The 288,358-nt window shown below is 44.0% G+C and overlaps 2 protein-coding genes and 1 long non-coding RNA gene across 3 annotated transcripts in view; all 3 read left to right on the forward strand.

Moving 5' to 3' along the window:
* The window catches only part of LOC136509664 (uncharacterized), a 1,480-nt gene extending 381 nt beyond the window's left edge, over nt 1-1,099 (forward strand). The window contains exons 2-4 of the long non-coding RNA XR_010772416.1: nt 1-154; nt 219-256; nt 963-1,099. The exon at nt 1-154 is cut by the window's left edge and continues 95 nt beyond it. This is a non-coding gene — a long non-coding RNA (uncharacterized lncRNA). The remainder of the gene's footprint in view (nt 155-218; nt 257-962) is intronic.
* Nucleotides 1,100-5,633: 4,534 nt separating this feature from the next.
* On the forward strand, nt 5,634-6,752 carry LOC136507577 (heavy metal-associated isoprenylated plant protein 32-like). Its single transcript, XM_066502254.1, has one exon. It carries the CDS (start codon nt 5,634-5,636, stop codon nt 6,750-6,752), a length of 1,119 nt encoding a protein of 372 aa, XP_066358351.1.
* Nucleotides 6,753-106,475: 99,723 nt separating this feature from the next.
* LOC136508926 (calmodulin-binding protein 60 E-like) lies at nt 106,476-111,199 on the forward strand. The gene is made up of 10 exons (XM_066503702.1): nt 106,476-106,768; nt 106,900-107,011; nt 107,508-107,566; nt 107,651-108,126; nt 108,226-108,386; nt 108,469-108,666; nt 108,813-108,954; nt 109,044-109,186; nt 109,482-109,563; nt 109,704-111,199. The coding sequence occupies exons 1-10, from the start codon at nt 106,596-106,598 to the stop codon at nt 110,057-110,059; spliced, it is 1,902 nt and encodes a 633-aa protein (XP_066359799.1). The 5' UTR covers nt 106,476-106,595; the 3' UTR covers nt 110,060-111,199.
* Nucleotides 111,200-288,358: the final 177,159 nt, after the last annotated feature.

A 288,358-nucleotide genomic window follows, 5' to 3' on the forward strand; every position in this document is an offset into this window, starting at 1 on the left:
AGTGCTGTGGTCTTGGCTGCTGAGGAGATGCTCGCGGCTGCCAAATCCTTAGGGGACCATCTCTCCCATCTGCTCGCGGCGGCGGCGGAGGACCCCGCCGTGGCGCAGGCCGCCACCTCCCTCGCAGGCACTGCACCCTCCACCATCACCACAAGTAACGATGCTGGCCTCCCTCCCTTCGTATCTGTCGCAGTTCACGTGCTTTCTCTGGCTTGCAGGGCACACAGGGCAGTAACCTCCGTGAGGCCTCAAATTGGTGAGTACAGGCCTCAAATTAGTGATATTATTTGAGAAAAATTAGAAGATGTATGATGAGTGATTAGTGATAACTTGCTGTTTTTTATGTGCCGAACAGTTGGTAGCCATGTTATCTACTAGCAAGTAATAAAACAGTATCAATATACAACAAGGCAAGCAAACAGTATCAGATAGCATTAAAATGTTTGTTTATATCTTGTAATTACATTTTTTGTGGTTTGATGTGAGAATCAGAAAGCATTATTTCATTTTTCTTTGAAAACGATGGTTGAAAGATAGGAAGCTGGAACGGATAGTAATACTAGGAATAATATTACTTGTTTTGCTGCTACTGCATACATCCATAAGAGAGAAACACACAAGCTCCCTAGTATATGTGGGCCGTTTTGATCAGCGGCTTTATATAGACAACTGCATGCTTTCTATTTTATTTGGTCAAACAATTCAGAATGGTGCATATGCGTGTATACATAGTGCTTGGCTAGATTATTTTTGTACTTATGGTAGAGATAGACACAGTCCGTATGCATTCTTTGCTTACAGTCTTGAGCGTCTGAATATAGGTCTGCATGTGCATTGTGCTAGAGACAAATCAACAACATGTGGTTTGTGTAATCTAATGTTTATATTCACAACTATATTCTCTATCTTTTTTAGTTAAAACTTATTGCCTCTATCATGACTGATATGGAAATCTTTTACAGGGCACCTGAACCCGCAAAGAATGATAGGCGACTCTTACATTGGATGCTCTAGCTATATGAATTTGACATTGGTCTTACCTTGTGTAACGGTTTGGACTTGTGAAACGAATTAGACTTATGAATTATATCTATTTAATGATTGATTGTATATATTCTTGTGAATTGGACTTGTAATGGTAGTTTATATAATTCTCTTGTGCTTGTGGTTAGATTTGAATTATATATATATATATATATATATATATATATATATATATATATATATATATATATATATATTCTGGTCGAATTTGAATTGTAAATTTGATTTTTTTCCAGAAAAATGTACTGTAGGCACTGTTTTAGACTGAACCGCCCTTACAAATCGATTTGTATAGGCGTCCCTACAAATCGATTTATAGACCCTACAAATACATGATTTGTAGAGACGGTATGGTAGAGGTGGCTGGCCGAGCCGCCTCTACGAAGGCTCACTAGCCAGCCCTACAAAACATTTCTGTAGTAGTGAAAGGTGTCAGTTCCGGTTGGTTGCCTAACAGTAATTCCTGGCAGTTTACTGGATAGAACAAAGGATTGATCGGCCCACCCTAGGCCGTTACGAAATGCCAACAGGAAAGATTTCCTGAAATACAGCTGATAGGAGTAAAGTGCTTTTCCTGACAAGCCGATCCTATCGGCCATTTCCTAACAGCCAGCCATCATGAATCACATTCCTAACAGGTTTTTAGCCATTCCTGTCGATAGAAAAAACCCAGCTCTAGTAGTGATAGAAAAATATAGTGGTTTGATTTCTATATATATGTATATTTATTTGCATGAACTAAATGTTGCACTTGAAAACATATACAAATATCTATGTAGCTCTCTTTCAATAGATTGTCCTTTTTTGTAGCACTTAAATGACATCAGTTTATACAGCTGTAGTAGACTATTTATGTCAATCTCTATTAAATGGCATCAGTCTATATTGTCCTTTTTAGCAATTAAAATAACATTATTCTAGCTATAGCAGACCATGCATGTCAGACTCTAGCACAAGCAATGAATCATAGAAAAACAATGAACATAGTGGTTTGGTTAGATATATGTGTATTTATTTGCACATATTGAATACCAGACATGTGAATATAGACAAATAATAGCAATACTTTATGAACCTCTTCCTTAGTCTAGCTATAGCAGACTGCAGATGCGTATCTCTGGCAGTAGCAATGAATTGTATTAGCTGTAAAATCTTCATAGATATTTGTATGGTTGAAATGATATGTATCTGTTCTATTCATTTGACCAAATTATCCATTCTTGCACAGAACGCCACATGGAAAAAATGTGCTCACTGCCATGGAATCAATAAAAAAGTGTTGGATGTACTTGCGTGAACTGAGACACAACAACCATTTGATGCATTCTATTTTTCCATTTCATTTTGATTTGAAAGGTGAATGTATGTAAAGATAAAGTAGGAGAAGATCGAGGAGTTACTCCTACTAAAATACACTAACCGCCTAGCAGAAAAGAAGAGCAAATTTTAGGATCGGCAGAAGAAGAGTTTTGGCGATAGCTTAAACTCAAAAACACCATAATGTATAATAAGTAAAATGTTTTGTGGTTGCCACCATCCTCTGACTCACCAAACAAAATGCATGAAGCGCTCCTGCAGGCTGTACCAGATGCTATGACCTCATGCACCACATCTCTATGTTCATTAATTATTGTGCATCCCTTCTCTAGCCTTTGGCATTCAAGCCCCCCTTTTCAAGATTATTCACAATCAAGTACATTGGTTAACCTGCTGTTGATTTAAATAGACAAAAAAACTGTGCTTAATGGATGAAATTTGCCTAACAATATTTCATGGAACAAGGTGGCACATGGGCTAACTCATTTGATTAAACAAACTTTTCCATAGTTGAAAGAGCTTACACCACTTCATAGCTAGTTATTTTCCATAAAATTAGTTTTATTGTTTGGGACATTGACCTATTAGGTAGGTGATGGAAAGTCTCATCGATTTCCCCTACTTTTCTTATATTTCTGTGATTAATCGCTAGTATGTTCAAAGATGTTGACTGCTTATTCTTGTGTATAAACAATGTCGTGTGGAGTCATTGCAAGAAGCACTCCACAACTGACATGTCTCACCAAACATCATATATATGCTCTCATTGAATAGGATGAAAACCTTAGAGAATGAGATGTGTTACTACATCGAGCTAAGCGAACTTCTGTATCACGTGATCCATACATTGTATGTTTTCTAATGCAAGATGTAACGCTCTAAATGAGACAAATATATAGTGATATAACAAGATCCTTATGTAGAATGCATGTTTCTCCATGCAAGCAATAACGTTTTGCATGAAACACGTAATGGCTCAACGTAATCATTACGTAGATAGTCTATAGCTTAAGGCAGTCTTGAAGAACATGATGCAACCTTTATGTCATTAACGATTTATTGTCACATATAGCTAAAGATAAAATTTTCCTAGCTTGGACATTAGGATTTCAATACTAGAATGCAACATTTTCTCAGCGTTATCCTAAATTCTAAAAGGTAAATAGTTGGTCACTTGTCGTTTAGCCATTACTATTTGTTCTAAATGGCCGCTTAAATAGGAAAAATGACCATTTAAACAGGCTAAACGACCTAATAAATAGAAATGGTTTACCATTGTGTAGTGTTTAACTGGTATGTAAGTGGGCTAATCAAACGCTTAGGTGAATAGTGCATTTTTTTACATACATAATATACTTGTTAAACAATTTTGACAAATACCGTCATATATACTTAACAGAAGATTCCTTGTTTAATAGTAGTTCACTAAAGTTGTAATGTTATGGCCTAACTAAATAGAAGTACAGAGGGACTAGTATGTAAAATTTATAAGAGGACGGGGATTTTTGAAAGGAAAAATAAAGATAACCCAACATTAATATAGGATTGTATAATATCTGAACAAGATATCCCAACATTAATATACTGCCTGCGCATTTAGCCTATTTAAACCCCCTCCTTCGCTACTCATTTGTACAAGAACCATATTTCACAATTTGTGGAAGAACAAAAAAAGCCTTCAGCTTTCGGGGCCAAAGGCATTCTCACGGAAACGAAAGGTAAGCCCAACATAAACAAATTCATGTTCTTAGGTTGTTGTAGATATATATAGGGGAAGTATCTTGTTCCTTTGGCATGCATATTTTTCTCTGGTAGGCAACACAACAGGCGTTTGATTAGCCTTGCTCATGGTTTAATTTTTGCAAACACTAACTCCAACATGGGTTTGCTATTTCTCTGTCCCTAGATCTATTCTTTATGTGTGTTTTTATTGCAAGACATGAAATTGTTCCCTCCTATGTGGTAATATGTGAAATATATTTATTTATTTGTTCTATAAAATAGGATAAATAAGGAAAAATTTAGATATAAAAATCTTTTTCTAGATTTGATTGATGCATGTGTGATCTGGCAAATATGGTATATCTTTTTTATTTTGTAAATTTGGAATTGATATTTGTTGATTGCCATGTAATTTTGCATGTGACTTGATACAGTTGATTTTGCATGGATATGATTCGCATATATATGCCAACTTGATAACATGTATGCACATGTTAGGTGATGAGTGATGTGAGTAATGATACATTTAGCCTGTGCATTCATGTGATATGTGTGTGTTGTGATGAGTGATGTGACTAATGATTTGCACCTCTAAGCATGAAGAAAGGAGGACTGCCCGCGCTCTCTTTCTCTTGTCATTAAGGGGATCGGGAGGGATTTTTTTTTCTGTTCTTAGGATTTTTTATTTACTTGATTAATTCCTAAAATCCAAAAAATTAACGGCTCAGATTTATTTAAGGTATTACCTCTTTATAGGAAATTGGAGTACCTTAGCATTGCCCATGCCTAGATACCTCCCTATTATAAAAAAGCCCAAGTTAATTATAAGAGATGAGGACCTATTTGTTAACCAAATAGGGTTGGGGGAAGAATCGAAGATCAACCAAGAATCCAAGTCTCTTTCTGTCTCTTGACACAGAAACCCTAGTCTCTTTCTCTCTCTTCCTGTGAGGGTCTCAGTGTCTCACCTCGACCTTTTCATTGTGAAGGTACAAGGAAAGACCAACAATCCAACAGGTGATTTGGAGGCTCCAGCATTTGAGGTGGTCAAGGATGCTTAAGGAGACCATTCTCACGGTGCAGGTGAGGTTTTTTTTTTACTTCCTCTCAACTCAAGCAACAGCCCTCATGCATTCCATATATTTTACTTCTTGTGCTTTCTGTAGTTTTTATCAGGCAGGCAACTCAACAATCATCATCTTGTTGTGCATGTCTCCAGCAAGCCTTATGTTGTTCCTTAACAATTTTTTCCTCTTTTTTCCCAGACCTGTGACCTGAAAGTCGACATCAACTGCAATGGATGCGTCAAGGAAATAAAAAAGATCATGCATAAGATTGATGGTAAAAAACAAATATTTTTAAATCACAAATCATTGTATTCTTTTGTTTTTATTCCAGTCTCTACAGGCTTTGTTCTGTTCAGCCATATTACTTTTCCCATCTTTCTATTCTTTTCCCCTATATAAGAGAAATGTGCTGGATTAATCTACACAGGTGTCTACCAAACCAATGTCAATAGACAGCAAGGGAAGGTAACGGTGACTGGCGTCATGGACATGGATACTGTCTTCAAAAAGTTGAAGAAGTCTGGCATGTCCGCTCAGCTGTGGGATGCAAATTCCGCTGCAGTAAGCAAGCACCAAAAGCTCCAGCTTGGTGGTAATGACATGGGCGATCAGCTGAAGGATGCTAGTGGCAAGGGTCTGCCCCAGGGTGAAGCCAGCAGCAGTGGTGGCTGTGCTGCCAGAAGCGGTGGTGGCACGAATGATGCAACAATGGTGCTACCTCAGCTGACACCGACACCGGAGCAGCATCTTCCAAATATACAACAACAGATTGAGCAGAGGCTGCAGACCCTGAAGGGGAAGAAGCTTCCTCCTCATCTCATGGGCATGCCTCCAGCCATCAATAGGGGTGGTAAGCAGAGTGGCAAGAAGATTGGTGGAGGCACCAAGGTCCTAGTACCGGGAAATGCTAACAATGACAACAAGAAAGATGTGGGCACAAAGCTATACCAGGATGCTGGAGGCAGCCAAGTCAAGAACGGTGGCATTGGGCAGCCGCCACACAACAGTGCCCTGGGCAGCCTGAACAACCGTAGCCAAGCTAAGAAAGACAGTAGTGTTCGTGTAGGCAACCAGATGATGGGTGGCAGTATGGCGCCACAGAAGGGGGGAATGATGAGGCCCACTAATAACATGATAGGCCCCGCCAGCTTCCCCAATATGGACCAGATGGGCGGCATGTCGATGGATCCCTACACTCACATGGGTGGTTACAACGTGCAGCCATCATATGGTGGCGGCGCTGTACATGGGCTTGGTATGCCTGCCAACAGCTTGCCTGGGGACGGGTACTATCCTAGCGGTGCTGGCAGCAGCGGATCGGAGATGATGCAGCAGGTAGCCAGGAACCCAATGCTGCAACAACCAAGCATAATGGCGCAGCCTCAACAGGAGCACGAGATGATGATGAACGCCCATTCCCCTCACAGCCAAAATGCCCACTATGGGCCTGGTTGCACCGGGTACCAGCTGATGGGGTACGACAATGGGCATGGGCACAAGCAGCAGCAATACCCACCACCGATGTACTACCCGATGCCACTGCCGCCCAAACATGACAACATTTTCAGTGATGAGAACCCTAACATCTGCTCATTGATGTAAGGCGAGATCCATGTGGTTAGGGAAACTATCTCCTCTTGATACTTTGGACAATGTGAGACAACCAGGAGGAGGATATTTGGTCATAGGTGGTCGGCAGTCAAATCATAATGGTCGAAATAGACAAGATTAGTTTGAGTCTATGATAAATTAGTATACCAGCTAGCATGGTTCATTTTCCTTTTACCATTGCCTTTTGTATTTCCTTTTTAGCTTGTTTTCGCATTTTATTTCTTTTAACAAATGTAAAAACCTGCGTCCCTTGAAGACTAAGGTATTTACATTAACTACCAATTTTTCTGGCAAGAAAAGTTAGTGTTGATGGCTTCCCTTTCTTCTATGTAGCATTGTGATAATTGTCGCAATATGACTATTCTAGTAGGAACCCAGATCAAATGCCTTCTTCCTCTCTGTTTTCTTTCTCATGCACTCTCTCCTTAGATCCAAATCGAATAACATGTTCTCTAATGGTTAGTGTGAGGTCCCTCCCCCTTGGAGTATGGTGAATCGATTTGGAGAAAAGGCATATGCTAGGGTTAGGGGTTTGGCATGCCAAAATCAGAGAAGAATGCCCCAGAATAGATGATAGTTGTCAACCACCACCGATGGAGTGGTGGAATACAAGCGGTGAGGTAAGCTGGTGGCTTAAGTTACTCAAGAGATAGGAGGAGAGGTGGTGAGGGGCAAGATTTTGAAGGCGAAGTTGCAGTCAATCACAAACGGTGATGAGGGACAATATAGGATGTAGGTGTGAGCAAGAGGTTCACTTAGTGGATGCAGCTAAGGTTAGGAGCATGGATGATGCGCTATGGCGGCGAGGTCATTACTTAGTCACGAGATGTGGTGGAGGTTGTCAAGGTGGCGGTAGAGTGCTTTGTCCTGTATCTTTCAGAAATCAGGTGTGAGCATCCATCCTTACATGCGTGCACAGGATTAGTTAGACCCGTTCCAAAGACACAGTCCTAACGGGAACTTGGGTGTGCATTAGTTTGAAGATGTCGACTAAAACCATCTTGAAGAGGAAAAATAATGCAGTGCCAAAGGTGCTTAAATGTTATGTTAAATCTTCTGTGAAGGTTCTCTCTCTCCCAAAAGACGCAAAAAAAACTTCAAACTAAATCTTTGTTTAGAATGCAAGATAGAACATAGACCTCACATTTGAAAGATCTACATAGAGATCGATCACTCACAACCAAACATTCATGTGTCACAAAAAATTATTGCAAAGTATCACTATGGTAGGAGTATGATACGGTCAAGATAATTACATGTATCTGCCACCATTCAAGCAGCTCTAGATCTCTTGCTTGATTTTCTTACAACGATGGTGTTGAAGCTTGTGCCATTTCATTTTGACATGTCTCTTGCTTGATTTTCTTACAATGAGTGTGTTGAAGCTTGCGCCATTTCATTTTCACATGTCTCTTGCTTGATTTTCTTACAACGAGTGTGTTGAATCTTGTGCCATTTCATTTTTGTCAAGCACGAAGGGCACCATCAAAGTTGGAAATACTCTCGGCTTCATCATCATTTGTAGAACCTTGTATCTCCACTTTCTGCATAAAGAGTTGATCTAAATTTTCAATGATAATCAGCTCGTCAATTTCATTGACATGCCCTTCCATGTTGTCGATTGTAAAAAATGTTTGTTTGAAGGCTTTCATAAGCAGTCGAAACCTCCTTCTTAGACACATAAATTTGCTTCACAGGTGACCGAACTACTTCTTGCATATGCCCATTGCTTGGTGTACTTGTTCAGAAGTCGGTCAAAAGTCTACTGTGACGATTGCACCTTTGATGGGAATCTTGATTTTTTTGTCTTCCAATTTCCAACTTCTGATTACTTTCACCTGAGGGTTTTCAAGGGTTTTTTATCTGCCTTACATAGGACGATTTGAGAAATCGAAATTGCAGTTTTTTGCTATCATAACATCTTATTTTTGCTTTCCAATGGGAGTCCCTCCCCCCCCCCCCCCCCCTCCCCCTCCCCTGAGACCAGAATATTTGATGGTGATTTTGATGCTCTCCCAACCATCAACGGACTTCCAGGGCATGACTTCGTGGCATGAGATCTTCTCATTCTTCCCATCTTCCTACGACCACTAATTATCACATTGTGTTCTAGCAACAGATTTGGCCTCATTGGACCGAACCAAGATAGCATATTATTCAATTCCAGAGTATTGATTGGGAAGGGCACTTTGTCAATTTTCATCCTTGATAGACTCAATCATTATTCATTAATGGTTGATTGGACATGCCGACGGAAGACATTGCAGTCATTAGTAGCATGAGAAGCATAATTATGCCATTAACATTATGCACAAAGCTTCAGTTCATTGAGTGGTGGCAAAGGATGAGATAATTTGAATTATCAATTTTCAACATCTCATAAAAAATATGGCCACATTTGAGACATCAAATGTAAATTTCATATCTTCTTGTTGTGAATCGCCTTGTGCTGGCCATACACATTCAATAGCAAAACGATCTTTAGTTTCATCTTTCGAGCTATCCGAATATACTCAACAACATGCATGTTAGGACGATGTGACTCATGAACTTCTCCAAAATTACTTCAGCTTTCGAATGTTGAAGCTTTTTGCAACAATTGATTAACAATGAGAGAACCTCAATGTGCTCAAGCTTTTCTTTGTATTAGAGGATAAGCCAACAAAAGATAAATCAGTATGATCTTTCAGAAATTAGACAATATCTCTAAACCTTTTGACATTATCAAGGACAAACTCGTCATGCCCTTGATTAAGCGATGCTAAATTAGACAATATCGTCTCATTGGTTCCATTATAAAAGTGTTCATGAAACTTTTCCTCTAGTTGTGCCCAAGAACTAATAGAGCAAGGTTATAAAGAAGAAGACCACGACAATAGCAGTACCATTAAGACATAACAAAAAATTGTGCATTCTCATATGCTCCACGGTAGTAGCTTTATCCAAATGTGCAAGAAATAAACTAATGTTCTCCATTGAGTTTTATTATCTTCACTGTTGAATTTGTAAAATCTAGGCACTTTCCAACCATCACTTGACTAAATGTAATCAAAATATGAAAGATATAGTTTACTGTAAGTACTCATGGTTGTCTAGCAATAATCTTTTTAGTTCATCCTTAAATCGGCTTAATTAGGGTAGTCCCAATGCAGTGATTTTTTACCATTAATAAAGGTGCCACATCAATAAATTGATCAGCTGGCAGGAAGATTTAAGAGGATAGAGAAGGGAGCCATTTTTGGCAGAGGAAACAATTTCAACTCGTGCACTGAGGACTGAAGAAATTGGTGAAGGCACACTAGGGTAAGACGTGGTCACGTGGTTTCTTCATGCGGCATGCTATGTCATGGTCCCAGTGTAGTAGGCCATCACCCGCCGCGCGCCGTGCGAAAGTTCGTCGCCATCATGTTCGCATGCAGCACCTGGGCCATCGCTGCTTGTTTGCCATATGCCCCCCCCCCCCCCCCCCCCCCCCCTTCTTCATGGGGCCTATTGTGCCATCATCTCTATGTAGGCCATAGCCTGCCATACGCTGCATGAAAGGCCGTCACTTGTCATGTCCGCATACAGTTCCAGGGCTACCGTTGCTCGCCTGCCATATGCCCCCTTTCTTTGTGGGGCCTGCTATTCTGTTGTTCCCATGTAGGCCATCGCCCACCTGGGAAAGGTTGTCGCTCCTTGTGTCTGCATGCTCTGGGCCGTCTGCTCGCTTGCCATATGCCCACTACGCCAGCACATGCGATCACCGCCGGAGCATCAGTGTCGGTTGTGCTGGAGCCAGCAGTGACTACTTATCACTACTGGGTGGGTAAGCCCAGCATCTAGAAAGTTGGCGAGAAGCTAATGATCCGACAATGATGGCTCCTATCACTGCTGGATAAAACCACCAACCAGCAGTCATATATTAATGCTGGTATATATGGCAAAGATCGTCGTTGATAGCTAAGTTAACGTTGTCGGCTCAAGCTACGATCTGGCAGTGATATATCCATGTTGGGTCAAGCCACTACCCGTCAGTGACATTTTTCATATCACTGCCAGTTTTTGTTCTTGCCCGTTCTAACCTGTCTTGGAATCAAATTATGTACCACACATGGACATGTGCTATTCTCACTCTTATCAGAATGGATGGTTTACACATTTATCTAATGATGGCACATGCATTCTAATTTGTCTTAGCATCGGACTCTGCATTGTTCCTGAGTACGTTACTCTTATATGGGAGAGAGTGATGGACCAAGAAAACACTACCGATTTTAATATTAGTTATAGATATATATATATATATATATATATATATATATATATATATATATATATATATATATATATATATATATAGATATATATATATACTCATGTATGTCAACAGTCTCCATGTTCATGTTGGGACATATGAGCACATTACATACAACCCATAGAGGCACACCTTAATGCCTTCAACGGAAACTGAAGACTCCCAATTTCAGAAATGGGGTTCTTTCATTTGTCGGGTAGACTAAGTAACGATTGTCCAAGAGAGACCCATCAAAGCAAGTACATCTTAGGTTGCCCTAGTATTGGCAAGCTCATTAGATCCCCTTACCAGGCAAGAGAAGAACAACACATATGATTTGAGAAAGTAGGGTGGAGAGAAAAAATTAAAAAGTACAAGATGAGGGGGATTCTTCTTGGTCATGAGTCAAAACTCTTGTAATTCACACATCAAAACAACTCAATAAATATGTTTCATAAGAAATGGAATGTTTTGATTTGAAAATAAAAAACTAGATAGTTTAGTTTTGTAGTTTGTGGACGTGGACACGTTGCAATTACCATAAGTATCACATCCAAACTCCAGATCAAGCGATCCATATGCCCATTTAGATTATTTTTACAAGGGATATGTCGTGGCAATCTCCAATTTGTAATTTGACCCCATATCAAGTGCTCAACGACTAGTGCTTTGGAGGAGCTTATTGCATATGAGACATGACATGGTGTCTTGTGGCTAGGTGGAGAAGATCAAGAGACATGGTGTTGGATTGTTTTGCTTCGGTAATATCCAACAACGTGATCGCATAGACGGAATCAGATGGTAGCACACGAGACACAGAGATTTTATACTGGTTCGGGGCACGGTGCGCGCTAATCCCTACTCCAGTGGTGCGGCTGCTCTTGTATTTGTATGCTCAATTACGGGGGTTGTTGCTCCTAGCTACGTAGTAGATTGGAATGGTCGAAGGTGGATCCCGAGCTCGAGGTCGGTAACATCCCAGATGTTAAAAAGCAGTTAAAACTTGATCATGTGCATCATGAAGCATAATTATCAAGTATTGTTTCATTAAATGCATTATATGTTTCAATAGTAGCATGTCCACGTTGCATATGTGATGTTTCATATGTTGCATTGTAGTGTTTCATATGTTGCATATTTTATATTTCACATATTTCATGAAATGATGTCTATAATAGTGTTTAAGGAACTTTGTGAATTTATATATGAGAATTTGTTTAAACAAATAAAATTTTGTTAATATAAACTTTGTGGTTTATAATGTGCTTTGTAATATAGGATACAAGTTTGTTTTAGTTTTCAAGTCAAACATGTTAAATTGAGCTTCAAAGGTTGAATTCAAAACTATTTCCAGCACTTAGCCATTTGTGATTCTGTCTCTGAAAATAGCTTTAAGTTCAATCTTTGGAGATTTTTCAAATGAATTTTCATAAATAAAATTGGTCCAACTTTTGTACCATGAATTAGTGTAATGTTTGAACCTTGTTACGGTGTAATTAATTGAGATGGTTGATTGATAATTAATCCTAATTAATTGCTCAACCTTTGTTAACCAAAACTTCTTTTCAAAACCCTAATTGAAGTTCTGAGTTCAGTTTCAATCTATCCCTGTTTCTTGGCCCTGATCTCTCTAACCGATTAGAAGCAGGGGATGAGCTTGTAAGCAAAGTTAGGGAAGACATAAAGGTGAACAATGTTTGTTTTTGGAGATCGTCGAGTTCATGTTTGGAATCAAGAGAAAAAGAAGGGAGAAGATGCCCTGTCAGGCATGAACAGTAGCACGGGAGCAGCTGCCTTCTCGTGCACGCGACGCGTAGCTGCTTGCGTGGCTTGCCCGAGCAGCTGTTAGTGCGTTTGGAGAAGTCTCGCCCCGCCATTTAAAAGCGCAACACCGCCTGCAGTCCTCTCTTTCTCCTTCCTGCTCGCCACCGGCCGATTCCACCTGTAACACCTCGGGTGTTAGCCTTGCATAACTTGACTTGCATAACATGAGCATGAACATCAAGCATTCATAAATCATCGATTACAACTGAAACATTTGATCGAAACATATGAAACATTACTTGTTATCGCGTGTTTCTTAGAACATATGCATGTGATCATGTGCAAATGGATGCAAGTGGGTAATGTTGGTCACTAAAACACCTTAGCTATACTTAGGTTAACAAAAGGAACCTTGTTCATGAAGGCCACATTTCATGATCCAGCACTTAAGTGATATTTCATGTGTTGACCTGAATAGCTATATGAGTGACTACTACATGAAATGCTTAAATGACCTTGCAAATTGTTTTAACATGCTTAGGATATCATTAGGAACAACTTTGGTATTTAGTGCTAGGGCTAGTTTGGTCATTTAGCCATGGTTTGAATGTGTATTATGATTTCAAAGTGACATGTTTGACTAAAGTTGAACTAGGTGTTAGGGACCTTGCATGGAGGAGTTCACTAAAGCAAAGTTGTAGTGTTTGACATAAGGAACAACTTTTATTTTTGGGTCATGGACCGATTTAGCTTCTAACATGCTTGAATGGGTCCCACAAAAACCAGCAAAACCCAGTTTTCAACACTTAACGATTTTTTTTCTAAGTCAGGAACCCTGACAGCCTAACGAGCCGACTTTGATCATGATTTTACTCAGTGTACGATAAGAATTGGAACACGATCATTGAACAACAATTGTAACTGGTACTTAGGTCTACAGGTTCGGTTTAGTAACCTAGCGCTAATTCGTCACGGATTAGAAGTTAAGTCATCACCAAAACTCGCTGTCAGGCTGTTCCGATCGTGTCTGATCGAACTGAATCGCGCGCGTTCAGTGGCCGACACCGGCAGACCCTGCGCGCCGCGTGTCCCCGGCGACGGCCACGCGTCGCCAACGCTCTGTCCGCGCAGGCCACGCCGCGCCCGAGCGCACCTTCTTCACGCTAGCGCCCGCCTGCACTCAGCCGCACCCCGTTTTCGCCTTGCCTCGGCTTTTCTTCCCCGCTGCAGCAGCCGCCGAGCGCCCGCAGCTCCGCCGTAGCCATAGCCGCGCGCAGCCCGCGCCTAGCCACTCCAGCACCACCACCATAGCTCCTCCGTCCCCTCAGCGACCCACTACTTCTTCCCGTGACCACTGACAGCGCTTGGTAAGCCATCGCCGCGCGTTTAAGCTCGCCGGAGTTCCGCCGTGAGCTCCGTCTCCGTGGCCACGTCACCACCGTCCATCCCAGGCCTGCGTTAGGGCACTAGGTAGCTCCAGCCGTAGCTCGATGATGCTCAGGCGCAGCGTCCGTTCGAGCCACCGTAGCCCACACCGGCGTTTCACCATCGACCCGCACCTCCACCCCGCCATGGCCGCCGCCGTAGCCGCTAGCTCCGACGAGAAGGCCACCCACGTAGCTCAATCGATGCGCGAAGTCGAGTAGATCACCGTGTGATGATGTCACCGCCGGCGAGTTCGCCGTCGGCGAGCTCTGGCCGCGCCCGCAGCGTACAGCGCCGCCACTCTGCTTCGGTGTCGATGACATGTGGGGTCCCCTGACCAGCGGGTCCCACCTGTCAGCGACAGCAGTAGTGAAGGCTAACTCATTTTGAAGCCAGTTTTTGATTTGTTTTGTGAAATTCGTATCTTCAGTTTGGTAGCTCCAAAAATTGTGAAATAAATATGATTGTGTTGCTTAGGAAGTGTAGTATTTAGTAAAAATATGTTCTTGGCTTCAATAGTAGAAATTTCTGGAGATTTAAATAAGGATTTGAAATGTGCTTTTGAATGCATTCAAAATTGTTTATTTTATATCTAGAGTTCCTGTGCTCCAAAAATTATGAAATTTTTGTGGTAGGCTATTCTTGTCATACATGAGCTTGGGTAAAAATTTGAGGACCAGTGCATGTGTACATCTATAGTTATAGATTTTTCATTTATAAATAGTTAATCCTTGCATGAATTTTTATAAATTAATTATGAGTCCAAAATACATGAAATTTGTTGGAGGTGATACTAGTACCATATGGATGTTAAGAAAAATAAGAAATCTGTTGCTTGACACTTTTCAATAGGATTTTCCATTTATGCTATTTCAAGCCTTGCTTCCTTATCATTTTTGTATAGAATGTTCTACTTAGTAAAATGACATGAAATTTTTATAGTAGTCCTTTGATAGCATTAGTAAGACTCTGTAAATTTTTGAGAATTTATTAAGCACATTTGATATATATTTATTATTTAACCTAGATATCTAAATAAAATAATAAAGGCAATTTAATAAATAGTTTGGGCTTCACCATTATATCATCTTAACTGTATTTGGTATGCTAAAACTGTTGGTAGGTTCTAGGTTGTCAAATTTTGAATAATTACCTGAAGTAGAAGTGTTATTACTTTATATTGCATGTTAAGTAGTTTCTGGACTGATTCTAGAATATGATGAGTTGCATGTTGAAACTGATGTAGACTGTAAAAATGGTTAATAACAAAGTTGTAAAGAATTTGTTAAGCTTTCCAGAAAGTCCAGGATCACTGTTTTTGAATTTGTAGAACTCCAGTTATGGGTGAAACAAGTAGCTGCTGGTTGTGGTGTAGTCGATGCATTGTAGAAATAGTTAAGTAGTAATCGAGAAGAGATATGCACCTACTCAAACAACGCGATGCACTTGTTAACATTATGCATTCGTAATACTCATACCATACTCATGCATCTAGGATCGGAGAAAGAGATCACGTTGCTGGAATTCGAAGAAGCAGAGGAAGGGAACCCGCAGGAGAATCCGCAAGCCCCCGCTCCCGAAGGCGTGGAGCAGAACCCTGAAGAGCTTCCGGAGTGCCCTGACCACCGCCCTACTTCCTTTCTGCGAGGCAAGCCCCGGAGCATCATAAGTCTCCCAGTAATTTATGAATGTTTACTTACGTATTTATGACTGATGCATTAGGTATAAGAGTTGAATGAAACCACTTGATGCATGTACATTCCTTGTCCAGATATTAACCCTTTAACCGGTATAGGTCCAGGATCGAATATATGCTTAGCCATGCTTAGACCGGTAGAAGTCGGGTGATGTCCTGTCACCTGCGAGAGATAGGTGGATACCGGAGCACTGGTTGGCTATATCTGCTATCGTGGAACAGAACCATGTGGTAAAAATAAATTGAGACCGGACGGGAAGTCGATAGAGAAGCAACAAGACATGGAGGTCTTGGGTGTGGATTTATCCCCGTCTATGTCGATTAAGGACCGTACCGTTGTTGGCGCTTCTGACAAGATTGAACGCATGCCTCTCACTTAGCTGGCCGGATAACTCGTTCCGACCGCGAAGCCGAGTAATTCAACTCAGGCCGGGAACCGTTCTGTTGTGCGCCCCTTCCGGGGAACGATCAGACTGAGCCCAAGGGCAGGCTTGGCCTGAGCATCCTGGCATCTGGTGTTCCAGATTGTGCGGCATGGTACGGACCCGCGAAATGTGTACCTGAGTTGTACCAAAGGTGACCTAAGACTATCGTGGCTGATAGATCTGGGTTTGTGTTAGGAATAAATTCCCAGCTGGTTGAAATCGATTCGAATCGCCGTCTCTCCTGGATAGTAAGAAACTTGGCTAGTCCCAACATCGTAGCAAATATATTATGAAACATGATGGTTCAAATGAATATGGAATTACAATACCTGCTATGGTTACTATTGTATGATTCTAAATAATATACCACATGTTTGGCATAGGATAGTTGCTAATCTAGAAATGGATAGTTATAATTAACTTGATAAAAGAATCACAATTGTACAACGGTTAATTGCCTTTTCCGCAAAATGTTGTCAAGTTACGTCCACTTATACAGCCTTGCATAATCCTTGGAGTCATTTTATTTCTGGTTCATGACGGGTAAGTCTAGCTGAGTACCTTCTCATACTCAGGGTTTATTTTCCCATTGTTGCAGATGGCACTGTGTATCATGGTTATTGCAAGAGTTGCTTCTATCCCGCTGTGGATGAGGAGTAAGCCCTGGGCCGACTTCTCTAGTAATTTCTATCTTTGCTTTTGTGGACCGTGATCTGGCTTGGCACTGTATCAAACTATGTTGGAAACTTTATCTTCGAACTTATTTGCTTCCGCTTTGTTTACCAAACTCAGTTTGTAATAACTTTTTATTCGTACTCTGATGATGAAAAGTATCTGCGAACCGTATGTAATATGTGGCATGTATGTTGAATCCTGTACGATCTTGGTTGTTGTAAATCGTTTATCGAGACCCGTCGTGGTACTCGACGGACTACCGGGTTTATATGGGTTCAAGTATGACAGTGTGACCGCTTGCGGATTGCCATTATACTTGTATTCTTATAAATTGGTCGGTTCCGTGACACCACCCGCCGGTGGAATTAGCTGCCGCCTTTGCATCCTAGCTCAATTCATCTTGCCCACAGCTCCTCCACAACCTTGTGCTTCTACTGAGCCAGCCCACGCTAGCTCTACCTGTATGAGCTACCCGCGCGATGCCATCTTCCTCCTCGATGTTCATAGAGCACCGCCGTGACCACCTCACCGTGGCCAGGTTGCTCCGGTGAGTCTCTCACTGAGCCATTTCACGTACTAGCTCCGCCCTGATGTCCTGATGCTCATCGGCTCCTCCATTTTAGTTGTAGAACTCCAGACGTTCTGGAACGCCACCGCGACGTGAGTTCACGTCACCGACGACCGTGCAGCTCCGCCTCGCCTCCGTCTCAACCAGCAGGAGCACCAAAGACGCGGTGATCTCCTGAAGCTAACCTAGTTGTCCGTTTAAGCTTTACCGTGCCCTCATTGTCGGAGCACCGCCGCGCCGGCGTGCTCTACCTTGCCGAGCCACCACGGCCGCTGTCGCGTGAGTAGCAAAGCCGCGCGCACTCGACATACCCCTCGGGTGTGTGCGCAAGAGAGAGTTGAGTATGCTGGTGGCCTTTGCATCGCCGGAGAGCTCACCGTTGGGCGTAGCCACGCTGTCGGAGCTCTGGCTTGCCACCATGGCTGCAGCCGAGCTCAAGCCAAACCCTAGTTAGCGCAACCATCACCATGAGTAGGTCCGGTAGGTCTTGGGAACGTGTTGGTGGTCTCCCCGTCATCAGTAGCCTCACCATCAGCCGCCTTCGCCTCGTCGGAGTGCCGCCGAGCCGCCATGATCACCGTCGTGTGCGCTGCCGTGCGCTAGAGACTCAACTAGCACCGCCAGCGTGTGCGCGAGAGAGTGGGAAGTGCTGAAGGGTTGGTCTCGCCGCCGGCAAGGTCGCCGCCGGTGAACACCCGCCGGTCAAACGGCCGTGTACCGCGGTGAAGACTGAGTGGCACTATGCGCTGACCCTGGCACCGCTGGTCAGTCTCTATGGCTGGCTGGGGCTGGGTGAGAAAAGGTTTCAGCGATGGAAAACGATTTTATCTTTTCCAGAAAATAATAAAAGTGCAGTTTCGTGTTTTATTCATAACTAAATAATTAGAGGTTATAAAATTATGACAATTTTTGTGTATGCTTGTTATTGTGTACTCTACCTAGGAAAAATATGAATTGGTCATTTTCAGTAAATTTGTATGCTTAAAAATTACCTTTTCTAATTAATAAATGCACTTCCATGATTTTTATAGGCTAAAACAATTATCTTTTAATCATGAAACTTTTTGTGTATGCTTTAAATGCTTAGACCCATCTTCATAAAAATTATGGTACTGTTTTGATAATTTTAATTTATCCACTTAAGTATATGCTTTATTTATTAATTAATAATTACCAAAATAGTTAGTATAAATCATAAAATGACTTTGGTGTATTTTGGAGCTGGTTATAGACCTTGGAACACTAAACCCCTGCTGTTCCTTGGCAACTTGATTTCTTTCCTTGATATGTTATAATCAACTTGTTTACTTAATTATTAAAATAGTTTTATTAAATATTTAGTTTAGCTTTACGAATCCCTTATAATGATCATGAGTTAAGATAAATGTTAATTTCTTATTGGACCATGTTTGTCTCCTCCCTTTTCATGGTAGATAACTAATTAACTTGTTAGTTAATAAATAAAATGGTTTACTCAAATAATTAATTAGTGAATGCATGTGATTAAGGCATGTAATGATCCTTGCTTGCCCTCATGTTTGAACTTTTGTAATGTTAGTTAAATACCTTGCCTTGCTTGACTAGTATAATGTGGTAAGTGTTGCTTTCATGATAACCACTAATCACATTTGTTAGTTAAATAAATAAAAGTGCTTTACGAGTAATAACCTTAGTTGTACCGCGAAGAAAAGTTGTATCCAACTTTCTTAGATTAGTTTAAGTTCTGTTATGCACTTGTGTGTCTTTCATCATGCATCATGTCATGCATTCCATCATGTCAAGCAAGCATCATTTATTACATGTAGTGTACGAGAGTGAGAGGGTTCATGTTGATCAGGTTTTGGAGAAGGTTCATCCACTAGTGGTGTTGGTGCCAAATCTAACTTCTAGATCCTTCTGTGGAATCTAACCTTCTCTACAACGTAGGCAAGCCCCGGAGCATAAACCATTCTCTAGTATTCACAAATCTTTATTACACTTTAAGTCTTGTGAAATATGCATTAAGTAAATTAGGAGTTGGTTGAATACCGTTGCTACATGATTACCTTGATATACGGGTATCCTTAGTTATACCCTGCTAGTTTGGATAGGTCGATACCTCTTAATGCTTAGACTTCGATAGAAGTCGGATGATGGTTTCATCGTTCGAGAGAAATAGGCTTACCTTGCTCTTCTCAACTCTGGTTATAGGTTGTGAATACCATGACAAATCATAATATTTAAATTGAGACCGGACGAGAATTGATGTTAAGGTAAGTGTTGGGCAGACAAGTTCGCCTGGTCGTGCTCATCCCACCTATGTTGATTAAGGACTGTACCATTGTAGACTTGTTGTGAGTCGAGACCTTGTAGTACTGGCCACATACTCTGGTAAGCCTAATACCTCGGCTATTCCATTATGTGAAAAGACAACTGTGCATTGGGCGTGGGAGATGGTGAGAGTAGTGTGTACACATCCTGTGAATCCACTAGGAGTGGCACAGGGAGGTGGAGTACTGTGCTCTCGGGTTGCACAGGCCTATTCACATTTTGGAGGATCTGAGTGAGGGTTGATATATGTAGGTTTGGGTCTGGGCCTAGACTTGCATATGTCGTGTGGTAAGGAAACCTCAGCTGGGCCAATCGATTCGAATCACCATTGCTTCGCCGAGAAGAAGACTCGATTCTCTGCTCTACATCATAGTTAATCAATGGAACATGGTTACTTGTGGATTTGGGATTAAAGAAGTGCTTGATTTAGATCAGGTGCAAACTATATACCCTAATGACTTAATACAAAGCTAAAACATTAAAAGTAAGGATCCACTTATAGTAAGCTTTTCTACAAAAGTAATTCTTGCTTCAAACTTTCCTTAAGCCTGCATAACCTTGGAGTCTTTTCTTTTAGTTGGGTAAGACTTGTTGAGTACCCTCAAGTACTCAGGGTTTGTTAACCTAGTTGTAGGATCTAACTTGGGCTGCTAATCGAGGTCATGTCGGTGGGCTCGACATGATCTGGATGTCTCCCCTACCATAGATGCTTTACCTAAGTCGCTTCCGCAATTCTACTCACATTTGAACTTAAGTTAAGGTTTGACTTAGACATGTTTTGTATGCTACTATTGTAAATCTTATGCACTCTGATGTAAGTTATATTTGTACCAAATGTTGTATTGTTGTGGTAACTCCATGTTGATCCTGTATGAGTTGTAAAATGTGGATGATTCGGGGTTCCCCCGAGGACACCCGACAAACTACCTGAATTATCTAGCTCTCGTGTGCAGTAGTCAGAGGTCTTTAAGACAATGATAGGCACATGTGGGCCATATAATTGGGGTGGTTCTACCACAAGGTCCCTACCTTCCTTTATATAGGTAGGAGAGGTAGGGTTATAGAGAGGGCGATCGGGTTAGGAGATTGAGTTCCTAGTCCGTTACATGATATACGTAACAGATTGATCCTAGCTATCATCTAGATTCACCTACCTTGGCTTGCCTTGACCTCTATGTTGGTTGATCCTGTTAGCCCTTATGGGCCTTCACCTCAGTGGTTACTGGGCTAACAGCTTGGTGACGGTCACATATACGGGCGGTGTAGGTACCCTTGTCCTATATATGATAGTAGCCCCATAGGATTTAAGGATAAACTAGCATGTAGCTCTAGCCCTCAGGACGTCGCGATCCCCCTACAAGTTTTGTATACTATAAGTATCAGTGAGCACCTTCGGGTTGCTGAAGTTTCGAGCAGTGCAACTGGATATACCCAAGCATTTGTGGAGCGAGTATGTTGCCGTTCGAGTACTAAGAGCATTTCTTGGGTAGCGAGAATCTTCTTCAAGAGTCGAGTGGGGCGACGGTACGCCATACATCAAGGAACATAGTTCCCCGATGGCTGTAAGTGTCTGGCTCATGTGGTACACCTTATATCGAGAAACATAGTTTCTTGGGCGTAGCCCTCGGGACATTGTCAATGTCACGCTCGGGTGCTGGCACCCGATAACTGGAAGCGTGGCTTCTAGGACGTCCATTGGCGCCATATTAGGGCATTGGCGCCATGTTAGGGTGAGAACACTGCTGTACTCGAGAAGTCTGTTCCCGACGTATTTTGGCATATAGTTAGTGGTTGCGCATCATTAAGTCATGGCCATAGTGCAATGATGAGGACAGGGTAGATGCACCTCCATCACTCGCGCGTCACTATGCCAGTTGATTTAAGGGTGACCAAACATAGGTCGTTTGTTAACAGACACTAAGGGCATCATGTTTTTCTTTGAGACCCGTTAAGCAACATGATCTGAATTTTTGTGAGCCTCATTAGTGTTGGTGGTCCTTAACTCATACTTTCAACCGCCAACTCTCACACAAAATCTACACAAATGGACACCAAACTTAGAATTAGGGCTTACAACTCACAAGTTCCACAAGTTTTGGTGAGTTGTCTTTTGCAGGGTGACTTATATGAAAAGCATGAAAATATGACCAAGAATACACAATCACGCAAAGCGCATTTCCACCTCTAGGCTGAGCACCGACGTGAGAATGATCCTAGCCTTGCCAGCAGCCCACAGCGCGAAGGCGGTGCTAAGGTGGGCTAGCCCTGGTATAGTCACACCTAGGGTGCAGGCACACTGCCCCCCCCACCTCTTGGCCCCACCTTGCGCAGGTGGTGCCATCAATGCACCTGGGGTCGGTTCAAGATGGTTTCCTATTTTATCTCACCCAAACCGACCACCAACTAGTATAAGTAAGGGGGTGGAGCTCTCCCACAAAACAACACACCAAGGATCAATAGCACCACACTTGAGCTTCACTCCAAGGGCTTAGGCCCTAGATAGCTAGTACACTTCGTTAGGGAGAGATGTGAGCAAGAGTATGGGGAAGCACCAGGCTTGTTGGTGTCTCCTTGAGGTTGTACCTCGATGAACAATTGTACCTCAATGGGTTCTTCCTTTAGTAAGTGTTCACAATTCTTTTGGCATAGAGTCTCTTGATTAGTTAAGCTTTATTCTTACTTGTTTGTGGGTTCATCGTCCATCCCCATGGTAGATACTCTAGTAGAGGGCCCTGATAAAGATGAATAACCATGCGCAACGCTAGAGTAGTAGTCGATAGCGTAAACATTTTGTCTAGGCTAGAGGCTACCTTCATTTGCCTCGTTCCCCATGGTTGAGGGGTAGGTGGCTGCTAGTGATAGCCATGTCCGTCCCTTGTAATCCCCCATGTTCGGGTTCGACGCAGAGCCATAGGCCAGCATCGCTTGGCAGACCAGGTGATCTCCGGTGCTCGAAGTAAGCAAGTAGTAGTAGAGTTTACCTGTTCTTAGACCAAAAGCCATAGGAATCCATATCTACCCTTTCCAGATTTACCCTTATGTTGTCCTTGGATGAATTAGCTAGAAGAAATACCTCCGTTCCCTATGGAAATACGATACCCTAAATACTTTCGGTTGAAAGCTACAACGGTAATTCTGTGCGTTTGCAGAATCTTTCTGTATGGGTTAAGAAATACCAACAAGCTTTCTAGTGCCATTGCTAGGGAATGGTTGCTATTTTATTCAAACCTAGTTCATCCTCGTATCTGTATCTTTTATCTTTTCTTTTATAAAAACAAAAATATTTCTTCTATCCCTTTTATCATGAAGCCTACTCAAAATCCAAACCCTTCCACTTCAAAGGGGGAGTTTTGTGAGCCACCACCAAAACCAACCTTTCATTCTAGCTATGAACTACACTGTGGCTTGATAGCCATGGTTTGGGCACAACCCCTCTCAAGGCATGACAATGAAAACCCTTGCCAACACCTGTAAGAGTTTGAGGAAATGTGTTCATGCCTGAGCATTTTAGGCATGACACAAGAAACACTAAGGTGGAAATTGTTTTCCTTCTCTCTCAAGGGCAAGGTGAAGCAATGGTACACACACGCCGTAGAAAGTACGAATGGGCTGGGATGAACTTAGAGATAAATTTTGTCTTGCATTTTTTCCATGTCCTATATCGTCTCTCTACTAAGGGCAATCCTTGATTTCGAGCAGAATGAGAAGGAGTCTATAGGTGCAGCCTAGGCTAGGTTTTTAGTGTTAATACACGCCGGCCTAGACTTGTCTTTACCTGATAGCATATTGTTGTGACTCTTTTGTTTGGGTATCGACATAGAAGCTTACATGTGCCTCGACATGACCGCCGTAGGTAGATTTATGTATAAAACCATGATGGAACAAGTGACATTCCTTAAGCACTTCATAGCCAATCACACTTCTTCCATCATAAAACCCCTCTAGGCAAAAGTCACATCGAGTGTTGAGGAGTCCTCATCAGTCGAGACCAAACCTTTAGCATTCTTAGATTCAACTCTTGAGCCCTCAACCTAACCGCGAACACCAAAGGAAAGAGTAATTCATCCTTCAGAGTTCCCTATCAAATTTGAGGATTATGGCAATACCTCGAAACTCTTTTGGCATGAAAAGCATACACGTCCTCCCAAAGTTTCTCCTAGAGTGAAACTGTCAAAGGAATGGTTAATGGAAGTGAAATGTTCTTCCGAAGCAATTTAGATCCTTTCACATTCCATGGCCATGCCTTGTTCATTAAGGGGAACAAACATAGAAGCCCTGCATAACCTTATAGTTAGGACTAGTATCATGTCAGAGTTTCTGGCAAAAAATCTTTTGGGAAACATGCCGCTAGTTTTGACCAACAAGCTCTTCAAAATCCTATCAGTACTCATCATTGAGTGTTGTGGGATTATTAGGGCCGTGCCAATTGAAATAAACAAAATCGAGGTTTTCATAGATTTCCATATCTTTGCCATCCTTGAGTTTGATCTTGTCATAAGCACCATTTAGACAAACTTTTCAAAGAAAAACCTTCCGATGGGGGCATTGATGAGAAGTATGGGAAACTACTCCAGCCAGTCCTATCTCTCACCTAGAAAGTCCAATGGCAGAGCATCATCTCAGCAATGACCCGTTTCAGGAGGTGAAATTCCTATCCTCGTTCATTTCACATGAACTTTCATGTGAAATAGAACATTCATCACCACCCTCACTCGAACCCAAGCCATGTCCCTCTGGTCATCCAAACATTGTTCTCAATGATGGTCGAGATCCTACATGATATACCCCTTGGGAAAGAAAACTTCTGTGCCATGGACTTGTTGCTTAGTACCCCATGCCCCTATGAGGAACACAACCACCCATCAATCCTCGTTTCTAAGCTTTTTAGGAGGATGGTGGTTGATGCTTTCATTTATCACAAATATTACAAATCTCATAGTGGCATTGTGGCACTAACTTTGCAGCTTGAGTGATAATTCTAAATGCCTAGTGGTGAAGCTAGGGGACTACACTACCATTGATAGCTGTCGGACGAAGTTCCCACTGGTCAGGCTTAAGACCGTAAATCAAGCACTAGTTGGGAGCTACCCTAGACTATCATAAAAAAATAATATATATTTATATATGATTATCATAAAAAACCTTTCTCCTTCAATAAAAGCAAGATCAGGTTTTCAAGTTAGTATGCACCTTGGGGTATTCTTGGTTACTAACCTTTTCAGGAAGAGATCAAGAAGAAGAAGGGACGTACAATGCTTGAGAACATGAGGAGCTGCATCAACCATACACGTCGATGTTCTTTGGTGATGGAACACACTCAAAGGGAGACCCCCGACATTGCACACTTGACTTTTACATAAAAGTCCAATTGTGGGGGAGGGTGGTGAAAATCTCGCTACAAAGTTCCATCCACACCAAAGGTCATCTTAGGTTAAAAAGAAAAAAATGATGATAGCTCTACCTTGCTATAAAAAAATTATTATTAAAAAATGAATGATGAAAAAAAGAAAAAAAGAGGAGAAAAAGAAGAAGAGAGAGAAGGGGCATTCTCCTCTTATAGACCTTTGCTATCACTAAGGCCCATGGTCCATACACACTAGTTGTGTGTGTGGCCTTACCTTGGTGATAACCTGAGATGGACCATATACAAGCTGCCGCTGTAGCAACTTCAAAGCTCCCATCTACAAACGTTGCTGGTAAGAATACTCAAGTGTGCAAAGGTAAATAAAAAGTTCACTAACTCCCTTACTCATATTTGTCTCCATATGATTTTACTCATTCAAAGTTCATGCCTTCCTGGTTTGTGTCATATGCTCTGGTTTGGGTGTTGTCACGTAGGCCAGTGTGGTAGACCCATAGGCCTTTCTGAATTAAGCATGGTGCTTAGGTTAAAATGACCTTCTTTAATCAAACTTAGACATGGTGTTTAATTTTGGTCAATGAACTTTGGAGTATTACTTTCATAAACAATAGAGGTAATCAATTATGGAGATAAATTAAGGCTATGTTTATTTTTGCAAACTTTACCTTAGCCTTGTTTATGCTAAATGATAAAAAGTTGGGTGAACACATAAAATAAAATAAATAAAATAATAATAATAATAATAATAGTAATAATAAACAACAAAAGTAAAAGTAATAATAATTATAATAAAATTAAGGCTCCCCAATGTTTCAACTGGTAGAGCCCTTGTCTGTCTATTTTTTTTTCTTTGTTAAATAAAAAGCAGGTACAACAATAAGTGTGGGGGAGATCTCTCAAGCATGACGAACACACATTCAAGATCTCCCTCCAACACGTTGCACAAACATCGACTGATCCAACATGCAGAAGGACAGAACAAAGTGCTCAAGAGAGGATTGGCTGAGCCTCTGGTTTAGCCAAACCACCTCTAACTCAACTCCTCTTCAACGGTGGTTTGTGCAACGCCACCTTCAAACTCTCCAACAATTTTGAAATTTCAAATTGAACAAATTAAAAATGCAAAACAAATGTTGCCCCACCACCATGCAATTTTATGAACCACACTTCATTCAGAATTCCAAAAGTGACATGTTCATAACATCTTTAAGATAGAAGCTTGCATAAAGTTTGTTCCATATACATACACTTATGCCTGTGGGAAAACATTCTAATAGGACAATCATGTTGACTAAGTTGTTGTGAGGTGTGATATAGTTCAGACTTAGAAATCCTACCATTTCCATTCAAAGCACTTGGAGAATTTATTTTGATAAAAATGTTATAAAACCACAGTATCACATACTCCTCATTTGGTGAGCAATTCCTACCAAGGCCAAATTTAACATCTAGCAAGTTTCAAGCCTTCCACATATGCTGCTTATTGTGTTGAGTTTGATCAAGTCTTGTTGACCCTTGTTGAGAAATTTATCATGCTCCCAAGATCAAGATCACATACCCCTACATATACATACTGCTCCTACACTGGGAGTACGCAAAAACATGCTTCCATTTAGATCCACTAAAAACTCTGCTCCTACGCTTGAGTAGACAAAAAATGTGTTTGTTAGGCAAATATTCCATGTTCTAAAAAGATAAATATCTCTCTCTAAATATGTGGTTTAGAAGAAGAGACATGGGCTATGCAAAAATTAAAAAAATATGGACACATGAAGGTCCAATTACAAAAGAAAAAAATGATGAGCACATGAAGGCTCATGTATTGAAAAATGAAGAAAGATAGCCATGTTTCAAAACAATAAGTTATAAGAGAGATCATATCTACCAAAGGAGTATAGTTTTAGTTTACCTTTTTACACACACATACACATCTTGATCTAAAAATATGGCACTTCTCTCCTTGGATCCTCGATTTGACTTTACAACATATGCAATACAAGTAAGCAACTTTGTTTATCCCTACCTAAAGCTCCACGTAAACCTTTTTAGAAGTAGGAGAAAACAAAAGAAGGCAAAACATTGCTATGCCTTGGTAAGGATTTATACACCACTGAGTGATTTGAGGAGTATAAAGTGAACTATGCTTTTGTTTGAGAAAAACTATCAAAACTCCAAGTGCTAAAATGTGAAATTGGGATGATGACTTTGTTTTGAGAACTATTCTGCTTTTCAACAACCCAAAGAAACATGTTAGCTAATGCCACAAATCCCACATGTGTAAAGAATGTGTTGGAATAACTTTCAATTAAGCCATATATCTTAGGACGTTATGCTCATAATTAATTTAATCTCCAACTTTGCTCGAGGATGAGCAAAGGGTTAAGTGTGGGAGAGTTTGTTGGTGGTCCTTCTTAAAGGTAGTTATCCTCTATCATGAACCATCAACATAACTTGTAAAAGGGCATGAAAATTGATCACCAACATAGACTTAGGGGTTTAAACTAACAATTTTCACAAGTTTCAGTGAATCTGTGTTTCAGCAGGGTATATTCAGAAAACCGTCAAGGAGGATCAAATTGTCAAATTAAATTGCAATTATCCGCAATGAGAACAGCACCAGAAGGTTCCCGAAGGCACTCCACCGAAGCGGGGCATGAGAGAATGCCAGGTGGGGCCAGCCGGACCCACCTATAGGCTGGCCAGCCCCTAGGCCCACTGGTTAGCCTCTAGCTTCTTATGTCGGTTCTCCACCACCACCTAGATTGCATCTATGCTGTTCTTTCAAGTCAGTTTGATCCGAGGGCCTAGAATTGATGCTCTGGCCTATATAAACCAGTCCTTCCCCTTGTAACACCCTTGGTGTTACACCCTAAACAAACCACTAAACCGTGTCATGAGCATCATGTTTATGTGATAAAGCATGTGACAAAGTGTGCAGATCAATTTCTTGTAACCTAAAATGACTAATAAAAATTTTAAATGAAAGTTGATTCAATAGCTCTTGTATATCAAGTAGGGTTGAAAACCAATTTTTATTAAGCAAAAGTATTATAGAACATCTGTGTGACACCTAAATAAGGTTTGAAGTAAAAACTTTGTAGATGACAATCCAACTCTTGCTATAAAAAAAGAGCATTGCTAGCAAATATTTCAAATGGCCTAAAAATGAAACCTGAAACTAAATCCAGCTCAAGACTTAGAAGATTTTCAAGTTTGAAAATAGGGTGATGACACTATATTAGCGAATTAATTCTGTGAAATTTAGCTAGGCAGTGGTGTCATGTTTTAGCACATGTTGGTAGTATGATATGCCCGCTTTAGCATAGTGAAGGTGGTTTAGCTCTAGTTGTTATTGACACTTTAAAATTCATGCACATCACCTGCTCGGTCTGTGTGCGCGGTCACCATGTGTAGTGCTTGCCATGGTCATCCCGGCTGGGCCATGCGCGTGGGGCTGCATTGCCATGCTAGGGTCGCCCTTGGTAGACCATGGCTTGGCTAGGCTAGGCCACCACTGGCCACTGCCGTGTAGAGCCGCTGCTGCTGCTCACCTAGCCGTGTGGTATTGCTGGCTGCCGCGCCACTCCTGCCGCACTGCTTCCTCTACCCCGCATTGTGGTGTAGCTACTACCAGTGCCGTCACCTCGCCATCGCATCCGCACCCCCTACACATCCGCGCTGCTACTGGCCCGATCCAATGCCTGCCACTGCTATGCGCACATGGTGGGGCTCACCGTAGTCTTGCCATTTATGGCACTGTGGCAGCACAGGCCATGCCTGGTCATGGACGAATGCGTTTAGTCCGTAGTGTCTGCATGCATGTCTCCCAGATCGTGTCGGCCACGTCTCGCCAAGATGAGGTCAAGCTAAGCCCCACCGACCTCTCTCTCTCTGCTTCCATGGCTGGCTGGGACATGACATTAAATCCATCAGGGAGAGACCATCTCGAGATGATTCATCGTGTTGTGGGGTTTGCCATCAAGTCACCTAGCCACTTGACCCCACATTGCTATGGACTGAGCCCATCCAAGCTTCAATTTTGGTGTTTCCTCGCCACTAGGCCGATAAAGCCGTGTGCGTCAAAAGCAGATGGCAGTTCCCCATCGAACCACCCATAGCCAATTCATCTACACCACTAGCCTCGCCTTGACTCCCTCTCCACCTTGCGTGTGCCAACAGAACCGCTACTACCTTTCTAGCACCGCTGATGCAGCCATGTCTACCATGGCTCGACTTTAAGCTCATCACGTGCACGTGGCCAGCCCATCCCGACCTCCTCCGCTACAACCACCACACCAGTTGAACCCGTGGTAAGTCCCTAGTGCTCGCTTGCTAGCCGGTTAGGTCCTTAGGTGCCCTGGATCGCCACAACAGTCACGCCACCCTCGCAGATGGTCACGCATCGCCGCAACTTGCTCCAGCGAGTCTCGCCGCCCTGTGTTGCCACTTAGCGTAGGCGTTTAGGCCGTAGTTGGAGGTCGGCCTGACCGATGGGCCTATGTGAGCCTCTGGTGGACGACGTAGCCACCCAATGCAAATGCTCGCCACGCCGCCATGCATGGGTTAGCCAGGGGTGTGTGTGGGGAAACTAGAGGAAGGCAAGGGGGTTAAGTGAAGAGGTCAGAGAGAGATAGAATTAGTAAACGGATGGCGACATAGTTTCAAAAAAGATTAGGGTCTCTTTTGCAAAAGAGTCACACCCGCACGGGTTTCCCTCTTGAGCTGCATTGATGGGCCAGCCAACATGTGTGGTCCGTGTGTTTGTGGGCCGCGAGATCGGTTTCATTTTTTTCTTTTTCTTTGAAATAGGTAATAGCTTTCTATTTTAATTTTCTGAGCTAGATTTGTATAATTAATATAAATTTGTATAGGTGTCCAAAAATTGTGAAACTAATTTTGTTAGGTTCCTAAAATTATTGTCTACCTGATAGTGTTGTTAGTTCATACATATCCATGTTGATACTAAAGACTATTAAATCATTTGAAAGTGCTTAATATTATTAAGGTAATTATTGTAGGAATTTTTGTGGCAAATTGGTGATAGCTTTAATCCTGAAATTTTTATAGTAGCTTCATTGTATTATTATACGTTCACTATAATTTTTGTAGTCTTAGACTAGACAAAACATTAGTGTAGTTAAATGTTCTATGTTTAAATATACATTAAATCTTTAATAGAAATAAAGCCATACCATTGAATTGCGAAACTAGGTGCTTGTTAGTTGAACTCAATATCTTGCTTGATGAAGATGATTGTTAGCTTAGTATCTTAGTCATTAGAGCTAGCTTAGTAGCTTAACATGTGTATTCTTATTTTAAGAGTTGATGTTGCCTAAATACTAAATTGTTGCATCATCATCATCGCATGCATATAGAGAACGAGTTGGCGGAGATCATGACCACCGACGAGCCCAAGTTCGAGGAGATCATTGAGGAGTATGAGGAGGAGATTTCTCATGCAGGAGGAGGTCCTAGAGCCACCACTGACTGACTCAGCTCCTGCCCAAGGCAAGCCCCGGTGCATAACCCTTATTTTTTATAATCATCATAAATATATGTGATGTGCATTTACATTATAGGAATCCTATGGAAACCACATGCATATATATATATATCCTAAGAGTCCTACTAGTGTAGGTTTGAGTAGCTGCTATGCTTAGGTTGTAAGTAGCGTGAGTAACCTGCCGTTACTCACAATAGGTGATTATTATTACTTTCATAATAAAAATGATGAAGAGAAAATGGAGACCGGGCAGGGATATAGCATGGGTTATTGGTGGGTGTAACAAGTTATGTCCTGTGGCCACAGGGCTTAGCTTGGTTACACTATTTTCCCTGCCCATGTAGATTGAGGACCATCCATTGCTGTGGATGGTAGTTAGGTCACAAACTGATTATCCTGAGCACATACTTGCTTATAGAAGCAGGAAGGCTCATTGCGCTCTTGTCGTGGGTTCTGGCTCTTTCCAGACCGACTGATTAGAGGTGGGGAAATGTGGAGGTCTAAGAACCATGCTGAGACCAGGTCTCAAGTGTGGGGCTTGGAGTCCATGTTTGGACGGGGACCTGGACCCCTCGACAAAAGTGGAGTGGGTGGGTCTTGTTTGTGCTTGGGGTACAAGTAAGGCATGTGCTTTGGGGTACCCAGCTAGGATACATTGGTTCATGAATAACCGTTTCCATAAGATGGTATGACTTGGCTATGGTCTAGCACTATAGTAAAAACTAGAAGATGAAAGATGGTGAAATGGTTCTGATTGCTCAACCCTTTATGGAAAGTAGAACAGGTGCTTACCAAGAATGGTAGCTAATTAAGTAATCATGACTGCTAATAAAACTTGACCCTAAGGACGTACTTTTAGTAATGCTTTTTTGCAAACAAAAGAAAATAGGAGACCATATTGCCTATCATGTTCCTTGCGAGTCGGGAAACTATTCCCACTAGTCGGGTAAGTCTTGCAAGTAAATTGTATACTCAGGTTTATTTTACCCTGTTGTAGGTGCAGCTTGAGGAGTTAGCTCCTGTGTGGAGGATTCTTCTGGTGGGCATAGATGGATCTGTGTATCATTTTTGCTAGATGATTATTACATTTCCGCTGTTTAATTATCGCACTCTGAACTCTGGTATTTTAATAAATAATTTTCAAGACTCTAGGTTGTATGAAATGGACTAAGTATTGTAAGCTCAGACTCATTATTTGATTCTAGATGTAAAACGTGGATTGTTTCGAGTTCTCCCTTAGGGTGTGCTCGACGAAACTGTCCGGTATAGTCCACTTTCGGGGAGCTTAGTGTCTAGTGGAAGATAAGCGCCTCCGAAAGTGTGTTATTCCTGGCGATTCCACCATAGGTGGTATCAGAGCCAATAATGAGTATACAGGTTTAAGAACTCTTTTCAAAAACCTAAAATTTGACCAACAAAAGATTTATGAAAAATAGGATGCGATAAATTTACGTAAGCTAGCATAAGCCCTAGCATTATGGTCTATCCAGGATAGTGGCACCGATTTTATCTAATCAATTTCTGCAGGTACACTAACTTATGTTGTGTAAGAATTGTTAGTGTACGGGAAGTGAGTGTGCGCTATGCCAAAATTTTATGCGAATGCCACAATATTCTGGCTTGAGTCAACGAATAGGTCGATGCATGCATCATAAAAAGAGAATCTTGTTGAAGCTAAACTCCCCTTCACGTATAATTTTTGGGTAGTTAATATGATAGGTTAATAAATAAAAAGAAATGCTTCTACTCTTAAAGAAAAGTCTTATCATTCCACAACTTATGAAGCCCTATCAATTCTCTGATCTTTTGTTCCTAATTTGGGTCCTTATCCCTAGCGGTGGGTTCCTATCTATTTATAGATGAACCCGAGGTCAGGTCGTGGGAGCACCAATGCTGGGACAGGCCGTAGTGTAACACCTCAGTGTTATGGTTGCATTAAAACACTTGCATCACATGAGCATGTGCATCATCATCTCATTCATAAGAATCATACCATGATGAATGTTATCATTTCATATGTGTTTCTATTTGAATTGCTTGATTTTATGCTAGCATTTGTGTGTGCTCATGTGTGGTCTATGCAAATGTGTGTCAAATGTCCTCTTAAACAATTTAGCTACACTTAGAATGTCATTAGGAACAATGTTCATGTTGACCATATTGCCTAATTATGCTTTCAAGTAATGGTTTGACTAGTGTTGACCCCTAGAGCTCTTTTGTTTGACTGTTTAAAAAGTACAGCTTAGATTGTTTACATGGCTGTGCACCCTTAAGCAAAGTTGTAGGACATTTTATAAGGAACAAAAGTTATTTTATGACCATCTCATGAAAATGTGCAGAACATGCTAAAAAATGGCCCACAAGTCAGTGTTTAGGTCTATTTGGAGACTTAGAATTTTTTCTAAGTCTTGGGACTGATTTTCAGTTTCATGTGTCGATTTTAGAGCCTTGTATCTCCCAAACCAAGCCGAACCAGCTCGAGCTCCAATTGTAAAAGTTGTAGCCCTCATGTAGATCTCCAACTTTGTCAACTACGCCATCAGCTAGATCACCACAGTTTAGAAGATATGGAGCGATGAATTTGCTTATTAGTTGGCACCGTTGAGCACTAAAACGAAAGTTCAGTCCGGCATAGTGGCCGACCGGTGTCAGGCCAAGCTTGCCAAGTGGTGGCCGTACACCGGCGCTGCCCCCGCTGTTCAGGCTGTTGCTGCCACAAAGATGCCACGCACCCATTGGCTCGCTTACTCACTTCATCCGAGCCTCCACGCCTCGCCAGTTCGCCAGAAGCCGAGCGCAGTGCCTCCGCCATTGCTATCGAGCATGTCATCGTTGCCTAGCTCCCTCGCCACCACAAAATTGCTACCTCCAGCTAGCCCTGAGCCTCGCCGTCTTCCTCCCTATCTACTCGATGTGTTCTTGGGACCAAACGAGCTACGGTGAGGGTAGATTTCACCATTTTTTCCCTCGCCGGAGTTCACTGACTCCTTGGTCGCCGTCACGGCGAGCTCATCGTTGCTCTATGCCTTCACCCATTCCCTTTCCTTCTTCATGATAGTACTAGCTTAGGGTGTCCTTTAGCTTAGGTGCTGACCTCACGGCGAGCCATGACCTGACCGGCGTCGAAAACGACAGACAGCTCCGTCGCGCGGACCTCTCCGTGGCCAGGTGTCCCGTGAGCATCCCCTAACCCTAGGCTAGCACTAATCGCTTCACCTGATCACCGTGGTGCTGTTGAGCCTCTCGCCTGGAACCGCCGTGACCAGAGCCGGCCGGCGCACCATCGTGCTGCGCTGCCGTGCCACCATGGCCGATGACGAGTGGTCTCCGGTGCACCACAGCCCCAACCACCTACACGTATAGGTGCCGGAGAGAGAGGAGCACCATGGTACGATCGGTTTCACCGGAGAAGCCGCCATTGGCGAGCTAGCGCCGATCCCGTGCCATCCCGTGCCGTGCTCTGTTTCGCCGTCACTGACAAGCGGGCCCCGATTTTTAGTGACCCCTATTTAGGTTTTTAGTGATTTAAATGCAGATTTTGAATGCTGTTTTGTAAAATTTATATCTCTAGTTTTGTAGATCCAAATTGGGTGGTTCCAATTTTGTTCGGATCTTGGTGAAGTGTAGTATTTAGGAAAAATATAATATTAGCAATTGTAGTAGAGTTTCAGGAAGAATTAAATTGAAACTTGAAATGTGTTTTTAAATGGATGCAAATTTTTTAATTTATATCTAGAGTTCCTGTGCTCCAAAAATTATGAAATTTATATGGTGAGCTCTTCTTGATGAGTAGAAGCTCTGGTAAAAATTTTAGAGTAAGTGCAAGAATAGTTTTTGAGTTATAGATTTTCCTTTTATCATTAGATGAGCCTTGTGTGAATTTTAATAATTAATCTATGAATCCAATGACTATGAAATTTATTGGAGGTTGTCCTAGTACCTTGAGGATGCTAAGAAAAATATAAAATCTGTTGCTTGACACTTTTCACTAGGGTTTCCTATTTATGTTATTTTAAGCCTTTATACCTTATCATTTTTGTGTAGGATGTTATACTTGTTAAAATGATGTAAAATTTTTACAGTAGCCTACTTGGAGAATGCAGTACCTACTATAATTGTTGTAGATTAAATTGTGTAGTTTTCTTATATGTTTATTATTCCTCTTAAATAATTAAATAAATTAAGAAAAGAATTAAAAGAAATGAATTGGTGATGAACACCTTACTTTCTGCTGTTCTTTTCATATGTGTGATGAGTGAGTAAAGTTGATTTTGTCCATTTATATGTTTGCCACATAAGTTAATAATTATTTTTTTGCATTATGTCTTTCTGGACAGTTCTGGGAACTTTGCAAAGTTTACTATGATAATTTGGTTTTCTGGGAAAGTGGTGAATACAAAAGTTGTAGATAACTTATGTATCTAGCTCCTGTTAAACTTTGGTGGCATTTGGTCCAGTAGTTTATGAGTTACAGTCATTTAAAGTTGAATCACAGTTTTGCTTGCTCTCTGTCTTGTTTGGACCTGATTATGTGGTTCTATAAATTGAACCTGGTAAAGGTTGGAATCATGCCTTGAGGTCTGAAAATGAATTGTAGGAAATTTCATAAGCTTTCCAAATTGTCTTGTTGCTTGTCATTTTGATTTGTAGATCTCCAGTTATGATCAGTCTATAGTACTGCTATATAGTTCCTGTTTTGCTGAAATACGAATGTTTGTGTGTATGCTTTGTTGCAATGTTCTTGTTGATTGTTTAGGTGCTAGCCTAACTTGAGAATATGCTTAGGTGCAGGTACTAGGTCCTTAACTGAAGATGAGCAATTGTACATTAGGTTGTATAAACTTCGTAAGTTAAAGTGATTTGAATAGAGCTTAAGTTAGAATATGCGGACTGCAGTAAACATGTGCATTCTCCGAGCATCCCTAACTTCGTTCATGTGCATCCATGATATTTATCTTGCGCATACATGCAATAGATGTGCCAGAGGGAGTGATGCTTCTAGAGTTCGAGGGAGCGAGCCAGGAGGAGGAGCCCGAGGTTCAGGCAACCGACGAAGTAGCCGTCGAGGAGGAGTTGCCCCAGTGCCCTAACCACCGCCCATCCTCTTTCCTAAAAGGCAAGCTCCAGAGCATTCTAAGTCTCCCATGTTTTTACAAAGATCTTGAGTATCCTTTATTGTTGTTGATGCATTAAGTATAGGAATTGGTTGGAACCAATTGTTGCATTATATATCTATCTTTGTCCAGATATCGCACTTGAATCCTATTTAAGTTCAGCAACGGGTTAGTTGTATTTGAACTCGTGTGTGTGAGTTAAACTATTTGCTTCCTCTACTTTACAAGACTTGGTTTGTAAGAACTATGACTCTGATGTGTTGTAATCTATCTACAAACTGTTTGTGAAATGTTGTAACGTGTGATGTGTTATGTTGAATTACTGTGATCTTGGTTGTATGCAAGTTGGTTTGAAATCCTTCGTGGTTTTAGTTGACTACCGGGTTTATATGGGCTCAAGTGCGAGAATTTGATTGTTTCGATGATCGTTTTTGTACTTGTGCTCTTATAAATTGGACGGTTCTGCGGCAGCTGGCATTAGAGCTAGATTCAACACTAAACATGTCATACGGGTATTTAAAAACAAAAACTTTTGTTGTGAAAATGGTTTTCCAACTTGTAGTTATATATAAGAGTTTCAAAATCTAAAATTTTATAGTGTGCTGGTGATCACATCCCTTGTAGCCCACATAAGGACTTTTAGGTGGCTTATATAATTACTAACTTGGGGGAAAGTGATTGTTTCTATTTCGTCGTCTATGCGGCATGCTATTGCATGGGTGCCATTCGCTTGAATGATAGTGTGCTGGTGATCACATCCCTTGTAGCCCACATAAGGACTTTTAGGTGGCTTATATAATTACTAACTTGGGGGAAAGTGATTGTTTCTATTTTGTCGTCTATGCGGCGTGCTATTGCATGGGTGCCATTCACTTGAATGATAATGTATGGATCAATTACCTCTACGCTAAGGTAAGTGTGAGTTGTGAGAGCATGACCATCCAACTATCGGTCTAGGGGAGAGTTAGTTGTGGTTACTGGAATGTTTACATGTTGCATACATGTATATATGAAGGTACTTAATTGTGGGTATATCTGTCTGGTAGTTTTGGATACCAAAGTATATATATCCGGGGATGTATATATGGAGAGTATCTTAGTTTACTACTTTCATTGTATGCTTAATTATCTCTTGTGGGGATGGGCTGCAATGAAACCTTCTACAGGTACGCTAACAACGCACCGTGTAGATCAACTAGTTACCACTATTTGATAGAACGTGTGTATGCCACTGTATATTCTGCTAGAACTTAACTTTTCTTAGGTTTGTGAGGACGTACGGAACGTGCATGCATCATATTCACTCATGTCATTCATATTGCAGTACTCCCTCCCTTATAACTTACTTATGCCTACCTTGAAAAATAATCCTCTCATGAGAGTTGCATCCCTTTTGATATAGATGGTCGCGCCTATGTTTCCTCCTCGTAGCAGCACCGTTTTGGACCAGTTTGGTATGCCTACCTTGCTCTAGAGGGTGCTAAGCTCAGTTGGGTACCAGGAGGCACCCCGTTATACGTGGGTGCAGATAGTGCCATTTGGAGATGTGCCATGGTACAATGTGACCTTGCTGGTGCCGTAGAACCCCATGAGACCACTGTGGCATGGGTGGAGCGCCGACACTGATGGGCAAAGCCCATGGGAAGCCACGCAAGTTGCTGCTCTTGATGTGCTTATAGACATAGCATAGAGTTTTGGGGATGAATTGGTGCGTGGACCAGCTGCATCCATTCCCCCCGAGTGGCTCCTACAGATGCTGAGTGGACTCAAGAAGCTGGCCAGGCCTTGGTTTGAGGCCGTGGTGAATGTGTTCAGAGCGACAATGTGGAAATGAGTGCTATGATGGCCGTCTTGAAGCTTTGTTGAGTCAGGCAGGACACACTCTCTAGAGTATTAGAAGAAGCTAGCAAGGCAATGGCAGCCCAGCGCAAGTTTAGGTTGCATGCCCGCAAGTATCGCCATAGGGCGGAGGCATGTGGGCAAGCTCAGTTGGAGGTAGATGAGATTCGGGGCATTGCAAATTATCGCTTGTAGTAGTGGGGGCAAGCAGCATGCGAGAGAGATGAGCTCCATAACCAGCTTATGAACCTCACCATAGAGAGAGATGAGGCAGTACAGGAGTTGGACCGTGTGACCCGTCATAGAGACGTAGCTCTGGAGTTAGCAGAAGAAAGGCGTCAGGGATGGATTATGGCTAACCACAATGCTTTTTCAATGGGAGAATGAGCTCCAAGAGCAGCTAGAGGAGCTTCAGGTTGAATACCATCACCTGAACAACCACTTGTTTCCTATTCCTCACCCTCCACCAGTTTACCCAAATCTTGGACCTCAAGTGATTGAGGCCGATGAAGAAGAAGAGGACATGCAGATAGATGTCAATGCCGTTGAACCTGCAAATGAAGAGGAAGAGGAAGAATATGACCCTAAAGAAGTCCAGGGCGTCTCCGATGTGGACAGTGACCACTTCGATGAGTAGTTAGCTAGCAAGTCTCACTAGTTTAAGCTTTTGCAGCCATTTGTGTAATGGACCAAGTACTATGGTAGATGTTGGATGTACCTTTTAATTCGAATTTGGCATGTAATGTACCTTAATCCGCTCCCTTCGGGATGTTTATCTTAATTGGTGGATTTTAAATCTTGTCATGTTGGAATGCACTGCGAATGGCGCTAGTAATCTATTGATGATGCGGAGATTGGAGAATGAATTATTGCCTCTGTTTTATTGCATGAAATTTACATTCTCTCCAGTAAATTCAGTTTGGCATAATTACATTGTTCCTCTCCAATGTGCTAACATCACCAATAATTGCTGGTTGTGCATTGTTGCAGATGCCTCGCACTCGTTCCACTGGTGCGGCTGGTGATGACGATGAGCTCCCACCGCCACCACCACCCACACCAGCGGAATTGATGGCAATTCTTGCTAAAGGATAGCGCACTATGGCTGAGGCTCTCCGCATGATTGCAAATCGTGATGGCCATGGTGCACGCCAAGGACTTGAACCAAATCAGTTTAGTGACTTCAAAGATTTCCTTGACACTAAACCACCGATCTTCAAGGAGGCTGAAGAGCCCCTCCAAGCTGATGAGTGGTTGAATACTCTCAAGCAAAAATTTTGTTTGCTTCGCTTAACTGAGGTGCTGAAGACTGAGTATGCATCTCACCAACTACATGGGCCAGCTGGTATTTGGTGGAGTCATCATCGGTCCACTATGCCCGCTAATGCCCAAATCACTTAGAATCAGTTCAAGTCTGCTTTCAGGGGAAATTATATTCCTCCTGGTGTCATGGCAATCAAGCACACTGAATTTATGAAGTTAACACAGGGGAACAAGAGCTTGAATGAATATCTACAGGCTTTCAATAACCTTGCAAGGTATGCTACTGAGTTTGTTGACACTGATGCCAAGAAGATCGCTAGTTTCAAGCGGGAACTTAGCCCCAAATTGATGAAGACTATAGAAAATTGTAAGTGTGCTACCTTTAATGAGTTTGTTAGTGATGCTTTATCTCAAGAAAACAACAATGCTATATATGCTGCTTCAAAGAATTGCAAGAGAGCCTATGAGGCGGGTGCCTCACAATCCAAGGCTCTAGTCACACCTAAGGCTTCATTCTGTCCTTCGGCATCAACTGTTAAGTTCTGCCCACCGCTGAAGAAGAATCTAGGCAAGACTAGATTTTGCAAGGCTTTTACAGTTGCTCTTCCAAAGGGCACTACCAGTCAAGGCAGCTCCAATGTTCCTCCAAGCAACATGCCATGCTGGAACTGCAACAAGCCAGGTCACTAGGCAAGGAAGTGTCCTTATCCCAAGAGGAATAATAACCAAGGTGGCCGCCAGGGGCAGGTGAACTACACTAATATTGCTGATATTCCTTCAGGAGAGGTAGTCACTACTGGTAAGTTCCTGGTTGTTCAACACCCTATAGTTGTACTATTTGATTCGGGTGCTTTAGATTCTTTTATGAGCCCCGCATTTGCATCCAAGTTTAAACTAAAAGCATACACATTAGAGGGTGAGGGTTATTGTATTAGGACTGCCAGTGGTACTATCCCCACAAAGTTAGTAGTTGGGGGTGTGCAACTTGAGGTAGAGGGACGAAGGTATCAGGTGGATCTGGTAGTTTTACCGGGGCTGGGTATTGATGTGATATTGGGAATGAACTGGATGAGCAATCATGGGGTGCTTATTGATACATCGACTAGAGTAGTCATGCTTAGAGATCCTAGTAATCAGGAAGGTTTTCTAGTGCAACTACCTAAGGATATCAATCTCTCTTGTGTGGCAAATGCGGTGCAAGCAAAGGCTATTGCAGATATCCTAGTAGTGTGTGATTTTCCTGATGTTTTTCCTGATGATTTGCCCAGATTGCCCTTGGATCGAGATGTGGAGTTCAAGATAGAGTTGCTACCTGGTACCGCACCCATATCTAGAAGACCTTATAGAATGCCTCCCAACGAACTAGCCAAACTTAAGGCCTAATTGAATGAACTTCTAAAGAAAGGCCTTATCTATCCTAGTTCATCTCCGTGGGGGTATCTGGCTATTTTTGTGAAGAAGAAGGATCAATCACTGCGCATGTGTCTAGATTATAGGCCTTTGAATGCAGTCACAATCAAGAATAAGTATCCTCTGCCATGCATAGATATCTTATTTGATCAGTTGTCTAAAGCAAAAGTCTTTTCCAAGATTGATTTGAGATCTGGTTATCATCAAATAAAAATCTGACCTGAGGATATTCCAAAAACTGCCTTCTCTACAAGATACGGTCTTTATGAGTATCTTGTTATGTCTTTTGGATTGACCAATGCCCCCGTACACTTCATGTATTTGATGAATTCGGTGTTTATGCCCGAGTTAGACAAATTCGTGGTGGTATTTATAGATAATATCTTGGTCTATTCTAAGAATGAAGAAGATCACGTTGAACATTTACGAGTGGTTCTCACTAGATTGCATGAACACAAGCTTTATGCAAAGTTCAGCAAGTGTAAATTCTAGCTTCATGAAGTACCTTTTCTTAGACACGTGTTGTCCGATGTTGGAATTATGGTGGATCCCACCAAGGTGCAAGAAGTATTGGACTGGAAGGCTCCAACCTCGGGGCATGAGGTTTGGAGTTTTCTGGGGTTGGCTGGTTATTATCGTCGCTTCATCCCGGATTTCTCTAAAATAGCCAAGCCTATGACTCGGTTGCTGCAAAAAGACACGAGGTTTGTCTAGACTTTCGAGTGTGATGTGCCTTTTCACACCCTGTGAACCCTTCTAACTTTGGCTCCAGTTTTGGCGCAACCGGACATCGAGAAATCTTTTGATGTGTTTTGTGATGCATCTGGCATAGGCCTAGGAGGTGTTCTTATGCAGGAAGGACAAGCCATTGCGTATACCTCTCGCCAACTTCGGAAGCATGAGGTGAATTATCCTACACATGACTTAGAACTCGCTGCATTTGTTCATGCTTTGAAGGTCTAGAGACATTATTTGCTTGGCAATGTGTGCCACATCTACACTGATCATAAAAGTCTTAAGTACATCTTCACTCAAGCTGAGTTGAATATGCATCAGAGAAGATGGCTCGAGTTGATCAAGGATTATAACCTCCAAGTGCACTATCATCCGGGCAAGGCAAACGTCGTTGCGGATGCCTTAAGCAGAAAATCTCATTGCCACTCTTTGATTGAAAGTGACCTTCATTTGTCACAGCTCCTCCATCCTACAGTCCTTCACAACATCACTGTTAGTTGTACTCTTCAGAGCCGAATTATTGAGCTACAGAAGACCGATCCAGGTATGTTCCACATCAAGTGCAAGATGAAAGAACAAGAAACCAAGCATTTTTGGGTAGATGAGAATGACATGTTATGGTTCAAGGATAGGTTAGTGGTCCCAAAGGATAGAGAGCTTAGAAATCAAATCATATCCGAAGCACATTCCTCTAAATTATCTATTCATCCTGGTAGTAGCAAAATGTATCATGATTTGAAGCCTCATTTTTTGTGGACCAAGATGAAGAAAGAGATAGCCGCTTATGTAGCTAGGTGTGACACCTGTTGTCGGGTTAAAGCTGTGCACATAAAAGCTGGATTGCTTCAGCCACTCTCTATTCCAGGTTGGAAATGGGAGGAGATAAGTATGGATTTTATTATTGGACTCCCTACTACTCAGAGGAATTTTAACTCTATTTGGGTGATTGTACACCGTCTGACCAAGTCTGCACACTTCATTCCTATTCGCGTAGATTTCTGTCCAACTGACTATGCTGAGTTGTACTTCAATTAGATAGTCTGACTTCATGGGATACCTCGCACTATTGTCTCTGATAGAGGACCATAGTTCACTGCTCGCTTTTGGGAGCACTTACATGGATTATTGGGAACTAAGTAAGAAGCTCTGCCTATCATCCGCAAACCAATGGGCAAACTGAGCGAGTGAATCAAATCTTGGAAGATATGTTGAGAGCGTGTGTAATCTCGTCTAAGGGTTCATGGAAAAAATGGTTGCCCCTAGCTGAATTTTCTTACAATAATAGTTATCAAGAGAGTATCAAGATGGCACCATTTGAGGCTTTGTATGGCCAAAAGTGTAGAACCCCGTTGAATTGGGTTGAAGCCGGTGAAAGGAGATATTATGGAATTGATTTTGTTCAAGAAGCTGAAGAACAAGTCTGTACTATCCAAACCCATATGGCCACAGCTCAAGCTAGGCACAAAAGTTATGCTGATCGCCGTAGAAAACCTATCGAGTTCGAAGATGGAGACTTCATTTATCTAAAAGTCTCACCCATGAAGAGTGTCCAACGATTTGGTGTGAAGTGAAAGCTTGCGCCAAGATATGTTGGTCCATTTCAAATCATTGGACAAAGTGGTAAGGTAGCATACAAGATCCAATTACCTCCTGAGATGAGTGCTATCTTCAATGTCTTTCACGTATCTCAGTTAAAGAAATGTCTTCGTGTCCCTGAAGAGAGCGTTCCACTGGGGGATATCAAGTTAGAATCTGATTTGACTTTTGAAGAAAAACCGGTCCGAGTAATTGACACTCGTGAGCGAGTGACTCGGAGTCGGGTGGTCAAGTTTTACAAGGTCATGTGGAGTAACCAGGGTAGTGAACGCGATGCAACTTGGGAAAGAGAAGATTATTTGAGGGAAGGTTATAAGGAATTATATGAACAATGGTACGCTTGTCAAATCTTGGGATGAGATTTTTATAAGGGGGAGGGCTGTAACACCTTAGTGTTATGGTTGCATTAAAACACTTGCATCACATGAGCATGTGCATCATCATCTCATTCATAAGAATCATACCATGATGAATGTTATCATTTCATATGTGTTTATATTTGAATTGCTTCATTTTATGCTAGCATTTGTGTGTGCTCATGTGTGGTCTATGCAAATGTGTGTCAAATGTCCTCTTAAACAATTTAGCTACACTTAGAATGTCATTAGGAACAATGTTCATGTTGACCATATTGCCTAATTATGCTTTCAAGTAATGGTTTGACTAGTGTTGACCCCTAGAGCTCTTTTGTTTGACTGTTTAAAAAGTACAACTTAGATTGTTTGCATGGCTGTGCACCCTTAAGTAAAGTTGTAGGACATTTTATAAGGAACAAAAGTTATTTTATGACCATCTTATGAAAATGTGCAGAACATGCTAAAAATGGCCCACAAGTCAGTGTTTAGGTCTATTTGGAGACTTAGAATTTTTTCTAAGTCTTGGGACTGATTTTCAGTTTCATGTGTCGATTTTGGAGCCTTGTATCTCCCAAACCAAGCCGAACCAGCTCGAGCTCCAATTGTAAAAGTTGTAGCCCTCATGTAGATCTCCAACTTTGTCAACTACGCCATCAGTTAGATCACCACGGTTTAGAAGATATGGAGCGATGAATTTGCTCTATCAGTCGGCACCGTTGAGCACTGAAACGAAAGTTCAGTCCGGCACAGTGGCCGACCGGTGTCAGGCTGAGCTCGCCAAGTGGTGGCTGTACGCCGGTGCTACCCCTGCCATTCAGGTTGTTGCTTCCATGAAGATGCCACGCACCCATTGGCTCGCTTACTCACTTCATCCACGCCTCCTCGCCTCGCCAGTTCGCCAAAAGCCTAGCGCAGCGCCTCTGCCATTGCTGTCGAGCGCGTCACCATCGCCTAGCTCCCTTGCCACCACAAAATTGCTGCCTCCAGCTAGCCTCGAGCTTCACCGTCTTCCTCCCTATCTACTCGATGTGTTCTCAGGACCAAATGAGCTACGGTGAGGGCGGATTTCACCATTTTTCCCTCGCCGGAGTTCACTGGCTCCTTGGCCGCCGTCACGGCAAGCTCACCGTCGCTCTATGCCTTCACCGATTCCCTTTCCTTCTTCATGATAGTACTAGCTTAGGGTGTCCTTTAGCTTAGGTGCTAACCTCACGGCGAGCCATGACCTCACCGGCATCGAAAACGACGGACAGTGCCGTCGCGCGCTCACCGCCGCGTGGACCTCTCCGTGGCTAGGTGTCCCATGAGCATCCCCTAACCCTAGGCTAGCACTAATCACTTCGTCTAATCACCATGGGGCTATTGAGCCTCTCGCCTAGAACCGCCGTGGCCGGAGCCGGCCGGCGCACCATCGTGCTGCGCCGCCGTGCTACCATGGCCGGCGACGAGTGGTCTCCGGTGCACCTCAGCCCCAACCACCTACACGTATAGGTGCGGGAGAGAGAGAGGAGCACCGTGGTAGGGTTGATTTCACTAGAGAAGCCGTCGTCGGTGAGCTAGCGCCGATCCCACGCCGTCCCGCACCGTGCTCTGTTTCGCCGTCGCTGACAAGCGGGCCCCGGTTGTTAGTGACCCCTATTTAGGTTTTTGGTGATTTAAATGTAGATTTTGAATGCTATTTTGTAAAATTTATCTCTAGTTTTGTAGATCCAAATTGGGTGGTTCCAATTTTGTTAGGATCTTGGTGAAGTGTAGTATTTAGGAAAAATATAATATTAGCACTTGTAGTAGAGTTTTTGGAAGAATTAAATTGAAACTTGAAATGTGTTTTTAAATGGATGCAAACTTGTTTAATTTATATCTAGAGTTCCTGTGCTCCAAAAATTATGCAACTTATATGGTGAGATCTTCTTGATGAGTAGAAGCTCTGGTTAAAATTTTAGAGTCAGTGTAGGAATAGTTTTTGAGTTATAGATTTTCCTTTTATCATTAGATAATTCTTGTGTGAATTTTAATAATTAATCTATGAATTCAATGTCCATGAATTTTTTTGGAGGTTGTCCTAGTACCTTAAGGATGCTAAGAAAAATATAAAATCTATTGCTTGACACTTTTCACTAGGGTTTTCTATTTATGTTATCTTAAGCCTTTATGCCTTGTCATTTTTGTGTAGGATGTTATACTTGTTCAAATGATGTGAAATTTTTATAGTATTCTACTTGGAGCATTTAATACCTACTGTAGTTTTTGTAGATTAAATTGTGTTGTTTTCATATATGTTTATTATTCCTCTTAAATAATTAAATAAATTAAGAAAAGAATTAAAAGAAATGAATTGGTGATGAACACCTTACTTTCTGGTGTTCTTTTGATATGTGTGATGAGTTAGTAAAGTTGGTTTTGTCCATTTATATGTTTGCCACATAAGATAATAATTATTTTCTTGCATTATGTCTTTCTGGACAGTTCTGGGAACTTTGCAAAGTTCACTATGATAATTTGGTTTTCTGGGAAAGTGGTGAATACAAAAGTTGTAGATAACTTATGTATCTAGCTCATGTTAAAATTTGGTGGCATTTGGCCTTGTAGTTTAGGAGTTACAGTCGTTCAAAGTTGAATCACAGTTTTGCTTGCTCTCTGTCTTGTTTGGACCTAATTATGTGGTTCTGTAAATTCGACCTGGTAAAGGTTCGAATCATGCCTTGAGGTCTGAAAATGAATTGTAGGCAATTTCATAAGCTTTCCAAATTGTCTTGTTGCTTGTCATTTTGATTTGTAGATCTCTGGTTATGATCAGTCTACTATACCGCTGTATAGTTCCTGTTTTGCTAAAATACGAATGTTTGTGTGTATGCTTTGTTGCAATGTTCTTGTTGATTGTTTAGGTGCTAGCCTAACTTGAGAACATGCTTAGGTGTAGGTACTCGGTCCTTAACTGAAGATGAGCAATTATACATTAGGTTGTATAAACTTTGTAAGTTAAAGTGATTTGAATAGAGCTTAAGTTAGAATATGCGGACTGCAGTAAGCATGTGCATTCTCCGAGCATCCCTAACTTCGTTCATGTGCATCCATGATATTTATCTTGTGCATACATGCAATAGGTGTGCCAGAGGAAGTGACGCTTTTGGAGTTCGAGGGAGCGATCCAGGAGGAGGAGCCTGAGGTTCAGGCAACCGACGAAGCAGCCGCCGAGGAGGAGTTGCCCCAATGCCCTGACCATCACCCATCCTCTTTCCTAAAAGGCAAGCCCCGGAGTATTCTAAGTCTCCCATGTTTTTACAAAGATCTTGAGTATCCTTTATTATTGTTGATGTATTAATTATAGGAATTAGTTGGAACCAATTGTTGCATTATATATCTATCATTGTCCAGATATCGCACTTGAATCCTATTTAAGTTCAGGAACAGGTTAAATGCTTAGCCATGCTTAGTGCAGTAGAAGTCGGGTGATTTCCTGTCACCTGTGAGCTTTAGGATGAGGTGGGTCACGGTTGGCTATATTTGCTATCGTGGAAAAGAACCATGTTAATAATGGATTAAGACCAAGCAGAGTCTTGTGTAGGTTCGGACATAGTGACTCCGTCTGTGTCGTTTAAGGACCGATACGTTGTACGTCCTCATGTCATGTTGAACGCAGCTTAACACTTAGCTGGCCGGATAAGTCGTTCCGACCGCGAAGCTTAGTAGCTCGATTTAGGCTGGGAGCACGAGCAGTTGGTCACAATCTGGATGGCAGTAAGGATGTGCGGAGAACCATTGGCGTAAGCCCAAGGGCGGGTTAAGTCACCGAGCACTCATGGCAGAGTGGTTCTCTGGTTTTGCGGCACTGATTGTACCCACGACTCCTAAATTGTACCAAAGGTGACTTGTTTGTGACCCTGACGGGGGGAGCAGGGTTTGTGTTAGGAATACCCCTCCAGCTAGATAGGAATCGATTCGAATCGCCGTCTCTTTCGGATAGTGAGAACTTGACTGAGCAGCGACAATGTAGATTCACTTAATTTAACAATATGGTTAAATGGAGAATGATGATATTGTTGCCACAATTTATACCTGCTATGGTTAATAATGTTTGCATCTTAATCAAGTGATTGCTTAGTACAGGTGCTAATAATGTTTGATCATTATTACTTATGCTTTTCTGCAAAAGAAAGTGTCAGCCAGATCCACTAAATTAAGTTATGCATGATCCTTGGTGTCAATTGTTTTGGTTCTCGACGGGTAAGTCTAGCTGAGTACATTCTCGTACTCAGGGTTTATTCCCTCTTGTTGTTGCAGATGACCTTCTTTATCAAGGCTTCTATAAGTACTGTCTCCACCCGGCGGGTGATGAAGACTAGATCATGGGCATGATCTCTGTTTATCTTATCCAAATGCTTTTGTGGGATGTGATCGGCAAGTTGGTACTTGTATTTGAACTCGTGTGTGTGAGTTTAATTATTTACTGTCGCTACTTTACAAGACCTAGTTTGTAAGAACTATGACTCTGATGTGTTGTAATCTATCTACAAACTTTTTGTGAAATGTTGTAACGTGTGATGTGTTATGTTGAATTACTGTGATCTTGGTTGTATGCAAGTTGGTTTGAAATCCTTCGTGGTTTTAGTTGACTACTGGGTTTATATGGGCTCAAGTGCGAGAATTTGATCATTCCGATGATCGTTTTTGTACTTGTGCTCTTATAAATTGGACGGTTCTGCGACACATGGTCTTGGTGAAGATCAAGGAAAAAATGGTCGTGGCGAGGATAACAGCGATTCCAACAGGGAGAGCCATGAGGCCCCACTCCTTGGTCCTCCTCCTCCACCACCACCACTGCCTCTGATGACTCATGTGGAGATGATGGTTGAGATGTTGGCTGCTCATCACGAGTTGGCCCATGACTTACAGATGCTAGCATAGGCTATTGGTGGCTTCGCCCGTGAAGGCCCTGGTGGTAATGGCAGGAACGGGGGTGGTGCCCACGGTCCTAAGAGGCCCTATTCCTACTAGGACTTCTTGGGGACACACCCGCCCATGTTCATGTTGACTGTTGAGCCTCTAGACATGGATCATTGGCTTCATATTATAGAGCAGAAGTTTCAGCTACTCAGTGTGACTGATGAGCAGAAGGTGCGCTTTGCCGCACAGTAGCTTCTGGGATTTGCCAGTGCTTGGTGGGACACTTTCAATGCCATACAACCTATGGACCACCATGTGGCTTGGCAGGAGTTTACCACTACTTTCCGTCAGTATTATATTCCTGTTGATTTGCTGAACAGAAAGCTATCTGAGTTTCTAGAGCTAAAATAGGGAAATATGAATGTGATGGAGTATGTGGACAAGTTCAACCATCTTGCATAATATGCTGGGACCCATGTGGACACTGATGAGAAGAAGATGGACCATTTCAATCACGGTCTCTCTTGTATCTTGCAAGAGAAGCTGTATATAGGAGGCTATTAGACCTTTATTGCATTGATGAATGTTGCTATTGCTATGGAGGGACTTCAGCGTGACTCTCAGGCTGAGTGGAAGCGCAAGAGGGTGATCTCTAGATCTTCTAATCACCCACAGTCTCAGAAGGTATAGGTTGTGAGGAGGGTGTCCTATCACTCTCCAGGAGGATAGCTGTCCTGTCTGACTCAGCAGTGCACCTACTCAGCAGGTGTAGCAACCTCAGGGATAGTAGGTTCTACCTCATCAGGGATAGGAGAACAAGCCTGGTGCCTATTTCAAGTGTGGCAAGGAAAGTCACTATACCCGAGAGTGTCCCCAGAACTAGCCTCCCTAGTCTTCTTAGCCTTCGACCAACTCTCATCTGGTCAAGAGGACTATCATCAGAAAGAAGGTGCTCATGAGCTCCTCTAGACAGGTTAACTTCACCAAGGTTGAGGAAATTTCGTAGGGTGAGCCTATGATGGCTGGTATGTTTACCATTGATTCCCACCCAACATATGTGTTATTTGATTCTGGTGCATCACATTCATTCATGAGTATGGGGTTTGCACAAAGGCACAATATATCTACTATGACTATTCCTACTGCCTATAGAATCAGAACCCTAGGTGCATAGTTGTGCGTTAAAACTTGGATGAACACAGTCAGTTTAGTGCTAGCCACTCATTCTTATCGTCTCCAGTTTATGGTGCTGTCTGGGCAAGGCATAGATGCAATTCTGGGAATGAACTGGTAGAGAAATTATGGGGTAGTATTGAACCTTAGGCAAAGAATTGTGGAGTTAAAGCTTCCTTCTTCTGAGGATTGAATGTCTCTCCTTATGTCTTCAGTTTTTGCCCTACCAGTTATTGCTCATACTGAAGTTTCTCCTGATCTTGCCTCTATTCCTGTGGTTTGTGAGTTTTTGGATGCCTTTCCTAAAGATCTACCTAGGTTACCACCAGATAGGGATGTGGAGTTTTCCATTGAGTTAGAACCTAGAACTACTCCTATTTCATGGTGTCCTTACCGCATGGCTCCAAAAGAATTGGTTGATATGAAGAAATAGTTAGAGGAATTGTTGGAGAAGGGATTCATCCATCCTAGTTCTTCACCATGGGGTTGTCCAGCTATTTTTGTGAAGAAGAAGGACGGCACCCTTCGGATGTATGTGAATTATCTCCCTGTCAATGCGGTAACCATTAAGAACAAGTATCCCTTACCTCGTATTGATACTTTGTTCGATCAGTTGGTTGGTGCAAAAGTGTTCTCAAAGATTGATCTTCGTTTGGGGTATCACCAAATTAAGATTCGGTCTCAAGATATACCAAAGATAACTTTCTCTACTAGGTATGGCCTTTATGAATACCTAGTCATGTCTTTTGGTCTCACCAATGCTCCTGCATTCTTTATGTACCTCATGAACTCAGTCTTCATGCCGGAGTTGGACAAGTTTGTACTGGTATTCATTGATGATATTTTGGTATATTCTAAGAACAATGAAGAGCATGCACAACACCTTCGCATAGTCCTAACTCGATTGTGGGAACACAAATTTTATGCCAAATTCAGCAAGTGCAAGTTTTGGTTGGATCGAGTGTAGTTTTTGGGGCATGTCTTAACCCCCGAAGGCATCTCTATAGATCCTAGCAAGGTGCAGGATGTGTTGAATTGAAATCTCCAAAGTAAGTGCATCAAATTTGTCAGTTCCTTGGTCTTGCTGGTTATTATCGGCGATTCATCCCCGAGTTTTCCAAAATAGCTCAACCGATGACCAAGTTGCTTCAGAAGGATGTCAAGTTTGTATGGAGTCTGGTTTATGAAGAGGCTTTCCAAGCCCTAAAGAAGTTTCTTACCTCTGCACCTATTCTTGCTCAACCAGATATTGATAGGACATTTTATGTGTATTGTGATACCTCTAGGACTGGATTGGGTTGTGTGCTTATGCAAGATGGACGTGTAATAGCTTATGCTTCACGTCAGCTAAAATAGCACAAGATGAATTACCCCACCCATGATTTAGAGCTGGCTGTAGTGGTGTACGCTCTAAAAATTTGGAGGCATTACCTATTAGGAAATAAAGTACACATTTTTACGGATCACAAGAGCCTCAAATATATTTTCACTCAATCCAAGTTGAATATGAGGCAACGGAAGTGGCTCGAGTTAATCAAGGATTACAATTTAGAGGTTCATTATCACCCTAGAAAAGCTAATGTGGTAGCTGATGCTTTAAGTCAGAAGTCGCATTAGGTTGGGGAAGAATCTTTGCCCCTCATTCTGAAGTGTTAGCCCATATTGCTCTAGTCTTGGATTTACTTGAGCAAATTATTGTAGAGCAAAGGCAAGATGCTTTGGAAATCCCTCATATCAAGAAGTTAATTGCTGAAGGACATGGTTCTCATTTTAGTATTGATGATCAAGGTGTGGTTAAGTTCAAGAACCGATTGCTAGGTTCCCTCAAGAGATGAGCTTAGGAGAAAAAATTTAGATGAAGCTTATAATTCCAAGCTATCCATTCATCCTAGAAGCAACAAGATGTATCATGATTTTCGTCACTTGTATTGGTGGCCAAATATGAAGTGGGATATTACTAAATACATCTCAAAATATGACTTTTGTGGGAGGGTTAAGGCGGACCATATGCATACGCCTGGTTTTCTACAACCCTTACCTATCCCTATTTGGAAATAGGAGGGTATTTCCATGGATTTTGTTGTGGGTTTGCCCTGCACAGCAAAGGGGTATGATTCTATTTGGATCATTGTGGATCGCCTCACCAAGTCTACTCATTTTCTCCTGGTAGATACAAGGTATTCCACCAAGAAATATGCCAAGCTATCTTTTGATCGGGTTGTAACCTTACATGGAGTTCCTCTCACCATTGTCTCTGATAGAGGGTCAGTTTTTGTCTCTCACTTTTGGGAGCAACTCTAGAAGTGCCTTGGTACTCGCCTCCTCAGAAGTTTAGCTTATCATCCACAAACTGATGGTCAGACAGGAAGAGTTAACCAAGTACATGAGGATATGTTGAGAGCTTGTGTCATTTCTTTTCTAGAAAAGTGGGATGAATGCTTGACTTTAGCTAAGTTTTCTTATAACAATAGTTATCAAGAAAGCATTCGAATGGCATCTTTCGAGGCTCTATATGGCAAGAAGTGTAGAACACCACTTAATTGGGTTGAAGTAGGAGACCATGGTTATTTTGGGCCTGATGTTATCAAAGAATCAAGAGAACAAGTTAGTGTTATTCAGCGTCATTTGAAAGTAGCTCAAAATCTTCAGAAAACTTATGCGGACAAGAGGAGAAGACCTTTGCAATTTGAAGCTGGTGACTATGTGTATTTAAAGGTATCTCCAATGAGAGGTGTGCATTGGTTTGGGGCCCGTCGGAAATTACATCCTCGCTATGTTGGACCATACAAGGTCTTAGAACAGTGTGGTTCTGTTGCTTACCGTATCTAGCTACCGGAGATCTTGTCGGTAGTCCACAATGTTTTCCATGTTTCCCAACTGAAAAAGTGTTTGCGAGTTCTCGATGAAGCAATGGAAATTGAAGGGCTTCCTCTCCAACCTGATCTTTATTATATTGAGCATCCCGTCAAGATCTTGGATGGAAAAAAAGAGTGACTAGAAACAAAGTGGTGGAATTTTACAAGGTCCAATGGCAAAATCATTCGAAGGATGAAGCAAGTTGGGAACAAGAAAGATATATTTTTAAACATTATCCCCATCTCCTTTCTAGTTCACAAGGTAATTATATAAATCGAAATTTATTTCTGATCTCTTTCCCACACTAGGCACACACATGAAATCTCGGGACGAGATTTTGTTTAAGATGGGGTAGAGCTGTAACACCCTTGGTGTTACACCCTAAACAAATCACTAAAATGTGTCATGAGCATCATGTTTATGTGATAAAGCATGTGATAAACTGTGTAGATCAATTTCTTGTAACCTAAAATGACTAATGAAAATGTTAAATGAAAGTTGATTCAACAGCTCATGTATATCAAGTAGGGTTGAAAACCAATTTTTATTAAGCAAAAGTATTATAGAACATGTGTGTGACACCTAAATAAGGTTTTAGGTACAAACTTTGTAGATGACAATGCAACTCTTGCTGTAGAAAAAGAGTATTGCTAGCTAATATTTCTAATGGCCTAAAAATGGAACCTAAAACTGAATCCAACTCAAGACTTAGAAGATTTTCAAGTTTGAAAATAGGGTGACGACGCTATATTGGTGAATTAATTCTGTGCAATTTAGCTAGGCAGTGGTGTCATGTTTTAGCTCATGTTGGTAGTCTGATATGCCCGCTTTAGCATAGTGAAGATGGTTTGGTCCCAACTTCCATAGTCTGGTTGTTATTGATGCTTTAAAATTCATGCACATCACCTGCTTGGTCTGTGTGCAAGGTCACCATGTGCCTGTGCTCGCCGTGGTCATCCCAGCTAAGCCAGTCACGTGGGGCCACATTGCTGGGCTAGGGTCACCCTCGGCCGGACATGGCTTGGCCACCACTGGCCGCTGCCACGCGGAGCCGCTGCTGCTACTCGCCTAGCCGTGCGGTGCTGCTAGCTGCCTTGCCGCTCCTATGGGACTGCTGCCCCTGCCCCATGCCATGGCATAGCTACTGCCGGTGTCGTTGCCTCGCCATCGTGTTTGCACCCCCTGCACCTCCGCACCACAGCCTGCCACTACTACACGCACATGGCTGGGCTCGCCATCGTCTTGCCATTTATGGCACTACGGCTGCATGGGCCATGCCTAGTCATGGACGCATGTGTTTGGTCCATAGTGTCTGCACGCATGTCTCGCCGATCGCGTTGGCTGCGTCGTGCCAAGACGAGGTCCAGCTAAGCCCCACCTACCTCTCTCTGCTTCCATGGCCGGCTAGGCCATGCCATTAAATCCATTAGGGAGAGATCATCTTGAGCCGATTTGTCATGTCGCTGGCTTCACCATCAAGTCGCCTAGCCACCCGACCCCACCCTGCTTTGGACCAAGCCCAGCCAAGCTTCAATTTTGGCATTTCCTCGCCACCGGGCCAATAAGGCCATGTGCGTCAAAAGCCGATGGTAGTTCCCCATCGAACCCCTCATAGCCAATTCGTCTGCATCACTAGCCTCGCCTTAACTCCCTCTCCACCCTACACGTGCCAGCGGAACCACTGCCGCCTCCCCGGCACCGCTGACGCGGCCGTGTCTGCCGTGGCTCACCGCCGAGCTCGCTACGCACACGTGGCTAGCCCATCCTGACCTCCTTTGCTACAACCACCACACCAATCGAGCCCATGGTAAGTCCCTGGTGCTCGCTCGCTAGCCAGTTAGGTCCTTAGGTGCCCTAGTTCGCTAGAATAGTCATGCCACCATCGCAGATGACCGCGCGTCGCCGTAGCTTGCTCCAGCGAGTCCCGTCGCCCCGCGTTGCCACTTAACCTAGGCGTTTAGGCCGTAGTTCAAGGTCGGCCCAACCGATGGGCCTATGTGAGCTTCTAGTGGCCGGCATAGCCACCCAATGCCAATGCTCGCCTCGCCGCCGTGCATGGGTTAGTCGGGGGTGTGTGTGGGGAAATTAGAGGAAGGCCACGGGGTTAAGTTAAGAGGTCACAGAGAGAAAGAATTAGTAAATGGATGGCGATGTAGTTTCAGAAAAGATCAGGGCCTCTTTTGCAAAAGAGACGCGCCCGCGCGGGTTTCCCTCTTGGGCCATGTTGATGGGCCAGCCAACGCGCGCGGTCCGCGCCTTTGTGGTCCGCAAGGTCGGTTATGTTTTTTTTCTTTTTCTTAGAAATAGGTAATGGCTTTCTATTTTAATTTCTGAGCTAGATTTGTATAATTAATATAAATTTGTATAGGTGTCCAAAAATTGTGAAACTAATTTTGTTAGGTTTCTAAAATCATTGTCTACCTGATAGTGTAGTTAGTTCGTACATATCTATGTTGATACTAAATGCTATTAGATCATTTGAAAGTGCTTAATATTATTAAGGTAATTATTGTAGGAATTTTTGTGGTAAATTGGTGACAGCTTCAATCCTAAAATTTTTATAGTAGCTTCATTGTATTATTATGCACTCACTATAATTTTTGTAGCCTTAGACTAGGACTAAACATTAGGGTAGTTAAATGTTCTATGTTTGAATATACATTAAATCTTTAATAGAAATAAGGCATACCATTGAATTGCGAAACTAGGTCCGTGTTAGTTGAACTCAATATCTTGCTTGATGAAGATGATAGTTAGCTTAGTATCTTAGTCATTAGAGCTAGCTTAGTAGCTTAACATGTGTATTCTTATTTTAAGAGTTGTTGTTGCCTAAATACTGAATTGTTGCATCATCATCATCGCATGCATATAGAGAAGGACTTGGCGGAGATCATGACCACCAGTGAGCCCGAGATCGAGGAGATCATCGAGGAGTATGTGGAGGAGATTCTCATGTAGGAGGAGGTCCTAGAGCCGCCATTGACTGACTTAGCTGACACCATGCCTGCCCAAGGCAAGCCTTGGTGCATAACCCTTATTTTTTATAATCACCGTAAATATATGTGATGTGCATTTATGTTACAGGCATCCTATGGAAACAACATGCATATATATCCATCCTAAGAGTCCTACTAGTGTAGGTTCGAGTAGCTGCTATGCTTAGGTTGTCGGTAGCGTGAGTAACCTATTGTTACTCACAATAGGTGATTATTATTACTTTCATAATAAAAGTGATGAAGAGAAAATGGAGATCGGGTAGGGATATGGCATGGGTTATAGGTGGGTGTAACAAGTTGTGTCCTGCAGCCACGGGTTTTAGTTTGGTTACACTATTTTCCCTATCCATGTCGATTGAGGATTGTCCGTTGCTGTGGATGGTAGTCAGGTCATAGACTGATTATCCTAAGCACATATTTGCTTATGGGAGCAGGAAGGCTCATTGCGCTCTTGTCGTGGGTTCCAGCTCTTTTCGGACTGACTAATTGGAGGCAGTGAAAGGTGGAGGTCTAAGCATCATGCTGAGACTGGGTCTCAAGTGTGGGGGCTTAGAGTCCAAGTTTGGATGGGGATCTGGACCCCTCGACAGGAGTGGAGTGGGTTGGTCTCATTTCTGCCTGGGGTACAAGCGAGGTGTGTGCTTTGGGGTACTCAGCTAGGATACATTGGTTCACAAATCACCATTTCCGTGAGATGGTACGACTTGGCTATGGTCTAGCACCGTAGTAAAAACTAGAAGATGAAAGATGGTGAAATGGTTCTGATTGCTCAATCCTTTCTAGAAAGTAGAACATGTGCTTACCTAGAATGGTTAGCTAATTAAGTAATCATGACTGCTAATAAAACTTTACCCTAAGGACATACTTTTAGTAATGCTTTTTTGCAAACAAAAGAAAATAGCAGACCATATTGCCTATCATGTTCCTTGCGAGTTGGGAAACTATTCCCACTAGTCGGGTAAGTCTTACGAGTACATTGTGTACTCAGGGTTTATTATACCGTGTTGTAGGTACAACTTGAGGAGTTAGCTCTTGTGTGGAGGATTCTTCTAGTGGGCATAGATGGATCCATATATCATTTCTGCTAGATGATTATTACATTTCCATTGTTTAATTATCGCACTCTAAACTTTGGTATTGTAATAAATAATTTTCAAGACTCTAGGTTGTATGAAATAGACTAAGTATTGTAAGCTCATACTCATTATTAGATTATGGATGTAAAACATGGATTGTTTCGAGTTCTCCCTTGGGGTGTGCTCGATGAAACTGACCGGTATAGTCCACTTTCATGGAGCTTAGTGTCTAGTGGAAGACAAGCGCCTCCAAAAGTATGTTATTCCAGGCGGTTCTGCTACACACCCCTCCATGAGGCATCATTCAATCATAAGATAAGATTAGATCAGAAATTAGGGTTTCTAGAGAGAAGAGAATAGAGCGCAAATTCTTCAAGTTCTAATATAGGCTAGCTTGCAAGATTTAAGTAGAGTTGGGCTATTGCTCAGGATTCTGGATTCGCCGTCTAGAGGCTGGTAAAGTCATTGTATCCCTCTATATTTTGAGACTTTGTGCTACTTCAATACTATGTTTCTATTTATTATGTTCCTAGTTTGCTTTGGTAATATACTTGATATAGTTATGATTGATGATGAATTTATGCATATGTTCGCAAAGCGCTTAGCTCAATACTCGAGTGGGTTAAGTGGTTAACATTATGTAAGCATGGTGCTTAAATATTGTTTACCTACGGATGCACTCTACACTCCGGGCCATATGGTAGATCGCGAGTGTGACATTCTTGTTGAGTCCTTTGTAGTCCACTCCCCATTTGTAGAACAAGTAGAACATGGTTGCGAAGGGAGACAAGCTCAGTTCTTGATATTCCATAGTAATGTTCCTTATGTATAGATACAAAGTTAGTTATGCTATAGATGAAAGTGTATATACTAGAGTGTACAAAAGACTTAGTAAATATGAAATGAACTTAGGAATCTTTTCTCTTAATTAATCTCTTACCTAGCCATGCTACATTTATGAGTATCTATTTCTATCTCTGGAATATCATCAATGCTTTACTCTTATCATTTATTTATCATTTGGCTTACCCCTAGTTAAAGCATGAGAGTTTATGATCTTATCATAAGGATGCATATTTGACAATATCCTTAGCCACGCCCATCAGCTCCTCCCTGTGGTAAAATATAAATAACTGATACCTGGTATACTCCCGGGTGAAATGCTACAATGGTATATTATCTGTGCGCTTGCGGATTACTTAGTATTTATATATAAATTTACAAGTGTTCTCAATAATTACCAACAATGCATTTCTGGCATCATTACTAGGGATGACAACTTAGTAAAGAGTGATGCTAAAAAATGCCAATAGTCCTTAACTCATATTTTCAACCGCCAACTCCCACATAAAATCTACACAAATGGACACCAAACTTAGAATTAGGGCTTACAACTCACAAGTTCCACTAGTTTTGGTGAATTGCCTTTTGCAGGGTGACTTATGTGAAAAGCATGAAAATATGACCAAGAATACGCAATCACGCAAAGCACATTTCCATCCTACACATAGCAAAAGCAGAGAGAGCCCACTCAACTACCAATTCTGGGCCGAGCACCTGACGTGGGAATGATCCTGCCTTACGAGTAGCCCACAGCGTGAAGGCGGTGCCAAGGTGGGCTGGCCCTAGGTGTGGCCACACCAGGGGTGAGGGCGCACCACCCCCACCACCTCTTGGACCCACCCTGCACAGGCGGTGCATCAATGCACCTAGGGGTGGTTCAAGATGGTTTCCTATTTTATCTCCCCCAAACCGACCACCAACTATTATAAGTAGGGGTGGAGCTCTCCCACAAAACAACACACCAAGGATCAAGAGCACCGCACTTGAGCTTCACTCCAAGGGCTTAGGCCCAAGATAGCTAGTAGACTTAGTTAGGGATAGATGTGAGGAACAGTACGGGGAAGCGCCGGGCTTGTCGGTGTCTCCTCGAGCTTGTACCTCGACGAACACTTATACCTCAATGGGTTCTTCCTTTAGTAAGTGTTCGTGATTCTTTTGGTATAGAGTCTCTTGAATAATTAAGCTTTATTCTTACTTGTTTGTGGGTTCATTGTCTGTCCCCGTGGTGGATACTCTAGTAGAGGGCCCTGATAAAGACAGATAACCCTGCGCAACGCTAGAGTAGTAGTCAATAGCGTAGATGTGGTGTCTAGGCTAGATGCTACCTTTGTTTGCCTCATGCCCCACAGTTGAGGGGTAGGCGGTAGGTGGTGACAGCCATGTCCATCCCTTGTAATCCCCCATGTTTGGGTTCGACGTTGAGCCATAAGCCGGCATTGCATGGCAGACCAAGTGATCTCCGGTGCCTAAAGTAAGCAAGTAGTAGTAGAGTTTACCTGTCCTAAGACCCAAAAGCCATAGGAATCCATCTCTACCCTTTCTAGCTTTACCCTTATGCTGTCCTTGGATGAATTAGCTAGAAGAAATACCTTCGTTCTCTATGGAAATATGATACCCTGAATACTTCCGGGTGAAAGATACAATGGTAATTTTGTTCGCTTGCAGAATCTTTCTGTATGCGTTAAGAAATACCAACAATTAGTGGGATGAACGAGGACATTGTCTCAAAGCCCTTAGGCCAATGTAATAGTCTTCTGAGTTGGGAACCACTGTGGGTGAGTAACGAACATGTGAACAGCTATGGTCAGTTGCGCATATTACTCTTCGAGCTGGTAATGGGTAGAACGATTGAACGCCAGCTATTACTAAAAGGAAGTGGCAGGACAAAGCCTGACCAGTGGGGGAACATCATAAAAATCTTTTTCCAGATTCTAGGAGCTCATACTTTGGTTACAGCCATGTGCCAACTAGTATTCTAGTTTCCCACAAAGAGGCACATATCTGCTGAAATAAGGTACTTCGAGCTCATCCGGGTATTGGGAGATTTATGTGACACCGAGTGTCAGAGGTTTTAGGGTCGGACTAGCAACCCTCCTAAATACCCCCTGACTCTAGTAGGGGTAGGGTCGATAGTGAACGAATCACTACCGCTTACACCAGCTGCGAGGGTGAGCTAGGCCGAGTACTCAATCTGAGTGTCAGATCACTCGCCTACACCATCTCGGGTGACAGTGCTTTGGGGTTTGGACCATTGGGTCCCACGGCCTCTGTGGTAACCTAGATGGGTTCCTTCTCAATGAAGTTGAGGTGTCAGTTTTGGCGGCTCGTCTCCCCATGTGTTTATCTTAGAAGTTGTGCCTCTTAGAGATCGTGGGGTTGTAACCAGGCCTTAACTCCCACTTTCGTCCATGGAGACTGCTGGGATTTCAATCGACTGTGTGCATCCTCTACCTATGAAACAGGGGAAGAGAGAAGGAAAGTTAGTACATCTGCATTGTAGCCTTTGCACGCTCACCTTTTTTTGCACATTGCATCTCCTGCCATCATCAGATCTCGCCTTCTATTCATGGCCATAGGGAAGCATTCATGGGAGGAACTAGAGGAGGGGCCTACCGAGTGAGGCATGACCCCCTCTGCTTGGGCTTTCCACCTAGGCTTGATGGAGTTTAGGTGAGGATAGATCTGTTGTTGACTTCATAGGTAGGAGTCTGATGTGCCTCTTGGTGCAGCGGTTTCTCATCGGCGTGGTCGATGTCGTGGTCGGCCGCCGTCTAGGAAGCCCTGTCGCCATCACGTCCACCGGTGACATGAGCCGCGTCGCTGTTGGGCTCCCCTTCCTCTTCTGACAATGAAGAGCCCAAACAAGGTGAGCATGACATCCACACCATGAGGGGAGAACTGGCCGTGATGGGATAGGCCCACTGAGATGGATGCCAGGAGGTGGAAGGGTTGAAGGAGTGCCTTTCGGTGGTTGAGACCGCACTCGGTGCCACAAATAGGGAGGTGGCCGAAGCTAGGTCCGCCAACCTGGTAGCCTGTGCTGAGCTCACCGGTGAGTTGAACTCCACTGAATTTTTGTAGAATTACTTCTTGACTTGGAATGGTAGGTTTTGAATCTCCACCTTTTTTCAGCGGTACAGGAGCAGCCGAGCGTTGTTCGGGCTAAAGCGGCGGATCTTCGCTGGGCCAACGAGGAGTTGGCTAGCAAGCTGGGAGGTGACTCGTTTGCACGATGAGTTAGCTAACTAGGAGCGTGGTGGTGTCGCCAAGGCGCGAATTAATAGCAACCGCTATGTGGTGCTGGAAGGGGCGATGAAGGCCGTTGTTGACTTGGTGCAATCGATGGGGTCAAGCCTCCACGAGCAGGCTCTTGACCACCTAGCATGGGTCAGGGCAGTGATGCACATGCCATTCACCATGGGGCTGCAGCGCGCCTTGCCACCGTCCACTTTCATCTCTAGCCAAGGGTTGACCTACGTGCGATGGTGCCTGGGTTCCATCGAGGGTGGAAGTGCCCAAGGACATCGACATCGGGCAGCTAATAGCTGATTTTTGTGTTGCTACTAATGCCATTGCCGTGGTTGTAAACATAGAGCAAGTCATTAAGGACACACCTCGCTGAGGTCGAGTCCTGTTGGTTTGCTCCCTGTAAAATGTTATCTGAAAAAAAATTGATTTGTAGACTAGCAGTACTCTTTGCAAACCTCGAGCATGTGATGGTTGTGTGATAGTAGTGGTAGCCCCCAAGCACTTGGGTAGGTTAGTTTAATGTACCCGAGTGCTGAGACTTTACAGATCACAACAACTGCTTCAATGTGCTTGTCCATGTATAGCCCCCGAGCGTGTCGGTGGATCATTGACTGGCCATTATGACTTTGCTCGGGTGGCAATTATGCAGTGTTGCATAGAACTTAGGACATAGCCCCTGAGGTGTTTTTAGGAAGGTACTTCCTAAATTGCCTGGGGCATATGACCCTTTTGTGCGTAGCAACTTTAGAATATAGGTGCACTATATTTTTTCATGAAGGAAGAAGACGACAAATAGTGTGTATTAATAGCACTAGCAAAGCTTGCCTCATTGTCTTTGATCTTCCCCCACTCGAGACTAACCTAAGATTTATTGTGGTAGGCACCGTTGGTGCTTTAGGCCCCGGTTACGCGGTCATCCTTGGCGGTCGAGTCATCTTTCCCTTCCTCTGGCTTTGCTTCTTCGGCAAATTGGGTACCTTTTGTGGTACTAGAGTAGCCGACGAAGCTAAAACCTTGGAGTCAGGAGTTAAGATGTTGGCCAGGGTTTCTGGCATGAATCGGTGCTCTAGAGATCGGGGCGAGCATCGGTGTGTTTCCTAGCTGGCCTCCTATTTAGTCTCGTTAGTGGGTTTTGACTCATCTAGAATCAGATCCCATTGGGCCTATTCTACAACCAGCCTCTCGCACTCATTTGCGTCTTGGAAACTACCTACGACGGTGATGACACCGCATGGGCCTAGCATTTTGAGCTTGACGTAGGCGTAGCTAGGGATTGCCATGAACTTGGCCTAGCAGTGTCTCCCAAGAATAGTGTGGTAAGGACCCTCAAAGTCTATGACTTCAAAGGTGAGTGTCTCCTTGCGGTAGTGTACTTGGTCACCGAATGTGACAGAAAGAGTGATCGTGCCAAGGGGTGTTACTCGTCATGCGGGGATGATCCCATGGAACAGAGAATGCGAGGGATGTAGTTTGCTCGCCTCCACATTTACCTTTTCAAACACACCCTTGTAAAGGATGTTTATGCCGCTTCCTCTGTCCATAAATACTTTCATCAATTTGACACCTCCTACAACTGCACTGACCACCTAAGGGAATTGACCAGCCTCGATAACATGATCGGAGTGGTCATCCCTGTTGAAGGTGATCGAGCGCTCTGACCATCTTAGATAAATAGGAACTGTAGGAGCATTGGCAAAGATGATACGTTGGGTTACCTTCTCATGACGGTGGTCCTCATAGGCTTGTGGGCCTCCAAAGATGATCATGACACCCTCGATGTTGGGGTAGCCATGTTTTTCATCCTCATCGGCACCGTCTTTCCCCTTCTTTGGGCGACCACCCTTTGCCTTGTCCTTGCCAGCTTGAACGATCTCGCGTTTGTACGTTTGACAGTCCCTGGCCAGATGATTCACCGGGAAATGGTGGTTCTGACATGTCTGGTTCATGATCTCATTGAATTTTCCATGGCCTCAACGGCTTTGCTTGGGCTTGTTTCCTTCTTGCTTCGTGGTGTTGGTCATGAGCTCACCTCTACGCTTACGATCCTTCTTTATCGATGAGGATTGGTCCACGTCATCGATGAGTCATGACTTTTATTTGCCATTGCTGGCGTTAAAGCAATCTTTGATGCCGGCGTGCTCATGGGCTAGGGCGAACATGTCATCGAGGCTGATGTTCTTCCTTCGCCCAATATCCCAAATAAGGGCCTCACTGTCAATGCCTGCGATAAAGGCGGTGATGATGCTAGTGTCAGGGACGTCCTCGAGTTTGTTCTTACGCTATGTAAAGCATTTGATGTAATCATGGAGGCTCTCATTGGTCCTACGTTTGCATCCCAGGAGGTTCCATGCGGTGCCTGGCTTAGTGTTAGCTCCCTCAAAATGATTACATAATTCTTTTTTGAGGTCAGCCCATCGCTTGATCATACCTTCCTGAAGATTGTTTAGCTAGTTCCTGGCTTAATCAATGAGGTAGATCAGAAGATTCTGAATCATGAAGAACATGTCTGGTGTGGATGTTGCTTTCATGGTGAGGTGGTAGTTTACCAGCCAAATCTTCGAATCTGTCTCACCATCGTATTTGTTAATGTTCAGACCATGAAACTTGTGGGGCGTCGGAGCCAATCGGATCCGATATCCAAATGCGAGGGTCCTACCAAGTCATAGGGGGTCGTCCTCAACAGCACATGGTGCTGGTTTAGGCCGGTTCCTTGGATTTCTCATGTTGCGATGGGCGTCACCCTCATCGTCGGAGTAGTAGCTGCCCCCCGAGTCATCATTAGTCCCGTCATCTTCGTGATCTCCCCCATTGGCAGTATGCCCACCACCACCATCCCCTCGCCCACAAACTCGTTGGCCGCCGCCATTGTTGCCTGGTCACGGGGCAGGACCTCGATGGCGTTTGGGATTACGGTGTGGGCATCTGTTAGATCGATGCAGTGGTTGAGCCCCCGAGTTTTGGGGCATGCGACTGCGGGTGACAGACACATCACTAGGTGCTGGTATGCAATCAGCAGCAACCATTATCGGCTCTTGAATCCTTTGGAAAGCTTGTCGCCCTTCCTCGGTGGATGGTTGTGGCATCGTTGCCGCTTCCCTCATGGCCTCAGCTAAGTTTTGCCCCATGTTAGAAAATATAGGGGCTACCCGTAGAATGTTAGTTGTGGGCCTAGCGGCCTTGAGCTACATTCTACTCTTGGAGCTAACATCGGAGCTTCCAATTCTCATCTGCTAGCACGTCGTTGTGATTGAGCAGGCGATCCCAAGCATGCTGGCTGGTCTCATAAGGTGCTGCGAAAATCAAACTCGACATGATTGTGCGGTTAACGCTTGGGAGTGAGGTATTTGTTCCCCTCGTAATCACTTGCACCAAGATAACAACTGTGTGTATGCAAGATGATGTCATCATCGTCAACGTCCAAGTGGTCGTCTTCGTATGGCCGATAGCAGTCGTAGAGAGAGAGGCGCGAAGCCACGATGTTAACGAGTTTAGTGGTGTTGATGGTAATACGCTGACTATTTCCATTGGAGTAGTTTGATCTTTCCAGGACTGGTGCCACCCTAGCTGAGGTTGTGGATGGTGACTCCGGCGAGATTCAAGTCGAAGTCGTCATCGCTGCGATCCCGATTAGTTTGATGTGGGTTTTGTGAATCCTCTGTGAGGGATCCAAAAGGTAGTGTGGTAGCTTGAAGAAGCTAGGTCTAGCGAGTCATCACCGCATGTGTGGGTGCTCCTTAGAATTGAGAGTGAACTGGATCGGGTTCCATGTCCATCATTGCGAAGGAAAAGGTTGGCATCAAGCCTAGGCTCTCGGCCGGGTTCGACAAAAGGCTAAACGTGGCGGGCTAGATGGCGGGCGATGGCGAGCGGTCCTCCGTCCACATCCTCCTCTAGTCCAGTGGCGAAAGTACAGATCTAGAGAGACTGTTCGTCTTCCCGTTTAGTCAGCTCAGGTCCCTACAAGCGTAGGTCCCCAAATCAGTCAGCGATGAAGTCGAGCTTGCCGAAGATGATCCTCGTGCCTAGCTGCATCTTCTCCGGTTCATCGCCAAAGTCGAAGATAATTCCCATCTAAAACACAAAAATAATTCTGAACACGAAAGGCCCCTACCTGGCGCACCAACTATCGGATTGTTTTGCTCCGGTAATATCTAGCAACGTGATCGCATAGACGAAATTAGATGGTAGCACATGAGACAAAGATATTTATAGTGGTTTGGGGGATGGGGCGCGCTAATCCCTACTCCAATGGTGCGGCTGCTCTTGTATTCGTATGCTCAATTACAGGGGCTATTGCTCCTAGCTACGTAGTAGATTGGAATGGTCGAAGATGGATCCCGAGTTCGAGGTCCCTACCATCCTTTATATAGGCAGGTGAGGTAGGGTTTCTTAGAGGGTGATCAGGTTAAGAGATTGAGTTACTAATCTGTTACATGATATGCACAACAGATTGATCCTAGCTATTGTCCAAATTCACCCACCTTGGCTTACCTTGACCTCCATGTTGGTTGGCCGTGTCAGCCCTTGTGGGCCTTCTCCTCAGTGTCTGCTGGGGCGACGGCTTGGTGACGGTCACATATATGGGCAGTGCAGGTACCCTTGTCCCATATATCTGACACATGGCTTGGGTATGAAGGACCATGTTGCTAGTGTGATGGGCAAGTCAGAGGCTCTGATGTGATGGAATGCATGGCATTGAAGCTAGAGCAAGGACTTAGCACTGATGGACTAGGTACAATGGTGAAGAACAAGCAAAGTTGTGACCGATGAACCAATAAGGCCACATGATGACATGAAGTGGATCATATCATCTACATGATATCAAGCCATGGAAGACTTGTGTTGATTACAAGTGGCATTACGGAGGTTGGATGCTTGTGTAGCATCACTGAGCATGGAGATCATGCAGATGAAATAGAATACACAAGGCAAAGATATAACTTGTAGCACATTTCATTTCATCATTCAAAAGTTGAGTAGAGATGTGCTTGACTGAGTTTAGGATAGATGGTCGTACTATCAAGAGGGGAAAACTTGTTTGCATGTCGGTCATTTAGTGCCACTTGAGTGATCTAACATTGCATACATTGCTAGGATCGAGTAGCGGATTGAGAAGAGAGAAAATCCTTTGAAAAATGTTTGTGAAATGCTAACTCACGTGCACAAGGTGGTGGAATACTTTGGAGTTGGCACATTTGAAAAGGGTTGAGAACCGGGCTCATAGGAATCCTCTAGGGTACCATCAGGCTAGGCCAATGGGTACCACCAAACCATAAGCTAGGGTTAGCCATTGGACTAAGGAGGAGCATCTGACCGGCAGGGTGCGGTGGCGTAGAACCATGCGCTAGTACTATTCCCAGAGAAGGACACATGGCGAGTAAAGGAGGCATGCGGGAAATGTTTAAAGGTTGCATCGAACCATGGCCTTTCGTCCGATGCGAGGTGTTAGACTAGTCCATTGGCTCTAGGAGCTCTTTGGTGTGCATTGGACCGAGGTGTTTTTTGGGTCCGATGGCCATCGGATCGTGGACAAAGGCCCATACGCTCGGTTAGACGTTGGCGCTAGTAGCGACTAGTTCAAATAGTAGCCTAACACATCACCATGTGCAGGACATCGGACTGGTGTGATATGGTATGACGGGTTGCATCGGATGGTCCGATGCCCCATAGTTTTCCTAGTGAAGGGGGCAATGGCTAGTTAGCTCTTGGGGCTATAAATACAAGTGGTGACCGGCCTTGGCTGGTTGTTGAGCACCTTGGGGACTTAGTGTCCTTGCTTGGAGAGTGCTTGGAGCCATCTAACTCACTAGTGCTTGTAGTGATTGCATTCGAGTGTCTAGTACATTGCATTGAAAGATTGCAAGATGTGGCACTACTAGGTGGTTGTGTTGCAAGCTGTGTTGCTTGTTACTCTTGGAGGTTGCCACCTTCTAGACAACTTGGAGGCTTGTGGACTCCGTGTAGCGGTGCTTCAAAGAGATCGCATTGTTGAGGGGGATTGTACGTGTTCACCCCGTGAGAGTTCGCGAAGAACAACTACTAGTAGAGCAAGGTGTGAAGAGCGCCAAGTGGTTCAGCCGGATCAAGTGTTAAAGCTCTTGTGTCAGCACTCCTCGCGGGAGAGTGTGGGCTTGCGGGCTACCACTTGCGAGAGGGTCAGTGGCAACCTTGGGCTTGCCTCAATGGGGATTAAGTGATTAGCCAATTACTGAACCTTGGGATAAAAATCACCATGTCACTTCTTCCTGTTGGTTTGCAATTTCTTACACTAGCTTGTATTACTTGTCCATGTCACTTCTTCCTGTTGGTTTGCAGTTTCTTACACTAGCTTGTATTACTTGTCCTTTTACTAGTGCTAGTGTTGTTGCTCTTGTGTAGCTAGTCAACTTGTGTAGTTAATTAGTTGCTCTAGTAACTAGTTTTCTTGTGTAGCTTGCTAGTTGGACTCTTATGTTGTATAGCTAAGTTGTCTTGCTTAGTTTGTGTAGCTAAGTAGTGGCAGCTCTCTAGTTGTGCTTGTTTAGTGAATTAGTGAGTTGTGCTAGTGTTGCTTAGGCTCGCTCTGTGCGCTTTAAACACTAGTTTGAGTAGAAGACCTCTCGTGCTCGCTTGACTAGTTGCATAGGTTTGTGTGACCTTGCCGACTCAAATTGTTTAAGTGAGCTCTCTCTAGCTCGGCACCTTAGTTGCTTATCTAGGATCTTTTGTAAGGTGCTTGTGTGATAGATAAAGGGATTGCAGTCTTGGCTAGACCGATTAGTTCAATTTCATATTTGTTTTGGTTAGCTGGCGTGATTAAGTTTTAAAATGGACTATTCTCCCTCCTCTAGTCTACCATCTCAATCCTTCAACTTGTTTGATTCTTTGTAGTCTTATATAGTTGTTTGTTTTGCATGGCTATTTGCTTCTTATATATAATTAGATAAATCTCAGCAAAGGATAGCCTGCACTGCACCTTGTTCTTCAACCCGCTCTTTTGATCGGAGTTTCTAGTCTGCAGATCAGATATTCCAGTTTTCACATAGGATGTTTTTTGTTTTTCAAAGTTGTTAGTCTCACTAATATCTTGCCCCAGGCAAAACATGACTTCAGTTTAGCTTTATTATCTGAGTATGCTTGCGTAAACTTGCTGGTACTAGCTAATCGACCCATACCATCTAAAGTCACTATGATTTTTGCTCAAATTCCCGCCTTTGACATGTTAGACTTCTACATAGTGTCATAGGCTGATTACTTTAATCAAAACGGGAATGATATGTAGGTGAAGGATTATCAAATTCCAGCCTCTATACAACATCCATGAATTATAAGAACATAATAGTGAACAAGAATAGGGCATGATGGAATGAATAAAGCTCTCAGCAAGGTGCATGCATCCACATGGTTCATCTGTAGCAAACTATATTGATGTATATGAGAACGGAAATGCTCCATAGAGGACGTCCATCCTGACGGACAGACCGGACTGCCCGCCCCGCTCGCCAGCGCTGCGCGCCGCACGCCCTAGCCTGCGCCGCCCACCGTGTGACCCCCCGCTTGGAGTCGCACATCCTGCCATGGCTGTGCTCCACCCCGCCAACGAGATGGCCTTTGCTAGACCTCCGCACCGCCGCGAGCTCCATGCGCCACCGTGAGCTCCCGCCCAGAGTCGCATCTCCTGCCGCGGCTACGCTCCATCCGCCGGCAAGATGGCCGTGCCAGACCTCCGTGCCGCTGCGAGCTCCATGCGCTGCCGCCGACCTCCACGCCGCCACGAGCTCCATGCGCCGCCCTGACCCCTGCACTGGTGTTGAGCTCCACAACGATGAGCCTCTATTCGTCCAGGTAGCAATATGACATTGCACTGAAAGCACATGTCACAAGCGTATGTTATAAGTGTTTCAGATGTTTCAGAGGTATGTTGTAAGTGTTTTATATCGATGTTGCAAAAATAGATCGGGATGTTGTAGATGTTGCAATGGCTATACATGTAGGTTTCAAGTGTATTTTTCAAATGTTCATGTGTTCCAGAGTATGTTGCAAGTGTTTCATCCGGATGTTGCAAAAGTAGATCTGGATGTTGCATATATATGCAAGTGTTTCAAGTGTTTTTATACGTATGTTGCAAGTGTTTTTATCTGGATGTTGCAATGTTTGCAATGGCTACACACGTGTTTTCAAGTTTTTTCCGGTGTTTTGCTAGTGTTTTAGACGTATGTTGCAAGTATTTCAGCTATTTTGGACGTATGTTGCAAGTGTTTCATCTAAATGTCGAATGTTGCAAAAGTAGACCGGAAGTTGCACATGTTGAATGGGACCCACTTGCCGCAGCCGCCTGCTGCAGCTGTTGGGATGTGCGATTGAGTAACGTGGGAGACATCCGGGCGGCATGGGCCCGCCTAAGCACGCGAAACGAGCAGACGCGGGGAAACGTTGTGCAGGGAAAGGGGCTAGCACACACGGGCGTCCGGACATGGCCGGACGTATGTCCGAATGTCCGGACGCTAGCATCTCCCATACGAGAATTGTCCCTTCGTAGATTATGATATGTCAAACTTTTGTTTTGGAGCTGATCTTGATTTCCTATAATAATTGTTTGGCCGATTTGCACTCCTATAACTTCTCTTTCTTTTGGTTATTCAACCAGAAGTAATCCAAAAATAAGCTTCAACCATATCTGTGCCCATGTGATAGATGAAAAACGTAGCTCATGCTTAAGAAACAAAATCAGGAACCTTACAAAATAGTCTATACGAGATATAGCTGATACTGCTACGGAGTGGCACAACGTTCTACGCCTTAGCTTGTTCCATGTATACGACAGTGTAATGGCTAGCTCTGTGTGAATCTGAGGGATAGCAAGCGAAATGATGTGTGTACGGAACATAAGACAGTGTTTTGACCGGGAGTGAGAGCCTTTTGGACAAATAATTGAAAGGCACACACACTACAGCATCCATCCAAAAAACACCAAGAAGAGAGAGAGCTCGGAAGAGGATCCCGGAAAAGATGGTCGTCCATGGCAGCAGCGCTCGCCTGGTTGAGACCTGAGAACGAAGGTGCTAGGATGGCAGTCTGAAAATGCAGCGAAAAGCCCGTGGGTTATTCCTTGTATTGTCCCTGCATCTTCTGATGCTTTTCCTCCCTATGTATGCTTCCATCCTTTAATTTCTTGCCTCCAACGACTTGGAGTTCAACACACCTTGTATATCGTTTGCGCGCCCGTGGTTCAGAACTATTAACTAGTACTATATAGATATGAGATGGATTAACCCGTTGTATGACAAGTGGACAACAATAACTTCTAGACCCGATCGAGGCTACTGTCTGTTGGTCCTGGTTTTTGAGCCCCTTTCCTCTTATCTTCACGCGTCTGAGCCCTGAGGTGGGATAACATAAGACTAGCCACAATGTTACCGAGGCCTGAAACTTTTATCTGCATGCGATGCCAGAACTTGTTTCGGCTCACAGCGTTCGGCATCGATTCTGTAGGGACCACTGAACATTTAAAATGCAAGAAACAAGTCGTTTTACTCTACCTTGAAGACACATGCAACTGCATATTAATGACCAAGCATCGAGGCATGTAGAATCACCGATGCTACATTTTTGCTACATATTCATGGCTTATTGTCTTCGTCTCTAATGTTCCTCCTCATCACTTGTTTATGCCTTTTATGTACAGAAACAATTTCCATATTTATGGATTTAGTTAGAGGAGGCCATACAAAGAAATAGGTAAAAAAAAATGGTGAAAATTTTGTCTCTTTATTATTAGGTATAAATATAGATATAGATATATATATTACGTCTCATAACAATCTAGTGTTTACGGGTGCACATGGTAGTAAACTAGTATTTATAGCCAATTAAATTGATGTCTAGATGATTGAGAATAATTTCTAGAATTTGTTTCATAACTCGTCTCATGAAAATTAACACGAACACTCAAAAGTAACGGTACAATGTTACTGCATTTAATAAGCACACTGAAGGCCTGATCGAGAATTCCAGAGCATTTTTTTATAATAGCTGGGTACATAAACACCTTACAACCACTTTGGATTATACAATTTTTCTCTTTTAATCTTAAGATATACGAGTACGCTAGTTTTACGTGGTGGACCTGCAGTGCAGAAAAGAAAAAGGAGGCCTGCCGGGCGACGACTTGGAATTGAAAGCCGTCCTCCGCAAAACGTGTATGGATGTGAGCACGGCAATGGGGTGGACTTTATAACCAAGGTCCAAGGGTCTCGATTGGCCATCACAAAGATGTATAATAAGGTTCGTCGTCAGTTAGTCATGTCGTATAAGGTTCTAGTATTCCACTGTGCTTGATGAAAACTAGCAAAATTAAATATTAAGGGCTTGTTTGCTTTAAGCCCTGTCAAGCAGCAATCTCCATCACTACGTTGGATTTGCAGATCACTGCTGACCTCATCACTGCCGGATTTGTGAGAACCGGCAGTGATGTACCTTCACTGCCGGTTATGAGCTTAAAAATAAAAAAAAATGATTGGTGCTGGGCTAAAACCAGCAGTGAAGGACCACATCACTGCCGGTTTTTTGCTTGAACCGGCAGTGTTTTGGCGGGCACTCATCACTGCCGGTTTTAGCCAAGAGCCGACAGTGATTGGGCACTATCACTGTCAGTTCTAGCCAAGAACCGACGGTGATAAGCCTACAACACAAAAAAGCTCCAGCTGTCCTCTCCTTTCTCCTCTCTTCCATCCCGAGAACAGAGGCGCGCGTTTGGACCCTTCCCTCCATTGTTGCGGCTGCTCTTCACCATGAAACTAGTGCTTGGATTTTGAAGAATGGCTTGATCTTTTTGCTTTAAGGTTAGTAACAAACATCCACTCCTTTGATTTTGTTGCTTAATTAACTTCGTTTTGATGGCTACATTGTTTGATTCTCATTCTAGTTCTTTCTCCATTCTAGAGAGCACTTTTCCAATTAGACATTTGTGCAAGGCTCAAATTGTGGTGAATCCATCATCCAAAAGGTTGGTGTCTATGAACACATTTAAATTCCTAGCTAGTTAATTATTCCATGGTGGTCAAGATCATCATTGTTAGTATGTGATGCTATAATTAGTTCTTAGAAGTAAAGTAGAATAGTTGTTCTTCAATATTGTGCAATAATTGTTTTTTACTATGATTTTCAATTTACAGGACCGGGGCTATCAATTTCAATTTTTCAATAATTAGTGCACAATAATATTTTCTAAAAATGGTACTTTCGAGCTACAATTGTTGTTCATAAAGCTCGATTTCTTATTAATTCTTTGTAATTACTGTCTCAGTATTTTTTTGTGCAGAGATGGATCGAGAGTGGATGCATCTGTCCCGAACGGACAAGCGGTACATGCATGGCGTCAGCCAGTTTATCACCGATGCCAAAGCCCATGCTGGGAATGGGAACTCTGTCTTCTGTCCATGCAAAGATTGCAAGAATCATAGGAACTTTCATCAAATTGAGTCTATACGATCGCACTTGATTACCAGAGGGTTCATGCCAAACTATACGATATGGACTATGCATGGCGAGATTGGTGTGAATGTTCTGTAGGGAAACAATGATGATGTGGACATGCCCGACGTAGCCATCCACAATGATGACGAGGAATCGGGTGTCAACACGGAACCTATGGCCACAGTTAATAATGTGTTTAGGAACACGCTAGCTGACAACACCAAGAATAACGATGGCATTTCTCAGCTGCTACGTAATGTAGAGACCGGATGTCTTAGTGAAAGACAGTAGAGAAAGCTAGAGAAAATGAGACAAGATGGCAAAACACCATTGTATAGGAATTATCCAATAAGCAAACTGGAAGCCGACATCATGCTGTTAGAGTTCAAATCGACAAACAGATTGAGCGATAAAGGCTTCGATCAGTTGTTAGGTATAATAAGGAAAATGCTCCCAGAAAAAAATGAGTTGCCAGAAAAGACATACTTGGCCAAGCAATTGATCTGCCCCATCGGCCTCAAGGTTGAAAAAATTCATGCGTGTTCCAATGATTGCATATTGTACCGTGGAGAAAAATACAAAGACTTAGACAAGTGCCCCAAGTGTGAAGCTCCACGGTACAAGGAAGGGCCGTCAGATGAGGATGCCAAGACCAGAGGAGGTCCCATAAAGGTCGTTTGGTATTTCCCTATAGCTCCCCGGGTGCATAGGCTGTTTGCATGTGCAAAGTCAGCCAAGCTGTTGTGCTGGCATGACGAAGAGCGTAAGAAAGATACAATGATGAGGCACCCCACCGATGGGCATGACTGGAGGACTGTCAATACTATGTTCTATAAGGACATCGGTGGAGAGGTAAGGCATCTTTGGTTTGCTTTGAGCACAGATGGGATGAATCCTTTCGACCAGGTTAGAAGCAATCATAGCACCTGGCCAGTGACGCTCTGTATATACAACCTTCCACCTTGGGTCTGTATGAAGCGGTCATACATCCAGATGCCACTACTGATCCAAGGGCCAAGACAACCTGGGAATGACATCGATGTGTTTCTGGAACCAGTGATCAATGAACTAGTGGAGATGTTTGAAAAGGGTGTGCCAGATATTTAGGACAAGTACAAAAAGAAACATGTCACGATCAAGGGAGTACTTATCGCTACAATCACTGACCTACCAGGTCGAGGTTCGTTGTCTGGAGAGAAGACAAAAGGCTATACTGGATGTGTCGAGTGCTTGGACGACACCGATGCGGTAAATCTGCCAAATAACTCAAAGATAGTTTATATGGGACACCGTAGGTTCCTACCTAAGGATCACCCTTACCGCAGGAATAGAAAAGATTTCAATGGTACTATTAAGAAACGCTTATCTCCAAAATATCGAGACGGGCCTGCGATACTTCGAGAACTCAACAAACTGGAGGTTGTCCTTGGGAAGGGAGACAATGCAGTAGCAGCGCCTGATGGGAGCGTTTGGAAGAAAAAATCAGTTTTCTAGAAACTACCTTACTGGCCATTTCTGAGTGTATGCCACTGTCTTGATCCCATGCACATCACTACAAACGTGTGCGCTAACACTCTTAACACTTTGATGGACACCGGGGGGACATCGAAGGATTCACTAGCCACACGCCTGAACATGCAACACTTGGGAATCAGGAAGGAGCTGCATCTCATGAGCTAGAGAATGGCCAGTTCGAACTTCCGGTTGCGTCATGGACATTGAAGAAGGAAGAAAAGCATGCGCTTATTTCTTTCTTCAATGAACTCAAAGTCCCGATGGGCTACTGTGTGAACCCGAAGAGGCTAGTGAACATAAGAGAACTCAAGTTCAACTATGGCCCTATGAAGGCCCATGACTGTCATGTCATTATAACTCAACTGCTCTCTGTTGCCCTGCGTGGTATCCTCCCCCTAAAGGTCCGCGCCTCAATCATAAAGCTTTGCTCGTTCTTCAACGCGATCTCAAAAAAGGTCATTGATGTGTCCACACTAGAGCAGCTACAGTGGGACATAGCCAAAACTCTCGTTAGGCTTGAGATGCATTTCCCGCTGACTTACTTTGATATCTCATTGCATCTATCTTGTTGACAAAATTAGAGCCCTTGGCGCAATGTGCCTGCATCAGATGTTCCCTTTCGAAAGATTGATGAAAGTTTTCAAGAGGTATGTTAGGAACAGATTCAGGCCAGAAGGGGGCATGGTTGAAGGATGGTCAATGGACGAGGCCATTGAGTTCTGCACATATTATCTAGACATCAAAAGGGTCGAAGTTCCAAAATCTCGTCATGAGGGAAGACTACGTGGCAAAGGAACGATCAGAGAGAAATCTGTTACAATAGATGACCCTGTTTCTTTTAGACAAGCACAGTTTGCTGTTCTCCAGCAAGCCGAGGGTGTGATGCCATACATTGACAAGCACAGGAAATCTCTGCAAACTCTGTATCCAAGCAAGTCACAGGATTGGCTGGATAAAAAACATAAGGAGGAATTTGTCAGCTGGTTGCGACGTCGCTTGCTTGGAATAAAGTTGGGTAATCAACTGGATACCTTAGCCAAGGGACCTTTGAGTACATATCTTAAGTACCAAGGGTATGAGATCAATGGATTCACATTTTACACAAAAAAGCAAGATGAAAAGAGCACATACAAAAATTGTGGTGTTTGTTTTGATGCTTATGACGAAAATGGCAACGTGCAGGCGACATACTATGGTTTCATAGAGGAGATATGGGAGCTAGCCTATGGTCCATTAAAGGGAGCTCTTTTTCGCTGCTAGTGGGTCCAGCTCGAGGAAATAACACTGACAGCGAAGGGTTCACTACCGTTGATCTCACTAAGACTGCATACAGAGACGACCCCTTCGTCCTTGCAAGAGATGTTATGCAAGTCTTCTATGCAAGGGACAACAAGACAAAATGAAGGCTAAAAATAGTCCTAGAAGGGAAAAGAAAGATTGTTGGTGTCGATGGAGTGATGGATGAAGAAGACTATAGGGGCTATCAGGAAATGCCTCCATTCGGGGCGAACGTACGCGTACCTATCCTTCAAGAGGGTGACGAACCTGCTTACGTACGAATTGATCACAATGAGGCCCTCATTGTTGATGCACCTAAAGATAGTTAGATTATTGTTAACTATGTAATCATTATGCAGACGTTGTATCAGTAATTCGCACTGAATATTTAATTTATATTTTGTGTGCATCTCTATAATTTAATTATTGACTATGTAATCAAATATTAAGATAATGTTCACAAACACTATTATTTGATAATTATAGACCATTAATTAATTATCATAGAATTAAATAATCAAGACAAATTTTTGTGTTATTTTAGAATATAAACTTACTGTATTATTTCTATTAATAAATAAATAAAAGAAAGCAAACTAAACGAACTCCCTATCCTAGCTCAGCGGTTAAGGCCGCGCACTCTGTACTCTGAGACCCACGCTTGAATCCCAGGCGGGCCAAACTCTTTTGATTTTGCATTTATTATTTAGTAGTGCATTACGACAGGATAAAAGAAAAAGAACAACTAATTCTAACGTAATCCCTATTCTAACGTAGTGGTTAAGGCTCCAAACTAAGAAACTCGAGACCTAGGATCGAGTCCTAGTCTCAGAATTTTTTTATATATATTTTTATAAAAAGGCTACGAGACTGTGATTTTTTTATATTTTTTTACTAAAAGGCTGCAATAGCGGCAGGGCCCTTCACTGCCGGTTTTAGTTTTAAAACCGGCAGTGATAGCGCTGTGATGGCAGGCTCCAAACCTTTTTTTACTAAAAGGCTGTGATGGCGGCAGGCACTTCACTGTCGATTTTGGTTTTAAAACTGGCAGTGATAGCTTCTATCACAGTCGGTTGCTCAAACCAACACAAAAGGCCCAATTCACTGTCGGTTTTTAAACTAAAACCGGCAGTGATGTGTAGATGCTCCTCACATGCCAACAGTACTCTCATGACCACAACAGTTGGAACACTGCTTTCACCTACCCCGACAACTTTAGTTTAGAAATAAAAATGTACCACGACTGCTGGCCCCTATAAAATGGCCCTCGGCCAGGAGCTAGTCTCTCCATACATGTTGGTTTCAGCCAGGCCTTATAAGCCATGATACAATATTTTCCTCTGACAACAAACCACAGATATCGTTATGCATCGTAGCCCACCAAAATGGTGCACACATGAGGCCACCTTCACTGTCGGTTCTATTTAAAAACCGGTAGTGATGTCCATGCCCCCTATATAAAACAAACTGTCGCCCTCATACATCGATCCCACCCACCCACGAACTCTCGTAGTCTCATTTCTCATGTTTCACTCTCACTTCTCAAGACATCCACTCTCTCTACGTGATTTGGTCATGGCTCCTGCATTTTTCAATGGTATTGATATGTTGTCTTCTCCAATATTCTATCTATATTCATTTGATCTATATTTATATTCATTTTTCTTTGCATTCTACATTTATATATATTCTTATTCCTTACATTCAATCTATATTTAATTATGTTGCCACATTTTACTTGGAAGAATTTTTTTGTGCATATATTTTATGTTCATATCTTTTTGCATTTTATCGATCAGGTGGTATGAACAACAGATCTCCCCCACCACAAGAACCAGGTTTCCACCCTAGCGATGAGCCATTCGCTCCTAATGTGGCCATTCCACGGTTCCCTATTCCAGCTATTGTATGAAATATTTTCCAACATCTTTTGTTTTTTGATGCTAACAAATAAGTGTAATTAGTTTAATATCATTGTTGCATGCATATATGTTGTAGACTATATCCCCAATAGATTGGCTACGAATAGCACTTAGCTGGTTCTTTATCTCAGACATCGTCGAGAACACGGCATCTAATGCAAGTGGTCGGCTATGGACGTGTAAACTCAGTTTTTCATCCCTGTGAGAGGTTCAAATCATCAGAACCATATCCATGAGACGGGAATACAGAGCCCGGACATGATAAGCGCCCAATTAAGTATCGTGCGCATATGTTTAGAGGCACTTCGACGTATTTGCTATGATGTGCCTGATTTCTCGCACTTCAAGGCACTTGCTTTGAATGCTGGTGATATCCTTGTCCCGCAAGCAAGCGAATGGTTTGTGAGCTACAACCATGCGGATGTGGTAAAATGGTCACTTATACCTGAGTCATGGTTATTTGTTGTTTATTATTGTAATAACATTCTCTAATTTTTTCTTTTTCTCCGTATGCAGATTGCGCTATAGGACCTTACCTATGCTGCATGTGGCTTATGGGCCGTTCTAGACCAAGCTACGGAGCAACTCGGGTACGATTGGGACTTCTGCAATAGAAATCTCGGCCAGCTCACTATAGAAGGACGCTAGTACTGCATAAGGATTACTAGCAGGGGCAGTTGTCATTCAGTAGGTTACATCTATGGCCGACTATTCTTTTGGTATTGTGAGGCATGAGAGAGTGCACTCATACGGGCATTGGACTTCATCGATACAAGCAGATACATAATCCGTGACATCAATTACCATATATGGCTATAGAGGCATGTTAGTGTGCGTGGCCCGATCGATCCCAACAGTGATTCCGATAGTAATTAATGTTTATTTAGCTAGGTTTTCAAGGTCGTGGTTTAATTGGGTTCTAATTTTAATATGTATGTACGACTTTGTGTGTTTAATTATTGTCATGTATGTAATTCGTGTAACATTTGTTGGGCAACTAGAAATATACATTCTGGTGTCGTATTGGTCTCAAAATTATTCTCAGGCTTGCATGTGCCACGTGTGAAGGAAACATCAAGTTTAGGATTTTCCGGAGATGGTTTGCTACTTTCTGAGGTTTAATTGAATTTCCGCGCGACGACACCTATTAATTATAGGTTGAACTAAGTCTACCCACAAAAAGATCTGGAATGGTGCCAATCTTTTACACAGGCTCTAATGTGCCCTAGGGATAAGAATTTTGTGGAGGTGGATAAAAAAATCTATTGGATCCAAGATGAAATTCACCCTCTTTTGTCTCATTTGGCATAGAGAAAAATATAATAAATAAAAAATTATCAGAAAAACCTAAGATCCTGTGTGGGGTCTTAATTTGGGTGTACATACTTGCCAAAAAAATTTCAAGCCATTTCGACATAGGCGGAGTATACATGCTTCATAGAGGTACATTTGCATTTTCATCGAACCATGACTATACACATAGGTTATCAAGGTTTTTGTGATTCATAGGTATTCCGGTATCGTATTGGTCTCAAAATTATTCTCAAGCTTGCACATGCCACGTGTGAAGGAAACACCAAATTTGGGATTTTTCGGAGATGGTTTGCTACTTTCTGATGTTTAATTGAATTTCCGCGCGACGACACCTATTAATTATAGGTTGAACTGAGTTTACCCACGAAAAGATCTAGAATGGTGCTAAACTTTTACACAGGCTCTAATGTGCCCTAGGGTTAAGAATTTTGTGGAGGTGGATGAAAAAATCTATTGGCTCCAAGATGAAATTGACCCTCTTTTGTCTCATTTGGTACAGAGAAAAATATAATAAATAAAAAATGATCAGAAAAACTTAAGATCATGTGTGGGGTCTTAATTTGGGTGTACATGCTTGCCCAAAAAATTTTAAGCCATTTGTACATAGACGGAGTATACATGCTTCACAGATGTACATTTACCTTTTCATCGAACCATGACTATACACATAGGTTATCAAGGTTTCTGTGGTTATACGTATTCCGGTGTCATAATGGTCTCAAACTTTTTTTAGGCTTGCACGCGCCACGTGCGAAGGAAACACCTAGTTTGGGATTTTTCGGAGATGGTTTGCTACTTTCCGAGGTTTAATTGAATTTCCGCGCGACGAAACCGATTAATTATAGGTTGAACTGAATCTACCCATGAAAAGATCTGGAATGGTGTCAAACTTTTACATAGGCTCTAATGTGCCCTAGGGATAAGAATTTTGTGGAGGTGGATGAAAAAATCTATAGGGACCAAGATGAAATTCACCCTCTTTTGTCTCATTCAGCACACAGAAAAATAAAATAAATAAAAAATGATTAGAAGAACCTAAGATCCTTTGTGAGATCTTAATTTGGGTGTACAAGCTTGCCAAAAAAATTTCAAGCCATTTCGACATAGAAATACATATGCTTCTATTTATTTAGTATATAAAAGAATTTTTTTAATATATATAAACATCACTGTCAGTTTCAAAAAAACCGGTAGTGATGAGAAGAAACCGACAGTGATCCTAGTTATCACTATCGGTTTATTTTGAAAACCGGCAGTGATATATAAAAAATAAAAAAATTATGCCAGCCCTCGGGTTTGAGCTCGGGTCTCGGGCTGTAGAGTTCAGAGACTTAACCGTTGCGCTAGTATAGGATGTGTGCCAAGTTTTATTTATTTTTTCTTTTTAACCTTTAGACCACTTAATAAATTATAAAATTAAACCAAAAAAATTGAGCCGCCTGGGATTCGAACACGGGTATCGGGGGCTAAGTTGTGGGGTCTTAACTGTTGAGCTAGTAGGAGGTATTCGAAAGAAGTAGAAAAGATAACTTACTTATGCTGGAACCGCTACACGGCAATCACTGTCGGTTTAAAGAATGACCCGGCAGTGATATTTATACATCACTATCGGTTTAGACTTATAACCGGTAGTGATGTACCCCCATCACTGTCGGTTTATAATTAGAACCGGTAGTGATGAGGTCTGGTATAAAAGCCGGCATGGGTTGAAATTATCCAAATTTCAACCCCACGCCAACCGTTCCCAGCCCCGCGCTCCTCTTCTTCGACGCCAACGCCTGTGCACCGGCCCACGATGAAGCACCCATCCACCGTCCCCCATGCCGCTGTTCCCAGCCCTGTGCTCCTCTTCTTTAACACCGACGCCCATGCACCGCCCCACGCCGGAGTAGTCCCCACGCCATCCATCACCCCATGTCGGAGCACCACCGAGGCCTTCAGGAGCGCACGGACAACTGCTTTCCCACCCCCACAGTGAGTGTGTGGCTCACTACCAGCTAAGTGTTTGATGAAATGCCCCACGGTTTTTGTCTTCCTAATAGCAGTCGATTCCTATTCGATTGAGTTACATGCTGTTACTCCTTGGTTTAGCTATCCTTGTATGTACATGCTGTTACATAAACCTATTAGTTTTTCTCTACAGAGATTATGCTACCTACTGATTTGTTGAGGACCTAGCAATCATGGCCCTAAACTGTTTAAGAACCATTGGTGTTATTTGCATGTTGTCACAATAAGTTATTCCCTCGAGTCACACCTAAGTGACCTTTTGCGCTGTGTGCAGTCTAAGTATTTAAACATTGATCATCAACGCCTTTTGACATAGTTAGATTGAATATGTGACAATGATATGAGCATATCTGTCTCGAATAGTAGTTGCATAATGTTATGATATCTCTGTACTTTGTAATTATTGCAAGCAATGGAAACTAGCAGTCAAAGGTACACGTTAATGACTGTGGACGTCTTATTTGTGACGGTAGGGAGTGTTCTGTTTGTGTAAGAGTTAGATAAGAATTTCTGCTCTTGCTTAAGCAATGATGGATTCTTGTCAAATGTGTACAGGTATAATCGCTATAGGTAGAGTGTCAATTGATTTTGATGGAATGTATAGCATGCTTAAAAAAGGCATCTATAGATGTTTGTTCCAGGAAAAAAAGTTAAAAACAACTTTTAAAATTGGCTCGGCAGCAGCAACAAGTATGATTACTAAACCACATTGATCTCCGAATAATAAACAATCCAATTATTAAGATAATTTTTTATCATGTCAAGGATAAAGAATATTAAATAGATTTAGTGCATGTTGGTCACATGCCTGGGATTTATCGAACCTAGAAAGATTGCTATGCTCAAGTCCATTGCTATCCTAGTAATTTGCACAAAAAATACATCACAGAAGCTAAAGCTTTGAGGGCCTACTATAGTCATCCAGCCTACCTTGCAAACCATGGGCAACCGGCCTACTATGGTCCAATGAATGCAAACCATGGCCATCCGCTGGCACTGGATATCAAAGAGAAGCCACCCGCCGGAGATGTGAAGATTAGGAGAATTGCTCCTTGGTCTTGGAAAGATATCATGTTTTTATTTATGGCTATGGTCATTGCTTTTCTTATTTGGAAGTTGATGTAGGCTTAGTTTCATAGAACAGTAGATGAACTTTGTTGTATGTGGTCAATCAAACAATGAATTTGTTCTAGGTGAACATATGCTATTATTTGACTTTGTTGTATGTGGACTTATTATTAGACTTTGCATTAAACATATTATATATATGTGAACATATGCTATTAGTAGTTGTCCATGGCCAAAACTAACCACGATCGTGTCACAGCCATGACTCATCATCGCCTGGTACACCATCACCGAAGAGCAGATCGGCAACAAGAAGCGACTGATATCGCTGGGATAGGAGAGCAAGCAGCCATGGACCCCGTCCGACCTGCTCGATCTAGGTCAAAATGACCAAGATGGCTAGGTAACTTTGATATCATGTGACTATGTAGCCACACACGCTAATCAATTGAGAGGGTCATAGCTTACTTAGTGTCTCTAGCAGGAGCCTCCGTCGGCTGAGGAGCCAGACGGTTCGGGTAGCAGGAAGGCCAGATCCAAGTGAGGCGTGTCAAAGATTCCTATTGGTAGGAATACACACTGGCACATTACTAACTTCGTTGAATTCGGGGATCCACTCTCACCGCCTATAGCTTTGACCAAATACAAGATTATCCTCGAGTTACTTGTTAGGGACTGCATCCCGATTAAGTATAGGAAGTGGATTGGAAAAGATGATGACCGGTGGAGGGTTCCCGAAAGCGAGAAGGATTACATATGGGATGTCAAGATCCTAGAGTATTTCACTTTCCCAGCTGAGTATAACAGGGAGTTAGTCAAGAAAAAAGCAAAAGAAATCATGGGGACATGCTTCAAGAATTTCAAGGGGACATTGTACAAGAATTTTATCCTCCAAAATAAAGAACCAGATTTCGATGGTGGACAGTTTAGCAAGCAAAAGGACTTCTGGCAGGATTTCAAGGAATACAGGTTATCCGAGGAGTACTTAGAACTAAGCAGGAAGAATAAGGAGAATTCGCAGAAAGCGACGAATCCTCATCATCTCGGCTCTCGTGGCTACACCAAAAAGATGCCAGAATTTGAAGCAGAACTTCAAAAGATGGATCGCCCTGCTGAGGAAGGCGTTGAGGTTGAGACCGCCGATTGGGAGCCCAGATCGGTATTATACTGTATGGGAAGAAATGTACGGCATGTCGAGGATGGGAGCTTTAGCTCCTCAAATCAACCCATGAGCGAACTCATCTAGAGGATCTCCTAGGTAACTGAGGAGGTGAGGCAAGGGACTCACACTTCTAATAGGGAGAAAGACGTGCTCACCCAAGCACTCGGAACCAAGGAGCACCCTGGTCGCACTAGAGGAACCGGTGTTGTTCCTTGAAAACTAGTATTCTCCCAAGAATCTAACACTTACCAGAGCCGCTCGAGGGGTAGAGCGGAACAGGAGGCAGAGTATTTGAGGAGACTAAAAGAGATGGAAGACAGAATGGACGCATGGTTGAGGCGACCATTGAAGCACGAGTCGAGCAAATTTTGCTATCCAAGGGGTCAGTAGTACCACAAAACCCTACTCCTACTGCCTTTAGCCCATAGTTTAGGGGTCGCAGTAGCTGTGGATCGACCCCGCTCGACGAAGAAGAGGCGAATGTGCCTCATTCGGTGGACGACATCACTGAACCCGTCAATGTCAGGTTGTACATCCGTCAGGAATGGACAAAGGACAAGGTGGCGCTCGGCCAGGCCTGGCCTACGGGAGACGGGACAATTAATGGCTGCCCAATTCCACAGGGATACGCTCGCGTCACCATTAACAAAATACTTGATAAGAAGTTTAACAAGATACCCATTGAGTACCCCGTAGCGGAAGACAGGCCAAAACTTGGTCAAAACAATGGCTCTCAAGTGGCCTGGTGCAAGCGCTTCATTAAGCTTGACCATCAATTGTCCTCTGATGATGAGGACGACTGCGAGTCTTCACCCACCCGCGATGATCACTCACCATCTCCCAGCAGAGGTCACTCCCCTCATCTGGAGCCATCACCCCTGAGAAGATAGAGGTCTCCTTCTATTCCTCCTCGTCCGACTCTATCTTCATCAGCCCCGAGAAAAGAGACTCCTCCTCCCCCTCCTCCTCCATCTTCATCAGCGCTGGGAAAACAAAATTCTCGTCGTCATCCTCCTCCTCCTCCACCTCAGCCCAAAACAAGATCAAGGACATCCTCGCAGTCTCAGAAAAGGTCCTTGGATTCTATCGCTAATGCTCACAAAGTGGACCAACAGAAAAGAAAAAGGCCGTTCAGTGGCAGCGTTACCACCTTGATGAAAGAAAAATTTACAGCACACATCTCAAAGGAAGATTGTGTTAGTTTCTTCAATCTCTATGCCTCACTGCCTTCATATTTGTTGAAGTCCGAATTCGAAAGGCAAACACAGAATAAATACACTACAACAAGAGACAAAGAAATACACAATAAAGATTTAAGGAACATACAGAAGTACGATGAAGACAACCCAGGATTAACCATGGAAGAGGTTGTGGTCATCTATTATGATGTACAAGGGACGACAACAGTGGCAATGAAGTATGAAAGGGGCAATCTTTTGGTTCCCGGTGAGGAGTATAAAAATCTGACAACATATATGCTCCAGTTGCATGAATATTACATGGCTCAAGCAACAGAGACGGACGACTTTGGTTTTGAGGTTATTATCCGTTCGCCACATGTTTTCCATTATCCTGAAGAAGAGAAGTTCGATGTCGAGTGGGAGTGCTTGTTTCATCTATATCAGAAATGCTCTCTTGATGTTCAAATATTGACGCTGTGGACTATGTAAGTACCATACACGCACGATATTACAATTAACTACCCTCTCGAGACAAATTGTTAACTTTTGAGCACTTCCCATGATTTTATGTAGGTGTATAGCAAAATTTCACATTCTAAAGAACAAATGGGATTACATAGGCTTCTTGGACCCCTTGCGAGTCAATGAGAGGACATGTCTAGGCCTCTATGGATGTGACGTGGAAGACCTAAAACAGAGATTGATTGTTGTTTTCGACGAATTCATGATGAAGAAGAAAACCCACATACTTCTAGCCTACAACTGCGAGTATGCATGTGTTCTCGGTTTTTAATTTTATGCTTCTTTTTTCGTTAAGATTATTCGATAATTAGGATTTTGTGATTGTAGCAACCATTTCATCTTCATTTGTGTCAATCTTGCCAAAAATCTTATCAAGGTGTGGGACTCGAAGAAAAAACCATTTCATCATCTAGATGCACTGGTGGCAGTGCTGAATTAGTAAGCGATCCTAATAACATATTATTTTCTAATCACATAAACCGCTTTCTAATGTTTCTCCCATTAATGTTGCTCAGTGTCCGAAGAAGACATATCGGTAGGACGCCGGTCCCATTCAAGGTTGTCGATGTGGAGGGGAAGTACCAGTCACAACCGGTGGGAAACAATGAATGCGGGTTTTATGTAATGTAGGCAATGTTTCGCTACATCGGCGAGAAATCAGAAGAAGCCGATAAGTTGGTGTTTATAATCCCTATTTCATTTATGTCTGTTGATAATTCAACAAAATGATTTAATGTTCCTATTTGGATATCATCTTTTTTGAACGACAGCGCAAGAAATATAACCACCAAAGGCTGTTAGACATGGAGATCGTCGCACTGCAATCGGAGCTCGCAAAATTCATCTTAGCCGAGGTATTGAAAAAAGATGGAGTATTTTCCATTGCACAATCCGAGGTACAAGGACCAGTATGGCCCAGAGCGGCTCGCTAGATTATTGTAAAAAGTCCGAGAAGCATATGTGAAGTCAAAGAGCATTTCTTTTTTATTTTGAGGGATCGAGATGTGGATAAGAACATTTGAATTGTAATCGTAACATTTGTAATGTTTAATATTGATGGACATGTCGTCTACGTAGCGTATATAAAGCGAAACCCGATTCCATGAAAAAATATAAATTAAAATCAATTATAAAATAATAAAATGCGAATGGGCCATCACTGCCGGTTAGCAACGAACCGATAGTGTTGTCTTGCAAAACACTACCGGTTATCAACAAACCGACAGTGTTGTCTTGCAAAACACTACCGGCTTGAGCCATGAACCTACAGTGTTGTCTTGTTCAACACTGCCGGCTTGAGCCATCAACCGACAGTGTTGTCTAGATCAACACTGTCGGCTTGAGCCATAAACCGACAGTGTAGGCTTGCTCAACACTATTGGCTTGAGCCAAGAACCGACACTCTTGAAGCAACCATCACTGTCGGTTGGGACTACAAACCGGCAGTGTTGTTCAACTAGACACTGTCGGGTGGATCCAGAAACCGACACTGTTTCCTGCAGATCAGTGTTGGTTTTTAAGAACCGACAGTGATGTCAACCCCTCATCACTGCCGGTATGCCACTGTCGGTTCAAAATCCGACAGTGAAGGGGGTTTTTGAACCGATAGTGATATCCAGATCTGGAGTAGTGCATCCCTGCAGGGTTACAACATCCAATGCCTGGAAATGTATGGAGAGCCAAGCAATTCTGCCTTAGCTTGATTCAAAGCAAACGGGCCCTAAATATTTCACGTGATAAGTTTGATACACCGAAAACAGATAACAAAATCTTTCAGGCAGTTTCAGGGGTGCATTGCATAGCATATAAAGGCATAAATAAGTGATGAGGAGGAACAGTTGAGACGACGACCATGACCCCAAGAATGAACTGTAGTAAGCCATCAACGCGGTTCAACACGTATACACATTGTATATATCATTTGCGCGTTCGTGGTTCAGATGAGATGGATTAACGCGTTGTATGACAAGTTGACAACAATAACCTCTAGACGACTAGACCCGAGGCTATTGGTTGGTCCTGGTTTTTGAGCCCCTTCCTCTTATCTTCACGCGTCTGAGCCCTGAGGTGGGATAACATAAACGATCAGATCCGCGTTGATGGCTTACTACAGTTGGTTCTTGGGAGAGGAGTCGTCGTTGTCGTCGCCGCTTCCTTCTGCTACATTTTTGCTACATATTCATAGCTTATTTAGCCTGTTCGTTGGTTAGTTTCTGAACTGATAAGCCCGGCTTATGCTGGTTTGTTGTAAGAGAAAAATATTATACCATAATTGATAAGCCCTGGTTGAAACCAATAAACGAACAGGCCAATTGTCTTTATATATATATATATATATATATATATATATATATATATATATATATATATATATATATATATATATATATATATATATATATATATATAGGGAGAGGCTATTCAGTAGCCGGCTACAAAATAAGTTATTTTGTAGCCACCTCCATTTACTATAATTCTATATACTAATTTACCATAATGTCAATACATATTTACGATAGTTGGGTTACTATAACACATGGGGATATTTACCATAACGTTATATTAAACCACTTAGTAAGGAGTTACTATAATCTCGTAAATTAACATAGTAATTATCATAACTCAAAGTGACTACAGAATAAGTTATTCTGTAGCCAGCTACAGGATAGTAGTTCTATATATATATATATATATATATATATATATATATATATATATATATATATATATATATATATATATAGAGAGAGAGAGAGAGAGAGAGAGAGAGAGAGAGTAGCTGCTGATGAGACACATTGCATTGCGCAAGGAGTACAAAGAGAAGCGATATAAGTACCAAGGCTCTGCACCTGTCACTCATATTCACCATGTTGGACCGTCAATAATCTGACTGTGTCCTTACACTGTCATGCCTTGGGTTGTTAAATGACATATATAGAATACCGAGACCAATACCACATGAAAAGACATCAATATAATCTATTTTGCTATCTATCTCTATATCTTTTCTTCTCGATATATATCCCTATCTTTTCTCTTTGTCTATCACTATCTCTATAATCTCTATTTCTTCTTTATATCTCTATCTTTTCTTCGGTATATGTCTATCTCCATCTCTATCTTTTCTCTTTCTCTATCACTATCTTTATCTCTATTAATTTCTTCTTGTTATTCTCTTTCTCTATCTCGAACTTTATCTCTACTTTAAATTGGAGCTAGATTTTGATCTAGTGAATCTCAAGATCTGACAACAGCCACCGCATGAACCTCACCTTGGCCCACCGGGCTAGAGCTACCACCACTGGAAAACTAGACTTTGCCGAGTACTTTTTATCGGGGCACTCGGCAAAACAATATTTTGCCGAGTGCCGCACTCGGCAAAGGTGGTTTGCCGAGTGCCAGACACTCGGTAAAGCCTGGCTCTCGGCAAAACTGGGCTTTGCCGAGTGCTGTGGCACTCGGCAAAGATCCCACTCGGCAAAAGGTGGCTGGCCCGTGACGGCGGCCACCTGCCATCAGATTTTGCTGAGTGCCTAACGGTTGGCACTCGGCAAATTTTTTTTAAAAAAAAACTTATTTTGCCGAGTGCCAGCCCCAAGCACTCGGCAATTTTTTTTTATTTTTAAAAACTTATTTTGCCGAGTGCCGCTCCAAGCACTCAGCAAAAAAAAATTTATTTTGCCGAGTGCCCGGATAAAAAGCACTCGGCAAAGACTCTTTGCTAAGAAAATTTTTGCCGAGTGCTACACTCGGCAAAGCCTTTGCCGAGTGCAAAGGGCTCTTTGCCGAGTGTAAAAACATTCAGCAAAGCCGCGGCCTCCGGTAGTGTACGGGCCGTCCACTCGACCAACACAGCGCTAACACCTGGGTCAAAGGGAGGTCCTTGGAGATCACCCTGGGCATTCGGTCAGACCGAACCGATCGGTTTGGTTCCTCGGTCATTCGGTCAGTTCGGTCATCAGAAACCTGGGACCGATTGGTCTTTGCAAAAAACGAAGACCGAGGAAGTTCGGTCTCGGTTAGTTCGGTTCGGTCTCGGTCACGACCGAACTAACCGGACCTGAGTAGCAGCCACAAACAATAGCAGAATCTATAGCAATTTTCAACAGCATGCTTGCTATTTGAAGGCAAAAAAATAACAACACAATATATAAAACAAACCACACATTATTATGACAAGTTCTAGCACACAACTTTCTCAGTTCTCACAAATCACAATCACACATAATGACATAACAGAAGTACAGAACAAGAACTACGGTCAGTTCGGTCACTTCGGTTAACCGACACATATGACCGAACTTCTATCGGTTACTTCGGTTAGTTAGGAGCTAGGACCGAACTCATGACCGAACTTTTCGGTCTCGGTCTTTTCGGTCTCGGTCTTGGTCTTTTCGGTTCGGTCTTCGGTCTTCGGTTAATTATGCCCAGAGTGACTTGGAGATGCTATCTGCAACCTCCTCTCGCGGGTTTTAACCACAGGATCAAGTTGCAGATTATCACACTGCCAACCAACCATCAAGAATTACATAACTTGGAGATCATACACCATTTTTTTATTTGAGATCATTTTGTAGCTACCTGAAATATTCAATACAAGATCACTAAATGTTGATACAAATAAATACCATATATATTAGGAAAATTATTTCCTACTCCCATGGTGTAGTTACTCCCATGTATATATCTTTAGATTTAGGGTGTATATGGCCCGACGAAGTATGTATTGATGAAGTATATGATCATACCAGACCTTCTAGGGTAGTATGTATGCCAAGTATGCATGTATACATAGAATATATGATTATACTTATTTTGTGTACTACTGTAATAGTATTATAATAATATATTAGAAAAATGGGTTCTTTTGAAAAAAATTCACGTAATAAGATCTTTGTATCTTAAAATGAGTATATAAACATACTCAAACTGATAAATAAGTAGTATGTACAAATCACTACTACAGAAACGATTTTGCGCAGCACTACACTTTTGCACTCCGTGGCGGGCTCCTATTTGTATCCGCTGTGGTAAATCCCACGATTTACTGCGGCGGACATTTTTTATTTACCGTGGCAGATACTTTTGCCCGCCATGGTAAATCAATTTTCCGCAGCGGGCACCTTAAGATGCCCGCCACGGAAAATACCTATTTTCCGCGGCGGGCATCTTAAGGTGCCCGCCGCGGAAAATCGATTTACCGCAGCGGGCAACGTTAAAAGCCCGCCACGGAAAAAGGCCTGGCCCATCAGGCCCAGCTCGAAGCCCATTACCGGGTTTATATAAAAGGAGAGGAGTTAGGGTTTGAGCCTCACAACACTCAGTTCCCTCACTCAATCGTCCGCGCCTCCCACTCACACGCCGCGCCTCCCCTCTCTCCATTCCTATCTCCACTCGCCTCCCCTCTCTCATGGCTAGGACGGCCCCCACCCACGCAGCGGCATAGATCCACATCGGTGGCGTAGGCCCGGGTGGAGCTCCCCGCTCTCTTGTCCTCGAGGAGGCGACGCGGCGGCCCGGGCGGAGCTCAAGCGCTCGCCGGTGTCGGGTCCTGTCCCCCGATAGTTCCATGACGGCACGGCGGATCCGGTCCAGATGCGGGCGGATCCGGCGGCGGCGAGCTCCGGCACGGCGGATCCGGCCCCGACGTGGGTGGATTCAGCGGCAGCGGGCTCCACCGTGGAGGATACGGCGGTGGCGACCTCAGGCACGGCGGAAGCGGCCCCAACCCGGGCGGTTCCGGTGGTAGGGACAAGCGAGGTCACGCACGCCACCACCTCTCCGTCGCACGCACCGCCGGCGTGTGAAGGCCTCTCTGCGGCGCAGCATCGAGCAAGGTCGCGCGCGCCACCACCTCTCCGTCGCGCGCACCACCATGCGGGTCCAGGACCATGACCGGATCTGGCGAGGAGAGCGCCGCCGTGCCCGGTATCTCTCTCTCCCACCCTCTCTCTCCTCTAAATACATCCGTCATCTCTCTCTCTCGTAGGCGAGGAGCTGCGTGGCGCGCAGGGACGGGTGATCCACACGGCGGCGCATCCAGGCGGCCGCGTCGACTCCCTGCGACGGGGATCCACACGGCGGCGGATCCAGGGCGGCCGCGTCCACACGGCGGCGGATCCACACGGCGGTTGTGAATGGGCTCGTCGGTGGGCTCGAGATTGGGCTCGCCGGCGGGTTCCTGGGGTTTTTTTTTTTTTGTTTTTTTGAAACGTTTAACCACGGCGGGCATCCTAACGTGCCCGCCGCGGAAAATCGATTAACCGCAGCGGGCAAAGCGGCCCGCCGCAGGAAGGCCACGATTTACAGTGACCTTTTCACGCAGGCGGACGCGTTTGCCCGCTGCGCAAAAGCAAATTCGCCCGCCGCAGAAAACGTTTCTGTAGTAGTAAATATGCAATGTGGTTTATTAAAGATGGGAGTAACTACTCCCGGGAGTAGGAAAAATACACCCTAATGCACCCTACCATATATATTATATTAAGGGCCTGTTTAGTTCTCCATTTTCGTCAAAACTTTTGTTGTTTTATCCCATCTTTTGGTAAAATGGATCTAAACACCATAGTCAAAAATAGCAAAACTTGGGCTACAAAACTTTTGGCATTTGGGACCAAGAGGCCCAAAACTAGACAATAAACGTCTTGGCAGCGCGTGCTGTGTCTGCATGGCTAAAGTTTTGCCTATGCATCTAAACACCAAATGCCAAAAGTTTGAATGGCAAAAGTTTTACAGCAAAAAAATTAGAGGCAAAAATTTTACCATTCCAAAAGCATCTAAACACCCCCTAACTCACAAGTGAATTTGTAGTGTATTGGTAGGATCACAGGTTTTTGAATCATGAGAAATGCTTTTTTTCTTATTTCTGAAAATCCCGCGGTCGGGCCATCCGCTATGGTTGCAGTTTATAAGTCCCGGGTTTTTTTTTTTTTTGGCTTCCAGAAGTCTAAATCACATCTATGCCCATTAAATTTTGCTGATGTGATAGATGAAAAACGCAGCTCATGCTTAATAAACAAAATCAGGAACCTTACAAATAGTCTTTACGAGAGATACAGCTGATATTGCTACAAAGTGGCACAACTACACCTTGTTCCTTGTATACGACAGTGTAAAGCATGGCTAGCTCTGTCAATTTGAAGGATAGGAAACGAAATGTGTGGACAACATTTGGACCAGGACCGAGCTAGTAGACTCAGTTTTGGACAAATAATTGCATGCAAGGCACACACGTACTACAGCAACCATCCAAAAAACACCAAGAAGAGAGAGGGAGCTCGGAAGAGGATCGCGGAAAAGATCGTAGCCCATGGCACGCGCATATATACTGGGTGCCGCAGAGCAGAGCTCGCCAGGTTGAGACTTGAGAACAAAGGTGCTAGGATGACAGTCTGAAACTGCAGCGAAAAGCCCGTGGGTTATTCCTTGTATTGTCCCTGCATCTTTTGATGCTTTTCCTCCCTATGTATGCTTCCATCCTTTAACTTCTTGCCTCCAACGATGAGGAGTTGCGGATCTGATCGTTTATGTTATCCCACCTCAGGGCTCAGACGCGTGAAGATAAGAGGAAGGGGCTCAAAAACCAGGACCAACCAATAGCCTCGGGCTCTAGTCGTCTAGAGGTTATTGTTGTCAACTTGTCATACAACGCGTTAATCCATCTCATCTGAACCACGAACGCGCAAATGATATATACAATGTGTATACGTGTTGAACCGCGTTGATGGCTTACTACAGTGTAACACCCTAAAATTTGCAATATTTAAAAATAGTGGAATTTGATTTATTATGTATTTTTGTGGGCATTTGAATTTAGGAAAATAATAATTTTGTTAAAAATAAAATCAAATATAAGGTTACAATCATGTATGTGCATTCAAAATTTCGGTGGAAATTAGAAAAGAAAAAGAAAAGACTTTTCTTCCCTCTCTCCCTATTTGGCCTGTTGGCCGAGTTCCAGCGCCGGCCCGCCTCATTCCCTCCTCACGGCCTGCTCACTCCGTCCGCGTGGCCCGCTTCCAGCTCGGCCTCCCTCCCGCGCCCGGCTCCTCCCGCACGGCCCAGCTTCGCCGAAGGCCCAGCAGCGCCCCCCCCCGGGCCAGCCAGACGTGCCGCGCCATTCTCCTCTCCTCCCTCTTGCTGACCGCCCTGGCCCACCTGGCAGCAGCCATCTTCCTCCTCACGCCATATCCGAGACGGACTCCGTCGCCGCCGTCCGACTCCGCGCCTGCTATGCCTATTGCCATGCCTGTGCCGCAAGCCGCCTTGCCTCTTAAATAGTCGCTCGGGGTGCCGTGCCTCCTTCCCCGAACCCTAGTTGAAGCCGCCACGCCCTAGAGCACCTTCGTCGAGCCGCAACTGTAGCCCTAAGCGCCGCCGTCAACCATCCCGAGCCGGTCGTCGTCGTCACGCCTTCTCCATCCGCGAAAAGCTTTTTGGTGAGTTCGCGATCATCTCCTCTCGCTCCCCGTATTTCCCTTGAGTCTAACCGTGGCCTAAATCGCCGGATTTGTGAACTCCGGTGAGCTCATCCATGGCGCCGCCGCAGACACCTCGCCGCCAGCCCTGTTCCGGCTAGGCCGTCTTCTCTCTCCCCCCTCTGGTCTGATCTTAGCCGCCCGCATCAAATCCAACGGCCCATATCGAAAGATACCCCTTCGCCTTGTAGTTTTGCAAAAGAGCCCTTATAAGTATTTAGTTTGTAACCCGCAGTCCATAGCGTCTTTCCAGATTTCGTTTTCCTCTTTTGAAAGCGTACTTTGTTTTGGTTAGATCTAAAATACGTTTTCACTTATTTACAGTTTTGCCACTAATCTTATTTTAGCCATCAAATCTCCGTTTTAACTCCGATTTGATCCGTTCAACTTGTGTTAGGTTCGTAATTCCATAATCTACATGTTTATACTACTGTTAAGTAGGTTTTCAACTTTTAAAATTCAAGGTTAGATTCAATCTATTATTTTACTAAAGAAAATCTTGTTTAATTCATAACTTCTTCGTTTTAGCTCCGATTTTTTAGATCTTCGCGTCTGTGTGTTCGTAGTGAGACGTAGATTCGGTTTACAAACTTTTCATTTTAATTTTATGCTGATTAGTGTACTATTCTAATCTATAGTTTTGTTTGCTGTGCATAATTGCTTCTGGATGCTTGTATGTTGCTGTGATTATCGAGTATAGACGGTGAGCAATTCGTCGGTGACCAAGAGTACTACTTTGACGAGCAGGAACAGCAGGAGTACTTTGTTCAAGGCAAGTATAGCATGTGATTATCCTTGTTTCCTATCAACTTATATACATTTAATTCATGTTGCATGTGTCACCTTGATAGGGATTCCCCTAGAATTGAATTTATACCTTGTTTCCTATGGGATATGCATTGGGTAGCTTTGCTAGTGCTCAACTGAACCATGATCTTGTAACTTGACTAATGGTATATGCAATAAGCATTAAAACATGACTTTTTAGCAACTTAAAAACAGGGGGCTAGAGTGTTTAGCTACTTTCTAAGGGCCTGTTTGGATTGATGCCTCCTAGGCAAGCTCGCGCCCAGGTAGCCATCCTGGCCCCAGGCGCTCAAAATCGGACGCCTGGGAGCCGCACTTGCGCTAGGCAAGATTCCTAGGGACTACTCCAAACAGGCCCTAAATGCTTCAGATTCCACTCCCTAAGGACTTATTTATAAGTGATTATCCGGGACTTATAGTACAGCTGTGAGGGCTACATGGCTCTGGCTTTAGCTCAGTATGAGGACATTTTCTAGCTTGTTAATGGTTACCTTTATAGGTGTAAGAATGTCTTACTGAATCGGGTATAGTACGGCCTTTGTCCCCATGTGTATAGGCTTCACATCAATGTGCCATCGGGAAGGGGGCTCTACATCTGTTTACCGAGTGAATCTAATGGCCCTAACTTGTTAGACGAACCTTTGAAAGGCTTCATAGTGACTCCTGCCTACTCACCTTGGAAGTGTTTTGGGAGTAATTAACCAGGGCATATGAGTATCACGACTCACAGTGAAAAGTGTACAACCTCTACAGAGTGTAAAACTGGTATATCAGCCATGCTCACGGTCACGAGCGGCCTTGGAACCCTTATGGAATAGATGTTCACTAAGAATTACCCGGTTATGCTATTCATTATTCATGTTTACATTGATCATGTGTTTTGCTTTGGGATTTGAAACAACTTGTTGCTACTCTTATGTTAAAATTATGACCATTAAAAGTTGAATGCTGTTAAACCTGTGTCAAGCCTTTTGAGCCTCATGAACCCCATGTTATACTTGTTGAGTACGACATGTACTTACACTTGTTTATTTTCATTATTTGGATAAAAATCCCCAATGGGTAATAGATGGCTATGGTATGGATGATTTTCTGAGGACTACTAGACTTGTGGTCAACCAGCCGACATCCCTGTGATATGGAGCTTCCACGAGAGATCTTTTCTTTATACTTCCGCTATATTTATGTGAAGACTATGTCTTAATATTCGTGATGTAATAAACACTTGTGATGATACTATTTATAATTTGTCGGCTTATGTTTGTGACTGATCTCTGGGTGCACATAAGATTTTGCATCCCATTTTATCCTTAAAATCGGGTGTGACAGATTGGTATCAGAGCCTGTGTTAACTGTAGGATGCAAGCCTAGTTAGTAATGGTTGTTTTAGCTTCTTTTGCTTCTCTTATTTCATGCTTTCCATCTCACCCTTGTTATTTGCTAAAGTTTTATGCTTCTTTTGCCTCATTCTATTATGAAAATTATTGCTTCTAATCTAACTAAATCTAATTCTATAGATGCCTCGTGCCAATAAGACTACCCGCATCAGAACCGGAGGTTACTACCTGCCTCGTGGATTGAATGAGCCCATGGATCCACATGAGGATGAGGAACCCTAGGAGCAAGAAGTTGACTCGCCAGCACCTGCAGCTACACCTGAGCTATTCTGGGAAGAGTCTGAAGAAGAAGAACCCGAAGAAGTGGAGGTCATCGAATTGTTTGATGATGATGATGAGGATGCCGTTCAAGAGGATGAGCCGATCCCACCCCTGGGTTGGACTACGAAGGTCTGGTATAAGCCGAGGTGTGAATCCTTCATTTCACACCACCAACTTATGGGGATTCTTCAGACTTACTACGATGATTGGGACATAGCTATGGAGTACGTCTGCAACGAGCATACACACCCTTTGGAGGACACCTATTGGAAGACCAGGGTGTGCATCTCTATCTAGGATGAAGAAAAGGAAGCCTACCAGTTGGACTCAAACTATGCACATCATACTCACTGTGCCACCATGGAAGATAGCATAGAAGATGCAACCATTGCAGCTTGCATGGGTCTCCGTGGTCGTCGATTTGAGGATATGAAGGATGACTAATATCAACTCCTCCCTCACCAACACCCTGAATTAGAGTGGGCAATGATGGACCCTCAGGGCATGGATCCAACTACCCAAGTGATGTTACACTTTGGTTGTGAGTCTATAGCAAAGATTCGATGACTTGAAGATCAGTTGAAGGCATAGCAGGAAACCCTTAAGAGATACCAATAGGTGATAGATGAGCAAAGGGTGTACCTCAACCTACCCAAGATGTATGAGGAGCTTCCCCATAAACTTCGCCCATAGGGTTGGAGTCCCTTTTCTATGTAATAAAATGTTAGTAGAACGAGTCAAGTTGAGTCGAGTCTATTAGTGCGGTGTGAACATTGGTGTGCCTAGTTGATTTGTTATTATGTTTATGTGTGAGTTGGATTTTGTAATGAGTGCTGGAACTTTGTAGGCATGTCCACAAGTTCCATAGTTAAGAATATTAAAGTTTGAGTCAATAAATAAATAGTTGGGTTGGTATATCTTGCTCTCTCAGAATTTGTTTTTCAGAGCAGTCTGTCCTTATCTTAGTGCCAATCTAAATCTACTTAACCAAAAATTATGATTTTTTATGGGAGTAACTAGACTTAAGTATCTTTCCAATGCCTCTGGAATCACCCTTATATCTAATCTGATTTGTGAGATATAGCTATTTCAAGTTGAAGTTTCTAAGCAGTCTGGAATCTAGAATAGTTTTAGTTGTATTCTATTTTTGAGTAACCTAACAACAGAATCTGGCCAAGTGGTCTGAACAAAAGTTATAGATAATTTCTTAATATTTCCAACAATATAAAGCACACCTCTTTTGGATCTTTGGAACTCGAGATATGACTGTTTTACTGAGCTACTGATGTTGGAACTCGTCCAGAAAATTTAAGAATATATTCTATATTTATAAGTGGCTATAACTTGGAAATCTCTAAATTTTGAATATTTGTGTGAATGTCATATGTCTGGAAGAGGAAGAGACTAAGGTCGTGGAGGTGTTCCCCACATCCACCACCACCACCGCCATTGACTATTGAGCAGCTTCTGGCAGTGTAGACAGATTATGCAAGCTCTGGTGCAGAATCAACCCGTTGGTGGAGCACGCATGACAAAGTGTGGTGAATTCTTGAAGGGCCATCCCCTGGTGTTTTCTCATGCCACTGATCCACTGGAAGTAGATGATTGGCTTCGTGCAGTGGAAAAATAGCTCAACATAGCGCAGTGCGATGATCAGCAGAAGATATTGTATGCTTCAGGACAGCTCCAGGGACAAGCTCAAGACTGGTGGGAGTCATTCGAGTATGGACGTCTAGCTAATGCTCCTCCTATCACCTGGCAAGAGTTTAGAGAGAATTTTAGATCCTACCACATACCTGAAGGATTGATAGAGCTCAAGCAGGAAGAATTCAGAGCTCTAAAGCAGGGATCTATGTTCGTGGCTGAGTATCGTGACAAATTTGCTCAGTTGTCATGTTATGCTCCGAATAAGGTGGCTGATGATGCTGATAAGCAATGTCGCTTTCTCAAGGGTCTGTATGATGGCCTGCAACTCTAACTTATGTCCAATACATACCCCAATTTTCAGACATTGGTGAATCGCGCTATTGTTATTGATAATAAGCGTAAAGAGATGGAGGCCAAGAAGAGGAGACTTCAAGGACAGGCCTCTAGAAGTAACACTCGTCCGTGCACCAACCCTCAGCAAGGTTTCCAGCAGAGGTATCAGGGACCACCCAATCAATGGAATCATTGTCAGTACCCTCAGCGCAATCAGAACCAGCAACATCCACCATACTAGCAGCAGAATAGCAATCAACGTCCTCAGCAGCAGAGTGGCCAATAAACACCACGCCAGGGAATGCCTAACAACACTCCCATGAAGACTAGTGCCCCTAGCACTCCCAACAAGTGTTTCTGTTGTGGTAAAGAGGGTCACCTGTCTTATAATTGCCCTAAGAAGCCAAACCAGCACCCAACAGAGGAAAGGTGAATCATGTGTCTACAGAGACAACGCTTGCAGAACTAGAAGTCATGCTCGGTACGTTTGATGTCAACTCCACTCCTGCCACTGTTCTTTTTTATTCTGGAGCTTCGTATTCTTTCATATCACAAGCATTTGTTAGAACGAATAGCATACCCTTATGTGGCATAAAAGATCCTATACTAGTAAACTCACCAGGAGGTAGTATGCAAGCTTCTTATCATTGTATTCCAACTAGTCTAACCTTAAGGGGGGTAGAGTTCAAAGTAAGCCCCATTGTGTTGATAACATCTGGCATTGATGTGATTCTGGGTATGGATTGGATGAAGCAAAACCAAATAGTAATTCAGTGTAAGGAGAAGGTAGTTGTGACCGCACCGCATGGAGACAGAATCAGTGTCGATGTTGTAGTACAAGCACAGTCGATAGCCATAGTGAACCAGCTTGATGATAGCGTCAACAAGGAGGATCCAGTAGTGGATGAGTTTTAGATGTGTTCCTCGATGACCTGCCAGGTATGCCACCTGACCGTGACATTGAGTTTATTATTGAATTATTACCTAGAACTGCACCTATAGCTAAGCGTCCATATAGAATGGGGGTTAAAGAATTAGAGGAACTTAAGAAACAAATAAAGGAGTTATAGGAGAAAGGTTTCATTCGTCCTAGTTCATCACCTTGGGGAGCACCAGTTATATTTGTAGACAAGAAGGATGGTACTCAGAGGATGTGTGTTGATTATCGGTCATTAAATGAGGTTACTATCAAGAACAAGTATCTATTGCCTAGAATTGATGACTTATTTGATCAGCTGAGAGGTGTTTGTGTTTTCTCTAAGATTGATATTTGTTCTGGTTATCATCAGTTGAAGATTCATGCAACTGACATACCCAAGACAGCTTTTACTATGAGGTATGGTTTGTATGAGTACACTGTTATGTCCTTTGGATTGATCAATGCACCTGCATACTTTATGTACTTGATGAATAAGGTGTTCATGGAGTTTTTGGATAAGTTTGTGGTGGTATTCAATGATGATATACTAGTATTCTCCAAAACTAAAGAAGAGCATGCTGAACATCTAAGGTTGATCTTGCAAAAGCTCAGAGAACACAAGTTGTATGCTAAGTGAAGCAAGTGTGAGTTTTGGTTGAAGGAAGTTTCTTTCTTAGGCTATGTTGTCTCTAATGGTGGAATAGCAGTAGATCCAAGCAAGGTGAGAGATGTGTTGAATTGGAAACCACCAACCGATGTGGGAGAGATTCGTAGTTTCTTGGGATTGGCTAGATACTACAGGAGATTCATTGAAGTTTTTTTCTAAATTTGCCAAGCCTATGACAGCTCTGTCAGGAGAAGAATGCTAAGTTTGTGTGGCCTGAGAAGTGTTAGGCTAACTTTGAAGAATTGAAGAAGAGGTTGACTACAATCCCAGTATTGGTTTTGCTAGATTTGAACAAAAACTTTTCAATCTATTGTGATGCATCTCGTCAAGGTCTCGGATGTGTTCTTATGCAAGAAGGAAGAGTAGTGGCCTATGCATCTCGACAGTTGAGAAAACATGAGTTAAATTATCCTACTCATGATTTGGAGTTAGCAGCAGTGGTTCATGCTTTGAAAATATGGAGACACTATCTTATCAGACATAAGAGTGATATCTACACTAATCACAAAAGTTTGAAGTACATATTCACCCAAACAGATCTGAACTTGAGGCAATGTCGATGGTTAGAGTTGATTAAAGATTATGATCTGGAGGTACACTATCATCCTGAAAAAGCGAATGTTGTTGCCGATGCTCTTAGTAGAAAGAGTTACGCTAGGGAGGTGCAAGTAGCAGCTACGTCAAGTGAGTTGTGTGTTGAATTTTAGCAACTGAATTTGGGCTTTGTCACTAATGCAGTGGAGTTGGTGATAGAACCCACATTAGAGCAAGAAATACGTAAGGGCCAGTTACAGGATGTGAAGTTGAAAGAGAGAGCGGAAAATATAGTGATTGGCAAGGTACCAGGTTTCCTTATTGATGATAATGGAACTGTTTGGTTTGAGAAAAGATTATGTGTACCTGAGATTAAGGCTTTACGAGATGAAATTCTTCATGAGGCACATGAATCAACTTACTCTATTCATCCCGGAAGTACCAAGATGTATTTGGATCTAAAAGAGAAGTATTGGTGGTACGGACTAAAGAGAGATGTTGTTGAGTATGTTGCTTTATGTGATACATGTCAGAGAGTCAAGGCTAAACATCAAAGACCTACAGGATTATTACAACTAATGAAGATATCTGAGTGGAAGTGGGAAGAAGTTGGTATGGATTTTATTATTGGGTTGCCACGCACTCAGAGATGTTATGATTCGATTTGGGTAATAGTGGATTGGTTAACTAAAGTTGCTCACTTTATACCGATCAAGACTACTTATAACGGACCGAGGTTCGCCCAATTATATATGGAGAGGATAGTGTGTCTACATGGAGTTCCAAGAAAATTATGTCTGACCGAGGTAGTCAATTTACGTCTTATTGTTTGCAACAAGTACATAGTTCGTTGGGAACAAAATTGAATTTTAGTACAACATATCATCCTCAGACAGATGGATAAACTGAGAGGATTAATCAGATTTTAGAGGACATGTTGAGAGCTTGTGCATTGCAGTATGGTACAAGTTGGGACAAGAGTTTGCCTTATGCAGAGTTCTCGTACAACAACAGTTATCAGAAGAGTCTCAATATGGCACCTTTGGAAGCTTTATATGGACAAAAGTGTAGAACCCCGTTGTTTTGGAATCAAATATGAGAAACTCAAGTGCTTCGGATCAGATGTTTTAAGAGACACAGAAGAGCAAGTAAGGATGATTAGGGATAACTTGAGAGTAGCACAATCTCAACAGAAGAGTTATGCTGATACTCGGAGAAGAGAATTGGTTTTTGATGTAGGGAATTATGTTTACCTGAAGGTGTCACCTATGAGAAGTGTGAGAAGGTTTAACATGAAAGGAAAGTTAGCACCAAGGTATATTGGACCTTTCAAGATTTTAGAGAGACGTGGTGAAGTAGCTTATCAGTTGGAATTGCCTGAGAGTTTGTCAGGTGTATATGATGTGTTCCATGTGTCTCAATTAAAGAAGTGTTTGCGTGTACCTGAGGAGCAGATACCGTTAGAGGAGCTTATAGTTAAGGAAGATCTTACATATGAGGAATTTTTGGTAAAGATTTTGGAGACAGCAGAAAGAGTTACAAGGAGCCGAGTTATAAAGATGTGTAAGGTTCAGTGGAATCGGTATACTGAAGATGAGGCTACTTGGGAAAGAGAAGAGGATCTGAGAAAAACATAACCACAGTTATTTGAGTAAGCATTGTCCGAATCTCGAGGATAAGATTCATGTTAAGGGAGGTAGAATTGTAACACCCTAAAATTTACAATATTTTAAAATAGTGGAATTTAATTTATTATGCATTTTTGTGGGCATTTGAATTTAGGAAAATAATAATTTTATTAAAAATAAAATCAAATATAAGGTTACAATCATATATGTGCATTCATGCTGCTGCATATTGTTTTCTTGTATTGTGTGGTTTGAAATTACATTTCGAAATGATTTGAATTTGCATTCAAAATTTGGGTGGAAATTAGAAAAGAAAAAGAAAAGATTTTTCTTCCCTCTCTCCCTATTTGGCCCGTTGGCCTAGTTCCAGCGCCGGCCCGCCTCATTCCCTCCGCGTGGCCTACTCACTCTGTCTGTGTGGCCCGCTTCTAGCTCGGCCTCCCTCCCTACACCCCGCTCCTCCCTGCACGACCTAGCTTCACCGAAGGCCATGTAGCGTGTGACCTAGCCCAGCCAGACGCGCCGCGCCGTTCTCCTCTCATCCCTCTCGCTGGCCGCCCTGGCCCACCTGGCAGCAGTCGTCTTCCTCCTCGCGCCAGTATCCGGGATGGACTCCGTCGCCGCCAGTCCGACTCCACGCCTGCTACGCCTCTTGCCATGCCTTGTGCCGTAAGCCGCCTTGCCTCTTAAATAGCCGCCCGGGGTGCCGTGCCTCCTTCCCCGAACCCTAGTTTACTAACTTGTGCAATTGTCGTTTTCTAATATGTCAATCAATTTCAAATTTAACCAAACTTATATAACTTGATATAGAATGTATTACTAAGATTGTCCAAACAAGATACAATTTTGGGTTTACATTGAATCAAATTTGTTCATGATTGACTAAGTTTATAAAAAATATTATTAATATTTATGACTCGATTTTTTTTCTCGAATACGCAAAAAAATTGTGTATCATTCTAGTTAAGAAGAAGAGTTTAACCATACAAACGACGCACTCTGATGAGCGCCCTAGGAGGTCTACTTGACCATCCTAGTGTACAAATTCAAATTTCGATATTACATAAATGGTACACAACCGAGTTGTTGTCTACGCGCTCCTACTCCGTCATGTGAGAAGATTACGCTGGTGTATGGGCGGCTCTTCTACCAGCCCTATTGTTGGTCGTTGGAAACAACTTGTCCAGAGCTGTAACTTGGCTCGACGTCAAGTTCCCTATGAAGATGGTATCATATGCTCGCTTGGATGCGGATGAAGTTGGTATCACCTATGATAGGGTGCCCATCTTTTGCATGAGGACTACCTCGCCACGCTTGGAGATCGGTATGTGCGCCAACGGTTGAGCGGCAATCCGTTTGCTCTTGGTTGGCAGGGGCCTTTTGGTTGCCACCTTCTGCCTTGGTGGAGTGATGATTAAGGGTGACCTTCGCTTGAGCGGCACATCCTCGGTAAACCATGTGAGGCGCCAAGTGGCCTCACGTGGCGTGGGCGTCGTGTCGCTATCCGCTTGGCCATCGTTCATCGGTGTAGAAGGGTCGGGTGTGGCTTGGTCGTCCGAATGGTCATCCTATGTCGGTGTAGAAGTACCTAGCTCAAACCTAGGTGGATAGACCTCACCAATCTCCTCTGGCGCCTCAGCACCCATGACAATGGGTGTCCCATCTGTGGAGGCGTGCCCCACATAGAGGACAATGGAGACGAGTTCATCATGCACTGAGGAGTCATCGCCGCTGGACGAGTCTCCACCAACAAAGCTTGAACCTCCTGAGAGGTGGTTGTTGTAGACCGTAGGCACCCAGATGTTGGTGTGACCGCTTGTCGGCTCGTGACACGCGAGGCGGCAAACTCGTCCTGCATCGGATCAACCGAGGTGACCCAAGCAGGAGGCCCTGCGCCCTTGCACAGCGCCTCCGCCAGCTGATCTGGCTTGAGGAAATAGCCTGTGGCGGTCGAGGAAGTGGCATCGTCGGCATTGTCGGCAGGCGCGCCCATGTTGATGTCCGATGCCGTCTCACCCTAGCATCGCTGGCGTCATCTTCGGCTTTGACTGGATGCCACCGACGCGTCCCACGGCACCCTGCACGGTGCCCCTCCGAGGTCGGTGGACTGCCGAGGGGTGCATGCTGGGTGGCCAATGGGTTGTCGATGTGAGCTGTGCGGTGAGTGTAGAAGACCATGATGCCTAAGAGGCGGGGTGAATTAGGCAACTTAAAATTCTAACTCTAAATAATGGCTTCTTTTTCTAACCCTAGCAAAACCTTTGCAAAAGATAAAATATCTAAATGTGCAACTACGGTTTTGCTAGTATATTGCTTTCTCTACCACAAAAGGAGTAAGTAATCAATGTAAGTGCGGAAGCTAAAGAGCAAGATAGAGATATGCAAACTCCTATTGACGACTCCGATATTTTTACCGAGGTATCGAGAAGCACGCAAGCTTCCCCCTAGTCCTCGTTGGAGCCCCTCGCAAGGAATCCCTCGCAAGGGCCAAGCTCCTAGTCGGGTAACTCCGTGGATAGCCTCAGGCCTTCCTCACGTGCAAGTGGGTCTCCGACGTGCCTTCTGGCAAGCCTCTCCCGAATGCTCCCCGCCGTCTTCACTATCAAGCTTCCGGCCAAAACGCCACGGGCCTTGTTCCCTCCGGTACACGGTGGCGGCCACACCATAAACGCGGTTGGTGTGATCTCGTAAGACTACAAGCTCCTCTGATGTACAACAATGGTGCGCGCAAGCACTGAGTGGTAAGAAGTATGCAAACCTCACTAAACACTAGGCCTAAACTTAGAGCAAGCGTATAAGTGGTGGTCTAATCAACCTAAACACTTCGCAAAGCTCCTACGCTAATCACCTAATGAATCACTAAGCACTATGCAAGTGGAGATCACTAAAATTGTGTATCAACACCTTTGATATGTTTCCTCAGCTCCACACTCTTTAAATGGCCGGTTGGAGAGTCTATTTATAAGCCCCATTGAGAAAGTAGCCGTTGGGGACGAAATCCCGCTTTTCTACTACTGACTAGACGCTGATCACGTCCTGACTGGACACGTCCGATCGTCCCGACCGTTCGAACGCGATCAACTGATCGGATGCTACCAACTTCTGGTCACATGCAACCGGACGTGTCTGGTCGCATTTTCGCCACTCTGGAACCTTTCTGTACTCGATCAGACGCTGCAGTCCTGCGTCCGGTCGATTTGCCGCCAGCGTCCGGTCCAGCGTTTGGTCGCTGCTGCTGACGCCTGCTATTACCGAATCTCTTGATCGGAGCGTCCGGTCACTTTCTGCCAGCGTCCGGTCACCTCTGTGAGCTCATTTCTTCGCGATCTTACGTACAGCTTGGTTCCTATCTTCATGCTTGGACTTTCCTTGATATTTTGGGTCTTCTTTTGTGCTTCTAAGGTTTTGCTTATGGTGTTGATCATCGGATCATCACGTCGCCTTCGTCCAAGTCACGTCTTGTACCCTATTGAACTACAAAACAAACACCTATAAATTCATTAGTCTAATTTAATTGTATTGGTCATCAAACACCAAAATCCAAAGTAATGGGCCTTAGGGTCCATTTTTCTTACAGCGAGGTAGGCCACCCTATCGGTGCCAACTTTGACCGCTTGCGGTCCCTGGCGAGGTGGCTGAATCCGCAGTAGCGCAGGCAACGTCGTGGCAACCGGTAAGTCGCTATTTGGTGTGAGTAGGAGAGGCAATTGAAGCATCTATCACGAAGCTGCGTGGGAATATTTATTACTCTGTCACTATGAAAATATATTTTTCTGATTAATCTAATGATAAGTTTTTAATCGAAGTTGATAATATTCATTTAACTTCTTGACAGATATGAGAACGACACTTTCTCTAGGACGGTCGAGTACGTAGAATTATAACTTTCTTTTTCTTTTACCTGGAAGCACACGCAATTTCCTGACCATGACCAAACACCAGCAAAAGCAGAATGTTGCCTCGACTCTCGAGGCGCGCCATCCCTTGGCAACTGGACACGTACGAAGCACGCACCGAGATCAGTTCAGTCCAGTGGGCTGTGGGCCGCCACCATGCTACTCGTCGCCTTCGTGTTAGAGCCGCGTGGATTACGCGCGCCAAATTTGTCCGGCGTGCGCTAGCTCTGCGTCCTTGCCATCTTGTCTCGTCCTCATATTTTTTTTCTCTTTGCTTGTACGTTTGTGACGGTTATTAGTTGATGCTAAATGCTATGGCAATGAAGTTACATTGCGACGATTTTTAGTTTGTCTTAAGACAACGAAACAGCTTCATCGTATATGTTTGCATTTGTTATCCAGTTTTCCTATACTTCAGTCGTCTGAAATTTGTGTTTGTTGTTCGGGCGGTGTTTTATGATGAATTTTGCGATGTTTATGTAGTATATATGTAATGTTCTATAATGTATTTTGCGATGTTCACGTACATACGACAGTCGCCTGAATTTGTGTTTGCTGTTCAGGCGACGTGTGGTGATGTTCGCGTAATGTACATGTAATGTTCTATGATTTATTTTGTGATGTTCGCATAGTATACACGTAATGTTCTATGGCTGTCGCATGAACAAAAAGACTATATTTCAGGCACCTGAAATATAGCAAATCCCTTTGTTATTTCTATTATAAATTATAAGACGTTTTGACTTTTCTATATATACATTATTTTAGCTATCTATCTAGATGTAGTGAAATTGCTGCCAACCACTGTACATTATTTTTAGCCCCAACTAGTGATTAACTATGTGTATGTGTGGCCAAATATGTCCCAAGTATATTATAAAATCTATGTAACCAAAATATCAAAAATAATTTGGTAGCAGAGAGGACTTGTCTCTCGACAAAGGTGGCTTAGTTCTAATCTAATTTATCTACACGAGTGCAGTACAGAGAGTCCTACCACTGCCAAAGTGCATGAACTTTGGCTGAAATTTAGCATAAGCTGATGTCTATGCCTGATTTGTTGGGAGAGAAAAACACTATTCTTTTGCTGAACGAAAAGTACGGGTGAAATAGTGCTGCAAATAGGACGGGCATGTAATCATGATCAATCAACACTAGTACTGGTAGGAGTAGCATAGATGGCCAAAGGGCCGGCCCGGCACGGCACGTGCCCGTGAAAGCACGGCCCAATGGGGGTTGGGCCGGCACGGCACGACGTGCCTCCCGGACCGTGCCTCACAAGGCCATGGGCCTAGCCTTCGGCCCAGGCACGGCACTATGGGCCGATTTTCATGTCGGGCCGGCCCGAGAAGCATGGCCAATTTCACAGGCCGTGCCAGCCCGAGGCTCACTGGCTGCCGAGAGAGAGGGGGGGGGGGGGGGAGGGCGGCGCCGCTCGAGAGGTGTAGGGGGTCGACGCCGCTCGCCGCTGAGGAGATTGACGCTGGATCCGGAGGAGGCCAGCGCGCTCGCCACTCGCCGGATCTGTTGCACCGGTGCCAGATCCACCTCCGCTGTTCACTGGATCCGCCAGAGAAGGGAGGGAGGGAGGACGCGGGGAGCGGATCCGCCACGGAGGAGGAGATCCGCGCCGTCCCACACTGGATCCGCGCCGCCCCTGCCTGGAGACGTCCGCGAGGGAGGAGAGCCACCCTGCTTCGTGCCGCCACCTCCTCAGGCCGGATCTCACGGGCCGCTTGTAGGGGAGCATCACCGCTACAGGGGAGCGTCGGATCCCGCCGCCTCCTCAAGAGCGCCGCTGCAGGGGGCGCGCGAGCTCTGCCGTGGGGGGCCACGCGAGCTCCACCACGGAGCGCGCGCTGCAGGGGCCGCATGAGAGGGAGGGAGAGGGGCGCCGTTGTTTGCGGCGGGAGAGAGTGGAGGGAGGGCCGGAGGGAGAGAGAGTGGAGGAGGGAGAGATCGACGGCGCGTGAGGGAGAGCGACGGCGCGTGAAGGAGAGAGGGCGCCGCATCTGAGAGGTAGGGGCTGGCCGGGCCAGCTGAGGCTCTTAGCAGGGCGGCTGCCCGGGCCGCCAGTGGGCCTCCGGTTCTGTAGCAGGCCGTGCCGTGCCGGCCCATGTGTCTGGGGTAAGGCTCAGGCACGGCCTGCTCCTCCGGGCCGGGCAGTGCTTGAGCCGGGCAAAAAAACGGGCCTTAGGACCGGGCCGACGGGCTCGGGCTGCATAGCCATATATATAGACACGAAAAGCGCTGCAATTTACACTCCTCCCAGCACGCGCATAACGGCATAAGTACGTGGGCAGTGGGCAGTGGCCGCCCCAGTCACCGGCCCACCGCAAGCAGCAGCAGGCAGCACACTCGCAACGGTAACGCAAGCAACTAAGCGAGAGCCGACGCGTAGAGGTGAGGGGCGTAGCGCCGGCGCCGAAGCAGTAGATTGTTTCGTCTGATATGCCGCGCAAGCGACAGAAGCGGGGGTGGGAGGGCGGAGACGGAGGCCGCGACGGCGACGATGACAGGGAGGAAGGCAGCGTACCTGGCAGCGGAGGAGGCTCACCGCCGCAGCCGGCCGCTTCCTCCTCCGCGCAGGCGCTGAAGCGGCTGTACCGCTTGCCGTCCGACCTGTGAGTATCGTTGACTTTCATGCTTCGATCTTGACACAAACACTTGCAGTATTTGTTCTTTTCCCCGCGTTTGGTTCCCCAAATGAAAAGCTAATTCGCTGCTGCCGGAGTGCCGGAAATGTAATTTGCAGTGGGATTAGGGGCTGTAGTTGCAGTTGCAGCCATCACCAGGGACAGGGGCTCCCCACTGGCTGTGCCTGTGTGCAAGCGGTCAAGACAAGAATCAACGCTGCTATTAGCCGGGTAATGTAAAAAAAAACTGATATATATAGGTTTATTTATTGAGTTTTTCTTTTATGTCACAGTAGAATGTTTGTTCAAGTGGTGTTTTGTAATTTAGCATGTCAATCATCCAAAATGTCAAAGGATTGGGGACAGGGTCTCAAGTTTTCGGTTGAATACTGATGATGATAATAATGCCCCCACTAATTGACAGCCATCTTTGTTTCATTTCATTTGGTATCATCCATCTTTCTATTGTATTGTAAAGTAAATTAGTATTCACATATCTATGTAAATAGATAATGAACATAACTGTGTTAGCAATACTGACCCCCTTTTTTTTCCCTGTTCCTCTTTCATTTAGTAGTTTATGGATTTCATTTCGTATCATCCATCTTTCTATTGCATTGTAAAGTAAATTAGTATTCACATATCTATATTAATATAGATAATGAACATAACTGTGTCAGCAATACTGACCCCCTTCTTTTTTTCCTGTTCCTCCTTCATTTAATAGTTTATGGAAGAGGTTACACAAGTACTTACAAGCCCCTGGAACCTTTCTCCTAATCCACAGTAAGTTTTGCGTTCCAAGTTTTTGCAGCCTGCATGGTTACATTCATGATCTGCTTCTGCATCTCACTTGCAATGTCTACGCAGAGAGAGAATTGAACAGAACCTGCCTCCAACCTACAAACTCACCTTCGTGAATTCCATGAGCGACAAAATTTTTACAAAGAGGGAGGTCCGGGCAGCGGGTGGGGGTCACCTCATGATAAAATTGGCTGTAAGCAATCAGCAAGGTAGCAACTTTCCCCAGCTTCTCTCGGCCAATGTCAAGGTTTTGGTTCTGGATGGTGACTTCAATGCGGACAATCGTGAGTGCTGGACATCCGAGGAGTTTGAACACCATATAATGATCCCACGGGACAAAATTGGGGCGGTGCTTACAGGGAAGCTGAAATTGAAACTGAAAAATGGTGAGGCCTACCTCGAAAACATTATTTTTGTTGATAACTCCAAGTTCACAAGGAGTGGCAAGTTTAGGCTTGGGGTAATGCTTATTGATAATCATGGTGAAAGAGTTCAAGAAGCTATAACTGAACCTTTCACAGTGAAGGACCGCCGAGGGGAAGGTAATGCTGAAATTGAGTTTGGACTATTTTACCTTCAGTTTTGTGCTATTGGAAGTCAAAACATTTACTGATTAGTTTAAACATTTCTTATATCTGTAGGATACAAAAAATGTGATATTCCAACACTGGATGATGATGTATGGCGCCTGGACAAGATTGCAAAAAAGGGTCCCTTCTGTAAGTCATTGGAACAGAGAGGCATTACTTTGGTGAAGCACTTCCTGAGGCTGTATTATATGGATGAGAAAACACTGCGCAATGTAAGAGTAAAATTATGTTTGTATCTTTTTTCTTGGTCAGATCTTGAATTCTTGATGATCATTGTCACCTTCTTGCTTCTAGATTCTCAGCAGTGCCTCAGATGCATTCTGGAAAAAGATGGTTAATCATGCTAAGAAGTGTGATCCTGGCACAGCCCTTTACTCTCACTTTATGGAAGACAAGAAAATTAGGCTGTACTTCACTTGTGTGGGTCAGATTGTAGGAGCAACAATAGCTGACCAGTATCATGTTTATGATGATCTTGATACAATTTGGAAGGTATTTTTCTGATGCTCACAGCTATATCAACTACCAAAAGAAATGGGAAGTTGGGGATAAGAAATTTTGCTTTATCTATATGTGAAGAAAACAATATTGGAAACTTTGAAAGAAATGTGTTAATATCTTTGTTTATACCATTTCAGGACCAAGTGAAAAAGTGGAGTAAGGATGCATATGAATGTATGGACTATCATCAACATGATTATGAAATGTATAATGGACAACCAAGAGCAATTAACTCCACTACTCTCCAGGGATCAATCATGTCACCAACTAAGCCTACTGGTCAAGATCTATTACACTCTATATTTTTTATTTGTGCGGAGATGGCTTATTGATTTATTGTAAAGTAGGGATCTTTATTGTCCTTCCAGGTCAAATTATTCATGAAACTGATGAACAAGATACTTCAGAGGTAAACCGAGTTTTTGGTGTATGCTCCCAGCAGTTTCCACTCCAGAGGATTGGGTCCAGGAGAGTAAGGGCGTTACCTTGTGCACAAGAAAACAATGAAACTGTAAGTAATATCCCTATTATTTTGTACTGCATTAAATCGTAGAAAATTTCTTATACCTGGACTGAAATAGACATGGCCACAATTCAGAATAAACAAATGTTTGATAGTTCCTTTAATTATATTTTAAATGCATTTAGAAACCAACAAATGCTTTGCAATCATTCTGATTTCCTTTTTTAAGCATTATTTGAAACATTTAATACAATCAATATGCACTCTTTTTAGGATCTAAATTTCTGGTTGCTCCTATTGGATCCATCTCTCTGAAATCACTGACTGAAACACACTTTCACAGGGTGCATCTTTTGGCATTGCCGGGCAGCTGGATTCTGATGATGAAATCCAGCATGAAACTTCAGACCTAAATTGTATTACAGGTTCAGTGACACTCGAACCAGCTGGTGCAGCAAATGAAATAGGACCAATAGCCCTACTCAATTAATTGCATGCTATCATTCTTTTTTTTCACTAAAGAAAAAAGTGGAAAGCAGTACACTAAATAGTGTCCCTTTTGCAGATTATCCAGTTTGCTGTACAGAGCAGGGGGGACCTTCTCAGTGCCCATTTCCTCCCTCTCTAACCGTTCCAGCTGATTGTCCTGGTTTCTCATTGCAACATAGCTTCAGCGAGAGTGACCTCCACGAGATAATGAAGATGTTGGAGCCAGATGAGCCACACGAAGAACTGCTCATCAATAAGATCTCTCAGTTTTCCGCTGCCAATTTGAGCGACATGCCAGCTGATGTTCGCTGCTTCATGGTGAAGCTGCTCTCCTTCCCCAGGTGGATAAAATTGGCTGCTCCTGTGAAGTGGATGGCTATAATGTCTTCATCTAAGAAAATAAGGGCTGCAAAGGGCAAGGCTCATGCTTGAGCAAAAGATTGATGATATTTTGTCCTTTGTATATGGAGACTGAATTGTTTCAATTTTTAATCTGTATTAATATGTGGTACTATATGTATAGTGTTAACTTCATATGCGTGATGTACTCATTTGGTGAGATTGGCATGTACCATAAACCGTACCACATTGTGCGTTATGGAACTAAGTAGTTTGGAGGAGCTCTTGTGCTTAGTTGTATTAATCGTGTCAGTGAGGAAGTTGTAATGCGTGGTGGTGTTGGGGTTTAACACCCCAAGTTGTATTAATGTTGCGGCAAAGCATTTGTCACCCTTAAAAAAATTGTAATGCTATTAGTAGCTCCAAACTGTCTATAGAGAAATGAAAAAAAAATGTAAAAGAATTGATTTATTGCATATTCCTGCTTCAAGTTCAATGTTTCTCAAATGATTTCATGTAGAGTTCAGAACTGGGGATTGAACTGAAAGTAGTGACATTCATTCAAGCGTAGAGACATACTGCATGCACGGTAGAAACTGAAGATCATCTGAGCTGTAGAAAAAGGAACTCCAAAATTGGCAGCAACTAACACGAGAGGCACTCTGTTCTCTCCGCTCTCTGCTTCTGATCAGACAGCTTCATGCAAAAGACAGTTACCCGGTATATCCATCAGGTAAACCACTCAAGTCTCTCTTGAAACTCTCTGACTTGCAGTGCATATACGAAATATGAAATGCTCCAATGTATCAGTACTCAGTAGCAGATCCGACGGGAGATCTTCATCTACAAAAGCAGCACCATATTTTGGCCATCATTCATGTAATTCTTTATCTATTTCTGATACCCTAATCTGAATGACACTATCTAGGATTCACCATCTGACAACCAGCGTCTACCTGGATTCTAATTCTGCGTGCTACAGCTTCTGCAACCAGCGTCACAGATACAGAGACAAGCATCCCTGGGAATGGATCGTGACACGCCTTTTAAGTTTGAACAGAACTGATAGTTTTAAAAAATAGAACTGATATTATATGTAAGGCATAACAAAAGCAATGGTTTTGGGGGCCTTAAAAAAGGAAGCGTCACTAGCATTTTGCTATGACAAAAAGACCGGCAAGACAAACTCTAGTTCCCACCACCAAAACATACCCAGCATAGAGAGACAAGATGGCAGAGGGAGGAAGAGACCACACCCTCCACGGAATTTGAACAACCATACACAGGCATATATACCGAGCTGTGGAGAAACAATTTTCAGAGGCTGGTCAGAGACGGCAGTCACGAAGATGCGCGAGGAGTTGCCGCCAGTGTAATAGGAAATGCAGCGCGAAGTTCCTGTTTGCAAAAGAGAAGTTCTACAGCGTCTGAACAGAGACAGAAAAAGGTCAAAAGAAAGAGACTTGATAAATGATAATCATCGTCCTATATTTTTGCACAGAAGCTGCAAGGATGACAGCACGAAAATACAGCGAAAAGACTCTGCCTTTCCACGATATCACCCATACATCTTCTCGGATTTTTCCTTGCCTCTATCACCAGGGATTCTAAAAGTTTTTGTGTTATTCGGGTGTTCATAGTTCACAATTAGCTAGTACTTCCTCTGTCATAAAACAATGCAATTCAAGTTAAACAATTCTAAATTTGATTAAATATATAAAAGAAGCACTAAATTTTTGATACTGATAGTCATAAATATTACTAATATCTTTTATAAACTTAGTAAAGTTTAATTTTTTTACTAAATGAAAACAAAAAATTGTATCATTTCGGACAAAGTAGTATATATGACTATAAGATAAATCAACGCGTCGTGTGACAATAAACCTTTATAAACCCAGGTCTTTGGTCTTTAGTCTTGGGCCCATTCCTCTCATCTTCACGCGTCGAGACCGGAGGGCGCAGGATAAGATAAATCTCTGCGCTTCAATCGTTTACTAATGCTGGTCATTTCACAGTCATCGTCGTCGTGGCCTCCTTTTGCTACAGCCTAAGTGGGAAGTTATCTTTTTTTTTTTTTTTTTTTTTGGCCATTGAGGAGCTCAAATATATATAGACGGGTTAACAGGTTGTGTCCCCTATATAGTTGTCTTCGTGTCTTTCTTTCCAACCTCCACATTTCTAAATCCTTATTCGGAGCATGTGCGTCGGAAAGAGGAAGCGACGCACACACACACACATCGAGTCGAGTTGTGAGTGGTGACCATCGTCTTCCATGGCAGACCTGCGCCGTTAGGGGAGGACGGTGGTCGCGCAGGACAGGCGGGGTGTGGGCGGACGGCGCGGCGGTGTTCTCACCGCCGTCTGCGGGCGGCGGTCGAGGTCGGCAGCGGCAGGGTGGAGGTGCTTAGGATTAGAGTTTGGCTTTGAGCTTTGGGGTTCTCCAATGTCCCCGGCCCTAGAGGGATGGCCAGGAGCGGCGGCCAGCCCGACGGCGGAGGCGAATTGTCAGGCGGTGAGGCAAGGTGGCGACGGAGCCGCCGGCCGGATGGTGAAGGATAACCGGTGGGCGGGGTCGGCGGCAGGGGCGAGGGACGTCGGAGTTAGGAAGGGCAGGATAGAAACGGCGGGGGTGGGCGGTAGACGGCTCGGTGGGCGGTGTGGACGCCACCAACCGTCGGGGTGGCACTGTGGCAGTGGGTAGGCGGCGGTCGGGAGAGGTCGAGTGGAAGAAGATGTGGCGGGAGGGAGGAGATGCGATGGGAGGAAGAAATGTGTGTCCGTATCCCAACTGACGCCCGCACGTTATCCTAAAACATTAGCCAAACACCAAAACACTCGAATACGTGGATTGCAGGAAGGAACACGTGATGCTGCCACTACGGGAAACACGTAATTTGCCGAGCGAAAAAATCTTTGTGGAGTGTCAAATTTTGGACACTCGGTAAAATATGGCACCCGGCAAAGGCAGACACTCGGCAAAGATTGGTAGGGGCCTAACGGCATCCAGCGGCGTCCTCTTTGCCGAGTGCCCCCCGTTTGGCACTCGGCATAGAATTTATTTTGCCGAGTGCCAAAACTTGGCACTCGACAAATTTTTTTTTGTTTTTTGGCACCAATTTTTTTTGAAGCTTTAGTACATACCACAAACAACATGTTTAAATTTGGTACATTTTCATTGCCTTTTGGCATATTTCTATAGTTATTTTGTTTTGTTGAATTTTTCCAGAAAATATAAGTTTGAATTGCAGGTGCATCGAATAATGGATTACGTTCGTTCAAAAAATGTTATCCTTGTTTTTTAGTGTAAATTTAGGCTAAATCCAGGAACTGTCTCGAAATTTCGATCAACGTGCTCACGGGGGCAACGCCGCCAACTTGCGTGGGAGTGGTTTTTTAATTGTATAAAATGCGAACGAATTCCGAAAATCATGAAACTTGTCGAGTTGTCGCCATATCGTATGCGTATGCCGTGGAAAAAATTTGAAAAAGTTTCGACCACGTTGTCATGTACGATGCTCATAAACCAGGACATCTCCATATGTGATATCACATTAATACTGACTCCTTCCATGAAGAATAGGTAGGCTTCATTTCATCTTCTGACATATCAATAACTTGATGGCATGCAGCAATGTCCTGATTGGTGCGACAGGCACCGCCTCTGCTGGGAGGCCATTGTGGATAGGTGGCTCTCGGAGGAGTGGGCGGAGAAGCACAACATCCGTCGAGACTGCCGCCTACAGATGGGTGGGGCGCCACACCACCAAGGCAACCGGAGCCTCAGCGTGTACGCTCAGACATGGGTAATCTTCTTTGTATTTTCATCTTTATTTATTTATTCTAACGCTCAATTCTTATTACTTGTAATCATCTTTGTGTTTTCCTCACAGTCCCCGGCGCACCAAGGCCAGAAATGCAACGAGTTCATGGCGTACGCCCTGGCACACAAGGGCAAGGCGACGGCCCTGAAGTCACCTACAACCCGGCGGACGGGCCCGAGGCGTACACCAATGCAAGCGTCCACAGCAAGCTTAGCGAGTACACCTCGACGGCCCGTGAGCGCCATGGGGAGGACTTCGATCTGGCCACCCAGCCCCTGGACACAGACCTCCTAATGAGGCTAGGAGGAGGGAAGCAGCACGGCCGGTACTGGATGGCGGAGGCTGTCTTACCTCCATAAATCAAGTTAATGGCAAACGTGTTAAGATGAAATAAGTTTGACCAATATGCTAGACTAAAGATGTTTGGTTGCACAACCCATATCGTTTGCTTGCACTGTTTACAAAATGATCCATTTCTAGGAAGTCCTTAAAAAGTTTTCATCTATAGCTAGCTAGATGTCCAAAATATACATCTCCATGAGCATTTTGATCCAAACGCTGGCTTCGTGCAAGCATCGGGCTACTACCTCCCACCTGTAAATAAAAGTACACATTCATAAAAAACGCAATCTAAAACTTAATATTGTTAGATTCAATATGGACTTGGCCCATATTTTATTTAATTAAATCAAATAAATCCTAGGCTCATATTATATGCTACGATGCATGAATTGCTTTTACCACTTAAGCCAATTATAGGCAGGAGTTTCTATTCCCAAGTATCAGCGGGAGTTACAAGAGTTTCTATTCCTAAATGAGAGAGTTACAAGAGTTTCTTCTCCTAATGGCAAGAGTTACGGGAGTTTCTACTCCTAATGGCGAGAGTTATGGGAGTTTCCGCTCATGATGACGGAAGTTTCTTTCATGAGCGTCTCTTTGTGGGGGGGGGGGTATGACCCCAGATACCCATGATAGACCACCTGGACTACAACCCTAGGGCTGGCCCAGCCCTTAAGACGAAGCCTTGCGGAGCACGGCACTACTCGACGTGTCCCACAAGACACCAGAAAGATATCCTGAAGATACTACAAGATCTGTTAGGATACGTATGATCACATGATTCCTGTAATCTGTTATTACTTTTCAGTTATCTCCTAGATCTAACCGACTTGTAACCCTGCCTCCCGGACTATATAAGATGGACAAGAACCTCCTCCAAACACACACGACATCATACGATAGTCAATACAATCCAACAGACCACAGGAGTAGGGTATTACGTCGCGATGACGACCCAAACCTGTCTAACTCTTGTGTCTCTATTGCCTTCTTGTTCTCAATTACACACATCTCTGCTGATCAATCTACCTTCGTGGGATATCCCTCGGAGGACTGCCGATGATATTCTATTGATAGTTAGCGTGCCAGGTAGGGGTGTGCGTGCCGTTTCTATGTTGAACAAGATGGTATGTTTTGCAGGCTCTTCGTCCCTCCCATAGCCCGACTAGATCTTCACGGTTGAATCGATCTCCTGGATCATCAATGCTGACAGAGTCGGAGAGCACATCGAGTCGATGCAGATCGATACTGTGCCGATCACCCCAACACCTACGACTGTAGATCCAATCTTGGAACCACCTCTGAGGTCGTCTTCGCTGACAATTCGTCACCCGCTCCCCCACTACCTGAGGAGGCAGATCAACAACGACGATCTGATCGCATCCATCGATCAGGTTGGTTAGAAGCTCATCGATTGCATCTCCATTGCAGAATTGGCTCTGACCACTCTCTGATTTAGATCTATCGGAGGCTAATCAGGAAATGCCAAGGGTTACGGTCCTACCCTTCGGGCTCACCAGCATCGCCGCCACCTATCAAGATGCCCTAAGAGGCAAACTTGCCGACCAGGTGGGAGATATCCATCCTCTCATCGACCAGATTGTCGACCAGCTCTCGCCAACTGTCAACATGCTATACGTCGACCGATGCCCCAAAACATCCCTCCAAACCATCCCGGAGGAAAATCCAAACTCCGAGTCCCAGGGCTCTACGGAGACTGTCGCTGAAACCACCGTCATACAACCTCATTTCCCACCCTTCCATGGAGGTAGAATTTTCAATGTCAGCGTCGATAGCCCCCATAGGATGGGGAAACCGAGGAGGACCATGCCGCTCACGTCAACAGGAACGTCAACCGCGCGTAGCGCTGAGCAAATGAGGCTACCCTTGCGCTAGCCGAGGCTGCTCGCAACGATTAACTCGACTCGTAAGGAAGGCCACATCCACTCCAACGCAACCTCAATGACGAATTTGTTCGTGTTGACGGCCACGACGTCTACAAGACCCCAAGCGCCAACTTGGCCGTGGCCGCCAACAAGCTCGCCCGGCTCCCGCAAACACTGGAGGTCACCAAGGTCGCCACCATGCTTAAAGCGGCGCACTGCCAGGTCAACGAGATCCGCCAGGATCAGAGACCTTCCTACTCGATGAGCTCAATTCGCTGATCCGCCGTTCCAAGATCTAATCGCCGCCCTAGCCGAAGTCATTTCACCGACCAGCACCGCGATGATGGATAACCTCTCCAGGGGGGAGCTAGGGGCAACCACATTGACCACCCTCGCCAACATGACCAGGACATTCGAGCACACATCAACAATCTCTGAGATGCGCGACATCATATCAACGAGCGCCGTTTCTCTCGCCATGAAGAAGAAGTACGCCGCCGTCAAGAATACGAGCAAGAGTTCGGTAATCTGGACTTAGCCCTCCAGCCACTCAACATCGGCAACGCTACAGATCACGATGACGATGATCCCGAAGGGCCCCGAGCATTCACAAGGGCACTCTGGACACTCTAGTGGCTCCGTGGTTTCAAAATCACCAGGGTCGAGTCCTATGAGGGATGAATGAACCCCACACAGTGGCTACAAGCTTATGCCACTGCTGTGCGGGTCGCCGGGGGAGATACCAGCATCATGGTGAACTGTCTTTCCATCATGCTCACGCCAACTATGATGAACTGGTTCACAAGTCTCGCCCTAAACTCCATCGGATCCTAGGAAGAGCTAAAGAAGGTCTTCATCGACAACTACATGGCTATGTGCACTCGGTCGGGCACCAAGCATGATCTGAACCGCATCTACCAGAAGCCGTCTAAGTTCCTCCACAGCTACATTAGATGATTTTCTAAGAGAGGAATTATATTCCCAACATCATGGAAGCAGAGGTCATCACCGCCTTCATCCGAGGACTCCATCACCGCGACCTCCGCTCCAAGTTCAATCACAAGCCACCAAAAGGGATTGGCAAGATGATTACGACCGTCGATCAGTATGCCGACGCTGAAGAGGCCGAAGTATGTTTCAACAAGGATGCGGGCTCTCATCACCCAACTCGCCGCAGTGATGAGCGACCCGATGACCGATGCCACAATGACCGCCGCTACGACAACCACAATCACCATCAGGACAGTGGCCGTGATCAGCCAGAAGGGTCCAAATCTGGTCAATATTGCCGCCGCTGACCAGACCACATCATCGCCACCGTTGACGAACCTCACGCCAAGCACAACTATGATGAGCAGTATAAGAAGATCCTCGAAGGCCCGTGCCCTCTCCACAAGAACAAGCACAAGATGAAGGACTACCTCGGCTTGGCTAAGGAGTTCTAGGCTAAAAAACCAGACGATGACAACAACGATGGAGCCAGAGGTCGCCAACCACCTAGGGACAACAACAATACCTTCTAGGATCATGACAAAGTGGTCGCCACCATCTTTAGGGGCCTCATCGCCGTCAAGAGCAGAAGAGATCGGAAGCTCACCGCCCACTGGGTGCTCACCGTCAACGCGGAAGACATCGTCGCCTACCCTAGTTGTCAACAAAAGATACTCGGCAGTCCTTCGAGGGGTATCCCACAAACATAGATTGATCAGTGGGGTGCGTGTGATAGGAACCAGATAGTGACACAAGGTGCAGAGATAGCGATTTAGACAGGTTCAGGCCGTCTGATCGACGTAATACCCTACGTCCTATGTCTTTGGTGTATTGTATTGAGATGTAGTAGCTATCAACTAGGGGACTCCTGCCTCTCCTTATATACTCTAGAGGGGTAGGTTTATAAGAAAAGTATCCTATTTGGTACTATACAATATCTTGTGGTGCATGTCGACCAGTGCCGTGCACGCCTTGATCTTGTGGGCTAGGCCACCTCTAATGATGCGGCCCATGTCATGTCTTGTGGATACCAGGGGTCATATCCCCCATAGCTAGTCCCCAAGTGCCTTGTATCTATTGTGCAATGACGTCTTGAGCTTGTCCAAGCAGGTGTGAACAAAGCCAAGCAGACAAACTCATAGTTCGACCACCATGATGAGTTGTCGAGCAGTTGTGAACCATTACCGAGCAGTTATGAATCGTCGCCGAGCAGTGTGAACCGTCGCCGAGCAATGTATCCCAAGTAAGGCTTGCCATTAGGATGTAAGGAGCTCAAGTTCAAAATCTAAAAATTCTTCCACTTAGGAGAAGTGTAGCCACTTAGACTCCATCAATAAGAGGGTAAATCAAGAAATAAGCACTACATTCACCACCAGGTGAAGTATAGCCACTTAGTCCCCGAGCCTACTGGACGATGAAGAATGAATCTTGTAGCATGGTCAAAGAAAATAAGTCTAAAAGCTTGCCGATGTCATCTGACATGGGCGTATCAAGACCTCGGATGTGCTGCCCAAGATCAGCACCCTGATCTGAACAGCATGGAGCAGCTCGATAGCACATAGATAAGACGTAGCCAGATCCGACCACCAAGGGAGTCCTCAGCTTAGCTGGCGATGCTTGCATCAAGAATCCTAGCACCGAGGAGTCCCCGGCATAGCTGGCGATGTCCGAGCACCAAGGAGTCCCCGTCATAGCTGGTGATGTCCGAGCACCGAGGAGTCCCCGATGTAGCTGGCGATGTCCGAGCACCGAGGAGTCCCTGGCATAGCTGGCGATGTCCAAACACCGAGGAGTCCCCGACGTATTTGGCGATGTTCGAGCGCCAAGGAGTCCAATCAACTAGTCGGCGGCAAAGTGAGCATTGAATAGGAGCGACCAACGAACAGTCCGATCAACTAGTCAGCGACGAATTCCATGAACCTAGTGGTTTGACTAGTTGATCGGTGGAGAAATCGAAGCACCAAGTGGTTCGACCACCTAGACAATGATCCTGCAATATAAATATGTAGAACATGTAGTACATGATGTAAAAATAAACATATGAACTCTGAAGAATAATCAGCAATGGTGACGAAATAGCGTATGCAACTCGGCAATCAGTTGGTGGGAACACTTAGTGTTATTCTGAAGATGTATTTATATTTAATACAAACTGCCCGACTAGTTAGTGTGTAGCTGAGTCTCTAGCCCTAGTTAGTTTGTTAACTATAACGCAGAGCGCGGAGCCCATGTGCGTGTAGGAAGAACAAAACGTTGCTAAGGAGGCATTGCCGACCACCCATAACGCAGAGGGCAGACGCTCGTGCATGTGTAGGGAGGAGCCAGAGATAGGGCCGTCTCTAGAGACATTCGAGCATCAACATGAATGTTCGGGGATTCACCTTAGACTTAGTTGTATGTCATCTTTAAGATTGTATACATGAAAGAAAATCGTTTGGAGAGCAAACATGGAGAAAACAGCTCAGAGAAACATCATGGCAATATATGAGGATTGGAGAATATTTAGAAGAATATTAAAGTGTGACTTAGCTTTAGATAGAATATTTGGTCGGTGGCATATGGCATTATCTGGTCGGCGACGTGGGCAGCTCGCTTAGCGGCTCGCTTGACGGCTGGAATGAAGTTGATCTTGTGTTGGAGTAGGACGGACATAGTTAGAGTTTGGTGGTGTCAATCCGCGTATGAAGACGTGCACTGTGGTTGTCGAAGGATGCCAACGCGATCAGCCGAGTTGCTGTGAAGGATGTTGATCTTGAGTTCCGCCATCTGGTTCGCCAGGGATCAGCGCACATGAGCCCCATGGTGGGCACCAACTGTCGACAAAAGATGCTCGGCAATCCTCCGAGGGGTATCCCACAAAGGTAGATTGATCAGTGGGGGTGCACATGATAGGAACCAGATGGTGACACAAGGCACAGAGACAGCGATTTAGACAAGTTTGGGCCGTCTGATCAACATAATACCCTATGTCCTGTGTCTTTGGTGTATTGTATTGAGATGTAGTAGCTATCGACTAGGGTCCTCTATCTCTCCTTATATACTCTAGAGGGGTAGGGTTACAAGGAAAGTATCATATTTGGTATTATACAATATCTTGCAGTGCACGTCGACCAGTGCCTGGCACTCCTTAATCTTGTGGGCTGGGCCACCTCTGATGGTGCGGCCCATGTCTTGTCTTGTGGATATCGGGGGTCATATCCCCCACACCAGCTATTGCCCCTAGTTTGAGGTCCCCATCACCTTCAACAGGGCCGACCAGTGGGCAGACATCCCTTACATAGGGTGTTTCCCCCTCATTCTTGATGCAACCATCAAGAAAGTGCTTTTCGGGAAAGTACTCATCGACGGCGGAAGCGCTCTGAACCTCCTCTTCGCTAGAGACCTAAAGGAGCAAGGCCTTAGGGTAGGAGACCTCACACCCTCTGACTCCTCCTTCTAGGGTGTGGTACCTAGCAGGCCATCCAAACTGCTTGGAGAGATCACCCTCCTAGTACAGTTCGACACGGCTAGCAACTACCGTGTCGAGCATATAAACTTATACATCGCCAACTTCAACACCACCTACCACGCCATACTTGGTCTACCAGCTCTGGCCAAGTTCATGGTCATACCGCACTACGCCTATCTGGTACTGAAGATGCCTTCACCTGTAGGAGTCCTGGCCCTGAGGGCCAACCTCTCCATCACCTATGCCTGTGAGATAGATAGTCTCGCCCTCGCTAAAGCCACCGACCTCTCCATCTAGATGGCTAGCATGGCCACCGACGCCAAGATGGTGCCCGTTGATGACCTGGAGATCCTAGCGCTAGAGCCTCTACGTGCCTCCGCCAAGTCCAAGGAAACAAAGGAGGTCAGCCTCGGCCTCGACGACCCCTCCAAGACCATCAAGATTGGGGCTCACCTCGATCCCAAATAGGAAAGCACGCTCGTCTCCTTCCAGCATGCCAATGCCAACGTGTTTGCTTGGAAACCTACAGACATGTCGGGGGTACCACAGGAGAAGATCGAGCACTCCTTGAATGTCTCGCCGATCACCAAACCAATCAAGCAGAAACTCCGACAATTCACGCTAGACAAGAAGGAGGCTATTAGGGTAGAAATAAAATGGATCCTAGCTTTTAGATTTATTAAAGAAGTGTATCATCCTGAGTGATTAGCCAACCCTGTTCTTGTTCAAAAAAAGAATAAAGAATGGAGAATGTGCATTGATTACACCGATCTCAACAAACACTGCCCTAATGAACCCTTCGGTCTGCCTCAGATAGACGAGGTAGTAGACTCCACCGCCAGCTGCGAACTGCTCTCCTTCCTCGACTGTTATTCCAACTATCACCAGATATCCTTGAAAGAGGACAACCAGATCAAAATATCGTTCATCATGCCTTTCGATGCGTATTGCTATACCACCATGTCCTTCGGACTCAAGAACGCCTGGTGACCTACCAAAGGGCCATCCAGATGTGCCTTGATCAGCAGATAGGCCACAACATCAAAGCTTACATTGACGATGTGGTCAAGTCCAAGTCCACCAACAATCTCATCGCCGACCTTGAAGAAACGTTCGTGAACCTAAAATGATATAGATGGAAGTTGAACCCTTTAAAGTCCATCTTTAGAGTTCCATCTGGCATACTCCTGGGTTACATCGTCAGCGCCCGTGGCACCGAACCCAACCCCAACAAGGTCTCTGCCATCACCAACATGAAATGGCCAACATGTGTAAAGGATATACAGAAGCTTACAGGGTGCATGGCTGCTCTTAGACACTTTATATCGTGCCTCGGCGAAAAGGGACTAAAGTTTTTCAAACTCCTCAAGGCCTTCGAGTGCTTCTCCTAGTCAGAGGAGGTAGACACAGCTTTCGAGCAGCTCAAGTTGTTTCTACCGAAGCCTCCGATCATGACGATGCCTCGACTAGACGAAACTCTGCTAATCTACATCACCCCCACTTCTCGCGCCGTTAGCACAACTATCGTCGTCGAGCACGAGGAAGCCGAACACACCTATAAGGTGCAACATCTAGTCTACTTCATCAGCGAGGTTCTTAATGAGTCCAAAACTCATTATCCTCAAGTTTAGAAATAGCTATACGCTATTCTAGTCACGTTGTGCAAGCTCCGGCATTACTTTGAGTATTACAAGATCACCGTGGTCACCGAGTTCCCTCTAGGGGACATCCTCTATAACAAAGAGGTCAACGGCTACATCATCAAGTGGGCTATCAAGCTCGACACTTACTCCATTGAATTCAGACATAGGCCAACCATCAAGTCATAGGCGCTCGCTGACTTCATCGCTAAGTGGACCGAGATTCAAGAGCCCATCCCCGCTACTTGCCCCAAGCACTAGGTGATGTACTTCAACGGCACCCTCAACATCAATAGTGCTAGTGTTGGCATTCTATTTATTACGCCGCCGAATATGAAGCATGTCTTCATAGACTCTGTATAGCCATCGAGCGCGGTGTCAAATGCCTCATGGTATACAGAGACTCTGTGCTAGTCATCAACCATCTCAACAAAGACTAGTCCTATTCCAGTGAGAAGATGGACGCATACTGTGCTGAAATCAGGAAACTCGAAGGGAAGTTCTATGGCATCGAGTACCACCACGTGGTACGAGATCAAAATTAGCTCCCCAACCACCTATCTAAGATAGGCTCTTCTTGCACCGCGATTCTACCTAGGGTTTTTGTTCAAGACCTCTTTACGCCGTCTATTAAGGAAGAGAGGGAAGTTCAAGAACCCCCCCCCCCCCCCGTCGAGCAGCTGGTACTTATAGTACCTTCGCCGGCCGCCGATTGGAGAGAACAGTTCATCAAGTACCTCACCAACGCCAATGTACCCACTGACAAGACTAAAACTGAACGCCTAATCCATCGCTGCAAGCATTACGTGCTGGTAGACGAGAACTTGATGAGGAAAAGTGCCAAGAAAGGGATACTGTAGAAATGCACCACCCAAGAAGGAGTGAAACTACTTCTCAAAATTCACTCTGGTTCCTGTGGCAATCACGTGGCCTTGAGAAACTTGGTCGGCAAAGCTTTTTGAGCTGGTTTTTATTGCCCCACGGCCATCGCCGACGCAGAAGACCTCGTCCGACATTGTGAAGATGTCAATTTTTCGCCAAGCAAATACATGTGTCGGCACAAGAACTACAGACCATCCTAGCTTCTTGTCCTTTCGCATGCTGGGGACAGGACATGATCGGGCCCTTTAAGCCAGCGCCAGGTGGTTTCCGGTATGTGTACATCGCCATTGACAAGTTTTCCAAGTGGATCGAATATGAACCGCTAGTTTCTGCTACTGCTAAGAAGGTAGTCGAGCTCTTCGAAGATATCATCCATAGATTTGGTCTCTCGAACAACATTATCACCGCCCTCAGAACTACATTCACTTGTCATCATTTTTAGGACTTCTACGAAGACCGATGCATCTTCGTCAAATACGTCTTCGTTGCCCACCCTAGAGCGAATGGCCAGGTCAAACGGGCGAACGACATGATCCTTGATGCCCTAAAAACGAGACTGTATTAGAAAGAGGAAAAGCATCCTAGCAGATGCCTCAAAGAGCTCCCAGTTGTGGTCTAGGGACTACGCACTCAAGCTAGTCACAGCACCGGTGTGTCTCCATACTTTTTGGTCTATAGCTCAGAAGCCATACCTCCAGCGGGCATTGCCTTCTGAGCACCTAGGGTGGAACATTATAATAAAGACTAAGCCGTAGTTGTTCAGACAGAGGACATCAACAAGGTCGAAGAAGAACTCCTAATCACTAGCATCCGCACAGCCAGATACCTAGAAGGCTTGCGAAGATACTACAACTGCAACATTAAAGGTCGTTCATTTGCTATCAGCGACCTCATTCTCCACAGAAAATAGAAAACTAAAGGGATGCAAAAGCTCTCCTCCCCCTAGGAAGGGCCTTACATGGTCAAAGAGGTTACCCGACCGGGGTCTTACCGGCTATGTGACTTGGATGGAATCGATATCCCCAATTCATGGCACATCGAGCACTTTATACATTTCTATCCTTGAAGCACTCCAGATATGTACTCTCCACTCCATAATGAATGAAATTTTTGTCGCCATAATTTGTCTCCATTATTTATCCATTACAGTTTAATCTCCATTTGCGGTCGCCAGCTCTAAGCTACTCCTTAACAAACTCTAATACATGATCTCCATAAATGCTCTGCCATGTTTCTCCATATCTCCAAGATATTTCACCAACCGCTGAGCAGCACACATTCCACTCTGTGTTCTTTGGAGAAAACCCAGTCTCCGATCTCTCCCTACACGTGCTATGGGCTCCGCGCTCTGTGTTATGGGTGGTCAGTTGTGGTTCCTTGGTCACGTCTGTTCCTCCTACACATGCACGGGCTCCGCGTTTGATGTTATGGAATATGGGCTAGCCAAGGCCAAGAGCTCAGTAACGAACTAACTGCTCGGACGCTACTTCTACCACATATAATTGCGTTAGGGTTAACACTACAACGATTTTTCACCGAAATACTGGCAAACTGCATAAACATGCACATGTCACTTTACAACATTTATACACATACATAAATGTTTGCCTATGCCCTCGCGTGCTTTAACTATCCTCTCTAGTTGTTACAGATTACTCTTTGAGTAGGTCATTAGGCTTTGGCCATCACCATCCACCTCGCCGAACAGGTCAATGTCTCCGGCCAGCCTCTTCGCCACATCCTCCACCTGATAAGTTTGTGGAATTGGCTTATGAGATACATGCGCTGGCTAAGAAACTCGAACAGTTTCCTTGTGTGTAGCCTAACAAGTTTGTGGCGAGCGGTATAATCGCTAAGCTACCACCTTCTTGGAAGGATTTTGCTACTTCTCTGAAACACAAGAGACAAGAGTTTCGCGTTGAGCTTATTGGGTCTCTTGATGTTGAGGAGAGGGCGAGAGCAAAAGACACACATGAAAAAAGAGTTGAGTCTTCTGCAGCCAATATAGTGCAGAGGAAAAACAACAATGCATCTCGTAACAAGAAAAATAAGAACAAGCAAGAGAACAACTCAAATCCAAATCAAACAACCATTTTTAAGAAGAAAAAGAACAAAAAAGGTGGTTGCTTTGTTTGCAGGAGCGATGAGCACTGGGTTAAGTGCGTGCCTAGACCGCAAATTCAAGCAAGAAGATAAAGCTACAAACATGGTTGTTAGCGAGGCTGAAGGAGGAACATCTAGGTATGACAAATCTTTACCTATTGTTCTTTCAGTCTGTCATTCGCCTGAGTGGTGGATAGATATTGGGGCTAACATAAATGTGTGTGCTGTTGCTTCTTTGTTTTCTTTTTATCAGGTTGGCGGGACTGGAGCCTTGCTGATAGAGAATGGGTCCAATGCGCATGTTCTTGGTGTTGGTACGGTCATTCTGAAGTTCACTTCTGGAAAGACAGTGCTGTTGAAGAACGTGCAGCATGTTGCCTCCATAAAAAAGAATCTAGTTAGCGGCTCTCAACTATGTCAAGATGGTTATAAAATTGTCTCCGAGGCTAATAAATGTGTATTGTCGAAGTATAGAACATTTGTTGGTAAAGGTTATGATTGCGGAGGCTTGTTCCACTTATCTTTGCATGATGATGTGTGTAATAAGGTTGTAAACAATGCTATTATCTCTGATTAGTTAAATATTTGGCATTCACGGCTTTGTCATGTTAATTTTGGTTGTCTATCGTGGCTAACAAATCTGAATTTAATCCCAAAAGTTAATTTAGTCAAAGGTTCTAAGTGCCATGTGTGTGTGTGCAATCTAAGCAACCTCGCAAGCCTCGTAAGGCTGCGGAGGTGAGGAACTTGACGACATTAGAACTAGTTCATTCCGATCCATGCGAGATGAATGGCGAATTGACTAATGATGGCAAAAGATACTTCATGACATTTATTGATGGTTGTACTAGATTTTGCTACGTGTACTTGCTGAAAACAAAAGATGAAGCGTTATATTATTTTAAGACCTAGAAAGCTAAAGTAGAAAGTCAACTTGAGAGGAAAATTAAATGCTTAAGGTTTGATCATGGTGGAGAATACTTTTGAAGTGAATTTTTTGAATTCAGCGTAGAACTTGGAATCATTCATGGAAGGACATCACCATACTCACTACAATCCAATGGGATTGTCGAAAGAAAGAACCGCACTCTAACTAAGTTGGTTAATGCCATGTTGGAGACAATGGGACTATCTAAGGAATGGTGGGGTGAGACTATTTAGACAGCTTGTCATGTACAAAGAATAAAGAAATCACACCATTCGAGGAATGGGAGGAGAAAAGATTAAATCTCTCGTATTTGTGCACTTGTGGTTGTTTGGCCAAGGTGAATGTGCCAATTAACAAGAAGCGCAAACTTGGGTCTAAAACTGTTGATTGTGCATTCCTTGGTTATGTTATTCACAGTGTTGGATATAGGTTCTTAATAATAAATTCTAGAGTACCCGACATGCTCATTAGTACTATAATGGAGTCCAGAGATGCTACATTTTTTAATATGAATTTCCTATAAAAAATGCATCTAGCACATCTAGTCATGAATCTATAATACCCCATGAGCAATTTATTCTGATAGAACACTTTGAGGAACCCCCTGTGCAAAATCCTGAGGAGGATGACATTGTAGTCACTCGAAAGAGTAAGAGAAAAAGGACTGCAAAGTCTTTTGGTGATGATTACATTATGTACCTTATGGATGACACACCAAGAACCATTGAAGAGGCATAATCCTCTTCTGATGCTGACCTTGGGAAGGAAGCAGTACAGAGTGTGATGGATTCAATTATGTCTAATGAAACTTGGGAAGTTGTTGAACGTCCTTATGGATGTAAACCTATAGGATGCAGAGTTGCACTAAGTGGCTGACAGTATGTTCAGAGATCATCTTGAAGAACAGAACCGGCCTATTGCACTAAGTTTCCAAAAAGAGAAGCAAGGTTCGCTATAAAAGTGGTTGAGGAGCAGAGTTGTTCAGTCCTGATACTTGCAGTGCATGGACTTGATTTAGTTCAGCCATACAGATTTTTTTAGTGCAAAGCAGGCAAATTGAGAACTTTAGTAAAGAGTGGAGGTATTTGTGCAGCCTAACGAAGGAGATGCCAAATGGAGGATAGATGATCACAGGGCAGTGTATGACTTTTTTTGTTTGAATGAGAAGCTTGCGGCAAGTAGCACCGGTTATACAGTCCTTGATATAAGCAAGCAGTATAGCTCGGCGTCCACTACAGAGATGCAATGTAATATCGTTTGTGATGAGTAGAGCTAAGGCTGTAAACCACCACTGGAAGCAGCAAGGCTTGGACATTGATAGTGTTCAGTCATGTAAACTTTCAGTATATGTGCCCCCCAAATTGCAGGTCTAATTTGTGATGCGGAGAGATCAGTAGAATAGCAGCTGCATTCGGCATCATTTTCTTAGTATTTATTATTTTATATCCAAGTATTAAGTTGTGCTTATTTGATTCATTTTCTGTTAAAGCCCCACGGCTAACTGAATCAAGCAAATGGTTTTCATGCAAGTCAACTTTAGTCACCGGATTGAATAACAATGAATATCAGATAACCAGGTCAAATAAATTGTGAGACGCTAGAAGCCTACCTCACCGTTCTGCAGCGCACCAAGCCTCTCCACCTTTGATCCCTACCTCAGCTAGACCGTCCTCACTCAAACCGTCTTCACCTCCTACCCGGCGTGCCCTTGCCCCAGATCTGGTCGCAAATCAGGCAGCGTGCTCGCTCAAGGCCGCCGTCGGCTCCACGGCGAGGCGAGCGGTCGTCGAGGTCTCGATGAGTGGTTGGGGGACATGGAGGGCGGCGACCGGCAAGGAGGCGAGGAGGACACCGCGTGGAGGCGAGGAGGACACCGCGTGGAGGTGAGGAGGACACCGAGCGCCAAACCCTAGGCCACCCGTTGGTGGAGGTGCGCGGAGGCCGCCCGCCGGTAGAAACCCTAGGGCGGGGAGCAGGCACGCGGGTACGGGGAGGGGGCGCGCGGGTGCGGATGTGGGGCGCGTGGGTGCAGGGAGGGGGCGTGGGCCGACGTCGGGACAGGACCGGCCGGGAGGCGACATCGGCGGGGCAGCCTGACGGCGTCGGAGGAAGAAGACAGAGCCCAACAGGCTGACTCCCGTGCGCCCCAGTATTTATACCCGAGACTATTTCTAGGGGCGGTCCCTGATCTAGCCGCCCCTACAAATGCATTTGTAGGGGCGGTTCCTGATCCAACCGCCCCTACAAATATTTTCTATTTTTTAAAAATATAATTTCTAAATTTTTTATATAATAAAAACACAAAGTAATATAAAAATTGTGTATATACACAAATATAATATTTTGTATTGTTGTATATATGAAGAAATATATATATAAACAATTGTAGTTAAAACAATATAGAAAACAAAAAACATAAAAATTAAAAATTTGAATTTTCAAATTTTGACAATAATTTTATGATATTAAATGAAATAAAATGAGAATGTTGTAAACATAAAAGTTGTATAACTCATCAACATGTACAATTTTTATTTTGGTCATCTTATCATGTGACTTTGTTTGAACGATTCAAATTTTGAAATTCAAACAATTTCAACTTGAAACAATATTTTGAAAGAGTAAATGATTTTAGATGAAAAACTCATGAATACCAAAGTTGTAGAACTCATTAATATGTACAACTTTTATTTTGATCATATTTTCATTTTACCAAATTTGAACAGTTAAAATTTTAAATTTCACTAAATGGCAACTTCAAACAAGATTTTAAAACCTTAAATGATTTCAACAATAAAAGTCGTGAACATAAAAGTTGTTGAACTCCTCACTATATACAACATTTATTTTGGTCACTTTTTTATGTGACAAAGTATTAGTAAACATTGTTCATAAATTCACATATGACTCATAGTTTCATGAACTATACGAGGAACATGTTGATTTGTGAACAATGTTTACTATCACTTTGTTAGATGAAGAAATGATGAAAATAAAAGTTGTAGATCTTGATGAGTTATATAACTTTGGTATTCATCACTTTTTCAGCTGAAATCATTTAATGGTTGAAAATCCCGTTCGAACTTGTTATTTTTTTAAATTTGAAAATTTAAAGTGCTCAAACTTTGTCAAATAAAAAGAATGACCAAATCAACACACTAACTTGATAGGGCAAGATTTTAGAAAATTTTAAGAAAAAAAATCATCACATTTGGAGTTAGTATGAGGGAGAAAGACTAGTTACAAATTTTACCCAGAGATTAAAAAGAAAAATCACAACTGTTCATGATGATCAATGATGAACAAGTATCATTTCTCTTTTTAATCTGTGGCTGAAACTTGTAACTAGTTTTTCTCACTCATACTAACTCCAAATGTGATGGTTTTTTTCCCTAAAATTTTCTAAAATCATGCTCTATCATTTTAGTCTAGTCATCTATCTTTGTCACTAATTTTGAAAAATTCAATTTTTAAATTTCAGAAAATGATAGCTTCAAACCTGATTTTCAAACACTAAATGATTTCTGCTGTAAAGGTGATGAATATAAAAGTTATATAACTCGTCAAGATCTCCTACTTTTATTTTGGTCATTTCTTCATTTCATAAAGTATTAAGTGATTTCATAAAGTTTTAGTAGTAATAGAGTGGATGTTTAAATAGAGTCATCTGGATGTTGCAAAGGGTAGTCTCATACACATGCATAAATGTAGTCTCCCACACTTACAAAAATATATAGTCTTACACATATACATAAATATATAGTCTCACACGCATGCATAAATGAAGTCTTACAAACACACACTTACACAAACACTCCACGTTCAACAACTAGCTAGCCCACTATAATGACTTTCCCCTTGACACATTTTCGTTTCCATGGCAATATGTCTTTAGGGAGGTTCTTTTCCACAACACTGATCTTCTTAGGAAAGTCTATGAATAGCAGCATCTCATCGTAGTTATTATAAGTTTCAACATCATCCACGCCATCAACTCCAATAATGTGCTGTTTTCCGGAGGCAACCACGTGCTTTGTCTTCTTCTTCGGGGGAAGGTTACTTTGTGGGTCAGACATATAGAAAACTTATGCGACACGTGAAGCGAGCACCCAAGGGTCATCTTGGTAGCGAAGATTCTTGAGGTCCAGGACTCTCAATCTAATCTTGTTCAGTTGGTGTTGTTTGATCCAGCGGCATCGAAACAGGGCCACCGTTATATCCATTCCATAGTCAAGTTCCCATATCTCTTCAATGATGCCAAAGTATTGGATCTTTCACCCCAATCCATCGAGAGCCTCTATTCGAACACCGTTGTTTTGGTTCACATATTTACTATCCTTTGCATAGGTATAGTGCGTATACCCATTGATGTCATAAGCATTCCAAGATGTCACTTGTCTCGATGACCCCTCCGCCAACCTACTGATGGTAATAGAGTCTATGGTTTCTCTAGACAGTATGTTTTGGTCCTTCAACCATGTAGTTAGTTGTTGCTTGTGTTGTTTGATGACCCAATCATCTAAACGGCCATTTTTCTCTGCCATAATGATAGCCAAGTGTTCATCAATGTATGGTTGCATCAGTTGTGTACTCTACAAGACACTGTAATGCGCCCGACTCACCTCTTTGTAATAATGGTCGATAAACACTTTTCTACCACTGGTGCCCTTCCCAGCAAGCCTACTCTTGTGACGAGAATTAGGTTTACCAATTCCTTTCTATACTTTTAGGTACTCTTGACAGCACTCGATGACTTCTTTAGTACTGTAACCCTCTATCATGGAGCCCTCTAGTATGCTCGATTATGCACGTATCGACTTAGAACCGACATGAACCGCTCATAGAACCACATCTCATGCAAGTAGCAAGGGCCCAACGCCTGTATCTGATGAACCATGTGAATCATGAGATGTGGCATTATATCAAAAAAAACAGGAGGTAAATACATCTCTAGTTGGTTTTGTGTCTCCACCATAAATTCAAGTAGGTCACTCAGCTCTTGCTTGCTAATCGTCTTCTGTGAGATCTTTGAAAAGAAGTAGCACATGCGGGTGATGGCCATCTTCAAGAACTCTGGCTTTATAGCCCTGATTGCAATAGGTAGAAACACTGTCAGCATCACATGGCAATCGTGAGCCTTGCAGTGTGTTATTGATAAGTCCTTCATCGACACTAGCTTCTTCAAATTTGCTAAAAACCCAAATGGGACTTTGATCCCCCTTAGGAAAGTGCATATAGCTCTCTTCTCGTTTGGTGTTAGGTTGAAGCACGCCGCGGGCAGAGTGTATTTTCCATTAGCCTCAGGTACCGGGTGAAGCTGTGGCATCACGTTTAGCTGCACCATGTCTTTCTGTGCTTTCAGACCATCCTTTGACTTGCCTGTGTCCATCAAGGTAGCAATGAGACTCTCAAAGACATTCTTCTGCATGCGCATAGCATCAATGGCATGGGGGACCTCCAAGTCTTGCCAATAAGGCAGATACTGAAAGAAGATCGGTTGTTTCTTGAAAGGTACGCCTTCGACAGGAGGTGTGCTTCTATCTCTGTTCGTTCCATCCATATTCTTCTTTCCATAGATGACGCGTATGTTTTTCACCATTCTATACATGTGTTCTCCGTTATGATGTCTCTCCAGAGGGGGTTCAATCTCCGGGGCGTTGTTATAAAATCTAAAGAGTAATTTGCTGTGGTACTTATGACTTGTCATTAAGAAGCGTCGGTTCCTTAGGTAAACTATCTTATTGGATGCATCCAGGTACACCCATGTAGTACCATCCAAGCAAACCAAACATCTCATCTTCCCTTTGATCTGTCCAGACAAAGCAAACAGCGTGGGGTAATCATTGGTAGTAACAAATATTATTGCTCTACATATGAAGTCCTCCTTTCAGAACGCATTGTACATCTGCTCCCCATGCCTCCATAGCCTCTCCATTTCTTGCATCAAAGGCTCGAGGAACATGTCTATATCAATGCCTAGTTGTTTAGGGCAAGAAATAAGAATAGTGAGGAGAAGGTACTTTCTCTTCTGACACAACCATGTTGGGATGTTGTACATGGTCAAGATTATTAGCCATATGCTGTGGTCACTCGTCCTCATTCAAGAGATTCATTCCATCGGTTCTCAAGCCAAACCATACATTCCTTGGGTCATCGCGGAATTATTTGTGCTTCTCATCAAACATTTGCCACTGACTACAATCAGCCGGGTGTGCAATCTTATCATCCACCTTGCGCTCATCATCCTACCATGTCATGAGTGCGGCTTCTTTAGGGTTTAGGAAGATACGTCTCAAGCGGTCGGTCACTAGCAAGTACCACATTACCAAGGTAGGAATTCTTCTCTACTTTGCATCGTTGCCTAATGGAGTGTCCTCTAGGGGCTGAGATTCTTGTACCAACTTTTTTGTACCCTTCTTATTCCTCTTTTTCCCGTGGAGGCTTCGTCCCCACCATAAAGGTCATTGTTCTTGTACCGGCTGGCCCCACATCGGGGACATTTATCCAGTGACTTGAACGTTTCGCCACAAAAAAGTATACAGTGGTTGGGGCATGCATGGATTTTTTTAACCCCCATTGTCAATGGACTTATGACCTTCTTCGCTTGGTATGTGTTGGCGGGAACTGAGTTTGGTTGTGGCAGCACCCATGATAGGAGATGTAATAGATCATTGAAACTACAGTCTGACCAGCCGTACTTAGCCTTCAGGATGAGCAGCTCAAGCACAAAAACGTAGCAATGTCCAATGTGTCGGACAACACTTTTCAACACCATACATAGTCTCCTTCAATGCTTTTGTCACCCTTTCCAAATTTTCTAGACCTTTCAGGCTATTTAGTAAAATCTTTGGTCCAAGGGCTCGAATCATGTCCTCCAAATCATCTTCATCCCCGACATATGCTCCACCATCATTATTGACACCACCTTCGTCGTTACTATCCCAACCACCAGCATCACCACCTTGTTCATTGCCAAACTTGAAATCCATTCGTGCATCAAGCTCTGCTGAATATTGGGACAGGGATTCTATGGTTTCGTCATCGTATTCCTCCTCATCCTCGTCGTTAATAATAACCATTTCACCATGATGAATCCACACTGTGTAGTCCTCAACAAATCCTCGCATAATCAAATGTGATATGATGATAGTCACATCTGTCCATGCCATACGGTTCTTGTAATCTTAACAGGGACAAATAATTGTATCCTTATTCTCTTTTAATGTCGTTGCATGCTTCTTTGTGGCTTCAATAAATTTATCCACCTGTCGACAGAATATGCTCGGCGGTCCACTGAGGGGTATCCCACGATGGTAGATTTATCGGTCGGGATGCGCGTAATCAGGAACCGGATGGTGACACAAGACGCAGAGACAGCGATTTAGACAGGTTCGGGCCATCTGATTGATGTAATACCCTACATCCTATGTCTTTGGTGTATTGTATTGAATACATGATGTCGAGTAGAGGACCCCTGCCTCTCTTTATATACTCTGGAGGGGCAGGGTTATAAGTAAAGTATCCTATTTGGTACTATACAATGTCTTGTGGTGCACGCCGAGCAGTGCCGTGCACGCCTTGATCTTGTGGGCCGGGCCACCTCCGATGGTGCGGCCCATGTCTTAGTGGCCATACCCCCATAGTTAGTCCCCGAGCCTAACAATAGGTGACGTAGTCACGTGGTGCCAGGGTCATAAAGTAGAAGACCAGCCGAGCAGGCAGCCAGTCCCCGGGCATAGCCTCGAGATAAGAACAAGCACATTCACCACAAGGTGAAGTGTGCCCACTTAGTCCCCGAGCCTGCTGGAAGATGAAGAATGAATCTTGTAGCAGGGTCAAAGAAGTCTAAAAGCTTGCCGACGTCGTCTGACATGCGCGTATCAAGACCCCAGACATGCTGCCCAAGATCAGCACCTTGATCCGAACAGCATGGAGCAGCTTGATAGCACACCGATGAGACATAGCAAGATCCGAGCAGCAAGGGAGTCCCTGGCGTCACTGGCGATGACCGAGCATCGAGGAGCGAGGAGTCCTCGATGTCGCTGGCGATGTCCGAGCATCGAGGAGCGAGGAGTCCCCGGCGTCGCTGGCGATGACCAAGCACCAAGGAGTGAGGAGTTCCCGGTGTCGCTAGCGATGTCCAAGCACTAAGGAGCGAGGAGTTCCCGGTGTCGCTGGTGATGTCCAAGCACCGAGGAGTGAGGAGTCCTCGGCGTCGCTGGCGATGTCCGAGCACCGAGGAGCGAGGGGTCCCCGGCGTTGTTGGCGATGTCCGAGCACCGAGGAGCCCCCAGCGTAAGCAGCGATGACCGAGCACCAAGGAGCGAGGAGCGAGGAGTCAGGAGTCCTCGGCGTAGGCGGCGATGACCGAGCACCTAGGAGTGAGGAGCGAGGAGTCCTCGGTGTAGGCGGCGATGACTGAGCACCGAGGAGCGAGGAGTTCCCAGCGTCACTGACGATGTCCAAGCACCGAGGAGCGAGGAGTTCTCGGCGTCGCTAGCGATGTCCGAGCACCGAGGAGCGAGGAGTCTCCAGCGTAGGCGGCGATGTTCGAGCACCGAGGAGTCCCCGGCGTAGCTGGCAATGACCGAGCACCGAGGAGCGAGGAGTCCCCGGCGTAGGCGGCGATGTCCGAGCACCGAGGAGCGAGAAGTGAGGAGTCCTCGACATAGGCGGCGATGACCGAGCACCGAGGAGCGAGGAGTCCCTGGCGTCGCTGGCGATGACCGAGCACCGAGGAGCGAGGAGTGAGGAGTCCCCGACGTAGGCGGCGATGATCGAGCACCGAGGAGCGAGGAGTCCCCAGCGTTGCTGGCGATGTCCAAGCACCGAGGAGCGAGGAGCCTCCGACATAGGCAACGATGTTCGAGCACCGAGGAGTCCCCGGCATAGCTGGCGACGTCCGTGCAGTGAAGTGTGCCCACTTAATCCTCGAGCACGAAGAATCCGAGCGCTGAGGAGTAACCGGCATAGCTGACGATGAAGCACGAGCGGCGAACAGTCCGATCAACTGGTCGGTGACGGAGTCCATGAACCGAGCGGTCCGACCAGTTGATCGGTGGGGAAGCCCGAGCACCAGGTGATTCAATCACCTAGACGATGATCCTACAATGCAAACATGTAGAACGGGTAGTACATGACGCACAAATATATAAACTTCGGAGAAAAATCAGCAATGGTGATGAAACGGCATATGCAGTTCGGCGATCAGTTGGTGTGAAAATATATTTATGTTTAATATAAACCGCTCAAACAGTTAGTGTGTAGCTGAGTCTCCAGCCCTAGCTAGCCCATAGTCCATAACGTCGAGCGCGGAGCCCGTGCACGTGTAGAAGGAACAGGCGTGACCAAGGAGCCGCTATCGACCACCCATAACGCAGAGCGCGGAGCCCGTAGCACGTATAGGGAGGAGCCGGAGACAGGGCCGTCTCTGGAGGCGTCCAAGCATCAATGCGACTGTTCGGGGGTTCGAAAAATCGTTTGGAGAGCAAACATGGAGAAAACAGTTCGAAGAAATATTATGACGATATACGGAGATTGAAGAATATTTAGAAAAATATTAAAACGTGACTTAGCTTTAGACAGAATGTCTGGTCAGCGGCGTATGGCGTTATCTGGTCGACAACGCGGGCAACTCGCTTGTAGCTCGACGGCGACGAGGGATGTCGATGAGGGCCGCCAAGTAGTGACGACGAGACAACGGCGAGGGGTGTCGGCGAAGCATGTCGGCGAAGGCCGCCAAGCGGCGACGATGAGTCGACGGCGAGGGACGCCGGCGAGGGCGACCGAGTGGTGATGAGTCGACGGCGAGGGACATCGGCGAAAGATGTCGCCGAGGGCCGCCGAGCGGTGACGACGAGTCGACGGCGAGGGACGTCGGCGAAAGATGTCGGCAAGGGCTATCGGTGAAGGCCGCCGAGGGCAGCGGTGGCGAGTCATCGATGAGGGCTGATGAGGGCAGCGGCGGCTAGTCGTCGACGAGGGTGGACGAGAGCAGCGGCGGTGAGTCATCGATGAGGGATATCGACGAGAGCCATGGCAAGTCGTCAACGAGGGCCGGCGAGAGTGGCGACGGCGAGTCGTCGATGAGGGCTGACGAGAGTAGCGGCGGCGAGTTGTTGGTGAAGACGACCTCGGAGGTGGTTCTGAGATCGGATCTACTGTCACAGGGGCTGGTGTAGCAGCGATGAATCGTCATCATGGACCAGGATGGATCTCCACGAGATTGACGACGAGAACACGTTGTTGATTTGAGATCCATCTAGCTCGCCATGGATCAAGCGCACACCCCTACCTGACGCGCCAACTGTCGATAGAATATGCTCGGCAGTCCACCGAGGGGTATCCCGCGATGGTAGATTTATCGGTGGGGATGCGCGTAATCAGGAACCGGATGGTGACACAAGACGCAGAGACAGCGATTTAGACAGGTTCGGGCCGTCTAATTGACGTAATACCCTACGTCCTGTGTCTTTGGTGTATTGTATTGAATACATGATGTCGAGTAGAGGACCCTTGCCTCTCTTTATATACTCTAGAGGGGCAGGGTTACAAGTAAAGTATCCTATTTGGTACTATACAATGTCTTGTGGTGCACGCCGAGCAGCGCCGTGCATGCCTTGATCTTGTGGGCCAGGCCACCTCCGATGGTGCGGCCCATGTCTTGGGGGCCATACCCCCACACCACCTCTTCACGGAAACCTGCTTTGAGCCTTAACGAACCATACATCCAAGAGTTCCTGTACTCCATCTTTTACAACAACAACAAAACAAACATTAAAGGACTACTTATTTAGATATATATAAAAATGAATCAAATTAATAATTACTTGAGAATAATTGTATATACTTCAGATATATATGAATATAAATCTCATATAATTACATGAAGCATACAAACACACCATGGTAGAGGAAAATTAATTAATGACCCATTTATCTATAATTAATTAAAATACATATTTATTGATTATAATAAACAATTTTAAAGACAACAATTAGCAATAATAATACTTTACCCAATATCTTTCATACAAACCTTAGTCTAAATTTACAAAAACGAAATTAATAAAAAAACTAAACCCTAGATCTAGATCTACATGCACATGAAACATGCATAAAACTAACTAATTGTTCACTAAAATCAAGAAATATGGACCAAATAAGAGTATGATCTTGTTCCCCTCCCTAATTTACCCTAGTACATTTAAAACTTGGGTCTAATTTGCTTCATAAGTAGCTCAAGCACCATAGAAGAGAGAGAAAAACAAAACTTTAATTACTCACTAACCAACCATTAAAACTACAAAAAAAAAGTATGGAATAGCATTTTCTTACCTTCTACAACCTTTCCACCAAAGGATTTGAGATCAAAACCTTCCCCCTTAGTAGAGCAATTTTTAGGAGGTGCCCAAGGCCTCCCCACCTTTCTTTCACGGGTTGGAGTGAGTGACCCGAGGAGGAAGAAGGTGCTGCAGCTGTTTTATACGTGGGTCATTTGTAGGGGCGGCTGGTGATTGAGCCGCCCCTACAAATCGGAGCTATTTATACGGGGGGGCATTTGTAGGGGCAGCTGGTGATTGAGCCGCCCTTACAAATCGGAGCTATTTATACGGGGCCATTTGTAGGGGCGGCTCAATCACCAGCCGCCCCAACAAATAAAAAAGCCAGGGGCGGCTAGTGAGTGAGCCGCCTCTACAAATCAGACCCATTTGTAGGGGCGGCTCGTATCACCAGCCGCCCCTGCTGTTCCATTTGTAGGGACTGCTGGTGTCTGAGCACCCGAGCACGGCACTGTAGGAGTGGCTCCATCACCAGCCGCCCCTACAAAAAATTCGACCCGTTGCTAAAAAATCATTTTTTACGTAGTGCCTTTGTTGGAGATCTCCAATTAGTATCATTAATATTTTTCTGCATGACAACTGTAAAAAAGGAAAAGATAAAGCGAACAGTGACGTACATAACATGAAACAAAAACAAGTGCAGATAGTTGGACAAGCATGGAGCTTTCCCTTAATATTACCAATCATTGTGGAGTACATTATTTAAGTTAACAATGATGGTTTTATGACCATCGTCAAATCGCTTGTTGAGAGGATTGCACAGATTATGCACCATTGGCTGGATGGGCAATGGGCCCGACACTGCTGAAACGTGTCATAACAGTTGTTTGGATCGCAGCAGTAGACCACTTTTTCATTTTGGTGCCTCCTTTGACAGTCTCCATATCCGATGAGGCTAGAAGCAGCTTGCCCCCTCGCAATGGATATCCTCGTGAGGACGACCTGATAGATTATGTGTTCATGAGGACGTAGTGTGTGTGTCTATATATATATATATATATATATATATAAGAGTGTAGGGTACCTTCTAACGTGAACTCGAACGGATTCAAAATTCGAATTTTCAGATCTCGAGTTACTATTCACAACATTATTCAAATTCGGCGTTCATTGTTCAAATTCGCGGCTACTATTCAAATTCGGGATATGAACAGTGCACGAGAGCAGCTCAACCACTTTACTGTTCAAGGCACGAGGCCTCTACAAGTATGGCGTGACGTCGCTTTCACGCGCAAATATTTTATGGATGCTGGATGAGTGAGCGAGTGATTAGTGAATATAAATATTGATATGTCGCTTTCGCGATTAGTTAAGCTAGTGCTCAGTGAATATGCGTATGCGGATGAATATTTCTAAGGATCTTTTGCAGGCTGGCGAGACCAACAGTTCAGCCGGTCGTGCGACTATGCTTGTGACAGTCCTACTCTATACTCACCGTATGCATCACTAGCTCGCTTCAGAACCAGGCTAACCCGGTCTAGTCCCTCGCTATCCCCAGCCACGCACACATAGAACTCAGGCTTTATCGTCTCCCTAGGCAGTTCCACCTGAAGAGAACACTTCTCTGTGCATACAGGGTTCTCTACAAACGTCGCTACCAGGGCTAACACGAGAACAACACACGCAGAGAATTCTCCTCTAGGGTCCCTAGCATAGAGATATCGTCCCATATAAACGAGCTTGAAGAAAGGCAGGGATTCAAATAGGAAAGCTTAATTCATTTTCATAGAGCAAGCTTACATACGGCTTTTTCTTTTGGGAAACCCCAAGCACTTAGCACAAACCTTAGGAATTACCTTACAAGCGCAGGAAGATCACGGAGACCTCCTTTATTCTCTAATTTACAAAGGTGGAGTGATACAGTGGTGATGGATGATTACTACTAATGGTGGATGATTCTCAGAGTCGTTCTGAGATCATGTCTTCATGGTGTATGTGTGGGTGGAGAGTTGGTGGAGTGGGTGGTGGATGAGAGTGAGTGTCTGAGGCTTCGGTGGTTCTTCTGATTGAGCTTTCCCATTGTTCCCATAAAACTTTGACTGATTCACCTAAAAATGTTTCTAAATACGTAATCATATCTTCTACTCTATTTCCAATATTATGCTGATTTTGTATATACTTTTGGACTATCAATCCTTTCCATATGCTAATTATATTTGACCAATCTGTAGGATCATGTGCTGCTAAATTTAGTATAGCACCGTCACTTTTATAATTCTGAAATTGCACCTTCTTTTCAAATTCTCTTCTTTTTGAACCCATATGCTTATATTGTCCACGTATATATCTATATGCAGATTCTTCTTTTTCTGGTGGCCAAGTTCCTGGTTTTCTAGTTGGTCTCTCACTTTCTCCTTCTATCTTTATTTCAGGACCTCGTCTTCTTTTTGATGTACTTGGATCTATTTTCATTGCTTCTATGGCATTATTTTTATGCAACTCTTTATTTTCTAAGGGGTTTATGAGAGTTATTGAGTTACTGCATATCTCAATTGTATCATCACTCCCTATGTCGAGGCTAAGTCTTCAATTATCCCTTTTTACTGTTGCCTGGACAGCTGAATGGAGAATAATTGTCCTGGCTGACTGTATATTCCTTTTGCGCTGTCCTCCATCACGCACGGGCTTCTCCTCTAGGGTCCCTAGCATAGAGACATCGCCCCATATGAACGAGCTTGAAGGAAGGCAGTGATTCAAACAGGAAAGCTTAATTCATTTCTATAGAGCAAGCTTACACGTGACGTCTCTTTCACGCGCAAATATTTTATGGATGTTGTATGAGTGAGCGAGTGATTAGTGAATATAAATATTGATATGTCGCTTTTGTGATTAGTTAAGCTAGTGCTTAGTATCACTATTCAAATTTGCGGCTACTATTTAAATTCGGGATATGAACAGTGCACGAGAGCAGCTCAACCACTTTACTGTTCAAGGCACGAGGCCTTTGCAAGTATGGCGTGACGTCGCTTTCACGCGCAAATATTTTATGGACGCTGAATGAGTGAGCGAGTGATTAGTGAATATAAATATTGATATGTCGCTTTCGCGATTAGTTAAGCTAGTGCTTAGTGAATATGCGTATGCGGATGAATATTTTTAATGATCTTTTGCAGGCTGGTGAGACCAACAATTCAGCCAGTCGTGCGACTATGCTTGTGACAGTCCTACTCGGTACTCACCGTATGCATCACTAGCTCGCTTCGGAACCAGGCTAGCCCAGTCATTGCTCTTCTTCACTGGTAATGTATTCAATATTATTTGTCTGCACCATTGGGCTACTATAAGAGAAAAAGAACTATACTTTAGACAAGAGTTATGTAGACTTGATAATATCAAGAAAGATAGAGAACTAAAGAAAAAATATTTTACAACACCTGTTGTGATAAAGAAATAGGAAGATGAGTTAAAAACTAAAGACAAAGAGACTCATAAAGTTAAAGAAGTTGTGCAGACAAATAATATTGAATACATTACCGGTGAAGAAGAGCAATGAGAGATTAATAATAAGTTTTTATTAGAAAGTTATGAAGAAGAAGAAAATAATGCTAAGAGTTACCAAGATTTTATAGACTCTTTAGATGTTGAAGAGTTAATCTTGATAATGCTATGGAAGGGCAAGTATGGCGTGACGTCGCTTTCACGCGCGAATATTTTATGGACGCTGGATGAGTGAGCGAGTGATTAGCGAATATAAATATTGATATGTCGCTTTCACGATTAGTTAAGCTAGTGCTTAGTGAATATGCGTATGCGGATGAATATTTCTAAGGATCTTTTGCAGGCTGGCGAGACCAACAGTTCAGCCAGTCGTGCGACTATGCTTGTGACAGTCCTACTCAGTACCCACCGTATGCATCACTAGCTCGCTTCGGAACCAGGCTAGCCCGGTCTACTCAGACACTCACTCTCATCCACCACCCACTCCACCAACTCTCCACTCACACACATATACCATGAACACATGATCTCAGAACGACTCTGAGAATTATCCACCATTAGTAGTAATCATCCATCACCACTGTATCACTCCACCTTTGTAAATTAGAGAATAAAGGAGGTCCCTGTGATCTTCCTACGCTTGTAAGGTAATCCCTAAGGTTTGTGCTAAGTGCATGGGGTTTTCCGAAGGGGAAATCCGTATGTAAGCTTGCTCTATGAAAATGAATTAAGCTTTCCTGTTTGAATCCCTGCCTTCCTTTAAGCTTGTTCATATGTGGCGATATCTCTATGCTAGGGACCCTAGAGGAGAATCCTCTGCGTGTGTTGTTCTCGTGTTAGCCTTGGTAGCGGCGTTTGTAGAGAACCCTGTGTGCGCAGAGAAATGTTCCCTTCGGGTGAAATTGCCTAGGGAGACGATAGAGCCTGAGTCTTGTGTGTGCGTGGCTGGGGATAGTGAGGGACTAGACCGGGTTAGCCTGGTTCTAAAGCGAGCTAGTGATGCATACGGTGAGTACCGAGTAGGACTGTCACAAGCATAGTCGCACGACCGGCTGAACTATTGGTCTCGCCAGCCTGCAAAAGATCCTTAGAAATAATCATCCGCATACGCATATTCACTAAGCATTAGCTTAACTAATCGCAAAAGCGACATATCAATATTTATATTCGCTAATCACTCGCTCACTCATCCAGCGTCCATAAAATAATCGCGCGTGAAAGCGACGTCACGCCATACTTGCAGAGGCCTCGTGCCTTGAACAGTAAAGTGGAAATTCACGCGCGATTATTTTATGGACACTGGATGAGTGAGTGAGTGAGTGATTAGCGAATATAAATATTGATATGTCGCTTTCGCGATTAGTTAAGCTAGTGCTTAGTGAATATGCGTGTGCGGATGATTATTTCTAAGGATCTTTTGCAGGCTGGCGAGACCAACAGTTCAGCCGGTCGTGCGACTATGCTTGTGACAGTACTACTCGGTACTCATCGTATGCATCACTAGCTCGCTTCAGAACCAGGCTAATCCGGTCTAGTCCCTCGCTATCCCCAGCCACGCACACACAGGACTCAGGCTCTATCGTCTCCACAGACAGTTCCACCCGAAGGGAACACTTCTCTGCGCACACAGGGTTCTCTACAAACGCCGCTACCAGGGCTAACACGAGAACAACACACGCATAGGATTCTCCTCTAGGGTCCCTAGCATAGAGACATCGCCCTATATGAACGAGCTCGAAGGAAGGCAAGAATTAAAACAGGAAAGCTTAATTCATTTTCACAGAGCAAGCTTACATACGGCTTTCCCTTTTGGGAAACCCCAAGCACTTAGCACAAATCTTAGGGATTACCTTACAAGCGCAGGAAGATCACGGGGACCTCCTTTATTCTCTAATTTACAAAGGTAGAGTGATACAGTGGTGATGGATGATTACTACTAATGGTGGATGATTCTCAGAGTCGTTCTGAGATCATGTGTTCATGGTGTATGTGTGGGTGGAGAGTTGGTGGAGTGGGTGGTGGATGAGAGTGGGTGTCTGAGGCTTCGGTGGTTGTCTTCTAATTAAGCTTTCGATGATTTCTCGTTTGAAGGAGCGAGCCTTATCGTCTGAAGGAGCCTTCGAGGCTAAGTCTTTAATTATCCCTTCTTACTGTTGCCTGGACAGCTGGACGGATAATAATTGTCCTGGCTACACTAGAGTGACTGTATATTCCTTTTGCGCTGTCCTCCATCGCGCACGGTCGTATCTTTAGTTTTTAACTCATCTTCCTGTTTCTTTATCACAACAGGTGTTGTAAAATATTTTTTCTTTAGTTCTCTATCTTTCTTGATATTATCAAGTCTACATAACTCTCGTCTAAAGTATAGTTCTTTTTTCTCTATAGCAGCCCAATGACATATCATAGAGGTTTTATATTCATCATGAATTTTGCTTAGCTTTTGCTCATAATATTGAATCTGACTCTCTAAATTATCCATTATATATATATATATATATATATATATATATATATATATATATATATATATATATATATATATATATATATATATATATATATATAGAACTACTATCCTGTAGCTGGCTACAGAATAACTTATTCTGTAGCCACTTTGAGTTATGATAATTACTATGTTAATTTACGAGATTATAGTAACTCCTTACTAAGTGGTTTAATATAATGTTATGGTAAATATCCTCATGTATTATAGTAACCCAACTATCGTAAATATGTATTGACATTATGGTAAATTAGTATATAAAATTATAGTAAATGGAGGTGGCTACAGAATAACTTATTTTGTAGCCGGCTACTGAATAGCCTCTCCCTATATATATATATATATATATATATATATATATATATATATATATATATATATATATATATATATATATATATATATATATATATATATATATATATATATATATATATATATATATATATGCATATCAAGAACCAATTCAACGATAAGGAGTAGCTGCTGATGAGACACGTTGCGCAAGGAGTACAAAGAGAAGCAATATAAGTACCAAGGCTCTGCACCTGTCACTCATATTCATCATGTTGGACCGTCAATGATCGGACTGTGTCCTTGCACTATCATGCCTTGGGTTGTTAAATGACATATATAGAATACCGAGACCAAAACCACATGAAAAGACATCAATATAATCTATTTTGCTATCTATCGCTATATCTTTTCTTCTCTATATCTATCCCTATCTTTTCTCTTTGTCTATCACTATCTCTATAATCTCTATTTCTTCTTTATATCTCTATCTTTTCTTCAGTATATGTCTATCTCCATCTCTATATTTTTTCTTTCTCTGTCACTGTCTCTATGTCTATTAATTTCTTCTTGTTATTCTCTTTCTCTATCACTAACTTCATCTCTACTTTAAATCGGAGCTAGATTTTGATCTAGTGAATCTTAAGATCTGACAACAGCCACCGCATGAACCTCACCTTGGCCCACCGGGCTAGAGCTACGGGCCGTCCACTCGACCAACACAGCGCTATATATATTATAGGAAAAATACACCCTATATATTATATTAAGGGTATGTTTAGTTCTCCATTTTGGCCAAAATTTTCGTTGTTTTATCCCATCTTTTGGCAAAATGGATCTAAACACCATAGGTAAAAACAGCAAAACATAGGCTACAAAACTTTTGGCATTTAGGACCCAAGAGGCCAAAAGCAGGGCAAAAAACTTCTTGGGAGCGCGTGCTGTGTCTGCGTGGTTAAAGTTTTGCCATGCATCTAAACACAAAATGCCAAAAGTTTGAATGGCAAATGTTTTGCAGCAAAAGATTAGGGACAAAAATTTTGCCATTCCAAAAGCATCTAAACACCCCCTAACTCACAAGTGAATTTGTAGTATAGTGGTAGGAACACAGGTTTTTGAATCATGAGAAATGTTTTTTTCTTATTTCTGAAAATCCCGCGGTCGGGCCATCCGCTATGGTTGCAGTTTATAAGTCTTTTTTTTTTTTTTTTTGCTTCCAGAAGTCTAAATCACATCTATGCCCATTAAATTTTGCTGATGTGATAGATGAAAAACGCAGCTCATGCTTAATAAACAAAATCAGGAACCTTACAAATAGTCTTTACGAGAGATACAGCTGATATTGCTACAAAGTGGCACAACTACACCTTGTTCCTTGTATACGACAGTGTAAAGCATGGCTAGCTCTGTCAATTTGAAGGATAGCAAACGAAATGTGTGGACAACATTTGAAACAGGACCGAGCTAGTAGACTCAGTTTTGGACAAATAATTGCATGCAAGGCACACACGTACTACAGCAACCATCCAAAAAACACCAAGAAGAGAGAGGGAGCTCGGCAGAGGATCGCGGAAAAGATCGTAGCCCATGGCACGCGCATATATACTGGGTGCAGCAGAGCAGAGCTCGCCCGGTTGAGACTTGAGAACGAAGGTGCTAGGATGACAGTCTGAAACTGCAGCGAAAAGCCCGTGGGTTATTCCTTGTATTGTCCCTGCATCTTCTGATGCTTTTCCTCCCTATGTATGCTTCCATCCTTTAACTTCTTGCCTCCAACGATGAGGAGTTGCAGATCTGATCCTTTATGTTATCCCACCTCAGCTCAGGGCTCAGACGCGTGAAGATAAGAGGAAAGGGTCTCAAAAACCAGGACCAACCAATAGCCTCGGGTCTAGTCGTCTAGAGGTTATTGTTGTCAACTTGTCATACAACGCGTTAATCCATCTCATCTGAACCACGAAAGCGCAAATGATATATACAATGTGTATACGTGTTGAACCGCGTTGATGGCTTACTACAGTTCATTCTTGGGGTCATGGTCGTCGTCTCAACTGTTCCTCCTCATCACTTATTTATGCCTTGATATGCTATGCAATGCACCCCTGAAACTGCCTGAAAGATTTTGTTATCTGTTTTCGGTGTATCAAACTTATCACGTGAAATATTTAGGGCCCGTTTGCTTTGAATCAAGCTAAGGCAGATTTGCCTGGCTCTCCATACATTTCCAGGCATTGGATTTTGTGAGCCTGCAGGGATGGAGATTGCTGCTTGACAGGGCTTAAAGCAAACAAGCCCTTAATATTTAATTTTGCTAGTTTTCATCAAGCACAGTGGAATACTAGAACCTTATACGACATGACTAACTGACGACAGAACCTTATTATACATCTTTGTGATGGCCAATCGAGACCCTTGGACCTTGGTTATAGAGTCCACCCCATTGCCGTGCTCACATCCATACACGTTTTGCGGAGGACGGCTTCCAATTCCAAGTCGTCTCCCGCTGGCCTCCTTTTTCTTTTCTGCACTGCAGGTCCACCGCGTAAATCTAGCGTACTAGTATATCTCAAGATCATTCAAAGTGCTTGTAACGTGGTCATGTATCCAGCTATTATCAAAAAATGCTCTGGAATTCTCGATCACGCGTTCATTGTGCTTATTATATGCAGTAACATTGTACTGTTACTTTTGAGTATTCGTGTTAATTTTCATGAGACGCGTTATGAAACAAACTCTAGAAATTATTCTCAAACATCTAGACATCAATCTAATTGGCTATAAATACTAGTTTACTGACATGTGCACCCGTAAACACTAGATTGTTACGAGACGTAATCTATACCTCTATATATATCTATATCTATATTTATATCTATACCTAATAATAAAGAAGCAAAATTTCTACCTTTTTGTACCTTTTTTTTGTATGACCTCCTCTAACTAACTCCATAAATATGGAAATTGTTTCTGTTCGCCTCTCTACATTATATATATATATATGGAAATTATTTCCTACTCATAGGGAGTAGTTACTCCCATGTGTATATCTCTAGATTTAGGGCGTATATGGCCCGACGAAGTATACTTAGATGGAGTATATCATCATACTAGACCATCTAGGGTACTATGTATGACAAGTATATATGTATACTTAGAGTATATGGTTATACTTATTTTATATGCTACTATCATAGTATTATATAATATATTAAAAATATGTGCTCTTTTAAAAAAAATTCACATAGTAAAGATTTAGAGTATCTTAATATTAGTATGTCAACATACTCAAACTGATAAATGAGTATATACAAATACGCAACGTGATTTATTGATTATAAGAGTAATTACTCCCGAGAGTATATAAAATACACCATATATATATACACCATATATATATATATATATATATATATATATATATATATATATATATATATATATATATATATATATATATATATATATATATATATATATATATATATATGACTTATTTAGGTAACTGGATAGATAGGAATCCTAATCCAAATAGATTCCAGATAAAAAGCTTTTTCCTAATCCAAAGCTATTATCTTTTTTTTCTTGTTTTTTTGTGTTTCTTATCCTATAAATATCTATATATCTATATCTATTATCTATTATCTATTACCTATAATATATACAGCTGATCTCCATCTCCATATAAAATCACGACTAGATAACAGATTGCTCGGATATCTCGCGATGGTCTGGCAGCGACGCCCAATTCCAGCGCATCGCCGGTTCACTAACCTATATAGTATAATGCCCGTGCTAACGTCACGTCCTCATTTAGGGATGCACATGAATCTCAATAAAATGCTAAAAATCGAGAGATCATTACGCTTGTTCCTAATGCAGCAGAATGCAAAAACTATCTAAATAGGCAACATGCATATCTTCAGAGTTTAATTAGCTGACTGTTACAGATAAAGATCTAATGAAATAAATCCAATATTGATTTGTAAAATTCAAGATATATCAAGTATATGATCTCATCATTAAATGGCCAATAACAAGACTTATAATACAACAAAATGAATAGCGTAGCACGGTGGTCGATTCTTTCAGTTGTCACAGGTTCAGCTCCTTCACCGGCTGCCAAAATACAAAGCGTTCGCCACTGAACATCAGCTCAAAAAATCATCTTATTGTCTATCAATTTACCGTTTCTCTGATGGTGAAGGATAAAAGTTAGAGAAGCTTTCACTGATGAAACTGAAGAGAGCTTCAGAATACAAACAAATGAAATTTCATAGAGCCATTTTATGATCCTAACAGTGTTTCAGTAATTTAAAAGTTGCACACTGCCCACAGTTCTCGTAATTTTGTATTGTGATGAAACAGAAAGAATAAAGATGATCACACCCCCATGGCATGTGTGCACACAAATCAGTATTTGCAAAATGTGACAAGAATACAAGAGCACAGAATGGACTGGACATAATATAAACTTATAAAGTATCTGTCGAATGCGACCAGAATACAGACCTTAGCTTGTTCTAGTGATTCATGTCCTTCCATTGCTTCCGGCATTGATGTATGGCTTCTGCTATGCTGGACTTTCGATCCTCTCTATTTTTCCAAAGTTCAGACACCACGTAGCTGCCGCTACCATTGTACTAATTGATCTAAAGCATTAGCTACGGCCTTGTACACCTCGCCTCGCCAAGTTGTTCCTTTAAGCCCACCAGCTTCTCATCCTTGTCATCGATGATTAGCTGAAACATAACACATTCGACGATATTAAAGCATAAGGAACTGTGGGAAATACAATTTAGACCCTAATGTTTATAACCAAGAACTCATCCATAGTCAGGTACAAACTTGACAACAAACTGCCACACCTATCTGCTGACACAATTAAATAAGAGCTTTTTTTTTGTTTCTCATTCCCAAATGTCAAACAAATTTCCATGCACCAACCAAATGCAAGATAGAAAATAGAATTGAACAATCCATGTTCGTTTCAGACTCCAGATTGGATCATATAGAAATTCTCATCTTTCCAAAACTCCTAATAACACATTAACAGAAACAAAGTATTGAAATAAGCTCTAACTATGCATTGTTCTAGGAATCTACATCTAGACCTATGCATATGTACAGAATAGAGACCCCTTCCATCAAAAGGAAAAAAATCTTGTTCATGCATGGATGTGCTGCCATGCTGGTATTGCAACATTTTGTTTACTGTGAATGAAACACTTTAAAAAAATTGTACCAAATTTGCCACATTACGAACTTTAAATGCTTCCCCAGGCTGAAACCCCAAAACAGCGGCAAGGCAGACCCTGGAGTCAGCACAAGCAACCACCATGAACTGCACACAAGAACAAAAAACCAAAAGTAATCCCATAAGGCTCATAATGCCAATATTAAAATGATCTGCTATCGAAGTCATTCTCATGTACCTTTGGTGTTTGCTGCTGAGCAAGACTTTGGTAATTTGAAAATTTCTCCCTGTCCGTAGTTCCAGATGTAGCAATGTCAACAAATAAAAAAACAACTATGAAATATTAAGGTGAATGATATGTTTTGTACATCATGCACATAAAAACAATAAAACAAATCAAACGACCATATTTTTCTTGCAAAGGGGGATGATGTTTGATCATGCTAAACCAGTCAACATTGTTATTCAAACATTAAGATTCTTAGAGAAAGTGAGAAACCATATCTACTAAGAATATTAGTAGATGGGAAATGCATACAAATCGTAATCCTATACTACCTAGCTTCTTATATTTCATCGGACACATGAAGATATCGATGGATAGGCAACCGTCCTTTGCACGCTTTATTTGAGCTGTCAGCATGCACATGGCTGTTCTTCATATTAGTTTTGAATTCATATGTTTTCTTCATGGAAACATAAGCCAATTACCTGAAATATGTTAAATAATATAAGCACTTATGGGTGCCATATACATCTTTCCATCTTGTCCAGTTGAAGTTTTCAAAGGCGCAAGGTACAGTTAATTTTTTTTTACGAATATGTACTCGATAATCACCAACAATTGAACTCAAACAAATAATTCATTTGATCTTGAAGAGTGGCAATAAAAGCAGACTGGTGGTACGTAAAAAAGGCATGATCTCAGGTTTGGAGCTTAGAAAAATAGATTTTGTATCCATGAAAATGAAAAAAAGAAACAGTCTTTGCAGCTAGTAAAAAAGCACTGCTACAACCCACAGGCCGCAACCCAAATACACTGTACACAGTACCGAAAACATTACCAGAACATGACTTACCACCTTCACACCATTGCTTACTATCAAGGTAGGTGTTAGGGTATCCAAACCCTGTGTACGTAGGGGACCGTGACGCCTAAGAAGGGGGGATGAATTAGGTAACTTAAAATTCTAACTCTAAACTATGGCATCTTTTTCTAACCCTAGCAAAACATATGCAAAAGATAAACTATCTAAATGTGCAACTACGATTTTGCTAGTGTGTTGCTATCTATACCACAAAAAGAGTAATGTAATCAATGTAAATGCGGAAGCTAAAGAGCAAGGTAGAGATATGCAAACTCCTGTCGACGACTCCAGTATTTTTACCGAGGCATCGAGAAGCGCGCAAGCTTCCCCCTAGTCCTCGTTGGAGCCCCTTGCAAGGAATCCCTCACAAGGGCCAAGCTCCCAGTCGGGTAACTCCGTGAATAGCCTCGGGCCTTCCCCACGCGCAAGTGGGTCTCCAACGTGCCTTCCGGCAAGCCTCTCCCGGATGCTCCCCGCTGTCTTCACTATCAAGCTTCCGGCCGAAACGCTGCGGGCCTTGTTCCCTCTGGTACACGGTGGCGGCCACACCACAAACGCGATTGGTGTGATCTCGTAAGACTACAAGCCCCTTCGATGTACAACAATGGTGCTCGTAAGCACTAAGTGATAAGAGGTATGCAAACCTCACTAAACACTAGGCCTAAACCTAGAGCAAGCACATAAGCGGTGGTCTAATCAACCTAAGCACGTACGCTAATTACCTAATAAAACACTAAGCACTATGCAAGTGGAGATCACTAAAATGGTGTATCAATACCCTTGGTATGTTTCCTCAGCTCCACACGCCTCATTCGGCCGGTTGGGGTTGTATTTATAAGCCCCACTGAGAAAGTAGCCATTGGGGATGAAATCCCGCTTTTCTGCTACTGATCGGACGCTGATCACGTCCTGACCGGACGCATCCGGTCGTCCCGACCGTTAGAGCTGCGATCAACTGATCGAACGCTGCCAGCGTCCGGTAACATGCCATCGAACGCGTCCGGTCGCATTTTTGCCGCTCTGGAACCTCTCTGTATTCGATCGGACGCAGCGTCCGGTTGGTTTGCCGCCAGCGTTCGGTCAATGCTGAATGTGTGTCCGGTCGTTTTGCTTGTTCAACGTCCAGTTGCTGCTGCTGACACGTGCTGTAGTCGAGTCACTGATCGGAGCGTCCGGTCACTTTCCTCCAGCGTCCGATCACCTCTGTGAGCTCGTTTCTTCACGATCTTACATGCGGCTTGGTTCCTATCTTCGTGCTTGGACTTTGCTTGATATCTTGGGTCTTCTCTTGTGCTCCTAAGGTCTTGCTTAAGGTGTTGATCATCGGATCATCACGTCGCCTTCATCCAAGTCACGTCTTGCACCCTATTGAACTACAAAACAAACACTTTGCAAATTTATTAGTCCAATTTGATTGTGTTGGTCATCAAACACCAAAATCCAAAGTAAATGGACCTAGGGTCCATTCTCTTCACAATCTCTCCCTTTTTGGTGATTGATGACAACACAACCAAAGCAAGCAAATAATAAAAATTTGTAATTTAAAAACTATCTACTTGCTAGGATGCAATGCAAGGGACAAGATTATATGATGCTAAAAGATACTACTTATAAGACTAAAAGATGCTATATAAAAACTTATCTTGCCCTTGCAAATATCCCCGTGTGGCATTATGGATTTAAGCCTTGCTTCCTACAAATTCTCCCCATTACATAGGCAATCCATAATTCACTTTCCTCCCTCTCTCAGACCATTACCACTTATAGACACCACTTCTAGACCATTTCCACTTGTAAATTATTATGATCTAGCTTTTGGTCCTACAAATTAATGTTTGCTTTTGGTCCTATAAATTCTCGCCCTTTGGAATCAAACACCAAAAAGGAAGACATTAGTAGCACAAGGGAGGGTCAAACTTTGTGATCCTTTGTGTGTAGAGTGGAATAGGTCACAAAATTTAACTCTCACATTATATAGATTAAGCTCCCCCTAAATATATGCATACATATGGTAGAAGACAAAACATATGCATAATTAGCAAATTATTGCCCAAGGGAATTTAATCTATATAATGCATGGAGAAAGCATATAAATATCAAAATGAAATCAGCATGATGATATCGGTTTAGAAATACCACATGTGGAAGCCAATTTGATTTTTACCACTTGCAATAAGTGGTGGATATTTGAAGTACGATGCTTAACTCCGGGGACTCCATTTTTCTTGCAATGAGACTACTACACACATGATAATCTTGAAAAGGTGTTAGTCTCAAAGCATCCAACTTGTAGAGTAACCTCCCCCTAAATTTGTGCACACAAGTATGGAATACTTGTAAAAGACATGCACATTGATTTAAGAATCAATAATACCACTTGAAAGATGACATCACATGAATGTGAGAATCATTTTTGAAGATGATATTCGGGAGAAATTATCTACAATTTGGACTTTGGCACATATTAGATGAACAATTGTAAGACAAGCTATGTGTTGTGCTCCTAAATAATTTTAAACCATGTAGGTTTGCTCCAAGGGTTAAGAATGAAACCGAGCAAGCCTACCATAAGATATACCTAGTGTATGCATAACAAAAGATACAAGTATGCAAATACAAACATAGGCATGAAAAATAACTAGATGCTTAAAGATACCAATTTGTAAGAAATACAGAAAATGCAAATTGATACTACTTGAAAGAAATTGAATCTAGTTACCTAACATGGGAAGGAGAATTTGGGGTTATAGTATTCACTAACCCACTTGGCAATGATTTTGACCATCATGATGCATCCCATGAAATGCACCCATACTTTGCCAAGTCTCCAAATTCCCCGAAGTCCAACAGACTTCTCACTTCCCTTTCGGGATCCAAACCTTCTTGCCGCTCTTCATGTTGGAAATGATTTCCTTTGGCACCCAAAAGCGTTTGACCCCATTGATGGCTTGCTTGTTCACCTTGATGGCCACCACCTTGTCATTTTTCTTCTTCTTTAACTAGTATGGTGTGGAGGCCTTCTTGTCCACCTTGTTGGTGTAGGTGTTGGAGAGCTTGCTTGTTTGCTTCTTTTTCTTCTTTGCTCCTCCCCCATTCTTCACCTTGCACTCATAGGACTTATGCCCTTCCTTGTGACACACGTAGCAAACAATGGTTTGTCCTTCATCAAGCTTCTTCACTCCCTTGACGATGTTATCTTGATGAAGTTAGGCTTGCTTTGCCTTGCCTTTCACTTGAGTCAAGTCTTTGGTGAGGCGAGCTACTTCTTGCTTGAATTGCTCATTCTCCTTTGCAACCTCTTGTGTGCATGTATCTACAATAACTTTCTCAACACAAACTTGGTTGCACAAAGATGAGTCTAAACATAAATCATTACAAGAAGTAGAGGCATCCTTTTTAGACATGTTGAAGATAGAACTTTTCTTTTTAGATGCCTTAGTGGGGGTCGTACTAATGGCTTCAAGATTAGCAACTTTAATAGTTAGCTCATCACAATGTTTGCACATGGTTTCCATTTTAGCAAGCAAACTTTTATAAGCATCTTGTGAGCTAGCTAACTTTTCTTTTAATTTTTTATTTTTCTTTACAAGTTGCTCATCATTGATTGTGCATGCATTTCTTGTTGTACTAGCCTTAAGTTGCTCAATTTTAGTAGATAGTTCAACATTGAGATTAGCAAAGTTCTCATATTGTTCAAGCAAAGTTTTGTATGCTTCTTGTGATCTATCTAGCTTTTCTTTTAATTTTTTGAGCTTCTTTTGTTGACTAGTGCAAACTTTAGCATAATTAAGATTTTGTTGCACAATTTCATCATAAGAAGGCATTTCATCATCACTATCACTTTCACTAGAGGATGAGCTTTTGTTACCTCGTGCCATAAGGCACACACGAGAAGAGCTTGATGATGAGTGCTTGCGCCCTCGCCTCTTGTGATGGTGTTTTTCTTCACTTGAAGAATCATCCCATGACTTTATTGATGTGAGGGTTTGGTTCTTGCATGCCTTTCTTTTGTCTTGGGTGTGGGCTTGTTTGGACAAACTTCCACAAAGTGCCCCAACTCGCCGCATCCATAACATCATCTCTTTCTTTGCTCATTTCTTTGATTGGTGAAAATGAGATCTTGGATTTGGATGGGCACACCCTTAACATTGAGCCTTTGGATCATCTTCTCCACCTTGTTGATTAGTTTGATTGATTCTTTATCAAGGTCGGAGGTGGAGGAGGAAGATTGATCATCTTCACTTGAATCTTCATCATCATCATCATCGTCGTCCTCATCTTCTTCTTCATCTTCACTTGAGGAGCTTGAGCTTGAGCTTGTCTCAACTTGCTTGCCCTTCATCTTCTTTTTCTTGCCACATGCGAGAGCTTTACCTTTGCTTGATGAAGAGGCTTCTACTTGACCCATCTTACGTGATATTTCAAATGCCACTAACTTGCCAATGACTATGCCCGAGGTCATGGTGCTCAAGTCCTCCATGTTGTAAAGGATGGTGATGATGCTTGCATATTTCTTTTGTGGTAGTATGGAGATGATCTTCCTCACGATGTTCGTGTCATCTAGCTTTGTTAATCCTATTGAATGGAGCTCATTGATAATTAGATTCAAATGAGAATACATATCATGAACAAGCTCATCATCATTCATTGTAAAAGAATCATAATTTTATTTAGCTAGATAATGTTTTTGCTCACAAACATTTGATGTGCCGTCATAGAGCTCTTGAAGTTTTAACCAAATTTTATGTGCCGTATTTAAAGTGAACACTTGGTTAAACACATCCATACTAAATGATTCAAACAAGCAATTTTTAGCTCTAGCATTGAAATGAATTTCCTTTTCTTCACTCTTTGTGGGTTTATCGGGATTCTTAATGGGTTTCATCCCGTCATGAATGACTCTCCAAACTCCCAAATCAACCGTCTCAAGGTAGCAAGCCATTCTAGCTTTATAATAGGGGAAGTTAGTGCCGTCAAAGTGTGGAGGCCTAGAGGTATCCATCCCAACCACTCTAAATGGCGTCGGCTCAATGGCAGTTAAGCCAAAGGTCCAAATTGAGCCAACTGGCTTTGATACCAATTGTAGGGGACCGTGACGCCTAAGAAGGGGGCGGTGAATTAGGCAACTTAAAATTCTAATTCTAAACTATGGCCTCTTTTTCTAACCCTAGCAAAACCTATGCAAAAGATAAACTATCTAAATGTGCAACTATGGTTTTGCTAGTGTGTTGCTATCTCTACCACAAAAGGAGTAATGTAATCAATGTAAATGTGAAAGCTAAAGAGCAAGGTAGAGATATACAAACTCCCATCGATGACTCTGGTATTTTTACCAAGGTATCGAGAAGCGTGCAAGCTTCCCCCTAGTCCTCGTTGGAGCCCCTCGCAAGAGCCAAGCTCCCGGTCGGGTAACTCCGTGGATAGCCTTGAGCCTTCCCCACGCGCAAGTGGGTCTCCGACGTGCCTTCCAGCAAGCCTCTCCCAGATGCTCTCCGCCGTCTTCACTATCAAGCTTCCGGCTGAAACACCGTGGGCCTTGTTTCCTCCGGTACATGGTGGCGGCCACACCACAAACACGGTTGGTGTGATCTCGTAAGACTATAAGCCCCTCCGATGTACAACAATGGTGCTCGCAAGCACCAAATGATAAGGGGTATGCAAACCTCACTAAACACTAGGCCTAAACCTAGAGCAAGCGCATAAGCGGTGGTCTAATCAACATAAGCACTTCGCAAAGCACCTACGCTAATCACCTAATAAAACATTAAGCACTATATAAGTGGAGATCACTAAAATGGTGTATCAACACCCTTGGTATGTTTTCTCAGCTCCACATGCCTCATTTGGCCGGTTGGGGTTGTATTTATAACCCCCACTGAGAAAGTAGCCGTTGGGGATGAAATCCCGCTTTTCTGCTACTAACCGGATGCTGATCACGTCTTGACCAGACGCGTCCGATCGTCCCGACCGTTGGAGCTGCGATCAACTAATCGAACGCTGCCAGCGTCCGGTCACATGCCACCGGACGCATCCGGTCGCATTTTCGCTGCTCTAGAACCTCTTTGTACTCGATCGAACACTGCTGTCCTGCGTTCGATCGGTTAGCCTCCAGCGTCTGGTCAATGCTGAATGTGTTGCCGGACTGATGAACAGTGCCATCAGTGTGTCCGGTTGTTTTGCTTGTTCAGCGTCCGATCACCTCTGTGAGCTTGTTTCTTCATGATCTTGCGTGCGGCTTGGTTCCTATCTTCATGCTTAGACTTTGCTTGATATCTTAGGTCTTCTCTTGTGCTCCTAAGGTCTTGCTTAAGGTGTTGATCATCGGATCATCACGTCGCCTTCGTCCAAGTCACATCTTGCTCCCTATTGAACTACAAAACAAACACTTTGCAAATTCATTAGTCCAATTTGGTTGTGTTGGTCATCAAACACCAAAATCTAAAGTAAATGGGCCTATGGTCCATTTTCCCTACACCCTGAAAGACATGATTCTCACAACTTAATAACCTAACATAAAGGCGATGAACAAAAAATCCAGAGATTGCTGTAAGTCATGATATTCATGATCGAATGACATAAGACATAACAAGTTAATCGAAGAGATGTAGATCCGGAGAAGAACCAAAAACAGGTAGATCATACATTGGCTTTGGTTTCTATGTGTGCACCATGTTCATGGAGTAGACTTGTTGATCTGCAAGAACTGTTATTCACTGCCATATGCAGTGGAGTCTCTCCATACTGTCAAAAAATAAGATAATTGGTATATGTATTAAGCACGATGCATGAATGAAGTGTGGCAGAGTTCCCAATCAGATGCAAAAGAAATGTGGCAACTTAAGTACCATGTTCTTTGCCTCCAGATCAACTGTTTCCCCACCTTGCTGGTTAAGTAAGAACTTGACTAATTCTGTATTATTGTAGCCAGCAGCAACATGAAGTGGTGTTTGACACATCTGCAAATTATTATATTTTCAGAGAGGCTAGATTGCACAATGTTTCATATATACTTATTAAATCTAATTAGTTTCCGCCCGTAAATGACTAAGGCAATTAAAGCCACAATTGGCAGCAAATAAAGTCAGGTTAGTGCATTAGAGCAGCATAGGATAATCAGGTCACAAAACAGAAATGAATAAACTCTAGATCAGCAAATGCAAGTTCTATAAATCAGTAGCTAAAGAATAAATTAGCTGATACGAATCTGTGACAAGCACCATAGTTCTATGTGAATCAGACTCTTCAGTTCGTAGAAGTAGGTAATCAGCATCTCTTCTGTAACTCTAAGTTCATAAGTAGTAGTTTTTGGTCATATCAATACCTCTACAGTTTTAACAGCACACCTCAAATATTGCATTTGAGAGCTAAATAACATTACCTAGAACAGACACATCGTGATTAGATTCGCAACAAAATTACCCCAGAACATCATTTCAGTCTTCAACTCAGGGGTACGAGTTACAGTCAACTAACCAGACGAGAAGAGGCTTGCTTACCATGGTTGCGTGGATCGACGGTTGACCGGAGCCGAGCGGCCGTTCGCGCCCACTCCTCCCTTCTGCGCAACTATGGTGCCACCTCGCGCAACCCTAGACCTGCGGCTAGGTGCACGTGTGGAGAACCGCAACCGGGCAGGCTGAGGCGACAACAGCGAGCAGCAGCAGGAGGCGGCGGGCGGCCATGGCGGTGGCGAAGGGCCGAATCTGTGCCTGAGGAGACGGTCATGTGGTTCGTCGTTGCGTGATGGTGGCCCGACCGCTCGGCGAGCGCGAGCGCGATCTGGGGTGGGATGGCCACTCCGCGATTGCGATCGCGATGGGGATGGAGGTGGCCGCCGGAGCTAGGGAGATGCAGGTGAAGCGACCAAGGAGGCGGTGGTGGAAGTGGAGGAGAGGCGCGCGGCTTCTATGGCTCGAGCAAAGAGGAGGACACTTCTTTTTTTCTTGGGAAAAGAAATACGCCGGTACGAGGGATCGAACCGTGGAGGGAGGGCTCGGGCGTGGGGGCGGAGAGAGGTTTGCGGGAGGACGACGGAGGGTATACACACTAAACATGAGCCGTCGGATTTGGATGAGTAATGAAAGAGAATGGCTAAGAGATAATCTGGTGTATCCGTTTTGATGGTGTTATATTTTCTGGGTGCATAGGTGTGGATGTAGCATAGGTCATGACTGTGGAGCAGGCATTTGTTGTGTGGCTATAGATTTATTCTAATTGGTGTATTATAAGGTGGGGTAGATAAAAGAGACCCCAAGCCCTCACGCGCAAGGGGATGGGGATGCGTGGAAGGACAGAAGTCACTACTAGAAACGGGATCTTTGTCGAGTGCAAAATGCTTTGCCGAGTGTCAAAAATCGGGCACTCGACAAAGAGTTCTTTGCCGAGTGCCGGACACTCGGTAAAAAAAGGCTCTTGGCAATGGACTTCTTTGCCGAGTGCCAGGCTCTCGGCAAAAGCACAGCACTCGGCATAGGTTGCCCGCCTTAACGGTGTTTGGACACGTCCTTCTTTGCCGAGTGCCTGCTGTGAGGCACTCGGCAAAGAAGGTTTTTTTTAAAAAAATCTTTGCCGAGTGTCCCAGATCTGGCACTCGGCAAAGATTTTTTTTTGGAATATACTTTGCCGAGTGCCCCCGATCTGGCACTCGGCAAATAAGTTTTTTTTTAATTTTCTTTGCCGAGTGTCCCAGATTTGACACTCGGCAAAGTTTTTTTTAAATACTTTGCCGAGTGCCCCTGACACGGCGCTCGACAAAGAATTTTTTTTCGAAATTTCTTTGCCGAGTGCCCCTGTGAAGGCACTCAGCAAAGAGGAAATTTTTAAAAAAAATTCAAAACCATCTTTGCCGAGTGCCTTATTCTTGGCACTCGGCAAAGACCCCCTTTGCCGAGTGCCATACCCCGGCACTCAGCAAAGTTTTTTTTTGTTTTTGGCCTCCAAATTTTTTGTGGAGCTCTTTTAAAGTATCAAGAACTAAATATATTAAAAAGCCACAAAAAATCTGCAAATTCTAACTAGGAGTTCCTGATACTTTAAAAGGGCTCCACAAAAAATTTGGAGGCCAAAAACAAAAAAAACTTTGCCGAGTGCCGGGGTATGGCACTCTGCAAAGGGGGTCTTTGCCGAGTGCCAAGAATAAGACACTCGGCAAAGATGGTTTTGAATTTTTTTAAAAAATTTCCTCTTTGCCAAGTGCCTTCACAGGGGCACTCGGCAAAGAAATTTCGAAAAAAAAATCTTTGCCGAGCGCCGTGTCATGGGCACTCGGCAAAGTATTTTTTTTAAAAAAAAACTTTGTCGAGTGCCAAATCTGGGACACTCGGCAAAGAAAATTAAAAAAAACCTTCTTTGCCGAGTGCCAGATCGGGGGCACTCGGCAAAGTATACATTTAATTGGACCGGCCACACACCCCGGCCGCACACATGACACACGCACAACGCGCCACCGCCGGCTCGTCCGCGCCGCCACTGCCCACGCCGCCCGCGCGCCCACGCTGTCCAGCCGCCCGCGCTACCCACGCCGCCCGCCCGGCCACGCTTCCCTCGGTCGGCCCTACCCCCGGCCGCGCCCTGCCCACGCTACCCACACCGCCCGCCCGGCCGCGCTGCCCCCGGCCACGCCCTGCCCCCGGCCATGCCCCGTGGACGGCCCGCCCCGACGCCGCCCGTGCCCGACTCCGGCGACCCCGACCCCAACCCCGACGCCACCCGTCCCTACCCTCGGCGCCCGTTAGGTATGCCTTCTCTCTTGTTGTTGTCGTGGTAGTGATAGTTGTAGTAGTATTAGTTGTACTAGTAGTGCTAGTGGTGGTAGTAGTATTAGAAGTAGTGGTATTAGTTGTACAACTAGTGGTAGTAGTAGTAGAATTAGTGGTAGTAGTAGTAGAAGTAGTGGTAGTAGTAGTAGTAGAACTAGTGGTAATAGTTGTAGCAATAGTGGTGGTAGTAGTAGTAGAACTAGTGGTAGTAGTAGTAGAAATAGTGGAAGTAGTAGTAGAAGTAGTGGTACTAGTTGGATATATTCTTCTGCATGGATTGATATCCAAACTACATGGCTTCTCTTGAGACATATGTGCTTGTCGGCCATCGTGCCATTGTCTTTTGCAGGTTTTGGAAACCTTACCGTGCAGGAGAGGTTCTGCCTAATTTTTTTAAACGACAGTATTTTGTTCCATTTTTGTAGAGAAGAGCCCATCAGAACCGAGTCAGAGTTCCCGTCGCCGTGCCGGTCTGCCTGCACCGCGTCGCCTCGCCACTGCACCGACCCACCATGGCCCCGCTAGCCTCTGCCGCCACCCTAGGTATAACCCCTCTTTCCGTATCATGGTCGTAGATCATGTAACCCAGTTAGGCGTCTCCCGTTCGAAAGAGATACGGTTGGAGGTATGCAGATCTTTGCATATCTATGACCGTATCTGTTTTGGATTGTCCATGTTTTTTGGACAGCCCGCGGATACGTAGATGGGTTAGTTTCCATGGTCTGCTCCGGTCCGAGATAGAGTTTCGGCATGACCTCCCTATTGTTCTTCGGATACGCACTCTTCTTTGGCAGGACATGTATCTGGAGAACAACAGGGAGGTGCTACTAAAATTCTGTCTCGGATAGGAGTAGAGCATGGAAACTAACCTCATCTACACATCCACGGGTGGGATTAGGACCTATCATCACCTATTAGACAGTAGGAACACCATGTAGATGCAATTTGTGGTTACATTACTCGCTGATACATATGTTAGAGGATGGATGACCGTCAGTGGATGTACACGGGCTGGAGAAGTCAGAGTGATTACACCACGGAATGGATGAACAAGACCGATGCTTTTTTGAATAGTGCACTTGGCAAGGCTGCTAAAGGACATTGCCTAGTTTTGTGTCCCTGCAGCAAATGTGGAAATAGGAGAAGGGTAAACAAGGTGGAAATGGGTAAACATCTTGTGAAGAATGGATTTATGCTGGACTACACCCGGTGGGTCCACCATGGTGAAGCCCATTGTATGAGAGAGGAGGTGGTGAGACCATGGGTGGAGGCTTTTGATGCTGATGCCGGGGTAGCGGACATGTTAGATGACTTTCACCAAGGACAGGTCGATGAGGGACGTGAGAAGGAGGAGATGGAGGCAACTGCACAGGTGTTCTACGACGTGATGGACTCAGCACAGAAACCCCTTCACGATCGATCAATGGTGTCTCAACTGGATGCCATTGGATGCTTAATGGGGTTAAAGTCTGAGTTAAACTTGAGTCGACCGGGCCTCGATAAGATGTTGGCCGTGATTGGCACCTTGCTTCTGGAGGGCCACATTCTACCAAAGAGCATGTATGAGTCATAGAAACTCCTTCGTGTACTTAAGATGCTGTATGAGCAGATACATGCTTATCCGAAGGGGTGCGTCCTATTTAGGAAAGAACACGAGCATGCAAAGTTCTGTCCAAAGTGTAAATCCTCCAAGTACCTGGAGGTAGACTCTGATGATGGCCAGAAGAGGCAACTTATGATCCCCATGAAAATCCTACGGTACCTTCCGTTCCTACCAAGGATCCAATGGCTATACATGACCGAGGAATCCGTGAAACAGATGACATGGCATAAAAATGGCAAACGGTACAATCCTGACAAGATGGTACATCCATCCGATGGTGAAGCTTGGATCCGCTTTAATGACAAACATCATGACAAAGCAGATGAGGCTTGTAATGTACATGTTGCACTGGCAATAGATGGGTTCAATCCTTATGGAATGATGGCTGCCCCATACACATGTTGGCCCGTCTTCGTTATCCCCCTTAATCTCCCCCCTGGTGTCTCCTTTCAACATCATAACGTATTCTTGTCGTTGATAATTCCTAGACACCCAGAGAGTAATATGGGTGTGTTCATGGAGCCCGTGTTTGATGAATTGGTCCATGCTTGGGACGAAGGGGTATGGATATACGATCGAGCTACAAAGACAACCTTCAAAATGCATGTTTAGTACCACTACTCCCTGCATGACTTCCTGGCGTATGGGATATTCTACGCCTAGTGTGTTCATGGGAAGTTCCCATGCCCAATATGCAAGGAAGGTGTGAGGTTCATTTGGTTGCAGAAGGGTGGCAAGTATTCGTCGTTCGACAGACATCGTCAATTCCTACCTCTTGACCATCCATTCAGACAAGACATCAAGAACTTTATGAAAGGCATCAAAGTGACAAACCCTGCACCGTGGATGATGACTGGTGCCAAGGTTCATGCTCAGATAGATGCTCTCGTGCCCAATGAAGAAGGTCGTTTTGTGGGATATGGTGAGCAACATATGTGGACTCATATCTCGGGCATGACGAGGCTCCCCTATTTTGATGACCTTCTTCTGCCACATAACATTGATGTAATGCACACTGAAAAGAATGTCGCCAAGGCACTTTGGGCAACACTCATGGACACTAAAAAGTCTAAGGACAACCCTAAGGCTAGAGTGGACCTAGCAATGTTGTGCGATAGACCAAATCAAGAGATGCAGCCTCCTAGTCGTGGCAAGACCTGGAGAAGGCCTAAGGCCGATTTTGTCTTAAAAAGGACCAAAGGAGGGAAGTACTTGAATGGATCAAGACACTAATGTTCCCTGATGGGTATGCAGCGAATCTAAAGAGGGGAGTGAACTTAGGCACTCTGCGAGTAAACGGGATGAAGAGTCATGACTACCACATATGGATTGAGCGGCTTCTTTCGGCGATGGTTCAAGGCTATGTCCCGGAGCATGTCTGGCAAGTGCTGGCAGAGTTGAGCTACTTATTCCGCCAGCTTTGTGCCAAGGAGCTCTCTCGGACCGTCATTGATGACTTGGAAAAAGCGGCACCCGTGTTGCTCTGTAAGTTGGAGAAGATCTTTCCACCCGGCTTCTTCTTGCCGATGCAGCATTTGATTGTGCACCTCTTGTATGAGGCATGGATGGGGGGGTCGTGCAGAACCGTTGGTGCTATCCAATTGAGAGATGTCTGAAGACTCTTCGCAAAAAATGTAGAAATAAAGCCAAAATTGAGGCTTCCATTGCAGAGGCATACATTCTAGAGGAGGTGTCGAACTTCACAGAGAAATATTACACTGAGAAACTTCCTAGCGTTTATAATCCACCCCCTTGTTACAATGCTGGCGAAAATGAATCGAACCTCAGCCTTTTCCAAGGGCAACTCAGAAGCGCAAGTGCATCAACCACTAAGCAATTGAAAAATGAAGAGTGGCATAGTATCATGCTATATGTGTTGACCAACCTTGTTGAGGTGCAGCCGTTCATTGGGTTAGTTCTGAACGAACTTGTTTCATTTCGCCGTATGTCCTTGTTTCTTCGTCCAACCCCCTTGTTTCTCGTTGGTACAGGGAATTTCTTCATCAATCCTTGCATGGATCAAGGCAACCTACCCTGCAAGAAAATGATACCCTTCTTTCACGGGGTGCGAGACCAGGGAGCCCTAATTTCATTTGTTGGTTCAAACAGAAAGCCCAAACTGATGCGTCTACAAGTGACGAGCTGAGATAGGTTGCAAACGGCTGTGCCGTTAGGGTCAAGTCATTTACCGGTTATGACATAAATGGATATCATTTTCACACAGCAAGCTATGAGCAGAGTCGGCCCAATCAAAAAACCACAAATAGTGGAGTTGTTATGCCCGGCACTGATGGACTCGACTATTATGGAAGAATTGAAGAAATCTATGAACTATCATTCTATGGTTCCAAACCTCTTACTCCTGTCATATTCAAATGCCACTGGTTTCATCCTAGAGTAACGAGACGGACCCCTAAGCTTGGGCTAGTCGAAATTTGACAGGATTCCATCTATCTAGGAAAAGATGTCTACATTATGGCTCAATAGGCCGTCCAGGTTTATTATACGTCATACGCATGCAAAGACGCCGAGCATCTTAAGGTTTGGTCTATTGTGCACAAGGTATCGCCACACGGTAAACTACCTGTCCCAAACGATGAAGATTACAACTTCAACCCAAACACATATGATGGAGAGTTCTATCAAGAAGAGGGACTACAAGGAAGGTTTGACATAGACTTAACCGAAGAGATAGGAATGGAAGTAGACAATGAAAGGGATGATGATGAGGACGCTGGAGACGAGGTGTGAAATCTGAAGGACATACAAATGCTTGAACAATTATGTTTAGGCAATGACAATGAAGACAACATTCCTCCTTCGGATAGTGTTGATGAGTTGGACAATGTTGATAGTGATGACGAGACCTATGATCCAGCTAATCTCAATCATGAAAATTATTTTTAATACATGTAATACAATGTTTTTTGTAATTATGTTTTGTTTATTTTTGCACCTATTTCTAATTACGTCTTGTTTTTCTTTTTTGTTTCAGGTGATTGAACAAAGATGGCGGGCGACCGTCATAGGTCCGTGAGCTTGATTTACCAAAGACCATGCTGGCTGTAGGAGGAGGCGGAGGGGGCGGTGGAGGGATTGGATAGGAGGAGGAGGACAGCTAGATGCAAGAGGGGGCCATCTCCTCCCATGCCACGTGAGGAGGAGCCGGAGGAGGAGGTAGCGCCCATGGATGAGTCGGACGATGAGCTGGTTCGGCAGACGGGCGAGGAGGAGGGGCCGTACGAGGACGATGAGTTGGAGGCGGCAGGCATGGGTTCCGCTTCCTCTGACTCCTCTTCGAGTGTCTACTTGCGAGGTCCCATGAGCCTCCCACATGTTTCGCTTCCTCACCAACGCCCAGTGATTCGCCCCGAAGGGCAAAAGTAAGTAATTTTATATGTTATCACCACTACTTCATATGATATGATGAAAAAAAACTAATAATTTTTCTTAATCACTTGTGCAGGAACAGGGTGGTTGTGTTGGGTGGTAGCGCACGGCTAGTCAACGGCATCCTGGGTCTTCTGTGTAGGCAACACTTCCCCAACATTGTCACATACGCATCGAAGACAGAGCTGGCCTACTCATTTGACCACTACGCTGTCGCCACCGATGCGGAGTACCCCAACAAGGCGGCGCGGGTGAAGGCAGAGCTTTGGGTAAGTCTCCCTCGCACAACATTGCTCAATACGTCGCATTCATTGGACTTTTCTTGAAATAATGAATGGATACATCGCTTTTGTATGCAGACTTATTACAGATGCGAGGAGGGATTTGAGGCCAGGGCGGAGCAGGTGACTACCAAAGCCTGTAAAAAACTCGTCTCTGACATGCATCACGAGGTGCGCATCTAGGCTATCATAACCAAGAAAGACGCAAGAGAGATGCAGCTGACCCGAGAGCAGTACCTTGAGGGAAATGAAGAACACTAATATTGATTTGTTTTGAGATTAAGTTGGTTTAATTTGATCTTCTTATATGTCCAATACTTGATGACGTGTAGATGATTCCCTGGTGGTGCCAAGCGTATCCCGAGTGCTGGGCGATGATGGTGGATAGGTGGTTCACGGAGGAGTACCTCAAGATGCATAGGGATGCCCGGGACTGTCGTTTGCAGATGCAAGGTCCAGCACACCATCAAGGCAGCTACAGCCTCACCGGATACAAACAAGCATGGTACACGAATTCATTTATCTATTGTGACGCTCAGTTCTGCCTGATTTCTAATCATCGTGTTGTCTTTCTCGCAGTCAGCGTCACATATTGGTCAGGCTTGCTCGGACTTCCAGGCATGGTGTATGGCCCACAAGGGCAAGGCGACGTCCGACGTCTCCTTCAACCTGGAGGATCCACCCAAGGCATACACAAACCCGAGCGTCCACTCCCGCATCAGTGAGTACACTGAGGTGGCGAGGTCGCTCCATGGGTCAGACCATGATCCGAGCACCCAGGACTTCGATGGAGAGGCTGTCATAAGGGCGGGGCAAGGCAAGAAGCATGGGCGGTTCTGGCTTGGCGACGGCGTCATCGACATAGCCTCTACTCCCTCTCTCTCCCAGATCCGAGCACGGAGCACGAGTGAGAGCCCGGCCATTCGCACATGGCCAACCGCTACACAGCACCGGGTCGACGCGCTCGAGGTTATTCCTGTTTTACTCGTCATACATTGATCTTTACACACCTTAATTAGCTTTGCATTACTGAAATATTGGAGTGAAATATTACAGGCCCAGCTAGAACAAGAAATGAGGAAACATCAGGAGCTAGAGGTCGGGCACCAGAGGATGGCGGCCTAGCTGGAGGCCGAGCGGGCCGAGCGGTAGGCCTAGGCACAGAGGTTGACGGACATTACGGAGTTCTTACAAGGGCTTGGGCAACGTGTGGGCTTCTCTTTACTAGCTAGGCTGTTGGTTCCACCTCTGCCTCTGCGTCCTGCAGCTCCAGCTACTCCTGTGAGTATGAAAGTTTTTTTACTTTCGCTTATGCTTTGCTTGTATGGCCTCTACCTTCCTAGATTAGCTATCCAAATAATCTTGTCTCACATACAATCTTTTCTCCTTTGTGCAGTCTCCATCTGACGGTGGTTCGAATAATCCACCTCAAGCACCTCCGAATGATGGAACTGGGCCTTCACCACAGTCGCAGTGGCCGAGATGAGTGCACATTGTATTTTTTTCATTTGTTGTTCACTTGGTGATGGACTTGTGATATACTTGTGATGCACTTGTGGACTTTGATGGACTTGTGAATTTATTTGGATGGACTTGAGCACTTATTATTATATATGTGATATATATTATGATGGATGTGATATGTGCGGATGGATGAGATATATATGTGATTGATGAGATATATATATGATGAATGAGATATATATGTGATGGATGAGATATATGATTGTATGAATTTATTTGTCACAATGGAATGTAAAAAAATAAAAAATTGTTATTTTGGGTCACTTTGCCGAGTGTTGCACTCGGCAAAGGACCCCGTTGCCGAGTGCCATGGTCACAGCACTCGGCAAAGCTGGAAAAATGGGCGCTCGGAAAACCATTTTTCTAGTTTTGCCGAGTGCTATGACCATGGCACTCCGCAAAGATTTTTTTTTTAAAAAAATTCAAACTTTGTCGAGTGCCGGCCAGAGGACACTCGGCAAAGATTTTTTTTAAAAAAAATTCAAACTTTGCCGAGTGCCGGCAAGAGGGCACTCGGCAAAGAATTTTTTTTAAAAAAAATTCAAACTTTGCCGAGTGCCGGACAGAGGGCACTCGGCAAAGATTTTTTTTAAAAAATTCAAACTTTACCTAGTGCCGGCAAGAAGGCACTCAGCAAAGAATTTTTTTAAAAAAAATTGAACCTTTGCCGAGTGCCGGCCAGAGGGCACTCGGCAAAGAATTTTTAAAAAAAATCAAACTTTGCCGAGTGCCGTAAATAGGGCACTCAGCAAAGAATTTAAAAAAAATCAAACTTTGCCGAGTGCCGGCCAGGGGGCACTCGGCAAAGAAATTTAAAAAAAAATAAAAAAAATCTATGTCGAGTGCCTCTAGGGTTGGCACTCGACAAAGCCACCGTCAACGGAACCGGCGCCATGATGGTCGCTTTTCTTTGTCGAGTGTCCCCGGGGCTCTCGGCAAAGCCTTTGCCGAGTGCCCGATAAAAGACACTCGACAAAGAGGGCTTTGCCGATCAATTTTTTGCCGTGCGTTCTTTGTCGAGTGCCGCACTCGGCAAAGGCTTTGCCGAGTGTAATTTGGCCTTTGCCGAGTGCCTCAGGCACTCGACAAAGAACCTGAATCCAGTAGTGAGTGTGCCCTGGGTACTGGCTTCGGCCAGCCTAAACGCGTGCACGTTAGCCAGTACACGGAGGCCGGGGAGCTTCAGGCTAAGAAGATGATCTCTTCGGTAAGCCGAGTGTAAGAGGGTTTGCCAAGTGCAATTCATCGGGTACTCGGCAAACAAGTTCTTTGTCAAGTGCTGCAAAAAAACACTCGGTAAAATAAATGCACTCGGTATACGAGGCAAAAAAACTCGGCAAAGTTCGACAATCGGCAAACTAAAAAAACACTCAGCAAAACTAAGCACTCGTCAAAGAAATATGTTTGCCGAGTGTAATTGTCTGGCACTCGGTAAAGAAATATGTCTGCCGAGTGTGCCCAGTGTAATTATTTGACACTCGGCAAATAATTTATTTTATTCTATTCTGACATTGAAACACGTTATGAAAAATAAGGAAAAGAAGGAAAATAAAAAAATGGATTTGCCGAGTGCCTCCGATCTGGCACTCGGTAAAGATGTGGCTTTGCCGAGTGTCCCGATCCGACACTCGGCAAACTCGCAACCTTATAAAGTCACCCGGTCGCCGCCCCCTCCCTCCCACCGGCCTCCCCTCCCTCTCCCGACACAGCCGCCCCTCCCCTCCCTCCCTCTCCCGGCGTCGCATCCCCCTGCCCTCCCTCCCTCTCCCACCGGCGCTGCCCCTTCCCCTTCCTCTAGAGGATCCTATTTCTTGTGGAGGCGCACGTGGATCTCGAGGATCCGGCTGCGGGCTTCCTGGATGAGACGGCGGCGCTTGCTTGAGGCGGCGCTGTAGCTCGACGGTGTGTGCTTATGCCTGCTCCAGCTTTGCCAGCGCCTCCACCAGGTGCGCCCACGCCACCGCCATCTGCAGGTTGCAGAGCAACGCCGCCCGTCGCCTTGCTCGCACCACCAGCGCGTGACCTGGCCCCGCCCTGCGTCCCTAACCCCTCCGCATCGCTGCCATCTGCAGAGAGCCACCTCCGCGCGAGCTCGGCTCGGACTTCCAAGTGCTGGCTGCAAGGTCGAGTGTCGCCGCTAGCCGGCCATGGCCCTGTCCCAAACCCCCCCCCCCCCCATCTCCCTCCTCCTCCCTCTTTCTTTATGCACAGGTGGTGGCAGCGGCGTGGTGGTGGCCCGGTGGTGGTGGCGGCGGCGGGGGGGGGGGGGGGAGCCGTGGGCGGGTGGCGGTGGGGGTTTTTTTATATTTTTCGAAAAGTCTTTGCCGAGTGTCGGTTTTAGCACTCGACAAAGAAACGTTTGCCGACTCTGTGTACGCCGAGTGCCGTTTGCCGAGTGTTTTTTAGGCTTTGCCATGTGCCGTGGACACACGGCAAACCTGGGCATTCCGGTAGTGCCTCAAGCAGGGGAATAGGAGGGACACGACACCGCCAGGGGAGCCCTGTCGCACGCATGGAAAGCTTCTGACCCAAAAATGGAGAGGAGTTGGAGGCAACCTTTGTATGGCGCCGATCTATCAATGAGAGAGGTCGAGCGGCCAACTCGCAAGCATGTGCTCGCGCCACCCATTCCAGGAACGGAAGGAGGCAGACTTCCCCATTCGCGTGCCCTTAAACCCGGCTTGATCCACTTATTTTTTTCATCCGGAACAGTGTTTTTCTCTCATAAATTTATTCAGCATTCCTCCAAACCATCAGATTCCTCCAGAATTCAGACAAGCGAACAGGCCCTAAGAAGGCATCCACCGCTACAGGACGGCGTCAGGAACGAAAGGAGGCAGACTAGGAAGGCAACCGCCGCTACATGACGGCGCCAGGAACGGAAGGAGGCGGACTAGGAAGGTAGCCGCCGCTACGGTGCAGCACAGCGGTGCCAGTAGGAGATCTACACATGCAAAATATGCGCACACGGTGGAGATGGTGATCAAGACGGCTGTGCCGAGAAGCAAGGAGCAGCAGCCCCTCAGCATCATGACGCAATGAAACAGAGGACGAAACATCATCCAAGCAGCTACAGAAGGGCGAAGGCACGTTGTCCTGAGGTAGAAACATACCGTCATGAACTATCGAGAAGACCCGACGTCTCTGCATCCACGACACGGCAGCTGCGTTGACGACTTCATCGTGGCTAGGCTTCGCCAGCACGTCCCGGTCGCGACGCCTACATCCTAGCCGTCTACATCCATGACATGGCCGCGCGCGCCGATGACTAATAAGCGCGTAGAGATGTTAGGGCGGGAGCGACACGCATCCCTGGCTCCACCTTTAGCAGCGATGCTGCCACGGACGTTCATATCTGGTCTACGCACGATGGGGTCCTATTGCTGTGCCGAGGGACCATATGCTCATTTGGACAAGAGCCGAGAAGCAAGGTGGACGACGCGTGCCGTGGTCTCTGGCTGACCACGCTCATCGATAGCGGTGTTCATTCGCTGCATCATCTAGAGCCGGCCAAACTTATTGGCATCAGATGACAAGACTGCGTTGGACCTGGTGACGTCGAGACGGCTACGGATGCCATCAGCAACCTACACCAACGACGTCACCCCACTGAGAAGACGAGCCCCGACACCATCGACAATGACTCCACGCCTACATCAACAAAATCAATGCACCGGGCGATGTCGGGGCAACCATGGACGCCAACAGCAATATGGCTCCTACACCAACGATGCCGCCGCATCGAGAGGCAAGCCCGGATGCCATGGATAACGGTTCCACGTCTACATTGACAACACCGTCGCACCAAGAAGATGAGTTCAGGCATCATCAAGGAAGGTTCTGCATCTACACCAACGACACATGCCATTTGGCACTGGTCGGCACTGGCGAGCAAGCCATGTGGTCATCGTAAAATAAATTATAGCTTTAAAACTATATAGAAAGGATAAAACATAAATAGATATGTAACATCCCGTCCTTGCTTTCCATTAATGTTTGATAGCTTTTTTTTCTCCCGTTGCAACGCATGGACATTTTGGTTAGTTCTAATAATAAAGAGGCAAAATTTCTACCTCTTTTTTTGTCCCATTATTTTAGTCTGGCCCCAGCTGGCATGTCCGCTGCCTGCGCGGTGAGGTGGCGGCCGGTGCACCATCCCGGCACGGTGCCTCTTCCTCTGTGCCCGGCTCTGCCAGTCTCTAGCGAACGGGGAGTACGGACCTCCGCTCGGGAACCGGTGGCGTCGCGCCAAGTCGTCCTGGAGGGCGAGTGCAGCTCCTTAGGCCACCGTCTCGGGCCAGATCTGGGAATGGCCCTACTACGGAGTGGGGCGGGGCACGCAGTTCGGCCGCAGGCGAGCCGGCGGTGTGGCAGCGTGCCCGTGTTTCCTCTTCGTGTTCGTCTGCAGGGGCCAGCAGCGGCGTCATGCGCGCAGTTTGGCCGCGGGCTTGCCGGCGGCGGGGCTACGTGCCGTAGGTGTCCTCCCCTCTGTGCCGCTCTCTCTGGCTGTTCCCCGGCTGTTGAGAGCCTTCATTCCCTATTACAGGGAGGACAGAGCGTCGTCTGGATAGCGCGCCGACGTCGGTCATGAGCAAGCTTCGGCTTCCCCCTGTGCTGCCCTCCTCGGTCGGTCTAGCCATGGGGGCCGGGTCTGCCTCAATGGGGAGGACGAAGATCCGCTCGGGGGGGGGGGGGGGGGGCAACCTTGCTCGATGGCGCAGGTGACTGCTGTTATGATGGATTCTAGACGAAAGTCTTGCTGGGCTTGTTGCCGGTGCCGACGACAATGGCGCCCGTTGTGCGTCATATTCCTTCTTGGAGGCGTCGTCGAGTCTCCATCTGCCATCTCACTAAGTTTGATCTCCGGGTGAAAACTCAATCCGGTGATCCCGGACAAGCAATGGTGGCATCTTTTGATGTCACTATCTTCATGGAGGCATTGCTTGGGAGATCATTTGCACCCCCCACCACGCCGACGACCCAGCCATCCCCCTCTCTATTGATTTTGCACAAGTTCTAACCCGCAAACTATGTCGCCTGTGTCCTAGCTTTGCCATTCTCCATGATCCTTGATTGTCTTGTCTCATCAAATGCCGGTAACGAGACCATAATCCCCTCTCTTGGATCTCCTTGCACCCCTTTTACCATCCCTCCCTCCATTGTGGTTTCCGCCCCTCAATGGACGTTGGCGGGCGTCAACTGGGTCCTGGATGTGCTTCAAGACATTGTAATCACGACTGTCGTCTGTCATTTTGACTCAAAGCTTCATAGTCGTCGTTGGAGTGGAGGTCGCCGAAGTTCAGCCATTGGTGGTGTTAGTTGGTAAACAACTCATGCTTATCATGGGAGTCCTTTGTTCCCTTTTCTGTGTTTTGTGGTTGTCCTCCGTTCTCTCGCGTGTGTTGTTGGTGGTGTTGTGTTGTAAGTGCGCGTTCTCTGTTGTATCCTTTTGAGCGGTAATTTATATTACCACTCCATTGCAATATATTCAGGTGGGGAATTCTTCCCCCTGACCCATAAAAAAAACAGAGATCCAGTAAAACCCAATCCCTGCCTCGTAGTCGCATGCGGCAGAGCCCATAAAATTGCTAGATTGATTTCTTTTTTTTCTTCTACATTCTAATAGATCATATCTAATCTCTATTCTCTACCTATATATAGTAACTAGTCCAACACGGGACAGAATCTAAGAAAACATACTTAATGCATTTAACTAATATTAAATTGTACTTTTTCACTGTTGATTTTCCTAACACAAACCCGTGCACTTGCACAGGCTAACTATATGTAAATCTTTTTTTTTTTTGTAAAGACAATAGATTCCTTACTTAATAGGTCATGAACAAATAAAGTTTCCACTAAAATTGGGGTATAGACCATTTAGAATGTTGTGGCAACATATGGAAACTATATAAAATAAGCCCCCTAATTAGTAAAACCTTATTCTCCCTCTAGCTCTAGAATAGGTTAAGTACATTTTTTAATTAAGAAAAAGAGATAAGTACACACATGTACATTTGTTCCCATAGAGTGCCCTCTAGCTCTAGAATATCTTTTGAATAATGAAAAATGTATCATAATCATAAGAAAGGCATGCAAAAATTAGCATTCTATAAACCATACAAATCAGGACATATATAGATCTAAATGGAAATCGAAACTGCTGACTCAGATTTCGATGAATTTGCTCAAGCATGAACGTCCAAAAGCAGTACAAACATTATTAACCATACTTGAGTTGACCAGTTTCTTGTTGTAGTAGTAGAAGCGTGCTCACACTTCATTGATATAAAACACCCAAGAAAGCGAGCATCCAAATTTTTGTAACTTTGACTACAATATAAGAGCATCTCCCACTACTATAGAAAACGTTTGTAGCAACGGGATAATTTTTTTATAGGGACGGCTAGTGATGAAGCCACCCCTATAATTGGCGTGCTCGGGACCCACGAGACTAGGGGCGGCTCAATCACCAGCCGCCCCTACAAATATTTTCGTAATTTTTAAATATTAGTTCTGCATATTTTTTTTATAAATGTATTAAAAAATTTGCTATATTTTCCCGTACACATAAAAACAACTTGCTGATATATATATAATGATACATTTTTATTTTTTTAAATAAAAAAATTATATTTTAAAAATGGAAATTTGAATTTGTGAACTTCGAATTGAATTTTAAGACAGAAAATGACCTAAATGAAAATGTTGTAAACATCAAAGTTGTAAAACTCATCAAGATTTACAACTTTTATTTTGGTCATCTTTTCATGTAACTTAGTTTGAAAAGTTCAAATTTTGAATTTCATAAAATGGCAACTTCAAACAACATTTTCAAAGAGTAAATGATTTCAGTTAGAAAAGTCATGAATATAAAAGTTGTAGAACTCATCAACATATAAAACTTTTATTTTGGTCATTTGTTCATCCGACAAAGTAATAAGAACATTGTTCATAAATTTTACATATCTCTCGTATGGTTTCATAAACTATACGAGAGATATGTAAGTTTTATGAACAATGTTATTATTACTTTGTCGGATGAAGAAATGACCAAAATAAAGGTTGTAGGTCTTGATGAGTTCTACAATTTTTATGTTCATGACTTTTGAGTTTAAATCATTTGGTGTCTCAAAATTTTGTTTGAATGTATTATTTATTTAAATTCAAAATTTGAATTGTTCAAATTTAGTCACATGAAAATATGACCAGAACAAAAGTTGTAGAGATTGATGAGTTCTACAACTTTTATGTTCATGACTTTTTCATTTGAAACCATATGCTCCTTCAATATGTTGTTCCAAGAGTCTTTCTAAAATTTACTCTCTAAATCATTATTTGAAGATTTTGGGTAAAATTTGTTTTTTACCCTTCAACAGCTTTTGTACATCATGTGTAAAATTTATGTGCACTCTAGAGAGTAATACTCTTTCTCCATCTTTGGCTAACGAGGAATCTAGAATAGAGAATGTCTATATTTAGAGATCTGTTGGAGGCAAATTTAGAAACCAAAATCTCCATTCCTATAAATTTGAAAAAATATAAAGAGTCTCCTCGAGTTGCTCTTAAGACCAAATATTTGGATTGGTCATGTGCATGCAGTAGTATTCGACTTGTTTTGATATTTTTTCCTTATTAAACGATAATTTTCAAACAAATTGTTACTATTTCTTTTTTTTTTAAATATCTATTGTCCCATGTCAAAACATATACCTTCATAATCTCATAAAATAACACAATAACGACCACATGTTCTGTGAAATTTCATAAAGTGGTTTAACTAATTCATGTTGTTCTAAATTTAAGCCAAAAATAAAATAGGATGATTAGATCTCCTCACATCCAAGAGCCCTTCTAAATTAAACTTATCCCCATAGGGTGCATCTTAACAGAAATTCTCCATTAAATATTTCCTTTCTCCAAGATTCCCCGATGTCAAATAACATATAGGATGCACAATATGTCATTGTCACGCCCAAATTGAACGGACATATATAAAAGGAAGATTTAGCATGTCACTAAGGCCCTGTTCGCTGGTCTGAAACTTGACTAAAACTGGCTGAAAAACACTATTCCGGCTGAATTGTTGTGAGAGAAAAATACTGTTCCGATTAAAAAAAAGAAGTCGAACAAGCTGAATATGAGGTAAGCCGAACATGGCCTAAATATAGTATGTTGATGGAGAAACCGTTGGATGGTGATTTTTATTACAAATACACGTTAAGGCTTTAAGAGGTTGAGATGTTCTGCCTGCCTTCTTTGTTCTAGGACTGTGCTGGACTATTTTTTGGCGATGGATCAGTGAAGCACTTTTTCCTAGGTTGTTTAACTTCTAAATGATTGTATTTACTTACAAATAACTCAAACGTACGGCCTTTTTCTTTTCTCACAAAAAGTTAAAAATTGAATACTTTAATTACATTGTTTATGCAGAGATACGTGGATGCATTACCTTGATATATTACTGGGACCTCGTACACTCATTACAGGCATCGAATATTGCCTGTAATAGGAAAAATAAGCATAAGACAGAAACAGAACATCTTATTATTTATACAAAAAAAACTATTTTACAGACATAGGAAGGGCACCAAAAAAATTGCCATGGTCTGGATGATTTTTCTCAGTCAAACCAACCTTGCAATTTGCACGATTGCCCATTGTTGCATGGTGCATCTTGCCCATCTTGGAGGTTGACGTCAGATCGATGCGATGCATAGTAATGCAACCTTCAGATCGCATCTGAGTTTCCATAGTACAAAGCAACAGAGCAGAATGAAATCCGCAACACCTGAATCACAAACTGTGCCAAGGCACTCCTGTGGCTTGGTAGGGGGAAAGGCAGGTTCATGTGCTTGTAGCTCGTGAATCCGCCGTCAACCACAAGGTTGTGCCCAGACACGTACTTGGCATCTTGGCGTCATCGGAGGCCAGGTACACGGCGGCCCTGGCAATGTCCACCACCTCGCAGGTGGCACCCTTGAGCTCCCCGAGCCCCCTGATGATGGCCGCCACCTACGCCTCGTCGGCGGCTCCGCCCAGCATCGCCGAGAACTGGTCCACCACCATCGGCGTGGGCACTGCGTACGGCGAGATGCAGTTGACGCGGACGCCGCGGCGGCCCTGACGATCCCGGCGATGGCGAACTTGGAAACCGAGTCCGAGTACGGGTACGTCTCCAGCCCACCAAGGATGCCGCTGATGCTCGCCATGTACAGGATTGAACCCTCCGCCGGCGGCAACGCCCGCGGGTGGCGTAGCCAGCATGACGCGCACGGCGTGCTTGATCCCCGCCAGCGTCCCGGCCGCGCACGTTCACGGACATGACGGCGTCGAACTGCACGAAGTCCAGGCTGGCGATCTGCGACGTGCCGGGGGACAGCGGGCCCACGACGCCGGCGCTGTTGAGCATGACGTCCAGCCGGCCCGTAGCGACGCTGTCCTCGACGGCCACGTCGCAGGGCACGAAGGATGAATTTGTTGGCGTAGATAGATTAGATTGCCTCCGATATCTTTTATGGAGAAGAATTTTTGTTATGCCACCGTATATATTTTACTATGATGTCAGCACTTGGTATAGTTCCCGGTCATGGATGGCTATAGACTTTTGATTAGATGGCCGAATGTTTCTGATTAACGTGAGGATTTCTAATATTTATTTTTAATTTCTAATATTTATTTTTTCTTAGCGTATCTGGTGAGCCTCCAATTATTAGTAATAGTAAGATATTAAAAAGTGAGGAGTTCCGACCTATTTTTATTTCCAAAATATCTATGCATGTATCTATGTCATGTATGTAGGGATGAAAACGGTACGGATATTTTCCGATCGTATTCGAAACCGAATCCGTTTAGAGGGATTGAGATCTGTCTGTATCCGAGTCCGGATATCCAACATCCAATACCGTATCCGTATCAAAATACTCAAATCGCATATTTATGATGTCGATATCCAATCGTATCCTATCCGACATAGTTGACACTATCCGTATTCGAATCCGAATTCGAACAAAAATATGAAAACAAATGTAATATCGGTGATATCCGTCCGTATCCGATCTGTTTTCATCCCTACGTGTATGTGATACGGATCTAGGACCGTGCTCACATGAGTTAGGCAGCCATCATGAAAATTGAAAACGGCGCCGCGAGGAGGCTGCCAGGGGTCGACGCGTGGACTTCGACCGGCAGCAGCAAGCAACCATCTGGAGGGCAAGAGCAGTCGACGGGAACGATGATGCAAGGTCACCGGGGTGCGACGAGCGCCTCGCGTCGACGGCTCAAGCAGGGCTGCCGAGAGTCTATTCATCCACACGAGTGCCATCTACCGCCGTCCAGCGACCAACGCCAAACTCCATCTACATCACAAACACACTTCGCTCGGCACCAACGAGAGGATGTAGGCAGGCGAAGCTGACAGTCTAGCTGCGCTACACCTACTAATGGACTGATGAGGCTTAACACTTCTACCTCGACCAAGCTCTTCAGCGTATCCAGAAGATGCTGCCGACCTCTATTTGTATTTTCTAAAATATGAATAAAATGTGTGTCCCCTCCTTTTGTCTTTTTTGTATACATTATTACACTGGCAAGCCCTATTTATTTTATGCGCAATCAGCCTAATATAATCTATTATTTGCCACTTGCATGGCCCACAAGTGCTTTTTATATGTTTGCTTGGCTATAATATTCTACCTTCGCCCCTGGCTATATGTTTGCTTGGCTATATTATTCTACTTTCGCCCCCTTTTTCTTTGAGCAATTCGCTATAATGTAATCTTAATCTAAAATAATAAATATATCTCCAAATTGTACGTAGTAACGTATATATACCAGTGCAATCCACAATAAGTTCTGGAACTTTGATATTTTATAATTCTACCAATAAATTAATACTTTTAGTAAGTTATGATATATCTATGAGTAAATAGTTTTGTGGCTTATAACGGATGGAAGAAATTTTTTATCAAGGTAGTATTTTAATTTGGTATATACTTAATGGATTAGGGCATTGTCATATATTTGCAATGCAAATTTATTATGGATGCATGGGCATAAGAAATTATATTATAGTTTTTAAATTTTATGAAAATGGCAAAATATAAATAGATTTTTAATATTCCCGTTATTATTCTTATAAATATTTGATAACTTTTTCTCCCGTTGCAACGCACGGGCATATTTGCTAGTATAAGTATTAAATGTTCATGGATAAATTTAGGACCACAACTAATCAAAACTATTTGTATTTGCTCTTTGTCCATTTTTAAGTAAAATACCACCTTAGGTAGTTTTTCCCATTTGCATCGCACCACCATGTGTTTTTAGTATGCGTTTAGTTGAAACCTTAACTTAAGTTACTGGCTTTTGTTGGAATATATATGCCTTGACTTTTCACTTTTGATATTATTAGCTGATGCAACTTTTTCTCTATGTATATTTTTAACAAAGAAGGAATGCTTATAGTTAAACTATTAATGCATACATGTCATAATGTTTTAGTCATAATATATAGAGTCATCTAAAGTAGTAAATACTGAAACTTATGGTCATGATGTATTAATATAATAAAGGGCACATTGTTGGTCTCACTGTTATGCGATTTATACTGAAAATATATAAATATATACTTACCACTCAAACATCCGCCAATACTTGGTCTATATGGTGTCACACAACCCGTATGTTTACCGTAAATTAGCTTTTCTATGCTAATTGTGGTATAAGTGGGTTATTTCAAAATTAAAATCATATTTTTTTATAATCAAAATTGTTCAAAGGAGGCTGAACTTGGAACCGTTTTTTTCAAAACTGGCTTGGCTGGTTTTGGAACTTCCTCAAAATGCATATATAGATGATCAAAATGCATATATAGATGAGAAATTTTGGTATTCCACATCCAATCTAGGCACCTTACTTTTTTAACCCTCAATTCACAAACCTTTCGATATTTAACCCTAGAGTTATGAATTCTTTCGATTCAAGACTTTCTCTCTCTTTTCTATTTTAACCCTAGAGCTATTAATTCTTTCAATTCACGCACCTTTCGATTCAGACCACATGAAATGACCAAACTTCCCTTAGCCTAATCTTATGCCACCGTTTGGTCGCACAGACTCTGGGTTCTGGCGGATTTGATGCTGTCGCCTCCCAGTCACCACCGCCGCCCGTAGCCGCCTCTTGCTGCCACAGCTTGCCACCATAGCCATCTAACCAAAACCGCTTGATGCCCCTATCAAAGTTAGTACTCGACAAGATCTATAACTTTGTAGTACAAACATTTTTGATTTGATATCGTTTGGATGTTCAAATACACACCACAAGATTTTGTAGAGTTAATACCAAAGGAATCCATATGCTCCATAGTCATAAGTGAGTGTGCAGTGGTAGTTAAGGATCTCGGATGGAGAAGTGACCAAAACAAAAGTTGTAGATATTGAAAAGTTATGCAACTTTGTAGTTTACAAGTTTCTTATTTGAAGTCATTATGATGTCACTCTATTTGATTCGCAAGATTTCATAGAAGTTAATACCAACTAAAGCCATATGTTCTATAGTCATCAGTGAGTGTGCAGTGCTAATTGAGAATCTCAGATGGAGAAGCAACCAAAATAAAAGTTATAGATCTCGAAAAGTTATGCAACTTTGTAGTTGACAACTTTTTCATTTGAAACAATTTATCTAACGAAAATTACATTTGATTTCTCAAATTTAAAATTTGATTTTTTCAAATGACCTCGGATGGAGAAACACCCAAAACAAAAGGTTGTAGATCTCGAAGAGTTGTCCGAACTTTGCAGTTGACAACTTTTTAATTTGAAATCATTTATCCAATAAAAATTACGGTTGAATTTTCTCACATTTGAAATTCAAAATTTTCGAATGACCTCGGATGGAGAAATGACAAAACCAAAGTTGTAGATCTTGAAGAGTTATAAAACTTTGTAGTTGACAACTTTTTCTTTTGAAATCGTTTAGGGTCCCAAATACTCATTTTAAAATTAGATGAACATAAAATAGCTAGGATGAATATCTCATTTGGACACAAGCATCTCATAGGTAGAGTGGTTAGGGGACGAAGACATGAAGCTAGAGTTCAGGGGTTCAAGCACTGGTGGCCGCGAAGCCCGCGTTTTTCGCACAAAAAATTGCTTGACTTGTGACTTGGGACGTACGACCGTGTGGCTGTCTAGCGGGGTCTCTCTCAGTGACGGTTATTGTCGGTTCAAAATCCGACAGTGAAGGGGGGTTTTGAACCGATAGTGATGTGAAGAACTAGGGGTAGTAAATATGCACAATGCTTCAGTTCGGCAAGTGGCGGCAAAGGATGAGATAATTTGAATTATCAATTGTCAACATCTCATAAAAATATGGCCACATTTGAGACATCAAATGTAAATTTCGTCTCTTCTTGTCGTGAATCGGCTTGTGCTGTCCATACAAATTCAATAGCAAAACAATCTTTAGTTCCATCTTTCGAGCTACCCGAATAATACTCAACAACATGCATGTTAGGATGATTTGACCCATGAACTTCTCCAAAATTACTTCAGTTTTTGAACGTTTGAAGCTTTTTGCAACAATTGATTAATAATGAGAAACTCAAAGTGCTCAAGCTATTATTTGTATTAGAGGATAAGCCAACAAAAGCTAAATCAGTATGATCTTTCAGAAATTGTCAACATAAAACATAGTTTTTCAATGTCTCTAAACCTTTGGACATAATCAAGGACAAACTGGTCTTGCCCTTGTTGATTAAGCGATGTTAAATTAGACAATATCATCTCAGTTGGTTCCATTATAAAAGTGTTCATGGAACTTTTCCTCTAGTTGTGCCCAAGAACCAATAAAGCAAGGTTATAAAGAAGAAAACCACAACAAAAGCAGTACCATTAAGAGATAATAAAAGTGTGAGGTCCCTCCCCCTTGGAGTGTGGTGAATGGATTTGGAGAAAAGCATATGCTAGGGTTAGGGGTTTGGGTGCTAGATTCAGAGAAGATAGTTGTCAACCACCGCCGATCGAGTGGTGGAGAAGATATGTATCAAATTCTTCACATATCGGCAATCAGACCCCATTAGACGAAGCTTTAAGCTAATTGAAGGAAGATTTGTATAAATCTTTATAGGAAAAGTCTAGGTGTGCATTTTAAATCATCCAGGAGTACTTATTGTTAGACATATAGTTCATTTTTGGATTACATGAAAGCTCTCAATGGATGGAGAGTACCTGACTTTTGCAAGTTTACCGGTGAAGATAATAAGACCACAAAGGAGTATATTAGCATGTTTATTACACAATTGGGTGAAGCTGGTACTATATATGGAACATATTGAAAGGATCAAGATGCCCAAGAGGGGGGGTGAATTGGGCTAATTCTAAATTTCTTTGCAATAATTAAGTCCTACGGTTAGCCCAATTAACCCCTTGTGCCTAGAAAGTGTTTCTATTGATCTACTGCACAAAAGTTTAGCAACCTATATTCCAATCCTACTCTAGCATGGCAATTCTATGAATGTAAATGACAAGAATTGAATTGCTAAAAGTAAATGCTCAAAGTAAAGAGAGAAAGAGGAATGCGGCGATGTTTTGCCGAGGTATCAGAGAGTCACCACTCCCAACTAGTCCTCAGTTAGAGCACACGTGCAAGGGTGTAGCTCCCCCTTGATCCACGCAAGGATCAAGTGCTCTCTACGGGTTAATTCTTCGACACTCCGTCACGGTGAATCACCCACAACCGCTCACAACCTGAGTTGGGTCATCCACAAGCTCCGCCGGATGATCACCAAGCTCCCAATCACCACCAAGCTGTCTAGGTGATGGTGATCACCAAGAGTAACAAGCACGAACTCTCACTAGACCACGACAAGCCTAATGAGAAGGGTGGATGCACACTTTGCTACTCTTGCTTTCACTAATGAGGGCTCTCTTTGGGATCTCAAATCTCAATCATCTCACTAGGACCTTGCTCTTTTTGTCACTCTCAAAGGTGTTTCTCAGCTGTTGGAATGAGCAAAAGTACCCCCACACACGAGTGGAGCTTCTATTTATAACATGGGCTGAAAAACGAACCGTTATGTGCCTCTGTGGGGTGACCAGACGCTCCGGTCATGTTGACCGGACGCTCCGGTCAGTACACCCCAAACTCTAGTGTTTACAGTGTACAGAACGCTGGCAGCGTCCAGTCACAATTTTCCCTCTCTGGAACCTTACTGGAGTCGACCGGACGCTGCCTCTCAGCCTCTGGTCACATGACCTCTCAGCGTCCGGTCAAACCAGACACAATTACCTTGGTCAAATGAACTGACCAGACCCTGAGCCAGCGTTCGGTCAGTATTTGACCCTCCATTCACTTCCAACTCTCGATCATATGTGAATGAAGTTTGCTCCATTGGATCTAAGGGCTATTTTGGAGCTACCTAGTGCTAGTTTTAACAAGTGTGCACCACACCTAACTCACTAGACTCACCTAGGTCAAGCTACCTATCCATACCCCCCTTAATAGTATGGCTAAAGGAAAAACAAAGTCCTAAACTACTCTAAGTGTCTCTCCAACTCCAATCGACACTTAGAATTAGTCCATCCTTAACCTTGTCATCCATCCTTTGAAAACCAAAACAATTTCCATCGTAGAGGTATGACCACCTTGATTGCCCAATTGATCTCCATTACCATGACCTAACTTAATTGCCTCTGCAAAACACACGTTAGTCATAGTAATCTTGCATTGTCATTAATCACCGAAACCCAACTAGGGGCCTAGATGCTTTCAATCTCCGCCTTTTTGGTGATTGATGACAATACAAACTCGAGTATGTGAAAGAGTTGAGTTTTTTAACATGCTTGGATCATATAAGCTTTTAACAATAAGAACAAAGGAGTTAGGTAACCTTATATGACCCAAGCCAACATGGTGTACTCAAAAGATATGAAATAAGCATGAGTACAAGTAATAAAGCTCATTTGTATCGGAGTAAAATGCGGAAAGCAAAACAAATGAGCATAACACAAGTGATATGACATATAAATAATTCATAGTAGAGAGCACACATGTCACATATCACATAATATCATGATCACGTAGATATCACTATCACATAAATATGGTTCGATGCATGAAAGTCAACACACGAATGCATAATAGTGTATCACACATAAAAACCAAATGTAATAGATAAACTCTCCCTAAATGAATCGCTCTCCCTAAGTCTAACATACTCGATCCCTCTCCCCCTTTGGCGTCAAACACCAAAACCTACAGGTCGGTCGGCGGGGCTACAGAGGACGAGTCGGGCGCTGAGGTACGAGGAGCGAGCTAGAACTGTGTGCCATCATCATCTGATCCTGAGCTTTGAGCAGTCTGACCCTCTGTAGCTGGAAGTGATACTGAAGCGGTCTGGGTCGGATCTAGAACTGGCGCTTCCTGCTCTGATGATGCAACTGAAGAAGGGAGCATCTCTGTAGTCCTGATAATAGGTGCAACTATGGAAGGATCTGGGACATGTAGCTCTAGCAGTGTAGGCTGCCCTGTCAACTCATTGAATGAAGCACCAAGGCTCCTAAAAACTAGGGTGAGCACTGATGAACTCTGAGGCGGAGTAAAGCCCATATGAAGAGGAGTGAACTGCGGGGCTAGCACTGGCGAAGCAAACCACTAGGACACCTGCTCTGTAGGTGAAGGAAACTGTGGCGCTGGCTGTCCCTAACTCTGAAGCCCACTGGGCTAGAAAGCTAGAGTCATAGAAGTGGTGGCAGGCTGACCAAGCTAGGGTGAAGGCTGTGGCGGTGGAGCCCCAATAGCTGTCACAACATGCTGCATAAACCCAAGTAGCTGCTGCTGCATGAGAAGCTGCTACTGATGCATGGCCTGTTGCTGCTATTGTATAGCCTACTGCTGCTACTGGATCGCCTGCTGCTGTCGCTAGAACTCATCCTGTCTAGTCTGAAACTGTGCAAATGTAGCAGCGGTCTCCTAAGCCTGGCGAGCCTGATCCTACCTCATCCGCTCAAGTATGACAAGTAGAGCGGGGTCTATCTGCGGTGTAGGTGGAACTGAACTAGAGCTACCGGCCTCATGGTCATGTCGTCGTGGAGGCATCTGAGAAATATCTCGGTAGTCATCATCTGAGCTGTCACTGGGGTCGCTCTCAACCATCCCCTCCTGTTGAGCATCAAGCTGCTCCTTTTCTATAGCTGCTATGCCCCTGATGGTCTCATCCTACTAGGCTGCAGTCTCTAGCACCTCTGGATGATAGCACGGCTGGCTGGGTATCCTCACTGCACTATGGCGGATCATCTGAGTCATGTTGTATGCAGGGAACTCTATAGTAGCACCACTGTACTTTGTCAGCATCTTAGGTGGCTCCACAGTAACTGCCCTATGGATCAGGAATGTAATCTACTGAGCATATGGCAGTGGCCTATGACCCCTGAACCCCTCTGCAATAGTATCCTCCATCTCTGATAGAAGGAGATCCCAAATGTCAAACACAGTCTGACGTATCAGAGAGTTTAGTAGCCATAACTATATGCGAGTCAAGCCCTCGCGATACCCCATCCTTGGAAGTAGGGTCCTCCTCATAATAGCATCCAGCACTCTAGCTGTAGGAGTGAGATCACTGGGTGTCCTACTTGACCCCTCGCCAAAAGGCTCTATGAAGCAATAGCGGACTAAATCTGTCAGAGGCACCATACCGCCATGAGGGCGTCTAGGAGGCGTTGTCTGTCCATCGCAAACCTCATGTAGCCGGACTGGCTGCTCCTGAAGCCTAAGAATCTCCCTGACCCTAAAGCTCATCAGCCTATAATCTCTGCCTCTGAAAGCAAAGTGAATGAATCTGTGCTGTGGGTCAATCCATAGTGTAGCATAGAACTCACGGACCCACGATGGAACATATAAGCTGGTCCATCCGAGTAGATCTGTCAGCCCTGGCAAATAAGATAGGTAAGGGCGAATATACTCTCCAGCTGCTGCTACAATGGACTCAATGTTGCACACCCTCTAAGACCTAAATACTGCCCCACTGTTAAGATATGCATTATAGAAGTCTTCCTGCAATGGTGTGTAGAAGCCCTCTGATGCATGCTCATCCCGCCTCAGCGGAAACCACTGATCAAAGTCCACAAATCTGAGCTGCTACACCTGCTTGGCCGTGGCAGCCCTCAAATCTAGATGAGTCATTAGAGGCGAACCCTATGGTCTAGGAGGTGGATGAGAACCCCTCTGCTATGTCTCTAGCCTCGGTGTGACTAGAGCATGGGTACGACTAGAGCGGCGTAACTATGGCTGAGGTGCCTGCTCTGTCTCCTCCGCCTGCTCTCCCTCTTGAGTCTGCTCTGCTGGTTGTGGTTGCTGCCGTGATTCCCCCTGAAGACTGAGTCTCATTAATAGCAACATGCCATCCTCTAACCATGGCTGTTCTAGCTGGACCACCATGACGGTGCTCAACCTGTTCAAGTGCAACCCTCGTTGCTGGTGAAAGCTGATCTGCAATAACAACACCACTCCTAGCACCTCCTCTCTCTGTGCGCTCAGTGGCCTCTGCAACTGTGGCTGCTCTCACTATATCTGCATCAGGGTACTTGCGCTTCTTCTTTGCTAGCTTCTTCGTCGCCTTGCCTTTTACCTCCAACATTCTTGACACAAGCCATCTTATGAAGCTGAGAAGAACAACTACCACTAACAAAGATCAACTTGCAACTATCACTTCCGAGGCTTGGCCTCAATCCGTACTCGCGAGCTTGGCCTCGAGTTGACTGACAACTGCCACTGAGACCTCAGAAACACTGACTCGCTGCACGATGGAGTAGATTGGGTATATAAATAATTACAATATATCTAGAGATATAAAACCCTAAGAAGCAAGCAATAGTTACTAAAGGGATCGTGATGCCTAAGAGGGGGGGTGAATTAGGCAACTTAAAAATTCTAACTCTAAACTATGGCCTCTTTTTCTAGCCTTAGCAAAACCTATACAAAAGATAAACTATCTAAATGTGCAACTATGGTTTAGCTAGTGTGTTGCTATCTCTACCGCAAACGTAGTAAAGTAATCAATGTAAATGCGGAAGCTAAAGAGCGAGGTAGAGATATGCAAACTCCTGTCGATGACTCCGGTATTTTTACCGAGGTATCGAGAAGCGCGCAAGCTTCCCCTAGTCCTCGTTGGAGCCCCTCGCAAGGAATCCCTCGCAAGGGCCAAGCTCCCGGTCGGGTAACTCCGCGGATAGCCTCAGGCCTTCCCCACGCGCAAGTGGGTCTCCGACGTGCCTTCCGGCAAGGCTCTTCCAGATGCTCTCCGTCATCTTTACTATCAAGCTTTTGGCCAAAATGCCGCAGGCCTTGTTCCCTCCAGTACACGGTGGCGGCCACACCACAAACGCGGTTGGTGTGATCTCGCAAGACTTCAAGCCCCTCCGATGTACAACACTTGTGCTCGCAAGCACGGAGTGGCAAGAGGTATGCAAACCTCACTTAAACACTAGGCAAATACCTAGAGCAAGCACATAAGCGGTGGTCTAATCAACCTAAGCACTTCGCAAAGCACTTATGCTAATCACCTAATAAAACACTAAGCACTATGCATGTGGAGATTACTCAAATGGTGTATCAACACTCTTGGTATGTTTCCTCAGCTCCACACACCTCAAATGGCTGGTTGGTGGTTGTATTTATAAGCCCCACTGAGAAAGTAGCCGTTGGGGTCGAATTCCCACAAAACTACTACTGACCGAACGCTGAATCGTCCTGACCGGACGTGTCCGGTCGTCCCGACCGTTGAGCCAGCAAAACATTGATCGGACGCTGGCCAGCATCCGGTCGCCTGCCACCGGACGCGTCCGGTCATAGATATGCCGCTCTAGAACCTTTCTGTACTCGATCGAACGCTGCGTTCCTGCGTTCGGTCGGTTGCCGCCAGCGTCCGATCCTCGCGTCCGGTCGCCTGTCTGCCGAGCCACTGGTCCAGCATCCAGTCGCGTCTGCGAGCTCGTTTTTTCATGATCTTGCGTATGACTTGGTTCCTATCTTCATGCTTGGACTTTGCTTGATATCTTGGGTCTTTTCTTGTGCTCCTAAGGTCTTGCTTAAGGTGTTGATCATCGGATCATCACGTCGCCTTCGTCTAAGTCACGTCTTGCACCCTATTGGACTACAAAACAAACACTTGCAAATTAATTTATCCAATTTGGTTGTGTTGGTCATCAAACACCAAAATCCAAAGTAAATGGGCTTAGGGTCTATTTTCCTTACAATCTCGCCCTTTTTGGTGATTGATGACAGCACGACCAAAGCAAGCAAATGATAGAGATTTTGAAATTTAAAAACTACCTACTTGCTAGGATGCAATGCAAAGGGCAAGGTTATATGATGCTAGAAAATCCTACTCAGATACCAATCGAAGACCATCTTGCCCTTACAAAAGTCCCTATGTGTCATTATGGATTCCTACAAATTTTACCATTACTTAGTCTAATCCATAATCCACTTTCCTCCCTTTCTTGGACCATTACCACTTGTAGACATCAACTTGATGCTTGCCTTTGGTCCTTTAAATTCTCCCCCTTTGGCATCAAACACCAAAAGGAAGACATTAGTAGCACAAGGGAGGGTCAAATTTTGTGACCCTTTGTGTATAGAATGAAATGGATCACAAAATTTGACTCTCACATTATATAGACTAAGCTCCCCCTAAGTGTATGCATACATATGGTAGAAAGTGAAGCATATGCATAAATAGCAATTTATTGCACAAGAGAGTTTAATCTATATAATGCATGGAGAAAGCATATACATATGAAATGAAATCAACATGATGATGCCAATTAAAGAATGATGCTTAACTCCGGGGACTCCAATTTCCTTACACTGAGACTACTACACATATGTTTGAAAAATTGATACCATTTGAAAAAGTGTTAGTCTCAAAGTATCCAAGTTGTAGAATTACTCCCCCTAAATATGTGCACACAAAAGTAGAATACTTTGTAGAAATCATGCACATTGATTTTAGAATAAAAAAATACCACTTGAAAGATAACATCTCATGAATGTGAGAATCATTTTCAAAATAGATATTCGGGAGAGATTATCTACAATTTTGGACTTTGGCACATATTAGATAAACAAAAGTAAGACAAGCTATGTGCCATGCTTCTAAACAATTTTAAACCATGTAGGATTGCTCCAAGGAATAAGAATGTAACCGAGCAAGCCTACCATATGAAATACCTAGTGTATGCATGACAAAAGATATAAGCATGCAAATGCAAACCTAGGCATGAAGAGTAACTAGATGCTCAAAGATACCAATTGTAGGAAAATCTAATTGCAAGATGTACCAAGTAAATAGTAATAACATCTAGTTACCTAACATGGGAAGGGGAATTTGGGTCCATAGTATTCACTAACCCACTTGGCAATGATTTTGTCCATCATGATGCACCCCATGAAATGCACCCACACTTTGCCAAGTCTCCAAATTCCCTGAAGTCTGACGGACTTCTCACTTCCCTTTCGGGATCCAAACCTTCTTGGTGCTCTTCATGTTGGAAATGATTTCCTTTGGCACCCAAAAGCGTTTGACCCCATTGTTGGCTTGCTTGTTCACCTTGATGGCCACCACCTTGTCACTTTTCTTCTTCTTCAAGAGATAAGGTGTGGAGGCCTTCTTGTCAACCTTGTTCGTGTAGGTGTTGGAGAGCTTGCTTGTTTGCTTTTTCTCCTTCTTTGCTCCTCCCCCATTCTTCACCTTGCACTCATAGGACTTGTGACCTTCTTTGTGGCACACGTAACAAACCACAGGTTTGTCCTTCATCAAGCTTATTCACTCCCTTGATGGTGTTATCTTGATGAAGTTGGGTTTGCTTCACCTTGACTTTCACTTGAGTCAAGTCCTTGGTGACGCGAGCTACTTCTTGCTTGAGTTGCTCATTTTCCTTTGCAACCTCTTGTGTGCATGTATCTACAACAACTTTCTCAACACAAACTTGGTTGCACAAAGGTGAGTCTAAACATAAATCATTACAAGAAGTAGAGACATCCTTTTTAGACATGTTAAGGATAGAACTTTTCTTTTTAGATGCCTTGGTGGGGGTTGTGTTGGCGGCTTCAAGATTAGCAACTTTATTAGTTAGCTCATCACAATGTTTGCACATAGTTTCCATTTTAGCAAGCAAACTATTATATGCTTCTTGTGAGCTAGCTAACTTTTTTTTAATTTTTCATTTTTCTTTAAAAGTTGCTCATCATTGATTGAGCATGCATTTGTTGTTGCACTAGCCTCAAGTTGCTCAATTTTAGTGGATAGTTCAACATTGAGATTTGCAAAGTTTTCATATTGTTCAAGCAAATTTTTGTATGCTTCTTGTGAACTACCTAGCTCTTCTTTTAAATTTTTGAGCTTCTTTTGTTGACTAGTGCAAACTTTAGCATATTTAAGATTTTGTTGCACAATTGTATTATAAGAAGGCAAATCATGATCACTATCACTCTCACTAGAGGATGAGCTTTCATTACCTCGTGCCATAAGGCACACACGAGAAGAGCTTGATGATGAGTGCTTGCGCCCTTGCCTCTTGTGATGATCTTCTTCACTTGAAGAATCATCCCATGACCATATTGATGTGAGGGCTTTATTCTTGCACGCCTTCTTCTTTGCCTTGGGTGTGGGCTTATTTGGACAAACTTCCACAAAGTGCCCCAACTTGCCGCATCTATAGCATCCTCTCTTTCTTTGCTCATTTCTTTGATTAGTGAAAATGAGGTCTTGAATTTGGATGGGCACACCCTTGACATTGAGCCTTATGATCATCTTCTCCACCTTTTTGATAAGTTTGATTGATTCTTCATCAAGGTCGAAGGTGGAGGAGGAAGATTGATCATCATCACTTGATTCTTGTTCATCATCATCATCATCCTCATCTTCTTCTTCACTTGAGGAGCTTGAGCTTGACTCAACTTTCTTGCCCTTCATCTTTTTCTTCTCGCTACAAGTGAGAGCTTTGCCTTTGCTTGATGAAGATGCTTCTCCTTGACCCATCTTACATGACATTTCAAATGCCACTAGCTTGCCAATGACAATGCCCGGGGTCATGGTGCTCAAGTTCTCCATGTTGTGAAGGATGGTGATGATGCTTGCATATTTCTTTTGTGGTAGAACGGAGATGATCTTCCTTACGATGTCCACATCATCTAGCTTTAATAATTCTATTGAATGGAGCTCATTGATAATTAGATTCAATCGAGAATACATATCACAAACAAGCTCATCATCATTCATAGCAAAGGAATCATAATTTTGCTTAGCAAGACAATGTTTTTGCTCACGGACATTACTTGTGCCGTCATGGAGCTCTTGGAGTTTTAACCAAATTTCATGTGCTGTATTTAAGGTGAACACTTGGTTAAACACATCCATGCTAAATGATTCAAACAAGCAATTCTTAGCTCTAGCATTAAAATGCATTTCTTTTTCTTCACTCTTTGTGGGCTTTTCAGGATTCTTAATGGGTTTTATCCTGTCATGAGTGACTCTCCATACACCTAAATCAACCACCTCAAGGTGGCAAGCCATTATAGCCTTATAGTAGAGGAAGTTAGTGCCATCGAATTGTGGAGGCCTAGCAGTATCCATCTCAACCACTCTACAATAGCATCGGCTCAACGGCAGTTAAGCCAAGGGTCCAAATATGAGCCAACCGGCTTTGATACCAATTGAAGGGACCGTGATGCCTAAGAGGGGGGGGGTGAATTAGGCAACTCAAAAATTCTAACTCTAAACTATGCCCTCTTTTTCTAGCCTTAGCAAAACCTATGCAAAAGATAAACTATCTAAATGTGCAACTATGGTTTAGCTAGTGTGTTGCTATCTCTACCGCAAACGTAGTAAAGTAATCAATGTAAATGCGGAAGCTAAAGAGCGAGGTAGAGATATACAAACTCCCATCGACGACTCCGGTATTTTTACTGAGGTATCGAGAAGCGCGCAAGCTTCCCCCTAGTCCTCGTTGGAGGACCTCACAAGGGCCAAGCTCCTGGTCAGATAACTCCATGGATAGCCTCGGGACTTCCCCATGCGCAAGTGGGTCTCTGACGTGCCTTCCGGCAAGCCTCTCCCGGATGCTCCCCGCCGTCTTCACTATCATTCTTTTGGCCAAAACGCCACGGGCCTTGTTCCCTCCGGTACACGGTGGCGGCCACACCACAAACACGGTTGGTGTCATCTCGCAAGACTTCAAGCCCCTTCGATGTACAACACTTGTGCTCGCAAGCACGGGGTGGCAAGAGGTATGCAAACCTCACTTAAACACTAGGCAAACACCAAGAGCAAGTGCATAAGTGGTGGTCTAATCAACCTAAGCACTTCGCAAAGCACTTATGCTAATCACCTAATAAAACACTAAGCACTATGCATGTGGAGATTACTCAAATGGTGTATCAACACTCTTGGTATGTTTCCTCAGCTCCACACACCTCAAATGGCCGGTTGGAGGTTGTATTTATAAGCCCCATTGAGAAAGTAGCCGTTGGGGTCGAATTCCCGCGAAACTGCTACTGACCGGACGCTGAATCGTCCTGACCGGACGCGTCCGGTCGTCCCAATCGTTGAGCCGGCTAAACATTGATCGGACGCTGGCTAGCATCCGGTCGCCTACCACCGGACGCGTCCGGTCACAGATATGCCGCTCTGGAACCTTTCTGTACTCGATCAGACGTTGCGTTCCTGCATTCGGTCGGTTGCCGCCAGCGTCCGGTCCTCGCGTCTGGTCACCTGTCTGCCAAGCCACCGATCCAGCGTCCGGTCGCGCTTCTAGCATCCGGTCCTTGCATTCGGTCGCGTCTGCAAGCTTGTTTTTTCGTGATCTTGCGTACGACTTGGTTCCTATCTTCATGCTTGGACTTTGCTTGATATCTTAGGTCTTTTCTTGTGCTCCTAAGGTCTTGCTTAAGGTGTTGATCATCGGATCATCATGTCGCCTTCGTCCAAGTCACGTCTTGCACCATGTTGGACTACAAAACTAACACTTGCAAATTCATTAGTCCAATTTGGTTGTGTTGGTCATCATACACCAAAATCCAAAGTAAATGGGCTTAGGGTCCATTTTCCTTACAGTTACAAAATTAGAACCGAGGGCTTGCTACCTGACGAACCGGCGATCCAAAGAGAAGAGAAATGACACATGGGGAACCACCGAATCGGCTAGGGTTCGGCTTCTGGCTCGACGAAGTTTGGCGATCGAGAAGATGCGGAGGCAGTGGCTAGGCCACCGACGAGGAGCAATGCAGCACGTGCGCATGACTAGGGTTGCTGGCACGGCGGTGCTAGGAGCAGGGCAGGGGCATGGCGGTGCTAGGGCACAGCGTGGGCGAGTTGCGATGTGGGCGTGGCGGTGTAGTAGGGCGGCTCGCTGGCACGGGGAGGCGCGGCTAGTGCGGCGATGCTGGCACGGGAGCAGGGCAGCGCGGCTAGCGTGAGCGCGGGCATGGTGAATCGGGCATGGGATGTGCGGCGAGCTCGAGCAGTGGAGGTGCGGCGGTGATGTCGGTGGATGCGGCTTTAGGTCAAAACACCGGCAGCGATTAAATAGTGGCCCCCAACGTGACGAGAAAGGAAATAGAGAAGAGTTGGAATCCCGCACGATATCTACTGATCGGACGCTCTAGTGGCAATGACTAAACGCTGCCACCCAGAGTCCGGTCGATTCCAAAGAGGTCCAAAACCCCTGGAATCACTGACCAGACGCGTCCGGTGAACCCCGACCGGACGTAGCCAGAGTCCGGTCCTCACTGCCTTGATCGCCTTCTCTAGATCGGATGATGAACAACCATCTAACCAGACAGCTAAACAGCAGAGTCCGGTCACTCCATTACAGCAGGTTCACCTCCTATGAACTGATCAGATGCTAGACTTCAGAGTCTGGTGCAGCGTCCAGTCACTCTTTTTCTAGCAAATCTTCAAAGTCCTTCATGCTGCAGGTTCCCAATCAAGTCCCAACTCCAATAAGATCCAAATAAACACCAATTGGGACAGATGTGAGTGACCTCTCTCAAACCCTCAAAATTTTCAAAAATATTTTGCCTTAGGCTATAATTCTTTTTAAGAAAATAGGCAATAAGAGGGCAATTGAAGATATACGACAAAGCAACATTCATGCATATGCAATGCAATACTTGAAAGTAAATCTAGTTGCTTGTCAAGTTTGATCCAAGGTTAAGCTTCTTCACACGCTTTACAGCTATTATCTTAACCATGTTAGACAAGCCCTAAGTGCATTACCATAAAGTAAACATGTTGTATATTACAATGCAATGCAAGGGACAACACAAGCTCATTTTCAAGCGAAGTTGCTAAAATCAAGAACATTGAGCTCATTCCGCATTCGACAAAAAGTCGCCTCATCTAGCGGTTTAGTGAAGATATCCACCAATTGATCCTCGGTTCCTTACACCTTCTAGTGAAATATCATTCTTTGCAACATGATCTCTAAGAAAGTGATGGCGAATATCTATGTGCTTGATGCGAAGAGTGTTGAACCAGATTATTTGCAAGTTTTACCACACTTTCATTGTCGCACAAAAGAGGTACTTTTTCTAGAACTACACCATAGTCTAGCAAAGTTTGTTTCATATAGAGTATTTGTGCACAACAAGCACCCGTGGCAATGTACTCTGCTTCGGCGGTGGACAAAGCCATACTATTTTGTTTCTTGGAGGACCAAGACACAAGTGATCTACCAAGCAAATGGCACCCTCCGGATGTGCTTTTTCTATCAACTTTGCAACCTGGCATAATCCAAATCAGAATAGCCAACTAATTCAAATATAGCTCCTTTGGGATACCAAAGGCTAATGCTTGGTGTGTGCTTAAAATACCTAAGGATTCTTTTAACGGCAATCAAATGAGTTTCCTTAGGATTAGCTTGAAATCTAGCACACATACACACACTAAACATGATGTCGGGCCTAGATGCAGTTAAATAAACAAGCTACCAATCATAGAGTGGTAGAGAGTTTGATCAACCGAGTTACCTCCCTCATCTAGGTCGAGATGTCTATTAGTTGGCATTGGTGTCTTGATTGGCTTACATTCATCCATCTTGAATCTCTTGAGAAGATCATTTGTATATTTCTCTTGAGAGATGAAAATCCCTTCTCTCATTTGCTTGATTTGAAAACCAAGAAAGAATGTAAGCTCTCCAATCATTGACATCTCGAACTCCTTCGACATTAATTCACCAAACTCTTTGCAAGAATCTTTATTTGATGATCCAAAGATGATATCATCAACATACACTTGACAAATAAAATATGCCCATCAAGCTTCTTGGTGAATAGTGTAGTGTTGACCTTCCCAATAGTGAAGCCCTTCTCAATGAGGAAGTCCCAAAGGCGCTCATACCAAGCTCGTGGGGCTTGCTTAAGCCCATATAACGCCTTGGACAACCTATAAACATGATTAGGATATCTAGGGTCTTCAAACCCTGGAGGTTGATCAACATAGACTAGTTCATTAATAAAGCCATTTAAAAATGCACTTTTCACATCCATTTGATATAATTTCATTTCATGATGTGATGCATAAGCAAGGAGGATACGAATGGCTTATAGTCTTGCAACCGGTGCAAAGGTCTCTCTAAAATCCAAACCTTCAACTTCAGAGAACCTCTTTACAATGAGTCTTGCCTTGTTCCTCACAACAACGCCTTGATAATCTTGCTTATTGCGGAACACCCACTTTGTTCCAATGACTCTTGCACCTTTTGACCGCTCTTCAAAAGTCCAAACTTCATTGCGGGTGAAGTTGTTCAACTCTTCATGCATGGCATTTATCCAATCTAGATCTTGAAGAGCTTCTTCTACCTTAGTAGGCTCAAAGCAAGAGATAAAAAGAGTGATGTTCAATAAATGAAGCAAGTTTTTGAGAGCGAGTCATTACACCCTTTGAAGGACTCCCTATGATGAGATCTTGTGGATGAGCTTGTAGTAGAGGTGAATTTCTTCTATCAACCACTTGAGGGGGATGTTGTGGAGCATCAACATCTTGAGCTTGTACCACCATTTGATCATGAGAGACATAAGTATCTTCATTTTCTACTCTCCCATCCTTATCACCATCTTGTGGCACATTTGATGAAGAAGGTGGATTGATCACTTGTACATCATCTTCATCATCATTATGCTTGATGTCTCCAACCTAGAATATTCTTCATGGCCTCCCTCAATGGTTCATCACCTACATCATCAAGATTCTCATGTGCTCCTTGGGAGCCGTTAGATTCATCAAATTCCACATCATATGTTTCTTCAACCAAGCCGGCGGCATGATTAAATACTCTATATGCTTTGGACTTTGATGAGTAATCAACAAGAAAACCAATATCACAACATCTTTGAAACTTCCCTAGGTGTTGCCACTTCTTGTAGATGTAGCATTTGCAACCAAACACCCTAAAGAAGAAGACGTCTGGCTTCTTCCCATTGAGCAACTCATAAGGTGTCTTCCAAGAAACTTTTGAAGGAATAGACGGTTGGATGCATAGCATGCGGTGTTGATAGCTTCCGCCCATAGAGCTTCTGGAGTGTTGTACTCATCAAGCATTATTCTTGCAAGAGTGATCAATGTCCGGTTCTTTCTCTCAACTACACCATTTTGTTGAGGAGTATATATTGCGGAGACCTCATGTTTGATTCCAACTTCATCACAATAGGCTTCTATGTTTGTGTTGTCAATTCTTTACCGTTGTCACTTCTAATCTTCTTGAGCTTCATTTCAAACTCATTTTGTGCTCTCTTGGCAAATTTCTTGAAGCACGATGCAACTTTGGATTTGTCATGAAGGAATAATACCCATGTGTATCTTGAATAGTCATCAACAATCACAAGACAATAAAGATTTCCTCCCAAACTCTTGTATGTTGTTGGTCCAAATAAGTCCATGTAAAGAAGGTCTAGCACTCTTGTGGTTGACATGAAAGCTTTTGTTGGATGAGTATTTGCAACTTGCTTGCCGGCTTGACATGCACTACAAAGCTTGTCCTTCTCAAACTTCACATCCTTCAACCCTCTCACCAAATTATTCTTCATTAGCTTCTTGAGTGAGCTCATCCCAACATGAGCAAGTCTTCTATGCCATAGCCACCCAAGTGTTGTTTTGGTTAATAGGCAAGTCTTCAAATTAGCATCTTCGGAGGTGAAGTCCACTAGATATAGGTTGTTGTATCTAAATCCTTTGAATATCACTTGATCATCATTCTTCTTAGATACAACAACTTCCTTCTCGGTAAACAAGCATTAGAAGCCAAGATCACACAATTGTCCAATGGATAGCAAGTTGAAGCTCAATGAAGCAACATATAGCACATTTGAGATAGAATGATCATTTGATATTGTTACTTTGCCCAATCCTTTAACCTTGCCCTTTGAGTTATCTTCAAATGTGATTCTTTCTTGTCCATCTACTTCTTCATCTAGTGAGGTGAACATACGAGGATCACCGGTCATATGTTGTGTGCAACCACTATCAATAACCCAATGACTTCCACCGGTCTTGTAGTTCACCTACACACAAGAGATCAAACTTTAGGATCCAAACTTATTGAGGGCCCTTCACCTTCTCAACAAGTGACTTTGCTACCCAAATTTTCTTAGGTCTATTCTTGTTGGGAGGTCCTAAGAACATGACTTTCATCTTTCCACTAGAATCCTTTCTAAGCATGTAATAAGCATTGAAAGCAAAAGGTCTAGTATGCTTGGGCAAGGGTTGTGGTGGTGGAGTTTGGCACTCATGGGCAAAGTGGCCTTCTTGTCCACACTCAAAACACTTCTTTGTCTTTGGCTTTTGTTGTTGTTGTTGAGCTTGAGCCTTCTTCTCTTTGTTTGCCATGTACCCAATGCTACTTCTATCCATCTTCATGATGGTGTTCATTAGTAGCTCACTTTGAAGATACTTGCCTCTTGTGAACTTGCTCAATCCAATCTTGAGATGCTCTTTCTCTAACTTGAGCTTCTTGTTCTCTTCCTTGAGAGCATCATTATTTTTCTCTTCTTTGAGCTTCTTGTTCTCTTGTTTAAGCTTCCCATTCTCAAGAATCAAATCACCATCATGATCAAGAGTTTCTAGCACAATAGTGTTGTGGCTTTTGATCTCTTCAAGATCTTTCTTGAGCTTTTCGTTGTCATTTTTGAGCTTGACAAACTCATCATAATCTTCGGTCTCAACCACTTGCTTGCCCTTGCTACTAGAACTTTGCCCAATGCTCTCAATGATCAAATCATCATATGATGTAGCTATATCAATCTTGACAACATCATTAGTAGCATCATGTGGCTCATTGGATAAATATTCTTGAGCAATGACAAGAGTATCATGATTAATCTTAAGAGTAGTATATTCTTCTTTTAGCATGTTGTGGCTAGTGATGAGCTCATTGTGTATCCTCTCAAGTTTATCATGTTTTTCTTTAAGCTCTTTCTTAGAAGATTTGAGCTCCTTAAGTTTGGATGATATAATATCATTTGCTTCTCTAAGCTCAACACTAGATTTTTTGGCTACATCACATTTAGCTAAAAGAGAATCATTATTAGGCATCTAGCTTGTCATTCTTAGCTCTAGTCTTTCTAATGATCTTAGTATATTTGTTTAGCAATTTGACAAGTTCATCATATGAAGGTGATTCAAATTCATCATCATCACTATCACTATCACAATCATCATTGTTAGCATGATCATCACTACTACTATCATCATCATTTGATACCTTTCATTCACCCTTGGCCATAAGGCATAGGTGTGTAGAGGATGATAGCGGTGGTGTCGGTGAAGATGATGAAGAGTCAATCACAATTGTGGCCACCTTCTCATTATCACTATTATCATCGGATGGGCAACTAGATGAATCAATGTCCATGAGCCAATCACCGATAATGTAGGCCTTTCCATTCTTCTTCTTCTTATAGAAGTCCTTGCCATATTTCTTCTTGTATGGCTTGCTTTTCTTCTTTTCATCTTCTTCTTCATTACTTGAGTCATCTTTTTTGCCCTTGTACTTGTTCTTGTACCTGTCTTTCTTGGGCTTTGTGCATTGGTGTGCTAGATGACCAAGTTCTCTACAATTGTAGCAATCCATCTCCAAGATTGGCTTTCTTCTAGAGCTAGTGAAGAACTTCTTTTTCTTGCCATCAAACTTGATGCCACTCTTGTTAAGCTTCTTTAGCATCTTGGCGGTTCTTCTCACCATGAGAGCAAGACTAGCATCATCAACTTCATCATCACTTGAGCTCTCATACTCAAGCCATGCTTTGCCCTTCTCTTGGCTAGCTTTGAATGCTAAGTCCTTGTCTTTCTTCTTGTTAGAGGATGAGCCATCTTGTGGTGTGATGTGCATGTACATCTAATGAGCATTGATCTTTCCTAAGATTTGTGTTGGTGTAGCGGTGGAAAGATCACCTTGATAAAGTACAGTCACAATATGCCCATATTTGTCAATGGGGAGGACACTTAAGATTTTTCTTACAACATCGGATGGTTGCATTTGAGTAAGTCCAAGCCCATTGACTTACTCTACAAGAACATTCAAGCGTGAGTACATTTCATTAGCACTCTCTTTAGGAAGCATCTCAAATGAATTTAGTTTTTTCATGACAAGATAATAGCGTTCCTCACGCTCGCTCTTAGTTCCCTCATGAAGCGCACAAATGTCCGACCATAGTGCATGGGCGTCCTTGTGGTTCCTCACCCGGTTAAACACATCTTTTCAATGGCCTCTAAAGATGGTGTTTCGAGCCTTTGCATTCCATTTCTCGTAATTCACCTCATTGCCTTGTAGGTGTGTAGCATCCTAAGGTTTTGGGAAGCTTTGTGAGGCAGCTCTAAGTATACCAACATCTAGAGCTTCTAAATACGCCTCCATGCGGATTTTCCAATATGGAAAATCATCCCCCTCAAAGATATGAGGAGGACCATCCCCATGAGACATCTTTCTCTAGACGATTAAGTCTAAAAATGTGAGCACGACGCTCCTGATACCAATTGAAAGGATCAAGATGCCCAAGAGAGGGTGAATTGGGCTAATTCTAAATTTCTTTGCAATAATTAAGTCCTACGGTTAGCTCAATTAACCCCTTATGCCCTAGAAAGTGTTTCTATTGATCTACTGCACAAAAGTTTAGCAACCTATGTTCCAATCCTACTCTAGCATGGCAATTCTATGAATGTAAATGACAAGAATTGAATTGCTCAAAGTAAATGCTCAAAGTAAAGAGAGAAGGAGGAACGTGACGATGTTTTGCCGAGGTATCGGAGAGTCACCACTCCCCACTAGTCCTTGTTGGAGCACCTGCGTAAGGGTGTAGCTCCCCCTTGATCCGCACAAGGATCAAGTGCTCTCTACGGGTTGATTCTTCGACACTCCGTCACGGTGAACCACCCACAACCGCTCACAACTTGAGTTGGGTCATCCACAAGCTCCGTTGGATGATCACCAAGCTCCCAATCACCACCAAGCCATCTAGGTGATGGCGATCACCAAGAGTAACAAGCATGAACTCTCACTTGACCACGACAAGCCTAATGAGAAAGGTGGATGCACACTTTGCTACTCTTGCTTTCACTAATGAGGGCTCTCTTTGGGATTCTCAAATCTCAATCACCTCACGAGGACCTTGCTCTTCTTAGCACCCTCAAAGGTGTTTCTCAGCTGTTGGAATGAGCAAAAGTGCCCCCTCACATGAATGGAGGAAGTATTTATACACCCGATTGAAAAACGAACCGTTATGTGCCTCTGCGGGGTGACCGGACGCTCCAGTCATGTTGACCAGACGCTTTGGTCAGTTCTCCTCGAACTCCAGTGTTTAAGTTGTGACTGGACGCGTTCGGTCATGATTTTCCCTCTCTGGAACCTTACTGGAGTTGACCGGACGCTAGCACCCAGCATCCGGTCGCTTACCTCTCAGCGTCTGGTCGCACCAGATGAAATCACTTTGATCAAATAAACTGATCGGACTCTGCGCCAGCGTCCGGTCACACCGGAACCAGCGTTCGGTCAGTATTTGACCCTCCATTCACTTCCAACTCTGAATCATATGTGAATAAAGTTTGCTCCAATGGATCTAAAGGCTTTTTAGGAGCTATCTAGTGCTAGATTTAGCAAGTGTGCACCATACCTAACCCACTAGACTCACCTAGGTCAAGCTACCCGTCCATACCCCCTTAATAGTACGGCCAAAGGAAAAACAAAGTCCTAAACTACTCTAAGTGTCTCTTCAACTCCAATCGGCACTTAGAACCTTGTCGTCCATCATTTGAAAACCAAAACGATTTCCATCGTAGGGGCATGACCACCATGATAGCCCAATCGATCTCTATTACCGTGACCTAACTTAATTGCCTCTGCAAAACACACGTTAGTCACAGTAATCAGGTACTGTCATTAATCACCGAAACCCAACTAGGGGCCTAGATGCTTTCACATATGAAAATTCGTAACTTTCATTATCTCTTATTGGTACTACTGTTTTGTGGTTTTCATATTTAGAACCTTGCTCTATTGGTTCTTGGGCAAAATTAGGAAAAAAATTTCATGAACATTTTTACAATGGAATCAATGAGCTTAAATTGTCTAATTTTGGTATCAGTGAAGCAAGGGCATGATGAGTCTATCCTTGATTATGTTAAAAGATTCCAAGATATTAAAAACCGATGTTTTAATTTGACAAATATCTAAAAAGGATCTTGCTGAATTAATTTTTATTGATTGCGCTCTAATACTAAAGACAAGAGTCAGCACTTTGAGTTTCTCACTATTAATCAATTATTACAAAAAGCTTTAGTCATTGAAATCCAAAGTAATTTTGGAGAATTTCATAAGTCACATCATCCTAACATGGTAACATGCATGCTATTGAGTACTATTCAGATAGCTCGGACAATGAAATTTTCTGTTGTTGATGATGAATTTGTATGCATGCCCAGCACAAGTTAAATCAATCAGCATGTTCGCTTGTAGGTTTGAGCCAGGGCTTATCAGTCAGCCAACAGTGTTTTTCTTTCACAACAAACCAGCACCAGCCGGGCTTATCAGCCCAGAAACCAACCAGCGAATAGGCCGAATTTCTTGCTCTTTCCTCCGTCCACAAGAATCGGCAAGAGAAAATGAAATTTATATTTGATGTATCCAACTGTGACCATATCTTTTGATGAGATGTTGAAAAATAAATACATTAAATTGTCGCATCCTTTGCCACCACTCGATGAATTGAAGTACCGTGCATATTGTAATTGTCATAATTCCACTTCTCATGCTACTAATAACTACGATGTCTTCTGTTGGCAATGCCAATCGACCATTAATAAAACATGACCGAGTCTATCGGGAATGTAAATCGATACAATGCCTTCGATGAAGAACTAACGTCGAGTCTGCCTCATCGATCTACTGATCGATCTCATCGTTTAGACCTATCACTAGGCCAAAACAGACAATCACCTAACTGTCGGGCTATCACTGTCAAATATTTTTACACCGACAGTGATAGGTATATCACTATCGGTTCGTAAGCAAAAGGTACGTCACTGCCAGATTTTAAAATAAACCGACAGTGACAGATAATTATCACTGTCGGTTGATGATACAGGTCTGGCAATGATATGTATCACTAGCAGGTTGTATTAGCAACTGGCGTTGATGTCTGGTCACCGACCCCGAAATTTTAATTCAACGTAGTTAATTCTAACTCCCGTCCGCATCCTACCTAGGGATGAAAACGGTACGGATATTTTCCGACCGTATTCGAAACCGAATCCGTTTAGAGGGGTTGAGATCTGTCCGTATCCGAGTCCGGATATCCAACATCTGATACCGTATCCGTATCCAAATACTCAAATTGCATATTTATGATGTCGATATCCAATCGTATCATGTCCGACATAGTTGACACTATCTGTATTCGAATCCGAATCCGGACAAAAATATGAAAACAAATGTAATATCGATGATATCCGTCCGTATCCGATCCGTTTTCATCCGTGATCCTACCACATGTCCGCAGACGGATTTCGATCCGGTAGTAAAGGCCAATTTGGAACCAGCAATAATTTACTTGTATGTTTGACCATACTTAGCGTGAAGACACTGGTGGTGCATATCCTTTGGCGCTTTTGATTTCCACGGAACCGCGTCGTCCTACAACGCGACACGTCGACGGGACACTCGAGTGGCCGGGTCCAGGGGACAAGCCAAACTTTCGGCATTGGTCGGCCGGCGGTAGGGGTTTCCTTGGGAGGAAGGGAATCAACCGACGACTTGATCTATCGGTCTTGTTACTCAGCTCAACTACTACTGCTAGTCTGCTACCCATGCAGATGCTCAATCCGATCTTAATAAGGGGGCCTTATTTAGATCCCACCTAAAATCAAAAATTTTCAAGATTTCTCGTCACATCAAATCTTACGGCACATGCATGGAGCATTAAATGTAGGTAAAAAGAATAACTAATTGTACAGTTTGCCCGTAATTGACGAGACGAATCTTTTAAGCTTAAATAGTCCATAATTGGACAATTTTTGCCAAATACAAACGAAAGTGCTACAGTAGCCAAAAGCCAAAAAAATTCGCATGGGCCTAAGTTCCTAAAAAATAATTTTGCTCAGAGAACAAGAGCTGCATGGACGAATGCATCGTTCGGATCAGAATTTATAAAGTCCTGGTAAACATACATCTGCGTTGTAATAGGATGTTACTATAAAACTGATGTCCTAGTAAGCCTAGGAGCGAACTCCTGGACCCAAAGTCAACCCAGCATAGAATTCTTCTTCCGTACCAATGTCACTATTATAAAAACTGATGTCCACGTAGAAATCCCCTAAAATTAGCCAAAACCAAAAATTAGTTCTTGTTCTTCCACTATTTTTCTAGGTTGTCAATCCATCTTTCAATTAACTCATCACCCATTATCATTAACCATTTGCACCACCCATAAGCATGTGTATCACCAAATTATAAGAGCATCACTAAGCATTTGCTAGCCTTTTATAATCCAAGCACAAAGGAATAATAAAACAAAACTAGAAAATCCGTAGGGTTCATCACTACTACCGTCAGGATTTGTAGGGACGGCTGGTAAGGGTTTGTAGGGGCGGTTTCTCCAGCTGCCCCTAAGAACCGTGTCTATAAATCATTGATTTATAGGGGCGGTTTTCAAGCCGCCTCTGCAAATCGATTTGTATGGGCAACTGGTGTTACAAGCCGGCGCTACAAAAGGATTTGCAGGGGCGGCTGATAACACCAGCCGTCTCTACAATTTAGATTTGCAGGGAACGCTGTGATACCAACCGCCTCTATAGTTTCCATTTGCAGGGGCGGTTAAATATAGAACCGCCCCGACAGTACCTTTTCCTGTCAAAAAAATAAAACTTGAAAATTCAAATCTGACCAGAACATATATACATATATGATTCACAAGGCCATTATATCAACAGCTAATTCACAATAAGATATATATATATATATATACATATATAATTCACAAGAACATTATATCCAATAAGACTACAAATCCAAATTGTATGAACAAATATAATTCATCATTACATTCACATAATCCATAAGTCCGACCGTTCCACAAGTCCGATAACATTACCAATGTCACATTCCATTCACAAGTCCAATCAACGGCCTAAGCCTAGCATTTCCCACTCACGAAGATGTTGGTACTGAGGATTCCTACCTAATTCGGTCGCTCGGTCATGGTAAATCACTCTGACGTGTACAATCTGGTCCATTATGAAGTTGCAAAGGTCGCCGACGAGCTCCAAGAAGTTGTCATCTTTGCGTGGATCATTTCTCACACCTTTCTTATCTTGCCACTACAAGAAAACAAGTTTAGGCATATCTAAAAATAGAGGGCATATCTAAACACAGTGGACATATATGAAAATAGCGAGCATATATGAAAACGGCAAGCATATATAAAAGCAGTGAGCATATCTAAATACAGTGAGCATATAAAGAGGTTGAAGAGGTTCAAACTTACCCTATAGGGGTGTCTCCTATAGGTAGTGGTGTTACTCATCATACTGCATACGTAGTATCCACAATGTAAACTCCTGGGCTTCTGCTTGGGGCACTGTGTGTTTCGCATATAAAAATGTTAAGTAATGCTTTTGACAGCAACGTAATGGAGTACTTAAGTAAGTTACACTTACCGCACATAGTGTTTTGACACACACATGTTATGTTGCCTTTGTGGATCATGCCTCCCTTTGTGAGTCTTAACATAGTACATGTATGCCCTGTTCGAATGAATTTAACAAATGCAACTTGTTAGTATCCAAAAGTGAACGTTACATGGTATATAAGAGGATTGTCGATATGTATACATTTTAAGAATCGATATGAAGTCTTTGTACGTTGCCGGGTCCTTATCTATTGAATCAAAGACCCATGCCATGCCCATCCTGACATCGATGCCTATACAAATCCAATGGCGGCTACATGAATTTAATCATAGAAACCAATAAGCTCTTTTGCATCGAACAAAATAATGTGTATTGTTAAAGCTTTAAGTATATAGTTGGACTTACTCAAAGTTGTATGGTAGCCATATAACTTGGTTATGTTGGAGGCATTCAAAAGCTAGGGCTATGTACGCCGCTGTCTTAAGGGCCGCCGCCCTTATTTCCTTGTTCCGGATTTCCTCTTTCTCCTCAACGGTCTTTCTAGAAGCTAGCTCATTGCAATCTAGTGACCATTCTTTGGCGTAATTGAAGTTTGGCTGTGCTATATATTGAGGGTCTACGTACCCCGATCGCACACTTGGCATTTGTTTTGAAATGTGCACTTGCATTCTACAAATCACGCCGTGGGTTAGTTACAACAAAATCCAAAGATTAGAATCATATTATATCAAGACGACAAGGACTTATAGGAACCACATGCGAACTAGTTTCATTTCCATTTCTCCGAGGTGAAACATTATCTGGATGTCATTGAAGTCAAAGGCAATTACCCCATTTGGGCCTTCAAATGTGTTGGTGGAGAAGCGTGCTTGTATGATTTGTATTTTTGTCTGGAGAGCACGCAAGTACTAATCATGGAACCTTTTCATTCCAAGTGGTAGGCGTTTGATGTCCTGGTTTGGTAGGAAGGGCTTGCCCCTTTCATAGGTTTTTAGGCAATCCTTTGACCATTTGGTGTCATCAACATTTGGATACATCTTTGCCGGTTTTTGAATGCGGCTGAGGGCCTCCTCGAATGGTGAGACTTCTTTGACTTGGTTCTCAGGCTTGAACTGGTCATGGGCATACCACTTGCACGTCGACATGATGTCTTTTATCGATGTATAAATTGGCCTTATGGTGATTGGAATCTGTTGCTGAATTTCTGGCTCCTTGTGGGCACCATCTTGTGCATGAACTTCTTCTAGAGGCACGTGCTTGCTAGGAGGCCCTTGCTCCTTATGATGCGGAGAAGGCTGTGACATCTTAGGCATGTGCTCACTAGGAGGCGGGGAAGACTATGGCTTAGGTTGTGGCATCTCATGCACGTGCTCGCTAGGAGGCGGGGAAGAATGTGGCATCTCAGGCAAGTGGTGGTCACGAGACAGTGAAAGTAACTCCCCTTCCTTGAAAAGTCCCTCCAAACATTGAACAGACAGTGAAGAAGCAGTCAATACAATGTCCTGTTTGTGCCAGAGGATGAACTGGTTCATTACTTCTCCAAGTAACGTCAGTCCCTCAGGAGTTGGGTGGTCTATCTTCCACTGCATGAACTCAGGCTTCATGGAATGCACCTCGACCCTAATGTAGTCCGGCGGGATCTTATTATTGTGATGCAAGATGCCAGGAGGATGTGCCACACCCTTTGCCACCTCCATCATAGTGTTCTGTCTGCTGATGAGAACCACCAAGGTGCAACTCGTTGGTTCCCGTATGCGATCGACGGGGGTTGTGGCTGTAGTGGAACCTTGGCTGCTAGGAACATCCAAAGGGCTACCAACTAATGCTAGTTTTCCCTGAGGGCGCCATTACTATCCTTGGCTCCAAAGACAATCCTTGCTCCTCTAGTGCCTTCACAACTAGAGCCTTCACGGTGAGCTCAAGATTAGCCTCTCGGTCTCTGCCATGTTTCTTATACATGTGTTGGTCCTCTTCGAATCCATGCTTCCAAGTCGTTCTTTTCCCTAGCCCCCTGGTGTGGCCTATGTGCTCGGGGTTTCCCAAGGCAAGGCTAAGCTCGTCCCTCTCTCTAGAAGGCTTGAATGAGCCCTTCTTGTCTTCAGCATATTTCAGTATCTTTGATACTGCCTGTTCTGTCTCTGGGTATTAAACTTAAGCCCACTAGATGCTTCTGTACTAGTACTCCTCCCAAGGATCTAGTTCCTTGAGCGTACCTTCAACCCACTCAAGGAGAATGACCTAGATGCAACGACGTCTTCCTCCATCTTCCTAAACTGCTCTTCCTTGCCATAGTAGCCACCGGGACCTAGACAATGGTGGTGTTTGTTCTTCTTCGCCAGCTCGGTGTTACGGGCACTGAGGGCCAATGCTTTCGATGAAGTCTTCTGAGCCACAAGGTCCGCCCGTTGACTAGGAGTTATGTGGCCAAACTCATTGAAGAGAGTTAACCCCTTTTGGATATAGTTCTTGTTGAGGTCTGACTTCCAACATCGAAATGACTCTCCCATTATCTTTAGAGATTGACGTTTTACTAGTTGATGGCTTCCCTTTGGAAACCAGAAATTGACTGAAAGCATCTAGGCCCCTAGTTGGGTTTCGGTGATTAATAATAATACGAGATTACTATGACTAACGTGTGTTTTGCAGAGGCAATTAAGTTAGGTCATGGTAATGGCAATTGATTGGGCAATCATGGTTGTCATGCCCCTACGATGGAAATCATTTCGGTTTTCAAAGGATGGACGACAAGGTTAAGGATGGACTAGTTCTAAGTGTCGTTTGGTATTGAAGAAACACTTAGAGTAGTTTAGGACTTTATTTTTCCTTTGGCCGTACTATTAAGGGGGGTATGGACTAGTAGCTTGACCTAGGTGAGTCTAGTGGGTTAGGTGTGGTGCACACTTGTCAAATCTAGCACTAGGTAGCTCTGGAGTAGCCCTAAGATCAATTGGAGTAAACTTCATTCATATATGATTTTGAGTTGGAAGTGAATGGAGGGTCAAATGACTGACCGGACGCTGGTCTGGTAGTGACCGGACGCTGAAGGGTGAGTCCGGTCAGTTCATTTGATCAACTGGAGCCATCTGGTTATGACCAGGATGCTGGGTTCCTACGTCCTAGTCTACTCTAGAGAGGTTCTAGAGAGGGAGATTCCTGATTGGACATGTCCGGTTAGCGCTGACCGGATGCTGGTCAGGATCCGGTAACTGACCGGACACTGAACAGCAAAGTGACCGAACTCTGGGTGCCAGCGTCCGGTCAACATCAGTAAGGTTCCAGAGAGCAGTTTTCATGATCGAACGTGTCCAGTCAGTACTAACTAGACACAGGTCAGAGTCTGGTCAAAACTTAACGGGTCTTTCTAACACAGTGGCGGGGATAACTGACCGGAGTGTCCAGTCACCCTGATCGGAGCATCCGGTCACCCCGTAGAGTGATGACTCAGCCTCCAAATGTTATGTTTTGAATAAGGGGGTATAAATACTTACTCCACTCATCCAAAGGAGGTCTCTTGCCCATTTGTTCAGCTAAGAAACACCCTTGAGAGTGCAAAGTAGAGCAAGAGCCTAGTGAGGTGATTGAGATTTGAGAATCCAAGATTAAGGCCTCATTAGTGCAAGAAGAGTAGCAAGTGCGCATCCACCCTTCTCATTAGGCTTGTTGTGGTTAAGTGAGAGTTCGTGCTTGTTACTCTTGGTGATCGCCATCACCTAGATGGCTTGGTGGTGATTGGAAGTTTGGTGATCATCCAGCAAAGCTTGTGGATGACCCAACTCAAGTTGTGAGCGGTTATGGGCGATTCACCGCGATGGAGTGTCTAAGAATCAGGCCGTATAGAGCACTTGATCCTTGCGCAGATCAAGAGGGAGCTACACCCTTGCGTGGGTGCTCCAACAAGGACTAGTAGGGAGTGGCGACTCTCTGATACCTTGGCAAAACATCACCGTGTTCCTTCTCCACTCTTTACTTTAAGCATTTACATTTAAGCAATTTATTTCTTGTCTTTACATTCTTAGAATTATCATGCTAGAGTAGGATTGGAACCTAGGGTGCAAAACTTTTATGCGATAGAACAATAGGAACACATTCTATGCACAAGGGGTGAAGTGGGCTAAGTGTAGATGTAACACCCTAGGTGTTAGGCTTGCATAATTTGACTTGCATTGCATGAGCATAAGCATCAAGCATTCATATATAAGCTTTTACATGTGAAACATATGCTTGAAACATATGAAACATGCTTGTTATTTTATGTTTCCTTGTATGTATGCTTATGATCATGTGTGAATAGGTGTAAGTGGTTGATGTTGGTCACTAAAACACTCTAGCTACACTTAGGATGACTAATGGAACATTGTTCATGTAGATCACTTTGTCTAATTAAGCTCCTAAGTGATGATTACATGTTGACCTAGGAAGTATTTTATGTAACCAATGTATGAAATGCTTGTGTGACCTTAGGAATAGCTTAAACATGTTTAGAATGTCACTATGAACAACTTTGGTATTCATGACTATGGCTAGTTTGGTCACTAAGACATAGATATAGTGTAAGTCATCATTTGAAAGTGGCATATTTGACCTAGTTTGAACTATGTCATAGAGACTTTGCATGGATGTGTTCACTAAAGCAAAGTTGTAGTATTTGATGAGAGGAACAACTTTTATTTTTGGGTCATAGGCTAGTTCAGCACCTAACATGCCTAAATTTAGCTCCCAAAAATCAACATGTCACTATTTTTCAACACTTGGAAATATTTCCAGTCAGAATTGGTTTACAGTTTCCCTGGCTCAACTTTGGGATAATTTTACTCTGTATTGGTTGAGAATTAGAACTTTATTCTTTAATAGAAATTGTAGGTGTTATATAGGGCTACAACTTTGGTTTAGGAAGTTTTCGCTAATCTGCCTTAGATTAGGAGTTTGGTCACCGTAAATTTGCGCTGACAGTCGGCCTGTCGAACTCTGATGGCCACCTCGGCTTGGCTTCGGTGGCTGACCGGTGCTAGAACTTGAACGCCGCATGGTGGCCGCGCATCACCATTGGCCTGACCAGCCAGGCCACGTGACTCCCACGCTCTCATTTCGCTCCCTGCCTTCTCCTTCGCCTTCCCACAGCAGCCGCAGCAGCTCGGACAGCGTCGCCGTCGCCTTGCTGGCCGCCCAGCTTGCACCACATCACTTCTCCGCCACCGCAGCAACTCTGTCGTACTCCCACCGTACCACCGCACCCACATTTTCTTGCTAGCAGGGGCTTGTAAGCCGTCGTCCCGTGTACGACCTCGCCGTTGTTTCATCGCCGTGGCCGGGCCATTTCCGACCACCATTAGTCATGCTTGGGTGTGCGTTAGAGTCGCCTTAGGATGTAGAGTCATCGGCGTAACCCTAGATCGAGCCGCCTCGATCAGCTCTGGCACCTCGCCATCGAACCGCACCGACGTGCCACCATGGTCGCCGCCGTCAGTCGTTAGCTCCGGCAATAGGTCCAACTAGGTAGCTCAATGTGTGCGCAATGTTGTGGGGATGCTCGTAGTGTCAGTGTTGTCGGCGGAAAAGCTCGCCGTCGGCGAACTCCTGGCCGATCCGCGTCGAGCAACGCCGCTCCCCTATTTTTGTATCGCTGACATGCGGGCCTGACTGACCTATGGGTCCCGGCTGTCAGTGGCTCAGAATAGAAAGCTAGTTCATTTATTTCTAGATTTGCATGCAACTTTGAAAAATCATAAGTGGAGTTCTAGATGTCCATTTTTGGTGAACCAAATTTTGTTGTGTTCCTCATGAAGTCTAGTGTTTTGTAAAAATATGAAATGTATAGTTTCTGATATTTTTCTTGGTGATTAAAATGTATTTAAATAAGTGCTTTTTGAATGTTAGTAAACTTGTAAATTAGATATCTTGAGCTAGAAAAAATGATAAAATTGTGATTCCAATTTTATTAGTCTTATGTTGACAAGCTCTAGCTAGGAAAAATATTAAGCTGGCAGTGAGCTTGATTTAAATATGATCTTTCTATTTATCTATTAATAAATGGCATTATCTGAAGAAAAAAAATTATAGGGATAAAAATATGTAACATATTGCTATGTAAATTTTTGTACAGTAGTATGGCACTAATATGAAGCTAAAAAAACATATAATCTGTTGTTTGACACCTTTCTATAGGGTTTACTATTTGCACTAAAATAACCCTTGCTAGCTTGAAATTTTTGCATAGGATGTTATACATGTCCAAATGGTATGAAATTTTTACAGTAGTCTATTGTGAGCACTAGTAAGCTACTGTAATTTTATGAGAATTTATTGTGCACATTTGGTGTATGTTTGTTATTTCACCTAATTATCTAATTAAATTAGTAAAGGCAATTAAATAAATAGATTGTGATTGACCATGATGTTTTCTATGGTTCTTATGATGCATAGTAACGGTTGATGTCAATAGTAAGGCTTAGAAGCAATTGATTGTATGCAACTAACTAATTATCACTTTATAATTCAAATAAAGGGCTGCATGGATAGTTTTGATTGTGTGGATGATTTCATGTTGATAACGGTCTTATTTGTAAAACTTGTTAATAACAAAGTTGTAGATAACTTACTAATATACCTTGTGTTAAATTTTTATAGTCATAGGCCTTAGGGTTTAAGAGTTTTAGCTGTTACAAGTTTGTTGTCCGAAATGTTTATGTTCTGGACAGATTTGATTGACTGATTTGTTTGACCTAGATAACTGTTGAATCACCTTAAGAGTATTAAAAGGAAGTAGCTGCTGTTTTGCTAGCTCGGTAAATAAATTACAGAAGTGTTTGCTTAAGTAATAGAGAAGAGATATGCACCTACTTAGTAAAATAGGATGCACTTGTTATTACTTTGGCACCATGCTGTTGAAAATACTTACAAGTATGCATTCATCACTTCTTATCATATTATACGTGTTGTCACACATGCATTCTCAATATCTTATTCCATGATCATGCATATAGGATCGACCGAGGAGATAACATTGTTGGAATTCAACGAAGAAGAGGAAGGAGACCAGCAGGAGATTTCTTAAGCCGTAGCTCCCAAAGAAGAGGAGCAGACCCCAGAAGAGCTCCTAGAGTGCCCTGATCACCGCTCCACCTCTTTTCTAAAGGCAAGCCTAGAGCATTCTAAGTCTTCCAGTGTTTTACAAAACACTACTTGAGTCCTTTATGATTGATGCATTAGGTTATAAGAGTTGTCTAGAAACACTTGATGCATGGAACTACCTTGTCCAAATACATATACCTTTAACCATATGTAGGTCTAGGATCGAATATATGCTTAGCCATACTTAGACCGGTAGAAGTTGGGTGATTTTCTGTCACCTGCGAGATATAGGTGGATACCGACGCACGGTTGGACTATATTTGCTATTGTGAAAAAAAACCATGGAGTAATGTAAATAGAGGCCGAGCGGAGTCTATGTGTGGGTTCACTCATGTGATTTCGTCTGTGCCGATTAAGGACCGTACCATTGTTGACGCTGTTTGATAAGATTGAACACATGACTATCACTTAGCTGGCCGGATAACTCGTTCTGACCGTAAAGCCAAGTAGCTCAACTCAAGCCGAGCCCCACTCTATAAGAGTGTGCACTCTGGATGGTAGTAAGGATGTGCGGGGAGCCAAACATGAGCCCAAGGGCAGGCCATGCCTGAACGTCCTGGCAGTTGGTTGTCCCTGATTGTGTGGCGCTGGGCGAACCCGTGAAATGTGGACGTGAGTTGTACCAAAGGTGACCTAAGACAACTAATGATCTGGTATGTCTAGGTTTGTGTTAGGAATAAATTCCTAGCTGGTTGAAATCGATTCGAATCAGCCGTCTCCCCCGGATAGTGAGAAACTTGGCTAGTACCAACATCGTAGTAATTGTATTATAGAATATGATGGTTCGGATAAGCATGGAATTACTATACCTGCTATGGTTACTATTGTATGCTCTTAAAATGATATATCACATATTTGGCATAGGACAGTTGCTAATCTAGATATGGATAGTTACAATTAACTTGATGATGGAACTATAATTGTATAACTAAGTTAATCGCTTTTTGTGCAAAATTTTGTCAAGCTACCTCCACTTATACAGCCTTGCATAATCCTTGGAGTCAATTTATTTCTGGTTTATGATGGGTAAGTCTAGCTGAGTACTTTCTCATACTCAGGGTTTTATTCCAATTGTTGCAAATGGTACCGTCTATCACGGATATTGCAAGCATTGCTTCTATCCCGCCGTGGATGAGGAGTAAGCCTTAGTAAGGCCTCTTTAATAATCCCTCCATTATGCTTTTGTGGACTGTGATTATATGATGGCACTGTATTTGAACTATGTGACAAATGCTAGTTTTGAACTTATTTTGCTTCCGCTACTATCTATCAAACTTGGTTTGTAATAACTTTATTTCGTACTCTGATGATGAAACTGTATCTGTGAACTTTATGTAATATGTGACATGTATGTTGAATCATGTACGATCTTGGTTGTATGTGGATCATTTATCAAGACCCATCGTGGTACTCGACAGACTACTGGGTTTATATGGGCTCAAGTATGACCGTGCGACCGCTTACGGGCTGTCATTGTACTTGTGCTCTTATAAATTGGTCGATTCTGCCACAGTAGGGTTTAATTATTGCAAAGAATTTTAGAATTAGCCCTAATTCACCCCCCGCCCTCTTGGGCATCTTGATCCTTTCAATTGGTATCGGAGCCTTGTGCTCGCTAAATTAGGCTTAACCACCTAGAGAAAGATGTCCCACGGGGATGGACCTCCTCCTATCTTTGAGGGAGATGATTTTCCTTATTGGAAAATCCACATGGAGGCTTATTTAGAAGCTCTAGATGTTGGAATTCTTAGAGCCGCCTCTCAAGGTTTCTCAAAACCTAAGGATCCCGCCAACCTTCAAGGCAATGAGGTTAATTACAAAAAATGGAATGCAAAGGCTAGAAACACCATCTTTAGAGGCCTTTGCAAAGATATGTTTAACCGTGTGCGGAACCACAAGGACGCCCATGCATTATGGTCAGAACATTTGTGCGCTCCATAAGAGAACAAAGAGCGAGCATGAGGAACTGCTATCATCTAGGTATGAAAAAGCTTAATTCATTTGAGATGCTTTCGAAAGAAAGTGCTAATAAAATGTACTCATGCTTTAATGTTCTTGTAGAGGAAGTCAATGGGCTTGGACTCACACAAATGCAACCATCCGATGTTGTAAGAAAGATCTTGAGTGTCCTCCCCATTGACAAATATGGGTATATTGTGACCTGTGCTTCATCAAGGCGATCTTTCCATCGCTACACCAACACAAATATTGGGAAAGATCAATGCACATGAAATATATATGCACATCACACCACAAGATGGCTCTTCCTCCACCAAGAAGAAATACTTGGCATTCAAGGCTAGCCAAGAGAAGGGCAAAGCAAGAGTTGAATATGAGAGCTCAAGTGATGATGAAATTGATGATGCAAGTCTTGCTCTTATGGTGAGAAGAACCACCAAGATGCTTAAGAAGCTCAACAAGAACGGTGTCAAATTTGATGGCAAAAAGAAGAAATTCTTCACTTGCAATAGAAGGAAGCCCATCTCAGAGATGGATTGCTATAATTGTGGAGAACTTGGTCATCTAGCACATCAATGCCCCAAGCCAAAGAAAGACAAATACAAGAAGAAGTACAAGGGCAAGAAAGATGACTCAAGTAATGAAGATGGTGACGAGAAGAAGAAAAACAAGCCATACAAGAAGAATGAATGGCAAGAAGAAGGATTTCCATAAGAAGAAGGAAAATGGCAAGGCATACATCATCAGTGATTGGCTCACGGATATTTATTCATCAAGTTGCTCATCCAATGATGATAGTGAGAACAAGAAGGTGGCCGCTATTGTGATTGACTCTTCAGTATCTTCACCAACACCACTGCCATCATCCTCTACACACCTATGCCTTATGGCCAAGGGTGAACAAAAGGTATGAAATGATGATGATAGCAGTGGTGATGATCATGCTAGCAATGATGATAGTGATAGTGAAGATGAATTTGAATCACCTTCCTATGATGATCTTGTCAAATTGCTAAATCAATACACTAAGATCATTAGAAAGACAAGAGCTAAGAATGAAAAGCTAGAACTTAAGAATGATTCACTTTTAGCTAAATGTGACATAGCGGAAAAAGCTAGTGTTGAGCTTAGAGAAGAAAATAAAGCTATGTCATCCAAACTCAAGGAGCTCAAATCTTCTAAGAAGGAGCTTAAAGAAAAACATGATAAGCTTGAGAGGATACATAATGAGCTCATCACTAGCTACAACATGCTAAAAGAAGAACATACAAATCTCAAGATCAATCATGATAATCTTGTTGTTTCTCATGAGCTATTATCCAATGAGCCACATGATACTACTAACCATGTTGTTAAGATTGATATAGTTACATCATGTGATGATTTGATTATTGAGAGCATTGAGCAAGGTTCTAGTAGCAAAGGCAAGCAAGTGGTTGAGTCCGACAACTATGATGAGTATTTCAAGATCAAGAATGAGAATGAGAAGCTCAAGAAAGATCTTGAAAAGCTATCAACCATCAACACTATTGTGATAGAGAACCTTGACCATGATAGTGATCTAGCTCTTGAGAATGAGATGCTCAAAGAAGAGAACAAGAGACTAAAGAAGGAGAGAAATCATGATGAACTTGAAGAAGAGAACAAGAAGCTCAAGTTAGAAAAAGAACATCTCAAGACCGGCTTGAGCAAGTTTACAAGAGGTCAACATCTTCAAAGTGAGTTACTCATGAATACCATAATGAAGTTGGATAGAAGTGGCATTGGGTACTTGGCACATCAAGAGAAGAAGGCTCAAGCTCAACACCAACAACAACACAAGTCAAAGCTAAAGCCAAAGAGGTGTTTTGAGTGTGGACAAGAAGGTCACTTTGCCATGAGTGTCAAACTCCACCACCACAACCCTTGCCCAAGCATGCTAGACCCTTTGCTTTCAATGCTCATTACATGCTTAGAAAGGACTCTAGTGGAAAAATGAAAGTTATGTTCTTAGGACCTCCCAACAAGAATAGGCCTAAGAAAATTTGAGTTGCAAAGTCACTTGTTGAGAAAGTCAAGGGTCATCAACAAGTTTGGGTCCCTAAACAAGCTTGATCTCTTATGTGTAGGTGAACTACAAGACTGGTGGAAGTCATTGGGTAATTGATAGTGGTTGCACTCAATATATGATCAGTGATCCTCGTATGTTCACCTTACTAGATGAAGAAGTTGATGGTCAAGAAAGAATTACATTTGGAGATAATTCAAAGGGAAAAGTCAAAGGATTGGGCAAAGTGGCAATATCAAATGATCATTCAATCTTAAATGTGCTATATGTTGCTTCATTGAGCTTCAACTTGCTATATGTTGGTCAATTATGTGATCTTGGCTTCCAATGCTTGTTTACCGAGAAGGAAGTGGTTGTATCTAAGAAAGAGGATGATCAAGTTATATTCAAGGGATTTAGATACAACAACCTATATCTAGTTTATTTCACCTCCGAAGATGTCAACTTGAAGACATGCCTATTCACCAAAACATCACTTGGGTGGCTATGGCATAGAAGACTTGCTCATGTTGGGATGAACTCACTCAAGAAGCTTATAAGAATGAATTGGTGAGAGGGTTGAAGGATGTGAAATTTGAGAAGGACAAGCTTTGTAGTGCATGTCAAGCTGGCAAGCAAGTTGCAAACACTCATCCTACAAAAGCTTTCATGTCAACAATAAGAGTGCTAGAGCTCCTTCACATGGACTTATTTGGACCAACAACTTACAAGAGTTTGGGAGGAAATCTTTATTGTCTTATGATTGTTGATGACTACTCTAGATATACATGGGTGTTCTTACTTCATGACAAGACCGAGGTTGCTTCATGTTTCAAGAAGTTTGCCAAGAGAGCACAAAATGAGTTTGAAGTGAAGCTCAAGAAGATAAGAAGTAATAATGGAAAAGAGTTTGACAACACAAACATTGAAGCTTATTGTGATGAAGTTAGGATCAAGCATGAGGTCTCTGCAACATATACTCCTGAACAAAATGGTATAGTTGAAAGAAAGAACCAGACACTTATCACATTTGCAAGAACAATGCTTGATGAGTACAATACACCCAAAGCTCTATGGGCGGAAGCTATCAACACCGCATGTTATGCATCCAATCCGCCTATTCCTTCAAAAGTTTCTTGGCAAGACACCTTATGAGTTGCTCAATAGGAAGAAGTCGGACGTCTCTTTCTTTCGGGTGTTTGGTTGCAAATGCTACATCTACAAGAAGCGACAACACCTAGGGAAGTTTTAAAGACATTGTGATATTGGCTTTCTTGTTGGTTACTCATCAAAGTCCAAAGCATATCGAGTATTTAATCATGCCACCGCTTGGTTGAAGAAACATATGATGTGGAATTTGATGAATCTAATGGCTCCCAAGGAGCACATGAGAATCTTGATGATGTAGGTGATGAACCATTGAGGGAGTCCATGAAGAACATTCTAGTTGGAGACATCAAGCCTAAACATGATGAAGATGATATACAAATGATTCATCCACCTTCTTCATCAAATGTGCCACAAGATGGTGATAAGGATGGGAGAGTAGAAAATGAAGATACTTATGTCTCTCATGATCAAATGGTGGTACAAGCTCAAGATGTTGATGCTCCACAACATCCTCCTCAAGTGGTTGATAGAAGAAATTTGTCTCTACTACAAGCTCATCCACAAGATCTCAGTCATAGGGAGTCCTTCAAACTGGTGTAATGACTTGCTCTCAAAAACTTGCTTCATTTATTGAACATCACTCTTTTGTCTTTTGTGTTGAACGTAAGAATATAGAAGAAGCTCTTCAAGATTTGGATTGGATAAATGTCATGCATGAAGAGTTGAATAACTTCACTCGCAATGAAGTTTGGACTCTTGAGGAGCGACCACAATGGTGCAAGAGTCATTGGAACAAAGTGGGTGTTCCACAACAAGCAAGATGATCAAGGCATTGTAGTGAGAAACAAGGCAAGACTAGTTGCAAAGGGGTTCTCTCAAGTCGAAGGGTTGGATTTTGGAGAGACCTTTGCACCGGTTGCAAGACTTGAAGCCATTCGTATCCTCCTTGCATATGCATCGCATCATGAAATGAAATTATATCAAATGGATGTTAAAAGTGCATTTTAAAATGGCTTCATAAATGAACTAGTCTATGTTGATCAACCTCCCGAGTTTGAAGACCCTAGATATCCTAATCATGTTTATAGGTTGTCTAAGGCGCTATATGGGCTTAAGCAAGCCCCAAGAGCTTGGTATGAACACCTTTGGGATTTCCTCATTGAGAAGGGCTTCACCATTGGGAAGGTCGACACCACACTATTCACCAAGAAGCTTGATGGAGAAATCTTTATTTGTCAAGTATATGTTGATGATATTATCTTTGGATCATCAAATGAAGATTATTGCAAAGAGTTTGGTGAATTGATGTCGAAGGAGTTTGAGATGTCAATGATTGGAGAGTTGACATTCTTTCTTGGTTTTCAAGTCAAGCAAATGAGAGAAGGGATTTTCATCTCTCAAGAGAAATATACAAATGATCTTCTCAAGAGGTTCAATATGGATGAATGTAAGCCAATCAAGACACCAATAGCCATCTAATGGACATCTCGACCTAAATGAGGGAGGTAAAACGGTTGATCATACTCTCTACCGCTCTATGATTAGTAGCTTGTTATATTTGACCGCATCTAGGCCCTGACATCATGTTTAGTGTGTGTATGTGTGCTAGATTTCAAGCTAATCCTAAGGAAGCTCATTTGCTTGCCATTAAAAGAATCCTTAGGTACCTTAAGCACACACCAAGCATTGGTCTTTGGTATCCCAAAGGAGCTAGATTTCAATTAGTTGGCTATTCCGATTTAGGATTATGCCGGTTGTAAAATTGATAGAAAAAGCATATCCAGAGGGTGCCATTTGCTTGGTAGATCACTAGTGTCTTGGTCCTCCAAGAAGCAAAATAGTGTGGCTTTGTCCACCACCGAAGTGTTATACATTAGGCTTGTTGTGCACAAATACTTTCCATGAAGCAAACTTTGCTAGACTATTGTGTAGTTCTAGAAAAAGTACCTCTTTTATGTGACAATGAGAGTGTGGTAAAGCTTGCTAATAATCTAGTTCAACACTCTCGCACCAAGCACATAGATATCCGCCATACTTTCTAAGAGATCATGTTGCTAAAAATGAAATATCACTAGAAGGTGTAAGGACCGAGGATCAATTGGCGGATATCTTCACTAAACCGCTAGATGAGGCTACTTTTTAGTCGGTTGAGGAATGAGCTCAATGTGCTTGATTTTAGTAACTTCACTAGAAAATGAGCTTGTGTTGTCCCTTGCATTGCATTGTAATATACAACATGTTCAATTTTTAGTAATGCATTTAGGGCTTGTCTAACATGGTTAAGATAACCGCTAAAAAGTGTGTGAAGAAGCTTAACCTTGGATCAAACTTGACAAGCAACTAAAATTACTTTCAAGTATTGCATTGCATATGCATGTGTGTTGTTTTGTCGTTTTCTTTCGATTACCCTTTTATTGCCTATTTTCTTAAAAAGAAGTATAGTCTAAGGCAAAATATTTTGAAAATTTTGAGGGTTTGAGAGAGGTCACTCACATCAGTCCTAATTGGTGCTTATTTGGGTCTTATTTAAGTTGGGACTTGATTGGGAACAGGCAGTATGAAGGGGCATTGAAGATTCGCTGAAAAAGGGCGTCCGGACGCTGGACTGAACTCTGCCTCTAGTGTTCAGTTAGTTGACAGGAGGTGAACCATTGCTGCACAGGAGTGACCGGATACTAAAACAGTACCTTTCCTGCGTCCAGACAGATGATGTCCCTGCGTCCAGTCAAGCAAAGAAGGCATTATCAGGATCGACCAGACTCTGGCTACATCCGGTCAGAGGTAATCGGACAGTGTCTAGTCATGACTTGAGAGGTTTTGGACCCCTCATTGTTGACCAGACTCTAGGTGGCAGCGTCCGATCATTGCCACCGGAGCGTCCGGTCAGTAGAAATTGGGTGGATCTAGGACTCTATTTCGTTTCCTTTCTTATTCCGTCACAGGGGGGCCACCATATAACCCTAATCGCCACGCTCGCATTTTGTCCTAACCACGCCGAATCCCACCGACTTCGCCGTCACTCGATCCACGTCGTCATGCTCCCTACCCATGCCACCTACCTGCGTCAGCCTGCTCGCGCCGCCCTACACCACCACGCCCGCTGCCACACTACTCCAATGTGCCAGCAGCACACCAGCTGCCATGTGCATGTGCCCTAGAGCTGTAGCACCCGTACCACTGCTCCATGCGCCCATGCCCTAGCGCCACCTGCAACAGCTGCCACCGAGCCCATGCCCTAGCTTGCGCCTGCACTACCATTCACTGCCTCCACCGTCATGTCGTCGCACTCGCATCCCCACGTCACACTGAAACCCTAACCCTAGCCATTGTCGACCCGGTGGTGCCTCGTGGTTTGTTTCTCAGCTGATCGGTCCGTCGGTTCATCAGGTAGCAAGCCATCGCCTCTAAATTCATATCTATTGCTTACTTCTTAGGGTTTCGTATCTCTAGATGTATATTGTAATTATTCATATATCCGATCTATTCTATCATGCAGCGAGTCGGTGTATTTGAGGTTGTTTTGGTAGTTGTCAGTTAACTCAGGGCCAAGCCCACGAGTACAGATTGAGGCCAAGCCTCATGAGTGTCAGTTGGTAGTTGATTCTTGTCCGTGATAGTAGTTCTTTTTAGCTTTAGCAATGGCACGTGTCAAGAATGCCGAAGGTGGTCTAGGTGATGAGGATCTGAGGCCTCCGCCTTGCTTGACTGCTCAGGAGAAAGGCAAGGCCAAGAAGACTATGACAAAGAAGCAGAAGCTTATCGATGTAGAGGCTAAGAGAGCAAGCAGCAGTGGCAGTAGTAACTGAGAGAGCAGAGAGAGGTGTAGCTCAAAGTGGTGTCCATATTGCAAACCAGCTATCACCAGCTCAAAGGTCCACTGTCGAGAGGGTTGAGAGTCTTCATGGTAGTCCAGCTGGGATTGTCATGCTTGGAGGATGGTGTGTCACCATAGAGGAGAGTCAGCCTCAGGGGGAGACATAGCAGCAAGCACAGCCACTAGTGTAGTCAGAGGATACTTAGCAGGTTGAGTAGACTGAGTAGGCAGAGCAGACCGAGGAGACAGAGCAGGCACCTTAGCCACAGCTATGATGCTCTGGACGTACTCATGCTCAGGTGACGTAGAGGCCTGAGACATAGAGGAGGGGTTCTCATCCTCTTCCCAGACCACAAGGTCCACCTCTAGTGACTCACCTTGACTTGAGGGCAGCCACAGCATAGCAAGTGCAGCAGCTACGCTTCGTGCAGTTTGAGAACTAGTTTTTGCCAAGGCGGGATGAGCGTGCTTCTAAGCACTTCTACACACCACTGTAGGAGGACTTCTACAATGCTTATTGGAATAGTGGAGTTGCATTCAGATCTCAGATAGTTTGCTCCATTGAGGCACTTGTAGCAGCAGTAGGCAAGCAGATTCGTACCCATCTATCTTATCTGCCAGGGTTGACAGACCTACTTGGATGGACTGGCCAATATGTTCCATCATGGTGACGTAGAGGCCTGAGACATAGAGGAGGGGTTCTCATCCTCTTCCCAGACCACAAGGTCCACCTCTAGTGACTCACCTTGACTTGAGGGCAGCCACAGCATAGCAAGTGCAGCAGCTACGCTTCGTGCAGTTTGAGAACTAGTTTTTGCCAAGGCGGGATGAGCGTGCTTCTAAGCACTTCTACACACCACTGTAGGAGGACTTCTACAATGCTTATTGGAATAGTGGAGTTGCATTCAGATCTCAGATAGTTTGCTCCATTGAGGCACTTGTAGCAGCAGTAGGCAAGCAGATTCGTACCCATCTATCTTATCTGCCAGGGTTGACAGACCTACTTGGATGGACTGGCCAATATGTTCCATCATGGGTCCATGAGTTCTACTCTTCACTTTTGATTGACCCGAGGCATAGACTCATACACTTTGCATTCAGAGGCCGTTACTACAGGCTATAGAGCTTGAGGGTTAGAGAGATCCTTAGGATTCTAGAGTCACCCATTCGCCTTCATGAGGTTTGCTATGGTTAGACAGAGCCTCCTAGATGCCCTCACGGCGGGCTTGTGCCACCCATAGATCTGGTCCGACCATGTTTCATAGAGCCATTCGGTGAGGGGTCGAGCAGGACACCATGGGACCTCACTCCTATAGCTCGACTTCTTGATGCTATCATGAGGAGGACCCTGCTCCCAAGGATGGGTTATCGCGAGGGATTGACTCACATTCAGTTATGGTTGAACTCTCTAGTGCAGCAGATAGTATTTGATATTTATGATGTCATTCTTTCAGAGATGGAGGACACTCTTGCAGAGGGGTTCAGAGGTCATAGAAAGCTACCTTATACTCACTGGATTACCTTCTTGATTAGAAAGGCAGTTACACAGAAGTCCCAAGAGATGATGGCTGAGTACATAGGTGCTACTATAGAGTTCTCTCCTTATAACATGACTCAGATGCTCCACCATAGTACTGCTAGGACACCTCGCCAGCCAAGTCATTGCCTAGAGGTCCCGAAAGACAGTAGCCTAGCAGGATTAGATCAATAGGGGCTTTGCAGCGATAGAGGAGGAGTAGCTAGATGCTTAGTAGTAGGGTGTGGTCGAGAGCAACCCTAGTGACAGTTCTAATGATGATTATTAGGCTATTCCTTAGATGCCTCCTCGACCACATGACAGAGATGAAATGACCCTGATTTCTATGATAGGAAAATCCACAGCGTCATAGTGTAATAAGACCATTGTAGATCATATTACCCAAATTCAAGTCGAATATCACATCCATACAATGATAACATCAGAGTACAAATAGTGCAGAATTACATAATTTATTACATCGCCGCATTGGCGAAATCAAAAGTAGCATTCATTCAGAATAGCTTGAAGATAAGATCAGCCAAACTCGAGCGTAGGCACGAACCCCTTAACCGTCAAACTCCTTGGAGCTATACTCCTTAGCAGAACCTATGTGCCAAAATTTATCAGTACGATTTGTACTGGCCACTCCCAACCCTATGAGCATTACTTTGTGGAAATTGGATGCAAGTTGGATATAATCAAAGGAACCTATATGGCTAGGCTTTCCTATGCATTAGCATATCAAGTATATAATAGTAGTTGGTCAAGTTTTAACACCATTACCACTCTCATTCCACCCCATTCCCATTCCAAAGCCAGGTTTCGATCTAGGGATCGATTACACCACCATCTCCACGCCATCACCATGCCATAACCATACCATCGCTCAGTCGATAGGCCAAATCCCTCTCGGCACTGTCTCAAGGCCCGTAGCCCCTGGCTATGACCGAACACTCACTCCTAGGGGAAGAAGAGAAGGACTCATCTCACTATCTAGTTTAAGCGAAACCCAGGAAAGGTCCATAGCCGACAAGTCAGCACATGTATCGATCGATCAACCATACACTCTGCAGAGGTTTTACATAACCACAAGATCCGCCTTCCTCGCTGACTATCGTCAACTGGGCTAATTCCGGTCCGCTTGCTAGCCTAGGATAATGCCACTCTACCATTCAGCCCTGGTACACCCCAAGTCTAGTCTTGGGCAGCTGAAACTGTGAGTCATGAGCTGGGTCCACAAGGTCTCCATGAAGTCTTGAAAGGGTGTGCGGGAAATCCTCTGCGCCTTGTACCTCCTTACACTATCCTTTATCAACCCAGCAGTAGTGGCAATATCCTACCAAGTAGTTCGGCTGTCCCGCACCATATAGGGCGAGTGGTACGTAAGGCTTCCCGATGAATCTGAGTACTAGTAAGTCCTTAGGGTTGACCAAGCCAGAATGTCTCCATCAGGGTTTCCATTTACCGTGCCACCACAACACCTCCATCCCAGGGCTCCTCCCATCACAGGTTCACACCTAGGACCACCTCATATACCATTTACCCACCATAGGTATCCATTCTAGGGGTGCCTAGGTAGCACCCCATGGCAAGACTTGCCCTAGGCTCATCGTATACTCCAACTTGGTCGACACAACCCTCACCCTCCATGCACCCAAGTCACACACGCAGCACTCTCCCCATGGTCCAGATAACACCAGTTTCCACCACGCATCAATGTAGTGCAAGCATAGTAGAAGTAATAAGCAATGAAATGTAATAGCAAGCCTGTGACTAGCCTAACTAGCTAGGGTGAGCAGGGATAAGGTTGCAGTCAAGGTAAAGGCCATCAAGAAAGCATACTACCATGCAAGTCCTACCATAGTGTGATCACAACAATAAAGTAAAGCACTAGCATTTCTATTTTAGCCATGTGTAATAGGTGCTATGAGATTGGGTGGGATGTGACACCTTTAGTGTAGTCATCTCTGTACTCCTCACGGTACTCATGATCCTCGTCGGTCCGGTTCTACAAACGATCGCGTTATAGTCAGCGTTAGCGACGTCTATAGAATAGCACAAAGAAGCAATGAAAATTCAAAAGAGCCAAATGCACTCAAACATGGGTTGATTGCGTAGAGCTCGATTTTAGATGAATTTTGGTCCTGGTTTCGTATTTTTCTGAGGTCATATGAATTAGTTATGAATTTTCGAAGTTTAAATCATTTCTGAAAATGGAAAAAGACTGAATTAATCCTGGGCTGACACGTGTCATGCTATGACTGGTCCACGTGGCATGATGACGTCAGCATGATGTCATCGTCTCGGTTCTGGTACTAACAGGTGGGGTCCAGCTGACGTCAGCATGACGTCAGCGTCTGACATGTGGGTCTAGAGTGTCCGTGTCACTAACATGTGGGGCTAGGTCAACGGTCAATGTTGACCGGTCAACGGTCAATACGGGCCGAGTTCAAACTAGGGCCTGGATAGGGCTGGATTTGGGCCAGGTCTGGGCCGGGCTGACCCGGACACGTGGTGTGCTATGGCGCTGCCATGTGGTGTTGTTGGGCTCTTACTAGGGCTTCATTTCCTGGCTGTGGGCGTGAGCGCGGCTCACGGTGGACCCAAGTTCATGGTCCATGGACCCAAGGCAGGGTCCATGGTGGACCGAGTCCATTGTCATTTCCCCTTGGCTCGGCTCATGTGCACCGGGTGTAGGGCTGCGCTACTCAACTCAGCCCCTTCTCCTCTAGTTTCTTCCACGACACGCTCCCATCGGTGACGTGCTCACCGGCAAGCTCCCGCAACGGCTCAAGCATCCAATTAAGGTGGGGAAAAGCCTCCCTGTGCCATGGCGACTGCAATAGTGGGGTCAAGGCGATGGATGGTGCTTCCAAAGTCACTAGGTCACGGTGAATGGTGGCTCGAGCACAACCGGCAGTGCGGGGATGGCACGGGTGCATCAGCATTGGCCGGTTTTGTGGTGCGCGTGGGTGTCACAATGCTCCAGCGGGCATGTTGGGTAGGTCGAGGGGTCCTCTAGGGCCTCCGGTGGCTTTGGCCATGGCGGTGCTCTTCTGATCATGTCGGCGGCGTCGGTGTGGGGGCTATGGCCTCGGAGGGGCGTCATAGTGGGGAGTGTAGGCTCCTATGGATCTGTGTGGACACGGTGAGGGCATCTAGAGCTCAGGGCAGGACTTCCGGTTTCCAGGTGGCCAGGTAGGGTCTTTCCGGCGGCCACGGCGACCTGGTGATGATGGCGAGGCGCATGGGTCACTACGGGGCTCCAGCGGGGTCGTCACGGTGTGCGCGTGAGTTACCCGTTGCTTTAGTGAATAGGACGGGTGAGTTAAGGAGGTGCCAGGCACTCCCAGTAGTACTAGCCATGGTGGTCAGTGCTCTGGCCAGTGGTCTGGTGCTCGGACCGGTGGTCAGGTGCTCGGACCGGTGGTCTGGTGCTCGGACCGGTGATCTGGTGCTCAGACTGGTGATCTGGTGCTCGGACTGGTGATCCATTTCTCGGACTGGTGATCCGGTGCTCGAAGGTGGTCTGGTGCTTCGATGGTGGCTGTGCCATGGCGACAGCGTCGTGATCTTGACATGCGTGCTCAGCTATGGCGTCCATGGGACTTGGAGGGGTCTACAGCGTTCAAGGGCTCGGGGATGGTCGCGACATGCGCGTGAGAGTGCTGTGCTTGTGTGCGTAGAGACCGGGGATGGCCTTGGCCTATGCGCTCATGGTATGGAGTGCCATGGCTAAAGTAGCAAGGTCCGGCGGTGAGCAGGGGAAGCTTCGGGGGCTCACCGTGGGTGCTGTGGATGAGAGGATGGCAGTGCAGTGACGAGTTGCAGCCATGTAGCTCCGAAAGTAGTGCCGTGCAGTGTCGTCTGCTCTGGCTTGATCCACGATGGTGCTCCAAACTCTGGCGTGCTCCCGGTCCTTCTCTTGGTAGTGGCTCCGTTCTCCTCTCTCGAACTCCTCCTCAGCCTTCTACTCTCAGTGCGAAGTGGTTGGCCACCAAGTGGCAGCGGGGCGATGGAACAAGCGCTAGGGCAACCGGGATCGAGGGCTCTTATAGCCGAGCTTGGCCATGGAGCCCGATGTTCGATGGCTGGAGATTGAGGAGGATCGGAGGCATGCATCTCATCCAACGATCAGTGTGTGGTTGCGTGGGCGTTGCGCCAAGGGAACAAGGCCATGCCCCAGGCGTGACCCCTAGCCCTACCCTACCACCGCTGTCAGGGCGACGGTCGCTTAGGCAGTTGAGGCATGGGTGAGGAAGACGACATTGAAGGCGGGGTGGCTGACATGTAGGGTCCAGCGGGCAGTGGCTGCGAGCGAGGCAGACGCGCTAGGCGTGGGTGACGTGCTGGGCCGGCTCATGGGCCACGCGCGCTGAGAAGACGGGAAGTGTTGGCAGGCCGGTTGGCTGGCGTGGGCCGAGCAGGCCGAGGTGACTTGCGAGGCCTACATCCTTTCTCTTCCTTTTTCTATTTTGTTGTTCAGTTCTTCTCTTTTGTTTGAATTCGAATTTGATTCTAGAATTTGAATTCCAAATTGGTGCACCTAATTTATTGGAGTTTTAGGAAATTTTATTTAGCTATTTTGTATAACAAAAATAGGTGGAGTTTTGTTATACAAAGATAGAATTAGTTTTCTCTTTAAGCATTTATTCTTTGATTGAGTATTAATTACTTTATGGTGTATTTCTTTTAAAGGTGTTGTTTAGACATTACATAAATGAAAATCCAAATCACTTATTTGAGTTGACAATGCATGCTATGTTTCATTTGTTAGTACTTAAATAAACATGATAACAAATGACATGCTATGCTCATGAAATTGTCTAGTTGGGTTCCTTCTAATGCAACACTTTAGGGTTGGCTTCTACAATGTCACTCATCATCACATGGGGTTTTAAGAAAAATTTTGTAGCTGTGATTTTTGGGTTGTTATAGTCCTACCCCCTTAAAAGAATCTTGTCCCCGAGATTAAAGCGTAACGTACTCTTCGAAGAGGTAAGGATATCATAGCCAGAGGTCAGACTCTTTCTCCCATGTTGCTTCTCTCTCTGTGTGATTGCTCCATTGGATCTTGCACATAGGAATAGTCTTGCTTCGGGTCTCTTTGGTATCTCTGCCTAGAATTCTGATAGGAATGTTCTTTATACTCAAGTGTATCTTGGATGTCAAGTGTATTAGTTGGAACTACTTCATCGGGCACTCTCAAACACTTGCATAGCTGTGAGACATGGAATACGAGATGTACACCCCTTAATTCCTCGGGTAGCTTAAGTTTGTAGGCGAGCTTCCCAATCCTCTTGCAAATCTTGTATGGGCCAACAAATCTAGGGGCAAGCTTTCCTTTCACATGGAATCTGACAGTTCCACATAGCGGGGATACCTTGAGATAGACAAAATCTCCCACATTGAACTCAAGTTTTCTCCTCCTCTTATCAGCGTAACTCTTGTATCGACTTTGAGCAATTCTCAAATTCTCCTTCACTTGAGCAACTCCTTCTTCTACATCTTGAATCTTAGTGGAGTCAAAGAACGTTCTTTCTCCCTAGTTGGGACCACATCAAAGGTGTCTTACAAGGTCTGCCATACAGAGCTTCAAATGGCGACATCTTGATACTAGCTTGGTAGCTGTTGTTGTAAGAGAACTCTGCATAAGGTAGACATTTCTCCCAATCAGAGCCATAATTCAGTACACTAGCGCGAAGCATGTCTTCTAAGATCTGATTTACTCATTCTGTCTGCCCATCTGTCTGTGGGTGATAAGCGATACTAAAATCAAGTTTGGTTCCAATGGACTTGTGCAGAGCTTCCTAGAATCGGGACACAAACTGAGGACCACGATCAGATATAATGCTAGAGGGAGCTCCATGCAGTCTGAGAATATGCTCAACATATAGATCTGCTAATTTTTCAGCATTGGTCTTGGTCTTAACTGGTACAAAGTGAGCAATCTTGGTCAAATGATCAACAATCACCCAGATGGAATCATTGCCTTTCTGTGAGCGGGGCAATCCAACTATGAAATCCATGGATATGTTCTCCCATTTCCACTCGGGAACGTCAAGAGGCTTTAGCAATCCTGTAGGCCTTTGATGTTCAGCCTTGACTCTATTATAGGTGTCACAACATGCCACATGTCCTGCAATGTCTGTCTTCATGCCCTTCCACCAAAAGTGTTTCTTCAAGTCTTGATACATTTTTGAACCTCCAGGGTGAATATAGTACTTGGAATCGTGAGCTTTTGACATAATTTCCTCTTGTAGCGCTGGGTCAGATGGAACACAGATTCTGTTCTTGAACCAGATGGTTCCTTGTTCATCTTCTTGGTGGTTGGTCTTGTAGCCTAGTTTCATCAGACCACGGAGATACTCAATCTCTTCACAACTTTTCTGAGCTTGACGGATGCGATCTGTGAGATCATACTGTATGTGGAAGCTCATTCAACAAGTCATGCGATAGTATCTCGAGTTGGAAATCATCAATCTCTTCCTTGAGCTCAGGTGGTATGGATTCTGTGATGAAAGTGTGATAGTAGCTCTTGCGACTGAGAGCATCTGCGACTATATTAGCTTTTCCCAGATGATAGTGAATGTCCAGGTCATAGTCCTTGATCAACTCTAGCCATCGGCGTTGCCTCATATTCAAATCTTCTTGAGTGAAAAAGTACTTCAAGCTCTTGTGATCAGTGTAGATGTCACACTTGTTGCCTATCAAGTAGTGTCTCTAGATCTTCAAGGCATGCACAACTGCTGCTAACTCAAGATCATGAGTTGGGTAACGGTTCTCATGTTCTTTCAACTGTTGAGATGCATATGCTATCACTCTTCCATCTTGCATCAGTACACAACCAAGTCCTTGACGGGATGTATCGCAATAGACCATGAAATCCTTGCTGATATCAGGCAATGCTAGCACAGGAGTCGTGGTAAGCTTCAGTTTCAATTCCTGGAAGCTTTGCTCGCACTTGGGCGTCCATTCAAACTCCTTAGTCTTCTTCAGAAGGTTGGTCATTGGACGGGCTATCTTAGAAAAGTTCTCAATGAATCGGAGATAATATCCTGCCAATCCTAAGAAACTTCTGATTTCTGTCACATTACGGGGTTGATCCCACTCTTTCATGGCTTCAATTTTGGCTGGGTCAACTGCGACACCTTCAGCTGATAGTACATGGCCTAAGAAGGCAACTTCCTGTAGCCAAAATTTGCATTTGCTGAACTTTGTGTAGAGCTAATGTTGGGCTAGTTTCTCAAGCACCATCCTCAGATGATGTTCGTGTTCTTCATTGGTGGATGAATAAATGAGGATGTCATCAATGAATACTACCATGAACTTATCCAGATCATCCATGAAACCTTATTCATCATGTTCATGAAGTAGGCAGGAGCATTCGTGAGTCCAAAGGACACCACGGTGAACTCAAACTGCCCATACCTCATCACAAACGCTGTCTTTGTAATGTCACTCTCTTGAATCTTCATCTGATGATAGCTGGATCTGAGATCAATCTTGGAGAAATACTTGGCACCTTTGAGCTGGTCAAGCAGATCATCAATTCTTGGCAGAGGGTACTTGTTCTTGATGGTGACTGCGTTCAAGTTCCGATAGTCAATGCACATTCTCATCGAGCCATCCTTCTTCTTAACAAACAGAACTGGGGATCCCCAAGGTGAAGCACTGGGTCTGATATACCCCTTTGAGATGAGCTCATCAAGCTATTTCTTGAGCTCAGCTAGCTCATCAACTGACATGCGATAGGGTCTCTTGGCAATGGGTCCTGTTCCCGGCAAAAGATCAATGATGAACTCTACATCACGGTCTGGTGGCATACCCGGTAATTCTTTAGGGAATACATCGGGATAGTCCCTGACCACAGGCACATCATGAACTATCTTTTCCTCTTCCTGTGATTCTGAACTTGCTTTAAGGGCACATAGGATAGAGGTGGACTTTCCTAGTCTGGGGTTCACATCTAATGACTTGGCCTGACGGGTGGGTCACTTGGACGTATCTAGGTGAACATGATATGAGACCTTGGTGAATGGTTAACCAATCCATGCCTAAGATAACATCTAGGCTCATGGAAGGTAACAGGGTTAGGTTGGCTTTAAAGGTAAGACCCTCAATGGTAAGACTCACTCCTTTATAGATGTGGGTGCACTTTAGGTCTCCTAAAGGTGAGCTGGTGATGATAGGCTTTTCATGTGGGGTTACAGGCAGGTCATGTTCTCATGCAAACTTGGATGATATGTAAGAACAAGTTGCTCCAGAGTCAAATAGAACTGATGTAGTATTGCCATTAACTAAAAACATACCATACACCATGTCAGAGGCAGCCTGTGCTTCCTCGGTGTCCAGATGGTTGAGACGACCACGGGTAGCAGATCCCTTGAACTGGGACTTCTGAGTAGCTGAGTTCTGAGGGCACTCAATGGCTTTGTGACCTAGGTTGGCCACAAGCGAAGCAGGTGAAAGGTGTACCACCTGTAGGGGTTGGTGTGGGTGCCATCTAGTTTCTAGTGCTTGGTGTGGAGCAGTTCTGTGCTGGGCGTTCATTCGCTGAGCGAGGACGGTTGAAATGGTCCTGAGTGTTGTGGTCCTAAGCATAACGGTCCTGGGTGTATCGATCCTGAGTAGGGTGGGAGTATTTGGCGGTGTAGCCTCCACTTCCCCTACTTGATCTAGGGTTGTCATCCCTGTTGTGGCGAGAGCGTTCCCTGGATGGTGCATCTCTGCGGAACCTCTTGCGATCACGACCACAGAGAGACTCCTCAGGCTTACGCTTCCTCTCCCTATACTCTTCTCCAGCTTCAGCGCGATCCTTCTCAATCTGGATGCAGCGATCCACTAGAGCACGCAACGTGTTGCTCTCAATACTACCAAACTTCAACTTGATGTGCGGGTTAAGTCCCTTGCAGTAATAGTACAACTTCTCCTTCTTAGAGTTCACAACATAGGAAGGTGCATAGCGCTGAAGGTTGGTGAAACGAGTAGTGTACTTAGTCACCCTGTCCTTTCCCATCTTGATATTGTGGAACTCCTCAGCTTTGGCCTCCATGATACCCTTGGGAATGTGATACTCAGTGAATGCTTCGGCGAACTCATCCCACGAGATGTTGGTGGGGTCCTCATGGGAATCACTGAAACTGTCCCACTAGGCGCGTGCTGCACCTGTGAGCTGGTGTGTGGCAGCTCCAACACACTCATCGTCGGTGAAAGTAGTGAGGTCAAGCTTCTTCTCCATCTCCTTGAGCTAGTTATCGGCTACAAGCGGGTCAGGGTCAGTGCCATCATAGGTAGGTGGTCTTAGCTTCAGGAATCCTTCTAGCTTCCTTTGGAAGTCATTCTGTTGACCTCCCTGGCAACGGTTTGCTCCTTCAACAAGAGCTGCAAGAAGCTGGGTCTGTTGTGCCATCACTTCTGCCAGGTTTGGTGGTGGTGGTGGAGGAATGTTCTCCTCAGGTGGCGGAGTATTCTCTAGGTGGAAGGGTATCCCTCCACGTCCATGGCCACGGCCACAGCCACGGTTGTTGCCACCACATCCCCCATTTGGTTCAACTAGGTCAGGGGTGGGCGCACGTCCATGGTTCATTAGGCGATTGGATCGGCGGTTCGGCATCTGCAACCTAGATCATAGAGAATCTTTAGTGCTTGTGCCATGAGTGCTTATAATTTGATATGATTACATGATTTTGATGATTTTAAAGAAAAACATTTATACTAATCCAACACTCATTACAAAGAAGCAATAAGATCCATAAGATGCAATAAGATCCAAAACATTCATTACATGGGTTTTATTACATAGCATCATCTCTAGTAGCAACACTTGAAGACGTGCGAGAATCGTACTACGCATAATGTCTCATAATACATCTCATAAGGTGTACATCATGGGGTACAACTTACGGAAGCTACTGACATGACTCATGACCACGTAGGGTCATCTACTCTAACTCATACACCGTAGCTGGGATACTGACTGTTCTCGATCTCAATCTCCTCGTCAGACTTGTGAAGTCGGGACATGTACTTCAAGGCCTCGACGAGCTCCTCAGTAGGCTTGGCTCCGAGTAAGGTAGGGCAGGTGTCTAGGTTGAGGTGAGTCGGGGCTAACTCAAACTCCTCTATCCTAGGCTTCGTCTTGCTGCGAATCTCCTTGGGTAGCTGATCCCACATACCCTTCATCTCCCTAAGGCGCTTCCTGTTAGACTTCTGCCAAGCCTGCCATATCCTTTCACACTTGTCCTGTAGGTACTCGGTCTGCCTGAGTGCCTCGATTAGGTGACCCTAGTTGCGAACGGCCTTCTTCCTGAACTCCTCTAGCTCCTGAGTCAGGGTCTTGTTCCAAGATTGGATCTTCAGCATATCAATCCCATTGGATCTCTCTCTGTCCCCTCTATGGCTGAACTTGGCCTTCTTGTCATCCAACTCACTCTGCAACTCTAAGACCTTGCTGTCAAGGTAGCAGTTTCCTATTGCCTAGGTCGGCTGCTTTGTCATGTAAGTCAGCGACCTTGGCTCTATGGACTTCCTCACGACGGCTGAGCTCGTCCTGTAGCTTGGCAACTGTCTCCAGTAGACTAGCTCGCTCTTGTGCTCCCTACGAGTCTCGCTCCTGGTACTCCCATAGAAGGGCCTGGTACTGACATCTCCTCTACTCCAGCTAGGTCACATACCTGTCCTACTCTAGTAGGTGAATAGCTGAGACGCAAAGGCATCTATCCTCCTCAGGCAAGGATAACTCTACCGGCTATGAAACTCTGCTCACTGGGGGTAAGGCTAAGGTCGAGGGCCTGGGGAAGTAGACGGAACTCTATCATCTTTAGGTGCTCGTAGTGGTCCCTCATTACTCTGCGAAGTGCCTTGTGTGAGATAGCTCGTAGTCCCTCCTCGACTGTGTCCTCTATAGTCAACTCGGTGGAAGCTGGGACAGAAGGTAAGGTAGTGCTAGCTAGGAACTTGACTGAGGTGACAATCGGTCCTTCGATTCCTCCTTCCTAAGCTAGCTTCCCGGTGCAGGTGACCTTGACAAGCTCGTTGGGGACACCTAACGTGACAAGAAATCAGCAGAGGGTCTGTGCAAAACCCCCGAGCTCACGTAGGTCGAAGGTAAGCTTGGCGTGGTCCAAAGGTAGCGGTCCTAGAGGCGGGCCAGTCGATGTTTGTTGCCATCTGCATGTTTAAGGAACAGGGGTTAGCAGGTCCATAATAGATAAGCCTTGCATAAAAGTAAATGCAGGGTCGGTATATAACCAAAAGAAGGGTTGTCCACGTCCTATTCTATCATCCATTTCTAAGGGTTTCGTCCTAAGGTCAAGTATGGCTCTAATACCAACTAAAACTGACCCTGATTTCCGTGATGGGAAAATCCACAGCGTCGTAGTGTAATAAGACCGTTGTAGATCATATTACCCAAATTCAAGTCGAATATCACATCCATACAATGATAACATCAGAGTACAAATAGTGCTGGAATTACATAATTTATTACATCGCCGCATTGGCGGAATCAAAAGTAGCATTCATTCAGAACAGCTTGAAGATGAGATCGCCAAACTCGAGCGTAGGCACGAACCCCTTAACCATCAAACTCCTCGGAGCTATACTCCTCAGTAGAACCTGTGTGCCAAAATTTATCAGTATGATTTGTACTGGCCACTCCCAACCCTATGAGCATTGCTTTATAGAAATTGGATGCAAGTTGGATATAATCAAAGGAACCTATATGGCTGGGGTTTCCTATGCATTAGCATATCAAGTATATAATAGTAGTTGGTCAAGTTTTAACACCATTACCACTCTCATTCCACCCCATTCCCATTCTAGAGCCAGGTTTCGATCCAGGGATCGATTACACCACCATCTCCACGCCATCACCATACCATAACCATACCATCGCTCAGTCGATAGGCCAACTCCCTCTCGGCACTGTCTCAAGGCCCGTAGCCCCTGGCTACGACCGAACACTCACTCCTAGGGGAAGAAGAGAAGGACTCATCTCACTATCTAGTTTAAGCGAAACCCAGGAAAGGTTCATAGCCGACAAGTCAGCACATGTATCGATTGATCAACCATACACTCTGCAGAGGTTTTACATAACCACAAGATCCGCCTTCCTCGCTGACCATCGTCAACTGGGCTAATTCCGGCCACTTGCTAGCCTAGGATAATGCCACTGTACCATTCAGCCCTGGTACACCCCAAGTCTAGTCTGGGGCAGCTGAAACTGTGAGTCATGAGCCAGGTCCACAAGGTCTCCATGAAGTCTTGGAAGGGTGTGGGGGAAATCCTCCGCGCCCTGTACCTCCTTACACTATCTGCTATCAACCAAGCAGTAGTGGCAATATCCTACCAAGTAGTTCGGCCATCCCGCACCATATAGGGCGAGTGGTACGTAAGGCTTCCCGGTGAATCTGAGTACTAGTAAGTCCTTAGGGTTGACCAAGCTAGAATGTCTCCATCAGGGTTTCCATTTATCGTGCCACCACAGCACCTCCATCCCGGGCTCCTCCCATCATAGGTTCACACCTAGGACCACCTCATATACCATTTACCCACCACAGGTATCCATTCCAGGGGTGCCCAGGTAGCACCCCACGGCAAGACTTGCCCCATGCTCGTCGTATACTCCAACTTGGTCGACACAACCCTCACCCTCCACGCACCCAAGTCACACACGTAGCACTCTCCCCATGGTCCAGATAACACCAGTTTCCACCACGCATCAATGTAGTGCAAGCGTAGTAGAAGTAATAAGCAATGAAATGTAATAGCAAGCGTGTGACTAGCCTAACAGTAGGGTGAGCAGGGATAAGGTTGCATCAAGGTAAAGGCCATCAAGAAAGCATACTACCATGCAAGTCCTACCATAGTGTGATCACGACAATAAAGTAAAGCACTAGCATTTCTATTTTAGCCATGCGTAATAGGTGCTACGAAATTGGGTGGGATGTGGCACCTTCAGTGTAGTCGTCTTCATACTCCTCACGGTACTCATGATCCTCGTCCGTCCGGTTCTGCAAACGATCATGTTATAGTTGCGTTAGCGACGTCTATAGAATAGCACAAAGAAGCAATGAAAATTCAAAAGAGCCAAATGCACTCAAACATGGGTTCATTGCGTAGAGCTCGATTTTAGATGAATTTTGGTCCTAGTTTTGTATTTTTCTGAGGTCATATGAATTAGTTATGAATTTCTGAAGTTTAAATCATTTCTGAAAATGGAAAAAGACTAAATTAATCCTGGGCTGACACGTGTCATGCTGTGACTGGTCCACGTGGCATGATGACATTAGCATGACGTCATCGTCTCGGTTCTGGTACTGACAGGTGGGGTCCAGCTGACGTCAGCATGACGTCAGCGTCTAACGTGTGGGTCTAGAGTGTCCGTGTCATTGACATGTGGGGCTAGGTCAACGGTCAACATTGACCGGTCAATGGTCAATACGGGCTGGGTTCAAACTGGGCCTGGACAGGGCTGGATTTGGGCCAGTCTGGGCTGGGCTGACCCGAACACGTGGTGTGCTATGGCGCTGCCACATGGCGTAGTTGGGCTCTTACTAGGCTTCATTTCCTGGCTGTGGGCGTGAGCGCGGCTCACGGTGGACCCAAGTTCACGGTCCATGGACCCAAGGCGGGGTCCATGGTGGACCAAGTCCATTGTCATTTCCCCTTGGCTCGGCTCATGTGCAACGGGTGCAGGGCTACGCTGCTCAACTCGCCCCTTCTCCTATGTTTCTTCCACGGCGCGCTCCCATCGGCGACGTGCTCACCGGTGAGCTCCCGCAACGGCTTAGGCATCCAATTGAGGTGGGGAAAAGCCTCCTCGTGCCATGGCGACTGCAATGGTGGGGTCAGGGCGACAGATGGTGCTTCCTAAGTCACTGGTCATAGCGAACAGCGACTCGAGCACAACCAGCGTGCGGGGATGGCGCGGGTGCAGCGGCATTGGCTGGTTCTGTGGCACGCGTGGGCATCACAATGCTCCAGCGGGCATGTTGGGCAGGTCAAGGGGTCCTTCAGGGCCTCCGGTGGCTTTGGCCATGGCGGCGGTCTTCCGATCACGATGGTGGCGTCGGTGTGGGGGCTATGGCCTCAGAGGGGTGTCACAGTGGGGAGTGTAGGCTCCTACGGATCCATGTGGATGCGGTGAGGGCGTCCAGAGCTCAGGGTAGGACTTCCAGTTTCCAGGTGGCCAGTAGGGTCTTTTCGGCGGCCACGGCGACCTGGTGACGACGGCGAGGCGCACGGGTCACTATAGGGCTCCAGCGGGGTGGTCATGGTGTGCGTGTGAGTTACCCATGGCTTCAGTGAACAGGACAGGCGAGTTAAGGAGGCACCAAGCGCTCCCAGCAGTATTGGCCAGGGTGGTCAGTGCTCTGGCTAGTGGTTTGGTGCTCGGACCAGTGGTCAGGTGCTCGGACCGGTGGTCTGGTGCTCGGACCGGTGATCTGGTGCTCGGACTGGTGATCTGGTGCTCAGACTGGTGATCCAGTGCTCGGACTGGTGATCCGGTGCTCAGAGGTGGTCTGGTGCTCCGATGGTGGCTGCACCATGGTAGCGGCGTTGTGATCATGACATGTGTGCTCAGCTACGGCGTCCATGGGACTTGGAGGGGTCTACAGCGTTCAAGGGCTCGGGGATGGTCGCGACGTGCATGTGAGTGTGCTATGCTTGTGTTCCTAGAGACCGGGGATGGCCTTGGCCTACGCGCTCATGGTATGGAGTGCCATGGCTGAAGTAGCAAGGTCTGGCAGCGAGCAGGGGAAGCTTTGGGGGCTCACCGTGGGTGCTGTGGATGAGAGGATGGCGGTGCAGTGACGAGTTGCAGCCATGTAGCTCCAGAAGCAGTGTCGTGTAGTGTTGTCCACTCCAGCTTGATCCACGGCGGTGCTCCAAACTCCGGCGTGCTCCCGGTCCTTCTCCCGGCAGTGGCTCTGTTCTCCTCTCTCGAACTCCTCCTCAGCCTTCTACTCTCGGTGTGAAGTGGTTGGCCACCAAGTGGCGGTGGGGCGATGGAATGAGCGCTAGGGCAACCGGGATTGGGGGCTCTTATAGCCGAGCTCGGCCATGGAGCCCAACATTCGACAGCTGGAGATTGAGGAGGATCAGAAGCATGCATCTCGTCCAACGGCCGTGTGTGGTTGTGTGGGCGTAGCGCCAAGGGAACAAGGCCATGCCCCGGGCGTGACCCCTAGCCCGCCCTGCCACCACTGTCGGGCGACGGTCGCGTAGGAGGTTGAGGCGTGGGTGAAGAAGACGACACTATAGGCGGGGTGGCTGACATGCAGGGTCCAGCGGGCAGTGGCTGCGAGCAAGGCAGACACGCTGGGCGTGGGCGACACGCTGGGCCGGCTCGTGGGCCACGCGCGCATTGGGAAGACGATATTCTTTGATTGAGTATTAATTACTTTATGGTGTATTTCTTTTAAAGGTGTTGTTTAGACATTACATAAATGAAAATCCAAATCACTTATTTGAGTTGACAATGCATGCTATGTTTCATTTGTCAGTACTTAAATAAACATGATAACAAATGACATGCCATGCTCATGAAATTGTCTAGTTGGGTTGCTTCTAACGCAACACTTTAGGGTTGGCTTCTACAATGTCACTCATCATCACATGGGGTTTTAAGAAAAATTTTGTAGCTGTGATTTTTGGGTTGTTACAAGAGAGGCCAGTGGCTCCAGCTCAGCTCCATAGCCACCGCAGACAGACCCCACTCTTCTAGCTATTCTTGAGCGGATGAGGTAGGATCAGGCACACGAGGCCCAGAAGACCGCAGCTACACTAGCACAGGTTCAGGCTAGACAAGACAAGTTCGAAAGACAGCAGCAGGCCATACAGCAGTAGTAGTAGGCCATGTAGCAGTAGCAGCTCTTGATCCAGCAGCAGTTACTTGGTTTTATGCAGCATGTCGTCACTGCAATTGGGGCCGCTCCTCCATAGACTACACCTTAGATTGGCCAGCCTGCCACCACATCAGTGACTCTAGCTGTATAGCCCAGTGGGCTTCAGAGTTAGGGACAACCAGCTACTCAGTTTGCTTCACCTACAGAGTAGGTGTCCCAGTGGTTTGCGTCGAAAGTGACAGCCTAGGGTACTCACTTCACACCTATTGTTATGGGCTTTACTCCACCTCAGAGTTCCTCGGTGCTTGTGACTGACACCCCAATTTCCAGGAGCCTCGGTGCCACTTTCAGCGAGCTTACAGGGTAGCCTACACCGCTAGAGTTGCGAGTACCTGTACCTACCACCATTGCTCTAGTTACTAGGACTACAGAGACGCTCCCATCATCTGTTGCATCATTAGAGCCAGCTCCTACAGTGATACCTAAAGAGTCACAGGCCATGCTAGTCCCTAAGCAGACCTAGACTGCATCAGCTTCACTTCTAGCAACAGAGGGTTAGACAGCTCAGAGCTCCAGAACAGAGGATGATGCTACACAATTTTAGATCGCTCACCATAGCACCCAACTCGTCTGCTCCTACCCCGCCATCTGACCCTTAGGTTTTGGTGCTTGACGCCAAAGGAGGAGAGGGTTCGAGTATGTTAGATCTAGGGGGGGCATCATATCTAGGGGGAGCATTTGGTTTATTTCTTTTGGCTCTTTATGTGTGATACATTATGCATTCACGTTTACTTTCATGCATTAAACTACATATGTGTGATTGTGATATTTACGTGTGACTGTGATACTTATGTGACATATGTGCTCTCTACTTTGATTTATATATATATCATGTCACTTGGTTATGCTCATTTGCATTGCTTCCACGTTTTACTCTGATTCAAATGAGCTTTATTTCTTGTACTGATGCTTATTTCATATCTATTGAGTACACCATGTTGGCTTGGGTCATATAAGCATGTCTAACTCCTTTGCTCTTATTGTCAAAAGCTTATATGAACCAAGCATGTTGAAAACCTCATCTCTTTCACATACTCGAGGTTGTATTGTCATCAATCACCAAAAAGGGAGAGATTGAAAGCATCTAGGCCCCTAGTTGGGTTTCGGTGATTAATGACAATACGAGATTACTATGACTAATGTGTATTTTGTAGAGGTAATAAAGTTAGGTCATGGTAATGGCAATTGATTGGGCAATCATGGCTGTCATGCCCCTACGATGGAAATCGTTTTGGTTTTCAAAGGATGGACTAGTTCTAAGTGTTGTTTGGTGTTGAAGAGAAACTTAGAGTAGTTTAGGACTTTGTTTTTCCTTTGGATGTATTATTAAGGGGGGTATGGACTAGTAGCTTGACCTAGGTGAGTATAGTGGGTTAGGTGCGGTGTACACTTGTCAAATCTAGTAATAGGTAGCTCCAGAGTAGCCCTAAGATCAATTGGAGCAAACTTCATTCACATATGATTTCGAGTTGGCAAGTGAATGGAGGGTCAAATGATTGACCGGACGCTAGTCTGGTAGTGACCGGATGCTGAAGGATGAGTCCTGATCAGTTCATTTGATCAACTGGAGCCGTCTGGTTATGACCGGACGCTGGGTTCCTACTGTCCGGTCAACTCTAGAGAGGTTCTAGAGAGGGAGATTCCTAATTGGACGTGTCCGGTTAGCGCTGACAAGACGCTGGTCAGGATCCGATAACTGACCGGACGCTGAATAGCGAAGTGACTGAACTCTGGGTGCTAGCGTCTGGTAAACATCAGTAAGGTTACAAAGAGCAGTTTTTGTGACCAGACGCAGGTCAGAGTCCGGTCAAAACTTAACGGGTCTTTCTGACACAGTGGCGGGGATAACTGACCAGAGCGTCTGGTCACCCCGTAGAGTGATGACTCAGCGTCCAAACATTATGTTTTGAATGAGGGGGTATAAATACTTACTCCACTCATCCAAAGGAGGTCTCTTGACCATTTGTTCAGCTAAGAAACACCATTGAGAGTGCAAAGGAGAGCAAGAGCCAAGTGAGGTGATTGAGATTTGAGAATTCAAGATTAAGGCCTCATTAGTGCAAGGAGAGTAGCAAGTGTGCATCCACCCTTCTCATTAGGCTTGTTGTGGTCAAGTGAGAGTTCGTGCTTGTTACTCTTGGTGATCGCCATCACCTAGACGGCTTGGTGGTGATTGGGAGTTTGGTGATCATCCGGTGGAGCTTGTGGATGACCCAACTCAAGTTGTGAGCGGTTGTGGGCGATTCACCACAACAGAGTGTCAAAAATCAGCCTATAGAGAGCACTTGATCCTTGCACGAATCAAGGGGGAGCTACACCCTTATGTGGGTGCTCCAATGAGGACTAGTGGGGAGTGACGACTCTCCGATACCTTGGCAAAACATCACCATGTTCCTTCTCCTCTCTTTACTTTAAGCATTTACATTTGAGCAATTCATTTCTTGTCTTTACATTCTTAGAATTGCCATGCTAGAGTAGGATTGGAACCTAGGGTGCAAAACTTTTATGCGATAGAACAATAGGAACACATTCTAGGCACAAGGGGTGAAGTGGGCTAAGTGTAGGGTTTAATTATTGCAAAGAATTTTAGAATGAGCCCAATTCACCCCCCCCCCCTCTTGGCCATCTTGATCCTTTCATTGACCATCAGGAATTTCTCCCATAGATCTCTCTTTGCCTCCTCTGGTACTTTTTTCTAGCTGGTGACAGGTGAGTTCAACTGATCTCTTACTAGGGCCTCGATCGCATTACGGAATCATCCTCTGAGATGCTTCGACTGACGGATCTCCTTTGCTTGCCCGACCTCTGTGATCACATAGCATGCCTTATCTAGATATTGGTTATTTTTTTCTATCCCCCCATTTCCTCTTCGGCTTTGTACCTGAGTTCGTGGCCATGGCCTGGGATTGTGGAGCAGAGGTGACAATGTCCAACTCTGTGGCTGTTGCGTCTGACCTCCTTCCCTCTGCTTTGTCTTGTCCAGCGAGATGTCACGGATGTCGACATCGTTGTTTTGGAGTTTCAGGAGGGGCCTACATATATGGGAGGTCAAAGTGTTAGTAATTGTAACAGGATCAAAGCATTAGCAAAATTTGCAAACTAAGACTTTATCTCTACCTCCTCGTTCGGGTCAAAATCCTTGTCCAGCTCCTCCTCTGTTGCCTTTCGTCTGACTTCACTGTGGGAAAGGATCCTCGGGACTTTCATATGCCTCTTCTTCATGCTCATCATCATCATCTTCATCATCATTATCTTCTTCGTCATCGCCTCCAGCAGCCTCTCCTGCTCTTCCCTCTTCTTCCTCTTCCTCGTTGGACTAATCTTGAGTAAGCATCTCTGCTAGACCCTTGTCTAGCTCATCGTTGAACTACTCCTGAGTAATGTGCTCTAGTTCTGGCTCTTCAAAGATTGGCCCATGCTCAGGGCTTAGAGTTGCACTATCTCTTATCTGCGACATTTTGTGTATTGTTCTAATAGAACCAAGAAAGTTGACTTTAGATATGCGAGAAGATAAAAAAATAGCAATAGATCAAAAAAACAAGTAGTAGCAGTAGTGGATGCCTTAGAAACATGTCGATCATCATTTGATCATGAACTTGGAGCATCATGGTATCATAAACATAGTGAGCATATATAAAAATAGTGAGCATATAGAAAAAGATAGTAGGGGCAGCTGGTAATTATGCCAAGTTCCTCACAAGTTCATAATCATCAGCTCATATTCTAGATATTTTCTGGAGTTGGACAATTTCATCATAGGCAAAAGAGAGAAGAGATGAGTAGAAGTAGCAGAAGTAGTAGAAGTAGTAGTATAGAAGAGAGAAGAGAGCAGTATAAGAGAGTAGCCACTACTTGCCAAAACAAAAAAGAGAGTAGCTGCTGCTTGCCAAAATTAAAAAGAGACTAGCTAGTTGCTTGCCAAAATAAAAATAGAGCGGCCACAGTAATAGAAGAGAGAAGTAGTAGAAGTAGTAGTATAGAAGAGAAGAGAGCACAGTACAAGTAGTAGGAGCAGTAGAAGAGAGAAGAGAGAAGAGAGGAGCTTAAGAAAAACAGCAACTATGATCAGCAACAGATAAGAGAGCAGAGGAGAGGAGAGGAGAGGAGAGAAGAGCCATGGTTAGCACACTGCACTGTATATATATAAACCTGAGCAGAAAAAAAAATAGCAACTATGGAATAGCAGTTATTGATAGTAGCATTACAGTTACTTAAATAAATCATTGCTCTTTAACAATTTATGCAGAGAAAAAATAGCAACTATGGAATAGCAGGTATAAACAACAACTATGCAATGATCTATTCAAACTATCCTCATTACAACTTGGGCAAGTGGCAGCAATTGTTCAGCAGCACAGAATGGGATTTTTTTCAACAAACTAAAATTTCAATACATGACATGTTATCAAGTAATCTGGGACAAGAGCCCAAACTCATGTTCAAGCTCATTCATATGATATATACACATACACTGCTATGTTGTTCAAACAAATATAAAGAATTCTAGGTTTGGATTTCTTTTTTTAACAGCATATGTGAAGACAGTGAGCATATGTAAAGACAATGAGCATATATAAAGACAGTGAGCATATAACTCTATAGTGAGCATATGTAAAGATAGTGAGTATATGTAAAGACAGTGGGCATATCTAAACACAGTGGGCATATCTAAAAATAGTGGGCATATCAAAACACAGTGAGCATATCTAAACACAGTGGGCATATATAAACACATTGGGCTTATATAGAAATAGTGGGCATATATAGAAACAGTGGGCATATATAAAACAATCGGCATATATAGAAACAGTTGGCATATCAGAAGCAGCATGCAATTTTTATTTTGATCACAATTGCAGGGTCTGAGCAATATTTTTAAAGTAAATTTGTGATCACAATGGAAGGGTCCGAAAGCTCACATTGACATTCAATCCAACACACTATGTAGTTGACTTAGGCATATCGTATCATGCTCCAAATAAAATAATTACATAGTTTGGAGCACACATAAGACATAACTGAAACTTGTACAAGCTCAAGCAACAATGCACATAGCGTCGTTTTAGGATCATTAGGTTGCAACAAACCAAGGCAATGCAATGCACATTGGGTGAACCATAAGGAACAAGTGCTGGAACAGCAAGCAGCGAGCAGCAGTAGTGGTAGATCCGAACCTATCGGTTGTAGGAGAAGCTGTGGAGGAGCGCGGATGTTGGTGGAGGCGTGCGGATGCCAGATGGCATGAGCACTGGGGCCGTGGGAGGGTAGGGTGTGGGCCCATGGCACCTCAAGGTCGGAGACGAGGCAGTGGCGGACTAGGTCTTGGATGTGGATGGCGCGGCCGCAAACCCTAACTTGCTTGGCGGCCCAAGGAATGGGGCGGGTGGGCAGAGCTCGAGGTCGGAGATGGGGAGGCAGTGGTGGGTCGGCCGATCGGGGGCTCTATAACCCTAGCCATCGTGGAGATGGGGCGCGCGGCATTGTGGCAGCCCAGGGATGTCAAGCTATGGCCTAGGGGTGTCGGAGAGGGGGCGCCAACATCGGGAGAAGTCCGAGAGGCAGCGGTGGCGGTGGCGTAGCGCGGGGGGAAAATTTGGCAGCCTGATGGCGTCGTGGAGGGGAAGTGAGCGCCCAAGACATAGAAAATTTTTGCCCTAGCGCGCTGCTGCTTATATACCCAGGATGATTTGTAGGGGTGGTTTATAGGTGGTTTCTGATACAGCCATCCCAATAAAGTTATTTTCATTTATATAAATTATTAAATCTATATATATTATATTTGTATTTTATATATAAAATTATTTGGATTACTCTATATGTGTGTATATATATATATATATTGAACCAAATTGCTAATATATATATATAATTCTATTTTTCTTCTTTAAAAAAACATATTTAAAAATTTGAAAATTTGAATTTCAAAATTTCCAATAGAATTTTAGGACACTAAATGATCTCAAATAAAAATGTTGTAAATATCAAAGTTGTATAACACATAAAGATGAAAGTTGTAGATCTTAATGATTTATACAATTTTGGTATTCATCACTTTTTCAGCTGAAATCATTTGGTGTTTCAAAATCTGATTTGAACTTGTTATTTTTTTAAATTCAAATTTCGAATTGCACAAACTTTATCACACAAAAAGATTGACAAAATCAACACAATAACTTGATAGAGCACAATTTTAGAAAATTTTAGAAAAAAAAATCATCACATTTGGAGTTAGTAAGAGGGAGAAAGACTTCTTACATGTTTTAGCCGGACATTAAAAAAGTACGAGGGAGAAAGACTTGTTATAAGTTTTAGCCGGAGATTAGCTAAAACTTATAACAAGTCTTTCTCCCTCATACTAACTCTAAATGTGATGATTTATTTTCCTAAATTTTTTTAAAATCATGCTCTTTCAAATTATTGTGGTCATCTTCTCATGTGGCTTTGTTTGAAAAAAAATCAAATTTTAAATTTCAAAAATATAGAAACATGGAACAACATATTGAAGGAGCATATGGTTTCAAATAAAAAAGTCATGAACATAAAAGTTGTAGAAGTCATCAATCTCTATAACTTTTGTTTTGGTCATATTTTTATGTGACTAAATTTGAACAATTCAAATTTTGAATTTCAATAAATAATACATTCAAACAAAATTTTGAGACACCAAATGATTTGAACTTAAAAGGTCATACACATAAAAGTTATAGAACTCATTAAGACCTGCAACTTTTATTTTGGTCATTTCTTCATCCGATAAAGTGATAGTAACATTATTCACAAAGCTTACATATCTCTCATATAGCTTATGAAACCATACGAGAGATATGTAAAATTTGTGAATAATGTTCTTCTCACTTTATTGGATGAATAAATGACCTAAAATAAAAGTTTTAGATCTTGATGAGTTATACAACTTTTATATTCATGACTTTTCCGGCATGATATCATTTACTCTTTGAAGATGTTGTTTGGAGTTGTCATTTTATGAAATTCAAAATTTGAACTTTTCAAACTAAGTCACATGAAAAGATGACCAAAATGAAAGTTGTAAATCTTGATGAGTTTTACAACTTTTATGCTTACAATTTTTTCATTTTATGTCATTTTCTGACTTAAAATTCAATTCAAAGTTCACAAATTCAAATTTTCAATTTTTAAATATATTTTTTATTTTTTTTAAAAAAGAAAATGTATCATTATATATATCTGCAAGTTGTTTTTTATGGGCCAATATGGCAAATTGTTTTTAATACATTTATATATACATTTATAAAAAGTATGTAGAACTAATATTTAAAAATTTTAAAAATACAAAAATATTTGTATGGGCGGCTGGTGATTGAGCCGTCCTTACAAATCTAATTTGTAGGGGCGACTGGTGATAGAGCTGCCCCTACAAATCAATCCATTTGTAGGAAGGCTCGTATCAACAGCTGCCCCTACTGTGCCATTTATAGGGACGGCTGACCTCGTGGGACCCCGGTGGGGGCACTGTAGGGGCGGCTGCAGAGTGAGCCGCCCCTACAAAAAAAAAGGTGTCATTGCTACAAAGCTTTTGTGTAGTAGTGCATCAAATTTAGACACATGTACGGATAAAATAAATTAATGTTATTAGGTAAACAATATGGAAAAGGACACTTGATTTTCATCAGGTTCTTTTACTGCTGCTTAGGACCTTCAAATGCTTACTCTTCATTGATCATCAATCGCTCTCTCCATCTAACATCTAACACACAAACATACATACAATGAATATACACCAAACATGGTGAACAACCACATTAAAGCATAAATTATTCTACGCATCACTATGGACTGATGTGAGGAAGAATCACTATAAACAAAATTTAAGTTGAAAAGTTATCAAGTATTCATATTATACAACACAATAAGAGAGATTTTCATGGGTTACACATAATATATGTTGACAATGAATAAAGAAATATTATTATGTACGCAACCAAATCGTTAAAAGAATATTGATCAAGCTTGTAGCAGCTATATATACACTAAGAACGTCTTTAGGAGTTTCCAAAAACATCTTCCAATTTTGATTTTTTTTGTAACACTGAGAAAAAGATGTCCAACAACTTCCTACCTGAACTTCCAATCTCTCTGCACAAAAAATCAACCCAATCTCGCGGAAATATATGTGTGCATATAGATCAGAAATGATACATAACATACGTACTGGAATCTTTAAAAAATCGGACGCTCTCCTCCGCTCTCGCTCCAGCATAGCGATCGGCCCAATAGGACCATCAAGGCCCTCTCCTCTATCTACTCCATCTACACTGCGGTAGCAGATAGAAAATTCCTAGCTCCTCGCTTTGCTCGTCGTGGCTCACCTCACCGTCCGCCTGCCCCAAGCCGCCTCGCGGCGGCGCCCCCATCCCGCATCGAGTCGTGCAACGTTTGTCGCCGCGTCATGCTCCATCCCCCACAACGCCCACGTACTCTGCCTCGTCGCGCCATGCTCGGTCCCCACACCTACGCGTCGTGCTCATCCCTCGCTGCATCGAGGTGCTGTCCGACACTGTCATTCCCCACTAGGAGGTCGTGGCCGCTATCAACACCGGCGCCGCCGTGATGCTCGACCTCAGCTCAGGACATCACGAGATCCAGAGTGGCCAGACCCAGAGTGGACTTCTTCGGCTGCACCTCGCGCTGCCTTCCTTCCTCGGATGTTGCATGCGCATGTTGCAAGCGTATGTTTCAAGTGTTTTAAGTCTTTCATATGCATGTTGCAAGTGTTTGATGTGGATGTTGTAAAAGTAGATCGTGATGTTGTATATGTTGCAATGGATATACACGTATGTTGCAAGCATCTGTTCCAAATGTTTTAGTTGTTTTAGATGGACATTGTACGTATTTTACATGGGTGTTGCATATGTTTTCGCACTTATGATGCAAGTATTTCATCTGGCTGTTGCATATATTTTCACGCATATGTTGCAAGTGTTTCATCTAGATGTTGCATATGTTTTGCAATGGTTGCACACGTGTTTCGCTCATGTTTCAGACGTATGTTGCAAGTGTTTCAAGTATTCTGGATGTATGTTACAAATGTTTCCTTTAGATGTGGCAAAAGTAGATCTAGTGTTGCACATGTTGAAGTGGACTCCATCCGCAGTAGCCGCCTACTGTGGCTGCTGGGCCCGCCTGTATGCGTGTGGGTGCGGAGGGGGTGCGAGCGGTAGGCACGAGAAACCATGCGCGACGCAAATCAAGATGGAAGCTGTAACACCTCTAGTGTTACGAGCTTGTTTAGCACCGTGGTTTAGGCCTAAGAAAAATCTTTGTAACAAGTTTTCAGAATTTTTAATCTAAACGTACTTGAGGCGATAAGCGGATCCTGTGCGATAGCGATTTTAGCAAGTCAATGACGGAGGGCTTGTGCTGTTAGATTAAGCTTGAAAAGCGACTTTTATAAATAAAATAGAACGATATATATATATATATGATAGCTCAAAAATCAAAGTTAGAATTTAAAAACCAATTAATTCGTTCGCGTCATGCCGTGTTGTTCCGCCGGCCACGCTGCGCTTCGTGTCCATGTCCCCGCTAAATGCCACCGTCCAAATATCAGTGTCATCGCATCACTCTGCTGCCTCTGTTGTCTCCGTAGCCGACGAGCAAAATCCAACTCATGAATTCCCACGTCTCTGCCTTGTCTTGTCCCGGTCTACCCTCTGTCCCCGATTGGATTACCAAGCTGCCATCCACCTACTGCACCTGCCCGCGTACTTCTTGAGCGCCGAGTCTGAGCTAGTCGTCGTTGTTCGTTGCTACACCTCCCTCCCTGCTCATCCTCGCTCCTCCGCACCGCCATGGTTCCTTCCACCACCGGTCACATAGCCCTTCCTTCCCCGCGGTAGCGCATGGGCGCTACCCCTTCGGAGCTGCCGTTGCCCGACACTCCCACAGCCACTGCCCGGACCCGCACCACTGCCGTCCACCACCCTTTCCATTTTTCATCGTGGCCACACACGAATCCCCTCGGCCGCATTGCTGCACCTCACGCGCGCCCCTCGGCTCTACGCAGCCGAGCCGGCCGAACCACGACCGCCCGAGCCCCATGGTCCTGCTGCATGCCCGTGGTCCTCTCAGCGTTGGGTGAGCACGCTCCTTCGCCTCGCTCTATGTCGGAGCAACCGTGCCACAGTTTGCGGATGCCGCTGGCATGCTCCAATGCCATGGCCACACCCGCCATGCCCGAGCATGGCACCCCTCCTTTTCCTTCGCTGTTGCGGTCGCGTGCGATCGCCGCGCCCGTCCTGATCCATGCGGGGCCAGCTGCTCTTTGGCCGCCGTGCCTCCTCCTGTTCCCCCCCCCCCACGCGTGTCAGTATTGCAATCACTCCCATGTGTTGCCCTGCAGCACCGATCTAAGCACGCGAGCGCGAGTCCCCATGCCCTCCCTCGCTGTGGCCTTGCGCCACTGCGCCGAGCTAGTCTCCCCGCTATGCTGCCCTACCATCACAGCTCAACGACGCCGCATGTGCCTCCACTTCCGTGCCTCGCACCCCCACCTCGCTAAGGCCCGTGCTCCACTTGGGAATGCCGTCGCGCCCGGCTGTGATCGCAAAGCCCTGTCATAGTCCACTACCGCCAGACGCCTCCTCAGCCAGTCACCAGCACTCATGGCTGGACCACCTCGATCTGTGCTGGGGGCAGGTGAGCTGGTCGTAGCTACGTACCTCTCTGCACGGGTGCCTGTGCCACTCGCCGGTGGGCCTTCTGCCGTCGCCGTGACCTTCCTGGCCGGGATTGGTCGCTGGCCAGAACTCCTGGCTCCGTTGTGCTCTGTTTTGTGGAGGAGCTGAGGTGAGAAGTCCAAGAAAAACTTTGTACAGGGTCTTATTTGCACAATACGTGACTCTTATAAATAGTGTTTGTGGATCTCTGAGCGAATAGGAAAAAAACTCATGGGCCTCTTTGCATAGTTGCCGTCGATGAATCGCGTGGGCCGCGCTCGTCCAGCGCGGGGCTGGTCTACCTTGGCTGCATGGGCTGGTTGGTGGGCCATTGCCCGCGCGCCCTGCCCCTGGGCCTGGCGCCGTGCTGCTGGGCCGAGAGCACTGTGCCCCGCCTAGGCCGCTTGAGCGCCTATGGGCCTATCTGGTTATCCGGTCATGGGCAGCATTTGGGGGCTGCTGTTGCTAGGCCACCGCCTACCCACCGCTGGGCCTAGCCGAATGGGCCACTGGGCTGGCTGTTGTCTGTTGGCCCTTTCGTTCTAAGCAATTGCTAATTTAGTCTCGGGAATAAAATTGTAAAATCAATATAAAATAGTATAGGGATCAAAAAAAAATTGTGAAACCAGTTTTGTTAAGTCCCTAAAATCATGATCTACCTGTTAGTGTAGTTGGTTCACATAGTGTGATATTATTCCTGGAAGTTATATAATTAATTTAAGATACTTAATGTTGTAAAATATAAACTTGTAGGGATTTTCCATGGTAAATTGGTAATAGTGTTGGATCTAAAATTTCTACAGTAGATCCCTAGCAATATTAGTTACTCACCACAATTTTGTAGCTCCGAAATAACTAGTTGCTAATTAGATAATAATGATTAAATCGATAGAATGGGATAAAGAAACGACTTGGGTTATGTAACGAAAAAGTATTGTTGGGAAATAACACCTTATCTGACAACGTGTATATGTAGCCTAAGTACGGTCGTCGTTAGAGCTAGCCCGTTAACTCGAGAGGCGTACGTCGTATTTTACGAGTCATGATTGCAGTTGATTAATTACATCTTTGCATTGCATCGCATGCATATCATATAGGTACAATGATGGGTCAATGGATCGATCGCAGGATGCTTGGGAGGCCGAAGATGATGCAATGGGCCTTCTATCCAGTTGATGGTGGATGATCTAAAGATGCAGATACTAACTGTTAATATATCTTACCCAGGCAAGCCCCAGTGCATAACCCCTACTTTTCTGTAGTTTAAATTATATATGTGCATTAAGTTTCAAGGAGTTGAATGAAACCCACTTGCATATATATCTTTATCCTATGAGTCTTACTAGTATGATATGATCATGTAGATTGCTATGCTACTGGACTTCGGTAGAAGTCAAGTGATTTCCTGTCACTCGTGAGATATAGGAAATATGTTACTATATGATTATCACTTGGAATATATAAAATGGTGAAAAGGAAAATGGTGACCGGGCAGGGATATGGTTTGGGTATTGGTGAGTGTAAGGAGTTGTATCGCCGTGGACACGGGGCATAGCTTGGTTACAATGTTTTTCCCTATCTGGTCGGTTAAGTACCGATCGTTGCATATGACTCTAGGTAGGTCATAGACTTATTATCCTGAGCACATACTTGTGTATGGGTGCTTGTTAGACTTGTTGCTTTCTTATCATGGATCTGGCTCTTTCCAGACCGACTATCAGGGTTTATTTTGGTGGAGGAGGTCCTTGCACCGCACTGAGTCCGAGACTCAGGGGCGGGGGCTTGGAGTCCTAGTTTGGACAGGGACCTAGACACCTAGGACAGGAGAGTGATGGGTTGGTCCTGCTTGTGCCTGGGGTACAAGCGGGGCGTGTGTTTTCAGGGTACCTAGCTGGGGGCATTGATTCGCGAATCGTTGGGCTATCCGGTATGGCTTGTCTATGGTTTAGCATCGTAGTAAGAACTGAAAGATGGAAGATGGAAAAAGGAAGTCTGATTGCTTACCACCTGCTTGAAAGTAGCACAGGTGCTTACATAGAATGGTTAGTTAATGAACCAATGCGGCTATTAATAAAAATCCAATATAAGGACACATGCTTAGTAATGCTTCCTGCAAAGGCAATAAACCCACAAGCCAAATAGCCTTACATATCCTTGGAGTCTTTTCTTTTCTCCTGTCGGGTAAGTCTTGCTGAGCACAATTGAGTACTCATGGTTTTATTTCCCCTATTGCAGGTGACAGGTGGATGCTTGAGCTGACCTTTGTGTGTGGAGTCCTCCTGGTGGGCTCAGAGAGGATTTCCTTTACGCTGCGATCGTAGTTGTTATTTATGACTCTCACCAAATACTTTTATCAATGAAAGTTTCATCATCTGTTGCCATAAGCTATATATCAATACTTCATCATGTCATTAATAGATGTTTATTTCTGCTGTAACTCTGTTCACATGTTTCTATTCTGTTGTTCAATTAAATTGTTTATAACTCTGATAATATGATTTCATTCCACTGTTATATTAATAAATGTTATACTCTGACGTTCATGTAAAGTGATGTAAGAAATGGTTAAGAATGATGTAAGCTTTATTCTCTCATTTGTGATCCTGATGGCAAAAATGTGGATTTTCGGGTTCTCCCCTAGGGTGTGCCCGACGAAACCGAGTAATTTAGTGTTCTCCCTCGAGTGCTTAGTGTCTAATGGAAGACAAGCACTCCTATGAGGCATTAAATTAGGCGGTTCTGCCACAGGTGGTATCAGAGCACAAATGAGCAAATAAAGCTTTGAAAACCTTTTCTAAACTAAAATTTGACAACAAATTTCTTTCAAAAAGTTAGGACGTTTGTATGCGAAGTTATATAAGTAGCCCTATTACTACGATTATGTATCCAGGATAGATGGCACTTTGCTGACTTGGATAGCATTAATCAAGTTTCTACAGGTACACTGACTCGAACATAGTTTGATAGTATCGACTAGTTACAGAGAGAGAACAATGTACCAAAAATCTGAGAACGGTTGCCCTATATGTGGGAACAGTGCAAGGATGTATAGGCTATGCATTCATGCATATCCTGATTGTGCATTATAGCGCTTGTATTGCTTGTAGACACATCCTCCATAGGTGTCACGCGTGTTGTATTGTGCAGGGCAGACTTGTTCCTGTTCTAGAGTAGGTCTGCACTATGGCTTCGTGTTTCGCGTTCACCGTGGTTCGTGCCAGTTGCGACCCACGTCTCTCTGTACCCCTTTTCTGCGCTCTTGTCGGACCCTTGCCCTATAGTCATACTAGTCAGTAATGGCATCGCACTTTGCTTGCCTCGAACTCATGGAATTTGGTCTATTCGTCATAGTGATCTTGCGCGGGAACCCTGGTGAACCGCGCCAGGACCACTGAACGCTCCGCCTTTATAAGTAGAGCCTAGCTTAGCCGTTGGTACCACCACTCAGTGCACTTTAGTTCGCTTAGCTTTTCCTTTGAGCTAGCTTTTCGCTCAGCCTTCCTTGCAACCACCGCCAAAGATGGCTGGAGCCTGGGTTAGTACCTACTGCATGAACGTTGAGGGTTTTCCCAGAATCCTACATGCCACTGTGCAAAAGCTCAGAGTCAGAGATCGTCCCGAGTATGAGGGCCGTGAGTATGAGGAGCATGGCACCGAGCGGTGTGAGGTTACCGTCTACATCAGAAAGAGTGAAGAGTTCCGCGACATCACTGAAGCCTGGAGTGTGACCACAACTTGGTTTCGCTTTGTCGACACCTACCAGGTCATGGCCCACAAAGCTTTGCAGTACCTCTACTAGATCTATGAGGAGCCCATTGCCCGTACCCCCATGCAATTCTTTCCTCCTTTGGACAAGAATCAGCGGGCATGGAGGGCCCACATGGAGGCTTTGCAAGGACGAGATGTGCAAGAGGATAGTCCCACCATGGTGCACTTGACCACATACCTGCTCGCTCTGGATGAGCAATACGACCGTCAAGCCTTGGAGCTGAGGGCGTGCCTTCGGCGCACCGAGGAAGCCAAGATCTTCAACCGGATGCTCCAGGTGTAGCTCACCGAAGCGCATGCTAGCGCTGCAGCTGCTGAGAGCCGAGAGGCTACCATGGAGGAAACTCTAAAGGAGGCCGAAGATCGGCATGTCCATCAGCTACGGGTGGCCTATCTTGTCACCAGGGCCGAGCGGATGATGCTGGCTGCTGAAAGGCAGGATGCCCCGATTTTGGAAGGGATCCCTATCCACCTGCCAGAAAGAAGAAGAACAAGTGTTGCAGCACTGCCCGCACCTCCACCCTCAGAAGTGTCAGAAGAAGAACCCTTGATTCCTCTCGCTCAGCCGTTGCCCCATGAGGATGTAGACTAGTTGCCTTCGGACGCTGTACCCGTAGTAGTAGTGTTTTTCATTGCTGTCCCCTGGTATTGTACCCTTGCCTGTTGTTTGTCATCCGTAGTTGTTGAGATCGTCCGATCGTAGGTGAATGCTATGTCGTGAATGTGAGCCTGAATGCCTGTACGTTGTACCCATATAAGACAGTTGTAACATGCATTTTATTTATTTCGCTGTGTTTAGTTCTGGCTCTTCAAAGATTGGCCCATGCTCAGGGCTTAGAGTTGCACTATCTCTTATCTGCGACATTTTGTGTATTGTTCTAATAGAACCAAGAAAGTTGACTTTAGATATGCGAGAAGATAAAAAAATAGCAATAGATCAAAAAAACAAGTAGTAGCAGTAGTGGATGCCTTAGAAACATGTCGATCATCATTTGATCATGAACTTGGAGCATCATGGTATCATAAACATAGTGAGCATATATAAAAATAGTGAGCATATAGAAAAAGATAGTAGGGGCAGCTGGTAATTATGCCAAGTTCCTCACAAGTTCATAATCATCAGCTCATATTCTAGATATTTTCTGGAGTTGGACAATTTCATCATAGGCAAAAGAGAGAAGAGATGAGTAGAAGTAGCAGAAGTAGTAGAAGTAGTAGTATAGAAGAGAGAAGAGAGCAGTATAAGAGAGTAGCCACTACTTGCCAAAACAAAAAAGAGAGTAGCTGCTGCTTGCCAAAATTAAAAAGAGACTAGCTAGTTGCTTGCCAAAATAAAAATAGAGCGGCCACAGTAATAGAAGAGAGAAGTAGTAGAAGTAGTAGTATAGAAGAGAAGAGAGCACAGTACAAGTAGTAGGAGCAGTAGAAGAGAGAAGAGAGAAGAGAGGAGCTTAAGAAAAACAGCAACTATGATCAGCAACAGATAAGAGAGCAGAGGAGAGGAGAGGAGAGGAGAGAAGAGCCATGGTTAGCACACTGCACTGTATATATATAAACCTGAGCAGAAAAAAAAATAGCAACTATGGAATAGCAGTTATTGATAGTAGCATTACAGTTACTTAAATAAATCATTGCTCTTTAACAATTTATGCAGAGAAAAAATAGCAACTATGGAATAGCAGGTATAAACAACAACTATGCAATGATCTATTCAAACTATCCTCATTACAACTTGGGCAAGTGGCAGCAATTGTTCAGCAGCACAGAATGGGATTTTTTTCAACAAACTAAAATTTCAATACATGACATGTTATCAAGTAATCTGGGACAAGAGCCCAAACTCATGTTCAAGCTCATTCATATGATATATACACATACACTGCTATGTTGTTCAAACAAATATAAAGAATTCTAGGTTTGGATTTCTTTTTTTAACAGCATATGTGAAGACAGTGAGCATATGTAAAGACAATGAGCATATATAAAGACAGTGAGCATATAACTCTATAGTGAGCATATGTAAAGATAGTGAGTATATGTAAAGACAGTGGGCATATCTAAACACAGTGGGCATATCTAAAAATAGTGGGCATATCAAAACACAGTGAGCATATCTAAACACAGTGGGCATATATAAACACATTGGGCTTATATAGAAATAGTGGGCATATATAGAAACAGTGGGCATATATAAAACAATCGGCATATATAGAAACAGTTGGCATATCAGAAGCAGCATGCAATTTTTATTTTGATCACAATTGCAGGGTCTGAGCAATATTTTTAAAGTAAATTTGTGATCACAATGGAAGGGTCCGAAAGCTCACATTGACATTCAATCCAACACACTATGTAGTTGACTTAGGCATATCGTATCATGCTCCAAATAAAATAATTACATAGTTTGGAGCACACATAAGACATAACTGAAACTTGTACAAGCTCAAGCAACAATGCACATAGCGTCGTTTTAGGATCATTAGGTTGCAACAAACCAAGGCAATGCAATGCACATTGGGTGAACCATAAGGAACAAGTGCTGGAACAGCAAGCAGCGAGCAGCAGTAGTGGTAGATCCGAACCTATCGGTTGTAGGAGAAGCTGTGGAGGAGCGCGGATGTTGGTGGAGGCGTGCGGATGCCAGATGGCATGAGCACTGGGGCCGTGGGAGGGTAGGGTGTGGGCCCATGGCACCTCAAGGTCGGAGACGAGGCAGTGGCGGACTAGGTCTTGGATGTGGATGGCGCGGCCGCAAACCCTAACTTGCTTGGCGGCCCAAGGAATGGGGCGGGTGGGCAGAGCTCGAGGTCGGAGATGGGGAGGCAGTGGTGGGTCGGCCGATCGGGGGCTCTATAACCCTAGCCATCGTGGAGATGGGGCGCGCGGCATTGTGGCAGCCCAGGGATGTCAAGCTATGGCCTAGGGGTGTCGGAGAGGGGGCGCCAACATCGGGAGAAGTCCGAGAGGCAGCGGTGGCGGTGGCGTAGCGCGGGGGGAAAATTTGGCAGCCTGATGGCGTCGTGGAGGGGAAGTGAGCGCCCAAGACATAGAAAATTTTTGCCCTAGCGCGCTGCTGCTTATATACCCAGGATGATTTGTAGGGGTGGTTTATAGGTGGTTTCTGATACAGCCATCCCAATAAAGTTATTTTCATTTATATAAATTATTAAATCTATATATATTATATTTGTATTTTATATATAAAATTATTTGGATTACTCTATATGTGTGTATATATATATATATATTGAACCAAATTGCTAATATATATATATAATTCTATTTTTCTTCTTTAAAAAAACATATTTAAAAATTTGAAAATTTGAATTTCAAAATTTCCAATAGAATTTTAGGACACTAAATGATCTCAAATAAAAATGTTGTAAATATCAAAGTTGTATAACACATAAAGATGAAAGTTGTAGATCTTAATGATTTATACAATTTTGGTATTCATCACTTTTTCAGCTGAAATCATTTGGTGTTTCAAAATCTGATTTGAACTTGTTATTTTTTTAAATTCAAATTTCGAATTGCACAAACTTTATCACACAAAAAGATTGACAAAATCAACACAATAACTTGATAGAGCACAATTTTAGAAAATTTTAGAAAAAAAAATCATCACATTTGGAGTTAGTAAGAGGGAGAAAGACTTCTTACATGTTTTAGCCGGACATTAAAAAAGTACGAGGGAGAAAGACTTGTTATAAGTTTTAGCCGGAGATTAGCTAAAACTTATAACAAGTCTTTCTCCCTCATACTAACTCTAAATGTGATGATTTATTTTCCTAAATTTTTTTAAAATCATGCTCTTTCAAATTATTGTGGTCATCTTCTCATGTGGCTTTGTTTGAAAAAAAATCAAATTTTAAATTTCAAAAATATAGAAACATGGAACAACATATTGAAGGAGCATATGGTTTCAAATAAAAAAGTCATGAACATAAAAGTTGTAGAAGTCATCAATCTCTATAACTTTTGTTTTGGTCATATTTTTATGTGACTAAATTTGAACAATTCAAATTTTGAATTTCAATAAATAATACATTCAAACAAAATTTTGAGACACCAAATGATTTGAACTTAAAAGGTCATACACATAAAAGTTATAGAACTCATTAAGACCTGCAACTTTTATTTTGGTCATTTCTTCATCCGATAAAGTGATAGTAACATTATTCACAAAGCTTACATATCTCTCATATAGCTTATGAAACCATACGAGAGATATGTAAAATTTGTGAATAATGTTCTTCTCACTTTATTGGATGAATAAATGACCTAAAATAAAAGTTTTAGATCTTGATGAGTTATACAACTTTTATATTCATGACTTTTCCGGCATGATATCATTTACTCTTTGAAGATGTTGTTTGGAGTTGTCATTTTATGAAATTCAAAATTTGAACTTTTCAAACTAAGTCACATGAAAAGATGACCAAAATGAAAGTTGTAAATCTTGATGAGTTTTACAACTTTTATGCTTACAATTTTTTCATTTTATGTCATTTTCTGACTTAAAATTCAATTCAAAGTTCACAAATTCAAATTTTCAATTTTTAAATATATTTTTTATTTTTTTTAAAAAAGAAAATGTATCATTATATATATCTGCAAGTTGTTTTTTATGGGCCAATATGGCAAATTGTTTTTAATACATTTATATATACATTTATAAAAAGTATGTAGAACTAATATTTAAAAATTTTAAAAATACAAAAATATTTGTATGGGCGGCTGGTGATTGAGCCGTCCTTACAAATCTAATTTGTAGGGGCGACTGGTGATAGAGCTGCCCCTACAAATCAATCCATTTGTAGGAAGGCTCGTATCAACAGCTGCCCCTACTGTGCCATTTATAGGGACGGCTGACCTCGTGGGACCCCGGTGGGGGCACTGTAGGGGCGGCTGCAGAGTGAGCCGCCCCTACAAAAAAAAAGGTGTCATTGCTACAAAGCTTTTGTGTAGTAGTGCATCAAATTTAGACACATGTACGGATAAAATAAATTAATGTTATTAGGTAAACAATATGGAAAAGGACACTTGATTTTCATCAGGTTCTTTTACTGCTGCTTAGGACCTTCAAATGCTTACTCTTCATTGATCATCAATCGCTCTCTCCATCTAACATCTAACACACAAACATACATACAATGAATATACACCAAACATGGTGAACAACCACATTAAAGCATAAATTATTCTACGCATCACTATGGACTGATGTGAGGAAGAATCACTATAAACAAAATTTAAGTTGAAAAGTTATCAAGTATTCATATTATACAACACAATAAGAGAGATTTTCATGGGTTACACATAATATATGTTGACAATGAATAAAGAAATATTATTATGTACGCAACCAAATCGTTAAAAGAATATTGATCAAGCTTGTAGCAGCTATATATACACTAAGAACGTCTTTAGGAGTTTCCAAAAACATCTTCCAATTTTGATTTTTTTTGTAACACTGAGAAAAAGATGTCCAACAACTTCCTACCTGAACTTCCAATCTCTCTGCACAAAAAATCAACCCAATCTCGCGGAAATATATGTGTGCATATAGATCAGAAATGATACATAACATACGTACTGGAATCTTTAAAAAATCGGACGCTCTCCTCCGCTCTCGCTCCAGCATAGCGATCGGCCCAATAGGACCATCAAGGCCCTCTCCTCTATCTACTCCATCTACACTGCGGTAGCAGATAGAAAATTCCTAGCTCCTCGCTTTGCTCGTCGTGGCTCACCTCACCGTCCGCCTGCCCCAAGCCGCCTCGCGGCGGCGCCCCCATCCCGCATCGAGTCGTGCAACGTTTGTCGCCGCGTCATGCTCCATCCCCCACAACGCCCACGTACTCTGCCTCGTCGCGCCATGCTCGGTCCCCACACCTACGCGTCGTGCTCATCCCTCGCTGCATCGAGGTGCTGTCCGACACTGTCATTCCCCACTAGGAGGTCGTGGCCGCTATCAACACCGGCGCCGCCGTGATGCTCGACCTCAGCTCAGGACATCACGAGATCCAGAGTGGCCAGACCCAGAGTGGACTTCTTCGGCTGCACCTCGCGCTGCCTTCCTTCCTCGGATGTTGCATGCGCATGTTGCAAGCGTATGTTTCAAGTGTTTTAAGTCTTTCATATGCATGTTGCAAGTGTTTGATGTGGATGTTGTAAAAGTAGATCGTGATGTTGTATATGTTGCAATGGATATACACGTATGTTGCAAGCATCTGTTCCAAATGTTTTAGTTGTTTTAGATGGACATTGTACGTATTTTACATGGGTGTTGCATATGTTTTCGCACTTATGATGCAAGTATTTCATCTGGCTGTTGCATATATTTTCACGCATATGTTGCAAGTGTTTCATCTAGATGTTGCATATGTTTTGCAATGGTTGCACACGTGTTTCGCTCATGTTTCAGACGTATGTTGCAAGTGTTTCAAGTATTCTGGATGTATGTTACAAATGTTTCCTTTAGATGTGGCAAAAGTAGATCTAGTGTTGCACATGTTGAAGTGGACTCCATCCGCAGTAGCCGCCTACTGTGGCTGCTGGGCCCGCCTGTATGCGTGTGGGTGCGGAGGGGGTGCGAGCGGTAGGCACGAGAAACCATGCGCGACGCAAATCAAGATGGAAGCTGTAACACCTCTAGTGTTACGAGCTTGTTTAGCACCGTGGTTTAGGCCTAAGAAAAATCTTTGTAACAAGTTTTCAGAATTTTTAATCTAAACGTACTTGAGGCGATAAGCGGATCCTGTGCGATAGCGATTTTAGCAAGTCAATGACGGAGGGCTTGTGCTGTTAGATTAAGCTTGAAAAGCGACTTTTATAAATAAAATAGAACGATATATATATATATATGATAGCTCAAAAATCAAAGTTAGAATTTAAAAACCAATTAATTCGTTCGCGTCATGCCGTGTTGTTCCGCCGGCCACGCTGCGCTTCGTGTCCATGTCCCCGCTAAATGCCACCGTCCAAATATCAGTGTCATCGCATCACTCTGCTGCCTCTGTTGTCTCCGTAGCCGACGAGCAAAATCCAACTCATGAATTCCCACGTCTCTGCCTTGTCTTGTCCCGGTCTACCCTCTGTCCCCGATTGGATTACCAAGCTGCCATCCACCTACTGCACCTGCCCGCGTACTTCTTGAGCGCCGAGTCTGAGCTAGTCGTCGTTGTTCGTTGCTACACCTCCCTCCCTGCTCATCCTCGCTCCTCCGCACCGCCATGGTTCCTTCCACCACCGGTCACATAGCCCTTCCTTCCCCGCGGTAGCGCATGGGCGCTACCCCTTCGGAGCTGCCGTTGCCCGACACTCCCACAGCCACTGCCCGGACCCGCACCACTGCCGTCCACCACCCTTTCCATTTTTCATCGTGGCCACACACGAATCCCCTCGGCCGCATTGCTGCACCTCACGCGCGCCCCTCGGCTCTACGCAGCCGAGCCGGCCGAACCACGACCGCCCGAGCCCCATGGTCCTGCTGCATGCCCGTGGTCCTCTCAGCGTTGGGTGAGCACGCTCCTTCGCCTCGCTCTATGTCGGAGCAACCGTGCCACAGTTTGCGGATGCCGCTGGCATGCTCCAATGCCATGGCCACACCCGCCATGCCCGAGCATGGCACCCCTCCTTTTCCTTCGCTGTTGCGGTCGCGTGCGATCGCCGCGCCCGTCCTGATCCATGCGGGGCCAGCTGCTCTTTGGCCGCCGTGCCTCCTCCTGTTCCCCCCCCCCCACGCGTGTCAGTATTGCAATCACTCCCATGTGTTGCCCTGCAGCACCGATCTAAGCACGCGAGCGCGAGTCCCCATGCCCTCCCTCGCTGTGGCCTTGCGCCACTGCGCCGAGCTAGTCTCCCCGCTATGCTGCCCTACCATCACAGCTCAACGACGCCGCATGTGCCTCCACTTCCGTGCCTCGCACCCCCACCTCGCTAAGGCCCGTGCTCCACTTGGGAATGCCGTCGCGCCCGGCTGTGATCGCAAAGCCCTGTCATAGTCCACTACCGCCAGACGCCTCCTCAGCCAGTCACCAGCACTCATGGCTGGACCACCTCGATCTGTGCTGGGGGCAGGTGAGCTGGTCGTAGCTACGTACCTCTCTGCACGGGTGCCTGTGCCACTCGCCGGTGGGCCTTCTGCCGTCGCCGTGACCTTCCTGGCCGGGATTGGTCGCTGGCCAGAACTCCTGGCTCCGTTGTGCTCTGTTTTGTGGAGGAGCTGAGGTGAGAAGTCCAAGAAAAACTTTGTACAGGGTCTTATTTGCACAATACGTGACTCTTATAAATAGTGTTTGTGGATCTCTGAGCGAATAGGAAAAAAACTCATGGGCCTCTTTGCATAGTTGCCGTCGATGAATCGCGTGGGCCGCGCTCGTCCAGCGCGGGGCTGGTCTACCTTGGCTGCATGGGCTGGTTGGTGGGCCATTGCCCGCGCGCCCTGCCCCTGGGCCTGGCGCCGTGCTGCTGGGCCGAGAGCACTGTGCCCCGCCTAGGCCGCTTGAGCGCCTATGGGCCTATCTGGTTATCCGGTCATGGGCAGCATTTGGGGGCTGCTGTTGCTAGGCCACCGCCTACCCACCGCTGGGCCTAGCCGAATGGGCCACTGGGCTGGCTGTTGTCTGTTGGCCCTTTCGTTCTAAGCAATTGCTAATTTAGTCTCGGGAATAAAATTGTAAAATCAATATAAAATAGTATAGGGATCAAAAAAAAATTGTGAAACCAGTTTTGTTAAGTCCCTAAAATCATGATCTACCTGTTAGTGTAGTTGGTTCACATAGTGTGATATTATTCCTGGAAGTTATATAATTAATTTAAGATACTTAATGTTGTAAAATATAAACTTGTAGGGATTTTCCATGGTAAATTGGTAATAGTGTTGGATCTAAAATTTCTACAGTAGATCCCTAGCAATATTAGTTACTCACCACAATTTTGTAGCTCCGAAATAACTAGTTGCTAATTAGATAATAATGATTAAATCGATAGAATGGGATAAAGAAACGACTTGGGTTATGTAACGAAAAAGTATTGTTGGGAAATAACACCTTATCTGACAACGTGTATATGTAGCCTAAGTACGGTCGTCGTTAGAGCTAGCCCGTTAACTCGAGAGGCGTACGTCGTATTTTACGAGTCATGATTGCAGTTGATTAATTACATCTTTGCATTGCATCGCATGCATATCATATAGGTACAATGATGGGTCAATGGATCGATCGCAGGATGCTTGGGAGGCCGAAGATGATGCAATGGGCCTTCTATCCAGTTGATGGTGGATGATCTAAAGATGCAGATACTAACTGTTAATATATCTTACCCAGGCAAGCCCCAGTGCATAACCCCTACTTTTCTGTAGTTTAAATTATATATGTGCATTAAGTTTCAAGGAGTTGAATGAAACCCACTTGCATATATATCTTTATCCTATGAGTCTTACTAGTATGATATGATCATGTAGATTGCTATGCTACTGGACTTCGGTAGAAGTCAAGTGATTTCCTGTCACTCGTGAGATATAGGAAATATGTTACTATATGATTATCACTTGGAATATATAAAATGGTGAAAAGGAAAATGGTGACCGGGCAGGGATATGGTTTGGGTATTGGTGAGTGTAAGGAGTTGTATCGCCGTGGACACGGGGCATAGCTTGGTTACAATGTTTTTCCCTATCTGGTCGGTTAAGTACCGATCGTTGCATATGACTCTAGGTAGGTCATAGACTTATTATCCTGAGCACATACTTGTGTATGGGTGCTTGTTAGACTTGTTGCTTTCTTATCATGGATCTGGCTCTTTCCAGACCGACTATCAGGGTTTATTTTGGTGGAGGAGGTCCTTGCACCGCACTGAGTCCGAGACTCAGGGGCGGGGGCTTGGAGTCCTAGTTTGGACAGGGACCTAGACACCTAGGACAGGAGAGTGATGGGTTGGTCCTGCTTGTGCCTGGGGTACAAGCGGGGCGTGTGTTTTCAGGGTACCTAGCTGGGGGCATTGATTCGCGAATCGTTGGGCTATCCGGTATGGCTTGTCTATGGTTTAGCATCGTAGTAAGAACTGAAAGATGGAAGATGGAAAAAGGAAGTCTGATTGCTTACCACCTGCTTGAAAGTAGCACAGGTGCTTACATAGAATGGTTAGTTAATGAACCAATGCGGCTATTAATAAAAATCCAATATAAGGACACATGCTTAGTAATGCTTCCTGCAAAGGCAATAAACCCACAAGCCAAATAGCCTTACATATCCTTGGAGTCTTTTCTTTTCTCCTGTCGGGTAAGTCTTGCTGAGCACAATTGAGTACTCATGGTTTTATTTCCCCTATTGCAGGTGACAGGTGGATGCTTGAGCTGACCTTTGTGTGTGGAGTCCTCCTGGTGGGCTCAGAGAGGATTTCCTTTACGCTGCGATCGTAGTTGTTATTTATGACTCTCACCAAATACTTTTATCAATGAAAGTTTCATCATCTGTTGCCATAAGCTATATATCAATACTTCATCATGTCATTAATAGATGTTTATTTCTGCTGTAACTCTGTTCACATGTTTCTATTCTGTTGTTCAATTAAATTGTTTATAACTCTGATAATATGATTTCATTCCACTGTTATATTAATAAATGTTATACTCTGACGTTCATGTAAAGTGATGTAAGAAATGGTTAAGAATGATGTAAGCTTTATTCTCTCATTTGTGATCCTGATGGCAAAAATGTGGATTTTCGGGTTCTCCCCTAGGGTGTGCCCGACGAAACCGAGTAATTTAGTGTTCTCCCTCGAGTGCTTAGTGTCTAATGGAAGACAAGCACTCCTATGAGGCATTAAATTAGGCGGTTCTGCCACAGGTGGTATCAGAGCACAAATGAGCAAATAAAGCTTTGAAAACCTTTTCTAAACTAAAATTTGACAACAAATTTCTTTCAAAAAGTTAGGACGTTTGTATGCGAAGTTATATAAGTAGCCCTATTACTACGATTATGTATCCAGGATAGATGGCACTTTGCTGACTTGGATAGCATTAATCAAGTTTCTACAGGTACACTGACTCGAACATAGTTTGATAGTATCGACTAGTTACAGAGAGAGAACAATGTACCAAAAATCTGAGAACGGTTGCCCTATATGTGGGAACAGTGCAAGGATGTATAGGCTATGCATTCATGCATATCCTGATTGTGCATTATAGCGCTTGTATTGCTTGTAGACACATCCTCCATAGGTGTCACGCGTGTTGTATTGTGCAGGGCAGACTTGTTCCTGTTCTAGAGTAGGTCTGCACTATGGCTTCGTGTTTCGCGTTCACCGTGGTTCGTGCCAGTTGCGACCCACGTCTCTCTGTACCCCTTTTCTGCGCTCTTGTCGGACCCTTGCCCTATAGTCATACTAGTCAGTAATGGCATCGCACTTTGCTTGCCTCGAACTCATGGAATTTGGTCTATTCGTCATAGTGATCTTGCGCGGGAACCCTGGTGAACCGCGCCAGGACCACTGAACGCTCCGCCTTTATAAGTAGAGCCTAGCTTAGCCGTTGGTACCACCACTCAGTGCACTTTAGTTCGCTTAGCTTTTCCTTTGAGCTAGCTTTTCGCTCAGCCTTCCTTGCAACCACCGCCAAAGATGGCTGGAGCCTGGGTTAGTACCTACTGCATGAACGTTGAGGGTTTTCCCAGAATCCTACATGCCACTGTGCAAAAGCTCAGAGTCAGAGATCGTCCCGAGTATGAGGGCCGTGAGTATGAGGAGCATGGCACCGAGCGGTGTGAGGTTACCGTCTACATCAGAAAGAGTGAAGAGTTCCGCGACATCACTGAAGCCTGGAGTGTGACCACAACTTGGTTTCGCTTTGTCGACACCTACCAGGTCATGGCCCACAAAGCTTTGCAGTACCTCTACTAGATCTATGAGGAGCCCATTGCCCGTACCCCCATGCAATTCTTTCCTCCTTTGGACAAGAATCAGCGGGCATGGAGGGCCCACATGGAGGCTTTGCAAGGACGAGATGTGCAAGAGGATAGTCCCACCATGGTGCACTTGACCACATACCTGCTCGCTCTGGATGAGCAATACGACCGTCAAGCCTTGGAGCTGAGGGCGTGCCTTCGGCGCACCGAGGAAGCCAAGATCTTCAACCGGATGCTCCAGGTGTAGCTCACCGAAGCGCATGCTAGCGCTGCAGCTGCTGAGAGCCGAGAGGCTACCATGGAGGAAACTCTAAAGGAGGCCGAAGATCGGCATGTCCATCAGCTACGGGTGGCCTATCTTGTCACCAGGGCCGAGCGGATGATGCTGGCTGCTGAAAGGCAGGATGCCCCGATTTTGGAAGGGATCCCTATCCACCTGCCAGAAAGAAGAAGAACAAGTGTTGCAGCACTGCCCGCACCTCCACCCTCAGAAGTGTCAGAAGAAGAACCCTTGATTCCTCTCGCTCAGCCGTTGCCCCATGAGGATGTAGACTAGTTGCCTTCGGACGCTGTACCCGTAGTAGTAGTGTTTTTCATTGCTGTCCCCTGGTATTGTACCCTTGCCTGTTGTTTGTCATCCGTAGTTGTTGAGATCGTCCGATCGTAGGTGAATGCTATGTCGTGAATGTGAGCCTGAATGCCTGTACGTTGTACCCATATAAGACAGTTGTAACATGCATTTTATTTATTTCGCTGTGTTTATTGCGTTCATCTACCTTAAGTTCGTTAGATGTGCTTAAGAGTTTGCGTGGGCGATATTAAGCAGGAAGTTAACATTTGGATGCCAGCAGATCAACCATGATTGGATAATATAGGACATTGTATTGGCTAACTATGGATATCCCAGCAGAACACTTGAATCTCCTTAAACCAAATCCGTCATTGGATTTGAATTCCTTGTCCCATGTTGTGAAGGGAACCCTTGTTATTTGAATTTTTTTCCCTTGTAATACTCCCCTTATTCTGTGGTCTATGACCCAACCGCTTTCATGGCATGTAAGTTAGTAGTAGTTGCCTGGTTAATAGCTTATGGTGCCACGATGAAACCGAGGGCTCCCTATGGAACAGCTGCCACTTGGTGATGCTGCTCGGCACGCGCTGGTATCGAGGTTGTTGACCAAGTACCTTTACCAAGTTACATCGCCGTACCATTTTGTTTTAAAATTTTTCTCCTTGGAAGTGTTCAGGTGTTCAAATGGGAAATCCACAACGGGTTGATGCAGAAGTGTTCTCTCAAGGTAAACAAGAGGTGGTTTTGGAGAAAAAAAGTATGACATAGTCTCGGTCTACATGAAAGACGGATGTGGTCGAATAAAGGAAAGAAAAAGAAGAGTGGTAAAGGAAGGTTAGCAGTGGATAGTCGGGAGTAATTGCAAAACTCAGAGTGGACGTCTTGTCCTAAGCCCTGTGCTTAGTTGACCACGCTACGCATGCTGGGTGATTTCACTGCGTGCCTTGCAAATGCCGCCTGTGTTAGGGTCTGTAGCATCCCGTTTTCGTGTGGCCGTGGCATCATGTAGTGCTCGCCGTCTTTGGGCACTGAGCACTTCTCCTTTTCCTAGCATCCGGTCAGCTCTTGACTCTCATGCCTCATCCCTCATACTGGACCCCCCCTTCCCTCTCTTTTCCTTCTTCTTTTGGTGACATGATCGCCTGCACGCCTGCCTCGTCGAGCGGACCCTCCTTTCATCTCCTTTATTTCCCCCTCCACTGCTCGCATAGGAAGTGCACCATGTCTCCGACCTTATCTCCACAGCATGCATCGTCTGTGTACCCTAGCCCCGCCGCATCCACCGTCGGTGTGTTGCTTTCCCCTCTCCGTTCGCCTCTATAAATACCCTTGGTCCTTGCTCTTCTTCTTCATCCCCATTCCCTCGTATTTGGAGCATAGCTACGAGATCCAGTCGACATTGTAAAGCTAGGTTCGTCAGTTTGAGGTGATGATGTGATCTGAGAAGAAGAAGAAAGGGTCCAGTTCATCAAAGAAGTTCAAGTTCCCTTGGTTAGTTGGCCTTAGGATTCACGATATTTTACTTCTCAGTCGACTGTTTCTGGATTTGTTGGTGCTATGCCATGATTTGGATAATCATTATCTTGTTGTTTCTCCATTGTCCTCGTCTATCTCGACTTCTGGATTAGATCTTGGCTATATCAAGTTGCTCCTAACCATGTATCCCTAGACCCCCGTGTGGTTTAGAATTTGAAGTCATGTAATCTTTTTTGTAATCCTGGATCTATGAAATGTAATCGTGTTTTCCCCTTCTGGTTCTTGCTTCGAATCTTAGGATGAGATTCTTTTAAAGGGGGGTTGGTTGTAACACCTCTGGTGTTACAAGCTTGTTTAGCACCGTGGTTTAGGCCTAAGAAAAATTTTTGTAATGAGTTTTTAGAATTTTTAATCTAAACGTACTTGAGGCGATAAGCGGATCCTGTGTGATAGCGATTTTAGCAAGTCAATGATGGAGGGCTTGTGCTATTAGATTAAGCTTGAAAAGCGACTTTTATAAATAAAATAGAACGATATATATATATATAATAGCTCAAAAATCAAAGTTAGAATTTAAAAACCAATTAATTCGTTCGCGTCATGCCATGTTGTTCTGCCAGCCACGCTGCGCTTCATGTCCATGTCCCCGCTAAATGCCACCATCCAAATATCAGTGTCATCGCATCACTCTGCTACCTCTGTTGTCACTGTACCCGACGAGCAAAATTCCAACTCACGAATTCCCACGTCTCTGCCTTGTCTTGTCCCGGTCTGCCCTCTGTCCCTGATTGGATTGCCAAGCTGCCATCCACCTACCGCACCTGCCCGCGTACTTCTTGAGCATCGAGTCCGAGCTTGTCATCATTGTTCGTTGTTGCACCTCCCTCCCTGCTCATCCTTGCTCCTCCGCACCGCCATGGTTCCTTCCACCGCCGGTCACGTAGCCCTTCCTTCCCCATGGTAGCGCATGGGCGCTACCCCTCCAGAGCCACCGTTGCCCGACACTACCGCAGCCACTGCCCGAACCCACACCACTGCCATCCGCCTCCCTTCCCATTTTTCGTCGCGGCCACGCATGAATCCCCTCAGCCGCATCGCTACTCCTCGCGCGCGCCCCTCGGCTCTACGCAGCCGAGCCAGCCGAATCGCGACCGCCCGAGCCCCATGGTCCTGTTGCGTGCCCATGGTCCCGCAGCCACCGTGTGGTCCTCTCAGTGTTGCGCAAGCACGCTCCTTCGCCTCGCTCCACGCTGGAGCCACCATGCCGCAGTCCGCGGATGCCGCCGGCATGCTCCAATGCCATGGCCACACCCACCATGCCCGAGCATGGCACCCTTCCTTTTCCTTCGCTGTTGCGGTCGCGTGTGACCGCCGTGCCCGTCCTGATCCATGCGGGGACAGCTGCTCTTTGGCCGTTGTGCCTCCTCCTGTTCCCCCCCCCCATGTGCTGGTACTGCAATCACTCCCATGTGTTGCCCTGTAGCACCCGCCTAAGCACGCGAGCGCGAGTCCCCACGCCCACGCTCGCTGTGGCCTTGTGCCACCACACCGAGCTAGTCTCCCCGCTGTGCTACCCCACCATCGTAGCTCAACGATGCCGCACGCGCCTCCACTTCCGTGCCTCGCACCCCCACCTCGCCGTGGCCCGCGCTCCACTTGGGAACGCCGTCGCGCCTGGCTGCGACCGCATAGTCCCATCATAGTCCGCTACCACCAGACGCCTCCTCAGCCGGCCGCCAGCGCTCATGGTTGGACCACCTCGGTCTGTACTGGGGGCAGGCGAGCTGGTCGTAGCTACGTACCTCTCTGCGTGGGCGCCCGTGCCGCTCGCTGGTGGGCCTTCTGCCGTCGTCGTGACCTTCTCGGCCGGGATTGGTCGCCGGTCGGAACTCATGGCTCTGCTGTGCTCTGTTTTGTGGAGGAGCTGATGTGAGAAGTCCAAGAAAAACTTTGTACAGGGTCTTATTTGCACAATACATGACTCTTATAAATAGTGTTTGTGGATCTTCGAGCGAATAGGGAAAAAAACTCAGGGGCCTCTTCGCATAGTTGCCGTCGATGAATCGCGTGGGCCGCGCTCGTCCAGCGCTGGGCCGGTCTGCCTTGGCCGCATGGGCTGGTTGGTGGGCCGTTGCCCGTGCCCCCTGCCCCTGGGCCTGGCGCCGCGCTGCTGGGCCGAGAGCGCTGTGCCCCGCCTGGGCCGCGTGAGCGTCTGTGGGCCTAGCTGGTTATTCGGTCATGGGCAGCGTTTGGGGCTGCCGTTGCTGGGGCACCGCCTGCCCGTTGCTGGGCCTGGCCGAACGGGCCACTAGGCCGGCTATTGTCTGTTGGCCCTTTTGTTCTAAGCAATTGCTAATTTAGTCTTGGAACAAAATTGTAAAATCAATATAAAATAGTATAGGGATCTAAAAAATTGTGAAACCAGTTTTGTTAAGTCCCTAAAATCATGATCTACCTGTTAGTATAGTTGGTTCACATAGTGTGATATTATTCCTGGAAGCTATATAATTAATTTAAGATACTTAATGTTGTAAAATATAAACTTGTAGGGATTTTCCGTGGTAAATTGGTAATAGCGTTGGATCTGAAATTTCTACAGTAGATCCCTAGCAATATTAGTTACTCACCATAATTTTGTAGCTCTGGAATAACTAGTTGCTAATTAGATAATAATGATTAAATCGATAGAATGGGATAAATAAACGACTTGGGTTATGTAACGAAAAAGTATTGTTGGGAAATAACGCCTTATCTGACAACGTGTATATGTAGCCTAAGTACGGTCATCGTTAGAGCTAGCCCTTGCAGTTGATTAATTACATCTTTGCATTGCATCGCATGCATATCATATAGGTACGATGATGGGTCAATGGATCGATCGCAGGATGCTTGGGAGTCCGAAGATGATGCAATGGGCCTTCTATCCAGTTGATGGTGGTTGATCTAAAGATGCAGATACTAACTGTTAATATATCTTACCCAGGCAAGCCCTAGTGCATAACCCCTACTTTTCTGCAGTCTAAATTATATATGTGCATTAAGTTTCAAGGAGTTGAATGAAACCCACTTGCATATATATCTTTATCCTATGAGTCTTACTAGTATGACAGGATTGTGTAAATTGCTATGCTACAGGACTCCGGTAGAAGTCGAGTGATTTCCTATCACTCGCGAGATATAGGAAATATGTTACTATATGATTATCACTTGGAATATATAAAATGGTGGAAAGGAAAATGGTGACCAGGCAGGGATATGGTTTGGGTATTGGTGAGTGTAAGGAGTTGTGTCGCCGTGGACACGGGGCATAGCTTGGTTACACTATTTTTCCCTGTCTGGTCGGTTAAGGACCGATCAGTTGCATATGACTCTAGGCAGGTCACAGACTTATTATCTCGAGCACATACTTGTGTATGTGTGCTTGGAAGACTTGTTGCTCTCTTGTCGCGGATCCAGTTCTTTCCAGACCGACTATGTCGATGAAATATGGTCGGCAGTCTACCTAGGGGTATGCCCAAGGTAGTAGATTGTCAGCAAACAGATGCGCAAGCCACAAACAAGACGGTGATGCAAGACAGACACGAGATTTTATCCAGGTTCAGCCGCCAAGAAGGTGTAATACCTACGTCCTGCGTCTGATTGTATTGCTGTATGTCAATGAGAGATGTTTTTTAGAGGGGTCCCCTGCCTGCCTTATATAGTCCAGGGGTAGGGTTATGGATTTGGAAACTAATCCTAGTCAGTTACAATTGCCATAGGTGACTGATAATGATTCCTATTCTAACCGACCAAGATCTTGCTTGATCGCCAAATCTGTCTTGACTCCTTACGCGGGACTCCGAACAGGTTGGCCGGGCCATGCATCATCTTTTGGTGGATCGGACCCACTGATCTAGGGCCGACCCAATCTTAGCCATAAGGGTATAGGGGTTGATACCCCCACAGCTAGTCCCCGAGCACCATGTATTATGCTGCGACACACCATTTGAACCATCTCCGAATAGTAAGGCTTGAGTCCTTGACATTTCTGACCACCGTTGTCGCCAGGAGAAGTAGGTTGTCCGAAGAATGTATGGTGCTCTTAAGAAAAAAGAAAAAGATTTCCATCCTGTGAAGTGTGCCCACTTGTATTTCTGAAAAGAAATGTAAGTGAATCTTGAAGCGTAGCATCCTTGATCATTAGAGGCGTAGGGGTCGAAAAACAAACACATTCACCGCAAGGTGAAGTATGCCCACTTAGTCCCTGAGCCTGGTAGTAGGTGACGTAGGCATGTGGTGCCAGGGTCTAAAAATAATTCCCAGTTAAGTTGAGAACCCAATCGTCGTATAGGCGATACGAGATGCACCGGCAGGTGCATCGTACCGATGTAGTCCCCAGGCTTGCTAGAAGGTGAAGTATGAGCCTTGTAGCAAGGTCTAAATAAATGTCTCTCAACTGTATGTGAGTACAAATCACATGTAGCCGAGGAAAACAATCTCCGAGCAGTGGTCAGGATAGTTCCCGAGCACGATAGTAATCCATTTAATCAGTCAATGCATAAGGGTCGATTAAATAAACACATTCACCGCAAGGTGAAGTGTGCCCACTTAGTCCCCGAGCCTAGGTAGTAGGTGACGTAGGCACGTGGTGTCAGGGTCTAAAAAGAATTCCCACTAGAGTTAAGAATCCAATCGTCGTACAGGCGATACAAGATGCACCGGCAGGTGCATCGTACCGAGGTAGTCCCCGAGCTTGCTGGAAGGCGAAGTATGAGCCTTGTAGCAAGGTCTAAATAAATGTCTCTCAACTGTATGTGAGTACAAATCACATGTAGCCGAGGAGAACAGTCTCTGAGCAGTGGTCGGGATAGTCCCCTGAGCACATTAGTGGTCGGAGCAGTCCCTGAGCACGGTAGTGGTTGTAGCAGTCCCCAGAGCACGGCAGTGGTCTGGGCAGTCCCCGAGCATGGTAGTGGTCGGAGCAGTCCCCGAGCACGGCAGTGGTCTAGGCAGTCCCCGACCATGGCAGTGGTCTGGGCAGTCCCCGAGCGTGGTAATGATCGGAGCAGTCCCCTGAGCATGGTAGTGGTCGGAGCAGTCCCCGAGCACAGCAATGGTCTGGACCATCCTTGAGCATAAGACATGCAGCGAAAAAATGAACGCCGCTTGTACTATTATTTGGTGTATTTATTTATCTTCATATTCTGTCAAGTCCAATTGTACATGTCTGGTCAAAAAAGCAGACAGGTATACCACGTCATACTGTCTTCTTGCCCTTTCTAGCAAATAGTCGCTTGGCACCTGTAAAGAGGTGCGTTAGTCTGGGCCCTCTCACACTAGCAATGAAGAGGCACGTACATCGGTAACGAAGGGGCACGTTTATTGGCATAGATCTCGAGGTTGTGAAAACAACCATCTAGCGGCGTGTGCGCATGTCTCCCAAGAATCTCGGGCGGACGAAACGATGGAACTCTTGGTTATTTATAATATAGAACTGGTAAGTTACTTTTTACCGATCCCATTATCATTCGCCGTCGCAGCCTTCTTCTTCCTCTTGCCAAACCCTATACCTCTGAAATCATCACCAATCACCCTTCCACCGTATCCACCCCTTTAGCAAGGATAGATTAATGGCGAAGAGAGACGCCCAGAAGAAAGCTAGAGTCATGGCGAAGGAGTGGTGGAAGTCAAGGAGCAATGAGCAAACCATCGAAGACCTTGTCACCATGGGAGTGCTCCACAACAAGGCACTCGCGGGATGGCGCGCGCCGGAAGGAGAAAGCTACCCCGATTTACAACCAGGTGAGATTGTGGTTTTTGAGGATTTCTTCCAGCGGGGTTTTGGGGTTCCAGTGCACCCTTTCCTTCAGGGGCTCTGTTTCTATTACGAGATTGGGATTTGCAATCTGCATCCCAACTCGATTCTTCTTGTCTCCACCTTCATCCATCTTTGCGAAGCATATGGTGGCTTCCAGACCCTATTTCAACCTCTTTCGCCATCTAGTTCTGTCTATGGAAGAAAGGAAGTGGCGGCTCAAAGATAGCTAGAGGCATATACCTCAATCTGCTGTGATGGGATGAAGGCCCAGTACTTGCACTGCCCTTGGAACACGTCGCTGGATGACTGGTACAAGAAGTGGTTCTACATCCGCGAAGAGCCAAACACGATCACCCTGTGTGACATGGGGTTCATTTCGGAGAAGAAGAACAGCTAGTCAGAGAAGCCCGAGCACTTAGAACAGATCGTAGAACTAATTGGGATGATCCCGTGGGGGAAACTGGATGGTCCAAGCATGGTTGGGAACTTCATCAGCTGAAGGATCCTAGCCCTGCCAGAGGAGGGTACATCCTGGCTATGAATACCAGGGTAGCGCAGATCCAACAAGGACCAGGGAAGAGGTGCTTGACAAGATAGAAATCAAAGCCAGGATTGGAGAGCTATTCAACTTAGCTGATCCGAATTATGTTAGGTTAAGCGACATCGAGCACGCCTTCAAGCTGGCCCGACCTCCCCCAAAGGTAAATTATGCTGCCTTGTACCTGTAGAGTTATGTTGTAACAAAAATTGACTGTGTTGTCGCCTTTATGTTTCCTAGAGTAATGGTCGTGATAGGGTAGCAGTGTTTGTGTCTCCACCCCTTGGTGTGGATTGGCTGCAAGTTGTGGGCCCAACCGCCCAGACCTAGTGCTAGGGCCAAAGATGTCGACTGGGCCATACTCGGGGTTGCGGAGGAGGCAACGGCCAGGGCCGCTAGCAAGCGGCTGGCGGCCAGCAAACATCGTCAGGCCATCTTCCCACTGTCAGATGATGAAACAAAGGATGCAGACATCTTCCGACTCGTCCCTCGAAAGAGGAGGAGACAACTGGAGTCGACGGAGCAGGGTGGCTCCTCCGTGCCAGCGGGGATCACATCACCAACCACTGCAACGCAGAGGACAAGTGGCAAAGGGGTCAAGCACCAAGCCCCTAGCGCCAGTACTGGTCATGGAAAAAGACCCGATGGCACCCGCCGAGCACGTGGAGCAAGCACAGATGAAGAGACGCTCCTTCGCCACGTCATTCCGTGCTTCCAAGCTATAAGTATTTATAACCTTGATGTAAGCTTACAATTTATATTGGATATTGTTGTCTTTTGAACTTATTGTAACACCCCAGGTGTTTGTCACCAGTTAAGCAAAGGGTTTGAGCTCAAACATGACATGTAAAGTGGTGATGGAGATATTAGGTCAAACATATGAAAATGAGCCACCACTTAAACTTGGACCATGCACCATTGCTTACATGTTGCCTTTTCTAAAAAGTAATGCTGGATGTACTTGTTTCATGTGGCTTGCATCAATATCCATCTATATTGATCCATGGAAAAGTTTCATGAAGTTTGGAATCAAAAAGTCACATGAAATGATAAGTTATATCCTTATTGGAATGATTTTACTAAGTGCTTGAATTGCACTATTAAGTGAATGGAAATGTAGGTCATCAACCAAACCTTGCAACCTTGCCCAAAGGACTCTAATTGAACTCCACAACAAAAGTCATGAAGGGTTCATGTTGAGCTGAGATCAAGAAAATGCATCAATCGGTCAATAACTCTAATTTAAGCTTTACAGTGATGATACTTTGACCTATGTTGACCACCAACTTATAGTGCTTGTATGGAGTTTCACCTTAAATAAAAGTTAAAGATTGAGTAGAGTAGAACAAACTTTGTTTTTGGAACAAGAGCCAGATCGACTTGGAACTAAGTCAAACAGAGGCTCGAAAATTGAATCAGCGGCTGTTTTCAGACTTAGAATTTTTCTAAGTCTGGAATTCATTGTCGTCGCCATTGGCATTCCGCGTTCTCCAAAATTCGTTAAGAAACTTGAGTTGGTCCAAAAATAAAAGTTGAAGGTTATATTATGGAGAAGAGCATGCAAAAAGTTGGAACTTGTTTGGCTTCATGTTGATGGTTAATTCTGAGTTTTTCCTAATCACCATTGTCACGCTGACAAACCAAGGTTAGGAGCACGTTATCTGCTAAACCATAACCCTAATTACCCTGAACCCTTAAGCAAAGTTGGAGAGCATCAGGTGTAGACCAAACTTCATTTTTGGCCCATGGACCAATTCGGACCTGAGCCAGCCCAAAATGGCGTCCCACCTTCCCCACTTCCGGCGCACGCCACCTGTTCACTGAATTGCCTCTATGGGTGATGCGCGTCCGGGAGCGTGGCAGCCATGCATGAGCTCGCCCCTGCTCTCTGCCGCGTGCCCCGCGCCTCACTCGGCATAGTGGAGCACCAGAGCGACCCGCCAAGCTACTTTCCCACTCTCTCTCTCGCTCCTCCTCGCTCCACCTCGCTCCGCTCCGCGCTTAACCATGCGTCTACCATGACCGATGGGCCGAGCTCACCGTCGTCGCCATTCCCTGGCTTCCGAGCCCCCTCATGACCCACCGCGTGAACCAATAGCTCTGCCTATTCCTCCTCTACGACCGGCGCACCACCACGGAGCCAGAGACCACCAGAGCAGCCTGGCCGTCCGCGCGCTGCTATAGTGGCCGCGCCACCACAGACCATCTCGGGCCGAGCTGGGTAGCCCAACGCGTGTGCGCGGGACCCCTGGTGCTTCCCCACCATTCCCCCGCCGCCACCGGCCCTTCTCCGGCCGCCACCGGCCGATTCCCCGGCCTCCTCTGTTCTCAACTGCGACCTAGGGGCCTCGGGCTCAAATTTGATGAAAGGGAGGGGTCTAACTACGAAGTCAGTGACTCAAATGAATAGTGCCAATAAGGACCTATTTGCAGTAAATTTGCTGAATCTTTGGAAATTCATAGTAATTCATAGGAAATTCGTAAAATAGCAAATGAGGACTTTTTGGAATCCTTGTGAAATTCTCTATGCATTAGATCTATAATATGGCATGTCTTAGTTTCAAACTTTTGCAGTAAAAATAGATTTGTGCAGTAAGGTTGTAATGCTAGTTGAATTTGTTATTTTCCATAACTGCAGATCTAGGGCTCCAAATGAAGTGAAATTTTTGTGGCATGCTACTCATGTGATAGTTGATGTGTGATAAAAATTTCATGAGTATTGGATGAAGTATGAGTGAGTTATTGGTTTATCTTGCTCTCACATGATTTCTTGCTTTAGCAACTTGTCTTTTTCATAGAGGTTGCTATACATATTCAAATGGAGTGAAATTTGTACAATAGACTATTGAGAGGATATGTGAGCCACTGTAATTTTTGTAGAATTTATTGTATACTTTTGGTATATGTTCATTAAGTCATCTTGTTATCTAAAATAAATTAAGAAATGCATTATAAGAATTTATTTGGTCATGGACACTATGTTTTCTGGTGTTCTTTAGTCATGTGTGAAATGTTGGTAAAGTTGGTTTTGCCCAATTATGAATTTGCAATATAAGTTAATAATTATTTTCTTGCCGATGTGGTTTATGGACAGATCTAGGAACTTAGCAAAGTTCTTCATGACAATGTGCTTTGTTGTGAAACTTGTTTATACAAAAGTGGTAGATAATTTATGTATCTAGCTACTTTTAAATTTGGTATCATTTGGCCAAGTAGAGTTTGAGTTACAACTATTTAAAGTTATAATACAGGATTTGTTGCTCTCTGTTTTGTATGAACCAGTTTCTGTAAATGTATAATTTCGACCTACTTAACTTGTGAATCATGCTATGATGGTTACCGATGAAATGTAGATAATTTCATAAGCTTTCCAAAATGTCTTCTTGCAAGTCATTTGGTGTGACAGAACCGCCCAATTTATACAAGATCAAGTACAACTGTCCCCACTTAACACATTGACACGAGCATACTCTCACTTATATAAACCCAGTAGTCCGCCGAGTGTCACGTAGGACCTCGGTAAATCAACATCACAACCAAGATCACATGATTAAGCAAATATACATCACATACACAGAGTTGCAGCAGGAAATAATATTACAATGAGTTCACAATTAATAGTACAAGTTTAGGGTTTCAAAATCGATTGGTGAAAACAAGATAGCTTTCAAATGATTACATTAATATAAGTTTCAAATACATTCCTAGCATACGTGATATCCTCAGACAAAAGCATGTAGATGAGAAGTAAATATAGAGTCATCGAGCCCATCGGTGGTTAGCCACCATCTTCAGCAGGCCAAAACCTTACCTGCAACATGGTGGGATAAACCCTGAGTACTCGAATGTACTCAGCTAGACTTACTTGTCATAAATCAGAAATAAAATTGACTCCAAGGAGTATGCAAGGCTTTATAAGTGGAGGTAGCTTCACAACATTTTGCATAAAAAGCGATTAACCCAATTATACAATTATAATTATGTCATCAAGTTAATTAGAACTATCCATCTCTAGATTAGCAATTATCCTGTGCCAAACATGTGGTATATCTTTTTAGAGCATACAATAATAACCATAGCAGGTATAGTAATTCTATGTTTATCCGAACCATCATATTCCATAATCCAATTACTACGATGTTGGGACTAGCCAAGTTTCTCACTATCCGAGAGAGACGGCGATTTGAATCGATTTCAACCAGCTGGGAATTTATTCCTAACACAAACCCAGACAGACCAGATCATTAGTCGCCTTAGGTCACCTTTGGTACAACTTAGGTCCACATTTCGTGGGTCCGTACCACGCCGCACAATCTAGGACACCAGATGCCAGGACGTTCAGGCCTAGCCTGCCCTTGGGCTCAGTCTGATCGCCCCCCGCAAGGAGCGCACAACAGAACGGGTCCTGGCCTGAGTTGAGCTACTCGGCTTCGTGGTTGGAATGAGTTATCCGGCCAGCTAAGTGATAGGCATGCGTTCAATCTTGTCAGAAGCGCCAACAATGGTATGGTCCTTAATTAGCACAGACGGAATCACATGAGTCAACCTACGCATAGACTCCGCCCGACCTTGATTTTCTTTTACCCTATGGTTCTGTTCCACGATAGCAAATATAGCCAACCGTACTTCGGTATCCACCTAAATCTCGCAGGTGATAGGAAATCACCCGACTTCTACCAGTCTAAGCAAGGCTAAGCATATATTCGATCCTGGACCTATACCGGGTTAAAGGTGTAATATCTGGACAAGGGATTCATATGCATCAAGTGGTTTCATTCAACTCTTATAACCTAATGCATCAATCATAAGTACTTAAGTAATCATTTGTAAAATATTGGGAGACTTAGAATGCTCTGGGGCTTGCCTGGGATCTGACACAAGTCAGTTCAGTTAGCTTGCACCGACTTGGTGACATCTCCGGTTCTAGCACTTGCTTAGTCCTTCCATCTTCGTGATAGATCCACCAAACACCGTCTCCGGGTTTGACTCCACATCACATCCTTCACGTGGTTCATCTAGCATACCTAAATGAGATGCAAGATGCATGTGTATGAATACATGGAAGTGCAATAGACAATGCAGCGCATGCAGTAAGTAAGACAAGCACAAGGTTATGTTAACATGCACAAGCACTTCGCATTGCTTACTCTAAATATCGCACAATTTATCATGCCACGATAGCAAAGAAGATGACAACACCAAGCATGACACAAGTTTCCCAAGATCTCAGGTACTCTAACTCAACCATCATCAAAGGTATGAGCCACACTTAGTAATATACAAGCAAACAACTATAATTGGAATCTGTCAATTTCTGGACATGCAAACAGCAGCTACAAGATTTAGCTATAACTGAAGTTACACAAATCCAAATGACTTGCAAGAAGACATTCTGGAAAGCTTATGAAATTTTAGACAATTCATATTCAATCATCTTAGCATGATTCTCAAGTTAACTAAGTCAAATATACCCATTTATAGAAACTGGTCTAAACAAGACAGAGAGCAGCCATTCTAAAACCCAACTTTAAACAGGCATAACTCACAAACCACAACGCCAAATACCACCAAATTTTAACAGGAGCCAGATACATGAACTATCTACAACTTTGTTATTATCACCAAAAACTCATTCAAATCCTAACTAGATCAATCACTAGCATCTTTCAGATCTACTCAGAATAAAATCAAAACCTGACAGAAGACTTGAAAGTCATGTAACTCCTACACTATTTGGCCTATGACCTTACAATTTGAACACAAGCAAGATCATCAAATTTTATACAACTTTTGTATTCACTACAACCATAGCAAACATCATTTACACCACGAAAATAATTGCACAAGCAAAACTGCAAATCCAGCCCAACAGCAGTGGTACAGAAAACTGATAGCATCTTCAGAGAAGCATAACTGGAGTTCTAGACCTCCAACAAACATGAACCATAACTTTTTGAAATTCTTAGGAAGTTACCTACAACTTTATTATTCTCATATTAAGATGATTCTGCAGCTAGAAGGGTCAATTAATCCAATAATTGCATCTCTGTCCAAAACACAGACAGAAACTGACATGCCACTTTAAACAGCTATAAATGGAGTTATATATGTCCAATAAATATGGTTCTAGACTTTCTAGAAAGCTTGTCAAATTCTAAACAACTTTGTTGTAAACACCTAAAGCTAATTCTACTAGTAAGAAGGCCCCACAGTAAGAACTAGGAATCCCTGTCTAGGTTTGGGCAGAAACAGCCACTGAGCTTCAAGCAATTATAACTCAAGATCTACTTAACCAAAATTTATGATATTTATCTTTTTGAAAAGCTTAAGAAAAGTACTAAAACGCATGTATTGTCATCAAATCATGATTCATAACTTAATTGAGCCAATTAATTCAAACATGTAGAACTGTTCAGAGTAGAAGCAAAGCAATACAGGGCATTTGTTATTTTTATAACTCTTAAACTATAAATCCTAAACTCCTGAAATTTTTACCAGACAACAACAATCACCATAGTAGCACTCCACAAAAATTTTACATTTATTTGAGTATAAAAACTGCAGTTATGAAAAAGACAAGACATGGCAAGTATCAAGAACCTAGCTGCATAGATCTATTTTTACAGCAAAATATTTAAACTAAAACATGCCACATTATAGATCTAATGCATGGACAATTTTATAAGGATTCCAAAATGTCCTTATTTACCATTGTACAATTTTTCTACTAATTACTATGATTTTCCAAAGTTCAGCACAGAAATCTACAAAAGAAAAGATTAAAACGAAAAAGAAAAAATACTTTTGCATTCGGAACCCTGGAGACCTCAGAAACGAACTAAGCCCATATCTGTAAATATATGTGTCTGGCATTTATGCAAAGTGAACACATGAAAAAGCTTCTATTTCCGATTTACTCCCTCTTCTTCTTCCTCTGGACGCTGGACGCAGGAAACGACGGCTGCGGTCGGGGGGTCACCGGGGAGGTGGCCGGGCTGTTCGTCGGCGACGAGCAGGCCAAGGTTGAGGTGCACCGGTCGACGAGGTGTGCTGGCAGCCAGCCTGATGACGCCGTGGCCAGGCCACGGCTGGTCGGGCTCGGCAACACCAAGCTACGGTCGACCGGGCTTCGGTGCAGTGAACGGCGAGGCGCGACGAGTCAAGGCCACGGTGGCTGGCTGGGGTCCTGCCGTGGCTGGCAGCGGCGGGCAGAGCAGCTAGAGAAAGGAGGAGGAGAGGGAGAGAAACACCAGCAGCAGCGCCGTTTTGCCCAGCTCGGCCATGGCGCTGGCAGGGAGAGGCAGAGAAGAGAGGGAGAGGGAGAATGGAGAGGGAGTGAGTGGAGAGGAAGGTGCTGGTCCTGGACTTAAGCACGGCAAGGTGGCAGCGAGGGCATGGCAGGTGGCAGCGAGGGCAGCAGAGGCGAACCACGCGGCGCTAGCAGTCTGCACGTTGACGGTGACGACACTGTTCATAAAATTCAAATTTCCAATTCTACCTCAAACATACCACTGAAACTCATATTTTATGCCTCCGTAACTCCTAAACCACGATGAGTTAGCAAAAACTCTATTAATAAAAGTTGTAGATCTACGTGACATCTCCAACTTTTCTTAAAGCGTCAAAGTCTGATTCGGCCTGGTTGGAGAGATACAAGGCTCCAAAGAAGGGTAAACGAAAACTGAAATCTCAGTTTCAGTCCATTAAGGACTTAGCCAAATTTTTGAGCTCCAAAACAACCATGGATTCTAACTTGAGGGCTCGGTTTGACTTGCTTCAAAACTGATCTAGCTCTTGACCATTAAACAAAGTTTGTTCTACTCTACTCAAACTTCAACTTTGATTTAAGGTGCAACTCCATGCAAGCACTATAAGTGATTGGTCAACACAGGTCAAAGTAGCATCACGGTAAAGCTTAAATCCAAGTTTTAGACCGATGGAGGTATTTTCTTGTCCTCCGCTCAACACGAACCCTTCATAACTTTTATTCACAAGTGTAAGTAGAGTTGTTTGAGCAAGGTTGAAATGTTTGTTTGTCATTACATGTTCTTATTCACCTAATAAAGTAATTCAGGCGAGGACATAACTTGTCATTTCATGTGATTTCTTGATTCCAAACTTTATGAAACTTTTCCAATCATCCACGTGGGTGGAAATTGATGTGAGGCACATGAAAGAAGCACCTTCAACATTACTTAGGTATATATCTAAAAAGGGCCAATAAGCAAGCAAAGGTGTGTTGCCCAAGTTTAAGTTGGAGCTCGCTCTTGTAGAATTGATCTTGACACCATCATCACCACTTAACATGTCATGTTTGAGCTCAAACCCATTGCTTAACTGGTGGCAAACACCTGGGGTGTTACAGCCCTCCCCCCTTAAAGGAATCGCATCCCGAGATTCAGGACAAAAGACTTTTATGGAAGAGAGACATGCTACCAGTTTCCAATATCAGCGATAGCTTTAGGCTACATAGCTTCAAGCATAAGAGAGGCTAATTTGGGCAAGACACTTTCTGATACTTGTCCTTTGTAGTAAGTTGTCTGAAGAATTTCCTTTGTTGGCCTTCATGAAGTATTGTTACTTTGGGAGGAATCCAAGATAGCAATGTCCTACGTACTTCGTCCTCGATGTACAAAGAACGATACAAACGTAGACTAAATACTTGTAGCATCTACTTTCCTAGTGGATACAGCATAGACCATATGGACTTTGCACTAGATCATAATCTTTTGAAGGATACTCGTTACACTGGTTCCATGTGTGCAGTTCTATTTCTCTGATAACAATATTGTATGGTATGAGTCTACTGAGTGAGTGGTAAATGTAATAGCTGACTCTGTCGGCTCAACGTTCTCGATGATCATTCCTTAGGGAGCCTTTGGATCCAAGTTGCAACAGTGATCTGGGTTGAATCTGATGTAATCTCTTGGGTAAAACACATATAAGGTACCAAAGGCATGTCAGCATTGGAGAACCATTGACGTAGAAGGATGTTAGAGAGGCTTGGAGGACAACACAAGTTGCAAGTAATCACAAAACTAGGGACTAGTTCACTACCAAGCAGGTTGAGTACAAATTGGCCTTCGTGGGGCAGTTGCACAGCAAGTTGGGTTGACTTGCATCGTAGCAAAACCAGCTTTCTTAAACTATATTTGATGTCAAGGCTTCCATTCTTAGGCCAATCAATATCTCAAAAACCAAAATCCAAAAATCTGTGGTTTGACACTTTTTTCCAATTACTTTTGACTCGTAAGGGCACAATTTGACTTCTAGAACACCTTGACTGCTCAAGCATTGTTGATCTAAGAGGGCGAAAGCAAGGCACATAGGGGTGCAATTAGTGTTCTCAAGGGTATGGAGGGTTGTCTAACAGCAATACACCTACAAGTTGTAATTTCTTGGCATGAATTACAAACACAACCTTCTAATGCAAAGGATGATCGCAGTCAAAGCGAAATTGCAGATTCTGTACCCTTTTGTTTTCTATTCCTATCTCATAAACTACTGCTCCAATATGCACAAATTTCGGTGGGCATGTAGATCCATGGGTCTTCTAACTACTCACCAAAATTCAACTCAACTGGACACCGTTTGACCATCCAAACAATTTATCTATCAAAACTGCTCTGTTCTGAAATGACGGCAAACCGAGCCGACAAGATATCTCTCAAATCCGATGTTTCACTCAACCAATACTCAAACCAACTTAAGACATTGAAGGGTCCTAAGCAAGGAATGAGATCACCAAGTTTGGGGTCAATCCAACATAGTTTGAGTCACTAATTGCCTGGCTTGAAGATAACCGGTTTAGTGCCACCAAATCTGGACAGATTTCTCGTCCTTCCTTTATAATCGCGGTAGCTTTCTCGCTGAGGATGGAGGCTAGGGTTTTCCTTACATGCCTCTTAGGAAACAACCTCAACCGTTGATTTAGACACCAACTCGACAATGCACAAACATTGGACTTGTGGGCTATTTTCATAGGGCACAAAGCATTACTCCACATGGAGGGCATCCCTATATAGATAAGGAACTGTTTCTGAATATTCTCTGGCACTTGGTCCAATAGAGCCTTGAACAAATCCATTTGTGGTACCTAGGGGCACAATGATGCTGATCGAAACTAGGGATATGCTTTCTCTAGTTCTACACTTAGCTGATACAACATCTTGCACTATATACGTGGTTGTCCAAGATGGAATTGACTTGTTAGCACATTTGGAGAAGAAGTAGCACTTGCATTGCAGGGCCAGGTTTGTTGTTTCCTTGATCAACTTTGTTCTGTGAGATCTGGCCTTCATAGTTACCAAATAGTCATTACCTAACTGAAGACTAACTTTCCTACTGGTAACAAATCAGTTGTCCCTCATCACTAAAAAGGTTCCAAATCTTCACTCTTGATAATAAAAATTGTGGTCGAAGCCTACAGATGGTTGCCATTGAAGTCAGCAGAAAGGGGTCACACCAAAGAAGGTCGGTTCAGCTACATGATCCTTATGCACCTCAAGATTGAGAACTTGGACAGGAACTCATATATACCAGGTGACCTATTATAGCACATAATACATTGGTCCATTTATCATCCGACTAATCACTTGTTCAACCTTAAGTGTGGTGCACCTTTCTGATCCAACAAAAATGACATAAGTTGCTCACTAGATGATCGACGTCATTACAGGGACAGTCATGTCGAGTAGAGTCACTTGTCTACCACCTCTTGCAGTCTGTTTATGTTCCTGTTAGTGACCTATTCTTCAAAGGTTAACCATTGGACGACTTCAAAAGGGAGTCCAATTGCATTTGATTCAACGTATAGATCTTCTACCACGCTATGGAGAGATAACCAAGGAAGAGCTTACAAGAAAATAACACATCGGTGCAGTTCTGCAATGGATCATGACTAGAAACCTCAATACCAGCGTGTGCCGAGCAGCACAGCCTTGTGTGTGCACCCACAGGAGGCTCTCGGTTTCATCATGGCACCGTAGATCGTTAATCGTGGCACCATTACTGAACATACAACCCACAAGAAATCTCACATGGCACAAATTGGGTTACATAGGAGCAAGCACTATGCGAAGGAGGGATAGCAACAAAGGTAGTCACAAGGTTAGGAGTCAACAAGCAGGGGATCCAAAGATCAAAACACAACGCAAGAGAACATAGCTTAATTGCCAAAGACAACTGAGCAGGGGACTTCTTGCTGAATTTCCATATACGTCTTGTGTCCACCCAAGTGATTACCAGATAATGATTAACATAAGATTTGGTCTTGTCGAGTAGCAACATGAGATCAAGACTAATAAATATTTAGAGACTTGAAAGGGTTGGAGACAAAACAAACGAGATTCAAGGGACAGAGCCATTGCACTTACTAAGAATTTAGTTGATAAAGCAATGACATGATTAGCGAGGAAAAGGTTCCAAAGCTAGGGTAGATAGCGATTAGCGTTGCACCAGATCATCTGTAGGAGAAGGAGCAATGAAGTCCAACAAGGATTTTGGAGCAAGGTCCTTCCACACAAGAGTGGGACAACCACAAAACATGCGAGTAAAGAAGGGGGCTAAGCTTGGGCCTAAGGTCATGCAAAGGCATGGATAAAGGTCTTCATAGCACAACGTTCAATGGCTAGCAACCACATGTACAGGCTCAGGCTCCTAAGAGAGAACTTAATTGAAAATGACAACCATGAGATTACCAAAACTTGGACGTTGTTATAGGATAGCGCTCTTCAACACTCATATGCTTTTCGAGGACAAAAGGATGACAACTACGGCACGACCTAAATAACGAGCACCCGCACCTACATCCTGGTCTCAAGCAAGCATTTCGAAATACGCAATCTAATTAGCTTAAGCGACTATTGCTAAGCACAAAGCTCACACCTAACAAGTAGTCACCTTCAACAACACTGCTACACATATCATGCAAAACATGGTGGTAAAGTATTGTTATCTTTTATTTCCTTTTTACTGAGTAGGTGGATATCTCTACAAAACAAGTTTTACTTACATTTAGCAATTTAGTTTTCAAAGGGGTAAACCTTTTGCTAATTATTAACTTGTCATCTATTTCCTTTGGAAACAAACATATAAGGCAAAGCTAATCACACACTATCTTCAAGCACAGCTATTCAAGCAGCATGGAACAAGGCATTTTGTCTAGCTTCACACAAGGAAGATAGTAGCATCACATTGGTCACAAGTTACTTAGTATTAGAACAAGGTGAGGGAAGCATATTTATGCACAAGCACAATCATGATGCATGCTCGTCCTATTCGTCCTCACAAAATTGCCAGCCTAAGGCGACAATCACGTTCTATGTCGGTGGCATAACATGTACTCTCTCGATATAGAGCTAGTCGTCAGCTATATTCAATCTACGCATTCGTGGTTAGCATACCTACAGGCAAATTCATTGCAGCCCATCCCCACAAGAGATAAATATGCACACAATGAAAGTAGTAAACTAAGATACTCTCCATATACACATCCCTAGATATATATACTTCGGTATCCATAGCTACCCGGCAGATGTACCCACAATTAAGTACCTTCATATATACATGTGTGTAACATGTAAATATTCCAGCAACCATAGCTAACTCTCCCCTAGACCGATAGTTGGACGGTCATACTCTCACAACTCACACTTACCTGGGTGTAGAGGCACTTGATCCATACATTAACATTCAAGTGAATGGCATCCATACAATAGCAAGCCGTATGGACGACAAAAATAAAAATTGCGATAAAGTACATCCCCCAAAGTTAGTACTTAGATAGCCACCTAATAGTCCTTAACTAGGCATAAAGGAGGATGTCGCTAGCATAGTTTTGTAAATAAGTTTTGATAAATTTGCCTGTAGCTAAAGTTTTAGTTAAAATAGGCTTTTTAAAACCAAAACTTTGTTTTTAAAACTATGTAAATGACAGTATTATGCTTAATCTCGCTCTGATACCAGCTGTGACAGAACCGCCCAATTTATACAAGATCAAGTACAGCTGTCCCCGCTTAACACATTGACACGAACATACTCTCACTTATATAAACCCGGTAGTCCGCCAAGTGTCACGCAGGACCTCGGTAAATCAACATCACAACCAAGATCGCGTGATTAAGCAAATACACATCACATACACAGAGTTGCAGCAGAAATAATATTACAATGAGTTCACAATTAATAGTACAAGTTTAGGGTTTCAAAATCGATTGGTGAAAACAAGATAGCTTTCAAATGATTACATTAATATAAGTTTCAAATACATTGCTAGCATACATGATATCCTCAGACAAAAGCATGTAGATGAGAAGTAAATATAGAGTCACCGAGCCCACCGGTGGTTAGCCACCATCTTCAGCAGGCCAAAACCTTACCTGCAACATGGTGGGATAAACCCTGAGTACTCGAATGTACTCAGCTAGACTTACCCGTCATAAATCAGAAATAAAATTGACTCCAAGGAGTATGCAAGGCTTTATAAGTGGAGGTAGCTTCATAACATTTTGCATAAAAAGCGATTAACCCAATTATACAATTATAATTCTATCATCAAGTTAATTAGAACTATCCATCTCTAGATTAGCAACTATCCTGTGCCAAACATGTGGTATATCTTTTTAGAGCATACAATAGTAACCATAGCAGGTATAGTAATTCCATGTTTATCCGAACCATCACATTCCATAATCCAATTACTACGATGTTGGGACTAGCCAAGTTTCTCACTATTCAGGAGAGACGGCGATTTGAATCGATTTCAACCAGCTGGGAATTTATTCCTAACACAAACCTAGGCAGACCAGATCATTAGTCGCCTTAGGTCACCTTTGGTACAACTTAGGTCCACATTTCGTGGGTCCATACCGCGCCGCACAATCTAGGACACTAGATGCCAGGACATTCAGGCCTAGCCTGCCCTTGGGCTCAGTCTGATCGCCCCCCACAAGGAGCGCACAATAGAATGGGTCCCGGCCTGAGTTGAGCTACTCGACTTCGCGGTCAGAACGAGTTATCCGGCCAGCTAAGTGATAGGCATGTGTTCAATCTTGTCAGAAGCGCCAACAATGGTACGGTCCTTAATCGGCATAGACGGAATCACATGAGTCAACCTACGCATAGACTCCGCCCGACCTTGATTTTCTTTTACCCCATGGTTCTGTTCCATGATAGCAAATATAGCCAACCGTGCTTCGGTATCCACCTAAATCTCGCAGGAGACAGGAAATCACCCGACTTCTACCGGTCTAAGCAAGGCTAAGCATATATTCGATCCTGGACCTATACCGAGTTAAAGGTGTAATATCTAGACAAGGGATTCATATGCATCAAGTGGTTTCATTCAACTCTTATAACCTAATGCATCAATCATAAGTACTTAAGTAATCATTTGTAAAATATTGGGAAACTTAGAATGCTCTGGGGCTTGCCTGGGATCCGACACAAGGCAGTTCAGTTAGCTTGCACCGACTTGGTGACATCTCCGGTCCTAGCACTTGCTTAGTCCTTCCATCTTCGAGATAGATCCACCAAACACCGTCTTCGGGTTTGACTCCACATCACATCCTTCACGTGGTTCATCTAGCGTACCTAAATGAGATGCAATATGCATGTGTATGAATACATGGAAGTGCAATAGACAATGCTGCGCATGCAGTAAGTAAGACAAGCACAAGGTTATGTTAACATGCACAAGCACTTCGCATTGCTTACTTTAAATATCGCACAATTTATCATGCCACGATAGCAAAGAAGATGACAACATCAAGCATGACACAAGTTTCCCAAGATCTCAGGTACTCTAACTCAACCATCATCAAAGGTATGAGCCACACTTAGCAATATACAAGCAAACAACTATAATTGGAATCTGTCAATTTCTGGACATGCAAACAGCGGCTACAAGATTTAGCTATAACTGGAGTTACACAAATCCAAATGACTTGCAAGACATTCTGGAAAGCTTATGAAATTTTTGACAATTCATATTTAATCATCTTAGCATGATTCTCAAGTTAACAAAGTCAAATATACCCATTTACAGAAACTGGTCTAAACAAGACAGAGAGCAGTCATTCTGAAACCCAACTTTAAACAGGAATAACTCACAAACCACAAGGCCAAATACCACCAAATTTTAACAGGAGCTATATACATGAATTATGTACAACTTTGTTATTATCACCAAAAACTCATTCAAATCTTAACTAGATCAATCACTAGCATCTTTCAGATCTACTCAGAATAAAATCAAAACCTGACAGAAGACTTGAAAGTCATGTAACTCCTACACTATCTGGCCTATGACCTTACAATTTGAACACAAGCAAGATCATGAAATTTTCTACAACTTTTGTATTCACTACAACCATAGCAAACATCATTTACACCACGAAAATAATTGCACAAGCAAAACTGCAAATCCAGCCCAACAGCAGTGGTATAGAAAACTGATAGCATCTTCAGAGAAGCATAACTGGAGTTCTAGACCTCCAACAAACATGAACCATAACTTTTTGAAAAGATTATGAAGTTACCTACAACTTTATTATTCTCATATTAAGATGATTCTATAGTTAGAAGGGTCAATTAATCCAATAATTGCATCTCTATCCAAAACATAGACAGAAACTGATATGCCACTTTAAACAGCTATAAATGGAGTTATATATGTCCAATAAATGTGGTTCTAGACTTTTTAGAAATCTTGTCAAATTTTAAACAACTTTGTTGTAAACACCTAAAGCTAATTCTACTAGTAAGAAGGCCCCACAGTAAGAACAAGGAAACCCTATCTGGGTTTGGGCAGAAACAGCCACTGAGATTCAAGCAATTATAACTCAAGATCTACTTAACCAAAATTTATGATATTTATATTTTTGAAAATCTTAAGAAAAGTACTAAAACTCATGTATTGTCATCAAATCATGATTCATAAATTAATTGAGCCAATTAATTCAAACATGTAGAACTATTCAGAGTAGAAGCAAAGCAATACAGGGCATTTGTTATTTTTATAACTCTTAAAATATAAATCCTAAACTCCTGAAATTTTTACCAGACAACAACAATCACCATAGTAGCACTCCACAAAACTTTCACATTTATTTGAGCATAAAAACTGCAGTTATGAAAAAGACAAGACATGGCAAGTATCAAGAACCTAGCTGCATAGATCTATTTTTACAGCAAAATATTTAAACTAAAACATGCCACATTATAGATCTAATGCATGGACAATTTCATAACGATTCCAAAATGTCCTTATTTACTATTGTACAATTTTTCTACTAATTATTATGATTTTCCAAAGTTCAGCACAGAAATCTGCAAAAGAAAAGATTAAAACGAAAAAGGAAAAATACTTTTGCATTCGGAACCCTGGAGACCTCAGAAACGAACTATGCCCATATCTGTAAATATATGTGTCTGGCATTTATGCAAAGTGAACACATGAAAAAGCTTCTATTTCCGATTTACTCCCTCTTCTTCTTCCTCTGGACGCTGGACGCAGGAAACGACGGCTGTGGTCGGGGGG

Source organism: Miscanthus floridulus, chromosome 15 (assembly GCF_019320115.1).
Source record: "Miscanthus floridulus cultivar M001 chromosome 15, ASM1932011v1, whole genome shotgun sequence".
Classification (NCBI taxonomy): domain Eukaryota; kingdom Viridiplantae; phylum Streptophyta; class Magnoliopsida; order Poales; family Poaceae; genus Miscanthus; species Miscanthus floridulus.

Bases quoted from the DNA above. Each gene is read 5' to 3' on its own strand.
- LOC136508926 (XM_066503702.1), top strand. From the start codon at position 106,596: ATGCCGCGCAAGCGACAGAAGCGGGGGTGGGAGGGCGGAGACGGAGGC. The intron at 108,387-108,468 runs GTAAGAGTAAAA...TCTTGCTTCTAG, and splicing joins ATGAGAAAACACTGCGCAAT to ATTCTCAGCAGTGCCTCAGA. The intron at 109,564-109,703 runs GTTCAGTGACAC...TCCCTTTTGCAG, and splicing joins AGACCTAAATTGTATTACAG to ATTATCCAGTTTGCTGTACA.
- LOC136507577 (XM_066502254.1), top strand. From the start codon at position 5,634: ATGGACATGGATACTGTCTTCAAAAAGTTGAAGAAGTCTGGCATGTCC.